The 285,169-nt window shown below is 46.0% G+C and overlaps 10 protein-coding genes, 1 long non-coding RNA gene and 2 pseudogenes across 31 annotated transcripts in view; 5 read left to right on the plus strand and 8 right to left on the minus strand.

The window, feature by feature from the left end:
- The first annotated feature begins 5,199 nt into the window (after positions 1-5,199).
- Positions 5,200-39,105, plus strand: LOC146355702 (uncharacterized). 4 transcript variants are annotated; one of them, XM_084830813.1, is made up of 10 exons: positions 5,201-6,561; positions 7,662-7,803; positions 9,139-9,243; positions 15,995-16,096; positions 17,673-17,783; positions 17,903-18,004; positions 25,720-25,794; positions 26,999-27,100; positions 28,205-29,611; positions 39,017-39,105. In XM_084830813.1, exons 2-9 carry the CDS (start codon positions 7,725-7,727, stop codon positions 29,560-29,562), a joined length of 2,034 nt encoding a protein of 677 aa, XP_084686939.1. In that variant the 5' UTR covers positions 5,201-6,561; positions 7,662-7,724; the 3' UTR covers positions 29,563-29,611; positions 39,017-39,105. The 4 variants fall into 4 exon arrangements, with proteins under 4 accessions (XP_084686940.1, XP_084686939.1, XP_084686938.1 ...); XM_084830814.1 differs by lacking the exon at positions 39,017-39,105 and having other exon boundaries at positions 5,200-6,561; positions 7,711-7,803; positions 28,205-33,726; XM_084830812.1 differs by lacking the exon at positions 39,017-39,105 and having other exon boundaries at positions 28,205-33,726.
- LOC146355703 (uncharacterized) lies at positions 20,847-22,154 on the plus strand (annotated as a pseudogene).
- Positions 39,084-51,292, plus strand: LOC146355704 (E3 ubiquitin-protein ligase TRIM7-like). 2 transcript variants are annotated; one of them, XM_084831025.1, is made up of 7 exons: positions 39,087-39,550; positions 42,521-42,616; positions 42,923-43,153; positions 43,666-43,688; positions 44,796-44,914; positions 47,392-47,424; positions 50,110-51,292. In XM_084831025.1, exons 1-7 carry the CDS (start codon positions 39,125-39,127, stop codon positions 50,625-50,627), a joined length of 1,446 nt encoding a protein of 481 aa, XP_084687151.1. In that variant the 5' UTR covers positions 39,087-39,124; the 3' UTR covers positions 50,628-51,292. The 2 variants fall into 2 exon arrangements, with proteins under 2 accessions (XP_084687150.1, XP_084687151.1); XM_084831024.1 differs by lacking the exon at positions 47,392-47,424 and having other exon boundaries at positions 39,084-39,550.
- Positions 51,293-60,274: 8,982 nt separating this feature from the next.
- Positions 60,275-66,989, minus strand: LOC146355705 (uncharacterized). The gene is made up of 4 exons (XM_084830901.1): positions 66,893-66,989; positions 64,582-65,090; positions 63,415-63,541; positions 60,275-63,039 (listed from the first exon to the last, which is right to left on the minus strand). The coding sequence occupies exons 2-4, from the start codon at positions 65,062-65,064 to the stop codon at positions 61,871-61,873; spliced, it is 1,779 nt and encodes a 592-aa protein (XP_084687027.1). The 5' UTR covers positions 65,065-65,090; positions 66,893-66,989; the 3' UTR covers positions 60,275-61,870.
- On the plus strand, positions 63,824-120,620 carry LOC146355706 (uncharacterized). Its single transcript, XM_084831155.1, has 5 exons — positions 63,824-64,850; positions 79,361-80,061; positions 83,913-84,036; positions 85,521-86,711; positions 114,265-120,620. Exons 2-5 carry the CDS (start codon positions 79,429-79,431, stop codon positions 115,092-115,094), a joined length of 2,778 nt encoding a protein of 925 aa, XP_084687281.1. The 5' UTR covers positions 63,824-64,850; positions 79,361-79,428; the 3' UTR covers positions 115,095-120,620.
- LOC146355707 (uncharacterized) lies at positions 107,040-112,105 on the plus strand. The gene is made up of 3 exons (XR_014787234.1): positions 107,040-107,406; positions 110,452-110,553; positions 111,967-112,105. It is a non-coding gene; the product is annotated as an uncharacterized LOC146355707 (long non-coding RNA).
- Positions 120,621-120,930: 310 nt separating the features above from the next.
- On the minus strand, positions 120,931-151,506 carry LOC146355708 (uncharacterized). Its single transcript, XM_084829965.1, is given in 9 exon segments — positions 120,931-124,149; positions 128,223-128,307; positions 132,941-133,037; positions 143,611-143,698; positions 144,875-146,422; positions 147,328-147,441; positions 148,037-148,163; positions 148,909-148,981; positions 151,337-151,506. Coding segments are annotated over 9 exon segments (3,102 nt in total). The 3' UTR covers positions 120,931-123,349.
- Positions 151,507-152,930: 1,424 nt separating this feature from the next.
- Positions 152,931-165,899, minus strand: LOC146355709 (uncharacterized). 6 transcript variants are annotated; one of them, XM_084831090.1, is made up of 6 exons: positions 165,757-165,899; positions 163,521-163,603; positions 156,224-156,350; positions 155,492-155,605; positions 154,177-154,374; positions 152,931-153,571 (listed from the first exon to the last, which is right to left on the minus strand). In XM_084831090.1, the coding sequence occupies exons 2-6, from the start codon at positions 163,542-163,544 to the stop codon at positions 153,276-153,278; spliced, it is 759 nt and encodes a 252-aa protein (XP_084687216.1). In that variant the 5' UTR covers positions 163,545-163,603; positions 165,757-165,899; the 3' UTR covers positions 152,931-153,275. The 6 variants fall into 6 exon arrangements, with proteins under 6 accessions (XP_084687216.1, XP_084687215.1, XP_084687221.1 ...); XM_084831089.1 differs by having other exon boundaries at positions 155,492-155,608; XM_084831093.1 differs by having other exon boundaries at positions 152,941-153,571; positions 154,177-154,305.
- A 5,614-nt stretch (positions 165,900-171,513) lies between these two features.
- LOC146355710 (uncharacterized) lies at positions 171,514-191,541 on the minus strand. Its single transcript, XM_084830980.1, has 6 exons — positions 191,246-191,541; positions 188,028-188,110; positions 186,824-186,950; positions 184,820-185,017; positions 176,481-183,639; positions 171,514-172,425 (listed from the first exon to the last, which is right to left on the minus strand). The coding sequence occupies exons 2-5, from the start codon at positions 188,049-188,051 to the stop codon at positions 182,522-182,524; spliced, it is 1,467 nt and encodes a 488-aa protein (XP_084687106.1). The 5' UTR covers positions 188,052-188,110; positions 191,246-191,541; the 3' UTR covers positions 171,514-172,425; positions 176,481-182,521.
- A 2,996-nt stretch (positions 191,542-194,537) lies between these two features.
- Positions 194,538-213,348, minus strand: LOC146355711 (uncharacterized; annotated as a pseudogene). Its single transcript, XR_014787199.1, has 2 exons — positions 213,274-213,348; positions 194,538-199,081 (listed from the first exon to the last, which is right to left on the minus strand). The product of XR_014787199.1 is annotated as an uncharacterized LOC146355711 (transcript).
- Positions 213,349-218,626: 5,278 nt separating this feature from the next.
- Positions 218,627-240,959, minus strand: LOC146355712 (uncharacterized). 9 transcript variants are annotated; one of them, XM_084830758.1, is made up of 5 exons: positions 240,766-240,893; positions 237,175-237,257; positions 233,936-234,062; positions 231,254-231,355; positions 218,627-224,631 (listed from the first exon to the last, which is right to left on the minus strand). In XM_084830758.1, exons 2-5 carry the CDS (start codon positions 237,196-237,198, stop codon positions 222,671-222,673), a joined length of 2,214 nt encoding a protein of 737 aa, XP_084686884.1. In that variant the 5' UTR covers positions 237,199-237,257; positions 240,766-240,893; the 3' UTR covers positions 218,627-222,670. The 9 variants fall into 9 exon arrangements, with proteins under 9 accessions (XP_084686884.1, XP_084686881.1, XP_084686882.1 ...); XM_084830755.1 differs by having other exon boundaries at positions 231,242-231,355; XM_084830756.1 differs by having other exon boundaries at positions 231,242-231,355; positions 240,744-240,893.
- Positions 240,960-244,151: 3,192 nt separating this feature from the next.
- LOC146355713 (uncharacterized) lies at positions 244,152-266,603 on the minus strand. Of its 3 annotated transcripts, none has more exons than XM_084830750.1 (3): positions 266,483-266,602; positions 253,055-253,181; positions 244,152-251,525 (listed from the first exon to the last, which is right to left on the minus strand). In XM_084830750.1, exons 2-3 carry the CDS (start codon positions 253,179-253,181, stop codon positions 249,517-249,519), a joined length of 2,136 nt encoding a protein of 711 aa, XP_084686876.1. In that variant the 5' UTR covers positions 266,483-266,602; the 3' UTR covers positions 244,152-249,516. The 3 variants fall into 3 exon arrangements, with proteins under 3 accessions (XP_084686876.1, XP_084686879.1, XP_084686877.1); XM_084830753.1 differs by having other exon boundaries at positions 266,459-266,583; XM_084830751.1 differs by having other exon boundaries at positions 253,076-266,603.
- An 8,735-nt stretch (positions 266,604-275,338) lies between these two features.
- LOC146355714 (uncharacterized) overlaps positions 275,339-285,169 on the minus strand; it is a 13,426-nt gene continuing 3,595 nt past the window's right edge. Inside the window, 4 exon segments of the mRNA XM_084830808.1 lie at positions 275,339-278,488; positions 278,490-279,597; positions 281,331-281,442; positions 282,640-283,403. Of these exon segments, the coding sequence (XP_084686934.1) occupies positions 278,395-278,488; positions 278,490-279,597; positions 281,331-281,442; positions 282,640-283,371 (2,046 nt within the window). The 5' untranslated portion in view covers positions 283,372-283,403 and the 3' untranslated portion in view covers positions 275,339-278,394.

Consider the following 285,169-nt stretch of genomic DNA (forward strand, 5'->3'; position numbering starts at 1 on the left):
CTTTAATACCTGGATGAAAATTCTTGGCAGTCAATGACTGCCTGAAGTCTGAAACCCATAGACATGACCAAATGCTGAGTTTCCTCCCTGGAGATGCTTTGCCAGGCCTTTAGCTGCTGCTTGTTTGTGGGTCTTTCTGCCTTCAGTCCTGTCTTCAGTAAGTGAGAAGTGCTGTACTTGGTTGAGATCAGGTGACTGACTTGGCCATTGAAGAACATCCCACTTCTTTGCCTTGAGAAACTCTTGGGTAACTTTGCTGTATGTTTTGGGTCATTATCCACCCACAATATGAAGCAGCGTCCTATCAGTTTGGTGGCATTCGGATGAATCTGAGCAGAAACTATAGTCCTATATACTTCAGAATTCATCCTGCTGCTTTTATCAGCAGTCAGGTCATCAATAAACACCAGTGACCCGGTTCCATTGGCAGCCATACATGCCCATGCCATAACACTGCCTCCACCATGTTTGACAGATGATGTGGTATGCTTTGGATCATGAGCTGTTCCTTTCCTTCTCCATACTTTTCCCATCATTCTGGTACAAGTTAATCTTGGTTTCATCAGTCCAAAGACTCTTATTCCAGAACTGGGCAGGCTTTTTTAGGTGTTTGCTGGCAAAGGCTAATCTGGCCTGTCTGTTCTTGAGTGTTACCAGTGGTTTGCACCTTGTTGTGAAGCCTCTGTATTTACATTCATAAATCCGTCTCTTGACTGTAGATGTTGACAATGACATGCCTACCTCCGCAAGAGTGTTCTTGACCTGTCTAGATGTTGTGAAAGGGTTCCTCTTCACCATGAGCAGAATTCTGCCGTCATCCACTTTAGTTGTCTTCCGTGGTCTCCCAGGCCTTTTGCTGTTGCTGAGCTTGCCAGTTAATTCCTTCTTTTTCAGGATGTTCCAAACTGTTGTATTGGCCACTCCCACTGTTTTTGCCATCTCTCTGATGGGTTTATATTGTTTCCTCAGCCTAATGATGGCGTCCTTCACTCGCATGGACACCTCTTTGGACCTCATGTTGGGAGTTCCAGTGAACAGCTACCAAATGCAAATGTAGCACTCAGAACCACTTCCAGGCCTTTTATCTGCTTGATTGGTCATGGTGTACCCAGGAAACAGGCCACCCCTGGCCATGCAGCTGCTTGTCAGCTATTTGTTCCATTACTTCTGAGCCACCAATGATGGGTGTGTGTGTATGCCACTGGCTGTACTTCCTGAATGGTTTTGTTGTTGTTGTTGTTGTTCAGTCGTGTCCGACTCTTCATGACCCCATGGACCAGAGCACGCCAGGCCTTCCTGTCCTGTGCTCTCTCCCGGAGCGTGCTCAAGTTCATATTCATTGCATCAGTGATGCTATCTAGCCATCTCATCCTCTGCCATCCCCTTCTCCTTTTGCCTTCAGTCTTTCCCAGTATCAGGGTCTTTTCCAGGGAGTTTTCTCTTCGCATTAGGTGGCCAAAATATTGGAGCTTCAGCTTCAGTATCTGTCCTTCCAATGAGCACTCAGGGTTGATTTCCTTTAGGATGGACTGATTGGACCTCCTTGCAGTCCAGGGGACTCGTAAGAGTCTTCTCCAGCACCACAGTTCGAAAGCATCAATTCTTCGGCGCTCAGCCTTCCTTATAGTCCAGCTCTCACAGCCATACATTACTACTGGGAAAACCATAGCTTTGATTAGACAGACCTTTGTCGGCAAGGTGATGTCTCTGCTTCTTACTATGCTGTCTAGGTTTGCCATAGCTTTCCTCCCAAGGAGCAAGCGTCTTTTAATTTCATGGCTACGGTCACCGTCTGCAGTGATCTTGGAGCCCAAGAAAGTAAAATCTGTCACTGCTTCCATTTCTTCCCCTTCTATATGCCAGGAAGTGATGGGGCCAGATGCCATGATCTTAGTTTTTGTAATGTTGAGTTTCAAACCAGCTTTTGCACTCTCCTCTTTCACCCTCAACAAGAGGCCCTTTAGATCCTCTTTGCTTTCTGCCATTAGGGTGGTATCATCTGCATATCGGAGGTTGTTGATAATTCTCCCGGCAATCTTAATTCCGACCTCTGATTCATCCAACCCGGCATTTCTCATGATGTACTCTGCATATAAGTTAAATAAGCAGGGTGACAATATGCAGCCTTGTCGTACTCCTTTCCCAATTTTGAACCAATCGGTTGTTCCATGTCTGGTTCTTACTGTTGCTTCTTGACCCTCGTACAGGTTTCTCAGGAGACAGGTAAGGTGGTCTGGTACTCCCATCACTTTCAGAATTTGCCACAGTTTGTTGTGATCCACACAATCAAAGGCTTTAGCGTAGTCAATGAAGCAGAAATAGATGTTTTTCTGGAATTCTCTTGCTTTCTCCATGATGCAGCGAATGTTGGCGATTTGATCTCTAGTTCCTCTGCCTCTTCTAAACCCAGCTTGTACTTCCGGTAGTTTGTCGAACCCCTTGAATTACAGCTGGAAGTCCTGACTTCGCTCCCATCTGGGTGTATTTCCTTTCATCTTCAATGTGGTGGTGTACAGAGGCCAACTGCCAAAACAGTTATCCTTGTTCCAGTATTTCTGGCCCTGACTGTAGCTCATTGCCTGTTCTGGATGGGGTTGCACTCCCTCTGAAAGATCAGGTCTGTAGTTTGGGGGTACTCCTAGATACATCACTGGTGCAGGAGGCCCAAGTGGCCATGGCAGCTCGGAGTTCCTTGTACCAGCTTCAGCTGGCTTGCCAACTACGGCCTCTTCCGGACAGGGATAGCTTGGCCACAGTGGTACAGGTGCTAGTAGCCTCAGGACTGGATTACTGCAATGTGCTCTAGGTGGGGCTGCCCTTAAGGCTGCTCTGGAAGCTGGAGCTAGTGCAGAACACAGTGGCTTGGCTGTTGTTGGGAGCTGCCCCTTTCCAGCATGCAATGCCTTTGCTGAGGGAACTGCCCTGGCTGCCTAATTGCTGGCCAAGTTTAAAGTTCTAGTACTAGTGTAGCAAGCCCTAAACAATTTGGGACCAGGATACCCGAGAGAGCGCCTTCTCCCATACCAACCTGCCAGGTCAGTGAGGTTAACAGACGGCATGCTCCTGGTGGTTCCACATGGACCTTTGGCCTGTGAAGTCCACCAGGAGAAGAGACTTCAGTGTGGTGGCCCTCTTTCTTTGGAACTCTCTGCCCCTGGAAGTCAGGCAGGCACCAACACTGTTGCTTCTGGCGCCTCCCGAAAACAGCACTGCTCCAGGAGGCATTCCATAACTGACCAGCCATGGTTGTATTGGCATTCTGTTTTTTAAAAACATAATTTTAATACAGTGTTTTAATCTTTTTATCCTTTTACTATGTTCACTGCTCTGAAATCTGTCTTAGATATGGAGCAGTGTACAAATATTGTAAATAAATAAATAAAATATACTCCAGTACAACCATATGTTGTGCCAACATGAGGTGTCTTGGGCTGATCATTTTTAGTGGATTTTCTTGAAATTTCTCAACTTTGTGGGCACACTGTTTGTTGTTGGGTTAACTCTGAGTTGTTTAAACCCTAAACAACCTAGAGTGTCCGAGTTCAGACATCACACTTGCAACCTATGAATGGAGTGATCATAGGCTGTTAATTGAAAGCAGAAGTGACGAGTGCACTGGAGGCAGTGTGGTCGCTCACCCCCTCTAGATTTTGGCAATTTGTGGGTTAACTAACCCAAGATTGCCATTATGTGTGAACCAGATCTATGAATGAAATAAAGAAAAAAGCTTCTTCCTTTTCTTCAAGAAATTAATGTCATTTGATTGTTGCAGTCAACCAAGAAACCATAGTACAGTGATAGTTGCTCTAGAGATCATTACTCAGGTGGGAAAAAAATTAAATAATCAGCACTGAGGGTACCTAGTGCTTCCCAGTCCCATCTCAAGACAGACACCCGAGAAGGATACCAGGGTTAATCAAAAAAAAAAAGCTGCTAAGAGAATCAACAGAGTCGCATTCCTCCTGGCATAAGTCACCATACAGTGCAACCAAGGCTGTTTCCATGCTATTTATTCAGCTGTAGTTTGCTCTGACTGTCCAGGGTGGCTGGACAGTCAGTGGCTGTCCAGGGTCCCAAACAGAGGGTCTTACATATTGCTTACCACCTGATCCTTTTATTTAACTGGAAATTGGCTACGGGTCTTTCTGCACACTCTACCACTCAGTTCTGGTTCCTTCTCTGAAACTTGTTGGTTGATTAATTTATCAATTAAAAACATGCAGCTCTCACAGAAATATAACTAAGTCTTATGACATTTTATTTATGTATTTATTACTAACATTTATATACCACCTTATTTGCTAAAAAGCCATCAAGGGGATGAACAGCAATTTAAAATGAGTAGGCAGCCCTTTTTGGACCTGTGGGCACATCTGGCAATTTAAGAACCTGTTTTGGACACCACCACAAAATGGCTGCCATGGGCGCCCACCATCTTCATTTCCTAAAAATGTTTGTGAGCCCCACTGTGTAGCCCAGATGCCTTCATGGGAAATTAGGATGGCAGCAGCTGGACGTGCTCACTTTGCTTTGAAACGATCCCAGCTGCCAGTAAGAAAATTTTTTTGATTGAAAAAAAGCTCAGAAGGGTATAGAACACCTTGGAGGGCACCAAGAAAGGTGTCCAGGACCACTTTGGTGCCCATGGTCACTCTGTAGCTGACCCCTGATTTATAACAATAAAACCATAATCTTATAAACTTTAAATCTCTCAGTTTTGAGGCTCCACAAGACTCATATTCCTTTTTTCTGCAACAGACTAACACAGCCTGGGTTGTCCCAAGACATTTGCTGTTTTGAGTTGTTGTTCAGTCGTTCAGTCATGTCCGACTCTTCGTGACCCCATGGACCATAGCACGCCAGGCCTTCCTGTCCTCCGCTCTCTCCTGGAGTGTGCTCAAGTCCATATTCATTGCATCGGTGATGCTATCTAGCCATCTCATCCTCTGCTATCCCCTTCTCCTTTTGCCTTCAGTCTTTCCCAGCATGCTATTTTGAGGCAGAGCAGCAAATGTCAGAACAGCCCTTGCCCCCCAAGTCAAGATTTCTTGACTTCCTACTTTAGCATTCCAGTCCCCTATGATGAAGAGGACATCTTTTTTTGGTGTTAGTTCTAGAAGGTGTTGGAGGTCTTCATAGAACCGATCAACCTCAGCTTCTTTGGCATCAGTGGTTGGGGCATAGACTTGAATTACTGTGATGTTGAATGGTTTGCCTTGGATTCGTACTGAGATCATTCTATCATTTTTAAGATTGTACCCCAGTACTGCTTTTCCCACCCTTTTGTTGACTATGAGTGCTACTCCATTTCTTCTCAGGGGTTCTTGCCCACAGTAGTAGATATGATGGTCACCTGAATTAAATTCGCCCATGCCTGTCCATTGTAGTTCGCCGATTCCCAAGATGTCGATGTTCAATCTTGCCATCTCATGTTTGACCACCTCCAACTTACCTTGATTCATTGATCTGACATTCCAGGTTCCTAAACAATATTGTTCTTTACAGCATCGGATTTTCTTTTCACCACCAGACACATCCACAGCTGCGTGTCCTTTCGGCTTTGGCCCAGCCGCTTCACTCTTTCTGGCGCTACTTGGAAATACCCTCTGCTCTTCCCCAGTAGCATATTGGACACCTTCCGACCCGAGGGGCTCATCTTCCGGCGTCATCTCTTTTAGCCTTGTGATACGTTCCATGGGGTTTTCTTGGCAAGAATCCTGGAGTGGGTTGCCATTTCCTTCTCCAGTGGACCACATTTTGTCAGAACTCTCTGCCATGACCTGTCCATCTTGGGTGGCCCTGCACGGCATAGCTTATGGCTGCACTGAGTTACGCAAGCCCCTTCGCCACAACAAGGCAGTGATCCATGAAGGGGGTGGGGCAAAAAGACCCACAGCCTGATCCTGTGTTGCTTTACTCAGAAGTAAGCCTCGTAGAGTTCAGTGGACTTGCTCCCATGTAACGGTGCATAATTTGTTATTTCAGCCGAAGCTCTAAGATTCGGAATGCAGCCGTGCAACTCTCTCCTACGTATGTACGTGGGAGGAAACCCTATTGAGCTCCACGGGACTTATTTCAGAATAAACCTGCATAGGGGCGAGGCTACGGGAAAAAGCTACGAAGATTCTCTTCCCGCCCCCGTTAGAATTCCGCCCCGGCAGGTCCTAAATTACCAGGCCGAAGCAATCGATGGCCAAGCGTGTCCGCGCTTGCTCCATCCATGCGCTCAGGCGGCCGAATGGGAGGGTTTTAGGGTTGCGTTGCCAGAGAGTTTTTGGCTTTGCTCCGATCACATGGTGGGAAGCGGAAAACAAAGAAGACGCCGCAAAGCCCTCCCCATTGAACGCTATAGGAGAAATTGTGGAGAAGGGAAGGGGGCAGCAGGGAGAGAAAAATCTCAGTTTGGTCAAGAATGTGCACACATGCCCTCCTGGAAAAAGCGATGGCGATGGCGATGGCGGAGAGCCGGTGAGAATTGCTGGTGCAGCCAAACGGAGACGAAAGATCGGAGGGATCGGCTGAGCCGGGAAGCCGCTGAGGATCCTGCTTGAAGGCATCCTGGTGAGAGCGGCTTGCAGGCTGGGCAGGGAAGGAGATGTGTGGTCAGCAGAGACTCACCCAAAGGATCCTTTCAGAGCAGGGGTTGGGAAGAAGATGGGTCGGGATCGATTGGTAGATCTCTGGGTGATTTGCAGTGGATCAGGAAAGATTTCTGACTGCCCATTGTTTAACAGTTGGCAACAACAAAATAATCTCTCCCCACTCCCACCCCAAATTGTTCTGTTGGAATATTGGTGGTAGTGATCAAAAGTACATTTTTGAAGGACTGTGAGCTCCAGTCAGTTCTGGTATTCAATACAAAGTCCTGGGCTCAGAATTATTCAATTCAAAATGTATGTCTTTTGCTTCTGCCTCCAGTTGGGGTTCTAGTGAAAAACAGAGTAGACCCCACAAGCCTGAGGTTCACCCACCCTGTGCTAGGACTGCAACTGAATGCATACGTGCAGTCACCATCCTAGCCAATCCTGAGCCAGAGTAGTGTAGTGGCTCCAGTTTTGGAATAAGACCCAGGGAAGACCCAGGTTCAGATTCTCACAAGGGTGACAGTGACCCTTTCATTCTCTCTCTCAGCCTAAGGTAAGGATTGCAGGGTTGTGAGGAGAAAATTGGGTGGGTGGGAGGAACCATGTAAGGCACCTCTTTGAGAATCCTCATGCTGGCAGGGGCTGATGGGATCTGTAGTCCAACAAAAACTGGGGACACACAGCTGGGAAAGGGTGGCCTAGAAAATAGCTCTGTATAGTTCAACAGTTTGCACCAGCAAAATCTGGGCAAAAGGCATGCGCTTCCGCATTTTCATGGTTCTGGATTGAATTCCGTTGTCTTCATTAGCACCCAGTGTACTTCAGATAATCAATTTTATAAAATTACATCCATTCCTCTTGCCCTCAAGCATTCCCAGAGCAGACTTGATTTTCCAGCTTTATCAGGGGAAAGATGTATAAGCCCCTGATCAACCACTATTGGGGGAAAGAGAAAGTCCATGGAAGTGTAGTTTGGGTGAGAGAACAAAAAAGCTAAATACAAAAATCGCTCTGTTTGGGGTGGCAAAACTCTGGGATTTGTATAGAATCAATCTATGTTGCTTCTTGCCACCCCAGGAGGCCAGAATCTCCCGAGCGCTGTTTGTTGCATCTTTCTCCTGTTCAGAGGCTCTGGATGTGATGGAACAAGAGACGGAACAACGAGTTCAAGATCTCCAGGGATCAGAGAACATTGAGTCTTCCCCAGATGCCCACTCAGGTGAGGGATAGGTGTATAGAGAATTCATGATTACAGGTAAATACATAGTTTATACAGTATCTGTTGTTTGCTTTAAAGTAGTTTACCTGTGGCTATTCATGCAGAACAGTTCCATGCATGCTTCCTTGGTAGTAGAGCACATCCTTTGCATGCAGAAGGTCCCAGATTCCTGAGATTTCCACACTGAGCTGGGAAAAGACCCCTACCTGAAACTCTGGAGAGCTGTTGCCAGTCAGCGTTGACAATATTGAGCTAGATGGGCCAAGGACCTGACGCCTTATATGACAGCTTCCTATGAGTTCAATAGGGCTTATTCCCTAGTAGGCATGTTTGGGATTGAAGACTCGGGGACAAGATTATGGGCTAAAGAGCCTTCAGCCCTGTGAGATGCAGACCCCCTTTAATCCTAATGGTTTGCACACATGGGGAGAGCAATCCTATAGCCCCTAGACAGAGACTGGGGGGCCACAGGATACTTTGGATTCCTGGATCCACGGTCGGAGACAGCATGGCGACCTTGGACCCAGGAGTCTGAGCTCCCTGCTCCATCCCTCGCCCCCTCACAGCCAGTGTGGAGAAAACCATGCTGGCTGCCTCTCTGACATTGCAAAGGCGACCTCGGAGAGGACAGAAAGGGGGCGTTTCCATGGGCAGGGAGGGGAGGGGACTGAGGAAGAGGAGATATGAGTTACATCGTGCTACCTGCTCAGCTTCTGCCTGTTGAGCTGCTGTTAAAGGCACAGGTTAAGGGCCTAGTAAAAGAGGTGGCAACCCTATATCAGAGTCATTTAGACAGAATGCATATTTAGGCAGAAAAAAGTCCCACAACTCCCAGCATTCACCAGTCAGCATGCTAGGAGTTGTAGGACTCTTTTCTATCCAAACATACGTAGGATTGCACCCTTCAAGTTTTCTACCATATACATCCATCTTTCTCTATTTTTTCTCCTTCTCTTTCTTAAAAAACAAAGTTTAACAACACAAAAATGAACGCAGTGGAGATGTGCCCTCCTACCTTAAGTTCAGGATGCAACCCATTTGTGGGTTGCAACCCACCAGTGAAGACCAGTAGGCAAAAGAAATCATCGCTTTGCCATCACTACCTATTCATAAGTAGCCACTCCTTATAGAGAAGGAGGATGGATACATGTGCCCAAATTCTAACCAAGGCAGGGTCAAGTGCCTGCTCCTGGATTCTATGGTTCAGAAGCCAGGTCGCTCAAAACCATTAGACAGATATTGGGCAACCTCTGTCATTTGAACAGAAGCTAGTCAACATTCCTCTACCACCCCTGTCAAGCCTTACCTCCTCTCTTATGCCTTTCTCTTGCTTAGGGTATCCTAATATGACAATAAATGTGAAAGAGGAGGAGGAAGAACCGTGGGTCCCAAATCACCAGGGCTCTGAGGAAAGCGAAATCTTCCCCGGTGCTTGCTCAGGTATGGGCTGGGGTCAGCTCATTTTTGGTGCATAGAGAATATATACAGAATCTGTTGCCAACTCCTGTTTACAAAATCACAAACACAACGCAGTATCCAGGAATGAACCTGCTGAGTGCCAGCTGAGAAGATGATCCAGCAGGCTAAACTCTTGCAAAGTACTGTTCACACAAGCAAGTTTAACTCCCTAAGGAGGCTCGCCTGGTGCCTACATTGTTAACTTTTCAGTGGGAGGCGAAAACCTTTTTTCCCCAGGCTTTAGTTTTTAATTTCTATGGCTATTTTTATGTAGCCCACACTGTTTGTTTTTTGCATTGTATTGTGTTCTTTTAATCATTTGTAATTTGCCCAGAGAACATTTGTCACTGGGCAGATAAAAATACAGTAAACCAATGTAAGCAGCATAATGTTGGAGGAGAGCAAAAGTCATCTTCCATGATTAGAGAAATGGTAACCCATTCCCACATCAGAGGAACGCCTGGTATGTCTGTCCAAAGAACCCTCGTGTATCATAGACAATTTGGGGGCATGTTCCAGGGTGCAGAGTGCTGGCCAGACCTACCAGTCCTCTGTGCTATTGGTGTCAATTGAGAATGCCCTCTTGGAAACGTTCAACACTTCCTATGGCTATGCATTACAGGGCTGCAGGGGGAAATCGCTAGTGGTGAGCAAGCACCGTCTGTTTTCTGTCTTTCTTTGTTTTATTTATTAAAATATTTGTATCCCATTTTTAAAAAAAATTATGAAGCAGCTAAAAAGCCAGCAATAAAAAAATAAAATCCAATACAGAATATATAAAACCCACAACGTAATGGAAAGTGAAAATTAAAAGCCGAGCGCAATTGAGCAAAACAGTAAGAAACCAGAAATGGCAGTGTTTAACATAAATCCCCGCCAGATCATTTCAGAAATCCAAAATGCCAGAACAACGTGGCCTTGGCCAGCTACCTAAAAGACAATAGGGATGAAGCAAGGTGCATATCCTTAAGGCAGGAGTTCAGCTGTGTTGGTGCCACCACTGATGAGGCCTTGCTCTGCGTTGTCATCCACAGGAAATGGGACAAGGCTGAGAAAAATCAGGAAAAGAAAGACAAGGAGAAGGAGACGGCTTCTGTGAGAGTTGCACAAAATTTCTTTTCCTGCTTTCCAGAGAACCGTTTCCCTAACGACAGCCTTATTTGGACATAATGATAAACTCTGGTTTATTGTTACAGGACCAAGCCTAGCGAAGCCTTGGGCTTGTGCACTTCCCTCATCACCTCTCCTTCTCCGGTACAGCTGCAAGGAGATGAGAAGCTTCTGCCTCCATTTTTGATTAACCACAGTTTAGGGTTTGGACATAACACTAAACTGTGGTTAATTTTAACTATGTTTTATTAAACTAAGCCAGCTTTGTAAGGCAATGACACAGTTCGCAAATCATGACCAATTCCTGCGTTTTTTAACCAAGGAATTGGCAGTGGTGCACACAAGTGAGCGAATCACTTCCATTTTCAGTTAACAACCTGGGTTGTTTCATGATGTCCAAACCCAGCAACTCTTGGTTGTGTCTGGGTTAAACAACCCAGAGTTAACCCAAAAGTAAACTATGGATTTTATTTATTTATTTATTTATTTATTATTAAATGTATTAATCGCCCATCTGGCTGGTCACCCAGCCGCTCTGGGCGATGTACAACATACCATAAAACAATTTAAAACAATAAAATTCTACCATAATTTTTTTTTAAATACCCTAACCTACCCCAAATGCCTGCCTGAACAACCACGTTTTTAATGCACAATGGAAGCTCATTAAAGAGGGGGCATGACAGAGTTCCCTAGGGAGGGAGTTCCACAGAGTGGGGGCCACCACAGAAAAGGCCCTCTCCCTCGTCCCCACCAGTCTAGCTGTCCTGGCTGATGGGACAGAGAGAAGGCCATCCGAGGCTGATCTTGTTAAGCGGCCTGTCTGGTGTTGCTGGAGGCGCTCCTTAAGATAGGCTGGGCCGGAACCATATAGGGTTTTAAAGGTCAAAACCAACACCTTGAATTTGGCCCGGAAAACAACTGGTAACCAGTGCAACTCCTTCAGCACTGGAGTGATGTGATCTCGCCGGCAGCTGCCTTTAATCAGGCGAGCCGCCGCGTTCTGTACCAGCTGCAGCTTCCAAACCGTCTTCAAGGGTAACCCCACGTAGAGCGCATTACAGTAGTCTAAACGAGAGGAGACCAGGGCATGTACTACCGATGGGAGCAGATGGTCAGGAAGGAAGGGGCGCAGCCGCCGTATCAGATGGAGTTGGTACAGCGCTGTCCGGCTCACAGCTGACACCTGAGCCTCCATGGACAGCTGGGAGTCCAAAATGACCCCCAGGCTGCGGACCTGGTCTTTCAAGGGTAGCCGTACCCCATTCAACACCAGGTCAACATCCCCCAGCCTCCTCTTGTCTCCCACCAAAAGTACCTCGGTCTTGTCAGGGTTCAGCTTCAGCTTATTCCTCCCCATCCAGCCACTCACCGTCTCCAGACATTTGGACAGGAATTCTACGGCCAACCTTGGTGAAGATTTGAATGAGAGGTAGAGCTGCGTGTCATCCGCATATTGATGACACTGCACCCCAAACCTCCTGATGATAGCCCCCAGCGGCTTCACATAGATGTTAAATAGCATTGGGGAGAGGATGGAACCCTGTGGCACCCCACAAGTAAGTAGCCACGGGTCCGAAACCTCCTCTCCCAGTGCTACCCTCTGGTACCTGCCGGAGAGGAAGGACCGGAACCACCGCAATACAGTGTCTCCAATGCCCAACGCCTCCAGGCGGTCCAGGAGGATACCGTGGTCAACAGTATCAAAAGCCGCTGAGAGGTCGAGGAGAACAAGGAAGGAGCATTCACCCCTATCCAGAGCCCTCCTCATATCATCCACCAAGGCGACCAAGGCCATTTCTGTCCCATGCCCAGGCCTGAAGCCTGATTGAAATGGGTCTAGATAATCAGTTTCTTCCAAGTGTGCCTTCAACTGCACCGCCACCACCCGCTCAATCACCTTGCCCAAAAATGGCAGATTTGAGACTGGGCGAAAGTTGTTCAGAACTTGAGGATCCAAGGAGGGCTTCTTTAAGAGTGGTCTTATCACTGCCTCCTTGAGGGCTGATGGCATCACTCCCTCCTCAAGGGAGGCGTTCACCACCGCCTTGATCCCCTCACCCAGTCTCTCTCTGCAGCTCATAAAGAGCCAAGATGGGCAAGGATCAAGTAAGCAGGTGGTCGGCCTTACAGATGAAAGCACCTTGTCCACTTCATCAGGAGGAAGAAGCTGGAACCGATCCCACAAAACCGGTTTGCCACAGGCCGCCTCTCGCTCACTAACTGTATCCACAGCGTGCAGAGTAACACACCTAATCTGATCAATTTTATCTGCAAAGTGCCTTGCCAAAGCCTCACAGGAGGCCTTAGAATGCTCCAGTGGTTCCGGAGCCACAGGACCGACCAGGCTCCGGACCACTTGGAACAGCCTCCTCAGACAGCACTCTGCAGACGTGATGGAGGCAGCATAATATTCCTTTTTTGCTGCCTTCACCGCCACGTGATAGGCTGAAGATACAGCTCTAGCCCGTGTCTGATCGTCTTTGGAGCAAGACTTCCGCCACCGGCGCTCTAGCTGTCTCACCTCCTGTTTCAGAGCTCGTAACCGCGGATTGAACCATGGTGCAGTCCGAGCCCTGTTCAGGGGGAGAGGGCATTTCGGAGCCACCCGATCTAATGCCCCAGTGATTGCGGCATTCCAGCCACCCACCAGGGTCTCGACCGAGTGGCCGTTGGCATGCCCCAGAGAATCCCCAAGTGCGTTCAGGAATCCATTTGGATCCATAAGACGCCTGGGGCAGACCATTTTAATGGGTCCTCCACCCCTGCGGAGGGGTTGTGGAACCGAGAAGTCCAACGTCACCAGATAGTGATCTGACCATGACAAGAGGGTGGTGGATATACCCCCGACTTCCAGATCACTCCCCGCTTCTCCAGAAACAAACACAAGGTCTAGTGCATGACCGGCTACATGGGTGGGCCCAGTTAGAATATGGTGCAGCTCCCAGGAGGCCATGGTCTCCATGAAGTCCCGAGGTGCTCCTGTGAGGATGGCCTCCGAATGTACGTTGAAGTCCCCCAACACCAGTAAGTTAGGGGACTGTACACGCACATCAGAGACCACCTCAGCCAGGGAGTCAGTCGTGCAGCGGGGTGGATGGTACACGAGCAGAATCCCCAGACTGCCGTTCGGGCCCAACCTCCAGTACATGTACTCAGCAACCTTGGTCTCCCGGAGAGGGGGTCTGGTGAAGACCAAGGACTCTCGGTAAATAACAGCCACTCCCCCTCCCCGATCCCCAGCCCTCGGCTGCTGTGCATACGAAAATCCGGCTGGACACATGGCTGCAAGGGTTGGAGCAGCAGCCTCGGCCAGCCAGGTCTCCATAATACATGCCAGGTCTGCGCCCTCATCCAGGATCATGTCATGGATGAGGGAGGTTTTCTGGGTAACAGACCTGGCATTGCAGAGCAGCAAACGAAGGCCAGAAGATGGGGTCACGCCTCCCCCAGCCATCCTTTGGCTCTGGACAGGCCCGGAGCAGGGGACAGATACTACACATCTCTCCCTTGTTCCCCTTACCTGGCGCGGCCTGCCCCTAGCGCTCCGCCAGCGCCTGCCGCCCAGCCTCAGTATGTTCTGGCCCCCAACACTCCCCCCACTGCCTCCATCAGGTGGACACATGCCCCCTCGCTCCCGCCTATCAGGCAGGCTACCCACCCCTAAAAACACAACAAAATCCCCCCCAACAAAATAAAACAAACAAAAAAACGATTAAAATCCCCTTAAAAATGCCAGGCAGGAGTCCACAGGGAAGGCCTGGTGGTGGTGGCGGCGGCGGCGGCGGCAGCAGCAGCAAGCACGCCTCTTCCCCGGTGGTGGTGGTGGTGGCTTCTCCTGCAGGCCCTGGCTCTCTCAGGCCACCTCAGCCAGCCAGCTTATGTAGCCCCTCCAGAGAGGGGCAGGTGGAGCATCACAGCTGGCTCGGTACCTGGGGGCCTGGTCCTTTAACCTATAAACAACCCAGAGTTCTGGGTTCACGAAACAACCCAGCAACGGGGCATTTGAAAATGACTTCTTTCATTAAGCCATAGTTAAGACTAGCCACAGTTGGTCCAAGAGCAGCCAAAAACAACGAACTGTCAAAAACAGAAGGGAAAGTGTTCAGTCTCCTCCATAGTTTATCGCTCCATCAAAACACAGCCAGTGTTGTCAGCTGCTTTGGGGACCTGTTGAATGAGAAGCGGGAGGGTAGATTTCCATTGAACCTTCGGAGAAACAGCTTGATGGGAAGAGCATGTCAAAACCTGACAGAGGCACAAGTCCCGGTGAAACTTTTATTGCAGTAATTCTAGTAATTAGCTGTAAGCCTTTACAGTCCCAGTAAAGATCTGCAGATAACGGACTATAATGTAGTTCCTCAACCATGATCAGCTTATAAGCATTTCAGCAAAAGACCCAATCAGGCTTGGGTTCAGAACACAGAATAAATCCAGATGGGTTTATAATTCCAGGAAAGCCAGGAAGCTTTACAGGTAACAAAGACATTGCTTCTAGCAAACCGCACTGCCTGTTGCTCTAGTTTTAATACAGGAGAGTGGCCACTAAAAATCACTACCGGACATTCAATCCTAGCAAAGAAACCTAGCTCTCAAACACATGCTGTGCCTCAGTGGATGCCTCTGTTCTGCCCTCTTAGCATCTTAGGACACACCCCAGAAGCCCCCTCTCCTTCAGATTCCTCCCCCTGCGGCCCGGTTCCCATAAAAGACATCCCTGGTTGAGAAGCAGAGGCCTCCGTCAAGGTCAGGTCTCCCTGTAGAATATAAGCTGTATCAGCGTCCTATGTCTCGCCCCCTCCTGGCTCGTAAGCCAGTAAGAAGCCTGGTAAAACTGAATTCTCCGGCATCTGGCTTCCCATGAGTGAGCCCTGACTCTACAGCGTCCCGCTTAGAATGGGTGTCACACACTATAGCTTCCCCCAGATTGAGGCAGGGTCTCTCAGAGCAGTTTGACAGTGGAACCAGTTGCTTTGGGGAGCAGCGGGTTTTCCCTCACTGGAGGTCTTCCAACAAAGGCTGGACAGCCATCTCTTGAGGATCCTCGAACTCTAGCTCTGGATTTCCTGCATGGAGCAGGGGATCACACTAGTTGGCCTCAAAGACCCCCTCCAACTCTGTATAAATCTAATTAAATTAATTTCAAACCAACTGGGCTTGCGGAGCAGGGCCTCTAAGAAAGATTGTAATGTGTATGTTGGTTCATATGGGAGAAGGCGGTCCTTGAAATATTCAGGGACTAGGCCGTTTAGGGGCAGTGCGTATACATTTTTAACAGCTGTATTTAGTTTTGGCCATTTAGCATTGTTCCTATAGTTCATATCCAACATAATTTTCTAATACGGTGCTCACCCTTAATTTGAAAGTGTCTTTAATTAGTTCACATGATCATTGAAACTGTACAGGGACAACTGTTTTTTCTATTTCTGGAATATGGGGGCCTCCCCGCCCCCCAGATTTTACCTTCTTCTCCCAGTGGAGACAGAAAGCCAGCTTGGGCAAAACATTAGGGAGAACTGGTCAAAACCACATTAAGATTTGCATAGAAACCACTTCACAGCCAGCCACTTGAGACTGGAGTATCCATTCATACTTCACCTTGTGACATCTTTCTCTTCATCAGGGCTCTCTGACATAAGGATAAAGGTGAAAGAAGAGGAAGAAACGTGGTCAAAGGATCATCAGGTTTCTGGGGAAGACAAGACCTCACCAACTGACCATTCAGGTGAAGGATCTATTCAAGAAATCCAGATGCATAGATAATTTATTTAGAATGGGTTGCAGACTTTTTCACAATTTCTGAGGATTCCAGAGAGATGGCTGTGTTAACAAAGAGTTTTGTGGCCCTTTGAAGGTTAACAGATTTGAATTCACACAACATGCTAACCCACACTCAGTGGTTCAGTGAGAGTTGTTCTTGAACCGTGGGTTGTTGCTCAACCGTGGGTTATCGTGTTGTCTGAATGCAGTGCATTTTCCGCAGGGTGGCTTGTTAACCGCCCTGAACAACCCAACAGCAAACTATGGTTTCTCAAGGTGGCTTGTTTGAGAAAAATAAGCATGGTTAATAAGCCACCATGTGGAAAACATGCTGCGTTCAGACAACACGATAACTCATGGTACAACTCATACTCGACTGCTGAGTGTGGGTTAGCATGCTGTGTGAGCTCAACTGTTGTGGCAGAAGCTTCCATGGGATATTTAGAGGGACACCCCAACGCACACATACCCATTCAGTAAGTGGGGAAGGGAGTAGTGGGATCGTGCAGGGCAGCCATCTCTCCCCCATACTGATGTGTGTGCTGGCCGCATCCACCGGTGGCTGCGTGTGCAGTGTTGATCTGAAGGGGAATGATGTGCATACAGATATATCTGCATAGGCCCCCTTCACACTGCTGCCGAATGCACAGCCGCCAGGGGGCGTGGCCAGCACGAGCATCATGAAGGGGGCACAGCCAGTGCCGGTTCCAGGTTTTTTATGGCTGTGTTGAGCAAGGACCCCCTCAGTGGTCCCTCTCCCTAGTATGAGTCTGCCTTCTCACCACCATTGTCACCAGCTGCTGTTGCTCCTCACCCTCTTGCTCATCCTTGCTCCCACTTGCTTGCTTGTCAAGCAGAGAGTCAGGGAGCAAGCAGGCCGTGGCATCGGCTGCTGCTCCTCGTCACCACCACTGTTGTCTGGGCCAGAGTGAGAAGCAGGTTACATTACGAAGGGGAGGAGCAGCTATAGAAGGCTTTTGTCAGTGGGCCCTGCTGGGATGTGCAACTACAAGAGTTCTAAATAATAACTAATAATAGCTGTGTGCAACTATGGGATGTGCAACTATATGCGCAGCTATAACCATGTGCAACTATATGTGCAGCTATTGTACACAATAGCTATGTGCACAGTAACAATGCACAATAATTATATGTGCATCTGTGTGTGCACAATAACTATGTGGAGCTATTATTAATAACTTAATAACTGTGCAACTATAGGATGTGCAACTATAGGAGCAACTATAGAAGGCTCTTGTCACTGGGCCTGGCTGGGATGTGGGCCTTTATTTATTTATTTATTTATTTATTTTATTTCTATACTGCCCAATAGCCGAAGCTCTCTGGGCAGTTCACAAAAACTGGCAAGTGCCCAACTATACCTGCCCTTGATGGTGGCCCTCAGCACAGTTACTCCGTGCAGTCCCGATACCCCCTCCGCGTGTTCGATATACACATGGACGGGGTTGAGTGAGCACCTCTCTAGTGCATTTCAAGTGCCAATTCAAGCCGCTTTCATCAGCATCTTTTGCACCCAGCAGGATTTTCCAATCTCAAGCCCGAGTTTAGCCCCCGGAGTGGGGAAAGGGAAGAGGCTTTGATTCTGGAGCAAAAGTTCATGGAAGAAAATGAGGCTCTGGACCACAGTTCTGGTGAGGCAACGGAGAATCCACCTCATATGAAAACTGTTAGGTCTTGAGGGAGACTCTGGGATTTCCACCAAACCTAAGCTGCCAACCATTACTTTCTCTTACCCCTCTCTGTTGATCAGGGTTTCCTGATGTGACAGTAAAGACGGAAGAAGACACACCAGAGGTCCACCCTGCTCATGAAGCCTCAGAGACAGGTGAAGCTGTCGGAGCTTCCTGCTCGGGTGAGAGATGGGTTCAGCTTTTAATTCAGGGTGCACAAATCGATTTGTTCTGAATCTGTGGCATGCTTCTGTATATAAATCATTCACAGGTTACTTTTTCACACTTCCCCCCTTGGAAACATCTGGGATTTGGACATTCTGGGAAGTAGCAGGACAGGCTTGAAAAATATTTGCTTTGGTATCTGATGGAAAAGGAGAGCAGAGCAGCAAAAGTCGGGACCCACAGCAAAACGTTGCAGTGCCTGCCCAGGCCCTGGTCAGCCTGGAAGGGGAGCCTTGTTCAGGACTCGTAGTAGGGAGGTGGCTTCAGGAGTGGGGGAAAGGGCAAAGGGCATTTTGGTTTTTCTTTTTCTTTCCTGCCCTAAAATATTCCCAGCTGTGCCATAAAGCACTAAAAAGCTCAGGGCTAACTGCCAGTACTGTATCTGAGTGCCTTATTGGAGATTCCTGGAGAGTGAGAAAGGGAAAAGGGTTTTTTTCTTCCCCTGCTCCCGAAATCTCCCCAGATAGCACCCCCTAATCTCCCTTCCAGGATTGTTGTATAAGGCGGGGTGGGCAGGATCTCAGCTTACAGGATCTACTTTGTTTTTTTGCTAGAACCCCCAGGTCCACCAACCAGACCCAGGTGAAAAATATTGGCTTAGGAGTCAGACAGACACTTAGAATTAAAGAACAGCATACCTCTGAGCACATGCTTAGCCCAGGATGAGCTCACAGCCCGTTTTGCACACAAATCATCTTGATTTCCCCCAACTCTTAATTCTACCAGCCTCAGTTGGGGTGGAGCAGTCTTTTTCATTTTGTTGTTACTGTTAAACAGTTGAGATTCAGAAACCGTTGCTGATCCACTGCAAATCACAAGGAGATCTGCCAGTAGATGTTGATGTACCTTATCTCCACCCATGATGTAAGGTGTCCATTTTTCCTTTTCTTCCTCCTGAAAACTCTCCATATATTTCAGGGGAGGAGGGTTTTTTTTTAATTCTCAGGCGCTTATTAATTTCTGACAAGCACTTTATTCCTGTTTCATGATGAAGTTTCATGGATTCCTGCATTGAGCAGGGGGTTGGACTCGATGGCTTTGTAGGCCCCTTCCAACTCTACTATTCTATGATTCTGTGAAGCTGAGAATGCCTAGATCTGCGGGAGAGTATTACTATAGTAAATTAATCCTAATATATAGATACATTTCCCCCAAAATTCTATAGCACAGGTGGACAACCCACAGCTCATATATGCCCCCCAGGCCTTTTTTGCAGCCAATGGTCCCCTCACCCCCAGAATTTGCAGCAGCAGCAAAAAAAATGGCAATTTTTATGTGGAAGAAGGTGTGTGGGAATCACATACTTTGTTTTAGAGCAGGGGTAGGCAACATTTGGCCCTCCAGATGTTTTGGCCTACAACTCCCATGACCCCCAAAAATCTCTGTGGTGGCTAGGCTAAGGGGAGTTGTAGGCCAAAACATCTGGAGGTCCCCAAGTTGCCGACCCCTATTTTGAAGCAAAATTGTGGGGGGCAGGTTGCCGCTTCTGTGCTGTTCTGCTGAATTTCAACGGTGCACTGCTGGTGTACCGCCCGCCCTGCTGCCCAGCATCCTCCCTGACTGAGCTGACGGAGGCAGCCGCAAGCGTGGTGTTGGAGGAACCCAGGACGGTGGTTCTGGGTTCCTCCAACTTCTATGCTGAGGCTGACTCCGGAGTTCCAGCTCAGGACTTCATGGTCTCCATGACAACCATGGGGCTGTCTCAGTATGTCATCAGCCCAACACATGAAGCAGGGCACATCCTTGATTTGGTTTTTGCTCCAACTTGTGAGATGGGTAGTCTGAAGATTGGGGGCTCCAAGTAACCCCATTGTCATGGTCAGACCATTTCCTGGTGAGATTTGAACTTATGGCGTTACTCTCTTCCTGCAGGGGTGGGGGACCTATTTGGATGGTACGCCCCAGGAGACTGATGGAATCCAATGGATTTCTGAATGCTCTTGGGGATTTTCCAGTGGAGAGAGCTGGTGATCCAACCAAGGCCCTAACCTCACTGTAGAACAGTGAGATGAGGCGGGCCATCAACTTGATTGAGCCTTAGTGCCCTCTCCGGCGCTATGGAGCCCATTCTGCTCCCTGTTATACTGGGGAGCTGCGGACAATGAAACAGGCTGGACGTCAGCTAGAGTGCAAATGGCACAAGACTCGAAGTGAAGATGACCGAGCACACCCTAGAGAGCATAATTGTGCCTACTGCATGGCAGTGTGGGCAGCAAAGAAGGTTTATTTTGCTGCCTCCATTGTGTCCTCAAGTAGCTGTCCAGCGGAGCTCTTCCAGGTGGTCTGGCAGTTGTTAACATCTTCCCCAGTAAATGGGGCCATGGCCCCATCGAGGACCCGCTGTGACCTTTTTGCATTGGACTTTGAGGACAAAATCGCTTGTCTCCGCAGCAACCTTGATGCTGTTGTTAGTGCAGTACCAGTCGAGGTGTCTGATGCCACCATCTGCCCAATTTTGTGGGATCAGTTCCAGTTGTTTCAGCCTGATGATGTGGACAAGATGCTTGCAATAATGCGACCAACCACGTGCCCTCTTGATCCCTGTCTCTCCTGGCTAATAAAAGCTAGCCAAGGGGGTAGGACTTGGTGGGTCCAGGGAGTGATAACTGCTTCCCTAAGGGAAGGGGTGGTCCCTGCTGTCCTTAAGGAAGCAGTGGTGCAGCCACTCCTGAAGAAGCCCACCCTGGACGCAACGGTATTAAACAACTACCGCCCAGTCACAAATATCTCTTTTCTAGGGAAGGTACTTGAGAGGGTTGTGGCGAACCAATTGCAGGCACTCTTGGAGGATACTGATTATCTAGACCCATTTCAGTCTGGGTTTTGTCCTGTGGGACTGAATCAGCCTTGGTCACCCTGATGGATGATCTTTATCAAGAGAGGGACAGGGGGAGTGCAACCCTGTTAATCGTGCTCGATCTCTCATCGACTTTTGATACCATTGACCATGGTATCCTCCTGGATCGACTCCGTGGGATGGGTATTGGAGGCACTGTGTTACAGTGGTTCCAGTCCTACCTGTGAGGCCGATTTCAGACAGTAACATTGGGTGACTATTCCTTGGCCCCTTGGCAATTGAGCTGTGGGGTGCCGCAGGGCACCATCTTGTCCCCAATGTAGTTTAACGTCTATATGAAGTCGCTGGCAGTGGTCATTAGGGGATTTGGAGCTAAATGCCATCAGTATGCTGATGATATGCAGCTCTATCTCCCTATGACATCTGAATCAGGAGAGACTGTGCAAGTCCTGGATCAGTGCCTAGACACAGTAATGGGCTAGATGAGGGCCAATAAACTGAAGCTGAATTCTGGCAAGATGAAAGCCCTGTGGGTGAGTGGTTCCCGGGAGATAGGCTCATTGCCTGTTCTGGGTGGGCTTGCACACCCTCTGAAAGATCAGGTCTGTAGTCTGGGGGTACTCCTAGATCCATCATTGTTGTTGGAGGCCCAAGCGGTCGAGGTGGCTCGGAGTGCCTTTTACCAGCTTTGGCTGGTTCACCAGCTACGGCCTGTCCTGCACAAGGATAGCTTGACCATGATGGTACAGGCATTAGTAACTTCAAGCCTGGATTACTCCAATGCACTCTATGTGGGGCTGCTCTTACGGCTGGTCTGGAAGCTGGAGCTAGTGCAGAATGCAGCAGCTCAGCTGTTGTCTGGAACTGCCCCTTTTCAGCGTGTAACTCCTCTGCTGAGAGAACTGCACTGGCTGCCTATTCGCTACCCGGCCAGGTTTAAGGTATCAGTACTAGTGTACCAAGCCCTAAACAACGTGGGACCAGGATACCTGAGAGAGCGCCTCCTTCCTTACCAATCTGCCCAGTCCCTGAGGTCATCTGAAGGCACATCCCTGGTGGTTCCACATGGACCCATGGCCCGGTTGGAGTCCACCAGGAAAGGAGCCTTCAGTGTGGTGGTTCCCTTCCTGTGGAATTCCCTGCCTTTAGAGGTCAGGCAGGCGCCAACATTGTGTTCCTTCCGACGCCTCCTGAAGACATTGTTATTTCAAGAGGCCTTCCTTGCATGACCAGCCACGGTTTGTTAAATTCCAGTTTGTTGGGGTTTGTCTTTTAAAAAAATGTTTTAACTCTTTTAAACTGTTGTTTATTCTTTTGCCATGTTGTTCACTGCTCCGAAATCTTCTGATGTGGAGTGGTATATAAATATTGTAAATATTGTAAATAAATAAATAAATAAATTTGGCGGTGCAGCAATATGGGTGCACCCACCAGTGGGTTCTGGAGGGGAGGGGAAATTACACCTCCCCCTGGATCCCTGGACATTGCTTTGTTGTTGTTCAGTCGTTCAGTCGTGTCCGACTCTTCGTGACCCCATGGACCATAGCACGCCAGGCCTTCCTGTCCTGCGCTCTCTCCCGGAGCGTGCTCAAGTTCATATTCATTGCATCCGTGATGCTATCTAGCCATCTCATCCTCTGCCGTCCCCTTCTCCTTTTGCCTTCAGTCTTTCCCAGCATCAGGGTCTTTTCCAGGGAGTTTTCTCTTCGCATTAGGTGGCCAAAATATTGGAGCTTCAGCTTCAGTATCTGTCCTTCCAATGAGCACTCAGGGTTGATTTCCTTTAGGATGGACTGATTGGACCTCCTTGCAGTCCAGGGGACTCGTAAGAGTCTTCTCCAGCACCACAGTTCGAAAGCATCAATTCTTCGGCGCTCAGCCTTCCTTAGAGTCCAGCTCTCACAGCCATACATTACTACTGGGAAAACCATAGCTTTGATTAGACGGACCTTTGTCGGCAAGGTGATGTCTCTGCTTCTGACTATGCTGTCTAGGTTGGCCATAGCTTTCCTCCCAAGGAGCAAGCGTCTTTTAATTTCATGGCTACAGTCACCGTCTGCGGTGATCTTGGAGCCCAAGAAAGTAAAATCTGTCACTGCTTCCATTTCTTCCCCTTCTATATGCCAGGAAGTGATGGGGCCAGATGCCATGATCTTCGTTTTTTTAATGTTGAGTTTCAAACCAGCTTTTGCACTCTCCTCTTTCACCCTCAACAAGAGGCTCTTTAGATCCTCTTCGCTTTCTGCCATTAGGGTGGTATCATCTGCATATCGGAGGTTGTTGATAATTCTCCCAGCAATCTTAATTCCGACCTCTGATTCATCCAACCCAGCATTTCTCATGATGTACTCTGCATATAAGTTAAATAAGCAGGGTGATAATATGCAGCCTTGTCGTACTCCTTTCCCAATTTTGAACCAATCGGTTGTTCCATGTCTGGTTCTTACTGTTGCTTCTTGACCCTCGTACAGGTTTCTCAGGAGACAGGTAAGGTGGTCTGGTACTCCCATCACTTTCAGAATTTGCCACAGTTTGTTGTGATCCACACAATCAAAGGCTTTAGCGTAGTCAATGAAGCAGAAGTAGATGTTTTTCTGGAATTCTCTTGCTTTCTCCATGATCCAGCGAATGTTGGCGATTTGATCTCTAGTTCCTCTGCCTCTTCTAAATCCAGCTTGTACTTCTGGTAGTTCTCGGTTCGCATACTGCTGAAGCCTAGCTTGTAGGATTTTGAGCATCACCTTGCTGGCATGTGAAATGAGTGCAATGGTGCGGTATTTTGAACACTCTTTGGCGTTGCCCTTCTTTGGAATTGGAATGTAAACTGACCTTTTCCAGTCTTGTGGCCACTGTTGAGTGTTCCAGATTTGTTGGCATATTGAATGCAGCACTTTAACAGCATCATCTTTTAGGATTTTAAATAGCTCGGCTGGAATACTGTCATCTCCGCTAGCTTTGTTGTTACTAATGCTTCCTAAGGCCCACTTGACTTCACTCTCGAGGATGTCCGGCTCAAGTTCAGTGACCGCACTATCATGGCTATCGGGGACATTCAGATCTTTCCTGTATAGTTCTTCTGTGTATTCTTGCCACCTCTTCTTAATCTCATCTGCTTCTGTTAGGTCCCTGCCTTCTTTGTCCTTTATCATGCCCGTCTTTGCACAAAACGTTCCCTTGAGATCTCCAATTTTCTTGAAGAGATCTCTAGTCTTTCCCATTCTGTTGTTTTCCTCGATTTCTTTGCATTGTTCATTTAAGAAGGCCTTCTTGTCTCTCCTTGCTATTCTCTGGAACTCTGCATTCAGTTGGGTATATCTTCCCCTTTCTCCCTTGCTTTTCGCTTCCCTTCTTTCGTCAGCTACTTGTAAAGCCTCATCAGACAGCCACTTTGCTTTCTTGCATTTCTTTTTCTTTGGGATGGATTTCGTTGCTGCCTCCTGAACAATGTTACGGACCTCCATCCATAGTTCCTCAGGCACTCTGTCTATCAGGTCTAATCCCTGAAATCTATTCCTCACCTCCACTGTATATTCATCAGGGATATGATTTAGGTCATACCTGAACGGTTTAGTGGTTTTCCCGACGTTCTTCAATTTAAGCCGAAATTTTGCAAGAAGCAGCTCATGATCTGAGCCACAGTCAGCTCCAGGTCTTGTTTTTACTGACTGTATGGAGCTTCTCCATCTTTGGCTGCAAAGGACATAATCAATCTGATTTCGATATTGACCATCTGGTGACGTCCATGTGTAGAGTCGCCTCTTGTGCTGTTGGAAAAGAGTGTTTGCTATGATCAGCGTGTTCTCTTGGCAAAACTCTATTAGCTTTTGTCCTGCTTCATTTTGTACACCAAGGCCATGCCTGCCTGTTATCCCGGTGATTTCTTGACTTCCTACTTTAGCATTCCAATCCCCTATGATGAAGAGGACATCTTTTTTTGGTGTTAGTTCTAGAAGGTGTTGTAGGTCTTCATAGAACCGATGAACCTCAGCTTCTTCGGCCTCAGTGGTTGGGGCATAGACTTGAATTACTGTGATGTTGAATGGTTTGCCTTGGATTCGTACTGAGATCATTCTATCATTTTTAAGATTGTACCCCAGTACTGCTTTTCCCACCCTTTTGTTGACTATGAGTGCTACTCCATTTCTTCTAAGGGATTCTTGCCCACAATAGCAGATATGATGGTCACCTGAATTAAATTCGCCCATGCCTGTCCATTTTAGTTCGCTGATTCCCAAGATGTCGATGTTCAATCTTGCCATCTCATGTTTGACCACCTCCAGCTTACCTTGATTCATTGATCTGACATTCCAGGTTCCTAAACAATATTGTTCTTTACAGCATCGGATTTTCTTTTCACCACCAGACACATCCAGAGCTGAGTGTCCTTTCGGCTTTGGCCCAGCCGCTTCACTCTTTCTGGCGCTACTTGGAAATACCCTCTGCTCTTCCCCAGTAGCATATTGGACACCTTCCGACCTGAGGGGCTCATCTTCCGGCGTCATCTCTTTTAGCCTTGTGATACGTTCCATGGGGTTTTCTTGGCAAGAATACTGGAGTGGGTTGCCATTTCCTTCTCCAGTGGACCACATTTTGTCAGAACTCTTTGCCATGACCTGTCCGTCTTGGGTGGCCCTGCACGGCATAGCTTATGGCTTCACTGAGTTACGCAAGCCCCTTCGCCACAACAAGGCAGTGATCCATGAAGGGGGGACATTGCTTACACCTGCTCTATAACATTGGGATGTTCCTTAATGTTCTTTCTGCCTGTGATCCCATCTCCATCCAAGTAATGCTTAAAATAAGATGCAGTAAGATGAGGTCATTCGGATTATCAATCCTTTTTATTCCTCTTCTCATATCTCTGATCCTTACCAGGTTTTAATGCTGTGATGATAAAAGTGGAAGAAGAAGAGGAGCCATGGGTGTCAGATCCTCAGGGCTATGAGCAAGGTAAGGCCTTTCTGGAAGGCTGACGGTGGTGGTGTCAGCTTGTTGAAAGAGGCTGTGGTGGTATCGGCTTGTTGAATTTATGCACCGCCTTGGTCCAAGGCGGTGCATAAATTAAAGGGGGTGGGGGCCCAGCCTCTTTACCTTTTGTGATCCCCCCCCCCAGCTACTGTTTTTAGAAGGCTATGGGGGGGGGCAACTCCCCAAGGAGCAACTCCCCAAGGAGGAAAGGTTACAATGTCTGGTACTGTTTAATGTAAAAAAAAAAAAAAAAAAGGTGAGTGAGGGGAGAGATGATAGAGGCATGCAAAATTATGCATGGTGCAGAGAAATTGGATAGGATACATTTTTCTCCCTCTCTCATCATACTAGAATGTGGGATCATCCCATGAAGCTGATTGGTGGGATATTCAGGACAGATAAAAGGAAGGACTTCTTCTCACAGCGCAGAGTTAATGGAATTTGCTACCACAAGGTGTAGCGATGGCCACCAATTTGGTTGGCTTTAAAAGGGGGTTAGACAAATTCCTGGAGGAGATGGCTATCAGTGGCTACTAGTCCTGATGGCTGTATTCTACCTCCCATATCGGAGGCGGTAATCATAGAAATCATAGAATCATAGGGTTGGAAGGGGCCTACAAGACCATTGAGTCCAACCCCCTGCTTAATGCAGGAAGACTGATTCCCAGGCAGTCTCCCATCCAAGTACTAACCAGGGCTGACCCTGCTTAGCTTCCGAGATCAGACGAGATCAAATGTCTCAGTGTGTAGGGCTTCAGTGCTTATGGTGCACATATGCCTATGTGCACCAGTAGCTGGGGAACATGAGCGGGGCGGGGGGGTGCTGCTCTTGCACTCATGTCATATTGTGGGCTTCCCGTTGAGGCACCTGGATGGCCACTGTGAACATGAGAAGAGCCCTGCTGGATCAGACCAAGGCCCATCTAGTCCAGCATTCTGTTCATACAGTGGCTGACCAGTTGCAAAACCTTCCTGGATTTCCCAGGAGGGCTGTAAGTTAGTCCCAGCCAGCCAGTGAGAGTGCAAGCGTCCTGCCAGGAGGAGATTGTGCGGGCGGGGGCAGGCTGAAGTGCTAGAACAAGCCCGGCGTCAACCCTGTTGGGCGACATCCACACAGTCAGCATTCCCTCTGACCCTGGGAGTTTGACCATCACACCTCCTTGTCTCTCGTCTCTCTTCCACTCAGGATTTCCTGGTGTGATAATAAAGGTGGAACCAGAAGAGGAGCCCTGGGTCTCTGATCTCCGGGCATCCGACGGAAGTGCGACTGTCTCGGGCATTCAGTCAGGTGAGTGATGGGTTGGGCTAATTTGCGGCCCCTCCATCCCTATATTCAGCCCTATGCTGTAGTCCTGGCCAGGCTTAGAGGTTAACATAGAGTGAGGGCAGTAGAAGCTGGTGGCTGCAGTGTCAGTGGGGCAGTGAATCCATTCCGGGCTTCAGCCAGAACTCTAAAGGAGCTATCCAAAGAGCACCTTGGATAGCCCCTTTGGAGTTCCGACTGGTTCTGATTGAAACCCGGAGCGGATTCACCGCCCCACTGGCATCAGAGCCACCAGCCTCCACTGACTGAGGGCAGGTGCATTCTTGCTTCCCTCCTCCACTGGGAGGGTGTAGTGTTGCCCAGTCCAGTCCAGCCCAGTACTTTCTGTTTACCTTCACCTTTGCTTATTAACTCAAGGGAGAAGTTGAGAGCCAGTCTGGTTTAGTGGTTGGAGTTTTAGACTGGTACTCAGGAGACCCAGGTTCTAGTCCCCATTCAGCCATGAAGCTCACTGGGGGACTTTGGGCCAGTCACTGACTCTCAGCCTAGCCTACCTCACAGGGTTGTTGTGAAAATAAAATGGAGAGGAGGAGGACCATGTAAGCCTCCTTGCAAGAGGAAGACGGGTGGGATATAAATGTAATAAAAATAAATAAGGGTATAATGGAAAACTTTAGCTGAAAGGAGACTAGTTTTAGGTGGAATAGTCCAATTCCTCAGTTTTGGCAATACCATTGAAAAGTCCCTGTCCTTCATACCTGCCCATCATACTTCTAGTGTTGTTGGGACAGAGAGGAGGACTTACTGCAGCCTCTGTAAAAGCTTGGGTAGGTTGACGTGGGAGAAGGTGGTCCCTGAAGTAACACATGCATGTTGGAATCAGATATATGCAAGTCCCCTGAGAAATGGGTCCCCAGACACAATGTAGCTCTGCTTACTGATTAACAAATGAAGGAAAGTTTGGTTCCTTCCATGCTCCCTTTGGCACTTTGTGAGTTATGTAAGGTTGCCCATCCTTGCAGAATCCATTCAGCTGTTCATGTACAGGTGGCATCCTGGTGTCTTTCAAATGCCTCCTTCTTGCAGAGAATTACCCTTGGCGTCATGATTCTCTGTTGTTTCCAACAGGCAATGGTTCTGTGAAAGAAGAGCAGGATTTTCTGCCTGGAAGCATGAAGCATGTAGAAACCAACAGGGCAATGACGAGAGGGAGTGTTTTCCGCTACCTGGGCAGGGCCAATCAGTACAGAGCAGAAAGGCAACCAGGAAGCCACACGGGGAAAAGAGTTAGCAAGAAACCATACAAATGCTCTAATTATGGGAAAATCTTCATTTGGAGAAAATATTTTCTTGCCCAGGAGAGAATTCATATGGGGGAGAAACCGTACACATGTTCATACTGTGGGAAGACCTTCAACGTGAGATCGTACCTGCTTGCCCATGAGAGAACCCACACAGGAGAGAAGCCACACAAATGCTCACTTTGTGGGAAAGGCTTCAATGTGCGTTCCTACCTTATTGCCCATTGGAGAACCCACACGGGAGAGAAGCCACACATCTGCTCGTTTTGTGGGAAAAGTTTCAGCGGCAGGTCAAACCTCAACAGGCACCAAAGAAGCCACACGGGGGAGAAGCCATACACCTGCGCGGTGTGCGGGAGAAGCTTTAGTCACAAAGCGCACATGATCAGACATGAGAGAATCCATACGGGAGAGAAACCCTACAAATGTTCGCAGTGCCTGAAGAGCTTCAGCCAGAGTTCGACCCTCATTTCACACGAGAGAACCCACACGGAGAAACCATATAAATGCTCGCACTGTGAGAAAAGCTTCAGCCAAAGCGCCAAGCTAGCAACTCACGAAAGAACCCACACGGGCGAGAAACCCTACGAATGCCCGGCATGTGGGAAAGGCTTCAATCATCGGTCAGATTATATCATCCACGAGAGAACCCACACAGGGGATAAACCCTATGCATGTTCCATCTGTGGGAAAGGCTTCAGTGGGAGATCCAACCTTACCAGGCATGAGAGAAGCCACACGGGGGAGAAACCGTACCTCTGCTCCGTTTGTGGCAAAGGCTTCTGCCATAAAGCGCACCTCCTTCGCCATGAGAAGATTCACACGGGCGAGAAGCCGTACAAGTGCGTGGATTGCGGCGAGAGTTTCAAGCACAGGACAGACCTCATCGGCCATGAGAGGGGCCATTCAGGAGTCAAGCAGTACACTTGCACGGCCTGTGGGAAAAGCTTCAGCGGGAAATCTAACCTTAATAGACACAAGAGAAGCCACACGGGCGAGAAACCCTACACATGCTTGGTCTGCAGCAGGAGCTTCAGTCACAAAGCGCACCTGATTAGACATGAGAGAATCCACACTGGGGAAAAACCATACAAATGCTCGCACTGCACAAAAAGTTTCAATCAGAGCTCTACCCTCGTTGCTCACGAGAGAACCCACACGGGAGACAAACCCAGTAACTGCTGATTTTGGGGGGAAATCACTTCTGTTTTTCGGAACTTGTTAAGCCCTAGAGGTGATGAATTGATTGCATGTATTGTGCTTTTAAAACTTCATCCATCCCCTCATGCACTTTTAGGCAAAGAGGGTGACTTTAAAAAATATTTTAAATAAATGTTAGGAGGAAATTGAGGTAAAAATGTGATGGGGGCTTGTCAGTGTTTCCAGTCTGACACCCCAGTCTTTCTACAAATAGAGGATTTGTCTAGGAAAGTGTTTGGTTTTAAATGCTTGCCTCAATCTCAGTTCAGGAGAGGAATTAACACAGCATGGTTTAAAATGGAAAAAGAGTACCTGTCAAGGAAAAGTGCTATAGCTCAGTGGTAGAGCGCATGTTTTGCTTACCAGATTCAATCTCCATTTAATAGAGGTAACAGAACTAGGAAAGGTCCTTGCCTAAAGCTGGTACTGGGTTAGATAGACCAGTGGGCTGACTTGGTATTAGGAAGCCTCGCATGAAACTTCTCAGGGTAAGGGAGGCATGAATTGGAGGTAGTATGCCTCTGTATACCAGTTGCTGGGGAACGTGAGCGGGAGGGTGCTGTTGCATTCATGACTTGTTTGTGGGCTTCCCGTTGGGGCAGCTGGTTGGCCACGATCGGAACAAAATACTGGAATAGATAAGTCTTCAATTTGACCCTGCATGGCTGGTCTATGAATTCGTAATTGGTGATGCTGAAATCCGTAAAGAAATAATACATGAGCTGTTACGTGATCGGGTGGCAGTGGCCACTGGCTTGGATGTCATCAAAGGGGTAAGAGACATTCACGGAGGATAGGTAATGGCTATTCGCCAGGAGATCTAAACAGAACCTCCACGTTCAGGGGCACTGTACCTCAGGGTATCAAGTACTAGAGACAAACAGCCCTACAGTTTGACAAAATGGGTTCCATTGGAGTGGGAAAGCTGTGGCCCTCCAGATGTTGTTGGATTCTAATTCCCATCAATGCTAGCCAGCATTGCCAATGAGCTGGGATGATGGGAGTTGTCCAAAACATCTGGAGGGCCATAGGTTGCACTAATCCATTAAAATCAATGCCACAGTAAATCTGTTACCTTTTAAGACAGCCCTCCCCAACCAGGTTCCTGCCAGATATTTTTTGACTACAACGCCAATAACCCCTGGCCACTGACCATGCTGGTTGGGGCTGATGGGATTTGTAGTCCAAAACATTTGGAGGCACCACCGGGTTGCCTACCTTTGGCTCAGCACAACTTTCCCCAGTCTGGTGCCCTCCAGATGTTTTGGACTACAACTTCCAGCATTCCTGACCACTGGGAATATTGGTTGTGGCTGATGGGAGTTGTAGTCCAGCACATCTGGGAGGCGCCAGATTGGGGAAGGCTGCTTTAAGAGGACAGAAGACATTTGGTTGTTTTTTCTGTAATAGACCAACACAGCTACCCCTCTGAAACATGGTGAAAAGGAAACTTAGGCTGCAATCCTATGCCCACGTACCTGGGAGTAAACTCAGTGGGACTTATTTCTGAGTAGACCTGTATAAAATTGCGCTGTAAAATATTCCTGTTCCTTTTTGTGTGTGTCCAAAACAGGCTTTTAATTTTTTTTTTTAGGATTAAAAGTATTGGTACTTCTTACAAAGGTAGTAGTTTTATTGTTTAGCCAATGCCCATAATAAATATATAAAATGTGTATAAAATAGATCAGGGAAAAATGGAGTAGTGTTACTGATAAAGTATAAAAGAATTACATCAATATTTTTAAGAAAGGATTTTACATTAATGATTTATAAGGCCAAACATTATCCAAAATTATTCCCTTTACAGCAAACAACTTTGGTTTTTTAAAAAATATGATGAACTTGCACTGCTGAGGTTGCCAAAGCGAGCAATGTTTTTGGTAATCCGCTTAATGTTACCACTTCAGAACAACACCAGTTTCTTCTCCACAGACAAATTTCACATTTTCAGTCAAATTTGACTTCTGTCAGTAAGAACCACAGGCTTTCAAGCAGCTCACGTGAATAAGCCTTTAAATCTAGATTTACCACATTACTTGATGGATCTTGAACTTGTTTTTTTGTTTTTAATTTGACACGGAATACTGTGTTGCACCCCTCAGTCTGTTTCGGGTGAGTTCTTAACAACCAATCTGCTTGCTGAATTACGAGATCCTGATTGCTATTCTGACTCCAAAAATTGCCTATTTTTTAAAGATTTGTTTTGATGTATTGCAATAGCAGGGAATATAATATATTCCCTGACATAATGAAGAAGAAAATATTAAAGATAATTTTCCTCCCCTTTCTAGAATGCAGTTGCAGCTTTTGTTTATTACACTGGGAGTTACAGTTGTTACATAGGCAGGAAAACAGCAACTTGAAACAGATTCAGAGAAGCGCAATGAAAATGGTTAGCTGAGTGGAAAACAAGCCTTATGAGGAAAGTTTACAGGAACTGGGTAAGTTTAGCCTGGAGAAGAAAAGACTGAGGGTCTTTTCTGTCAGTCTGAGGGTTCAGACTGACTGAAAAGACTGATTTGAAGACTCCATAAGAGCACTCTTCAAATACCTGAGAGACTATCACATAGAAGGATGGAAAGATTTGTTCTTTGGTGCCCCAGAGGGCAAGAATAGATCTAACGGGGCTTCAGTTATAGGAGGGGAGATTTCGGCTGAACGTTAAGAGAAACCTCTTGATGGTAATAGCTGATTGACAAGAGAACACATTATCTAGAGCGACCTTCCCCAACCTGGTGCTCTCCATGGACTACAACTCCCATCTCCAAGTAAAGATGTGTAGGATTGCACTGTAAAGCTTCCAGGTTCGTTGGTTATATCACCTTAAACTTTTTTGGTATAGCGGTTTTCTGACAGCAAACATAAAGATTCCCCACCACCAAACTAACTGTCCTGCTTTGGCTGGGTGAGTCTCTAAGCTGAGGGCCAGGGAGTTGCTTAGCCCCTGCCTCAGAGGCAGAGTCCCCAGCCCCTTGCAGGGATGGACCTGTGTCCATCTTTCCTGAGGCCCCAGGCTCCTCCTGGCCTTCTGACATGGGCTGCTGTAGGGTGCTGTTGATTTCTGGCAGCTCTAGCTCCTCTTCTAAAGAGGATTCCTCCGGTGGGGGCATGACACTAATGGAAAAATCTAGACAATTTATTGTTATCCCACCCATCCTCTGAGGGGCTTAAGGTAGCACTAAGCATTGTGCTCCTCCCATCACAAACTTGTGAGGTAGGTTAGACTGAGAGAATATGATTGGCCTAAGGTCACTCATCTTCCTACATGAGCAGAGATTTGAACTCAGGCCTAGTTTTCTCTGAGATGGCAAACCTGTGGCTGAGCTGTTATCACTTCAGACTGCAGGTGAGGGCTTGCTCCTCCATACAAACAAAGATCCCTGCAGCTAGAAAGCTATGCTAGAACCCTCATCCCCTGACATGCTAGTTTTCGAAATGGAAGTGTGTGTGTTTTGGGATGGAACTTAGAAATCCCCATCACGTGACACACACAGCCCGTCTGCCATCTGAAGTGGTGCAGCCCAGACCTGTCACCTCAGTGAGAATCAAACAAAAGTCCAGGCTTGTATGTACGACATCCCACACTAGCTCTCTGGTGGCCCCATACTGACACCGAAGGCCTAAATAAGAGCAACTATCTCAGACAAAGTTGTCTGGTGTCTGGAAGTAGGATCTCCTTGGCTCAAACAGTGCAGGAGAGATCTAGGCCTGTGCTTTGTGCATTCCTAGTGCAAAGCAGTGTCAGAATACCCGGGGGTGGGGGGACAACAGGTTTTGAGAATGATGTGCACCCAAATGATACTGTGGGCTAAACACACTACCGTTTCACTTCATAGGGAAGAGCCTGCCAGTTGCATTGGTGTATGATTTGGGGTGGCCCAAGGCTTACGTTGGTATGCAATGGTGTTGATTTCCCTGTTACTGAGACCCTACAAGTGGAGCTTGCAATAAAATGTAGCATAGAGTGCTCCTGTTCAGGTTGCCAGACAGACACGCCCTTTTCCAGGATACTCCGTTCTGTTTTCCCTCCCCATTTTTCAGTTTTTCCCCTCTAGCAGCCAGGCAGCATTCCGTAGCCACTGAGCAGGCTCAGCCCTCATTGGGCTGGTCTTTGGGGGAGGGCGGAGCGGGATCCTCCCTAGAGGTTAGTTTTCCCCTAAATATTTTTTGTACTTCTGCAAACCTCAGTTTTTTTCCCAGCCTGCAGATACCTTCCTCATGAATGTGGTGGTGCCATTTTGGCTCAATAAGGATCCAGACTGTTCAAATTAAACCTGGTATGAGACAGCTTCCTACATAGCTGTGGGCTGGCCTTACTAAGATGTACTGGCAAGCTACATAAATTCAAGGATTTTAAATTTTACCTGCCTAATATCTAATAAATGATTTCTATTAAAAAAAAAAGCCTTTTTGTTATGATACTTTTTGGGGGATATTTAAATTGCTTGTAAGCCCCCTTGTATGTTTTAGGACCAAAAGGCAGGGTAAAAATCTCTTAACAAATAATTTATTAAGGATAACCCCTAGACATTTTTGGATTTTATTTTGAAGCATCTTTTTCCCAATTCAGCTCTCCAGAGTATTTTTTGTAATCATTTTGCATTCCAATGGGTGATGGATGAAAAAACTCCTGACTACAGTCAAATATCTTTTGCAGTCAACATCTTTTTAATACAGGAGTGGGGAACATGTGGCCCTCCAGTTGTTGGACTACAACTCCCATCAGTCCCAGCCAGTATGGCCAATGGTCAGGATAATGGGAGGTGCAGTCCAACGACATCTGGAGGGCCACAGGTTCTCCACCCTTGCTTTTACCGCACAAGAACATGCGAGTAAACTTAGACAGTCCAAGCCAGGAGACAGTGTAACACTGTTTTCTGGGGGCAGGGCTGGCTCCAGGTTTGAGGGGGTCCTGGGCAGAGCCCCCTCCTCTGTTGTTGTGCCCTGGCTGGTTTACCTGGCAGCAGTGGTGGCCAGCAGCAGCAGCAGCAGTATTAGGTGGCTGAGGGCCGCCATTTTAATTTCCCACAATGCCCCATGCTACTGTTCTAAGGCCAGAGAGGTATAGCTCCATGCCACACATCCTGTCACCTGACTTGTGGCCCCCCTGGGTAGGGTTTATATACTGGTGGTGGTGTGATTGGGGATTGAGCTATATTATATCCCATGTTCTGTCTTGCCAGTGTGGGTGGGAGGTCATGATGGGCAGCTATTTCTACACACACACACACACACACACACACACTGAAGTTACCAAATCTTGGGCTTGAGTAAAGGTGAACCATTCATGTAGATGTGAATTGAAGGGGTGCAGGATTTGGTGTCAGTGTCTGCCCCCGCCCAGCATCTCTTTGCCAGCAAAACGGCTCCATGGGTGGAGTTTTCTGCCGCCATCTTGGGGGAGCTCTGGTGACGTATATGTCATGCTCCTAGTCAGCCTTCCTCTGTGCTCCCCACCCCTTTTGCTACAGCCCCTGCCAAGGCCTCTCAGGGTAGCAGCTCACACACAGACACTTCATCCAATTCACAGCCTAACCCCATCCTTTCCCTGCCCACCCCACCCCCTGTCTCTCTCACTCTGCCACTCCTCCGCTCCTTTCTCTCTCTGGGACAGGAGGTGATAAGTGCCAGCATTGGAAGGTGCTCAGGACACCCTCCAGAAGCAGTGCCCAACCATCTGCTTTCTTCCTCTTTCCAAAGCTTCCCCCCTCAGGCAGGAAAGGAAAAGCTCTTTGCGTAGAGCTCAGCTCTCAGTTCTGCGACAAAACCAAAAAAAAGATAGCAGTGATTTAACAGCCTTGTGTAGAAAAACTAAATTACAGCCTTCCCTCACCTGGTGCACTCCAGATGTTCTGGACTATAACTCTCATCAGCATGGCGATGGTTGCTGGGGCTGATGGGAGTTGTAGTCCAGCACATCTGGAGGGTGCTGGATTCGGGGAGGCTGGTTAAGGAGATCTAAAGAAAGATGTCAGGATTGCAAGGCAACATTCCATCTCCAGACCCATAAGGTAGAGAAGAATGCAATAGAGGATGGTGAAAAATTGACCAGTCAATGTATTAGCAAGGATGGAGATGGATTTGGAAGGAACCCTGCTTTAAAAGTCGTCTCACATCCAACATGGTGGTCTTATCTAGTGGTTGGAATATCTACTGTATCCCTTAGGGCTTCTTCACTTGGAGCTTTTATCTTGCTATTGAAATTGGTTATTCATGGAAGTTTGTGGGTCCTTTAGATGACGTTGTCAACCTCCAGGGCATCTTCTGCACTAAATGACCTTTATTCCATTTTTTTAAAAAGATCAGAGATAATGAGCTATCAAATTAGAGCGCCTGAGTTCCCTTGCGCAAAGGGAAAAGCCGCAATGAGAGGAGCTAGACCACAGCGCCATCTAGCAGCTGTATAATGAAACATATCGAAGACTCAGATAAGGGGAGAAAGGAGGGGGGAAGCGGGGGGGAAGGAAGCCTGTGACCATCATGATCCTGCATTTAAAACGGAAGCAGAAAGCCCCATTTTAAATGCAGGATTTTAGGCTGGTGTAGAGATGCTCTTAACTGACACCAGTTGTGACAACTGCTTGTTGTTGTTGTTGTTGTTGTTCAGTCGTTCAGTCGTGTCCGACTCTTCGTGACCCCATGGACCATAGCACGCCAGGCCTTCCTGTCCTGCGCTCTCTCCCGGAGTGTGCTCAAGTTCATATTCATTGCATCGGTGATACTATCTAGCCATCTCATCCTCTGCCGTCCCCTTCTCCTTTTGCCTTCAGTCTTTCCCAGCATCAGGGTCTTTTCCAGAGAGTTTTCTCTTCGCATTAGGTGGCCAAAATATTGGAGCTTCAGCTTCAGTATCTGTCCTTCCAATGAGCACTCAGGGTTGATTTCCTTTAGGATGGATTGATCTGACCTCCTTGCAGTCCAGGGAACTTGTAAGAGTCTTCCCCAGCACCACAGTTCGAAAGCATCAATTCTTCGGCACTCAGCCTTCCTTACAGTCCAGCTCTCACAGCCATACGTTACTACTGGGAAAACCATAGCTTTGATTAGACGGACCTTTGTCGGCAAAGTGATGTCTCTGCTTCTTACTATGCTGTCTAGGTGTGCCATAGCTTTCCTCCCAAGGAGCAAGCGTCTTTTAATTTCATGGCTACAGTCACCGTCTGCGGTGATCTTGGAGCCCAAGAAAATAAAATCTGTCACTGCTTCCGTTTCTTCCCCTTCCATATGCCAGGAAGTGATGGGGCCAGATGCCGTGATCTTCGTTTTTTTAATGTTGAGTTTCGAACCAGCTTTTGCACTCTCCACTTTCACCCTCAACAAGAGGCTCTTTAGATCCTCTTCACTTTCTGCCATTAGGGTGGTATCGTCTGCGTATCTGTGGTTGTTGATAATTCTCCCGGCAATCTTAATTCCGACCTGTGATTCATCCAACCCGGCGTTTCTCATGATGTACTCTGCATATAAGTTAAATAAGCAGGGCGACAATATGCAGCCTTGTCATACTCCTTTCCCAATTTTGAACCAATCGGTTGTTCCATGTCTGGTTCTTACTGTTGCTTCTTGACCCTCGTACAGGTTTCTCAGGAGACAGGTAAGGTGGTCTGGTACCCCCATCTCTGTGACAACTGCTATTCCACAATAAATCCCAGTCGTTACCTTCACTGGCCACACTGTGGCAGTTCCTCTGAGAAGGCATTTTGAGCAATAACTGTAGCCGCCAGGAACTATTTGCTGCTGTAAGGCATCAGACTGAAAGGGAATGTCAGTTTGGAGAAAATTTGAATTAATGTTTTCAATTTTTAAAGTATGACTTCAAGGCCCTTTTAAAACAACAACACACATACAATGTAAAACCGAAGTCTTCATAATATAATGGTTAAATATTAACTAAATTGAATATTGCATATCATATTTTTTCATATAATTTTATCATTATACCCCTAAATTCAAAATAGCATTCATAACTGGGAAATGTTACAAAAATTATAGTTAGGAAAATAGGAATTCAAATCTTGAAAAGCGAGCTGAATTTGGGAGGTTTGCATGGTGCCCCTCCATGCTCAACACATTTCCGCCCTTCTCTGAATCCACCTGAAACGAATTCTTGGTCTGTGTTCTGTGTATCTGTGATGATGAAAAAACACTCCTGTTGCCATTCATTCTCTGACATGGTCTGTACACAAGAACAGAAGAGTCTGTTCATCTGTTGCAGCAAAAGCAGCATGCACCTGGACTATATTCCTATTTCCTCCCCTAAGAAGCACATGAGAAAAGCCCTGCTCAATCAGACCAATGATCCACTTAGGGATCTACTTAGGGATCCACTTAGGATCCACAATGATCCACTTATCATTGGGATCATTGGGATCATCCACAATGATCCACTTAGGGATCTTTCTACACAAGGCATTTACCATGTGCTCGTCATTCCTTACTCATGGTTGTTTATGGGTTCTTTAGATGACGTCTTGACCCTCCGGTTTTGCTTCTATGTCTAGCCAGCACTTTCGGCAAGTTTTTGTAGAGGATGGAAAATGTGACATTTAATTGTGAAAGCAACAGAAAGCGCGATTTGCCCTTGTGTATTTGCGCTATTCTGCTGTACAACAGTGTCACCCAGAGGTTATATAGTGAAAAGGCAAGAAAGGAAATGCTCCATGTGCAATGCTCTGATCTCAGTTCTGAGACAAAAAGTAGATACAGCAGATTAACAGGCTTGTGTAGAAAAGCTCTTAGCCCACCATGGCCAGCCACCTGATGCTGGTGGGAAACCCACAAGCAGGCCATGAGGGCAACAGCCATCCTCTGTAGTTTGTCTCCCAAGTCTATTGGCCTAGCTTGTGATGGCTGCAAAGCTGCCGCACCCGTCCACCCATCTAGTGGAGGCTGGTGGCTCTGATATCAGTGGGCCCTGCACCTTGGATAGCTCCTTTAGAGTTGTGACTGGTTCTGACTGAAACCTGGGGTGGATTTACCACCCCACTGACTTCGGAGCCACCAGCCCCCACTGCACCCATCTATTAAGTGGAGATAGATCTTGCAAAACTATTAACATTGGTAGGAGCACTGATCTTTTGATGGCATGGAAAGGCCCTGAATTTGGACTTGCAGACCTGCTGAAGCCTTTGGCACGCTCCAGAATGAGCGGTTGTTAAAATGCTTCTGTTTTGTATAGATTTGGTGGCATTATGATTTCCATGAATCCTGTTGTAATAGCAATTTTCCTGCAAAGGCGTAATGGTTAGTTAGGGAGAGCTGCAAGATACATTCAAAGAGTCTAGAAAGTAGATTTTACGGGGTCCACAAGCTAAAGTAATCAGAATCCATAAGGAACTCTCCCCAGATTTGAGGCTGGATGCTCTCGTACTGCCAGTTTGTGATGGATTAGTAATTGTATTAATTATTTTGCTTTTTTTTCTTTGCATTTTTTTTAACATAGTTTAAAGCCAGATCTTGAATAATCTCATTTCCAGGAAGTGAAGCACCTAGTTGCTGATGGAGAAAGCGAAACCAAACTTTGCTCCTTTCTCTTTTGCGTAAGGCAGCCATGGCTGTTGCTGGGAGCCCCGTCAAGGATCTCTGTGGGGAAGCCACTTGTTTCATCTGCCTGGAGTATTTCAAGGACCCAGTGATCCTAACAGAGTGTGGGCACAATTTCTGCGGAGTCTGCCTGACCCAGTACTGGGGGCAGTCAAGCATAGAGGCTTCCTGCCCTCAGTGTGGAGAAACTGTTCAGCAAAGGAACGTCAGACCAAACCGACAAATGGCTAATGTTGCTGAAATAGCGAAAAGCCTCATTCTTCAGGAGAGAAAGAGAGCAGGAGGGAAGGGGAGACTCTGCGAGAAACACCAGGAACCCCTGAAACTCTTCTGTAAGGAGCACGAAGCCCCCATCTGCCTGGTGTGCGACAGATCCAAGGAGCACGAAAACCACAAGGCGGTTCCTCTGGAGGAGGCTTCCCAGGAGTACAAGGTAGGGAGTCGCTGTAGATCTTGATAGGGTGGAAAAACAGGTACAGACAAGTGGGACCCGAAACAAAAAGTTGCAATGTATCCCCATCCCCTAAAAAGAGTGCTCCTGCCAGTTTGGGGCTGGGGGGAGTTTCAGGAGGGGGGAAGGAAAATTTTTGTGAACCACCCAAAGAGCTTCGGCAATTGGGTGGTATGGAAATGTAATAAAATCAATCAATCAATCAATAAAAAGGACATCTTCAGTCTCAAGGCACACACCCCTCCAGCCCTAATCCACCCTCCAAGATATTTACTAGAAGCTCAGCTAGAATCTCATCTGCTTTTGTTAGGTCCCTGCCTTCTTTGGCCTTTATCATGCCCGTCTTTGCACAAAACGTTCCCTTGAGATCTCCAATTTTCTTGAAGAGATCTCTAGTCTTTCCCATTCTGTTGTTTTCCTCGATTTCTTTGCATTGTTCCTTTAAGAAGGCCTTCTTGTCTCTCCTTGCTATTCTCTGGAAATCCGCATTCAGTTGGATATATCTTCCCCTTTCTCCCTTGCTTTTCGCTTCCCTTCTTTCCTCAGCTACTTGTAAAGCCTCATCAGACAGCCACTTGGCTTTCTTGCATTACTTTTTCTTTGGGATGGATTGAGTTGCTGCCTCCTGAACAATGTTACGGACCTTAGGCACTCTGTCTATCAGGTCTAATCCCTTAAATCTATTCGTCACCTCCACTGTATATTCATAAGGGATATGATTTAGGTCATACCTGAATGGTTTAGTGGTTTTCCCTACATTCTTCAATTTAAGCCAAAATTTTGCAACAAGAAGCTCATGATCTGAGCTACAGTCAGCTCCAGGTCTTGTTTTTACTGACTGTATAGAGCTTCTCCATCTTTGCTGCAAAGTACATAATCAATCTGATTTCGATATTGACCATCCTGATGCTGGGAAAGATTGAAGGCAAAAGGAGAAGGGGATGAGATGGCTAGATAGCATCACCGATGCAATGAATATGAACTTGAGCACACTCCAGGAGAGAGCGGAGGACAGGAAGGCCTGGCGTGCTCTGGTCCATGGGGTCACGAAGAGTCGGACACGACTGAACGACTGAACAACAACAACAGCTAGAATAAATATCACAGATCAGGAAAAACAACAAAGAGATCTGGTTTGCACAATCACCAAAGCCCACAGTGGCTTATTAGACACAGGGCTCCTTCACACAGAGCTTTTATCCTGCGTCCCCTTTGTTCCGTTTTTAAATAGATTGCAGATAATGAGCTATCAAATTACCCCGTTGTGTTCGGCTTCAGTTTCCCCGGTGAAAAGAGTAAAAGCAGCAAGAAGAGGAGTGAGATCAATGAAAGATAATGGAAGACTCAAATACAGGGAGGAAGGGGGAAGGGGAGGGGGGAAAGGGAGTCAGTTGTGATCCTGCATTTAAAATGGAAGCGGAAAGCCCCATTTTAAATGCAGGATTTTAGGCTGGTGTAGAGATGCCCACAGTGGGCTGCAGCACCCATGGGCATCATGTTGACAATCTGAGCCGCAGGCCGTGGCTTCTTGTGTCAGTCGAACCCCACAAACCACCCCACAACCCTACAGCAGGCCCTGGGTTCTGGGTGGTTTGTTAACCACCCCAACAAGCCACCTTCGATGGGTTCGGATGACATGAGAAGCTGCACCCAGCAAGGGTAATTATGCAAATATGCCGGCATGCGACTGAAACACGCAGGGTAGTTAACATGCCACCGTGGCTTGTTAACTACCTTGTGATCATGTGAACCGGGCCAGAGTTTTGCATCCTTTACTGTCTGCTTGCATTTGTTTAGTGTAAATTTTGTATGCAGACAAAACAACAAAGAGTCTTGTAGCATCTGATGAAGGGGTCAATAGTCCACAAAAGCTTATGCCAGAATAAATTAGTTAGTCTTTATGGTGCCACTAGACTCTGTATGTGGGATGGGGAGAGGCGCCATCTTGTCCTTTCCCTTCAGGCAGCAAAATATATTGGGCCGGCCCTGGTAGGCATTTGCATGTATCCAGAGTTCCATGGGGGCAACCTCTCAGAATTTAATCAATAGAGAACATCAATAGGTACGTAGATACTAGCTACCATCCAGGGCCCCCTCATTCCTGGCAGCCTTCAAGCCTCTTGTTCTGGCTGCCTTTCTCAGAGCAAAATGGATTCTTTAGCCAAGGTGATGGGAGATGGGAGATGCCACCCCAAAATATGAAACACAGGTTATTGTGGCTGAGCTTCTCTGTAACGCTAGGGAGGACCTTGAACTCCATTGCAGGGAAACGAAATGCTTCCATGCACTCAAATATGACAGCTTGCCAGAACCAATTTGGACATGGAAGTAGTGGAAAAGATCTTTCCCTTTCCCCATGTCAAGAAGTGTTAACTCCATATTTCAACTGGATCTACTAACCTAACCCATCTAGCCAATCTACTTGTGTGCTACAATGGGATAAGGAAGGCGCCAGGAGGATCCCTATAAAAACCACTGGAGTGCAATGCAGAGAGCAAGAATGGCATTCAACTTGCCTGCCTGCCTGCCTCTCTCAATTTTGAGATACACACACACACACACACACACACTTAAAAAAGGAATGTATTTATTTATTTATTCCATTTATATCTCACCTTTTTTCCTCCAGAAGGAACGCAAGGTGGCATACATAATCCTCCTCTCCATTTTATCCTCACAACAACCCTGTGAGGTAGGTCAGGCTGAGAGTCTGTGACTGGCCCAAAGTCACCCAGTGAGCTTCCATGGCTGAGTGGGGTCTAGAACCCAGATCTCCTGGCTCCCAGTCCAACACTCCAGCCACAACACCACACTGGCTTTCTAACAGGATTAACATGAACTTTTGTTTTCTCCTCAGGATCAGATCTGGATGGATTGCAGAGAACAAACAATGTGTTTTAACTCCTCCTTCTCTCTCTCTGAACCAAACCTGAACTTTTATTTTCCCTTCAGGATCTGATTCATACACGCCTGGAGACTCTGAGGGAGGAGAGAGAGAAAATTCTGGCATACAAAGCAGATGCAGGAAAGGAAAGCCAAGCCTTGCTTGTAAGTGCTGCTATTACTAGGAAGTGAAGAAGTACTGTAGTCTAGAATAAATCTCTGAAAAAACGGAATGCAGAAGAGTTTATTTTAAAAATATTATATTTGGAATGGCCTAATATCATACAGAAAATGTCCACATAAGGCCATTCTTAAGGTGGGCTCTTGTAAGTTTTAGGAAGCTCTTTCCCTGCTGAATATTGACATGATCTCTGTGAAAAGACGTAGGTGCCCTTGCTAGGGAATTCTCACCATTGACCACTTCATGCTCCGAAGACTGGGTTTATTCCTCTTCCCATCTTCTTGTTGCAGAAGCAAACAAAAGCAGAGAGGGAAAAGACAGCAGCTGTGTTCAGACAATTGCACCGGTTTCTAGATGAACAAGAGAAGCATCTGCTCTCACAAATGGAAGACCTGGAAAAGGAGATTGCTAGGAAAAGGGATGAGCAGCTGGCCAAACTCTCGGAGGAATTCTCCTCTCTTGACAGTATCATCCAGGAGATGGAGGAGAAGCGTCAGCAGCCAGCAAGTGAACTCCTGCAGGTAAGGCCTGATCCTGAGGTGACAGAGTAGAGTGTTCCACTGCAGGCAGGGGGTACCATGTTTGAATCCTCCCCCCATAAGGAATTGATGGGAAGAAGACAACCCCGTCTCTGCTATTCTAGTTTTTAAGTTGCAGGGTCTTAAAAAAGAAAGAAAGCGAAAGTATTCATAAATGTGGTACCCTCAACTGCAGACTGAAGTGGTACCTTCTTTTCTACTGCGGGATCCACCTATGTCTGCTTCCACTGAAGGACATGCAAAGTAGGCTGCAGTGGTCTGCACAGAAATGGCTCCACTGAGTTCTTATTTATTTTATTATTTATTTATTTAGTACATTTCTAATCCGCCCAATAACTAATGTTCCCTGGGTGGATTACAACCAGTTAAAAAATTAAAATGCCATTTTAAAACACAGTTAAAATATAAAATACAATACAAATATTTAAAAGAATAAAATACAGTATAATGCAAAACAATAAACAGCACAATAAACTTTCCCTCTTTCCCTCTAGGATATTCAAAGCTTGTTGCAGAGGTAAGTGAAATCTTTTGTGATGCCAAGAAAGCTGTGTTAGGAGTGCAAAGAACGTGGCCCTCCAGTCTCAGGGGGAGAGAATTTAGGGCTCTGTTCCCTCCAACGTATCACAGATCAAAACAGGGACACTGTATTGTAGTTATAATACCCTCATTCTGCCACCAAAGATCACTGTATTTAATATAATTTATCTTTTAATATTCAAAATGTATCTACAGGCTCTTCCTCAGACAATTACGAAACGTATAAAATAATTTTAATATTCATTTTAATATGAATATTAAAAATACATTTTAATATGTAGAACCCAGTAACCTATACGAATTATTAAAATATTCCATATTATATAAAATATTATATTCATTCTTTATTTATTTATTTATTAAATAAATAAAGAATTTATTTATTTAATAAATAAATATTATTTATTAAATAAATAAATAATAGTAAATAGTAAATAATAGTATTTATTATCTCTTTTTAAAGAGATAATAGTAAATAGTAAATTTTTAATAGTAAATAGTAAATAATAGTATTTATTATCTCTTTTTAAAGTTATCTTATTCATTTCTCTGGGAAGACACTCCATACATTATTATTCTGCACTTCCTTTTATTTTACCACATACTGTAGTTATTTTTTTCAGTTCTTCTCTCTTTTACAATGGTTCAGTTAAAGTTGGTATAATCCTAAAATCTCTCTCTCTCAGGACCTGACTTTTCATTTATCCTTAACAAGTTATCAGAGGATCCTGTACATGTCTATTCAGAAGTAAGCCCAACTGAGTTCAGTAGGACTTACTCCCAGGTAAATGTGCTTATACCCACCTAGCACAGTTACTTCTAAGTAGACAGGTATACGATTGCACTGCTAATTGCATATATCTCCTTCTTTTGCCCTGAAACACATCTTCATTGTTTTTCTTATACTTGTTAAATACTCTATAGATCCACAAGTTGCTTGAATGCTGCTTTTCACCATAGTAAAAACCTTGACCTCAGTTCTCTATGATATATCCATGATGTGGAGAACTGACACCAGGAGGAGACACGGGGCTTTTCGGAAAGTTGCTTAGACTGGTGAGTTGACATTGTCTTTCCCCACCAGGTGTGAGAAGAAGGAGAACATTGAGAATCCTGTGATTTTTTCTCCTGCGCTGAAATTGAGGATCTGGGACTTCTGCTGTATAAATCCCTTTCTGGATGGCATCGTGAATCAGTTCAAAGGTAACAGATTGGCTGCAAGGATTTTCTAGAGGACATTGCATTGGTCCAAAAGGCTATGTGAAAGTCATTGATAAGTAGGGTAGGCAGGTGTAAAAGAGGACAGGGGCTACTGCACCTTTCACAGTGGTGTAGCAGTGGTGCAGGAACACATGAAGCTGCCTTATACTGAGTCAGGCCCCTGCTCCATCGTGCCCAGTATTGCCAACACTGACTGGCAGCAGCGGCTCTCCAGGGTTTCAGGCAGGAGTTTTTCCAGCCCTACCTGGAGATGCTGGGGATCGAACCTGGGACCTTCTGCATGCAAAACATGTATTCTGCCACTAAGCTATGGCCCTTCCCTTAAGGGTAATTTTTCAGCCGGTGTAGCTTGCATAACAAATTAAAGGTGCAGGAGCCCTACCCTCTTTTGCATCTGGCCACCCTTTTTGCAATGTTCTCAGGCCTGGAAAATTGAAAAGGCAATTTTATTTTAACTGTTACAGGGCTCTTGTCAAACTGATTCCTGCAGACTTAACTCAGATTTGCATTCTGTATTTTGTTTGTTTAAATTGGTCTTCATTTTTTATCTCCAGTGACTAATTCCTGCCTGTTTATGCTTTAAGAGCCTGCATTGTTTAATGGGGCAGGCAGAGTGATTGAACAAGCGTTCAAAATTAGGAGTGTGCATGTGTGTCTTTGGCACAGGGAGTGGGGAACTTGATTCTTCGAGGCAGCCTTTCTTGGTGGAAATGTCCCTCATGGTCTCTCTCGGGCAAACCCCCTGTCTTTGCCACAGCTTGTATACACTTTGTATTTGACTGTGGTGAAAATAGATCAATCGAAAGTGGCCAGTGTGAATAACTCCTGTTGCTGGACTGTCGTAGTTGGGCCTAGAAAATCGTCTGAAGGTGACTGATGTACTTCCATCTCTGAAGCTAAGCATGTCTGGGCCTGGCAACTAGTACCTGGATGGGAGGCCATGGGGAGTCTATGTTCTCACACTCTTTTTTCTCCCACAGTATTTAGGAAACAAACATAACAAATAATTAACCTCTGGTAATAAGGAGGGATAGAGTAAGAATTCAAAATGGGGTGCTCAGTTATACAAGCACTCCTGCTTGAATTACAGCAAGCCAAATTGAGGCAGGCACTCAGACCAATCTTAAATTGCTTCCTGTGGCTGCTACCCCCCCCCCACTACCAAATGCACAAAAGCTCCTAAAGGGTCTGACAGGGATGCTTATTACTCTCATCTCAAGTAATAACAGCACTCAAGTCATCGGAGCAAATGCTACTGGTGTTGTGAGATAAACCTACAGGTGATATTGGCAGAAATGGCTTCCATCCTTCCTTCGTCTGATTCTACAATGAACAGCATACAATTGGTCCTCTTCTATTCAGTTACTCCACTCTCCTTTGCCCTTTTCCATTCAGGGCTAAACTACATGCTGTATTAAATATGTAGCATGCCGTTGATCCTCAGCTTTATTTTACCTCAGTGTAAGTATATGGGACCTCGATCCAGATTGGGACCACAGTGCACAGGTAAGGAAGGTTTAAATGTTCTCACCTAGCCACTCACAAACAAACAAAACAAGCTAAAAACAAACAAACAGAAACCCCATTGGTGCCACTGGAGGAGGGGTTTAGCCTCCACGAGGGGGCCAAATTTAGAGGAGAAAGTGGCTGGGTGGGAAGGATTAAACCTCCCCTACCCATGTGAAGTGGTCCCAGTCTGGATTGGGCCCTGTGTGCTTACCCTGAGGTTAAAAAAATAATGAAGACCAGCTGCACACTATGTATTTAACGTACCATGTAGTTTAGCCCTCAGTCAGTCTACAGTCTTTCTCACCAAAGCTGTATTTAGGGCACAATCCTATCGTGATTCCCATCTGCGTCTGAACTCGGAGGCCAATGGGAATCCTATGCAGAGCAGGAACAGTGGGGAGGCAATCTTCATCTGTGCATTTCCCCCGCTCTACATTTTAGCCAGACGAGCATTACTGGTGCGGTTCTCTAAATGCTGGGTTCAAGGGGGCAGGGGTGGGGGAGAGGAGGAATCTGGAATATCCCATAGCCCCCCCGATGCTGTCTAAGGGCCATAGGATTGCTGTCTTAATAGCTTTGAAAATTGTACCTGAAATCCCCAGACTTGAGTGCTTTGACTCATGCCCCAATTCAGGTAATGTTAGCCATGTTTTTATGAAAGCTGCCATGTCCTGTCCAGTCCCCCGCTCCACTAAATGCCCCAGAACAACATGGTATCTGGATCATTTTCAGATTAAGAAAATGGTGGCTAGACTGCTGAGGGCAGAGAAACCATCTCACCACCACTGGTAGGGGTAACCCCCACCACCAATGGCAGCGAAGGTAATTCAATCAGTGGGCGCTGAAAGTTTGGGGAAACCTCCTCCCAGTCCTGAATAATGCATGCTATATTGTTCTTACCAGATATGTTATAAACACAAATGTGTGATACCATCCCTTTATTTCTCTAGACATTCTGGTATCTGGATTTCAGGTTCAAAAAGGTAAATTTTGGGGTCTCATGGGGGATCCAATTCACAGCAAAAATGAGGACTTCTCTGAATGTTGTCTGCTTGTGTTTCATTGGCGTTCACCAGCACTGCCTTGGTGAACTTCTGGAACCATCAAGGGGTTAATTATTAGCCCCAGCCAGCATGACCAATGGTCAGGGATAATGGGAGTTGTAGTCCAAACATCTGGAGGGCACTGGGTGGGGAAGGCTGACCTAAACTAAAAAGCCCCAAATTGATTGATGATATCTGAGCATTTTTCTAGTTATGATTATTTGGATGCGTTCATGTTTGGTTCTTCCATTCATTCACCTACCTTCCTGCCCCACCCACTTTCTAAATGCTTTGGTGTGAGGTGACCTGTAACTGCTTGACCTGAGGGCCAAGAAGACCTCTGATGAACCATCTGCTTTTGCTTCCCTGCCTGGACTTCTAACAGTGAAACTGGTGCTGGACATCAACACTGAGGGCCTTTCCACACAGTCTTTTCTTGAGGCAGGGAGACACGAGAATTGTAAGGCAAAGACCACGCCACTGGTGGGGTTGTGGCTCTTTGGTCTACATTGATTTTCCCTGGATAGCACCTCCATGTCTGCCTTAAAGGTTCTTCTCAGTTTTTAAGGAATAATCATTTGTACCAGGGAGAAAAATGAGAAAAACCAAGAGAAGCTGTTAGATGTGAAGGTCAGCCTGGCCTGTTGTTGGACATGACTAAGAGGATAGCATAGAGCTGTTAAAAGTGCAGAATGGGCAGCACAAAGCAGAATTTCGCAGGGTTTTCATCACTTCCAAAACACTGTCTCTGGATGTTGCAGAACTGGATAACGGGTCTTCACTGATAGTATATCCAATCCAGACCACATCACTAGGTGGCTGCCCACCAAAATGGAGTCACCTGATGCTCTCTGGGATTCCCAAATGGACAATATACGGGAAGTGTCAAATGACCCTAAATCCTATTATCTCCTGTCTGCCTCCTCCATTTCATAAGCAGCAGAACAAAGTAATGCTTTTATGGGTGTCTTTCTTTTTTGCTTTTTGTAAACTGCCCCAAAGGGCAGGATATACTTTAAAAAAAATTAACAGCTGAGACTTGTCGGGGGGGCGGGGGGATGAAATTGCAAAAATGTGGGTCATGGTTACAAAGAGGGTATGTTCTCAGCCCTGGACAAGCCTGCTGCCAGCTTTTCCTGAGTTTTCAAGCATGGGATTTGTTGAAATGTTGACTACGAGACCCATGGGCCACATTAGGATTCTGGGGTGGCTGCAGCTTGAATATGCACAAGGGCGGCCAGCCAGCACGCAACCACAACCCACCGTGGCGGTGGGTACTGGCAATTGTCCGAACTGGTCCAGAGACTGAGTTACAAATCAGGAAGTCTTGCTTCTGCCATGAACTCATGAGGTGGCTTCAGGCAAGCCACTCTCCCTCAGCCCTCTCATCTAAAATATGGGAGACAATACTAATGATTTACCTTATTGGGCAGGGGTGTTGAACCTCTTTCAACCCGAGCGCCGAATTAAATTTCAGAAAAGCGTTCAGGGGCCGCATTCCCGTGGTGGGCAGGGCTTAAGGCAAAAGGGGTGGAGCCAAAAATACCCACCTATTGTAGCTTACCGCTCTAACTGCCAGTGACCAATGCCTTGGGAGAGGTATTTCCACCTTTTAAAATGGGAAAACACACAAAATCCAGGAAACCATCAAACAATCAGTGGTCAGGGGAAAGGGGGTGCGGCATGGGGAAGGGCATGGCCATCCAGATTTGGCCCTCAGAACCCTCTGGGCCTGAGGTTCCCCACCCATTATAAGGTCACTGTAACGATTACAGCTAGATAATACCTGTGAAGCACTTTGAACCCTTGGAAGTGTAACCCACAGTATCTCTGCATTAGGCAGGAGAAGTGGGCGGATTCAGTCTTTTTTGACAGTGCAAGTCCCATCCATATTTGCAATAACAAAGAAAAGAAACAACCACAAAGATCAAATTTAAATGTATATTGAAATAAAAGAAATAATTCTCATTGATACACAGAACAGTAATACACAGTCAAATGACAGTAATAGTCTTGATATTATTGACAGTCTGGTTGCTGTTGTTTCATAGCAGCAAAGAAGTCACAGTTTCTTTCAGCTATTAACAGGGTGCACAGAAGAAAAAAAAAATGAGCTCACAATCCTTTTATAGTTGTTGTAGTTTTCTTGTGCAGGAATCTAAATCTTCATTATTAGTTGCTTGTATCCTAAAAACAAGCAAAGCAGGCCTGTGAATAACAGAGTCTGCGGGCCTTCCCTCTGGAGCAGCGTTCTCTTCTTGAGCAAGGCTGGACTGCTGGTATCTTCTCAAAGAAGCCAGCCCACCCAGAAGAGCACTTACTGAGCGTGTGTCAATAGCTGGTTCTAGAAACAGAGCAGGGAGGGTAATCACCCCACCCAGTGTCAGCAAACACAGGCATGCTAGATTTACCATTCTTTTAACAATCCTGGGAGCAACAACTGAAGCATGGGTTATGAAAGCGCTGTGCAAATGTTACATTTAATTGTGAAGAAGGAGAGGAGCATCCTCAAGTCAATATGGCTTCCATGTACTGCATTCGGGCTTGCCAGACTCACTAGGTAAGCCAATCTCCTGGCTGATGCTGATTTTCTTCTCTTTCCTCATTGGCCTCCAACCCCAACAGCAAATATAAGTCTGGATCCAGACACAGCCCATCCTAATCTCATCTTGTCTGAGGATCATAAATGCGTGACATGGAGAGACAAATATCAAGATCTGCCTGACAATCCCGAGAGATTCGATTTCTGTCCTTTTGTGTTGGGATGCAATGGATTTGCAGCAGGCAGACACTTTTGGGAGGTCACTGTGGGAAGTGAGGGAGCTTGGGCCGTGGGGGTTGCCAGAAAGTATGTCAGGAGAAAGGGCGCTGTTTTATTTTCTTCCAGGGATGACTTATGGACTGTGGGGAAGTTGAAAGGTGAGTACAGAGCTTGGGGACTCTCTCATTCCTCTCATCTGTCCCTGAAAGGGGAGCTCAAGAGGATCCAAGTCTCTCTGAACTATGAAGGGGGGCAGATGGCCTTTGTCGATGCTGATACAGGAGACCTGATCTTCACCTACTCAGCAGTCTCATTTTCAGGAGAGACCCTTCTGCCCATCTTTTATGTATTCCACAAAGGCCGCCTGACTCTTTCTCCCTAAGGGTGGAGAGACCTACATGCATAATCTCCCTGCAGCTGTGACACAGGTACAGCCTTAGGATCAGAGGAGGTTACTTTCTGTCTTTGAAGAGAAGCTGTATTTGCAGAACAGTGATTTGCTGGCCCTTGTGTCACTCTTGAAGCAATTGCCCCTCAGAGTAGGTCTGTACACAGCATTAATTGGCTAGTTCCTGAGCCAGGCAGGAAGCCATCCATCTCTATCTCCCTCTCCCCCCCTGCCCCTTTGAAAATGTCAACAACAAAGGGCCGACCCCCTTAACAGTGCCAACAGAGATGACTTAGTGGATAAAGTAGCAGTTACAGGAACTCTGGGGGAAAGTGACCATGTTATAGTTGAGTTCTTGGTTCTAAAGGAAGCAAAAGCTGAGTGTAGCCAAATGCGTACCCTGGATTTTAGGAAAGCCAATTTTATAAACTCAGAACAATGATCAGTAAGGTCCCATGGCAAGCGACCCTAACGAGAAAAGGAGCCCAAGATGGGTGGGAGTTTTTAAAAAAGGAAATTCTAAAGGCACAATTACAAACAATTCCAACAAGAAAAAAAGGTGGAAGACAACAGAAGAAGCCAATGTGGCTTCACAAAAAGCTTATAGATGACCTGAAAAAAAAAAAACACACACATATAGGAAGTGGAAGGAAAGCCAAGCAACAAAGGAAGAGTACACGCAGATACCACAGAATGGCAGGGATGGCATCAGGAAGGCTAAAGCTGAGAACGACCAGAGGTTAGCAAGGGATGCAAAAAGCAACAAAAAGGTTTTCTTCAGCTACATGCATAGTAAAAGACAGAGGAAAGAAATGGTGGTTCAGTTATTAAATAAGGATGGCAAAATGATAACAGATGACAAGGAAAAGGCAGAAGTGCTCAGTTCCTACTTTGGCTCAGTCTTCTCCCAAAAGAGGGTCTATGAGCCCCCTGGCGAAGGCAAAGTACAGGCTGAAGGGGCAGGATTGCAGCTTGAGATCGATAGGCATATGGTCAAGGAACACCGAATTACTTTGAATGAGTTCACATCTCCAGGGCCAGATGAACTGCATCCTAGAGTAATAAAGGAACTGGCAGAAGAGCTCTCAGAACCGCTGTCTGTTATCTCTGAGAAATCATGGAGGGCGGGTGAAGTGCCAGATGACTGGAAGAGGGCTAACGTCCCTATCTTCAAAAAGGGTAAAAAGGAGGAACTTGGGAACTACAGACAGTCTGACATCAATCTCTGGGAAAATTCTGGAGCAGATGATAAAGCAATCCATCTGTAAGCATCTTGAAAACAATGCAGTGATTACTCGAAGCCAACATTTGTCAAGAACAAATCCTGCCAGATGAATCTGATCTCATTTTTTGATCAGGTAACCTCCCTTGTGGACTGTGGGAATGCTGTAGACATCATATACCTCGACTTCAGCAAAGCTTTCGACAAAGTGCCCCATGATATCCTGATGAGCAAACTAGCTCAAAGTGGGCTAGATGAAACAACGATCTGGTGGATCCACAGTTGGCTACAGAATCGGACTCAAAGAGTGCTTATCAATGGGATCTTCTCAAACTGGGGAGAGGTAACGAGTGGGGTACCGCAGGGCTCAGTCCTGGGCCCAGTGCTCTTCAACATTTTTATGAATGACTTGGAGGAGGAGGTGCAGGGAATGCTGATCAAATTTGCAGATGACACAAAATTGGGAGGGATAGCTAATACTTTGGAAGACAGAAACAAAATTGAAAGTGATCTTGATAGGCTGGAGTGCTGGGCAGAAAACAACAGAATGACATTTAATAGGGATAAATGCCAAGTTCTGCACCTAGGAAAAAGAAACCAGTGTGGTGTAGTGGCTAGAGTGTTGGACTGGGAGTCGGGAGATCCAGGTTCTAGTCACCACTCAGCCATGGAAGCTCACTGGGTGACTTTGGGCCAGTCACAGACTCTCAGCCCAACCCACCTCACAGGGTTGTTGTTGTGAGGATAAACTGGAGGAGGAGGAGGACTATGTATGCCGCCTTGGGTTCCTTAAGGTGGAAAAAAAAGGCGGGATATAAATGTAATTAATTAATGTGCAGTTACAAGATGGGGAATACTTGGCTCAAAAGTGCTACAAGTGAGAACAATCTTGAAATTGTTGTAGATCACAAGCTGAATATGAGCCAACAATGCGATGTAGCTGCAAAAAAGGCAAATGCTATTTGGGACTGCATTAATAGAAGTATAGCTTCCAAATCCCATGAAGTACTTGTTGTTGTTGTTGTTCAGTCGTTCAGTCGTGTCCGACTCTTCGTGACCCCATGGACCATAGCACGCCAGGCCTTCCTGTCCTGCGCTCTCTCCCGGAGCGTGCTCAAGTTCATATTCATTGCATCAGTGATGCTATCTAGCCATCTCATCCTCTGCCGTCCCCTTCTCCTTTTGCCTTCAGTCTTTCCCAGCATCAGGGTCTTTTCCAGGGAGTTTTCTCTTCGCATTAGGTGGCCAAAATATTGGAGCTTCAGCTTCATTATCTGTCCTTCCAATGAGCACTCAGGGTTGATTTCCTTTAGGATGGACTGATTTGACCTCCTTGCAGTCCAGGGGACTCGTAAGAGTCTTCTCCAGCACCACAGTTCGAAAGCATCAATTCTTCGGCGCTCAGCCTTCCTTATAGTCCAGCTCTCACAGCCATACATTACTACTGGGAAAACCATAGCTTTGATTAGACGGACCTTTGTCGGCAAGGTGATGTCTCTGCTTCTTACTATGCTGTCTAGGTTGGCCATAGCTTTCCTCCCAAGGAGCAAGCGTCTTTTAATTTCATGGCTACAGTCACCGTCTGCGGTGATCTTGGAGCCCAAGAAAGTAAAATCTGTCACTGCTTCCATTTCTTCCCCTTCTATATGCCAGGAAGTGATAGGGCCAGATGACATGATCTTAGTTTTTTTAATGTTGAGTTTCAAACCAGCTTTTGCACTCTCCTCTTTCACCCTCAACAAGAGGCTCTTGAGATCCTCTTCGCTTTCTGCCATTAGGGTGGTATCGTCTGCATATCGGAGGTTGTTGATAATTCTCCCGGCAATCTTAATTCCGACCTGTGATTCATCCAACCCGGCATTTCTCATGATGTACTCTGCATATAAGTTAAATAAGCAGGGTGACAATATGCAGCCTTGTCGTACTCCTTTCCCAATTTTGAACCACTCGGTTGTTCCATGTCTGGTTTTTACTGTTGCTTCTTGACCCTCGTACAGGTTTCTCAGGAGACGGGTAAGGTGGTCTGGTACTCCCATCACTTTCAGAATTTGCCACAGTTTGTTGTGATCCACACAATCAAAGGCTTTAGCGTAGTCAATGAAGCAGAAATAGACGTTTTTCTGGAATTCTCTTGCTTTCTCCATGATGCAGCGAATGTTGGCGATTTGATCTCTAGTTCCTCTGCCTCTTCGAAACCCAGCTTGTACTTCCGGTAGTTCTCGGTTCGCATACTGCTGAAGCCTAGCTTGTAGGATTTTGAGCATCACCTTGCTGGCATGTGAAATGAGCGCAATTGTGCGGTAGTTTGAACACTCTTTGGCGTTGCCCTTCTTTGGAATTGGAATGTAAACTGACCTTTTCCAGTCTTGTGGCCACTGTTGAGTGTTCCAGATTTGTTGGCATATTGAATGCAGCACTTTAACAGCATCATCTTTTAGGATTTTAAATAGCTCGGCTGAAATACCGTCATCTCCGCTAGCTTTGTTGTTACTAATGCTTCCTAAGGCCCACTTGACTTCACTCTCTAGGATGTCTGGCTCAAGTTCAGTGACCGCACTATCATGGCTATCAGGGACATTCAGATCTTTCCTGTATAGTTCTTCTGTGTATTCTTGCCACCTCTTCTTAATCTCATCTGCTTCTGTTAGGTCCCTGCCTTCTTTGTCCTTTATCATGCCCGTCTTTGCACAAAACGTTCCCTTGAGATCTCCAATTTTCTTGAAGAGATCTCTAGTCTTTCCCATTCTGTTGTTTTCCTCGATTTCTTTGCATTGTTCATTTAAGAAGGCCTTCTTGTCTCTCCTTGCTATTCTCTGGAACTCTGCATTCAGTTGGGTATATCTTCCCCTTTCTCCCTTGCTTTTCGCTTCCCTTCTTTCCTCAGCTACTTGTAAAGCCTCCTCAGACAGCCACTTGGCTTTCTTGCATTTCTTTTTCTTTGGGACGGATTTTGTTGCTGCCTCCTGAACAATGTTACGGACCTCCGTCCATAGTTCCTCAGGCACTCTGTCTGTCAGGTCTAATCCCTGAAATCTATTCCTCACCTCCACTGTATATTCAGAAGGGATATGACTGAGGTCATACCTGAATGGTTTAGTGGTTTTCCCGACGTTCTTCAATTTAAGCCGAAATTTTGCAAGAAGCAGCTCATGATCTGAGCCACAGTCAGCTCCAGGTCTTGTTTTTACTGACTGTATGGAGCTTCTCCATCTTTGGCTGCAAAGGACATAATCAATCTGATTTCTATATTGACCATCTGGTGACGTCCATGTGTAGAGTCGCCTCTTGTGCTGTTGGAAAAGAGTGTTTGCTATGATCAGCATGTTCTCTTGGCAAAACTCTATTAGCTTTTGTCCTGCTTCATTTTGTACACCAAGGCCATGCCTGCCTGTTATCCCGGTGATTTCTTGACTTCCTACTTTAGCATTCCAATCCCCTATGATGAAGAGGACATCTTTTTTTGGTGTTAGTTCTAAAAGGTGTTGTAGGTCTTCATAGAACCGATCAACCTCAGCTTCTTCGGCCTCAGTGGTTGGGGCATAGACTTGAATTACTGTGATGTTGAATGGTTTGCCTTGGATTCGTACTGAGATCATTCTATCATTTTTAAGATTGTACCCCAGTACTGCTTTTCCCACCCTTTTGTTGACTATGAGTGCTACTCCATTTCTTCTAAGGGATTCTTGCCCACAGTAGTAGATATGATGGTCACCTGAATTAAATTCGCCCATGCCTGTCCATTTTAGTTCGCTGATTCCCAAGATGTCGATGTTCAATCTTGCCATCTCATGTTTGACCACCTCCAGCTTACCTTGATTCATTGATCTGACATTCCAGGTTCCTAAGCAATATTGTTCTTTACAGCATCGGATTTTCTTTTCACCGCCAGACACATCCACAGCTGAGTGTCCTTTCGGGTTTGGCCCAGCCGCTTCACTCTTTCTGGCGCTACTTGGAAATACCCTCTGCTCTTCCCCAGTAGCATATTGGACACCTTCCGACCTGAGGGGCTCATCTTCCGGCGTCATATCTTTTAGCCTTGTGATACGTTCCATGGGGTTTTCTTGGCAAGAATACTGGAGTGGGTTGCCATTTCCTTCTCCAGTGGACCACATTTTGTCAGAACCCTCTGCCATGACCTGTCCGTCTTGGGTGGCCCTGCACGGCATAGCTTATGGCTTCACTGAGTTACGCAAGCCCCTTCGCCACAACAAGGCAGTGATCCATGAAGGGGCATGAAGTACTAGTTCCCCTCTACTCAGCACTGGTTAGGCATCATCTGGAGTATGGACACCACACTTTAAGAAGGATGCAGACAAGCTGGAGAGGGTTCAGAGGAGGGCAACGAAGATGATCAGGGGACTGGAAACAAAGCCCTGTGAGGAGAGACTGAAAGAACTGGGCATGTTTAGCCTGGAGAAGAGAAGACTGAGGGGAGATAGGATAGCGCTCTTCAAGTACTTGAAAGGCTGTCACAGAGAAGAAAGCCAGGATCTCTTCTCGATTACCCCAGAGGGCAGGACACGGAATAATGGGCTCAAGTGACAGGATGCCAGATTCCGGCTGAACATCAGGAAAAACGTTCTGACTGTTAGAGCAATATGACAATGGAACCAATTACCTAGGGAGGTGGTGGGCTCTCCCACACTGGAGGCATTCAAGACGAGGCTGGACAGCCATCTGTCAGGGATGCTCTGCCTTGGATTCCTGCACTGAGCAGGGGATTGGACTCGATGGCCTTGTAGGCCCCTTCCAACCCCACTATTCTATGATTCTATGAACTCCACGTTTTTCAGAGCAAGACACCTTCAGTGGGAGGGTTACAAGTGGAAAACGCCAACAATGTCTGGACCACCCACCCCCCAGCATAAAATTTGGTGAATGAGGCCAGTAATTATACAATCAAACCTCATCTGGAAGCACCCTCAGACTGGAAAAGGTGGCTGAGAACTGACTTTACTCTCTACAGAGAATCCTATGGCACCATGGATGTTGGAAAGTCTGGTGTGACTTACACCAGAGTTGCCTTATATAGAGAAAGTGTGGCAACACAGCATTTAGTATTAGAGGCAACACGCGCAGGCTAGAGCCAGTTTAGAAGAAGTTCAAATCAACTTACTTTATTAGTGCTTTTGTAGACATCATCAGAGAAGGCTACCTAACGCTGTTTAACTACAAGCACCCCTTATCTAACACTATTTCACACTGTTTTAACCACAAGCTGGGTGTCTGAGGCATGAAATATGGTTACTTGCTTCCCCTCATGGAGGGAGCTACATGGCACTTGTTGCAGAGGGAAGAGGAGGAAGAAGGAAGGGGAGGGAGCAGGGAAAAGAAACTACAGGAAAACAAGGGGGATGAACAAGAGAAGTGGCTGTTGATGCCACACATTCTATATCACCCCCTAGTGTCTGGAAGCATGCGGACTTGCTCCTTTTACCCAACAATGGGTTCCCTCTAGAAATCTGATAGGAGACACGAATCTGTTGTACTGCTAATGCTTTGTACCTCCTGTTCATGCTCAGCCTGTATATCTGTGTAAATAAACGTTTTATCACACAAATGCCATAAGTCTCCAGTGATCTACTTCTAAGGAAACTTAACCTCGGGTGGGCGGTGTACCCCCGAAATTTCAATCTGCTCAGAAGTGGGGCACACGCACGTACCGTTGGGCAAAAGCAGGACTTTGAATGGTAGTCCAGTACACCTGGAGGGCACTGAGTTGTGGGGAAAGCTGCTCTAAGAAATTTTCTGCCACAATAAGTCTGTTTAGTCTTCGAGGTGCCACAAGCTTCCTTCTTTCTGAAATGAGGAGTGATCCTTCCGTTGTGTGCAGATGTGATGCTGTTGCATATCTTTGTCTCGCTACACTCTGGGAGAAGAGAAGATAGTATTGTGATACTCGGCTGGCAAGAATGCTGATTGTTGGGGGGAGGGGAAGCAGGGAGGAGGGAATGGAATGGAATATCCTGGAACAGGGCAGGACTGGCTGACTGGAACCCTGAACAGGAGCACTCCATACTGTAACATCTTGTCACAGCTCTAATTTGTTAGACCAGTCAAGTTGTATTTACTTTCTTGTACATGAAAGGAAGAAAACTCTCTGGTAAAGATCCTGATGCTGGGAAAGACTGAAGGCAAAAGGAGAAGGGGACGGCAGAGGATGAGATGGCTAGATAGCATCACCGATGCAATGAATATGGACTTGAGCACACTCCGGGAGAGAGCGCAGGACAGGAAGGCCTGGCGTGCTCTGGTCCGTGGGGTCACGAAGAGTCGGACACGACTTAACGACTGAACGACAACAACATGAAAGGATCATCCCACTCTCCAGGTGTAGGCAACATGGTGCCCTCCAGATGTTTTGGACTACCAACTCCCATCAGCCCCAACCAGCATGGCCAATGTTCATAGAATCATAGTAGGGTTGGAAGGGGCCTACAAGGCCATCGAGTCCAACCCCCGGCTCAGTGCAGGAATCTGAGTCAGAGCACCCAGTTGGGGAAGGCTGCTTTATACATTCAGGGAACCCTTTCACGCCATCCACTGATCTCCCATGTTGGGGAAGATGGTGGCGGCACACACTGGCAGCTCACACCAAGCACTGGCTAGGTCTGTTTCTTTCTTCAGGGAAGCTCATCTGTCTTTTCAGAACTTACCAACGAACCTCATCATAAGTTTCCAAAGAACCCCATATCACTGTACAAGCAAGCAGCTGTCACAGGCATGCGCTGAGCAACTCTTCCGTGGAGCGCTTGCAGGTGCTGAGACCCTACTAAAAATGAGGCGGTGTCCAGGTTCCCCCCATCCGTTCGGCACCACTCACTGGGCAATGCTGCTACTGATGTTGATCCATCTGCCTGCAGGATTTCACGGGGCCTTCAAGAGTTTGGAGAAGGCTGATATAGTTATGAAATGTACATTCCCATGCTTATGCTAGGCCAGCCACTTCAAGCTCTCCTTCCTTCTCCATTTTGGAGAACTTCTGGTGGTCTTTTTAAGACATCCCTCTCTCTTTCTTGAACTTTTTCCCCTTTTCATTTAAATGGGGGGGGGGTCCTGTCAAGGTCTCCATTAACTCCATCAAAACCAGTCAGGGTCTGCATTCCACCAGTGGGAGTGGCCAGAGCCAAAGGTGGGAGGAGTTATAGATGTGATTCTTACCTTTGTTCAGTAAGCAGCAAGGTGGGGATGTTTGCATCCAAGTATTCTCCTTCCCCAATTTGTGCAAGGTTCTCTCAGCTTTGTTGTTGGGGACCAGGCAGGACAGAGTAAATAATGTCTATAACCAGGAGTAAGGCCAGTGAGGGGGCGTGACCTGCCAAGGTCCAGACGGAGAGGTCTGTGTTTGAGCCATGGGTTAGAGGTTCCGCACCCCAATTTTTGCCTTTCCAGGCTGCAAGCAAGTGTGAAAATACAACACCTGTAGAGTGGAAGGTATGAAATACAATAACCTCCAAGAAAGAACTCTGCAGTGCAATCTGGTGCAGGTTTACTCAGACATAAGCCCCACTGTGTCCAAATAAAACAAGCAGAGCCACCTTTTCTTCCCTGGGTCTCTGTCTGCATTGGATAGTAAAGAACTGGAGCAGAGGATTGTGGGATAGATTCAGATAACTTTATTTAAATAGGATGACCCTTGTGAAGGAAAAAATGAGAATGTATTCCTCTGTGATCATTTACACTCAGTTACACCCATAGGGCCCTGTACAAAGAGAAGGCAGCCTGCTCTTTCAGGATGTACAGAATCGTGCCAGCTTGGCCATGTCAATACAGTCGTGTGCCAACTGGCTGCCTAGAATACAGACCAGCCACTGGCCACTCAGGGACTCAAGGTGGCGTGTTTTATCTGTGCTGGTCTGAAGTGGGATGTCCCTCAATGCTGTGGATTTAGTTTAATGTATTTCATGAACAAATGACATTTTACATTATTTCTGTGATATGATTCAAAGTGTATATTAATTTGGTTATATGCAAGCTGCTTTGTGGAAGCTAATTGTCTAGAAAAGTGGGAAACACATAAACAGATGTAAAATATCAAACATTCATGAAATACATTAAACCTAAAAATGCAGCATAGAAAGACATCCCACTGATTTATTTATTACATTATTACATTTATTACACTTCAGTCCAGCAAAGGTAAAACACAATCTGCCACAGTAGCTTCCCATCAGATTGGCAGCATAATGCCTATACACACACACACACACACACACTTATACTCCTCAGCTGCTTCTTCCTGTTGAGGCAAGAAGTAGCCTGGATAACAAACATGGGGTTGCCACTGTAATGGCAACCTTGTGGCATGTTCCCCCTCCTCTCCTCACTGACACGTACATATGCAAATGTGTGGCATGACATCATCATGTTCCATGCTCTTCTTCCTCCACAGCAGCCAATCATTTTGAGCTGGGGATGGGGGCAGGGAGATGCACAGAATGACATCACACCACAAGTTTCCATCACTCCACAGTGAAGCGGGGAGAGAGGAGGGAAATTCGACAACAGATTTGCTGTGGAATGGGCTCTTCCGCTCCTTTTGTGCCAGTGTTACCACCAGCGACAGACGTTTTGACTCTCCTCATTGTACAGCTTGTAAGCGCTTATTCCAAAATGTCCACCAAAAGCTCTTTAACATCTGCTCCCTTCCCAGGGTGAATGGCCACAGACGCTCTTAGAGCCTAAGGGAATCACAGAATTGGAAGGGACCTCAAAAGGTGATCTAGTCCAGGGGTGTTGAAGCTCTTTCAGCCCAAGGTCTGGATTCCATTTCAGAGAAGCTCTCAGGGGCTGCATCCCAATTCTGGGTAGGGTCAAAGGCAAAAGGAGTGGGGCCAAAAATACCCCCCCAAATCGGCATACTTCAGCTTAAAGCTCTCACTGCCAGTAATGCCTTGGGTGAGGCATTTCAACCTTTTATAATGGGGGGAAAACTGCACAAAAGCCAGGAAACCACCAAACGATTGGTGGCTGGGGGAAATGGGTGTGGCCATTTGGGGAACCCTGGGGGGCCAGATTTGGCCCCAGGCCTGAGATTCTGCAGCCCTGCTTTAAACAATATTTGCCACCATCTGAACTAGTTCAACCCCCTGCCAATGCAGGAAACCCATGTCAAAGGTCCAGCTAATCAACTATCCTGTTTCCTTGAGTGGGAAAACAGATGCCTCTATGAAGCCCAGAAGCGGGGCAAGAAGGCAATCACCTGCCCCTATTATTTGCCCCAGGAACTGGTACGCAGAGATGCCCTGCATTTCAGCTTGGTAGGTTCCATCCAGCCCCATTTGGTTACAGGTATTGATAGCCTCATCCTCCATTAATTTGTCTAATCCCCTTTTAAAGGGGGTTTTACCTAAGCCAGTGGCCATTACTGCCTCATGTGGCATTAACTATGTGCTGTGTTAAGTAGTGCTCTTTTGGGTCTATTCTGAATCGACTACCAACTGATTTAAATTGGATGGCCCTTGGGTTCTAATATCAGGATAGAAGGGGTGATTTCCTGCATCGACGGGGTTGGATTAGATTATCTTTGAGGAACCTTCCAACTCTAAGGTACTGGGTTCACTAACAAACTATGATTTGTTGTTGGATTGTGAAGTGTGGGTTTTTCGTGGTTAACAAACCATGTTAAACCATGGTTTGATAGTACAGTTGGGTTCAACACAACAACACACGATTCAAGAACAACCCATGGCTCAATGGACAATCCACACTCAACCCATACTCTGGCTTGTTGTGTTGTGTGAACTGGGTCTGTGGGTCAGTGGATGGAGCTAATGCTGCTGGTCTTTCAGTTATTTCAGCTCAGTTCAACGTATGGTCACTGTTGTGTTGCTGAGCAGAGGCCTAGAAGCAGACCTAGAAACGTCTGTCCAGCTCCAACAGAAAGCTCTCTGAAATATTTCTTTTTTCTTGCAATGTGCATTTATATTGTTTGTGACTCTTGTGTCAACACTGCGAATTCTATTCAGTTCAGCGCACCCATTGAACAAGTCTCCATAGTGAAGGGGCTGTTTCAAGGTTTCTCGCCTGTGTGGCTTCTCTCGTGCATGGCAAGATGCGACCGCTGGTTGAAGCTCTTCCCACATTCTAAGCACTTGTATGGCTTTTCCCCTGTGTGGCTTCTCTCATGGATGATGCTGTATGAACGCTGGTTGAAACTCTTCCCGCAGTGCGAGCATCGGTACGGCTTCTCCCCTGTGTGGATCCTCTTGTGCTCAACAAGGGCCGAGCTCCGGCTGAAGCTTTTCCGGCAGTCTGAACAATGGTAAGGTTTCTCCCCGGTATGCATCCGCTCGTGTCGGATCAAGTGCGACTTCTGCCGGAAGCTTTTCCCGCACTCGCAGCATGCGTAGGGCTTCTCTCCCGTATGTGTCCTCTCGTGCTGGCTCAGGCTGGACCGGAAGCAGAAGGTTTTCCCGCACTGGGGGCACTTGTACGGCTTCTCCCCTGTGTGGATTCTTTGGTGTTTGATCAGCTTGGAGCTCTCGTTGAAGGACTTCCCGCAGTCTGAACAAGCGTACGGCTTCTCTTCCGAATGGGAGCGCTCATGCTTAATGAGGCTCGACCGATGATTGAAGCACTTCCCACAGTCCGGACACTTGTATGGCTTCTCGCCGGTGTGGATGATCGTGTGCGCCATCAGCCACGAGCTCTGGCTGAAGCATTTGCCGCAGTCCGAGCAGGCGTACGGCTTCTCCCCCGTGTGGGTTCGCTCATGCGCCATGAGGTTTGCTCGGCGGTTGAAGCTCTTCCCGCAGTCGGAGCACCTGTAAGGCTTCTCTCCCGTGTGGGTCCTCTCATGAGTAATGATGTGGGACCTCTGGCTGAAGCTCTTCCCACACACTGAGCACTTGTATGGTTTTTCCCCTGTGTGGGTCCTCTCATGCCTGACGAGGTAGGATCGCTGCTTGAAGCTTTCCTCACAAAAAGAGCATTGATAGGTCTTGTCACCTGTGTTCACTTTCGGATCATCTGGGTGATCAAATGTCTCGCAGATGCTTCTTGCACAGTTAGTGCCTTTTGCACAAAGAAGTGCGTCATTTGCTATCTCTCCAGGATGGGACACAGGCATCCCAGAAAGCTGGTATATTTTCCCTTCCAGCGATGCCCCGTTGAATCCCAGATGGTCGGGTCTCTCCGCTTGAGGATTCTTCTCCTCATTGTCTCTTACTTGCCCACTGCCTGTTGGAATAAACAAAGAATCATCAAATTGGTCATGGGAACATAGGAACCTGCCTTATACCGGGTCGGACCATTGGTCCATTTAGCACAGCACTGTCTGCACCAGGGGTGCAGAACCTCTTTCTGCCCGAGGGCCGAATTCCATTCTGGAGAAGCTCTCGAGGGCTGCATTCCAGTAGTGGGTGGAGCTGAAGACAAAAGGGGTGGGGCCAAAAATACCAGCATGTTTTAGCTTAACACTCTTACTGCCAGTAGCTAAGCCTTAGGAGAGGCATCTCAACCTTTTTACAATGGGGAAAAAACTGCATGGAAGCCACCAAACAATTAATGGTCAGGGGCTTTGCTATAGTAGTTTAGGCACATGGATTATCTTACCCAGCAAGCTGGCATCTCCATCACCCTTCTTCAGGGCCTCCTGGTTGAGCTGGATCTTTACAGTGTCTGCTGGAGGCTGTTCTGCCTTGGGGGAAGCAACAGCTTCCTCCTCCAACGGCCTGGGTACCTGAAACAAAAGCGAGGACACCATGACAGGTTTGGGTTGAGTAGTGCCTATTCCACCTTTGGGGACTTCAAGCAAGAGCTTTGTTGTAATCAACATGGCAGGGACTGGAGTTGGGTTTTGCTCACTAGTGCTTTGCAGATCCATTTTTATTTCTTTGTTTATGTTTAATTTTCTCACTTTTCCTCCATTCAAGGGGTTGGATCCAAACTTAACTGCACTGTGCTGGGGGAACTGGACTTCCCTGGCCCCTCCTTCTCACGGTAGCCCCTCCAGACCCCTGAAAATGTTACACAGAGTCAGGAGACCCTGCTGAACGGGGTGAGCTGTGGTGTGGGGGGAGGGGGAGAGGGATCCCCAAAACTCGGGTGGAGGGACCTTCCGTGAGTGGAGCCCTTCCTCTCGCAGGTGTTTCCTTCCTTCTGCAGAAGGCAGATCCTGGATCCAACCCAAGAGCTCAAAGCAGCTAACATCACGAAACTGTACAGAAGCAAGCAGCGGTAAGCCGTACACAGTAAAACAACATGGTAATGCAGCAGCGGTAAAACTGCAGCAGCAGAGACATCGTCACAATCAACCATCAACTGTTGAGAGCCAGTGCGGTGTAGTGGTGAGAGTGTTGGACTGGGACTCGGGAGAGCCAGGTTGCTTGACGGGCAGAGAGCCAGGGAGCAAGTTGGCCGTGGCATCTGCTCCTCCTCCTCCTCACCACCACTGTTGTCTGGGCCAGAGCGAGAGGCAGGTGAACAAGCAGGCAGCTATGGTGAAGCAACTCCAGGGCTCTTTTCAGTGTGCCCCTACTGGGGTTTGGGCCCTCGGCAGATGCCCGACCTTGCCTACCCTTGACATGAGCCTTGGTGAGCCCCTCAGGGGCAGTGACCTGTCATCTTGTACTCTGTAAGCCCCAGGCACACCGATGGCATGATATAAATAAATAACAATATCTCTCTTGTATGTTGCTTTGGGGGCCTTTGGCCCAAAAGCAGCATGGACATAAATACGAGCACAACTCAGAAAGGATTATCAAAATTCTAGCTACAAACCTTCTGGTGCTCCTCAGCATTCTGACAGCCAAATACCCCACAACACTCAGACTGCGTCTCCATGTTGGCAGCATCTCCAGCGACACCCTCCTCCTTCATTTTCCTAGAGTTTTCCAAGTTGCAGACATCCAGCTGGGATTCTCTGCTGAGCCCTCCTGGCAAGGTTTGGGTCACCCTCTCCTGTTTAGGCCGCTGGCTGACATCAGACCTGCTCTTGAAAGTGGCCTGCAAACTTTCAGTATTTTCACACTGTGGGCGAGGAGCCACTGGTAAGTTTCTCCACCTAGAACGACGGGACTCTATTGACGTCAGGAACGCCTGCCACTGTGGTTCCCAGCATTTGTCTGGTTCTTGTTGCTCTTGCTGTGGGACTGTCCCAGTTAGAAACTCGCTGATGGTCTCAACCTGGACAACTCGAGGGACTCTTTCTCCTGCCTTTGACTTCTCTGCTGGTGTAATCACAGCAACATCCTGCTCTTCCATATTTATTTCAGGCTGCGCATCCTGCACTGGAAATGAAATTCAGTGTTGATGTGTCTGCGTAAAAATAAGCCTCAGCCATGATACTAGATTAATTGTACAGGATTCCCCTGAAATAACAGCAAATATATGTTGCTACATTATAAAGGCAAACTTGTTCTTAGGGAAAAGTTTTTAAAAAAAGACATAAAGTAGTATACTTAGCCCCCCACCCCCTGGTGTGTGTGTGTGTGTGTGTGTGTGTGTGTGTGTGTATTGTACTTCTGCAAACCTTGAGGTTCCCCTGAGTATGCCGATACCTCCCTCTTGTTTCTCAGCAGCCCCCATTTTAGTTACAACAACTCTGTTGGCACTTAACAGCTGAGTCTGCTATTAAAAGGAGTGATCTGCATTTACAGAGCACGCTTCTAGTATTCAAAGGATGTCTCATACATTAATCACAGACTAGGAGAAAGCTGAAGAGAAAGTAAGTAGCTAGGGCCTGAATATTAAGCTATTCCTTTTCTGTGGGATAACCATACATGGCTGGTGAAGATCAGGAGTAGGGAACAGGTGGTTGTGTTATGCCAGGAGGCTGCCCTAAGATCTTGCCAGAAGAAAGTTATACAAGCAGGCAGTAAAATCCAGATAAACAGTACAAGCAGCCAGAAATACAATAGGAGGAGCTTTGGGAGTCAGAGGAAGACAGTACCCAGAAGCTGGACCTGCTTGTGAGTGTATTTGGCTGGGGTGGAGGTCTGAAGAAATTTGGTCTGAAGTAAAAGAAGTCATTAGAGGCTTGTAATAGCAACAGTATCTCTTAAGTCCTTAAGAAGTGTCAGTAAGCAGTCTTTTGACAACCCCAAAGTAAATATTAGTATTCCCTCATATACAAAATGTCCCTTTAACAAACCAGCTTGTTTAGTAGTTCATCTTGTCTCTAGTGGTGATGCCCATTTCACACCTAAGCCTCTTATACCAGCTACTAAGTATTCTAACAGAATTGGTGGCAGTAGAAAAGGGTCAGGTTGTGGAACTCTGAATTATAGTAGCAGGTAGTTCCTTAGACCCAGAAATATCAGCATTTGCTAAAAATAAGAAACCCCATAGGTGGGATTGCCCAGTGAAGGAGCAGTTTCTCCATAGATGATGGCAGTGCTGGGAGAGAAAACCCCCTATATGTAGATTTGCCTAAGACCACTTAGAGCGTTCATACATAAAGTGAAAATTGAATCAAGAGCTTTCTTGTTCATAGTCAAAGGCTGCAATCCTAAATGCAGTTACTGGAGTAAGTCCTATTGTATTCCGCGGGGCTTGCTGAGTGAAGATGCACTATTAGTCAATATGCTACACCGGCTACAGTGCTGAATTACAAGGAGATGAATGTGTAAAACAGATGGAGGTGACTGTGGCATCTGAGTAAAAACAGCAACCTAATTTAGCCTCTGGCCACCAGTCGTGCTGGCTGGTGAATGCTGGGAGCTGTAGGGCCGTTTTGTCTAAACATGCATAGTATTGCGCCCTAAGGTGGTATATCAGTGTTGTTCATAGACAGACGATATCGAGATAGAAGGATTGATGGTCTAACTCAGTATAAGGCAGTTTCCTATGTTCTGATGTTTAGGTTGTACATTTGCTGCCGCCTCCCCTCCCCTCCCAATGCTCTTATCGGCAAGGGATTGGGGCATTGCTTCCTTCCCGATTTGCGGTGGACCAGGAGGAGCCTGTATCACCTGTCCAGTGACTGACATCCCCTGCTGAAGATTATCTTTATTTGTAACCCAACCGGCTCCTTTCCCTGCTTCTGGCAAACCCTCCCCTTCCAAATCTCCCCTTGCTGCCGTTCACTCACCCGCTCTCTGCAGCCTCTGCACAGCATCCACTATACTGGAATCTGCAGTCCACAATTGTTGCAACACCCAAAAGGCGGTGGGGGTGGAAAGGGCGGGACAGGAAGAAGCCTTCTGGTGTGTGTGTGTGTGTGTGTGTGTGTGTGTGTGTTTAATCACAACTACCCGTCACACATTTCCTGTTTTCTCTCTCTAGGAATTTCAACTCTGCTCGTTTAACCGTTTGAGAATCTTTTAGGTTGGGGTAGCTAGTTACGCATTGCCAAAAAATACAAAATGCGTCACCAAAAAAGAGGGCGCCGATTTGCATAAAAATTGCATATGCTCATCTGTATGTAGAGATTCAGATTTAGACATAAGTACTGTAATTTAAACAGAAATATCTCACCATAGTGGGGAAGACTGTGACGAGCGTGCATGCTCAGCTGCTGTAAGAAGACCCACGCTGGATCAGACCAAGAGTTCATCTAGTCCAGCATTCTGTTAACACAGTGGCCAAACAGCTACCCACGGGAAACCCACGAGCAGGACATGAGTGCAATAGCAGCACCCTCCTGCCCATGATCCCCAGCAACTGGTGTACAACTAGGCACACTGCCTCTGGTACTGGAGATAGCATATAGCCATCAGGACTTTATTGCACAATTTAGAATCAGACTAAAGAGAATAGGGAAGACCCACAGATCAGTTAGATATGAGCTCATGAATATTCCTCATGAATATGCAGTGGAGGTGAAGAATAGATTTAAGGGACTAGATTTAGTAGATAGGGTCCCTGAAGAACTATGGACAGAAGTTCGCAACATTGTTCAGGAGGCGGCAACAAAAAACGTCCTAAAGAAAAAGAAAACCAAGAAGGCAAGATGGCTGTCTGCTGAGACACTGGAAGCAGCCTAAGAAAGAAGGAAAGCAAAAGGCAACAGTGATAGGGGGAGATATTCCCAATTAAATGCAAAATTCCAGAGGTTAGCCAGAGGAGATAAGGAATTATTTTTAAGCAATGCACGGAAGCGGAAGAAGATAACAGAAAAGGAAGGACAAGAGACCTCTTCCAGAAAATTAGAAACATCAGAGGTAAATTCCAGGCAAAAATGGGTATGATCAAAAACAAAGATGGCAAGGACCTAACAGAAGCAGAAGAGATCAAGAAAAGGTGGCAAGAATATACGGAAGATCTGTATAGGAAAGATAATAATATCGGGGATAGATTTGACGGTGGTCAGTGAGCTAGAGCAGACATCCTGAAGAGTGAGGTGGAATGGGCCTTAAGAAGCATTGCTAATAACAAGGCAGCAGGAGATGACAGTATCCCAGTTGAACTGTTTAAAATCTTGCAAGATGATGCTGTCAAGGTGATGCATGCCATATGCCAGCAAATTTGGAAAACACAAGAATGGCCAACAGATTGGAAAAAATCAACTTATATCCCCATACCAAAAAAGGGAAGCATCAAAGAATGTTCAAACTACCGAACAGTGGCACTTATTTCACATGCCAGTAAGGTAAGGCTCAAGATCTTGCAAGGTAGACTCCAGAAATTCATGGAACAAGAATTGCCAGATGTACAAGCTGGGTTTAGAAAAGGCAGAGGAACTAGAGACCAAATTGCCAATATCCGCTGGATAATGGAGAAAGCCAGGGAGTTTCAGAAAAACATCTATTTCTGTTTTATTGACTATTCTAAAGCCTTTGACTGTGTGGATCATAACAAATTGTGGCATGTTCCTGGTGGTATGGGGATACCAAGTCATCTTGTCTGCCTCCTGAGGAATCTGTATAACGACCAAGTAGCAACGGTAAGAACAGACCACGGATCAACGGACTGGTTTAAGATTGGGAAAGGAGTACGGCAGGGTTGTATACTCTCACCCTACCTATTCAACCTGTATGCAGAACACATCATGCGACATGCTGGGCTTGATGAAGCCAAGGCTGGAGTTCAAATGCCTGGAAGAAACATGAACAATCTCCGATATGCAGATGATACCACTTTGATGGCTGAAAGCGAGGAGGAGCTGAGGAACTTCATGACAAAGGTGAAAGAAGGAAGTGCAAAAGCTGGGTTGCAGTTAAACCTAAAAAAAACCAAGATTATGGCAACCAGCTTGATTGATAACTGGCAAATAGAGGGAGAAAACATGGAGGCAGTGACAGACTTTGTCTTTCTAGGCGCAAAGATTACTGCAGACACTGACTGCAGCCAGGAAATCAGAAGACGTTGACTTCTTGGGAGGAGAGCAATGACAAATCTTGATAAAATAGTGAAGAGCAGAGACATCACACTGACAACAACGATCCGCATAGTTCAAGCAATGGTATTCCCCGTAGTAAGCTATGGCTGCGAGAGCTGGACCATAAGGAAGGCTGAGCGAAGGAAAATCGATGCTTTTGAACTGTGGTGCTGGAGGAAAATTCTGAGAGTGCTTTGGACTGCAAGAAGATCAAACCAGTCCATACTCCAGGAAATAAAGCCAGACTGCTCACTTGAGGGAAGGATATTAAAGGCAAAACTGAAGTACTTTGGTCACATAATGAGAAGACAGGATACCCTGGAAAAGATGCTGATGCTAGGGGAAGTGGAAGGCAAAGGGAAGAGGGGCCGGCCAAGGGCAAGTTGGATGGATGATATTCTGGAGGTGACGGACTCGACCTTGGGGGAGCTGGGGGTGGCGATGGCCAACAGGAAGCTCTGGCATGGGCTGGTCCATGAAGTCACGAAGAGTCGGAAGCGACTGAACAAATAAACAACAACATCAGGACTAGTAGCCATTGATAGCCTTCTCCTGCAGGAATTTGTCTAACCCCCTTTTAAAGCCATCCAAAGTGGCGGCCATCACTACACCTTGTGGTAGTGAATTCCATAGTTCAACTCTGCACTGTGTGAAGAAGTCCTTCCTTTTTTCTGTCCTGAATATCCCACCAATCAGCTTCATGGGATGACCCCCTTGTGTTGTAGCATTTTGAGAGAGGGAGAAAAATGTCTCCCTAACCACTTCCTCTGCACCATGCATGATTTTGTACACCTCTATCATGTCTCCCCTCACTCGCCTTTTTTCCAAGCTACACAAGCCCAGCTGTTGTAGCCTTCCCTCATAGGGGTGTTGCTCCAGCCCCTTGATCATTTTAGGGTGCAATCCTATGCATATTTGGCTGGCTGGGGAATGCTGGGAGTTGTAGGCCTTTTCTCTGTCTAAACATGCATGGGATTGCGCCCTTAGTTGCCTTTTTCTGTACTTTTTCCAGCTCCTAAAAGTCCAGGTACTTAATGTTGGTGGGCAACGTCAAGGCCCCTGATCTCCCTCCCTTCTGATGTTTCTTGGTCTTTAATTCAGACTTGGACTAGACAATCCTTCAAACAGAAGACTGTCCTCTGAAAAGTAGGGCACAGAGCTACCCTAGTAAAATTACCTGAGAAGGCAATAAGATAAATGGGGTTACCAACTGTAAATAGGGTTGCCAACTGACCTGGAAATTAAAGCTCAGGCTGACCTGCTCCTATGACTTTAATGGAGGCTTGATCTGCAGACACCAGCAGGCTGGATAAGCTTTTCATGGCATGGAACTAAAGACGATCAATTGCACATGGCTGCACATCATGAACGACTCAACAACAACAACAACAACAACAAAAGCACATCAAAATGCTGTGAGAGGCACAGGAGCTGATTTGAAAGTTAGCAACCCTTAATTGTACCGCTGACTAGGACAGAGTTAACAGCCCAGCCTACCTCCAATGTAAGTGGGGCAAGAGCAGAGATTGTGCAAGATACTGACCTGAATTTCAAGGGTGTCCAGTTTCATGCCTCCCCATTCTCTGCAAGTTTATGCAGAATTACCATTGTATTGAATGGGGCATTGTTGTTCAGTCCTTAAGTCGTCTCCTACTCTTTGTGACCCCATAGACCAGAGCACGCCAGGCCTTCCTGTCCTCCGCTCTCTCCCGGAGTGTGCTCAAGTTCATATCCATTGCATCGGTGATGCTATCTAACCATCTCATCCTCTGCCATCCCCTTCTCCTTTTGCCTTCAATCTTTCCCAGCATCAGGGTCTTTTCCAGTGAGTTTTCTCTTCACATTAAGTGGCCAAAATATCTGAGCTTCAGCTTCAGTATCTGTCCTTCCAATGAGCACTCAGGGTTGATTTCCTTTAGGATTGACTGATTGGACCTCTTTGCAGTCCAGGGGACTCGCAAGAGTCTTCTCCAGCACCACAGTTCGAAGGCGTCGATTCTTCGGCGCTCAGCCTTCCTTATAGTCCAGCTCTCACAGCCATACGTTGCTACTGGGAAAACCATAGCTTTGATTATACGGACCTTTGTCGGCAAAGTGATGTCTCTGCTTCTTACTATGCTGTCTAGGTTTGCCATAGTGTTCCTCCCAAGGAGCAAGCGTCTTTTAATTTCATGGCTACAGTCACCATCTGCGGTGATCTTGGAGCCCAAGAAAATAAAACCTGTCACTGCTTCCATTACTCAAAGGTTAATATGCATAGGGCTGCAGGTTTATTACTAGTACTACTTGTCTTTAATCACACTTTTAATTTGCCATTAGCTAGATTGAAGTATTATTCCCAGTTTACAGATAGGGTAATCCACCACTTTTAAATGAGCTGAGTAACAAACAGAAATTCAACAGGTACTGCTTTCTTAAAAAGAATTTAAGATTCTTAAAGAGATGGGAGTACCAGACCACCTTACCTGTCTCCTGAGAAACCTATACGAGGGTCAAGAAGCAACAGTAAGAACCACACATGGAACAACCGATTGTTCAAAATTGGGAAAGGAGTATGACAAGGCTGCATACTGTCGCCCTGCTTATTTAACTTATATGCAGAGTACATCATGAGAAATGCCGGGTTGGATGAATCACAGGTCGGAATTAAGATTGCCGGGAGAATTATCAACAACCTCAGATACGCAGATGATACCACCCTAATGGCAGAAAGAGAAGAGGATCTAAAGAGCCTCTTGTTGAGGGTGAAAGTGGAGAGTGCAAAAGCTGGTTCGAAACTCAACATTAAAAAAACGAAGATCATGGCATCTGGCCCCATCACTTCCTGGCATATAGAAGGGGAAGAAACGGAAGCAGTGACAGATTTTATTTTCTTGGGCTCCAAGATCACCGCAGGCGGTGACTGTAGCCATGAAATTAAAAGACGCTTGCTCCTTGGGAGGAAAGCTATGGCAAACCTAGACAGCATAGTAAGAAGCAGAGACATCACCTTGCCAACAAAGGTCCGTCTAATCAAAGCTATGGTTTTCCCAGTAGTAATGTATGGCTGTGAGAGCTGGACTATAAGGAAGGCTGAGCGCCGAAGAATTGATGCTTTCGAACTGTGGTGCTGGAGAAGACTCTTACGAGTCCCCTGGACTGCAAGGAGGTCCAATCAGTCAATCCTAAAGGAAATCAACCCTGACTGCTCATTGGAAGGACAGATACTGAAGCTGAAGCTCAAATATTTTGGCCACCTAATGCGAAGAGAAAACTCCCTGGAAAAGACCCTGATGCTGGGAAAGACTGAAGGCAAAAGGAGAAGGGGACGGCAGAGGATGAGATGGCTAGATAGCATCACCGATGCAATGAATATGAACTTGAGCACGCTCCGGGAGAGTGCGCAGGACAGGAAGGCCTGGCGTGCTATGGTCCATGGGGTCACGAAGAGTCGGACACGACTGAACGACTGAACAACAACAACAACTGCTTTCCCAGCACAGAGATGCAATAATGGAGGAAAGCATCCCTTGTTCCATTTCTGCCTGTGGTGCAGTTGTTAAAACACACTGGAGCCCTGCCAGAAAGGCGGCCATCCTATAGACATGTTTTCTTTCTGCCTTTATTGACTGGAACTCTGCTAACCTGTCAGATCCAAGTCTGACTCTCTTGAGCCACAGACAAGCTCTCCAGACTGACAATATGTGAAAGAGAAAGGGAAGATGATGAGCAATGAAACAAAATTTTAAAACTCGTTTTATTGTATCTGTATGACCATCGTGGTTATTAGCCCCCTTGGGTGCTATATGTAGAAAGGCAGGAAATAATAAATACAAACCTGATGAGACTCAAAAACATCACCAGAAAGGTTACTGTATATGATGTACATGACTCATAAGTCCCCTTCATATCATATGTTATTTGTGTAAAGGGGTGGGTCCCTCCCCCTGACATCCTTTGGCTGAGCATGGGGGCATCTACGTAGGGGAAACCTGTGTGATAGACCTCTGCACAATCAGGAATCACAACCATCCAGGGTTCCCAGTGTGTGGAAGCAATCTGTTGTATGTTGTAAGTGTGGAGCACAGGATTATTTGAGTGGGGTTGCATGTCATCTCCATTGCAGGTGGGCACCCAAATTACAATACCTTTTTATGGTGATCCTTTGGTTCCCTTTGTTTTAACCTGTTGAATTGGGCTTGGATGGAGCTGGTCTGGTGCAGCTTTCCCCAAAATGGTGTCATCCAGATCTGTTGGAACGCAACTCCCAGCATTCCCAGACAGCATACCGGGACACAGCACAGATAATTAGGGTAATCCCAGTCATGCTACTGGCATGCAACAACCAACGCTGCATTGTTTCCCTTGCTGATCATCTGAACCAGGCCAGTATGTCAAATTGTGGCTCCTCACAGGCCATCATTCAGTGGTAAACACCAGCTCAAGAGGCGCGCCAAATAAATATATGACCATAAATCTGAGGCATTCTGGAGCCTGCTGCAGTGTATGAAATGGTGTGTGTGTATGTGTTAATATATATATTAAAATACATTTTTAGTAATTTCATTTCTATACCACCCACTAGCCAAAACACTCTGGGCAGTTCACAACAATTCACAAGATAATAAAATACAGCATAAAATTTCAATATATAAAATTTAAAACCATTTAACCAACTAAAAACAAGGAATGTAGGAAGCTGCCTTAAACTAAGTCAGACAATTGGCTCATCTATCCCAGAATCATCAACATTGACTGTCAGCAGGTCACCAGGGTCTCAGACAGCTTTTTCCAGCCCTACCTGAAGATGCCTGGGATTGAACCTGGGACCTTCTGCACGCAAAGCAAATGCTCTACCACTGAGCTATAACCCTTACCTTTGCTTTCTGTTAACCTAACACAGCCTTCCCCAAGCAGGTGCCCTCCAGATGGGCTGGGCTACAATACCCATCATCCCCAGCCAGCATGCCCATTAGGCGTAATAAAAAAGGTTAGGCCAGCCTTCCTCAACTTGGCGCCCTCCAAATGTTTGGGACTACAACTCCCAGCCTTCCTGGCCATTGACCATGCTGGCTGGGGCTGATGGGACCTGAAGGCCAAAACATAAGAAGATAAGAAGAGCCATGATGGATCAGACCAAGAGTTCATCTAGCCCAGCATTCTGTTCACAGTGGCCAACCAGCTGCCCACAGGAAACCCAGACAGGACATGAGTGCAACAGCACCCTCCCGCCCATGTTCCCAACAACTGGGAGCATACTGCCTCTGATACCAGAGGTTGCATATAGCCATCAAGACTAGGAGCTATGGATAGCCTTCTCCTCCAGGAATTTGTCCAATCCCTGTTTAAAGCCATCCAAAGTGGAGCCTTCACCACGTCTTGTGGAAGTGCGTTCCATAGTTTATGCACTGGGAGAAGTGCTTCCTTTTATCTGTCCTGGGTCTCCCACCAATCAATTTCATGAGATGACTCCATCCACATCTGGAAGGCAGCAGGTTGGCTGGCTTAGATACTGAGGCTCCCAAGTTGATAGCACCTAGAGGTAGGCCAGGCCCAGCTTCTTCCAAAATAACTCCGTATTTGTCGCCATTCCCTTTGGGATCGTGCAGAAGCAACCCGCGGAGAGCCCTGCAAGCCTGGGAAATCCGAAAGGCGCTTTCCCACGGTGATGGGGAAGGAGCAAAAGGGAGAAGGCGGGGTCGGCCTCCCACGTTCCGACCCCCCTCTCGTCCAGCTTCTCAGTCTCTCTAGGAAGCTGCGCTCGCTGCCTACCGACCCCACCCACCTCCCCAAAATACCAGCGGCGGGGGAGGGAGAGACAGACGGAGCGATTCCCCAGCCCCGACTGGGGGGGCGGGGAGCTGCGCGCGCCGGATGACCCGAGGCGGAGGCTGTGCGATCGATGCAGGAGGGCGGGGGGGCGAAAGGGTTCTGCGGACCGGCCAGGTAAAGGTTGCAACAAGGTGAGCGGAGGCGCCGGCCGGGGAGGTGGGACCCAGCTGCAGGGGAAGGAGGAAAAGAGCAGAGAGGCAGGAAATCCGTGGCGGGGACGGAGCCGCGCCGCCAACCAGGACTGGAGACGCAGCCTCGTCCTGCCCCAGCTTTTCCTGGCCCCGATCCTCCGCATTTGAGGGCGGGGAGCCCGCTGGGCGGATCGCAGCGAGTTTCTCCTTGTGTCGCGCGTGGATCAGGAGAAGAGAGAAGCCTCTTGGATGGGAATCAACAGGGCTTGGAACGGAGTGCGGATATTGATTTTGCTAAGCCGGTAGCCCAGTGCTGGGCATCTTTACTCGCAAGTAAGTCCCAGGGTGGCCGGGCAAGTCCCGAGGACTGCAGCCTTCTAGCGCAGTCTTATGCATGTCTGCTTAGAAGGAAGCCCCACTGAGTTCTAGCAGACTTGCTCCCAGGTAAGTGTGTGCATATGTTTTAGGATTGCAGCCTTCCGCTGCAATCCTGTGCATATTTACCTGGCGGTAAGCTCCATTGGACTCAGTGGGACTTACTTCTGAGTTAGACATGTATATAGGATTGTGCTGCTGGAGTAAGATTATGTTGTTAGAGATTTTTTTATTAATTATATTTCCATACCACCTAATAGCCGAAGCTCTCTGGGTGGTCCACAACAATTAAAACCATAAAATACAACATAAGATACAATATAAAGGTTTAAAAACTACAGTATGAAATAAAGGAGTTAGTGGGGTTTATTGGTTAGGTAGACTGAGCATTGGACACAGCTGCACCCACGCAGCCTGTCATGGAAGATCCAGGTTCAAATCCCTGCTGTCAGCCATGAAGCTGACTGGGTCACCTTGAGCCAGCTGCAGTCTCTCAGCCTCACCTACCTCAGAGGGTTGTTGTACTTCCCCGGCCCCCCTTTTGGTCTTCACATGTGCTGCCCTAAACTCTTTGGAGGGTGGGCAGGATAAAAAGGTAAGGCAAAACACTGACTGTGTATAAATGCATTTTAAAGGGGAATCCTACGCATGCCTACTCAGAAGTACGTCCCATAGACTTCAGTGGGAGTTACTGTCAGGTAAGGGTGTATAAGATGGCAGTCTTAGGCACATTTGGATGTGTAAGATCCTGCCATTCTTAACAGCTGGAGAGCTGGGATCAGAACCAAATCTTCTGTTTGCTTCCAATCCCAGCTGTCTTGTTCTGACCAAAGGAAAAAGGATGTCACAGAAGTTTAGACTTATTTACGTATATTTATTTAGATTCATAGCCCATTTATATATATAAAAATCTCTTGGGTATATGTGGGGATATGCGTACTGGCCACGGTGACACATACCTTAGTTACATCCCGTTTGGATTACTGCAATGTGCTCTACGTGGGGCTGCCTATGCAGAGTGTTTGGAAACTGCAGTTGGTTCAAAGAGCTGCTGCCAGACTGTTGACTGGGGCTGGCTACAGGGAACATACAACTCCCTTGTTAAAACAGCTTCACTGGCTTCCAGTCTGTTTCCGGGCACAATTCAAAGTGCTGGCTATGACCTATAAAGCCCTATACAGCTCCGGTCCAGGTTATCTGAAAGACCATATCCTCCCTATGAACTTGCCCGTGTCCTGAGATCTTCTGGGGAGGCCCTTCTCTCAGTCTGGCACATTTGATGGGAACCCGGGAGAAGGCCTTCTCGGTGGCTGCCCCATGGCTGTGGAACACCCTTCCCAGGGAGGCTAGGATGGCTCCCTCCTTGATGTGTTTCCGGAGGCAGACTAAAACATTCTTGTTCCAGCAGGCCTTTGGGACATAGTTGGAACCTGGGGGTACGCTGCTAAAATGCTGTTTTAAAATGCTGTTTAATGTTTTAATATAATTTTAATTGTATTGTTGTTTAATTTATATTTTAACTTTTGTATATTTTCATATGTTTTAATTGTATATGTTTTAATGTTTGTAAGCTGCCTTGTGTCCCAGTACTGGGAAAAAGGCGGGGTATAAATACAATAATAATAATAATACTTCCCCAAAAAGGAGAAGGTAGGGTTCGCAATTTGAAATGTAAAAGTGCACCAACAGCTCCGTATAAAACCCCAGCAGCCCCTCCCTCTCGCCAAGGGAGACCCCTCCTCCATCTCACACACCCAATTTCACAGTGCATGAAGCTGGACTAGCTAATTTTCCAGCCACGCAACTCTTTACCGCATGGTTATGGAACAAGCAGAGGCAAGTAAGGTTGCCAGCCAACCAAGGGAAAAACTGGCCCGGCTGGTTATTTTGCTTTCAGGCTACTTGCCATAAAAGCTAAGGGGCACGGCTGGTATTTTTCCTGCTAGCTGGCTTTTCTTTTTTTTTAACTGAATGCATCAGGCGTATAGGTAGCTTTTGCACTGGGTTGTATCCCTGGGCTTGCCCTTCCCTTCCCAGGTACCAATTTTATTTTTATTTTGAGAGTGTTATTGAATTCAGTAGGGAAGCCTTCTATCCCAGTCCGTTGCATGTTTACTCAAAATAAAACCTTGCTGTGCCTAGTGGGGCTTACTTCCAGATATGTGTGCCTGTATTATGTGTGTATTATTACCTGGTTGAAGTTACCTCTGACTTCTCCTTGGAATTGCCCCTAAAAGCACATTAAAATGCTGGCAAGTCATAGTGCTAATGGTTAAGCAGGACTGACTCCAGGTTGGTGGGCGCGATAGCCTCAGGTTTACTCAAAGGAGTTAGGCCTGCCTTCCCCAACCTGGTGTCCTCCAGATTGTTTGGACTACAACCAGTGTCAGCTCGTTTTTTTGCAGGCCCTTGGTCAAGGCACTCTCAATGGGCTCTCTCCCTCAGTGACTCTACCTTCTCCTGCTCCTCCTTTTCTCTCTCATCATTGCTCCCACTTGCTTGCTTGAGAGACAGTGAGCCAGTCGGCTGTGGCATCTACTTCTCCTTCTCACCTCCAGTGCTGTCTGGGCCAGAGCAAGAGGCAGGGGAATAAGCAGGTTGCAACAGGGAAGAGAAGGAGCAAGTCCAGGGGCCCTTTCTCAATGGGTCCCTGCTGGGTATGGGCCCTTGGCAGATACCCAGCCATGCCTACCTTTGAAACCGGCCCTGACTACAACTCCCAGCATTTCTGACCACTGGACATGTTGGCTGCGACTGATGGGAATTGAAGTCCAACATGACTGGAAGGCACCAGGTTGGGGAAGGCTGGGTTAGGCAAATTTATGGAGATCTGTCACGGGCTATTAGCCATGGTGGCTCACTGAAATAATGTTAAGAGGCGGTGGTCCTCTTGAGTACTAGTTGCTGGGGGCTAGGAATGGGTGTGGGGCAGGGGGGACGTTGCCCTCATGCCCTACTTGTGGCTGTCTAGAAACATCTGAGTATTGTTGGAAACAATATTTGACGAGGTGGACCCATTGCCCTGATCCAGAAGACCTCTTCTTCTTGGATGGAATTCTAACTCAGGAAGAAGGTGAGATGATGCCTTCTCTTCAGCCAAGTGAGCGGATCACCAATTCAGAAATGTAACCCCACACATTACGTCCAGTCATAGCTCCTTGCAGGCCGCCGTTCAGCATTAAGCCCAGTGGTGCAGCTCAGGTTGGGCCTTGGGGCTCCAGCTATTGGGTGGTATAGAAATGAAAAAAAATAAAAGGCCAGGCCCACGCAGCCCAGGGGGTCCCCAAATGTCCACCCCAAGAGCAGCAGGTGACGAGGGCAGCAGAAGCAAATGCTAGTTCCTGTAATCATGAATGATGGCCCTATGATTTAAGTGAGTTTAAAATGCAAACATGCATACGCTCAGAGTATTGTTATTTTCTTAAATCAGGGTTGGCAAATTGTGTGTTGTTCTAACAAGTCAGGAGTGTTTAGTTGTAAAGCATGAAATGGCAGTTCTGATGGGAGAAGAGAAAGGTTAGTTGTGTGTTTCACGACTGAAATAATACATATGGCTGTCTAAGGGGGGCGGGGGGCTATAAGACCAGGGCCTAAAAATTACCTTGCTGCACCACTGGCTATGCCAACCAAACATATGACAAAAAGTCTGAGGCGTTCTGATGCCTGCTGTTGTCTATTTGACGGTGTGTTTGTGTGTGTGAATTCTTTCAGTTAAAATAAAGTGATTTTCTGATTTTTCTAACTATTTCTATTGTTTTCTTTTTACACAAGTAAAAAGGTTAAATACTGAGACCCCAAGATGATAATAACTAGATGGTCTGGGGCCCATTCTTTGAAAATAACTTGGTTGGCCAGGCTTGTCTGGGCCTACTCTGAATTCCACCTGTGACTCTTCTTATGCTGTTCTCACTTCTGCTTCTAGGACAGGATGTGTAGCCAGGAATAAAAACGGAGGACCAGAGAAGAGCTGGTCAAGTTCCAGGGGAGAAAATGGAGGAAGGAGGCTCTCAAATTGGGACTCTTGGAAAGTTTCTGTCTGTTGCTGATCCCCAACAAATTAAAGCAGAGCTAGATGAGGATGCCCACTGGCAGAATTTCCAGGAGGGAACTTGCTCAGAAGGAGGCAAACCGCAACTGCCTGGATCTGAAGACTGGGATGATATTACATTTTTTTCTGCATCGTTGAAGGCTGTTGCTAATGCCAACCAAGGGCCTAGGGGAAAGTCCGTGTCTGAAACCCTGCTAGGCCTCAGTGGAAAAACCCACGAGGCCTCTGAAAATCTGGATTCTTCTATGAAAGAGAGAGAAGCGGTTCTGCATAAGGATATGATCCACTTGGAGATGCTGCGCCAGCGGTTCAGGCAGTTCTGCTACCAGGAGGCCGAGGGACCCCGAGAGGTGTTTGGACACCTCCAGGATCTTTGCCATCAGTGGCTCAAGCCAGAGAGTCACACCAAGGAGCAGATCTTGGAGCTGGTGGTCTTGGAGCAGTTCTTGGCCATCCTGCCGCCAGAGATGCAGAACTGGGTTAGGGAGGACAACCCGGAGACCTGCGCACAAGCGGTGGCCCTCGCAGAGGACTTTTTGCTTTGGAAGGAGGAAGCTGAAGTACAGGAACAGCAGGTGAGCCAATGTCACTTTGGCCATCCCAGGTGACTCGGAGGAAGCACCAGCAGCTCTGCCCTCTTGACATGGAATGGGAGTGCTGTTGGCCTCTTGTTGGCCTCTTGTTGGTTGGTCCGTTTCCTATCTAGTGATGTGTGTGTGCTGGGAAGTTTTGAATTTTAAAAAAATCTAGAAATCTTTTCTGGTAATTTTAGCCACTCCCCTAAATTGACTGAGATCTAACATGTCTGTTTGACTCATATTTAGAACAGAACTTTAAGAGGATGTCATGTTAATTTTATATGCTCTTTCTACCTATCTAGATATAGATATATATCTCAATCCTCCCCACCCCACAGAAGCCAAGAGTAGTTGAACTGAAATATTTGATGGAGGTGGGGTCAGAAGACACAGTACAATTTTGCACATGTCTACTCAGAAGTAAGCCCCATTAAGTTCAATGGAACTTGTTCCCAGGTACACACTTTCCTGGGACTAAATCCTGTTGAACTTAATGGGACTTATGTCTGAGTAGATGTGCACAGATTGTGCTGTTAGAGTAGTTTAAATATTATGTTCAAATATATTCCAAACTTTAATTGGAAATTATTTCTTATTGGAATACTTGCCAGTATTTTCAGACAAAACAATTCAAGCACGTACGTTTCCCTTTGTAAACATTCTAACTTTAGTATATACTAATGAGCTATATGCATAAACTGAGCTGTACACGCATGTGTGTGTACACATATGTGCTTCCTAGGGATAGTCACCTGTAAAAAGTTAATTACAACATTTCAGATTTGGCTGGTATTGTAACCATTTCAGTTGCCCAGTTTGACTGGTATTCCATCAGTTCATTACACTTTTTTAAAAATGAAACAGTGCATTTCTAACCATCAGGGAAGTTTTCCATTTCAGAACATTTTCTGCCCCTATCACTGTTCCTGTCTCTTTCCGCCTTTTAAGCTTGAGGAGATCCCAGTGTTAAGGCTACGATCTTAAACATGTTTCTCAGAGAGCAAGCTCCATTGAACTTAGAGGGACTGACTTCTCAGTAAGGACTGCTCTGTAGCTCGAGCCTCATTTATTGCAATGCAAGTCTTCTGCCTAGGGCACAGTCCTGCAGTCCCTGAGAGGGTGGCCCAGGGGCCACAGGATGTTGTGGATGTCCCTCTCCGCCGTCGGAGGAAGTCCATTGTCAGAAGAGGTCCGCCATCGGAAGCCTCTTCATTCAGGCGACAGAAAACTCCATCATTTTGCTGTTGGGGCTCCAATAGCTTAGAGTCTGAACAGGGATGGATTGGGGATGGATCACAGGAGGGCTTGGATCGACTGGAACCAAAGCACTCCCATTCCCCTAATATGCCCCTGACCGGTGGGAAAAACAATGCCACCCTGGAGCTGGTGTGGTTATTTTTCTTTCTACTGCCTCCAACGGGAGGGAGAATTTTTTTAAAAATCAGCCACAGCTGACAGAAATGTAAAACAAAAAGTTCTACCATGGCCAGTGTAGGCCCAGCAGGTTTTTCGATGTGGCTGTTCTTCTGCCACGGATTCTCCCTCCCTTGCCCCATAGGATTGCTCTGCCAGTATCCCAGGGGTGGGCAGCATGCGGCCCACGGCCTGCATGCGGCCTGCCGTGGCTGTTTGTGCCGCACCGTTCTTGCCATTGCCACCATCAGCGCAGCCTCCGGGCTGTGGAGGGCCCTCGGGCAAGACGCCCTTGGTGTGAGGCGACCTTCTCACCGCCGTTGTCACTAGCTGCTCTTGTTCCTCCTCCTCTTTCTCATCGTTGCTCCCAATTTGCTTGCTCAAGAGGCAAGGGCCAGTAGGCCATGGCACCTCCTGCTCACCTCCAGCATTGTCTGGGGCAGACCGAGAGTCAGGGGAGCAAGAGGTTGCCATGGTGAGGAGGGGCTCAGCAGTAGGGCATCCGTTGCAACTCCAGGGGCTCAGCTGTGCTGTGCCCCCCCCTCCCCGCAGGCGCCCAACCATGCCTACCCTTGACGCCAGCCCTGGCCACCGACACCCCCCATCTCCCCGGGATTCTGCAGAGAAACAGACTCTGCACTCCCCATGCACCTGGTTTCCCAGCAGGGTCACTGGGATTCCTGTGGCGTAGCCAGGTCCATCAGTGGCGGCTGTGTCCGGTGGCGAGGAGGTGTGGCCGCTGTCACCTCCCAGCCTTCCACAGTTGCCCACCCCTGCTGTGTCTAATTTGACCCAGAAGGATGTCGCAGAGCTAGCAGTGGTAACCAAAGAGCTACTAAGGGCACGATCCTGTTCAGATAGGCAGCTGCCTTTGAACTCGGAGGTGACTGCCTATTCAATGCAGGGCAGGAGAAGCACAGAGGGGATTGTTCCCTCCAGCTGTCTAGCTGTGCCGGGGGGGGGGGGCAGAGCGGGGGAGGAGGCTCCTGTTCGACACATCTAATGTGTTATACAGGTATTTCCACCCCCAGACACGCCCCTTTTTGGCCGCTCTGCACTCCTTTTGCGAGCACGGAGGATGGGACTTCTCCACTCTGCCTCGGAGGCAGCATGGACGTCGCGGGAGGTCGGTTCTCCAGGAACCAACCTCAGAGTGCGGGCTCCAAGGTCAGTTCATGGAAAACAAGATATCCTATGGCCGTCTAGCCGCTGTCTAGCAGCCATAGGATTGCTCCCTAAAATTATTAAAAGCTGGAGTACCAGCCTTTATTTTGGCGGTGGGGGGGAGATGACTGCAAGGGAAGGGGCAGCATGAGAAAGGCTGATAAAATTGTGAACAGTAAGGTGATAGTAGCAGTACCTCACACCACCTCATCATCGTTGTTGTTGTTGTTGCATATAAGAGCCCTTCTGGATCAGATCAAAGTCCACCTAATCCCAGTATTATGTTTCCAGTAGGGACTGGCCAGGTGCCTCTGGAAGTCCACAAGCAAAGCATGAAAGCAATGGTTCTCCTCTGTTGTTTGTCTCCAGCAGCTGGTATTTGAAGGCACGCTGCCTCTGAACATAGGGATTCCATGCAGCTCTCGTGGCTAATAGCCAGCGATGGATAAACCTGCCCTCCATGAATTTGCCGATCAAAATGGACATTTGAACTTGGAAAGGAAGTGAACCTGGGAGCTTGCAAATGCAAAGCATGTATACCACTGAGCTAGGGCCCTATATTGTAACTAGATTCTGAACTATGTGCAAGAAAGAATCCAATTAAAGTTGTGCATTATGTTTGTGCAAGCCATTGCACAACTAGTTGCGTATAACTCTTCTGCAGCCTGTCTTGCAACTGGTTGCGCATTCTGCTCCTGCAGCCTGTTTTGCTGCTGGTTGCACAAGCGTAATGGGCAACCGCTTGCGCAACAGGAAGATTCAGCAGAGCTCTGCTAGCACTGTTTGAGTCTGAGGACCCCGTTGGATACTGCCCTATGGTTTGCAGAAGTACAAATAAATAAATACATGAATATACATACACACACCTCAAAACCTAACAGGGGTGCAAACCCCAAACAGCCTGGTGAGGACTGAGCTCAGTAGCCACAGAACACTGAGTGGAAAAGGAAAACGGAAAACCAGAAGGGTGATGGTGGAACGGGGTATCTCAGAGTAGAGCAAGGCTGGCTGGGAGCCTGAAGAGGTGCGCTCCAGTGAGAAGGCGCAACATTAACAACACCCTTTCTAAGAGTTAAGTGATCCCCCCACAGACAGAGGCACTGTAACCTCTGAAAACTAATCTTCATGCCTTTCTTGAGATCTCCCCATCCGGCTGAGTGCTGTTGAAAACCAGATTCTGAACGAGATGGACTTTGGCCTTGATCCCACAAGGCAATTCTTATGTTCTTCAATCATCCAACTCTTCTGAAGTCTTTGAACGTGTGTTTCAGATGTCAGAGCCTTTTGAGAAGGGGACGGGTCCCCCCAAAGCTGAGCAGGCTCAGTTGGATCCTGTGAAGGTGCAGCCCTATATGGAGGCCGAGCAGAAAGGTGCCGGGAAGCCCCACTTGCTAGGTAATGTTCCATTAGCTTGGATTTTGCAAAGTTCTCAAAGCTGACTTCTACGTAGTTGCGCTGTCTGCTTTATTGGCTGCAAATTCAATCCATTGTACGATACTAGATCAAATGTAGTTGAGAGCCAGTGTGGTGTAGTGGCTCAAGTGTCGAACCGGGACTCGGGAGACCCAGGTTCTAGTCCCTGCTCGGCCATGAAGCTCACTGAGTAAGTTTGGGCCACTCACTGAATCTCAAGCTAACCTACTTCACAGGGTTTGTTAGGATGATAAAACGGAGCGGAGGAGGATCAGGGACGCCGCCTTGGGCTCCATGGAGAGGAATGCAGGATATAAATGTAAGAAATAAATAACTAAATAATGAAAGAGTGAATTGATTGCCAGCCGGGATGGATCTGGATTTTGGAGGGGGGCCCTCGGATGGTGACAGTGGCTGCGGCTGCACCTGTTTTTCCTTGCTGCCGACTGGGTGATCAGCGGTGGCGGCCAGGAGGAGCCTTGCTGCCACTGTTCTCTACCTGTCCTGCTGTAAGGCGGACAGGTAGAAGGAGCAGCTACAGGTGGCAGTGCAGTGCCGGGGGGAGAGGTGGCTGCTCTTGGTGCTTCTCGTCAGCAGAGGGTCAGGGGCTTGGCAGCAACCTGTAATGTTGACACCCACACTCCCAGCAATCCAACTGCGCCTGCCATGCACCGCAATTTCAAGAAGCCACCGCTGGCTTATTTTGATCCTGCGAACCAGCCCAGTGACTGCAGCCATCTGCTAGAGATGCTGTAGTACTGGGTTTGCTGCATCGAGCAAAGGACTGGATTTGCTAGGGATTGTGCTCCCCTGCCCCTTCTCCAGCACACCACCACAATCTCCATGTGTTGGACCGTTACATCACCTAGGGGCCTATGCACATCGTGCCCAACCTGTGCGGGCCCCAATGGTGCGGCCTGAACATTCTGGCTTTGTAGCGTGCAGATCATGTGATTATGGCTGATGCCGGTTGAGCTGTGTGCATTGGCTCCTCTGCAAACATAACACTCAACCCCTGGATGCTGGAGTGAGGAGGGTGGTAGGTTGGATGTGAGCAGCCCTCGATCCTCTTGTCACATCTCCTTAGTTTGTGTCTCTACTGCAACGTATTGCTCATTTCATGATTCTGTTCTTCCCTTATTATTATTTTTTAAATTTGTAATAAACAATAAACAGGTAAATACATTAGACACCTATAATTTTAACATACTTCATTTGATTATTGGTCCCATATTGAGTGATCCAACGGGGGGGGGGGGGGACATGTTGTCCAGTTCATGTTGTGTCATGCATTCCAAGCTATTTCAGCCTAAAAGGTCTTTCCAGAGTTGACCATGGGAAGCTGGCGGGTGTAGGGAAGCTGTATTCGTATTTGCTGATTCAATAACTGGCTGCCAACTCTCATAACAATCGTCTGATGTTGCTTGACCACTTCAGAACTTGAGCGATTCTGTTCTTTCCATCAGGTGGTGGGCAAGTGGCTGAGAAAAAGAAGAAGCCTCTTGAGCCAGAAGTGTCTAAGCAGATGAAACTTGCTGATGTTTCATTTGACAAAGCCAAATGGGATCTTTCCCAGTTTCCTCAACTTGAAAATGTGCCAAAATGTCAGGAGGAAACAGAGAGAAATGAGGGAAGCCACCCAAGGCAGAGAGGAGGGAAGCGTATTTGGGAGAAGGATGGCAGCAAACTCCTAAACAAAAGCACCTTCCAGGACAGAACGCAGAAGGATAAGGATACTAGGATGAGCTCTGATAGCCCCAAAAGCTTCACCCAAACTTATGACCTTCTTAAGTGCCAGAAAACTCAAAGTGAAAAAAAGCCACACCAACATACAGATGGTAGGGCAAGTTGGAAATCAGTCCCTCAGCAGGAGAGCATCCAAATAGGAGAGGAGCCATATATGGATTGTGGAACGAGCTTGAGTCAGAAAGCACCACTAAGTCACAGAATCCCTGCAGGAGAGAAACCATACAAATGCTCTGAATGTGGACACAGCTTTAGTCAGAGCTCGGATGTTACTGGAGACAGTCTCTATATATGTTCCAACTGTGGAAAAAGCTTTATCTCCAGCTCAGTCCTTGGAAAACAAGAGAGAACACACATGGGAGAGAAACTGCCTAAATGCTCCGAAAGTGAGAAAGGGTCCCTGCAGCCCTCTGATCTTCAAACGGGAGAGAAACCATATACGTGTACAGACTGTGGGAAAAACTTCAGCTTTAGGTCAAGCCTTGTTCGTCATCAGAGACTCCACACTGGAGAGAAACCATATAAATGTTTAGACTGTGGAAAGAATTTCAGTCAGAGTTCAAACCTACTTAATCACCAGAGAATCCACACAGGAGAGAAACCATACAGCTGCTCGGACTGTGGAAAATCCTTCAGTAACAGCTCGAGTCTTACATCGCATGAGAGAACCCACAGAGGAGAGAAACCTTATAAGTGCTCCAGCTGTGGGAAGAACTTCAGTTGCAATTCAGTTCTTAGAATCCATGAAAGAATTCACACAGGCGAGAAGCCATACGAATGCTTAGAGTGTGGGAAAAGCTTCAGCCGGAGAGAATTCCTCATCGGTCATCAGAGGACTCACACAGGGGAGAAACCATATGAGTGCACAGAATGTGGGAAAAGCTTCAGCCAGAGATCGAACCTTATTAATCATCAGAGAAGCCACACAGGAGAGAAACCATTTGAATGCTCAGACTGTGGGAAAAGATTCAGTCATAAAGCATCCCTCCTTAAACATGAGAGAAACCATGTACACGGTTCAAAAATGGGAAAGGATTCTGCCGTACAAGCTACCTTGCATGTGACAGATGTAGAACACACATAGGAGATGAAACCATATCTGTGGGGAAGTGTTTCCCTCAAGTATTCCTGACTAGTGGAAAATCCACGCACAGGAGAGAAATAACAGATTGTGAGAACTGCTTCAGTTTGAGGCCAGCCCCTTGTTCAACCTGAAAGAAGCTATAAGGAAGAGAACCCAGACAACTGTGCGGAGTAGGAGAATGCATCAGTTATAGGCCACACTTCCCCTTATCATTCCGTTTCTGATGTTCAGGTGTGAGTGCCGTTGCTTACGTAGCCAAAATAGCACCACCCAAGCAAAAGAGGGAGGCATCTGCAGACTTGGAAACCCCAAGGTTTGCAGAAGTACAAAAAAACCTTTAGAACAAAATACTAAGGGGGGAAAATTCCCAAACAGCCGGATAGGACTGACTGTGCTCAGTGGCCACTGACTGGTGGGAGAAAAATGGAAAACCAGGTGGGAGGAGAGATGGAATGGAGTGCCCTGGAAGAGGGCATAACTGACTAGAACACTGAAGAGGTGCACTCCACGCTGCAACATTTTGTTGCCGCTCTGACTAGTTTTCTTTGAAATTACTCAGTTGCCTTTCAAATCTTCTGAAGTGCCCAGCATGCCAACTTCAGGCCCAATGTTCACAGTTCCTTCTCCCTCCCTAATCTCTGTACTGGTGGGATTGTTACATGCAATCCACATCACACAGGCCCTTACAGATCTTTGGCCTGAAACTGTTACTAAACTGTTGCTGCTATCACCACAAGAAGTGTCCAGTAGCTAACGTAATGCAGCAGCTACAGCAGCAATTCTGCACCCGTCGAGTGTGGAGAGCCAGGTGTGGAGTGTTTTCTGTAAAGCCCCAGTAGAAGCTTTCCCTCCCCTACCAGCTGCCTCCGCATGTAGTGCTGCTCTTGAGACAATGTGGTGAGTTGGGCTGGCTCAGGGGTGCAGAAACAGAATTGGGTGCCTGGGCCCCGCCAGGCCTTCTGCAGCCCATATGATGTCGATGGGTGTCACCATGGCCACTGACGTCATTGCCATCCCCCACCCATTTAGCCTTTCTCTGTGCTGGGAGGGGCTCAGAGCTCCATGTGCCTCTCAGCATGGGGAAAGGGACTTGGCCAGCGCTGGGAGGAGCAGCTGCAGATCAGAAATAACACTGGGGATTCCTCCAGGGAGGAGCCCAAGGAGACTGTGCAGGCCGCATGTAGAACCTCTGCGGGCTGGAGGTTCCACATCCTTGGCCTGGCCTTTCACGTCTAGCCAAGACCATCCATCAACTTATTTTTTAAGCTTCCTGGCCCTGGCCCTTCCCCAGCCGCTCTGCACACAGGCTTTTCTCAGGCAAAGCAGGCCTTGGCTAGATGTGAACGGGCAAGCTAAACTGTGGTGGGCTCGTGCGGCTGGCAGAAGAGAAGGGGGTTGATATTGGGGCCTTATAGGAGCCACACCACACACAACCTGCCTTCTTTTGTGTCCAGTGTGCAGAATTGTGGACGTAGCGTTTTTATTTAATTATATTTTTATCCTGTTGTTCTTCCAGGGTGGGGTACATGGCTCTCTTTCACAGCCCTCCCATATTATCCCCATAACAACCCTGGGAGGCAGATTAGGCTGAGAAGCAGAGCACCTAGTCCAGGTCACCCCATGAGCTCGATGTGAAAAATGGGTGAGGAAATCCTTGGTTTAAATTTCACTTCTGCCACTGACTCACTATGGGCACAATCCCATGCATGTTTAGACAGAAAAAACATACATAGGATTTTCTGTCTGAACATTCATAGGCTTGTGCCCTAAGTGGCTTTAGTCTCTCATCCGCCCCCCCCCCCCGAAATAATACTGACCTACCTTGCAGGGTTGTAAAGATGATTGAGATAATGTATGTGAAGGTCTTTGAATGCTAAAGCACAGCATGAAAGCAATTCTGAAATGTTTTCTATTTAGAGTGGCTTCAGGGGTAACCTCTTTCTTTCACTTCAGCCCCCTTCCAGTTGATCCTGTATGCAAAGCAAAAGAATCAAGAGTGCAGTGGCCCAATTCTACGTATTAAAGTTATTGAGGGAAACACACAGTAACATGAAGCATTTTGAAACCTAAAACAACTGAGCGCTACACCATTATAGGCTGGGCTCTGACTATGCCACTCAAGTGCAGAGTGTTCAGGGTATAGAATTCAAAATCTAGAGACACTAAGCTTGCATTTAAAAATAAGCAAGTTTCTAGCCCTTGGGGGGTTTGAAATTGTGTAAGTTGGTTATGTTGGGTGAAAGTTCAGGGGAGGCGGATTTTCAGTATTCGGGGGTGGGATTTCAGTAGCTATTTGCCTCTCCCCTGAACTAGTAGAAGTGGAATAAATCATGCAGAATAGCAATGGTTTGCAAGCTTTAATTGGGTTCAGTCCATAATAAATCAAATAAAACTTTAGTTAGTTTATGACTAGGAGCCAGTGTTAATTGGTTAAGGGCAAATTTTAATCAGTAGGCTGCTAGTTAAAGACACACATTCAATTTTCTAGGAAGCAATTTCGATTCTGCTGCATTACTGTAACAGGGAACAGAAAAGAAAATATTAAAATGAAAAAAGTAACATTAATGAACGTTAGCTTTGGTTTATTAAGTTGTACATTTCTTTGCATTTCAAAAAGACAAATATTTTTGAGCTTTCATATAAAATGTGTGTTTATTACCAAATGTCATCAGCTAAAATGATCAACTACACATCCTCTTAAGTGGCTGACAGCTCTAAAATTAACAAAGATATGCGGCTTAAATTCTGTCCATATTTTATAGAGAAAGGAAAAAAGGAGGGAAGCCACCACTGGAAGAAACGAAAAGAGCCACAAGATCTCAAAGGTGCAGAAGAATAAAGATGTAATAGCCCAACACTTTTGAACATTTCTTCCTCAGTAGCATTTAGATGCACAACACCAAATGGTTGATTTGGTCACAAATTTGTATTTTGCAGTTTCATTGTTTTTAAGTTTGTATTGCATGTTTAAAACTTGCACTTTAGGAAGGAAAGTTTCCTCTCACATCTTTTGGTCACATTCCAGCAAGACCATAAAGAGACTCCAGAGCAGAGCAACGCAATTAGGGGGCAGTTTGATTCTCACCTTCCTCAAACTGGTCATCCAGTAAAAGTAGATGCTAGCTAGTTTCTCCCAGTGAAATCTTTTTACTCAGGTTCTCAGCGTTCCAGAAAGAACACGCCCAAAGTTAATTCAAGCAAGGACTGGTTCTACTGGTTCAATTTATAGCTCATGCTATTCCAAAAGCTTAGAGTAAGTAGCAATTTGTCAAAACCATAAAGACCACTACAGTAATTTAAACCATCCTCAACCCCCCATACACGTACATTCCAACCCACATTTGCTATATTATAAATTTATTTATTTGAAATATTTCTTGGCCACCTTTTTGGGCAGGAGCCCTTCCAAGGCAACATACAACAAGAAAGCAGGTGTGAGCAGACTGCATGGTTTTAGATGTTTTGGACTACAACTCCCATAATCCCTGACTACTGGCCATGCTGGCTGGGGTATAAAGAATTGTAGTCCAAGACATCGGGAGTGCTCCAGGTTGCCTATCCCTGTTCTAATCAGTGCCTAGATGAAAGACAGCCTGGGAATGTGTCTTGGTTCGAGTTCCATTGGGGAAGAATGGTGGGATCTAAAACAAATACATCTATTGTCTCTTATAATCTATGTTTGCTTTAAATTGGAAGCTCAATTTTGCTGAAGAGAATTATCTTTTGGGGTTATCCTGGCAATAGGGGGTGAAATCACTTGGAGGAAGTGGGACATTTCTTGGAAAACCACTAGACTTTGTGAGAAGCAAAGGAAGATGTGTTGGACCAAAAGAAAAATATCCAAAATCCACAGTTGGGCAATAATATTTTGTTAGAACTAACCAAAATGTCACAAATCATCAAGTGACTGTTCAAGTTGTCTAGAACTCTTCCAATAGGCTGGATGTCGAATATTAATTGTAGTTGAAAGGCGGGATATAAATGTAATGCATACATACACACATACATGTTTTATTTATTTATTTATTAAATTTCTTAATTGCCCATCTGGCTGGTCACCTGGACGGTACAATTTAAAACAGTGAAATTATACATTAAAACATTATTTAAAAATACCCTAATCCACCCCAAATGCCTGCCTGAATAACCAAGTTTTCAGTGCGCGGTCGAAGCTCATTAAAGAGGGGGCACAGCAGAGTTCCCTAGGGAGGGACTTCCACAGAGTAGTGGGCCACCACAGAGAAGGCCCTCTCCCTCGTCCTCACTGGCCTAGCTGTCCTGGCTGATGGGCCAGAGAGAAGGCCATCCGAGGCTGATCTTGTTAAGCGGCCTGTCTGGTGTTGCTGGAGGCTCTCCTTGAGATAGGCTGGGCTGGAACCGTATGGGGTCTTAACGGTCAAAATCAACACCTTGAATTTGGCCCAGAAAACAACTGGTAGCCAGTGCAACTCCTTCAGCACCGGAGTGATGTGATCACGCCAGTGGCTGCCTTTACATGTTGAGCAAAGCAAAGTGTGAGGAGAGGAAAAACATTGGCTTGATGTTAAGCCATAACGTCTGCCTTTAGTCACCATCTTAAGATGGGGGGTAAGAGGTAGAGATGTAAAATTTCTGGAAACTTTGAAGCCACAGGGAAAAATGTTTTTTTCCAGGGGCTTTCAAGACAAAATGGGCATTTGGGGGAAACTTGAAAAATAAGCAATACTTATTTTTTTTAGCACTTCTTACAGATCTAAAGTCCCTTTGTTCCTTTAGGACAGCCTTCCTCAACCTTGTGCCCTCCAGATATTTTGGGCCCAGGTCCTATCAGCCTCAGGATGGGCAATGGTCAGGAATGCTGGCCACTGTAGTTCCAAAACATCCGTAGGGCACCAGGTTGAGGAAGGCTGCTTTAGGAACATAGAGTAGCCTTTATGTTCCTAAAGTTATATTATGTACACCTTGGTTGGCTCATAAAATTATCATTGTATTTGAAAACTTTAAAAAGTGAACTCAGCAAATTTGTAATTATTGTCTGCATAAACTATACTTTCAATATTTAATATATGATAATGATTAATCTTACGAGCAAACCAAGTTATACGTATTTTAGGTTCCTAGCTTATGTCTGACCAGAGGGAACTTCAGCAAATAGTCCCTGAAACATCTGAATCATCCTAGAAGCCAGAAGTAGGAAGAACTGGAGGCAGAGGAAGATAAGTCCAGAAACACAAGACTCTGTAGAAGGAAATCCAGACTGTCAAGAACGTACATTTTTTCCATATTATGATATGATGACTCTGTTCACGTGTTGGGAAACTGAGCATGACTTGGAGCATACCAAAATGTTTATTAGTAATAGATATATTGGATCAATCATTTTAATAACAAAAGGAAGAAATAACTATGCTGAGAATCTTACAGAGAGGATTAAAAAACATTTTCCCCCATGGCTTCATTATTTCCAGACATTTTACATCTCTAGTCTTTCTATAAAGTCTTACTACATAGTTTTTAGAAATCATGTCTTAAATTCAAAAAGAAAATATTTCATAATTCAAAGCTGTTTGATTTTTCGGGGGGGGGGAACGGTCCTTGGGAAAAAAAATAGGGCAAAACTGTCCCCCCGCCCCCCAGTTTTTCTGGGTTTTTTTTTTTTTCAGGCCTTCACATCTCTAGTAAGAGGAGATGGCAGACCTGGGCTACAATTTACCCGGGGGGAAAGCTGTATTGGAAACAATGAGATTTACTTCTTAATAGATGTGTTCAATTACAGTGTTAATTGGATTAAGTCAGGCACAGAACGTGTGGCCCTCCAGATGTTGGGCTGCAATTCCCATCAGCACTAGCCAGCATAGCCAATAAAGAGGGAAGATGGGAGTTGCAGTCATACAACATCTGGAGGATCATGCATTCCCCAAACTAAATTCTAGGGGTTATGCAGGTTTCAAGTTGCACCTTGGACTGCTGGGCAAAGAAGGACATATCCCCTGTTTTGGAAGATATGAAATCCAGCAGTTAGCCAGACCTGTCTCCAGCCGAGGGGGCAGGGGAGGCTCCTTGTTAGCTGGAGACCAGAAGTAAAGAGAAGCTGGAGATTTCCAGAAGGTGGGGCACTAGCAAGGGGTAGGTGTGGTAGGGCACCTGCGAAGAGACCAGACTCCAGCAAGGGCCCACTGGCACCAGGCCCCTGGACTTCCTCCTCCTCCTCACCATTGCAACCTGCTTGTTCACCTGCCTCTCACTCTGGCACAGACGGTGGTGGTGGTGAGAAGGAGGAGTGGTACTTGCTCACTGGCTCTTTGCCTATGAAGGTAGCAAGCGAGAGCTATGATGAGGAAGAGGAGCAGTAGTGAACCGCCCAGAGCGGTTATTCGGCTATTGGGCGGTATAGAACTTTAATTAATTAATAGCTAGCAAGCAGCTCATGAAAAGGTTGACTCACTGAGGGAGGGGGCCCACTGAAGGTGTCTTTGCCAAGGGCCCTCCAAAAGCTGGAGCCAGCACTAGGTAGAAAGAACTGTTGAGCTTGATCCTGTCTGCCTGACCCTGTCTGCCTCCTCCCACTACACACACACTATCTTTTCCTAAGACAACCACATTCCTTCCACATTCAGAGCCAGGGGTGCAGGGAACTCTCTTAACCCACGCTGAAATGTGGCCAGTGTGATAAGCGGTGATGCTATACGGCCCCCCGTAAGGGTGACGACCAGGCCCTTTCTACATTTCTGTTAGAGGCAGAAGGGGTTACCTGGATAGAGCTTGCCTCCTAGAGAAGGGGAGAGAGATGTGGCCAGAGGTGCAGAGAGGTATCTGGTCTCTCTCTTTCCTCTCTTCCTCCTCCACCCATTGTGAGAAGGTGCCTTTCAGATTTCACAGGTTTAGAGAAATTTGGGGAGGTGCCGGTTCCCCAGGGCCCAGGGTGCAACACAGAGGATGCAAGGGGGAAGCTGGTAAGTCAACAGTAGGAGAGGAGTCCTAGATCCAGAAGAGGCAGGAGGAACTGTGTCCGGGTCAGGGTTGCAAACAGAAGCCCTCCTCAAAGGCTCATTTCCAGATCCCGGGGGGAGTCTGGATCCTACTAATGGAGCCTTCCCCAAGCGGGCACCCAGCAGATGTTTTGGACTACAATTCCCAGCATTCCTGACCATGGGCCATGGTGGCTGGAGCAGATAGGAGTTGAAGTCAAAATATCTGGAGGGCACTAGCTTGGGGAAGGCTGTTTTAATGTATTTCTCCCAGGATCGTGAAGAAGCAGAGCAAGGCAATACCTTTTAACAGCAGAAGAAAAGAGAAACAGAAGACTGTGGGAATTAAGGTTACTGTTTTATTGTTCAGCACTGGTTCTTTTATTTTATTATATTATGTTAACTGCATTGCTAATTTTATTAGAAAACAGTATACAGATATGTGTTATTAATATTAATATCTTGTATATATAATTCAAACTCGAGAGTTAGTTGGTCATCCCTTTTTGACTGCCTTCCTGTTGACCGATTCTCATTAAACACACTTCATTGGAAAGCTCTTGACACGCGGATTCCACAAATAACAACGCTTTTCACTATAATTCAAAGTAGGGAGTTTATTTATGTCCATAAATCTTCTTTTAAAAAAATTGACTACCTTCAATAACAATGTACTATACAATTTTATTTTTAATATCAAAAAAGTAAAGTATAATTAAGCAAACATAATTAATTGCAAGTTGGAGCAAAATTAAATATGAACACACACAAAAAGTATCTGTACACCTTTATAAACACAGGTGCAGGCCAAAGTACAATGCTATGCCATTAACATACGGCCTGTAAACAAATCATGAAGGGATTAAGAGACACCTGCATGTTGAATGTTTCATTAAACACAGTTAAGTGAAACCTTTTGTTAGATTTGATTTTTCTCTGCGAACTGTGTTTGTGGGGAACCAAATATCTTGTTAATATTAATAATGTGGGGAACAAATTATGTCAATATAGAAAGAATTGAATTTGGCCATTTACTAGTGCTGTTTCCCGCCTCCCAGCTGAGCAGAGCAGAGCAGAGCAAGCTGCTCCAGCTGGTCCAGGGACTACAGAAGCAGGCAAGCTCCCAGAGAGCGAGCGAACAGAGCGAGCAAACAGGGGGAGCAAACAGGAGTTGGCCAGGGGAGTTACAGGGGTTGAAGAGACAAAGGAGACAAAGGAGACAGAGGCTAAGAGGTAAGTGGGCTGCAGGAAGCCCAGGGGGCTGCCCTTTATCCTTCTGATTGGCTGTGAGCTCACCAGGTGCTTCTGAGAGCTCCAACTGAATTGGAGGGGTGTGGCCTGAGTACTCCCAGCAGCTGACTGGGCGGGAAGCTTTAGTCTGTTTCCCGCCTCCCAGCTGAGCAGAGCAGAGCAGAGGAAGCTGCTCCAGCTGGTCCAGGGACTACAGAAGCAGGCAAGCTCCCAGAGAGCGAGCGAACAGGGGGAGCAAACAGGGCGAGCAAACAGGAGTTGGCCAGGGGAGTTCGGCAGGGGAGGTCAAGGAGGAGGCCCCTAACATTTTTTATTTTTTTAACTAACTTTTTTCCATTTATTTGTCTTGTAACACACACTTTCACACCAGTGGGACTCTGCTTTTAACCTCTACTGAAAAGAGCAGCAGGCACAGGCTAGTCTAGAACAATCACAAAGCTAGACACAAAAAGGGAAAAGAGGCTATGGAAGGACAAGACTCTCCAGTGGTGGTGACCTGCAAGGTGCGTGCAATGTTTGTTTTCTTGCCTGAGAACAACATGGCCTACACCTGCAACAACTGCAAGTTGATCACACTGCTGGAAGAAAAAGTAAGTGGACTGGAGCGGCGACTGTCGACCCTCCGGGGAATAAGAGAACACGAAGAGTTCTTGGACAGAATGGGGGAACTACAGCAGCAAAGGGAAAACCAGAAGCTTGAAGAGCAACAGCAAGATGAGGCAGTGGGAAATGCTGAGGTGAAGAAAAATGGAGTAGAGGATACTCCTTGGAAAAGGGTGACAGGAGAAGAAGAACTAGACGCCACTCTGCACCAGTAGAAGCAGTGGAGCTGTGGAACCGATTCCAGGTACTTGCGGATGAGACTGGAGGACAGCCTGCAGAGGAAGAATCACAGGGGAACCTGCATGAGAGTGAGCAAGAGGCTGAAGGTCAGTCAAACAGAGGCGATGAAACCCAGGCCTACAAGAACAAGAAGAGAAGAGTGGTAGTAGTGGGAGACTCCTTGCTGCGTGGGATTGAGACCCAAGTATGTCGCAAAGACCCGTGGACTCGCCAGGTATGTTGTCTCCCGGGAGGACAGATTAGAGACGTGACTGAAAGGTTGCCTGCACTCATAAAGCCCACTGACAGGTATCCCTTTCTTCTCATCCATGTGGGAACAAATGATACCGCCAAGCGGAGCTACGAAGAGATCACGTCAGACTTTGAAGCTTTGGGAAGGAAACTCAAGAACTTTGCGGCCCAGATAGTTTTCTCATCCATCCTTCCAGTAGTTAGAAGAGGGATAGAAAGGGAACGAAAAATACTCCGGGTGAATGACTGGCTACGAAGGTGGTGCCGACGAGAGAGATTTGGATTCTGGGACCACGGGCTATACTTCCTGGAAGATGGGCTGTTGGCTAGGGACGGGTTGCACCTCACAAAGGATGGGAAGAATGTGTTTGGCCACAGCATGAAGAACTTCATCAGGAGGGCTTTAAACTGAATCCTACGGGGAAGGGAGATGTAATGTTAGGGGTAGCAACGGAGAGAACAGCTCTGATAGCGCCCAATAATAGTCTTCAGCCACATGTAGGAAGAAAGCCAGACTATGAAGCACATGGTCTTCGATGTCTATATACTAATGCCCAGAGTATGGGAAACAAACAGAACAAACTTGAACTCTTAATACAAGAGGGAAATTATGACCTGATAGGTATAACTGAGACTTGGTGGGATGACTCTCATGACTAGAATACAGCAATTGAAGGATACAACTTGTTCAAAAAGAACAGGAGGAACAGAAAGGGAGGTGGGGTTGCACTGTATGTGAAAAATACATATCTCTGCACAGAAATACAGGAGGGTGAGCTTGGTAGCCCCATCGAGAGCATCTGGGTTGAAATAAATGGAGCAAAGAATAAAAGGAACCTGGTGGTCGGAGTCTACTACCGGCCACCCAATCAAGGAGAAGACGAGGATGAAACTTTTGAAAAGCAAATAGCCAATGTTTTAAGGAAGCATGATGTAGTAGTAATGGGGGGCTTCAATTTCCCCGATATTTTTTGGGAGACAAATTCTGCAAAACATGGCCCCTCCAGGAAATTCCTGATTTGTGTGGCAGATAACTTCCTCCTACAGAAAGTAGAGGAAGGAACTAGAGGATCGGCTATCCTTGACTTGATCCTAACCAACAGAGATGACTTAGTGGATCAAGTAGCAGTTACAGGAACTCTGGGGGAAAACGACCATGTTGTACTTGAGTTCTTGGTTCTAAGGGAAGCAAAAGCTGAGTGTAGTCAAACGCGTACCCTGGATTTGAAGAAAGCTGATTTTAATAAACTCAGAACAATGATCAGTAAGTTCCCATGGCAAGCGACGCTAACGAGAAAAGGAGTCCAAGATGGGTGGGAGCTTTTAAAAAAGGAAATTCTCAAGGCACAATCACAAGCAATTCCAACAAGAAGAAAAGGTGGAAGACAACAGAAGAAGCCAATGTGGCTTCACAAAAAGCTTCGGGATGACCTGAAAACAAAAAAGGACACATATAGGAAGTGGAAAGAAGGCCAAGTAACAAAGGAAGAGTACAGGCAGGTAGCACAGAATTGCAGGGATGGTGTCAGGAAGGCTAAAGCTGAGAATGAGCTGAGGCTAGCAAGGGATGCTAAAAACAACAAAAAGGCTTTCTTCAGCTACGTGCATAGTAAAAGGCAGAGGAAAGAAATGGTGGTTCAGCTATTAAATAAGGATGTCAAAACGATAACAGATGACAAAGAAAAGGCAGAGGTGCTCAATTCCTACTTTGGCTCAGTCTTCTCCCAAAAGAGGGTCTATGACCCCCCTGGCAAAGGCGAAGTACAGGCTGAAGGGGCAGGATTGCAGCTTGAGATCAATAGGCATATGGTGAAGGAACACCTAATTCCTTTGAATGAGTTCAAATCTCCAGGGCCAGAAGAACTGCATCCTAGAGTAATAAAGGAACTGGCAGAAGAACTCTCAGAACCGCTGTCTATTCTCTTTGAGAAATCATGGAGGACGGGGGAAGTGCCAGATGACTGGAGGAGGGCTAACGTTGTCCCTATCTTCAAAAAGGGTAAAAAGGAGGAACCTGGGAACTACCAGTCAGTCTGACATCAATCCCTGGGAAAATTCTGGAGCAGATCATAAAGCAATCCATCTGGAAGCACCTTGACAACAATGCCGTGATTACTCGAAGCCAACATGGATTTGTCAAAAACAAGTCCTGCCAGACAAATCTGATCTCATTTTTTGATCAAGTAACCTCCCTTGTAGACCGTGGGAATGCTGTAGACATCATATACCTCGACTTCAGCAAAGCTTTCGACAAAGTGCCCCATGATATCCTGATGAGCAAACTAGCTCGAAGTGGGCTAGATGAAACAACGATCCAATGGATCCACAGTTGGCTACAGAATCGGACTCAAAGAGTGCTTATCAATGGGACCTTCTCAAACTGGGGAGAGGTAACGAGTGGGGTACCGCAGGGCTCAGTTCTGGGCCCAGTGCTCTTCCACATTTTTATGAATGACTTGAAGGAGGAGGTGCAGGGAATGCTGATCACATTTGCAGATGACACAAAATTGGGTGGGATAGCTAATACTTTGGAAGACAGAAACAAAATTCAAAGTGATCTGGATAGACTGGAGCGCTGGGCAGAAAACAACAGAATGACATTTAATAGGGATAAATGCCAAGTTCTGCACCTAGGAAAAAGAAACCAAATGCACAGTTACAAGATGGGGGATATGTGGCTCAACCACACTACAAGCGAGAAGGATCTTGGAATGGTTGTTGATCACAAGCTGAATATGAGCCAACAATGTGATGTGGCTGCAAAAAAGGCAAATGCTATTTTGGGCTGCATTCATAGAAGCATAGCTTCCAAATCCCAGGAAGTACTAGTTCCCCTCTACTCAGCACTGGTAAGGCCTCATCTGGAGTACTGTGTCCAGTTCTGGGCACCACACTTTAAGAAGGATGCAGACAAACTGGAGGGGGTTCAGAGGAGGGCAACAAAGATGATCAGGGGACTGGAAACAAAGCCCTATCAAGAGACACTGAAAGAACTGGGCATGTTTAGCCTTGAGAAGAGAAGACTGAGGGGAGATATGATAGCGCTCTTCAAGTACTTGAAAGGTTGTCACAGAGAAGAAGGCCAGGATCTCTTCTCCATCATCCCAGAGTGCAGGACACGGAATAATGGGCTCGAGTTACAGGAAGCCAGATTCCGGCTGAACATCAGGAAAAACTTCCTGACTGTAAGAGCAGTACGACAATGGAACCAATTACCTGGGGAGGTGGTGGGCTCTCCCACAATGGAGGCCTTCAAGACGAGGCTGGACAGCCATTTGTCAGGGATGCTCTGACTTGGATTCCTGCACTGAGCAGGGGGTTGGACTCGATGGCCTTGAAGGCCCCTTCCAACCCTACTACTATTCTATGATTCTATGAAAGAGATCATTGGTACAAAACATCCCAGTTTTGGAGTGCCACTCTTTCCACACACACACCCCAGGCCCCCACCCCAGAGACAAATTACACAGGTGCAGATTTTTCAGATGATTGGGAAAAGGAAACCTGTTTAATTTCTCTCTACTGTGGCAACCATTAAAGACCCAGGGGACTTGACTGTGAAAAAGAAGGTGGCGACCTTAGTTTTGATAGCAAGTTTGGCGATTATTATTTTTTTAGCATGTAACATTAGGGTTCACAAAAGCTATTAACTTCATGCTTAATATATATAGGGCTATGACATTTAGTCATGGATCACTGCCTTGTTGTGGTGAAGGGGCTTGCGTAACTCAGTGAAGCCATAAGCTATGCCGTGCAGGGCCACCCAAGACGGACAGGTCATTGCAGAGAGTTCTGACAAAATGTGGTCCACTGGAGAAGGAAATGGCAACCCACTCCAGTATTCTTGCCAAGAAAACCCCATGGAACGTATCACAAGGCTAAAAGAGATGACGCCGGAAGATGAGCCCCTCAGGTCGGAAGGTGTCCAATATGCTACTGGGGAAGAGCAGAGGGTATTTCCAAGTAGCGCCAGAAAGAGTGAAGCGGCTGGGCCAAACCCGAAAGGACACTCAGCTGTGGATGTGTCTGGTGGTGAAAAGAAAATCCGATGCTGTAAAGAACAATATTGTTTAGGAACCTGGAATGTCAGATCAATGAATCAAGGTAAGCTGGAGGTGGTCAGACATGAGATGGCAAGATTGAACATCGACATCTTGGGAATCAGCAAACTAAAATGGACAGGCATGGGCGAATTTAATTCAGGTGACCATCATATCTACTATTGTGGGCAAGAATCTCTTAGAAGAAATGGAGTAGCACTCATAGTCAACAAAAGGGTGGGAAAAGCAGTACTGGGGTACAATCTTAAAAATGATAGAATGATCTCAGTACGAATCCAAGGCAAACCATTCAACATCACAGTAATTCAAGTCTATGCCCCAACCACTGAGGCCGAAGAAGCTGAGGTTGATCGGTTCTATGAAGACCTACAACACCTTCTAGAACTAACACCAAAAAAAGATGTCCTCTTCATCATAGGGGATTGGAATGCTAAAGTAGGAAATCAAGAAATCACCGGGATAACAGGCAGGCATGACCTGGGTGTACAAAATGAAGCAGGACAAAAGCTAATAGAGTTTTGCCAAGAGAACACGCTGATCATAGCAAACACTCTTTTCCAACAGCACAAGAGGCGACTCTACACATGGACATCACCAGATGGTCAATATCGAAATCAGATTGATTATGTCCTTTGCAGCCAAAGATGGAGAAGCTCCATACAGTCAGTAAAAACAAGACCTGGAGCTGACTGTGGCTCAGATCATGAGCTGCTTCTTGCAAAATTTCGGCTTAAATTGAAGAACGTCGGGAAAACCACTAAACCGTTCAGGTATGACCTAAATCATATCCCTGATGAATATACAGTGGAGGTGAGGAATAGATTTCAGGGATTAGACCTGATAGACAGAGTGCCTGAGGAACTATGGACGGAGGTCCGTAACATTGTTCAGGAGGCAGCAACGAAATCCATCCCAAAGAAAAAGAAATGCAAGAAAGCAAAGTGGCTGTCTGATGAGGCTTTACAAGTAGCTCACGAAAGAAGGGAAGCGAAAAGCAAGGGAGAAAGGGGAAGATATACCCAACTGAATGCAGAGTTCCAGAGAATAGCAAGGAGAGACAAGAAGGCCTTCTTAAATGAACAATGCAAAGAAATCGAAGAAAACAACAGAATGGGAAAGACTAGAGATCTCTTCAAGAAAATTGGAGATCTCAAGGGAACGTTTTGTGCAAAGACGGGCATGATAAAGGACAAAGAAGGCAGGGACCTAACAGAAGCAGATGAGATTAAGAAGAGGTGGCAAGAATACACAGAAGAACTATACAGGAAAGATCTGAATGTCCCTGATAGCCATGATAGTGCGGTCACTGAACTTGAGCCGGACATCCTAGAGAGTGAAGTCAAGTGGGCCTTAGGAAGCATTAGTAACAACAAAGCTAGCGGAGATGACAGTATTCCAGCCGAGCTATTTAAAATCCTAAAAGATGATGCTGTTAAAGTGCTGCATTCAATATGCCAACAAATTTGGAACACTCAACAGTGGCCACAAGACTGGAAAAGATCAGTTTACATTCCAATTCCAAAGAAGGGCAACGCCAAAGAGTGTTCAAACTACCGCACAATTGCACTCATTTCACATGCCAGCAAGGTGATGCTCAAAATCCTACAAGCTAGGCTTCAGCAGTATGCGAACCGAGAACTACCGAAATTACAAGCTGGGTTTCGAAGAGGCAGAGGAACTAGAGATCAAATCGCCAACATTCGCTGCATCATGGAGAAAGCAAGAGAGTTCCAGAAAAACGTCTATTTCTGCTTCATTGACTACGCTAAAGCCTTTGATTGTGTGGATCACAACAAACTGTGGCAAATTCTTAAAGTGATGGGAGTACCAGACCACGTTACCTGTCTCCTGAGAAACCTGTACGAGGGTCAAGAAGCAACAGTAAGAACCAGACATGGAACAACCGATTGGTTCCAAATTGGGAAAGGAGTACGACAAGGCTGCATATTGTCACCCTGCTTATTTAACTTATATGCAGAGTACATCATGAGAAATGCCGGGTTGGATGAATCAGAGGTCGGAATTAAGATTGCTGGGAGAATTATTAACAACCTCCGATATGCAGACGATACCACCCTAATGGCAGAAAGCGAAGAGGATCTCAAGAGCCTCTTGTTGAGGGTGAAAGAGGAGAGTGCAAAAGCTGGTTTGAAACTCAACATTAAAAAAACTAAGGTCATGGCATCTGGCCCCATCACTTCCTGGCATATAGAAGGGGAAGAAATGGAAGCAGTGACAAATTTTACTTTGTTGGGCTCCAAGATCACCGCAGACGGTGACTGTAGCCATGAAATTAAAAGATGCTTGCTCCTTGGGAGGAAAGCTATGGCCAACCTAGACAGCATAGTCAGAAGCAGAGACATCACCTTGCCGACAAAGGTCCGTCTAATCAAAGCTATGGTTTTCCCAGTAGTAATGTATGGCTGTGAGAGCTGGACGATAAGGAAGGCTGAGCGCCGAAGAATTGATGCTTTCGAACTGTGGTGCTGGAGAAGACTCTTACGAGTCCCCTGGACTGCAAGGAGGTCCAATCAGTCCATCCTAAAGGAAATCAACCCTGAGTGCTCATTGGAAGGACAGATAATGAAGCTGAAGCTCCAATATTTTGGCCACCTAATGCGAAGAGAAAACTCCCTGGAAAAGACCCTGATGCTGGGAAAGACTGAAGGCAAAAGGAGAAGGGGACGGCAGAGGATGAGATGGCTAGATAGCATCACGGATGCAATGAATATGAACTTGAGCACGCTCCGGGAGAGAGCGCAGGACAGGAAGGCCTGGCGTGCTATGGTCCATGGGGTCACGAAGAGTCGGACACGACTGAACAACAAAAACAACAATGACATTTAGTCAATGGATTAGTCCTAAAAGGCTTGGGACCAGAATATCTGAAGGAATGTCTCCTCCTGTATGTACCTGCTTGGATCCTTAGGTCATCCTCAGAAGCCCTCCTCTGGGTGCCCCAGCCAAAGGAAGGTAGGGAGATGGCTACAAGAGAGAGGGCCTTCTCAGTTGTGGCACCCCACTTATGCAATGCCCTCCCCAAAGAGGTTCACCTGGCGCCTACATTGTTATCTTTTCAGTGCCAAGTAAAGACCTTTCTTTTCTCTCAGGCATTTTAGAGACCTACTTCTAGATTTTTATGGCTGTTTTATTGATTCCTGCGCTGTTTGTTGTTTTTGTATCATATTGTCTTTTATTCTTTTAAATATTTGTATTTTACATTTTTTACTGTTTGTATGGCATTTTAGTCTTTAACTATTTGTAATCTGCCCAGAGAACATTGGTTATTGGGCGAACTAAAAATATAATGAATGAATCAATGAGTGAATGAATGAACAGATTAACTAGATCAACCTTCTCCAACCTGGTGCCCTCCAGATGTTGGCTGGGGATAATGAGAGTTGTAGTCCAACACATCCGGAGGGCACCAGGTTGGAGGAGGCTGAGCTAGATGAATTGATTACACATCTTTTGATGATTGCAAAAGTCCCTCTGATCAATCAGGTAGTGAAATTTGGGGTTTATTTATTTATTTATTTATTGCATTTATACCCCGCCTTTCTCCCTCTCGCAAGGAACTCAAGGCGGCTTACATTATCCTCCTCATTCATTTCATTCTTTTCATTCATTCTTTCATTCTTTGTTCATTCTTTTCATTCTTTTCATTCATTCTTTTCATTCTTTTCAATGTAAGTACTTAACATCTATAGAGTTGGAGGTCATCTAGTCCAGCCTTCCTCAACCTGGCCCCCTCCAGATATTTTGGACTACAACATTCCTGACCATTGCCTAGAGTGGCTGGGGTGGATGGGAGTTGATGTCCAAAACATCTGGAGGGTGTTAGGTTGGGGAAGGCTGATCTAGTCCAACCTCCTGCTCAGTGCGCAATCTGCAGTGCAGGATGCATGACAAATTCACAGCAAAACAAACCTGTGCACATTTATTCAGAAGTAAGTCCCACTATGCTCAATGGGGCTTACTCCCAGGTAGGTCTGTGTAGGATAGCTGTCTTACTCCAGATCCAACCCCCCTGTTATGTTTTGTTTTAAAGCCTCTTTGAGCCATGTCTTCCTTTCCCTCCCCAATCACACTTTTATCTGTATAAACGTATCAGGCTGGGGAAGGTGGAACTGCCCAGTTGAGGGAAGAGTGACAGTCTTGAAGGCATCTATAACCCAGGCACAGCCACATGTTGAGCTTCATGGGTGGGGGAGTTTAATTTAGGGCACAATCCTATGCATGTTTAGATAGAGAAAAGGCCTACAGCTCCCAGCACTCCCAGCTATGCTGGGTGGGGAATGCCGGAAGTTGTAGGCCTTTTCTTTGTCTAAACATGCATAGGATTGCACCCTTAATTTTATTTTTATTTACAACATTTGTTTACTGCTCCCCATCCAAACAGATTTCAGAGCAGTGTACGGAAGTACAATAGTAAAAAAGATAAGATTAAAACACCATATTAAAATAATTTAAAGCATTATTATTATTATTATTATTAAAATTATTTAAAACATTACTGGGATTTTAAAAGCCCAAGCCTGTCCAGTCAAGGCATTACACAAACCACTAGTCCATGCTGTCTTTTTATATAGCCTGCTGATCACTGGTTTAAAACTGCACAACTTAGTTAGAATTTTTTCTTCAGCTGGAGGAGGCAGGCTCTATAAGACCATTATGCCCAGGGTCTAAAAAAATACCTAGCCGCACCACTGGAGCCCACCGCCTCCCAAGCCAAGGAGTGCCCCTGTTGAACACCGAGTGCCATTAGGAAGTTTCTCCTGAGAACATAAGAAGAGCCGTGTTGTATCACACCAAGGTCCATCCAGTCCAGCATTCTGTTCATGCAATAGCCAACCAGCTAGCCACAGGAAAGGAAACCCACAAGCAGGACATGAGTGCAACAGCACCCTCCCGCCCGTGTTCCCCAGCAACTGGTGCACAGAGGCCTACTGCCTCCAAAACTGGAGGTAATATATCACCAGCATGACTGGTCGCTGTTGATAGCCTTATTCTCTATGAATTTGTCTAAACTCCTTCTAAAGCCATCCAAATTGGTGGCCATCATCTTGTGGTTGTGAATTTCATAGTTTAACCAAGCGCTGTGTGAAGTTGTCCTTCCTTCCATCTGTCCTGAATTTCCCATCACTCACATAAGAACCTAAGAAGCTGACTTAGACTGAATCAGACCTTTGGTTGTCCATATGTGTCCTAATGTTTAGCTATAATCTGCAGGGTCCCTGCAATTTCCACCCATGCTGGCTGAGGATGAAGGGAGTATTAGTCCAACACATCTGGAGGGCACCGGAGGGGGAAAGGGGTGCTTTAGCTTAGGGGCTCCTTGCAGTCTTTCCGTCACACCTTCGGGAAACCTGCAGTCCCCGAAATCTGTCCCCACAGTTTCCCAGGAGGGGGCAGGAAGAAAAAAAGGGCAGGAAGAAAATTCGGGTTTGGGGGTGGGGGGGGGGTTGCGCCTCTCTCTATCTGGCCCCGTCTAGGAACGAGGGCACTCTCTCCCTTTAGCTCTTTGAACATCACTTCCAATAGAAAAGCAACTGGAGGAAGAGGCGCTTCAGGGAAAGAATTGGGGAAACGCTGCAAGTAGAGGAGGACGGACCAAATCCGCCACTTGAGCGGCGTATTGCAGTAGCAGCCAGGCTGCTCACCTGATTGCACTGCAAATCCCATGGATGTCAGCGGGGCTGAAAGGTCGCACACCCTCCAGGTCCGCTGGATCGCTTTCGCCCTGGTTTCGGGCGCATCGTAAAGGACGCCGCCATCCGTGCGCTCCGCTCTCCGACTGGCCGGGCTTGGCGCGGGCTGCCCGCGGCCTGGCTGTGGCTTCAGTCGAGTGATGGGGAGCGGAACAGGACGGGCGACGGAAGAGCAGCGAAGAAACCAGCTGCGTTTGTAAGCCGGCGCAAAAAGGCCCCGGCGTTTAGGCGATCGGAAGGAGATCGTCGCCCAGAGCCGGAGCCGGAGCGGCTGGGCAGGGAAGCAACTGAATTACGCAGCAGGTGGGAACGTTTGGGGTACCTGGAGCGGGGGAGAGACTTTTAAAGGGCGTGGGAGGGGCACCCACGCATAAAATAGGATTTCAGTATTATTTCCTAGACGCTTTTCTCAGGAAAGACCCAAGGCGGCGATAACAAAATTTAAACATACAAGAAAGTCTCACGACTCTGGCAACTTGTGAAAAAACATAACTATCACCCACAGCTCTGTCCCGACAAACACATGGACAATTTGGCCTGCATCTTTAAAATTATGTGTGTAGTGGAAACAGGGCAAACAGGGCGAAACACAGGTTGAGATGTGATTGTTTGGGAGTTGTTGCTTGTTTTTGTTCGTTTTTAAATTACTGCTTATGTTTTTGTTGTTGCTGCCTTATGATGTTATGGAACCGACACTGATTTAGTTTCGTTTTTAAACTGAATAAGAGAGAGAGAGAGAGAGAGAAATTAAACATACAAAAGTCAAAACAGCAAAGCAATTATCCACTAAAATGCCATGTTAATAAATAATAATGTTGTTGTTGCTCTTGTTTTCTGTTTTATGCCCTACTTTTCCCGTAAGGAGCTCAATATGATGTACATGGGCCTCCCCCATTTTTATTCTCACAATAACCTTGTGAGGTAGGTTAAGCTGAGAAATAGTGGCTACCCCAAAGTCACCCAGGGAGTTGAGTGGGGGTTTGAACCTGGGTCTCCTCCCCAGGCCTAGTCCAACTAGACAGCCAAGCTCCTGCCCTCCCTCAGCAGATCAGAGATCCTTGGCCACAGTTATTCACACTCTGGTAACTTTCAGAATAGTATGGAGCTGCACCCGAAGCCTGTTTGGAAACAGCACTTGCCTCAAAACCGTGCTGCTAGGCTGCTAACAGGGACTTCGCAATGAGGACAGATCTCTCACTGGTGATTAGACAGCTGTCCTGGCTCCTGAGTTCTCTGGGCACAATTCAAAACACTGGTGCTTAATAAAAACTTTGGTGTTAATAAAACCATCTTAGGGTCAAAACACCCTGACATCCACCTCCTTAAAATGATCCAGATATCAGCCTGACCTCCTCCTCTTATATACTTTTCCTTATCAGGGTTTCTCAATATCATAATGAAGAAGGAAGAAGAGGAACCATGGGGCCCAGCTCTGCAGCGCTCTGAGGGGAGTGAGGCCTTCCCAGGGGTATCCTCCGGTAAGGGGTGGCTTTGTCTGCAGCAGTGTAGGGGCTAAGCCCCTGAGCCGTTAATCAAGAAGTCGCTGCTTCAGATCTTGCTTTTGGCATGAGATCATTAGAAGGCCTCGGGCCCAGTTCTGGGCACTGCCCTATAAGAAGGACAAACTGAAGTGTGTCCAGAGGAGGGCGACAAACATAAGACCGTGCTTGATCAGACCAAGGGTCCATCTAGTCCAGTGTTCTGCTCACACAGTGGCCAACGCACTTGTCCGTGGGAAACCCACAAGTAGGACATAAGTGCAATAGCAGCACACCCCTGTTTATATTCTCCAGCAACTCGTGTACATAGGCATACTGGAGGGAGAAAATAGCCCTCAAGCCTAGTAGCCACTGATAGCCTTTTCCTCCAATAATTTGTCCAATCCCTTTTTTAAAGCCATCCAAATTGGTGGCCATCACTATGTCTTGTAGAAGCAAATGCCATAGTTTAATTGCACTGTGTGAAGAAGCCCTTCCTTTTATTTGTCCTGAATCTCCCACCAATCAGCTTCGTGGGACAACCCTTTTGGGTTCTAGTATTATGAGAAGGGAGGAAAAAAAGGCAAATGCTATTTGGGGCTGCATTAATAGTATAGCTTCCAAATCCCATGAAGTACTAGTTCCCTTCTACTCAGCACTGGTTAGGCCTCATCTTGGGTACTGTGTCCAGTTCTGGGTGCCACCCTTTCAGAAGGATGCAGACAAGCTGGAGCCTCCTCCATTCAGAGGAGGGCAGTGAAGATGATCAGGGGACTGGAAACAAACCCCTATGAGGAGTTGCTGAAAGAACTAGGCATGTTTAGCCTGGAGAAGACTGAGGGGAGATATGATAGCGCTCTTCAAGTACTTGAAAGGTTGTCACAGAGAGGAAGGCCAGGATCTCTTCTCGATCATCCCACAGTGCAAGACACAGAATAACGGGCTCAACTCACAGGAAGCCAAATTCCGGCTGAACATCAGGAAAAACTTCCTGACTGTTAGAGCAATATGACAATGGAATCAATTACCTAGGGAGGCGGTGGGCTCTCCCACACTGGAGGCGTTCAAGACAAGGCTGGACAGCCATCTGTCGGGGATGCTTTGACTTAGATTCCTGCATTGAGCAGGGGTTTGGACTTGATGGTCTTATAGGCCCCTTCCCACCCTACTGGTTTATGATTCTGTGAAAAATTACTCCCTATCCACTTTCTCACCAAAGATCTTGAGGAGCCTGGAGAACATGTCCTAGAAGGAAAAGTCAAGGGAGCTGGGTCTGTTTAGCCTGGAGAAGAGGTGTTTGAGAAGCAATATGATACCCTTCTTAAAATATAAAAATATTTGATTTGAAGTACGGTCATATGGAGCTAAATTGTTTTCTGTTGTGCCGAAGGGCATGGGCCTCTACCAGCAGGTTCAAACTGCAAGGGGCTTTTGACTAAGCATGACGCAAAACTTTCTGAGAGTGTAAGCTGTTTGACAGTGGAACAGACAGCCTCGAAAGGTGGTGGGCTCTCCCTTGCTTGAATCAGAGGCTGGAGAGCCACCTCCCAGGGATGGTGTTACTGCAAGATTGAGCCTTAGTACTAAGCCCAGAGCTGTCTGCTTGGTTATTGCTACTGCTCAAAGTTTCAGGTCTAGGGCTTTGAAATAGAGGGTGCTGGCTAGGGCCCTTGTTTCAATAGTCTTAGGAGCGTCCTGTAAGGTCTGAGAGTCCCCTGGCTCAAGCTGAGTTAGACGTGAGGGGTGGTGGCAGCCTACCTTGCTGGGTTGGTGTTCAGCCCAAGCAACCTTTTGTCCCTGCCTACACTGCTGGGAGTTAGGACACCCCCCATCCTCCTTCACATGGTGAGCAAGGGGGTTGGACTAGCTGACCTTTGAGGTCCCTTCCAACTATATGATTATGGTACTGTCATTCGATCTCCCATCAGTATTGGTCTCCCTTGCAAGTGGGTGTAAAACAGTTCAAATATTTGTAAACGTTAATATAAATCAGAGGTGGGGAACCTCTCTCAGTGCAAGGGCCGAATTCAATTGCAGACAAGCTCTTGGGGGCTGCATTCCAGTGGTGGGTGGGGCTCAAGGCAAAAGGGGTGGGGCCAAAAATGCCAGTATGTTTTCGCTTGAAGTCCCTACTGCCCATAAATAAGCCTTAGGCATTTCCGCCTTTCTGGATGGGGAAAACTGCACAAAAGACAATTGGTGGTTGGGGGGAAATGGGGTGGGGCCATGGGAAGGGGGCATGGCCATCTGGGGAACCCAGATAGCTGGATTGGGACCAGGCAGGTTGGATGTGGCTAACAGGCCTGAGGTTCTGCAGCCCTAATCTCTGGCTGCCAGTCCATTTCCGGGCCTGATTCAAAGTGCTGGTATAAACATTCAAAGCCCTTAACGGCTTGGGGCCAGGTTATCTGAAGGATCTCCTCCTCCCATATGTGCTTGCCCGGACCTTAAGATCATCCTCAGCTGCCCTTCTCTGTGAGCCCCTGCCAAAGGAAGTGAGGTGGGTGGCTACTAGGAAGAGGGCCTTTTCTGCTGTGGCACCCCGGCTGTGGAATGAGCTCCCGAGTGAGGTTCGCCAGGTACCTACGTTGTATTCCTTCTGGTCTAGGTGAAGATCTTTTTATTCTCCCAGGCATTTTAGCATTTTAGCTTTCTAGTCTTTTAGCTTTGCTGTTTTAAATCTGTATTTCTGCATTGCTGCTAGGTGTTATTCTGGTTGTATTGTTATATTGTGGTTTTAATGCTTTTATATTTGATATTGTTTTACTGTGTACTTTTTGATTTTAATATTTGTGACCCGCCCAGAGACCTTCGGCTATTGGGTGGTATAGAAATGAAATAAATAAGTAAATGAATAAATAATCTCGAAATGTTATTTATAAAAGCACCCAATACGCAATAGACCTATACACTTAAAAAAAAACAACACCTCCCTGCCTACAGGTTTGGAGCACAACAATAAATTAAAATCCTTCTTGAAGGAGGAGTTTTTATGCTGGTGCCTAAATGTGGATTCGGATCTCACAGTCTCTCTCATGTTTATAGGGGTTCCTGATGTGCGCATAAAGAAGGAAGACGGCGAAGAGCGTTGGGTCCTGGATGCTCAGTGCTCTCCAGAAGATGAGGTCCTTCAAGCTGCTCACCCTGGTGAGTTTTGGGTTCAACTGGCATGGAGTCTAAAAATACATTTATTCAGAATGATGCAGGTGTTCTCTTTGCAAAACTGCTCAGCAGCTTCTTGCTCGTACGCTTTGTTCTGAAGGATCCAGGGCCAAACATTCCCAGAAACAAGAAGATGGACTAGACAGATGGCTTGTTTTGTAATTTGACATGGTGACATTATTTTCTGTATTTATTTTATTTATTTCTATACTGCCCCAAAGCTGAAGATTTCTGGGCGGTTTACAGAAGTTAAAACATTAAATACAGTATAAAAATAATAATAAATCATACAGTTTAAAAGCCATTTACAAAAAAGCACACAGACTATATACACAAACAACATATAACTAAAAACAACATTGATCTATCAGTCATAACTAAAGACACATCCAGGACCAATTAAAACTCATCATGTGCTGCCAAATGCCTGGGAAAAGAGAAAGGTCTTAACCTGGCACCGATAAGATAATAATGTCGGCGTCAGGTGGACCTCATCAGGGAGCTTGTTCCACACATAGGGGCCACCACTGAGAAGGCCCTCTCCCTCGTTGCTGCCTTCTGAGCTTCCCTTGGGGGAGGCACTTGAGGAGGGCCTTGGATGCTGAACGTAGTGTTCGGGTAGGTTTGTTTTGGGAGAGGCATGCCGCGAGGTATTATTCTGTTGACACTTCATTTTAAGTAGCTGAGTTGATCTCCGTTTGGCCTTCAGAGATATATCTATCTTGCGGTTTCAGTCTTACTGAAATGAGAAACTTGCATCTGGGATGTATCACTTCAACCTGCAAGTGCGGGCTCACCATTGAGTGCTTCCCTCTCTCTGTCTTTCATATGAAGTCAGCTGACCAGTGCATGCAGGGATTCTGTACATGCATCAGCCCCAGCCTGGATGCCCAGTGGTCATGGATGCTTGGAGTTGTAGTCCAAAACATCTGGAGGGCACCAAGGAGTATATTCCATTGAATTCAGCACAGATTTGGTATGAGCCTGTCCAAACTTAAGACCACAGGCCCTGCTGTCTGGCCCGTCAACGGCAAGCGTTCCAGTTGGTGGGCACCAGCAACAGAGCCTTTTTTGTGGTGGCCCTACAGCTGTAGAATTCTATTCTGAGGGAGGTCTGACAAGTTCCCTTCCTTCCCATTTTCAGATGGTGTTGAAAATGTTTTTTAAACATTCTGGAAGGCATTTTTATTATTGATTTCTGCTGTTTTAAATTGTTCAGGGCTCATCATTTAATGTTGTCTTGTTTTCTTGATTATTTTGAATGTGTGTTTTTTTATTGTAGATTATTTTTCCATGAGCTGCTTTGTAACATTGTTTGAAAAGTGGAACAGATACCATTTTTAAAAGAAAGCCCCCATAGGATAAGACTGTAAGAATATTCTCTTCTTTTCTGAGCAGGATTTCTTATTCCCAAAGCTGATGTCACGTCCTGGCTTGAACGAGGGTAAGCACTCTGGATTCCAGATCGTCCAGCCTTGGAGGAAAATGAGACTGCATCAGAGAGCAGCACAGGTGAGGGAATTGGGTGTTGCAGCTAACAAGGACTTCTTGGGGGAAATGCCAGCTTTCCTACAAAAGCCAGTTGAAAATGCCACCCGGGAATTCAGACAATTGCTCCGAACCTTTTCTTCCTCTTGGGGGAGGGGCTGTAGCTGAGTGGTGGAGCCCCTGCTTTGCATGCAGATGGTCCCAGGTTCAATCCCTGGCATCTCCAGTTGGGGCTGAGAAAGACCCCGGCCTGAAAGCCTGGAGACCCGCCGCCAGTTGACAATACAGGGCTTGATGGACCCATGGTCTAACTCAGTATAAGGCAGCTTCTGATGCTCCTGTTTATACTTTGCTCCTGATCAGGTTTTCCAGATGTGATCATAAAGGAAGAAGAAGGAGAAGAAGATGCAAATACCCCAGATCCCCCAGAATCCAAAGGAAATGAGTCCATCCTAGGTGTTCGTTCAGGTAAGGCAGGGGTCCCCAATCTTTTTGGACCCGCAGGCACATTGAGAAACTGCTGTGGGCACCACCACAAAATGTCTAATCAGTGGATTTCCGCTTTGGTGTGTACCTGTCACCTCTGTGGATCTTAGGCTGCATCTTATTCAGGAAAAATGTTTGTTTCATGTCTGTTGGACACCACAACATCTCTTTAATAAGGGGTTGTCTAATTCAGCTGATTGCTAGCAGTGCAATACAGCTAATGCTTCTTTTAAACACATGTTTAAACACAGAGAGCTTCGGCTATTGGGCGGTATAGAAATGAAATAAATAAATAAAATGTTTTGGCAATGGCCAGTAGTTGCTTCTTTTGGGGAAGAGGTTATTGCACGGATGACATTTTGTGCTGGAACTTTCTTTAATATGCACTGGTGTCCATGCTCTACTAAATTATTTATCTGCTTCATGGAAATTAACAAATGGTCAGCATAAATGGATTCTCTGCCTTCTTCTGACAGCTAAAAGACTGATATTACAACATTGGAAGGATAAACACTCACCTCCTATAATGCAATGGATTGAGGATGTTACAATGCCATCAATATTTGAACAGGTGGCATATAGACGTTACTTTCAATGGAAACCTATTTGGATATTTGGTCCACTTTTGCTGAAGCCTTGTATAATTGCTAGAAAGTTGTATGCATTTCATATGGATTCATTACTATGGATATATACAAATCCATGTATGTATATTAAATGGGGGATTCTTTAAAAAATAAAGTTTTGCGGGTGCCCGTGGGGTGCCATGTTGAGGACCCATTCACGGGCCTCATTGGAGTTGCCCGTGGGTGCCACAGCACCCGTGGGCACTGCATTGGGGACGCCAGAAGTAAGGAACAAGTTCAGCACATGGTGCAAACTTTCTGGGACTGCACACTTCAGGTTGCAGGTGTGTGTGGGGGGGGGATCTGATATGTGCAGCCCGCAGAACCCCAGGATGCTCTGCCCACTTTTCCCTGCCGCCCAGCTCTTCCACTGAGCTATGGCATAATTGTACAGTCTTGCTTCTTGTTTATGCTAGGGAGAATGGGATGGAACGTTGTGATCTGGATTTTTGTACTTCTCGGTGATGCTTTGTTCCAACAGGCGATGAGCTCGTGAGCAAGAACCGTAACCTACCCGCTCCTGAGGAAGAAGGTCCAAATGAGACATTACTGGAAAGAGTCAAAGGACTGCTTGCTTGCTGTCATGAGAAAGGGAGAACTTGGAGGGGTCCAGCTGGAGCGGAGAGGCAGCGGGGCATCAGCCCAGGGATGTCAGTAGGAAACATCCCTCTTTTGGGAGAAGATGAGGTGGCTTGCGATGAAACTCAAGCAAGCGAGAGGATCCTCAAGTGCAGAAAAATCTTCATCTGGGATTCAAATCTTCTAGGACCTGTGAGGGAGAAGGTGCAGGCGTGCACAGACTGTGGGGAAAGCTGTAACGGAAGTGCAAGCCTTGATAGACACAAAAGAACCCATACAGAGAAGAAGACGCTGTACATATGCACAGACTGTGGGAAAAGCTTCGGCCTCAAATCCAGCCTCACGAAACACCACAGAAGCCACGCAAGGGAAGGAGGAGGCCAGCCTCCAGACGAGAGGGCTAGAAGAAGTCAGAACTCTGAATGTAGGGTACAGGGAGGAATCCATACGGAGAAGGAGCCATACACATGTTACACCTGTGGGAAGAGCTTCAGAAATAAGGCCCACTTCATTATACACGAGAGGACCCACACTGGAGAGAAACCGTTCCAGTGCCTCGTCTGCGGAAAAAGCTTCAGAAACACCTCCCACCTGATTCTGCACAAGAGAACCCACACAGGCGAAAGGCCGTACAAGTGCCCCGTTTGTGGGAAAAGCTTCAACCAGAGCTCAAACCTCATCAGGCACGAGAGGACTCACACGGGGGAGAAGCCATATCCGTGTTCGGTCTGCGGGAAAAGCTTCAGCTGGGGACCCGAGCTACAGATACACGAGAGAATCCACACAGGAGAGAAACCATACAAGTGTTTGGACTGTGGGAAATGTTTCAACAACTACTCAAGCTTCATAAGACATAAAAGGATCCATACAGGGGAGAAACCCTACCAGTGCCTCGACTGCAGTAAAAGGTTCCACCAAAGCTCAGATCTTCGGGTGCACCAGCAAAGCCATCACACCAGAGGGAAGACAGATTTCTGGGAAGGCTCAGGAAATGTCTCACACCTCATTAAGGACCAGGGAATGCATGTAGAAGCAGAGAGCTGTAAATGCCGGGCTTGTGGGAAAACATTCAGTCGACGGTCGCACCTTACGCGTCACGAAGGGACCCATGTGGGAGAGAGACCTTATAGGTGTGCCGACTGTGGGAAAAGCTTCAATCAGACTTCAAACCTCATCCGGCATGAGAGGACCCACACGGGGGAGAAACCCTACCGGTGTTCCAGCTGCAACAGAAGCTTCAACCGGAAATCACACCTTCTCAGGCATGAAGAGACTCGCGTAGGAGAGAAGCTGTACACTTGCTCCAGCTGCGGGAAAAGCTTCAACCGGAGAGCAAACCTTGCCTGACACGAGAGAAGCCACTCAGAAGACAAACCCCACACCTTCCCTTCCTATGGGAAAAGCTAGAGGTTTACCATGCATCAAGAAAGCTGCAAAGAAGTAGTAACGCGTCAACTGTCAGATTAGGGATATTGAAAGAGGGGTTGCTGTTATCACTTGCCAGAAAATATTTGCATATCCAGACCAGAGAGAGAAAAAACTGGTATTCAGGGCCCATGGGTGTATTCAGGGCCGGCTTTAGGATAAATAGCGCCCTGGGCGAGGAGTGACTTTGGTGCCCTCCCCCGCCTACCCCCGTCACTTTTGCAGGGCTGCCCAGAAGGCTTATGGGGCCTGGTTCAGGTGTGATGTTGTCACCCCCCTCAGCTCACTGTCCCAGGCAACTGCCCAGCTCACCCACCTCTGTGGCCAGCCCTAGGTGTATTCATAGAATTCCCACCCACCTCCAGTCTAAAATAAAAGCCATCCCCATAAATGCAGCATTTTTTCTCCCTGTGCTTTATTGAAAAGGAGTTATTTCCATGATTGTTGCTATGGAACAGGGACATGTGGCCCTCCAGCTGTTGTCGAATTGCGAATCCTCTCTCACTCTGGGCCATACTGGCTGGGGCTGGTGGGAGTTCAAGTCCAACATCTGGAGGGCAACACATTTCCCACTGCTGGTGTACAGGATACTGAGCTCAATAGACCAAAGGTCTGACTCGGTAGAAGGCAGCTTCTTCCATCCCAAGGGTTGGATCCAGATTTGAGCTGGATCAATTCCACTGGCGGATGTGGGCTTCTCTGCCCCTTCTTCCCAGGACAGCCCCTCCGGCCCCTTGAAAATGCTCATTTATCTTTGTGGGGTGGTAAGAGAAAAGCTGCAGTTGCGGAAATCCCCTCTCGTCTATGCAGCCATGAGACTGAGCAGGAGTTACCCTAAACAGCTGGATAGCACTTAGGGCCCCAGTGCGCTTACTTCCACTCATTTGGGGGTAACATGAATTGAAATCAATGTGATTTAGTAGTGGTTGAGACGCTGAACTGCAGACCGGAAGGTCGGCAGGACAGCAGTTGGAGACCCGAGTGTCGCGTGACGGAGTGAGCTCCCGTCTTCAGTCCCAGCTCCTGCCAACCTAGCAGTTCAAAAGCAAGAAATTGCAAGTAGATAAATAGGTACCGCTTTGTTCAGTCATGCCGGCCACATGACCACGGAAGCGTCTTCGGACAGCGCTGGCTCTTCGGCTTAGAAACGGAGATGAGCACCGCACCCTAGAGTCGGACACGACTGGCTGGGGACACCTTTACCTTTGTTAAGAATATAAGAGTTGTGCTGGATCAGACCAAGGTCCATCCAGTCCAGCATTCTGTTCACACAGTGCCCAACCAGCTGCCCATGGGAAACCCACAAGCAGGGCATGAGTGCAACAGCACTTTCCCACCCATGTTCCCCAGCAACTGGTGCACATAGGCATACTGCCTGATACTGCTGGTAGCACATAGCCATCAGGACTAGTAGGTATTGATAGCTGTAAAGGATTGTTTCTCTCGCCCCAACGATCCTGCAAGGTAAGCCAGGCCCAACTTGGCCACAAGTTCCCCAAAGTTGACCCAGTAGCTCCCTTCCCAGGCGAGTAGGCACTGTATTTAGCACTGAAGTGATACAGGACACACCACACCAACTGGAAGTTGGATAAGTTTATTAGGGGAAAGGAACAAAGACGGAGGAAAGGGGAGAGGTGGTAGGTTGTACAGGAAATTACAAGCAAGTTACGATACTCAAAAGCAAAGCCAGAAATGCCAGTCACCAAGGCACACATTCCCAAGAGCAAAATAATAAAGCTAGCTAATCTATCCTATACATATGGGTCTCTCAGGACAGCCATCGAGCAGCAACGCACCCTAGTACTGTCAGAGCCAAGAAGAGACACCCACCCCTTCTTTAGCCCTCTTTTTATTGCCCAGCCCTAGCAACTCAAGGCAGATTTGAAACACCCAGTCAAAGCCCAGTCCCAGGACATCCCACTCCACCCATAAGGAGGCTGAATCTTTCCACCAGGCACAGCTGTTATCATTTTCCCAATTAGCCAGAGGAGAGAGTGGCCTTGAGCTGCTGGGCTGAGAAACGGCCAAAAAACAATCAACCTCCAGGTGGCTACTTCGTACATGACTACCCAAGCTGCCCTCATGGCTCCCACTTCTACTATCCCATTCTTGTCAATAGCGTTCTCCTCTAGGAATTTAAAAGGGGAATTGTGTAATCCCCTTATAAAGCCAGACAAATTGGTGGCCATCACTGCATCTTACAGCAGTGAGTTCCATAGTTTAACCATGTGCTGTGGGAAGCAGGCCTTCCTTTCTATGTCCTGAGTAAGTATGTTTAGGATCAGACTACAGAAGCACTTCAGAATCTCAGTTTCCACAGAGAGAGAGATCTCCTCTGGTGCCATTGCAACCTCTCCCCAGTGGGAGAGGGAACAGAAACGGACTTTGGACTGTTTTGCCTCCCACAGTATCTTTGGATCTTCCCCCTCCTCCCTTACCCAAATCTCTCAGCTGCTAGGCCAGAGGTAAGAGAAAAGAGGATAGCATTATAGGCAGCTGCATTTGGGGGGAGGGGGGGACCAAAAGCTACAGCAACAGAAGCTTCCCTTTTAGAGAAAAATAAGATCCAAAATACACAGTAGGGAAACACCTTTATTAGGAATAACTCAAGCATCACAAAATAGGGAGAAAGCGTTCTGCAGAACTCTTCATCAAGCAAGATGTTAAATGAAACAGGAATGAGTGCATTAGTACTAGTGCGCTAATCCGCATTTGTTAATGCAAATTAGCACAAATAGAATGAAATTTTGGTTAAAAAAATCCAGTTCCATCACTGAGCAGACGATGGAGTGAAAGACTCTTGACAATCCTCGAAACAGATGGAATGAACAAAATCCCTGCATCTCTAGTCACAATGGAGGGTGCTTTTCATCAGGACTGCACTACATAGCAAGTGGTTTAACCCTTCCTGCCCCACCATGTTTCTGATGAAAACCTCCCCCACACCACTGTTATATTAGCCCTGGGAAGGAAGCCATGTTGGGAAAAGGTGCTTGTTTAAACAGGCCAATCTTCCTTCACCTGGTGTCCTCCAGATGTTTTAAACACCAGTCTCAGCTGGCTGGTCGATGCTCAGGAAATCTGGGTGCTGTGATCAAAAACATCTGGAGGGCACCACGTTCGGAGAGGCTGGAATAGGCCTCCAGTTGGCGCACCAGCTTCAACCAGGAAAGAGACTTGACCATGAAGGCATCTACAGGATCACCAACAACTCCGAGCTGCAAACCAGATTTTTTTTTTAGAGCAAGCGCAACCCCATCCAGAATGAGTTTAACACCACCTCACTGATCAGAAGAACCATCAAACAGAACCAACATCTTGGTGCAATTAAACTTAAATTGAAACGATTCCATCATTTAACTATGTGCTGTGCGTTTGACCACCCCTGATCAAGAAATGTGTCTTCCAGTGGAGGCACTCGTGGTGGGTCAAAAGGAGTTAAGTGATCCGGATGCCACAGATTGTGGCAAATTATGGGACTGTCCAGCTGATACGTTCCATGGGGTTTTCTTGGCAAGAATACTGGAGTGGGTTGCCATTTCCTTCTCCAGTGGACCACATTTTGTCAGAACTCTCCACCATGACCTGTCCATCTTGGGTGGCCCTGCACGGCATAGCTTATGGCTTCACTGATTTACGCAAGCCCCTTCGCCACAACACATCAATGAATCAAGGTAAGCTGGAGGTGGTCAAACATGAGATGGCAAGATTGAATATCGACATCTTGGGAATCAGCGAACTAAAATCGACAGGCATGGGCGAATTTAATTCAGGTGACCATCATATCTACTACTGTGGGCAAGAATCCCTTAGAAGAAATGGAGTAGCACTCATAGTCAACAAAAGGGTGGGAAAAGTACTGGGGTACAATCTCAAAAACGATAGAATGATCTCAGTACGAATCCAAGGCAAACCATTCAACATCACAGTAATTCAAGTCTATGCCCCAACCACTGAGGCTGAAGAAGCTGAGGTTGATCGGTTCTGTGAAGACCTACAACACCTTCTAGAACTAACACCAAAAAAAGATGTCCTCTTCATCATAGGGGATTGGAATGCTAAAGTAGGAAATCAAGAAATCACCGGGATAACAGGCAGGCATGACCTGGGTGTACAAAATGAAGCAGGACAAAGGCTAATAGAGTTTTGCCAAGAGAACACGCTGATCATAGCAAACACTCTTTTCCAACAGCACAAGAGATGACTCTACACATGGGCATCACCAGATGGTCAATATCGAAATCAGATTGAATATGTCCTTTGCAGCCAAAGATGGAGAAGCTCTATACAGTCAGTAAAAACAAGACCTGGAGCTGACTGTGGCTCAGATCATGAGCTTCTTGTTGCAAAATTTCGGCTTAAATTGAAGAACGTCGGGAAAACCACTAAACCGTTCAGGTATGACCTAAATCATATCCCTGATGAATATACAATGGAGGTGAGGAATAGATTTCAGGGATTAGACCTGATAGACAGAGTGCCTGAGGAACTATGGACGGAGGTCCGTAACATTTTTCAGGAGGCAGCAACGAAATCCATCCCAAAGAAAAAGAAATGCAAGAAAGCAAAGTGGCTGTCTGATGAGGCTTTACAAGTAGCTGAGGAAAGAAGGGAAGCGAAAAGCAAGGGAGAAAGGGGAAGATATAATCCAACTGAATGCAGAGTTCCAGAGAATAGCAAGGAGAGACAAGAAGGCCTTCTTAAATGAACAATGCAAAGAAATCGAGGAAAACAACAGAATGGGAAAGACTAGAGATCTCTTCAAGAAAATTGGAGATCTCAAGGGAACGTTTTGTGCAAAGACGGGCATGATAAAGGACAAAGAAGGCAGGGACCTCACAGAAGCAGATGAGATTAAGAAGAGGTGGAAAGAATACACAGAAGAACTATACAGGAAAGATCTTAATGTCCCTGATAGCCATCTACTACTATGTAATCATGTGTATCTAGTGACATCGTTGTAAATGGAATGAGGCTTGTGAGATCTGCTTCTAGTCCCCACTGGGTGACTTTGGGCCAGTCACAGAGTCTCACAGAGTTGTTGTGAGGATAAAATGGAGAGGAGGAGGATCTCTGCCTTGGGTTCCTTGCAAGAAGGAAAAATGTAATAATGAATTAATAAACAGAGCCAAAATATATAAACCTTCAGAGCTGCATAGCATCCAGTTTTAGAAGGCAGTCCTGGTCCTTGCCTCACCGCTTTCAGATGATTTCCCTGCCACTTTGCTGTTCCTCTCTCGTGTCCTCCTCCCGTTTACGCATTGTCTCCTCATCGCCTTTGGACGAGCACGCGGTGTCTGCACAGGACATCAGCAGCAAGTGCTGGCTCTCACACCCAGGCTGTGGTGGGGTGGGAAGCTCTTGTGAGAGAGAATGGCAGAGAAAGGGAGAGCAGCATCGGGAGCAGGACTTGCAACATGGTGGCCCCCTTCAGCTGCTCACTGACAAGCGGAGGCATGCTTGGGGCCTTGCAATGAAGAAGGCTGGGGACGGGATTGCAGCCTCAGGAAGCAAGACAGTCCTTGCCTACAGACTTGTGATTTAACAGACACAACGCATAAGGAAAAAGGGATACGGAGGGAATGGGAATTAAACATTTCATGAACAGGTGGAATAGCTGCTGAGGGGGACAGTTCTGGCAGAGTAGGAGCCAAATCATACTTTCGGTCAACTTCTGGGAAAGAGGTCCAGGCATAAGGGGCAGCAAAGGAGAACAGAGAATGGGAGCTTTGGACAGATGGACAGCAGTGGTAACTTTGCAAGAGTAAAACAAGTACGAGCTTTATTTATGTTCAACCTCACAACAACCCTGTGAGGTAGGCCAGGGGCATTCCCATTTTACAGATGTGTAACATTGGCTGACTCACATAGCAAGGCCATACTGGAGCAGGATTGGAACCCAGAACTCCCACACCAAAGTACAAGTCTCTAGCCACTGGGGCACCCGACACAAGAAAAGTGATAAATTGTACTCAGAAATATTGACATTTAAGCTTAAAAATAAGGTTAGAATTAGAATAGGACATGATACAGCGATTAAGAAATAGATTTGTGCAGCCCGATCCTACATATGTTTACTTCGGAAGAAAGCTGCACTGAATTCCACCTGGCAGGAAGTAAGCCTGCATAGGATTGCTGTCAAATGCATTTAAAGAAATATTAAGGAAATACCTACCTGTGTGCATTAATTTAGGTCAGGGCTGCAGAACCTCTTTCAGCCGGTGGTCCAAATTCCATTTCCAGAAGCTCTCAGGGCTGGATTTGGACCCTGGCCCTGAGGTTTTGCACCCCTGATTAAGGACCTTCATCTGCTATCAGTGGGGAAGGCCCCTTCGGTAGCCAATTATAGTCTTACAATTGATGAACACAGACAATGCCTGCTAGTATTCCTAACTGAGGCAAAACTAAGAATATTTAACTAGAGCCTTGATCAACTCTCTCTAATGCAGCCTTGTACTTAACAGTTCTTCTGGCTGCCATGGGCGACCTGGAATTCCATGCAGGCGAGTGACAGGACTGGCAGGGGACGGATCGATGGCTCTGTCCCTTCTCCACCAGCCCACTTGGTTTCTGTGCTGGCTACAGAGGAACGAGTCTCACATCTTCCATGGAAATGAAGGAGGCAGGTGGAGTGGGGATGGAGTGACTGATACCTCCTGCACCAGCCTGGTTGGTGGAAGTCAGGGTTTTTGTTTTTGAAGAAACTAGGTGCCTGTATTTCTATGCTGACTGCAAAGGAGGTGGATTTCCTCCTTCACAGCCAGCACAGAAATGCAAGCTACTACTAGCTTAGCAGGCTAGTAAATTTTGTGGGCTTATTTATAAAGCTGCTCTAATCACACACACACACACACACACTCACTCACTCACACTTTCTTGGACCAAGAACCCCTTTTCTGGTATAAGTGATCTTGAGAATGTGGATGACAAAACAGGGCTGGCCCAAGACATTTTGTTGCCTGAGACAAAGTCAAAATGGTGCCCACTTCACCCCCACAATTCCATGTATAGAAGCCAGCTAGATAAATCTTTTTCCACAACAGTGATAGGACAGCATCCTCCACCACACCTGAGGGCAGCAAGCTAGCGTGGGGGTGCAGGGCAGGCTGTGTGGCACATTAGTGTCAAGAGTAGGCACGGTTGGGCACCTGCCAAGGGCCCACACCCCAGTAGGGGCCCACTGACAAGAGACCCTGGAGTTGCTTCACCATGGCAACCAGCTTGTTTACCTACCCCTCGCTCTGGCCCAGACAATGATGGTGGAGGTTAGGAGGAGGAGCAGCAGATGCCATGGCTGGCTTGCTCACTGGCTCCCTGCCTGTCAAGCAAGCAAGTTGGAGCAACGATGACAAAGAGGATGAGGAGCAACGGCAGCTGGTGATAATGGTGGTGAGAACGTAGACTCACTGAGGGAGGAGGGCCATTGAAGGTGTCTTTCCAAGGGCCCTCAAAAACCTGGAGGCAGCACTGCATACAGCTCTGCCCTCCAGAACCTCGCTGCCCCCCCCCCCGGCATTTGTCACCTGAGGTGGGTACCTCACTTTGCTTAATGCTGGTGCCAACCCTGAGACAGGTTCCAGTCTCTTCCTCCTTCACAACCTTGGTGTGAATTCTCTGTTTAATGAAGCTGGGTTATCTGGAATGATCAGTTTTAAGGTTTCCACTCCCTCCTGAGGGGGTTCTCTCATGTACGAAGAGAGCTGAACTCTGAAATCCTTCACCGCCAAGCCTGCATTGCCCACCAAACCAAACACAACCCACCAGCAGCTCAGGAAAATCTCATTCTTGCTGTCTGTGTGGGACAGCAAAGACAAATGGTTTTGCCAAGTAGCTGGGAGACTACAGGGCCAGGAATAAATGGGAGGGGCTGCTGCTCAGTGGTAAGAGCCCCTGCTTTTCATGCAGAAGGTCCCACATTCAATCCCCAGCATCTCCAGGTAGGGCTGGAAAAGCTCCTGCCCAGAAACCTGGAGAGCAGATGCCAGTCAGTGTCGACAATACTGGCTAGATGGACCCATGGTCTGATTCGGTATAAGGCAGCTTCCTCTGTTCCTAAGTTGGGCAGGCCACTTTCACCCACAAACCAGGCAATTTCCTGGCTTCTTCCCAAAAAAGCTTTACCCCGTTTGAGAAAAGGCTTGATCTTGGAATAAAGCTTTTGTTCACGAGCACACCATTTATACGGCCTCTCCCATATGGGCTTTCTCATGTGCCGTCAGGCCAGGATTCAGGTCGAAGCGCTTGCCAGGATCAGAGTATTTTGAGAGGCCCTGCCGCGCGTGGATCCTCTCATGCTTGAGAAGGCCAGAGCTCTGCTTGAACCTCTTGCCGCACAGCACGCATTTATACGGCTTCTGCCCCGTGTGGTTCCTCTTATGCCTCGTAAGGCTGGACTTGTTACTGAAGGTGTTCCCACAATCCGGACACCTGTAGGGCTTTTCTCCGGTGTGGATTCTCTCGTGCTTCACAAGGTTGGAGCTCTGAGAGAAGCGTTTCCCGCAGATCGAGCAGCTATACGGAGTCTCTCCCGTGTGGGTCCTCCCGTGGACAAGAAGGCTGGAGCTCTGCTTGAAGCTTTTTCCACAGTCTGAGCAGATGTACGGTCTCAGGCCCGTGTGGTTTCTCATGTGCCGGATAAGGCTGGAGCTCTGGCTGAACCTTTTCCCACAGTTTAAGCAACAGAAGGGCTTCTCTCCGGTGTGTTTCCTCTTATGCCTGGTAAGGCTGGATTTATTACTGAAGCTGTTCCCACAGTCTGAGCATTTATATGGTTTTTCTCCAGTGTGGGTCCGGTCATGGGTGAGGAGGGCCGATCTTTTCTTGAAGCATTTCCCGCAGTCGGAACACTTGTAACGTTTCTCAGCTGCGCTGGGCCTCTCGTGGTTCACAAGAGTTGATTTGCTGCCAAAGGTTTTGCTGTAGATGGAGCAGTAACGGGGATCCTCTTGTGTGTAGATTCTTTCATGCTCGTTGCCTCCTGGGACAGAGAATCGGAATGTCAGTCTTTACACAGGCATAGGATCAAAGAAAATAAGAGCCCTGCTGGATGAGACCAAAAGCCTAGGTAGTCCAGTATTCTGTTCACACAGTGGCCAATTAGCTGCCTGTGAGAAGCCCGTAAGGAGGACAGGAGCGAAATAGCTTGTAAAGCTATTTTATCAAAAGCACAATCCTATACATGTTTAGACAGAAAAAAGTCCTACAATTCCCAGCATGTTAGGAGTTGTAGGACTTTTTTCTGTCTAAACATGCATAGGATGGTGCCCTGCAAAAAGTACTTCTAGACCAAGTGTCCCCAACCTCTTTGGGTCAGTGGGCACATTTGGAATTTTGAGTGAGTGCTGACAAAATGGTTGCCATTGTGGAAGGGGCACTTGCCCTTTCACAAAATGGCTATCATAATGGGCATGGCCAGGCACAAAACCCTCATTTCCCAGAAAGCAAACTGGTAAGACTAAAAGAAAAATAACTTGTCCAAGAACTGTGTAAGTACAAGGCACAGATGGGGGCTGAGCTTCAAAATACAAACCCACTCTTTTCAAACCAAACAAAGATGGCATAGAAGGCAACACTTCCATTTTGCAGCATGCCAGTCTCCCAGCTAAAAAAAACAAGAGGGGCACGGAGCCTGGCGGGTGCAAAGAACAGTGCCCATTGGCACACTGGTGCCCACAGGCACCACGTTGGAGACTCCAGTTCAAGACAAAGGGCCCTGCAGACTCACAGACAAATGTGGAAAGAGATGCTGGAATGATGGAGAACACTGATTACCCTGTTAGATGTCACATTTCTGTTATCTCTCATATGGACTCGGCTCACCAAATTCCTGTAGGATCTCTTTGTGAAAGTCGCCATGTTTGTTTCTTGCAGTAAGTAAATAAAACAAATTCTAGAATATGTAACACCGCCTTAAGCTTGTTCTGTGTGAACAAGAACCAATCTAGGGGGAGCTAAAGCCTGTGACACCGATTCTGAGTCAGAGCGAGAAGCTGTAGGGCCAGGCCCAGCCATGGGAAGCCAGGCGCCTGAGAACTCAGTTCTACCAGGCCTCCCACTGGCTTATGAGCCAGGATGGAGGGAGATGCAAAGCTCTGATATGGCCCATCTTCCACAGCTGGGAGACCTGACCTTGATGGAGGCCCCTGCCTCTCGACCAGGGATGTCTTCCATGGGAAGGAAGTGGATTCTGCAGGAGAGGTTTGTGGGAGGTGGGGCGGGGGGGGGTCTTAAGGTGCGTCAGCAACTAAAGAGGGCAGTGCAGAGATATCCAGTGAGACGCAGCAACTATCTACGAGCTAGGTTTCCCTGACAGGATCAGATCTCCAAAAGTGATCTTTAACGGCCACTCCCCTGTATTTAAACTAGAGCCATGGGTGGTTGTCCTTGCTCAGAAACTCAGAAAGCTTCCTGGTTTTACAGTCTGAACTTATGTTGTTGTCGGGGTGGACACTGAGCCCATAGAATCCCAGAGTAGTTCTGATTCTGAGAAAGAGGAGTCGCTCCTGGGAGAGGAGCGCACTCCTCTTTCCCAGGGCCAACAGCTGACGGAGATTCCTCCCACCGGCATTCCTAGCTTAGATAGCAGTCCTGGGAGTGACAGAGCGCAGGAAGCAGACTTGATGGACGCCGATGCAGAGAGCGGCGCCAAATGGAGGGTGCGGAAAGGAGGCGTAGTGCCCGGTTGGCGCGCAAACAACGGATCCAGAGGATCCAAGGGAAAAGGGGAGGGACTCTCCCTAGCCCTTAAGTTCAGGGTCTGCCAGCGATTCCCTTTCAAACGGGGACCAAATGTTCCAACTTAGGGCATAGGTACTCTGCTGCTCATATCTAGTTGCTAACAGTAGAGTTGTTAAGTAGTAAAAGAGGAATAAAGCTTTGAAAAGAATCCCTTTGTCTGTGTCTGGACTTGGCTACTGGATTAGACTGAGAGAGGCCTCCAAGGAGCCCTTGACAGTTGTGCGCTGAATCCAGGGCTGATTGGGTCTTTTGTTGTGATGCTCATGAACTGATTCTGGTCAAGGAACTGCATTGTAATCGGATATCTGGGGCTCTTTTTTTGGACTGTAAAGGCTTACAGCTAATTACTGGAAGTACTGCAATAAAAAGTTTTACTGAGACGTGTGCCTTTGCATCAGGAAGCCGGGTTCTGACATTCTGGAATCATTTCATTTTGCTGATGTCTATGTATTACTGAATGAGATCCCTACATTGCCAGGAATGTCAGACAGGCATAAAAAATGGCTCTTTCGGACCCTTTTACTGGCCAAAATGCTTATATTACAGCAATGGAAAGAGTGTCAACCTCCTTCTTTACACCAACGGACTGACAGTCTTGACCGAATTCATTTAATTTATTACATTTCTAAAATGCCCAATAGCTAAAGCTCTCTGGGCAGCGTCTGAATGTACTTGGGCTTCCTGCATTGAGCAGGGGGTTGGACTCGACGGTCTTGTAGGCCCCTTCCAACCCTACCATTCTATGATCCTTGAGTTGTATGGGGCTTTTTGTTTTTTTTGTTTTCAGATAAAAGCACAAAAATGTAATGAACATACGAGCACACAAGCAGGATATGACAAAATACAGAAAACCAAGGGCTATAACAAAAGGAAGAGAGCCAACAAAAACATTTTTTAAAAATTAACCAATATCCAGGCCAAAGGCCTGCCAAACAAACACTTTCTGGGTGATGGTGGAATGCCATTAGAGATGGGGCCAAGTGGATCTGTCCAGGCAAAGGAGAGCCAGAGAGTGGGCAAAGCAGGGGGAAAAAATCCAGTAGATGATACAAAACAAAGCACTTAACACAGATAAGTCACCCCATGCAGCTCTTTAATCATAAGACCCTAAGAACAGCTGTGCTGCGTCAGACCAAAGGCTTGACTAGTCTAGCATTGTTTCCACAGCAGCCGATCAGATGACCATTGGTATAAAGAAAGTGCAGCAAATTTCTAGTTATTCAATTTGTTATGATTGTCTTTTTACTGACAGGAAGGGAGCAATGCTCTTGAGGAGATTTCTGCCTCAGGTGCTGAAATAACTGGGAAGGGGTGCCATATGCTGCCCCAGCTCAGGCAGCAAAATGTCTTGGGCCTATTGCCAACAGACAACACACTCACGAACTGGCAGACTGTGGAATGCTCTTCCCAAGAAGATCCGCCTGGTGCCAATATTGTCATGCTGGCTAGGGAATGCTGGGAATTGTAGGACTTTTTCTGCCTAAACATGCACAGGATTGCACTCGAAGTAATTTAAATAATAGTTGTAGTAATAGTAGTAGTAGTAATAATAGTAATACTAGTAGTAATACTAGGAATACTGGTAGTAATAGTCCTATTCTCACACTTTGAATAGCAGCTTGATCTGCAGGAACCACCAACTGAATTTGCTAGGCATTATAAAACCTCACAAAGCAGTTCACATATCATTAAGAGATCAGTAAACTAATGTTTACTGCCTCTCACTGAAAGCTTCACCTAACATGACTACCAGTTCTTATCTGGTACCCTTTACATCAGCCTTCCTAAACCTGATGCCCTCCAGATGTTTTGGCAGGGCCAATGGACAGGAATGCTGGGAGTTGTAGTCCAAAACATCTGGAGGGCACCAGGTCAAGGCTGCCACACCACCTGCCAAAATGGCTGCCAGGAAAATCTAGCATCAGATAACACTTACAGGGGGACAGGGCCTCTCTGCTTCTGACGGACAAAGGCGCGGCCCCGAGCTTTTGTGTCTTCCTCTCTGCTGTTTCCCAAGCAGGAGACTGAGTTGGAGGGATGAGATAACACTCTTCAGCCCAGGCGTCGCAGTTTCTGCTCCTGGTTCTTCAAGCTCCCACAGCAGACCCAATATAAATTGCCCGCCCCCATGGAAATGGCCACCAGAGAAACCTGGTAGCAGATGACAACCCCCATGTGCTCTACATGGCGTACACTGAAGAAAGGGGGAGGAATACAAACATAATGAATTCAAACAAAATCCTCCTGGGAAAAGAAACCCATCCTCTGAGGACCTCACTGACCAAATCCAAGACAGGAGAAAAGCATCCTTACCCAATGAGATGACACTGCCATGGTCTTCCTGCATGATGTCTCCCTCTGTAGCTCTTGGACTGGAATCCAGGAAAGCCACTTGATCCTATGGAAAGTACAGAACCGTATGTGTGGAGAAAAGATAATTTTTTTAAAATCTGTATGAACCAGTTTGTGGAATTACTCTGAACAGGTTTCAACAAGTAGTCTGGGAATTTTTTCTCCCACTCGGTCAGCCAGGGCTACTGAGTTGACCCTTTAGCCCCACAGATGCCTCAGGTAATCAATGAGAGTTAAATATTGATACATTCTCAAACAGTTCTCTCTTCTTCTTCTCTGTGTATTCAGGCTATGCCCACTGACCTTCCCGCTAATGGGAGCACATTGTGTATTTGATGAAGTGGGCTGTCCCATGAAAGCTTATGCCACAATAAACCTGTTTGTCTTTTATGGTGCTGCAAGACACCTTACCAGCCACAGGACACTGAGAGCCAGTGTGGTGAAATGGTTAGAGTGTGGGACTAGGACTGGGGAGAGCCAGGTTCAAAACCTGCCATGAGACTTACTGGGTGACTCTGAGCTTGTCACTTTCTTTCAGCCTAACCTACCTCACAGGGTTGTTGTGAGAATAACTAGAGGGGGAAAGAAGCACGGATACCACCTTGAGCTCCTGGGGATGGAGGGTGGGGGAGGAGGGAAAGGAATCATTACCACCATCATCTGGGGAAACCTGGGGGCAAATATCCTGTCTGGCCAGGAACCTCACTGGTTGACTTTGAGCCTGATCTACTTCATAGGGTCATAGTGGAGATAACATGTGGGTGGAAGGAGAACCATGTAAGCTACCCTGAACTCCTTGGAGGAAGAGGGGGTGGGGGGAAGCATGCAAAACTCTTGGTCAGCCTTCACTAATTGATGCCCTCCATGCTAGCTGGGGATAATAGCAGATATTGTCCTACACATCTGGAGGGCACCAGGTTGGAAAAGGCTGCTCTTGATTGCTTTCAGGACTGCCTTCCTACTGCCACATTGCTTTCGATCTCCCAGGCATGGAAGGTCTTAAGAGCGCCCAGGGCCAGCTCCCGATCTTGAGGTGGTCCTGAGCGAAGTGTTCTCTGGTGGGGCCCCTCTTCTGTCACTGGACCCTGGTGGGCTTATATGGCTGCAGTAGCAGTGCTCTGAACAGCATTGGGCAGCTGGGTAGAGCCATTCTTTACACTTCCCAGAATGCTCCAAAGCGATGCTTCATCAGGGGAATTGTGGGAAATGAAAAGAGAGGCTCAACGCAGCCTCCCTCATGCTGCTGGGAGTGACAAGCTACAAACAAGAATTTGGGGGGTGGGGAGCAGTTTAGGTATTAGCAGGGGGCCCTGCTCGCACAGAAAACACTTATTTCTACCTCCCCTCAGGGGGTGCAGAGAGTTTCCTGGTGCCCATTCAAAAGCAATTCCCATTAAGTAGCCACTTCTTATGTTTATAACTGCTTTGGGAAATATCAGCCCTCCTGCAGAATTTGGAATACATCCTCCTCAAACCAGCCCCCTCAGCCTTTACAAATCACATATCCTGCTCCTTCCTCCCCCCTGCCCCTCTAAATGCACTTAATCTTCATTCTCAACACCATACCTCTTCCATTATCAGGGTGTAACAATAAGCCCTAAGAAGAAAGAGTAAATAGCCTTCTCTGACAAAACATTGCCCCTTTTGTTCCTGGCAGTGTTTTTAACAGACATTCAACAGGTGTGGAGAAAGTGGATACAACATTTTTTTCCCTCTCCAATAATAATAATAATAATAATAATAATAATAATAATAATAATAGAAGTCAAGGGTCACTTACTGTTACTGGCCTAGATTTTTTTTTATGGCCCTTCTAAGAGGCTAGTTTTAGAGATCTCTTCAAGAAAATTGGAGATCTCAAGGGAACGTTTTGTGCAAAGACGGGCATGATAAAGGACAAAGAAGGCAGGGACCTAACAGAAGCAGATGAGATTAAGAAGAGGTGGCAAGAATACACAGAAGAACTATACAGGAAAGATCTGAATGTCCCTGATAACCATGATAGTGCGGTCACTGAACTTGAGCCGGACATCCTAGAGAGTGAAGTCAAGTGGGCCTTAGGAAGCATTAGTAACAACAAAGCTAGTGGAGATGACAGTATTCCAGCCGAGCTATTTAAAATCCTAAAAGATGATGCTGTTAAAGTGCTGCATTCAATATGCCAACAAATCTGGAACACTCAACAGTGGCCACAAGACTGGAAAAGGTCAGTTTACATTCCAATTCCAAAGAAGGGCAACGCCAAAGAGTGTTCAAACTACCGCACAATTGCGCTCATTTCACATGCCAGCAAGGTGATGCTCAAAATCCTACAAGCTAGGCTTCAGCAGTATGTGAACCGAGAACTACCGGAAGTACAAGCTGGGTTTCGAAGAGGCAGAGGAACTAGAGATCAAATCGCCAACATTCGCTGCATCATGGAGAAAGCAAGAGAATTCCAGAAAAACGTCTATTTCTGCTTCATTGACTACGCTAAAGCCTTTGATTGTGTGGATCACAACAAACTGTGGCAAATTCTTAAAGTGATGGGAGTACCAGACCACCTTACCTGTCTCCTGAGAAACCTGTATGAGGGTCAAGAAGCAACAGTCAGAACCAGACATGGAACAACCGATTGGTTCAAAATTGGGAAAGGAGTACGACAAGGCTGCATATTGTCACCCTGCTTATTTAACTTATATGCAGAGTACATCATGAGAAATGCCGGGTTGGATGAATCAGAGGTCGGAATTAAGATTGCTGGGAGAATTATCAACAACCTCCGATATGCAGACGATACCACCCTAATGGCAGAAAGCGAAGAGGATCTCAAGAGCCTCTTGTTGAGGGTGAAAGAGGAGAGTGCAAAAGCTGGTTTGAAACTCAACATTAAAAAAACGAAGATCATGGCATCTGGCCCCATCACTTCCTGGCATATAGAAGGGGAAGAAATGGAAGCAGTGACAGATTTTACTTTCTTGGGCTCCAAGATCACCGCAGACGGTGACTGTAGCCATGAAATTAAAAGACGCTTGCTCCTTGGGAGGAAAGCTATGGCCAACCTACACAGCATAGTAAGAAGCAGAGACATCACCTTGCCGACAAAGGTCCGTCTAATCAAAGCTATGGTTTTCCCAGTAGTAATGTATGGCTGTGAGAGCTGGACGATAAGGAAGGCTGAGCGCCGAAGAATTGATGCTTTCGAACTGTGGTGCTGGAGAAGACTCTTATGAGTCCCCTGGACTGCAAGGAGGTCCAATCAGTCCATCCTAAAGGAAATCAACCCTGAGTGCTCATTGGAAGGACAGATAATGAAGCTGAAGCTCCAATATTTTGGCCACCTAATGCGAAGAGAAAACTCCCTGGAAAAGACCCTGATGCTGGGAAAGACTGAAGGCAAAAGGAGAAGGGGACGGCAGAGGATGAGATGGCTAGATAGCATCACGGATGCAATGAATATGAACTTGAGCACGCTCCGGGAGAGAGCGCAGGACAGGAAGGCCTGGCGTGCTATGGTCCATGGGGTCACGAAGAGTCGGACACGACTGAACGACTGAACAGCAAGAGGCTAGTAGCCAGTGTTCCCATGCTGGCCATGGAGGACAGGAAGCCCCCTTGTCTGTGGCCAGCATGAAAACATGAGCCACTAGCCCCTTAGCAGGTCAATCAAAAAAAAAAAGTGCCTTCTGCCACCCTACTCTGTTGCTGTGCTTATTGTGGAGGAAAAGGCTTACTTTGCTATGCAGCTAGCACAGGAAACGAGTGGGCTCCCAGATGAAGCAGTCCTGCTCCAACAGCCTGCCCCCAAACTTTCAAACATGTAATTAGGGGTGCAATCCTATGCATGTTTAGGCAGGAGGAAGTCCTACAACTCCCAACATTCCCCAGCTAGCATGCAAGGGGGTGGGGCGGGAGGGTGGTTTCATTCCCTACTCTGAGGTTGGAGTGCAGTCTCTGACCTCAGATCTGGAAATCCAAAGTATCCTATGGCCCCTCAGATGCTGTCTAGGGGCCACAGGATTGTTCCCTAAATTAGTTATATAGCAGCATCACTACGCAGGTCACTTCAGGGTACCAACAAGGTAACAGGTCCCTGCCCTGAGGAACTTGGAATCTAAAATTCAATATGGCAGGGAGGAGGACAGCAGAAAGAGAGGAGAATGGAGGCAACTGTAAACAAGGGAAGAATACACATGCTGTTCAGTTTGGTAGCAAGGCTGTGGTGAACACATGAAGCTGCCTCTTCATTCTGACTTCACTTAAGCTTCACCTAATGAATTTCTGCCTGTTCTGCTGCTGAAGCCAGAGGAGCCCTAGAGTGAACGATGGCTAGTAGTCCTGCTTACACTATCTCCAGGATCAGAGGCAGGAGGCCTCTGAATACCAGTTGCTGCAAGAGAGGGAGCTTCTTGCCCTCAAGTCCCACTTCTGGGTTTCCTGCTGGGGCATCTGGTTGGCACAGTGGGAAACTTGGACTAAATAGGCCTTTAGTCTGATCCAGCACTGCTTATAATGTGGGGCTGGAGGGCAAACTGCCAGAGACCACAGAACAACTTAGGCATCAAATACATTGAACCCACCACCCCATCTTTTTGTTGCACCTTGACGTTTTATCTTACACATTTTATCCTGCGGGGGAAAAAAGCATATAGTACTGTGAACTTTTCTAGACATCATTACCTTATACTGCCTTTGCTTACTTGTTTAGCAATCCTGCGATCTCTGGTCGATTTCTCTTTTGTTGCTTCTTTTCCTCTCTCAGTAGACCTCTTTCTGTCTTCTTCAGTATCAAACACACTTTACAAACAAAACCCACCCTTCTGTTTCTATCCCGCGTTAATCAGTTAACTAGATTATCCAGCAAACGCTAGTTCCATCCCCCCAGTGACTAAAGTGGGCGACAATCCAGAAAGAACATGCGTTGATTTAAAAATACCGCGGGTGCAAGCAGAACGCAAGTTCCAGAGGTCGTAATAGTTAGTTAAGAAGCATCCAGGTGCCACTAATCCGAATTAAGGGACCTGGATGCACACGCGCGTGCGCACCCGACAAAGCAGCTTTTTACATGAAAAGATCTAAAACAGGAATGGGTCCTCCACCCCCTTGGGAGAAAATAGCAGTTAAATCGATCTTGCTCAGTTTCTCCTTATTGTTGTGTTTTTTTCCCCTTCTTTTCTTTTTTTAAAGGCGGCTTTTCCTTTGTTTTCCGCTTCCCATCATGTGATGGAAGCCAAGCCAAAGAACTGGCAAGCCAAGCCCCTACCAATCTGCTGTTGGAGCACATGGATGAGGGAGAGGCAGGAGGGGGACTTGGCCTGAGAATATTTAAACATACAGCGCCTGCCCTTGGCAGAAAATCAATCAAACCATTGATTCTCCCCTGTGCAAAACAAGAAATGGAATTTGCCCAGCATCCCTGAAAAATACAGAAGTTTATCAAGTGATGCATGGTCTGGAGAAGGTGGCTAGATTGAGAGGAAGAAGAAAACTACTCTCTAAGCATACTAGACAAGTTCCATGTTTTGGGGGACCCTTGGGCAAAACACCCTCAATGGGCCCCCTCCCTCACTGAATCTACCATCTCACTAACATTGTCACCAGCAGCTTTTACTCCTCATCTCTTTCTCATCATTGCTCCCACATCATTTTATTTATTATATTTCTATAGCACCTCATAGCCAAAGCTGTCTAGGCAGTTCACAAAAATTAAAAAAACACACATTAAAAATACAAACCATTTACATATAAACAGATAGCACGCACGCACAGACAACAAACAGTTTTTAAACAACCAAAGACAATCAGGACCTGATCGAAAACTCATTATCTGCTGCCAAATGCGAAAAGGTAGCAGTGTTGGCACCAGGTGGGCCTCGTCAGGGAGATCATTCCATAACTGCTTGCCAGGCAGAGTCACTGAGGAAGTCAGCAGTAGCATCTTCTGCTTCTCCTTCCCACCACCACCATTATCTAAAATTAACCCATGATTTGCAGTGCATGAGTGGGAGTGAGTGTGTGTGCTGCCTCCGCTGCTATTCTCACTTCTTTTTTCTGTAAATAACTCCCGATTGGGGTGTGTGAGCATGATGTGTGAACCCAGCAGTGAACCCATGGTTTGTTGTAGGGGCAACCCACAATTTTCCATTACAAGTGAACTGGGCCAGGGTTTCCTCTCTTTGCAGCATTGAAACCCTACCAGAAAACAATGGTGCTAACTCGTTACTTATATGCAGAGTACATCATGAGAAACGCCGGGTTGGATGAATCAGAGGTCGGAATTAAGATTGCCAGGAGAATTATCAACAACCTCCGATACGCAGACGATACCACCCTAATGGCAGAAAGCAAAGAGGATCTAAAGAGCCTCTTTGAGGGTGAAAGAGGAGAGTGCAAAAGCTGGTTTGAAACTCAACATTAAAAAAACAAAGATCATGGCATCTGGCCCCATCACTTCCTGGCATATAGAAGGGGAAGAAATGGAAGCAGTGACAGATTTTATTTTTTTGGGCTCCAAGATCACCGCAGATGGTGACTGTAGCCATGAAATTAAAAGATGCTTGCTCCTTGGGAGGAAAGCTATGGCAAACCTAGACAGCATAGTAAGAAGCAGAGACATCACCTTGCCAACGAAGGTCCGTCTAATCAAAGCTATGGTTTTCCCAGTAGTAACGTATAGCTGTGAGAGCTGGACTATAAGGAAGGCTGAACGCCGAAGAATTAATGCTTTCGAACTGTGGTGCTGGAGAAGACTCTTACGAGTCCCCTGGACTGCAAGGAGGTCAGATCAGTCAATCCTAAAGGAAATCAACCCTGACTGCTCATTGGAAGGACAGATACTGAAGCTGAAGCTCAAATATTTTGGCCACCTAATGCGAAGAGAAAACTCTCTGGAAAAGACCCTGATGTTGGGAAAGACTGAAGGCAAAAGGAGAAGGGGACGGCAGAGGATGAGATGGCTAGATAGCATCACGGATGCAATGAATATGGACTTGAGCACACTCCAGGAGAGAGCGCAGGACAGGAAGGCCTGGCGTGCTCTGGTCCATGGGGTCACAAAGAGTCGGACACAACTGAACGACTGAACAACAACAAACTCGCTAAGGCAGAGGGAAACATTCCTCAGGGGAAAGTGGTTGGGATCTGTATACTGGCAGTCTGCAGGGTTGGAGGTGGAAGTAGGCCCAGTAAAATGTCTACTGTGGCTTGAAATCGCCAGATCTCTCTAGATTCCATGTGTTCTCCCCTGGTGGATGCTCTGATGTGACCTGGAGATGCCTGATCTCCCTGCTGTTTGTATTTGTTCTGCTGCTGAGGATTCTCCTCCTCTTTACAGCAAATTAAGGATTGGTAAAACCTCGATTTTTTCTCTACTTATCCTCCTTTCCTGATCTCTGAGTTCAGTGCTTTCCAGGTCCCACTGCTCCTTCCCTTCTAGGATTGCCTTCAGTAATTTGCCAGTGGTTTGGTAGCTTATTAACTTTTAATAAAACTCTTCACTGAGCCGAGTCCCAAAATCTTGACTCTGCTTTTCTTACAGAGATGCTCCACTCTCTACTAAGTTCTGCATCCTCTGCTCCTGTTAATTTTGCAGGTATTGACCTGCTTCACACCTAATGACAACCCAGGGTACAGGCTGAGTATGGGTTGTTGCTGCATTGTGGGTTGTTGTTGAATCAAGGGTTGTTGTTACATGCGAGCCCTGCACAATGATTTAACTATGGGTTGTTAACCATAAACAACCCAGAATTCACAACCCAACAACAAATCATGGGTTCTTTTCCTAGGTTGTTCATAGTTAATGACCCATAGTTAAAACCATAGTGCAGGGTTTACAAGTGACGACAACCCATGATTCACCGTCACCCCGTACTCTGGGTTGCTGCTACGTGTGAACCAGGCCTGTTTCTGAGACAGTTCTACCTGACTGACAGAAGCTTGTCATCCAGAGATATAGAGCCAGGAGAGATAAGGCTCCAGGAACATTGCTACGCCTGGGTCCATGGGGTCCTCCCCCAAATATATTCCCCATGGCACTGAATCTATTCCCCAGAGTCCTGAGTGCCCATCGGGAAGGGAAGGGTCAACTCCCCCCTCCTCACATGTTGCGCACACACACCCTTCCTGCATGGCAATTATGCTTAGGGGGGAAACATTCCATTGGTTTGGGATCATCTGTAGCAGGGTACAAATTAATTGAAGAATTTCTTTTATTTGAGTGATTTAGATGAGAAATAAATTGATTGGCTTTGCCTCCTGTGAAACTGATATGTGTCCCAAGCAAGCATGGTTCCAGTTCATGCAGCCTTTTTTTATATATAGAATAGGACCTGTTGCACAAATTATGCTTAAGTTCGTTCCCTCTAGGAGGGGTATGCCAATATCCCCTTAGAGACACACAGAACTCTGAGATTCAGTCCAACACAGTTTTATTTGGTAGGAGACAAACAGCACTGTTCGGGTGGATTCTCGCAGCTAATGCCACAAAGGAGAACCACACCCTAGATATTTTTGGTACAGCTTATATACATTCAGTATAATGACCTCATTAGCTATGCGGGGTGGGCCGCATAATATTCATGAACTTCATTAAGCATGCATAGTTGACATGTCTCTACGGCTGACCTGTCCTTGCAAGCTGGGCAGAAAGCGATCTAGCTGGAACTGATTCTAACCAGCTGCAGGGCTACTGGGGGGAGGGGGGGGGCTCTTCTGGTTGTACCTAATATGAAACAGACCATTACTGTTGGTTTCAACAAGGCAGTTGATAAGACTATCTTCCTCTGGGACTTTCCGCTGTAGGAGGCTGCCTCGGATGGCTGCCAATACTTTAAGATGGTGCCTCTTTGGTTCTATCAGACCCATCCAACCTCACCAACCAGACACCTACATATTATCCAAGGGGCATGGAACCAGATAACTAATCATTCACGGCCTGCTCAAGAACTCAGGAACAAAGTACTGATATTAACAAAGACAGATTTATTTTGGAGAAAGAGGATAGAAAATAAAACCAAACGTTCACAGAAATAATGGCAAAGCTCTTGAAGGCTCTTGGTTCCATTTCCAGATTATTTCGATATTTTAACACATCGCTCCATGAGTTCCATATTATATTCGTGTAAAAACACTTCTTCACAAAATCAGGCTTTGGAATCTGAGGATGAATTCTTCAGGTGTAACCTTCTGCAGTGTTCAAGGCACCTGCAGGGCCTCCCCGTCACATGGATTCTGTATGAATAAAGCCTTTTCACACATACAAATCATTCAGACCATTTTCTTTCCTGCATGGCTCCCCTGAGGTCTTGCGTGTTTCAGTTCCCTAACAAATTGTTTCCCAGGCTCAGGACTGGAGTGCTTCTTCCTCAAGTTATACGCTGGGATGAAAAAAAGGAGAGAATTACTAACTTGGGTTGATGGGGAAAAGGGAGAATGATAAAGGGAAACATCAGAAATAAAATCAAATGCAGGAGACTGAAAGGAAACTTCTGCCCCAGATGCACAGCAGACCCTCATCATGTCCACCAGCCTAACCCGAACTGTTATGAAGGTATCACAAGAGAGTGTTTTTTGTTGTCCTATCCAGTCTAGGAGGGTGAAAGGAGGATGTAGCAGAGGGAATGGCCAGCAGTTCCCAAAGACCTGCTCAGGACCTCCAGCCTCCTCGTCCTTCCCAAGGGCATTCCTGTGACCTTGGATAGATCCCCTCCCAAAGTCACTTCGTGGATGACTTCCCCAATTCATAGTGGGGTGCAAATCATTCTCAGATAAGAATGAGAGAAATCCAACATGGCCGCTTTCTGTCCTTGACTCCACCTTAGGTCTCTCACCTCTTTCTGTCTTCCCCCGATCATTGCTGGTACAGAGGCATACACACACAGTGGAGTGCCAATATTTGGCTGCTCGGGAGCAGGGAGGAGAATGCAGCATGAAAGCACATTGCCTGGATCTTCTCTTTCTTTCTTTCTACAAGGCTCTCAAGAAAAGAAACACCCAAAAGCAGCTCAGGGCTAACTTGGCCTTTCCTTATTTTGAGTTCAGACAACACGATAACCCACACTCAAAGACTGAGTATGGATTGTAATTCAACCATGGGTTGTTGTTGAACCGTGGGTTGTTGTCAGAACCCAGCCATGCTAAGAAACCATAGTTTGTTAACCACGAACAACACATGAAGAGAACCTATAGTTTGTTGTTGGGTTGTGAACTGTGGGTTCTTCGTGGTTAACAAACCATGGTTTCTTATCGTGGCTGGGTTCAAACAACATGATAACCCACAGTTCAGCAGCAACCCACACTCAACCCTTAAGTGTGGGTTATCGTGTTGTCTGAACCTACAAAACCAAAAAGGGAGGAGTGGCCCTAGTTGAATGGTGGAGCTGGAGCTGGAGCTTTTCAAGTCCCAAGTTCAACTCCGAGCATCTCTAAGTAGGTCTGGGTAAGACTCCTGCCTGAAACCCTGGAAAGCCACTGCCAGTCAGTGTTGACAGTTCTGGGCTAGCTGGACCAAGATTCTGACTCATTGTAAGTCAGCCTCATAAGTTCATATGGGATCATTCAGTTGTTCAGACCAGCTTCAGACTAAGGTACTATGGAGTGTTTTAGGCACATAGATTCACTAAGTAATATTTTCCCACAGAGCAACTATTTTAATAACAGGTGCTGAGATTTTTTACCCGTCTCAAGCTAATCATAGTTTCCCCCCGACCCACGTGTTTAGCAACGACATTTCTGACATTTTGAGCATTTATAAGTGTTCCCCCTCATGTGAACTCTCCAGTTATTCAGAATGTGCGATGATTGAGTGAAATGTTTTATATAGTTTAAGGATTTATAAAGTTTCTCACCTGTGTGGAGTATCTGATCAGTAAAAAGGACTGAGTTGTGAGCAAAACATTTCCCAGACTCCTGGCATTTGAAGGGTTTTTATCCTGTGCTGACTCTTTGGTGACTTGCAAGGCCTACTCGATTAGTAAAACACTTCCCACACTCTATATATTTATAGGGTTTCTCCCCTGATTGTTTTCTTGCCACCGCCACCAAATTTCGGTGGTCTCAGGGTTGCCCATCCATGATCTACACCAAAGACTCTAAGGCAAGGCTGCTCCTGTTTATTTTGCAAATATTGCCAGTTTTTTAAAATTTATTTTTATTTTATTTTTATAAATGAAATAAACAATACCAACAACATAATCAAAATCTTCCGTTTCCAACATTACAGTAATCTGAGGAAGAAAAAGGGAGGATAGCAAAAGAAGGAAAGAAAGAAAAAAAAAGGATTATATCTAAACTTCAATAAAAGCCAACCAAATATCCAAATATAAATCTACTTGCAGATTATACCTATACAGCACTCTTCCAGATATTGCAGGTATTATTAAATCTTCAATCCGCTGCACCATAAACAGTGAACTTTATCTTTCAGTGTCATAACCTCAGTCTTATAGCAAAGGAACAGGAGCAAACAATCAATTTCCATTGGCCATATATTACCTTTCAATTAACGCATATTAGTAAACATTAAAGGTTTAACCAGCAGGGAATAGTAATAATCATAATCCCATAATGTTGATGATGATGATGATAAGAAGAAATTTAAGAAAAAGATAAAAAATTAAAAAAGCAAACCATTTCTATATTTTAAGTAATATCATATCTAAAATATATATTTATATGTGTACACACACATACACACACAAACAGGAATTGTATTACAATATAACATAAAAAAGGAGAAAGAAAACAGAAATATGCAAACAATTACTCTGGCATAAGATCTGTATAGGAAGGATAATAATATCGAGGATAGATTTGACGGTGTGGTCAGTGAGCTAGAGCAAGACATCCTGAAGAGTGAGGTGGAATGGGCCTTAAGAAGCATTGCTAATAACAAGGCAGCAGGAGATGACGGTATCCCAGCTGAACTGTTTAAAATCTTGCAAGATGATGCTGTCAAGGTGATGCACGCCATATGCCAGCAAATTTGGAAAACATAAGAATGGCCAACAGATTGGAAAAAAATCAACCTATATCCCCATACCAAAAAAGGGAAGCACCAAAGAATGTTCAAACTATCAAACAGTGGCACTTATTTCACATGCCTGCAAGGTAATGCTCAAGATCTTGCAAGGTAGACTCCAGAAATTCATGGAATGAGAACTGCCAGATGTACAAACTGGGTTTAGAAAAGGCAGAGGAACTAGAGACCAAATTGCCAATATCCGCTGCATAATGGAGAAAGCCAGGGAGTTTCAGAAAAACATCTATTTCTGTTTTATTGACTATTCTAAAGCCTTTGACTGTGTGGATCATAACAAATTGTGGCAAGTTCTTGGTGGTATGGGGATACCAAGTCATCTTGTCTGCCTCCTGAGGAATCTGTATAACGACCAAGTAGCAACGGTAAGAACAGACCACAGAACAACGGACTGGTTTAAGTTTGGGAAAGGAGTATGGCAGGGTTGTATACTCCCACCCTACCTATTCAACCTGTACGCAGAACACATCATGTGATGTTCTGGGCTTGATGAAGCCAAGGCTGGAGTTCAAATCGCTGGAAGAAACATGAACAATCTCAGGTATGCAGATGATACCACTTTGATGGCTGAAAGCGAGGAGAAGCTGAGGAACCTCATGACGAAGGTGAAAGAAGAAAGTTCAAAAGCTGGGTTGCAGTTAAACCTCAAAAAAAAACAAGATTATGGCAACCAGCTTGATTGATAACTGGCAAACAGAGGGAGAAAACATGGAGGCAGTGACAGTCTTTGTATTTCTAGGCACAAAGATTAGCTGGTCCATGAAGACACGAAGAGTCAGAAGCGACTGAGCAAATAAACAACAACTGCCTCAACATCTTATCAGCTATAACCCAAACAGCACCTCAAAAGAACAGTAAAAATTGCTAAATTCCAACTCAGGAGACTGAGAGAGTTGATTCCCTTGTTTTAATTTTAATATCAGTGAGGAATGACTCTGCAGCATCAGGATTTAAAAACCTTTTCATCTGGCCTTCAAAAAGAATGCAAAATGTAGCTGGATATTTAATATGATATTGCAGGTTAACCTGCAAATATTGCCAGTTTTTGAGCCAGCTCTACCTGACTGAGAGAAGCCTGTCTTCCAGCACAAATAGACCCAGGAGATAAAGGTTCCACTAGCAGGAGTCTAAATTCCCCCAGTCATCTGCCGTTTCTGAGAGGCTTCTGGAAATAGACTCAGATTTCCACAGAGATCTGTATCTGAAGCAAGCATGGTTACAGTCTACGCAGCCCATTCCAAACGTCACCTGCATGCCTAAATATTATCCAAGGAGCATGGAACCAAATATTGATATTCATGCCAGCTCAGCAACTCCAGAAAAAATGACTAATATTAACAAAATAAAGTTTTATTTAGAACAACGATAGAAAATAAGACCAAACTTTCAAATAAACAATTGCTCTGTCATGTCAAAAGGCCAGCAACTTTATTTAGATACGAAAGCAAAACAAATGCCTCTCCTACTACAACAGGAAACACTGGAATCCAATCCAGCATCTTCCCTGGCTGTGTTGCCACCAGCGATTTACTCCAACCTGTCTGTGCAGTGAGGTCTCTGTGTTTCATGACATCATGGCCATTCAGCACCAGCCGTGCATTTTATCACGGAAAAACCGCTACTTCTGAGACTGGTTATTGTCCGACTTTCCCAGCTTACTTTGGCTCCATTATTGACCTGTTTCCACAATTGCACTGCGTTTGGTATCACAGTCCTGCCCATGGGGCGTGTAACCTGGCCTTTGTGGGTGTGTTGCTCTGACCTCAGTGACCCAACCCTTTCCCTCCCTGTATTCTGGAAGTTTCATCGCCGTCTTGAAGCAGGGTGCCAAGGGACCAACTTTTAAAACATCATTGAAAATAAGCACTAGAACACTAGCGTGTATAAGCCTGCTGTCGCAGGCAAGCAAGTACTCCCATTAGAGCCTACAAATCAGGTTTATCCCAGGTTGCTTCCCCAGCACTACACATGGGGAGGATCCATGGCTAATATTCCTTTGTGTTGTTTGGACCAGGGAAACAATGCCACAAGCATCATAGTCTACTTTTCATATTACACACTAAGTCGCTCTCTCATTATCACACTATTGCACAGGTCTTCGATCAATATGCGTACCCTCTATGTCAGTATCTTCCTATGACTCTATCACTCAATCGCGAAATAACACTAACACATATTTGTGCTATCGCACGATACCACTATTTCACAATAGCGCATTTTCTGGAACAAGCCCCCCTTGACCTCAACAGGAGTCAGTAGGCCCCCCTGGAGTAATGTGCTATCGCCTGATAGTGCAAATGCATGTTAGTGCTATTTCACAATTAAGTGATAGAGTCCTAGCAACATACTGATATGGTGGGTAGGCGTATTGATGGCAGACTTGTGCAATAGTGTGATAATGAGATAGCAACTTAGCATGTGCCTGCTAATGTGGTAGCCTGCTATTTAGAGGGAAAGGAAAAAATGGGTGGAATCGGGCATACATACAGGAAGTCTACTTAGAAGTAACTCCCATTGTGGCCAATGAGGCTTGTTCCTGAGATTGACATTAAGGGGAGTAGAGCCTAGAGGGGGGAACCTCTCTGATTGGTTCAGCAGACCCTGCCAGTCTGGTGACATTCACTAACACCCCCCCCCCCCCGGAAGTATGTTTCTGTCAGCGAAGGGGGAGAGAGAGGGGGGACTCAGCAAGGGGAGGAGGCGGGAACACAGATGAGGTAATCAGATCCAAACCAGACTCCACCCAGCCATCAAGAAAATGTTTTGATTAGAGCTCCAGGCTACAGCGATGATAAACTGGATCTTTAAGGGCTGCGGAAACTGGAAAAGGAGAAGATGCGATTGGGGAAACATCGAACAAAGTTGCAAGCCAGGTGAAGCTGATAGCGTGGGAACACCCCCCCAGTTGCTGGCCATGATCAAACAAACTTATCTGATTTTTTAAAGATTACAAATTTATTGATTGATTTGATTTGTACCCCGCCTTTCTACCAAAAAATGGCACTCAAAGTGGCTGGCGTGCTATTTTGAATGCCAGATGACACACCACATTGCTCTTTGTGTGTGTGTGTGTGTGTGTGTGTGTGTGTGATGTCTCTTGGTTCAGCTTCCAAATTATTTGGATCTTTTCACACATTTCAGACAAGGTGCTCCATGAGTTCCATACTATATTAATTTAAAAACACCTCTTCTCAAAATCAGACTTTGGAATCTCACAACGGTTATTGCAGCTGTGATCTTCTGCAGCACTCAAGGCATTTTCAGGACTTCCCTGTCATGTGGATTCTCTCTTTATGAATATGGCCAGGCCTTTTCACACTTCCAAGTCAGTCACACAGTTCTCTTTCCTGGATGGTTTCCCTGAGTTCCTGAACACATTGCTTTCCACGCTCAGGACTGGAGTGGTTCTTTCTCGACTCAGAGGCTGAGATGAAAAAGAGAGAATTACTAACTGGGACTGATGGGGAAGGGGAGAAGAGAATGACAAAGGGAAACAATGGCGCCAAAATCAAATGCAAGAGACTGAAAGGAAACCTCTGCCACAGATGCACAGCAGAATCCTGTTCTTATCATCATCATCATCATCATCATCATCATCATCATGTCCAACTGCCAAACTGAAACTGTTGGGAAGGCATCACAAGAGAGTGTTTTCATGCTACCCTATCTGTTACACAAACTATGTTCTTTTCCCTGGTAGACTTTCCAGTTTGTTTACTAAGAATGAGAGGAGGCAGAGATCTGGTCCAACACGATTTTATTCTGCAGAATAAGGCAACCCTTGGGGCTAACGCTCCAACAAAGGTCACAATCAAGTGATGTGATCCAAAAGTTTATATAGGCAAGACCTTTGGGGGCTGTCTTACGCTTGCGCTGTACTAATCTCTTTGTCTAGCTGAGAGGGAAACAAAAAACAGGCAGCACCTTTTACATATCTAGGCATGCGCAGAGAGGTAGCCTTGTACTCTAGTAAACACATTCTTGGCATTCCTGAGTCTCTGATAAGACGCTGTGTCTTTGTTTAGCATGGCAGTCTCACACTGAGGTAAAATAGACATAGCCTAGCTTATAAAATCATGGGATAACAGACATACTACAACTGAAATTTCTATAACATATCCAGTCTGGAAGGGTGAAAAGGGGATGTACCAATGAAAAGATAACACCTTGCAGTCCTCGCAGACCACCTCAGTGGCTCAGTTCACATGAAAGAGAATCCACCGTGGGTGAATTTTCCTGCAGGGCTTCTCATCACAGTGGTTGTGGCCATTCTGAATATTCAGGCGCATGCCATAGCTTCTCACTACGTGCGAACCCGGCAAGGGTGAGTTGTTGGGGTGGTCGACAAGCCACCCAGAACCCATAGGCTGTTTTAGGGTATCGTGTGGCTTGTCAACCACCACCACAAGCCACCCTTGCCAGGTTCGCATGTAATGAGAAGGTCCAGGGTTGGGTGCTTGGCTCACCAATCTTGTGCCTGGGGGTGCCACAACCCCTGGTGATGGTCCATCCATCTATCTCAAGCCAATCACAGGTTTTTCTCCCGCATATGTATTTCACTGTTAAGTAAGCTTTGGGTACGCCATAAGACACTACTTACATTCTGAGCATTTCTAAGGCTTCTCACCAGTGTGGACACGCTGGTGGCTCAGAAGGTTCGATCGCTGAGTGAAATGTTTCCCACACTCAAAGCACTGAAAAGGTTTCTCTCCTGTATGGACTCTCTCGTGATCCAGAAGGCTTGATTTCCGAGTGAAACAGTTCCCACACTTCATGCATTTATAGGGCTTCTCTCCTGTGTGGACTCTTTGGTGTCTCACAAGGTTCGATCGATCAGCAAAACATTTCCCACACTCCAAGCATTTATAGGGTTTTTCTCCTGTGTGTAGCCTATGATGGCTAACAAGATCTGTGTTCTGAGCGAAGCATTTGCCACACTTCAGGCACTTAAAGGATTTCTCTCCTGTGTAGACTTTTTGGTGATACAGAAGGCTTTGCCTCTGAGCAAAACATTTCCCACAGCCCAGGCATTTAAAGGGTTTCTCTCCTGTGTGAATTCTCTGGTGATCCAGAAGGCTCGATTTCCGAGTAAAACTTTTCCCACACTCCATGCATTTATAGGGCCTCTCTCCTGTGTGGACTCTTCGGTGTCTCACGAGGTCTGATCGATCGGCAAATGGTTTCCCACACTCCAAGCATTCAAAGGGTTTCTCTCCTGTGTGGATTCTCTGGTGTGCCACAAGGTTTGCTTTTTGAGTAAAACATTTCCCACACTGGAAGCATTTAAAAGGTTTCTCTCCTGTCTGGACAGTCTGGTGATTCAGAAGCTGTGACTGTTGAGTGAAATATTTCCCACAATTTAGGTATTTATAGGGTTTCTCACCTGTGTGGAGTCTCTGGTGGCTAATAAGGGCTGGATTGTGAGCAAAGCACTTCCCACACTCCAGGCATTTAAAGGATTTCTCTCTTATATGGACTCTTTGGTGAGCCATGAGATTTGATTTCCGAGAAAAAAATGTCCCACACTCCTGGCATTTAAAAGGTTTTTCTCCTGTGTGGACTCTTTGGTGTCTCAAAAGGTCTGCTCGATCAGTAAAACATTTTCCACACTCCAAGCATTTATGGGGTTTCTCTCCTGTGTGGACTTTCTGGTGATACAGAAGTCTTCGCCTCTGAGCAAAACATTTCCCACATTCCGGGCATCTAAAGGGAGTTTCTCCTGTGTGGACTCTCTGGTGATCCACAAGTTTTGACTTCTGAGCAAAACATGTCCCACACTCCAGGCACTGAAATGGTTTCTCTCCTGTGTGGACTCTCTGGTGATACATAAGTCTTGATTTGTGAGCAAAATATTTTCCACACTCAAGGCATTTAAAGGGCTTTTCTCCTCTGTGAGATCTTTGATGATTAAGAAAGTTTGACTGATGAGAAAAACACTTCCCAGATTCCAAGCATTTATCATTGTTCTCTCCACTGTGGATTCTTTGGTGGTTGATTAAGCATGATATTGAAGCATAATGTTTGCTGCAGTCCAGACATTTAAAGAGGTTCTTCTCTCCTGTATGAATACTTTGGTGTCGAGTAAGATTTGTTTTCTGTGTAAAATATTTCCCACATTCTGAGCACTGCATCTTTTTCCTGGGGTCACCTATTTGGATTCAATGAGGAAAGGATACAATCCAGTGAACACAGAAGTGAAGAAATCCCTGTGAGTAGATAGATAGAAAAAAGAGGGTGTGGTGGTACAAAAGCTTTAAAGACCCTGGAAGACTAGAAAGAGAAAGAAAAAAGGTGCCCAGCACCCCAATACATACTCTCTCTCTCACATGTCATTCTAGTATCTCCATACAGTAACTCACTCCATATTGTTGCAGGACGGGTGGGCCTCACATTGCTCTTCAAGACCCAATACCGAGAAGAGGCAGCTGTGGGGCAGTGGAATAGTTGAATTGGCAGGAAGAGATAAGAAATATCTCTACAAAACTTTGTGGGTGATATATCCTGTCCTTTTCAATGAAACAAGCTGGGCTGGAGATTGCCAGATATCTGGAAGAAATACCATAAGGGTGCAGTCCTATGCAGGTTTAAACAGAAAAACTCCCAGATTTCCCAGCATTCCCCAGCCAGCCATGCTGGCTGGGAGAATGTTGGGAGTTGTAGGACTTTTTTCTGTCTAAACATGCATAGGATTGCACCCTTTATTAGTTATATAGCACTGTCACTATGCAGGTCACTTCAGGGTAACAACAAGATAACAGGTCCCTGCCCCGAGGAACTTACAATCTAAAATTCAATATGGCAGGGAGGACTACAATAGGAAGAGAGGAAGAGGGAGGCAACTATAAACAAGGAAGAACCCTTTTATCTTGTTGTTACCCTGAAGTGACCTGTGTAGTGATGGTGCTATATAACTAATTAAGCGTGCAATCTTATGCATGTTTAGACAGAAAAAAGCTGACTGGGTAATGCTTGGAGTTGAAGGGCTTTTTTCTGTCTAAACATGCATAGGATGGCAGCCTTAATGGACCTTTGTGTCTGCTGGTTTTCCCTCACCTGATATGGGTCCAGAGATCTGCATTTCACACAAGGCCAGATGGTCTGACACCCACGGCTCTTCCCCTTGCTCCAGTTGGATGATGAGCTCAGGCTTGGAGACTGGGAATCCTCCTAAGTAAAGAAAGAAGAAAAAACAGGCAGCTGGCATTGCTGGCACTCGAAATGAATGAAGACATGAAAATGCATCGTCCTGGGGCATGCTGGGAATTGTAGGACTTTTTTCTATCTAAACATGTATAGGATTGCGCCCTCAGTCAGCTGTGGAGTAAATGGCCATACCCTGACCCCACGGCTCCATTAGAGGAACAATGAAGTCGATCACCATATTACGTCATGAGGCAGGTGGCAAGGCTGGAACATGTAACGTGACCTGAGCCTTTCTGATACCGTGAGAATGAAATATCTGAAATATTTCAACAACTAGTGTGGTGTGGTGGTTTGAGTACTGGACTAGGACCAGGGGTGACCCAAGTTTAGAGGCCTGCTCAGCTATGAAGCCTGCTGGGTGACCCTGAGCTAGTCACCATCTTTCACCTTAACCTGCCTCACAGGATTGTTGTGGAGATAAAATGGGCAAGAGAGAGCAACATATGCTGCATTAATATATAGAAATAGAATATTTCTAAAAACCTAAATGACTGTGGGAAACTACAGACTTTGGTACTGCAAAAGGTTCCAGCTCCAGTTGAGGGTGGAAGTTTCTTACCCAACGAGGCTACATTCTTGTAGTTCTCCATCATGACTTCCTTGTACAAGGATCTTTGCTCTCGATCCAGCAGAGCCCCCTGGCCCTCTGTGAAATACACGGCCACATCTTCAAAGGACAGTGGTCTCTGCAAGGATTAGAGTCCTTCCCTCAGTCTCCATTACTGCAAAAATACTCCAAGTAGCTTAGTGATGAATAGGGAGCGAGAATCACCCTTTCCCAGAGGGACCATTTTCTGGAGTCAGAAAATGCAGCCCCTTTCAACACCCTCCCCACAACCATTTTGTGCAGGAAGGAGATTTTGAACGGGCATCTCATGTTTTCCAGAGAGGGAGATGAGATGGGCAGGCCGTGAAGCACCACCAGAATCAGATGGTTTATTGTTATGTATTTATTTACAGCATTTATATACTGCTCCACATCTAAACAGATTCTGGAGCAGTGAACAATAAAAGATAATATGATAAATACATAAAAGAAATAAGACACCATATTAACATTGTTATTTTAAAAAAGAGAGTACCGAAAAAACACCCTGGCTAGTCAGTCAAGGAAGGCTTCCTGGAATAAAGATGTTTTCAGGAGGTGCCAGAAACAACATAGCGTTGATGCCTGCCTGACCTCCAGAGGCAGGGAGTTCCACAGAAAGGCAGCCATCACACTGAAGGCTCTTCTCTGGGTGGGCTCTAGTCGGGCTATAGGTCCATGCAGAACCACCAGGAGCATACGCTCTGATGACCTCAGTGACCAGGCAGTTTGATAGGGGAGAAGACGCTACTTCCCCCATTTGTGTTTCACCCCATTGGGCATATCCTGCTCTTTCCTTTCCCATCCACCACAGACCCTCCAGTTGCTTCATGATAATTTCCTACCTGAACTGGCTCCACGGAAGTCCTTTTGTTTGTCCTGGAAGCAGGAGATAACCCAGAGTGAATCACTGTCATTCTACAGTCGGGGTCCGGGGGGCGGAATGGCAAGGAGAGCAAAGCAAAATGAAAAGCATTTTAATAAAACACTTTTTGAACATCAGGTCATGTCTTAAGAACCAAGAGGCTCTTCTGGATTGAGAGGATTCCTAAATCAAGAAGCCAACTCCAAAACGAAGGGGCCAGCTGGTAGAGATTGGATGAAGGTTCCAGTCCCTCCGCCCCATATTGGTGACATAGGATGCTCCCAAAACATCTTACCCCTTCTACTTATCCATACTGTACTCCTCCCATTTCTACTCAGTATGTAACCTTGCACTCTGGGAACCATTAGGTGTAGCATGCTTGCATGCCTAACTCCACCATGCCAACGGAGTGGCCAGAGATGCCAGCAACAACCTCAGGGCACAACCTCAGGTCTTCTGAGGCGCATTCTCAGAGGACCTCCTGGAAGTATTCCTGCCATTGAGGACCCACAATCAAGGCTGCGATCAGTGAAGGAGGTCTGGCCTGGCCCCAACGGCCACACGCAAGCTGAGACTGGACTTGCTCCACCCTCAAGCAAACTTTCAACACTCAAGTCTGGTTTGATGATCACGAGGATAAAATAAACCATTGTGGCTCCTCCCCCCATGCGCATAATTTCCGTGTTGTGTGAACCTGGTGTGTGGCATGACAGGGATATCTTCTTACCTACCCTACAACCCACGACTTGCAATAGGGCTTGTAGGGTGGGTAAGAATCCACCCCTGCCACATGTCAGGTTCAGATGACACAGCAACCCTTGCTGCATTACGGGTAATTATGCAAATGGTGGCCGCATGCGTGAGGGCAGAGGAAAGATGCCACGATGGTTTCATTTACTTCTGTGATCATCTGAACACCCTATCAATGTCCTGATGTGGATATTTAGAGCTGTCACTCCCTTGCACTGGAAAGGACTTTCATGTCATGTTACAGCCTTCCTCCATCTGGTGCCCTCCAGATGTGTTGGACTACAACTCCCACAGCCGGCTAAGATATTATAGGACCTGTAGTCCAACACATCCAGGGGGCGCCAGGTTGGGGAAGCCTGCCCTATTATATACAAGTGTTATTGTTGCACACCAAACCCTCCTATGCATGCACCTGCATTTTAGGGAATGATATAAGCTGCTTCACTGCTTATCTTTGGCTTGCAACTTCAAACATCCCATAGAATCATAGAATAGTAGGGTTGGCAGGGGCCTATAAGACCATGGAGTCCAACCCCCTGCTCAATGCAGGAATCTAATAAAAATATTAATTTATTTGCACTGTCAGAATCTTTTAATTGTACCCTGTTTGGGGTTTCTGACAGGACTGGAAAGTGAGCCAAAACTAAGTAAGAGAGAAAACCTATGGACCCTGGATGAGCATCTCAGGGACCATAGGACTGTTAGGATTCCCAAGCCCATCTAGTGAAAGCTGCAGGGTGGGAGGACAGGGAGGTGAAGATCGCCTCCGCCACTCCTCCCACCCTTCATTGGATGACTGGATGCCTCCGTGTTCGAGGGCTGCCAATCCCTGAGGGCGCAGTCCACAGGATTGCATCTTAAGATCTTCAATAAGCAAACAAAACCCTTCTCCCAAACCATCGGTGCTTCCAGATGAGGCTTTACGCACTCACCCTGCCTCATTCACATAATTTTACAGGGGGACCAGATAACGTTGTCTTTCATTTGTAACCCACTGCTTCGTCTTTTTTCTTACCAGAAAAAAAAAACACCAAATCAGTTAAGGAGGAAAAGACAGAATCGTTGCATAATGCCTTTTGTTCGTAGTGCTAGGAGCCCTCTGTCTAGAAGCAAACTATCATTTCCTCCCCCTCCCCTTAAACCACCCACTGTTGGCCAATAAGTTGTTTGTACCTCAAACAACTTGTCAAAATTGCACACATCCCCACCATAGACTGAAGTTACTTATTGTCATTTTTAAATAGAACAAGAAACAGTGTGTGGGGCTGGCCTTAGTTGGCCATAGAACTCATGCTTTGCATGTAGCAAGAGCCAGGCATCTGGGAAAGACCCCTGAAGGAGACCCTGAAGAGTAGCTGCCACCAGCTGGTATCTCCGCCCCCGCCTGCCGCAGCCTATTACTTCTTTCAAGGGGTCTCAGCTTTAAGCCCCCTTTTCCAGCTGTTTTAATTCTTTCTCCCACTGACCCTGCTGGAAAAGCAAAGGGAGGGCATTGATACCCCCCTCACTTCAGAACCACAATGAAATATACAAAACTAAAAGTGGCAAGAAGAGGGAAGAATCACGTCCCCACCACCCAGCACCCGCTCCCCACTTTTTAGAGCTGCAAGGAGGCTGCTTCCTCTCCTTTGCAGCTCCTCCCGTTGCCCCCCTCTCACCCTGGCAAGCGCAGCCTCCCACCTTTCTCCTTCTTCCTGCTTCCCAAGACAGATTTTGTTCTTAAAAAGCCAAGCATGGCACCGCTCAGCAACACCCCCTCCCCTGGCCCGACAGAAGGGCAACCAGGAAGCTGCTGAAGGGACTGAGACTTGTAGTCTTTCCTGCTCATTCCTTTTGTCGCAGAGGATTCTGGGGATTGTAGTTTTGTTCTTTTCATCCTCTGGGCCCTCTGCTTCCTCTGGTACACGGTGATGTGAAGTATGACAGAAGATAGACGATGCACTGCCAACTCTCAGTGCAGAGGCTGACGGAGCTTGCAAAAAATAAAAGCTGAAATTATGTATTGATTTGTTTATACATGTAATGCTATCAGCGCTCACGTTTCTAAGCTCTCTGCCTCACGTATGTCTCCCCGTTACAAGCAGAGGTTATGGTAGAATTTTACCTCAGACTTCGCAGAAGGGACGGTGACAGTTCAGAAGTACACCCTGCATACTTTGGGAAAGGAGCTGCTCCTGCCTGTTTCACCCCTCACTGGCCACACATGTGGTGAGCGAGGAGGGGATGGTACATACATGGAGATCCTCCACAGAAGGGGAGATGTTGAGCCCATCAGGATCTTCTCCTCGCACGGAACAGCTGCTTTTACACTTTGTTCAATGTACTTTTAATAATTTTTTATCTTTGTAAACTGCCCAGAGAGCTTTGGCGGTATAGAATTAACTAATATGGGGCCCCTGAACACCCACTCCAAAGACACAGCAATAGGGGGGGTTATAAAACCTCTGGACAGATTGCAATTACTGAGATACTGCCACATGCAGATTTGGTCTAGGATCCCCAGCTAGGCACGGCTAGGCAAAAAAATCCTGTCTGAAACCCTGCACAGCCAATGCCAGTCAGTGTTGACAATACTGGGCTAAATGGACCAATGGTTTGACCCAGTATAAGGCAGCTTCCCATGTTCCCATCCGAGAGTCTCTGAAATAGAATTAGGCCCCCCTAAAGGTTCTGCACCCCTGATCTAGAGCCAGCAGAGACATTTAGGTAAAAGGTAAAGGTAAAGGTGTCCCCAACCAGTCCTGTCCGACTCTAGGGTGTGGTGCTCATCTCCATTTCTAAGCCGAAGAGCCAGCGCTGTCCGAAGACGCTTCTGTGGTCATGTGGCCAGCTTGACTGAACACCGAGGTACACAGAATGCTGTTACCTTTCCTGCCGAAGCAGTACTTATTTATCTACTTGCAATTTCTTGCTTTTGAACTGCTAGGTTGGCAGGAGCTGGGACTGAAGACGGTAGCTCACTCCGTTGCGCAGCACTCGGGTCTCGAACTGCTGTCCTGCTGACCTTCCGGTCTGCAGTTCAGACCATCCTCCAAACATTCCACCTCTGAGCACTGTGAGGCATGGAGACCCTGTGTTAAGTGCTTGATGAGGAACATGCCTCACACCACAAGAGGCAGAGGTTGCTCCTGTTGATCTTTATGCATATATGCTCGCGCGCACATGCGCACACACACACACACACTCTGAGTGTGTAACAAGTTCTGAGTGGGAGGTTGTCAGGTTAGACTTCGGATATATAATGACACATCAGGCTGCTGTACTATTTATTTGCTGAACATCAAACTTTATTTACTTTTTTAACATGACAGAAGGAGAAATATAACTTCAGTTGAAGTCAGGAACCTTATGGCTTGGATGGGATAGAGAAGAGGGAAAATGGCCACCAACTCCCCCCCACCCCCCGCCACTTGACAGAGATGGCAATGGAATTGAGTGGCTGGAGCTATGAGTGGGAGAAAGAGAAATGGAAGGGCTGGGCCCAAGCAAACACTACATGCAAGGAAGTGTGCCGGAACGGGGGTGGGGGTAACCAGGCAAGGCATCGCAAAGGCATGGAGGTCAACAGCATGGGACACAGCCAGGGCTAGTCCAAGATCAGCTTAGGGGGGCTGGGGCAGAACATTCCAGCCCAGCTGCTGACAAGACAGCAAGCACGCTCGCGTGCAGCCTGTCCAGTCGCAGCTCCAGGTGGTCCAGGCGCTGGCCAGCCAGGTGCTCGCTGTTCTCCTCCTCCCCCTCCTCATTCGGCGCCATCAAGCCAAGCAGGCCTTCCATGTGCTCGAGGAAGTGGCTCTGCCTGTTCAGGCACTGCAGCAGCTTCTCTTCCAGCCGACGGTGGGACGCCTCGAGAGACTGGGCTGCCTCCAGAATCTTGTCTCTTATGGAGAACACTGGTGGGGGTGAAAACAAACAGGCTGGTGAGAAATGGAGGGTGGGGGAAAGCAATGGCCCCTTCTAGCAGCCCACACCACAGTAACAGGCACTTGTCTCCATCTGCCTCATACTTCCCTACCTTCTACTCTACCATCCTCAGCTACCTGTCTGTCTCTTTCTCTCCCAAGCCATCCCGATACTCCCATCAACCCTGACCAATAGCCATGATGGCTGGGGCCGATGGGAGTTGCAGTCCAGCAACACCCAGGGGGCCACAGGTTCCACACAACTGCTTTAGCTCTTTCATCTGCCACTTCTTATGCTGGTTTAGGTTTTTTAATTGCTGTTTTGAAAGAAGCAAACACCATTTGCTCACGGGAATCCTTTGCTCTTCCCTCGCTTCCTTTTGTTTTCATTCCACTGTAAAGGCTTTGGGAGCAGGGACCTATCAGTCACCCAGGGCAACATATGGGGAGCAGCGGCGGTCATAAAGTGTAACTTTGAAGCTATTGCCCCAACCGCTTGGAGCTGGGAAGGGCCTGAATGGTGGAGCCAGACATCCCGTGAGAGCCAAGCGGGGGCAAAAGGAGGATTCGACACAGTGCAAGAGGCATCCACTCACTCATCCGCTGAAAGCTCATCTGCCGCAGTGGCTGCCAGCCCCGCCGCCATCCTGGGCCCCTCTGCTCTCGACGCCACACTCTGCGATACACAGTCTTCACCACAGTGGTCTGCTGAACAGCTGTAGCGGCTGGCAATGCATCAGAGGTAATGGGAGTCAGAGGCGCATTGCTCATATCCATCTTCAAACAATTGGGACCTGTAAATAAATGTTGCGGCGTGGAGCGCTCTCATTCAGGTTTCCAACCAGCCACGGTTCTTCTTTGGGATACTCCATTCCATTCCCTTACAACCGTCAGTCAGCACTCCATGACCAGCCAATGCTCTTTTCCAGGACACTCTATTCCATTCCCACCCCCATCCCCAAGATGCTTCCATTTTCCCCACAGCTAGTCAGCACTCCATGATCTTTCTGTGATCTTTTAGATCTTTTTAAAGAGCCCAGCCAGCACAAAAACTGAGCTCCCAACACAAATCACAGGAGCTAGACTCAGCCAGTAAATACAACAGAAAAAAACACTACCAACGCCATAGGGACAAAACCAACAAAACCTTTAAAAAGGCCCGGGAGAACATAGTCTTAGCATGGTGCTGAAAAGAAAGCAATGGAGGCAAGCTTGCCTAGGGAGAGCATTCTGTTTCGGGGGGGGGGGGGGGCAAAAGGGGGGCACCCGGGATGAATGGAAAGCAGGGAGAGAATGAGTTCTCAGAGATGCTGGAGTGAAACTTGTTCATTTACACCCAACCCGTTTTGGAGACAGAGGCTCCTTCATCAGGGCCAATCTCATAAAATGCAAACACTGCAAACAAACTCAGCCGGGTTACTAAAGCATATGAAGGACAGCCATCACCTGGGTGGAAGGAATACATTTGCTATTCCTGCTGAAGTGATGCTTGACTGCTGGTGGTGTGTATGCACACACTACCAAGCCAAGTAAAAATTAAAACCACCAACATGATCAGGGTGGCAGCAGTCCTATATTTTAGCCACAGCCCATGAGGGCAAAAAAAGAGAGGGAGGAACTATGGGCAGGTTTAACCCTTGTAGCTCTTTCATAGTAACATAGGAAGTTGCCTTATACTGAGACAGACCACTGGTTCATCCAGCCCAGTATTGTCAACACTGACTAGCAGGGGCACTCCAGTGGTCCAGGCAGGAACTTTCCAGCCCAGCGCAGAAATGCCAGGGATGGAACCTGGGACTTTTTGCATGCAAAGCATGTGCTTTACCACTGAGTTATGTCCCCTTCAAATCAGTGCTGCCCAGGGAAGTCACCTATCCTCTAAAATCTAAGGTCTGCCATAAAGCTGCTTACCTGGGTTGGCATATGGTGGAACTCCTCTTTCCTCCAATTCCTTGGGGTCTCTCAGCCATGGCTCTTCCCCTCGTTCCAACTGGGAAATAAGTTCAGGTTTCAGAACCAGATTTCCTGCTCAAGGAAGGAGGAGAACAAAAGAATAGGAAACTGGCACCCAAATCCACCGATTATATTGCCCTCCAAGCCATCCCACAGCACAGAATTCCACTGCAATGTGTCATGTAAAGCAAGTCGTCTTGCTCGTAAAGGGAGCCTTTTTCTCAAAGCTAACATGTGGAGCCTCAATCTTGCTGCTTGCAAGAGTGTGACTGGCCTAAGTTCACACAGCCAGTTTCATGACTGAGCCATGATTTGAAGCTGGGCCTCCCCAATCCTAGTCCAAAACTCTAATCCAACCTTCCCATACCTGGTGCCCTCCAGATATGTTGAACTATAACTCCCAACGCTCCCAGCCAGCATGGAAGTTGCAGTCCCAACACATATGGAGGCCATGCTGGATGGGACTGATAGGCATTGCAGTCCAACAGACCTGGAGGGCACCAGGTTCGGGAAGGCTGCTCTAACCACTATAAGACATTGCCCCCCAAGGCTGTTCGTTACTCATTTATGGACAGTGGAGGACAGTCCCCCCCCCCCCGCCAGCACCACTGTGGGGGGCCAGCTGGAATACTTGCTCATACAAACCCAACAATTTATTCCAAAAAGAACACGGAGGAAAAGAATTCTTACCCAGTGAGCTCACATTGCTATAATTCTCCTGCATAACATCTTTGTACAGGGCCTTTTGACTGGGATCCAGAAGAGCCCATTCGCCCTCCAGGAAATGAACAGCTGTATCCGCGAACGTCACTAGCTCCTGAAAGTAGATAATACAGTCCCCTGGAAAACTTCATCCTTCAGTCCCAGCAACTAGGGGACAGAGGACATAATTTGGAGGGGACAGGGGACGAATTCTTATCAAGTTGTTATAAGAATTAAATTAAAAGGGGATTAGACAAATTCATGGAGGAGAACGCTATCAGTGGCTACTAGGCCTGATGGCTCTATGCTACCTCCAGTATCAGAGGCAGCATGCTGGGGAACATGAGTGGGGGTGGGGTGCTGTTGCACGCCTGTCCTGCTTGTTGCGGGTTTCCTGTCGGCAGCTGGTCAGCCACTGTGTGAACAGAATGCTGGACTAGACGGACCCTCTATCTGATCCAGCACAGCATTTATGTTCTTAAGAATCACCAAGATCCCCACAGTATATTTTGGGATGTCCTCCTAAACCCATTTTCCTTCCCAGAATCTGCAAAATACACACCACCCAGGGGTGTATACTTCTCCTTTTCTGGAGTAGGGAGCACTGAGCCAAATCCAGCGCTACAGAGCAGTAACCCAAGGCAAAGGGCAAGACAGTTCTGGGGCCCTCCTCCTGTACCCCCACCCCCACCAATGCTGTCAATAGATGACACAGCATATTTAAAGACATGGAATATCGGCATATTCCTGGTTGGATCTAGGAACTGCCTTCCATGGAGGGAAAGGCTTCGCTCATGGAAGGTGCTTCTGCCCAGTTTGGGGGGGATCCCTCTCCACCACAGCTCACCCCATTTGGCAGGGTCCCGCAATGCCCTGTGTAGCATTTTCAGGGGGGTGGAGGGGTTACCGCAGAGAGGAGGGGCAGAGAGGAGGGGCAGAGACGTCTGCTTTCACCAGCCCAGTTACATGCACCTAACTCTGGATCCAACCCACTATATATAGCAAGGGCGGGGGCCAAATCCAGCCCTCCCAGGATTCCCCCTTTTATGCCCCTATGCCTATTGTTTGGTGGTTTCCCGAGTTCTGTGCAGTTTTCCCTCCAGTCCAAAAAGCTAAAACGTCTTTTCTAAGGGTTGGTTACTAAGAGCAAGAACTTTAAGCTACAATATGTTTGTATTTTTGGCTCCTCCCCTTTGGCTCCACCCACCACTAGAATGCCCTCCCCCGAGCTTCTCAAATTGAACGTGGCCCCATATATACCCCTGATATATAGAATGTAATACTTAATGATGGTAAATTCATTAATGAACCATGAATGCCAATTCACTAGATAGTACGACAATTTCCCTATCTGCAAACATTATTACTAAAATAATTAAGAGCAGAAATTATCAAATATTTTCATGATTCAAACAAAACCTCAATATTACAATTAATGAATCATCTAATACTTAAAAAGGTAGTGCCTTGAGTGCCATTTTTCTTGGTAGAAAGGAGGAATAGAAATCAAATAAATAAATGAATACTTGAATAACTTCTCCCTTGCTTTCAATTTGGCAAACTTAAGTTACTTAAAGAGATTTACCTAACAAGCTTACTTTGAGACAGCAGCGGGAACCTGTGGCCCTCCAGATATTGTGGAACTCCAACCGCCATCAGCCCCAACCAGCATGGCTAATAGCCAGGGATTATGAGACCTGTAATCCAACATCATCTTGAAGCCTACAGGTTCCCCACCCCTGCTTTGAGACCGTAAGTTGGTTAAGCCTTCCTTGCTGTGTAGTAGATCTTAGGCAATCCATTACCTATTTGTTTTTTAAAAGTATGCTCACCTGAGCATCCAATAAGGGGATGGAACTGAGCATTCTTACTTTATTTTATTTCTGGTTATTACATTTATATCCTGGCTTGTTGTTTTAACCTCTAAAAAGTTCAAAGCCATGTCCTGTCCCATCCCGTCGTCCTACCTCCCATTCAGGGCTGTTGCTTGCCCCAACTTATAGTCCTCAGGCAAGGAATCGCTGCAGAACTCCATCTACATTGCAAGGGATTCTGGGAATAGGCTTCCTATTTTACTCCATCTAGCCACTGCCCTGAAGGTCAAAGGTGAATCAGACAGGCGCTACAATATATGCGAAATCAGCATGCAACAGACTACTTCCAAAATGCAACTACTTATTATTACAACTCATTGGGAAAACCCAGAGCAGAAAAATTGTGTTTGGGAAGAAAAGAAACAAGAGCAACTTAACTGAGAATTGTCCCTGGGTCCATCTGTAGTTTTAATAGTTATTGGTTTATAAATTTATGCGTCACCTTTCTGCCCAATAGGGGCCCCAAGCCAACTTACAGTTAAAAAGGTAATTTAATGTTATGTTTTATAAAGTTTTACAGTTTTATAGAATCATAGAATAGTAGGGTTGGAAGGGGCCTACAAGGCCATCGAGTCCAATCCCCTGCTCAATGCAGGAATCCAAGTCAGAGCATCCCTGACAAATGGCTGTCCAGCCTCGCCTTGAAGGCCTCCAGTGTGGGAGAGCCCACCACCTCCCTAGGTAATTGGTTCCATTGTCGTATTGCTCTAACAGTCAGGAAGTTTTTCCTGATGTTCAGCCGGAATCTGGCTTCCTGTCACTTGAGCCCATTATTCCATGTCCTGCACTCTGGGATGATCAAGAAGACATCCTGGCCTTCTTCTCTGTGACAACCTTTCAAGTACTTGAAGAGTGCTATCATATCTCCCCTCAGTCTTCTCTTCTCAAGGCTAAACATGCCCAGTTCTTTCAGTCTCTCTTCATAGGGCTTTGTTTCCAGTCCTCTGATCATCTTTGCTGCCCTCCTCTGAATCCTCTCCAGTTTGTCTGCATCCTTCAAGTGCAGTGCCCAGAACTGGACACAGTACTCCAGATGAGGCCTAACCAGTGCTGAGTAGAGGGGAACTAGTACTTCCCGGGATTTGGAAGCTATGCTTCTATTAATGCAGCCCAAAATAGCATTTGCCTTTTTTGCAGCCACATCACATTGTTGGCTCATATTCAGCTTGTGATCGACAACAATTCCAAGATCCTTCTTGCTTGTAGTGTGGTTGAGCCACGTATCCCCCATCTTGTAACTGTGCATTTGGTTTCTTTTTCCTAGGTGCAGAACTTGGCATTTCTCCCTATTAAATGTCATTCTGTTGTTTTCTGCCCAGTGCTCCAGTCTATCAAGATCACTTTGAATTTTGTTTCCGTCTTCCAAAGTATTAGCTATCCCGCCCAATTTTGTGTCATCTGCAAATTTGATCAGCATTCCCTGCACCTCCTCCTCCAAGTCATTCATAAAAATGTTGAAGAGCACTGGGCCCAGGACTGAGCCCTGCGGTACCCCACTCGTTACCTCTCCCCAGTTTGAGAAGGTCCCATTGATAAGCACTCTTTGAGTCCGACACTGTAGCCAACTGTGGATCCACCGGATCGTTGTTTAGTCTAGCCCACTTTGAGCTAGTTTGCTCATCAGGATATCATGGGGCACTTTGTCGAAAGCTTTGCTGAAGTCGAGGTATATGATGTCTACAGCATTCCCACGGTCTACAAGGGAGGTTACTTGATCAAAAAATGAGATCACATTCATCTGGCAGGACTTGTTTTTGACAAATCCATGTTGGCTTCGAGTAATCATGGAATTGTTGTCAAGGTGCTTCCAGATGGATTGCTTTATCATCTGCTCCAGACTTTTCCCAGGGATTGATGTCAGACTGACTGGTCTGTAGTTCCCAGGTTCCTCCTTTTTACCCTTTTTGAAGATAGGAACAACTTTAGCCCTCCTCCAGTCATCTGGCACTTCCCCCATCCTCCATGATTTCTCAAAGAGAATAGACAGCAGTTCTGAGAGTTCTTCTGCCAGTTCCTTTATTACTCTAGGATGCAGTTCAGCTGGCCCTGGAGATTTGAACTCATTCAATGGAATTAGGTGTTCCTTGACCATATGCCTATCAATCTCAAGCTGCAATCCTGCCCCTTCAGCCTGTACCTCGCCTTTGCCAGGGGGGTCATAGACCCTCTTTTGGGAGAAGACTGAGCCAAAGTAAGAATTGAGCACCTCTGCCTTTTCTTTGTCATCTGTTATCATTTTGCCATCCTTATTTAATAGCTGAACCACCATTTCTTTCCTCTGCCTTTTACTATGCACGTAGCTGAAGAAAGCCTTTTTGTTGTTTTTAGCATCCCTTGCTAACCTCAGCTCATTCTCAGCTTTAGCCTTCCTGATGCCATCCCTGCAATTCTGTGCTATCTGCTTGTACTCTTCCTTTGTTACTTGGCCTTCTTTCCACTTCCTATATGTGTCCTTTTTTGTTTTCAGGTCATCCCGAAGCTTTTTGTGAAGCCACATTGGCTTCTTCTGTTGTCTTCCACCTTTTCTTCTTGTTGGAATTGCTTGTGATTGTGCCTTGAGAATTTCCTTTTTTAAAAGCTCCCACCCATCTTGGACTCCCTTTCTCATTAGCGTCGCTTGCCATGGGACCTTACTGATCATTGTTCTGAGTTTATTAAAATCAGCTTTCCTCAAATCCAGGGTACGCGTTTGACTACACTCAGCTTTTGCTTCCCTTAGAACCAAGAACTCAAGTACAACATGGTCACTTTCCCCCAGAGTTCCTGTAACTGCTACTTGATCCACTAGTCATCTGTGTTGGTTAGGATCAAGTCAAGGATAGCCGATCCTCTAGTTCCTTCCTCTACTTTCTGTAGGAGGAAGTTATCCGCCACACAAGTCAGGAATTTCCTGGAGGGGCCATGTTTTGCAGAATTTGTCTCCCAACAAATATCGGGGAAATTGAAGTCCCCCATTACTACTACACCATGCTTCCTTAAAACATTGGCTATTTGCTTTTCAAAAGTTTCATCCTTGTCTTCTCCTTGATTGGGTGGCCAGTAGTAGACTCCGACCACCAGGTTCCTTTTATTCTTTGCTCCATTTATTTCAACCCAGATGCTCTCGATGGGGCCACCAAGCTCCTCCTCCTGTATTTCTGTGCAGAGATATGTTTTTTTCACATACAGTGCAACCCCACCTCCCTTTCTGTTCCTCCTGTTCTTTTTGAACAAGTTATATCCTTCAATTGCTGTATTCCAGTCATGAGAGTCATCCCACCAAGTCTCAGTTATACCTATCAGGTCATAATTTCCCTCCTGTATTAAGAGTTCAAGTTTGTTCTGTTTGTTTCCCATACTCTGGGCATTAGTATATAGACATTGAAGACCATGTGCTTCATAGTCTGGCTTTCTTCCTACATGTGGCTGAAGACTATTACTGAGCGCAATCAGAGCTGTTCTCTCCGTTGCAGTGCATGCGCCTACATCCATTGTTACCCCCAACATTACATCTCCCTTCCCCGTAGGATTCAGTTTAAAGCCCTCCTGATGAAGTTCTTCATGCTGTGGCCAAACACATTCTTCCCATCCTTTGTAAGGTGCAACCCGTCCCTAGCCAACAGCCCATCTTCCAGGAAGTATAGCCCGTGGTCCCAGAACCCAAATCTCTCTCGTCGGCACCACCTTCGTAGCCAGTCATTCACCCGGAGTATTTTTCGTTCCCTTTCTATCCCTCTTCTAACTACTGGAAGGATGGATGAGAAAACTATCTGGGCCCCAAAGTTCTTGAGTTTCCTTCCCAAAGCTTCAAAGTCTGACGTGATCTCTTCGTAGCTCCGCTTGGCGGTATCATTTGTTCCCACATGGATGAGAAGAAAGGGATACCTGTCAGTGGGCTTTATGAGTGCAGGCAACCTTTCAGTCACGTCTCTAATCTGTCCTCCCGGGAGACAACGTACCTGGCGAGTCCACGGGTCTTCGCGACATACTTGGGTCTAGATCCCACGCAGCAAGGAGTCTCCCACTACTACCACTCTTCTCTTCTTCTTCTTGTAGGCCTGGGTTTCATCGCCTCTGTTTGACTGCCCTTGAGCCTCTTGCTCACTCTCATGTAGGTTCCCCTGTGATTCTTCCTCTGCAGGCTGTCCTCCAGTCTCATCCGCAAGTACCTGGAATCGGTTCCACAGCTCCACTGCTTCCACTGGTGCAGAGTGGTGTCTAGTTCTTCTTCTCCTAACTGTCACCCTTTTCCAAGGAGTATCCTCTACTCCATTTTTCTTCACCTCAGCATTTCCCACTGCCTCATCTTCCTGTTGCTCTTCAAGCTTCTGGTCTTCCCTTTGCTGCTGTAGTTCCCCATTCTGTCCAAGAACTCTTTGTGTTCTCTTATTCCCCGGAGGGTTGACAGTCCCCGCTCCAGTCCACTTACTTTTTCTTCCAGCAGTGTGATCAACTTGCAGTTGTTGCAGGTGTAGGCCATGTTGTTCTCAGGCAAGAAAACAAACATTGCACACACCTTGCAGGTCACCACCACTGGAGAGGCCTGTCCTTCCATTGCCTCTTTTCCCTTTTTGTGTCTAGCTTTGTGATTGTTCTAGACTAGCCTGTGCCTGCTCCTCTGCTTAGTAGAGGTTAAAAGCAGAGTCCCACTGGTGTGGAAGTGTGTGTTACAAGACAAATAAATGGAAAAAAGTTAGTTATAAAATAAAAAATAAAAATAAAATGTTAGGGGCCTCCCCCTTGACCTCCCCTGCCGAACTCCCCTGGCCAACTCCTGTTTGCTCCCCCTGTTCGCTCGCTCTGTTCACTTGCTCTCTGGGAGCTTGCCTGCTTCTGTAGTCCCTGGACCAGCTGGAGCAGCTTGCTCTGCTCTGCCAATAAAGTTTTAATAGCTTTATTTTTATTGTTTTAAGTTTGTATTGTTTTAAGGTGGTGTGCACTACCACAATGGCTTTTTAGCAAATAAGGTGGCATATAAATGTTAATAAAAAATAAGTAAGTAAGTGATAGCCTTATCCTCCACGAATTTCTCTAACCACCTTTTAAAGCCATCTAAGCTGGTGGCCATCACACCCCAAGGCAGCAAATCCCATAAATGAATTATATACTTTTCAGCAGCCCTGTACCAATTGAACTGTCATGGCTTCTATCCCAGAGAATTCTGTTAAGAGATCCCAGGAAACGTGCGTAAAAAGGTAGCATATTAATGTACCTACATTCCAAAGCCCTGCCTCTTCACAAAACAGTTACCACGATCCCCTGTGGGTAAGGAGAGGACTATGGAATCCATGTTATGTCTTATAATGATGATGTGTCTTTTATTATCTCTCAATTCTGGCAACAGAGGAAATGGATGCCAACGCACTTTACTCTGTCCTGACCCTGTCCCATCCCCAGCTACACACACTTAGTTTCCTGACTGGACATTGTACCTGAGTCACATCTGCTCCAGCCATCTTCCTTGGCCGAGTGGAATGAGGAGATCCTATGATAATCACAGGTGTTATTCTACAGCCTGCAAGAATGAACATTGAGAGTGATGTTAACAGGCCCAGCTCCTGTTGAGGGCAGTCAAAAGGCCATCAAGAACAGTCTTTCCTGGTCCTTCTGTGGAGGAGGCCGTGTCAATATTTAACCTTTTACTTGTGCTGGGTCTCTTCTTTGTGAAAACCGAGAGTGCACATACCGAGTTCAATACGTTACAAATATAAAGTTCCAAATAATCTGAACTGCCCCCAAATACTAACTTAATATCCAATACATAAATACTTAATATAAGAAAAAACTTCTAGAAATGTATTCTCACACTGCAAACTCCTTATCTAATCTGAGAGATAGTAGAGGGGAGTGTAAATTGCAGCCTACACACCAACGTAGCTGTCAAAATCTTAGCAAGCACATTTATCAAAGAAATAGGCTGGAACATAAAGCAGGATCTTTACCCAACTTTGGAGGTTTCATTATAAACCTCGAGTAGAGCTAAAAGCTCTATATACTTCTTATACCAATCAACAAGAAATCCTTCAGGAACAGCAGAGCACCACAGTTTCATGGATTTGATAGTGTCCACTATGACTGTTCACATGTCACAACAGACCAGCCATTTTTTAAACTGGGTTGCTGTGAACGAAGTGGGAGCAACCAAGAGTTCTGGTTCCCACCGTCTGATCACACCCACAGCAACTGGGAGGACCTAAACAACTTGAGGACATTTGCTTGTTAAGAGAAGTATGAGCATGGAATTCTGGGTTGCCTCTCCCCTAACAACACAGAATTCCCAGTTCACATGTCATGCTTAATAACCCAGGAACAGCAGGATTCTGATTCAACCCAGGATTTAAAAAAAATATCTTATACAGAAATAGACTATAACATTACCTAAATCAGAAGAATTACAGCTATGTAACAGAGTAACATATTTTTTAAAGCTGATTTATGCAGTCTATACATTTCACCACAGTTATCATGAATAGAGGATATAATATTTTGCTGCTTAATAATATACTACGTTTCCCTCTGCTTTCCCACTACCTTTGCCTAGTACAATTTAACAAAAATTAGGTATGTTATTTTCTGTTTTCTTAAAATTTCAGAGGTCTTGTAGAACAGAAAACTTTAAATACTAGGTAAGTAAATTGAAATTACAGCTGTTTACTCAATTTAATAAAACATTTTTAAAAGGATACAATTACTGCTAACCAACCCATCGCAGTTGTACCAACTACACAAAACACCTGAAAACTAGGATCACATTTACTTGCAAATGAGTAAAATCCTGCCTACAAATTTGCTCTGTATCTCCATAAACAAAACTGAAGAGAAGAAAAAAAGCTAACTGTTTAAACGTGGTAAAGATGGTTTGAACATATATTCATTATTCTGAAACATGTCTTAGACTGTGGCCAAACCACTTCCACTACATTTAAAATGATATTTTTCTCTCCCCACACCTTCCTCCCGTATCTCCACGAGGAGAAAATGGTCCTAGGAACCGGAGAGGGGAATGTGCGGCCCTCCAGATGTTGTACTACAACTCCCATCACCACTAACCAGCATAGCCAATAATAAGGGATGGCAGGAGTTACAGACCAACAACATTCCCCAGCCTTGTCCTCAGAAGAAACTCTTGATTATCCCCGTGTTAGAATTACACAAAGTAAAAACGTGCATTTTCCCATGGTCAGCATTTTCCAACAAAACACCCATCAATTCAATTATTCCCCACCCCTTTTAGTACTATTTGAGTTTTTACCCTACCTTTCCTACTAACGTGCTAGATCCACTGTTAGCCCCACATAGAGTAGATCCATTGAAAAGAATGGGACCTTGACAAACATTAGAGACAACCCCCAAACATTAAAATACATAATAAAGTTTTTTAAAAAAAAATTACAAGAGAAATCAGGATAGCTGGCAAAAATAAACTACAACCCCCAAAAAACCCAGAGGGAAAACCCCCACTGAGCTTATTATGGTTGATATTGAAATGGAGAACGCCTGGTAGACGACGGCCCCCGCCCCTCCGCAAAGCATATACCGGGGAAATTAATACACCCCTTTCAGCCATCCACCCTATGGTTTCAAAGTAAGCTGGCTTCAAAGTAAGGCGCGCTGCAACAGGCGCTCCCGTTCTTCACTTTCAGATTTAAAGGAAGGACGATCACGTACCAGGGGATCAGCTGTTGCTAACACGAAGACCGCAGCAACTCGCTGCCGCAGGTTCCCACGTTGCGGGAATCGGCATTCTGCAAAGACCGAGCCAGAGCACGTGTGAAAAAGACGCCGCCCCACCCCTTCCGAGTCTCGTGCCTAAAAAACGCCTCGCATTCGATTTCCACGTGACCACCCCGGGCGCATGCCCAACCGATATCGTCCCGCCCTCCCTCTCTAAGCGTATATAAGCAGCTGCCCGCTTGTCTAATTCAGGGGCGGGAAATTTGTGGGGAAGGTAGGTTTTTTAAGGTGGCAGCTCTTAGATGTTTTGGATTATAATCAGAATGGGCAGGAGTGCTGGGGGCTGTAGTCCAAAATGTCCGGAGGACACCAAGTAAGGGGGAAATAGTGCATGCAGGTGACAGTTTCCTAGGAGCATACGAAGAGCTGTACTGGGTCAGACCAATGATACATCTAGTCCAGCATACGGTTCACACAGTGGCCAGTATTCTGATACTGAAGCTGAAGCTCAAATATTTTGGCCACCTAATGCGAAGAGAAAACTCTCTGGAAAAGACCCTGATGCTGGGAAAGACTGAAGGCAAAAGGAGAAGGGGACGGCAGAGGATGAGATGGCTAGATAGCATCACCGATGCAATGAATGTGAACCTGAACGCACTCTGGGAGAGAGCGCAGGACAGGATGACCTGGTGTGCTGTGGTCCATGGGGTCACGAAGAGTCGGACACGACTGAACAACAACAAGTCCCACCTGTCATACCAGTATGAACAGCCTTTATTTATTTATTTATTTATTTATTTCATTTCTATACTGCCCAATAGCCAAAGCTCTCTGGGTGGTTCACAAAAATTAAATCCAAGCAACGCACAATAAAACAATTTAAAATATACAGAACATTAAAACCACAAAACCTTAAAGCGGGGATGGGGGTGCTTAGGGGAAACCCTTGTTCCCCCACTTTTTAAACCATGTGTATTTATTCCAGAAAGCCAGTGTGGTGTAGTGATTAGAGTGCTGGAACAGGGGAGACCCATGTTCAAGTCCCCACTGAGCTATGAAGCTCACTGAGTGACTTTGGGTCAGTCAAATTCAGCCTAAATTACGTGACAGGATTGGTGTGAGGATGAGATGGAGCGGAGGGGGATCATAGATGCTACCTTGGGCTCCTTGGAAGAAAAGGCAGGATATAAATATAACAAAATAAATACTCTTCTTCTTAAAAGATTATTTGGAATTTCACCCCACACCCCCATTCCATAGCTGCTGAAGTGATAGCCATCTCATCCTCTGCCGTCCCCTTCTCCTTTTGCCTTCAGTCTTTCCCAGCATCAGGGTCTTTTCCAGAGAGTTTTCTCTTCGCATTAGGTGGCCAAAATATTTGAGCTTCAGCTTCAGTATCTGTCCTTCCAATGAGCAGTCAGGGTTGATTTCCTTTAGGACTGACTGATTTGACCTCCTTGCAGTCCAGGGGACTCGTAAGAGTCTTCTCCAGCACCACAGTTCGAAAGCATCAATTCTTCGGCGCTCAGCCTTCCTTATAGTCCAGCTCTCACAGCCATACATTACTACTGGGAAAACCATAGAAGCCAGACGCTCTCACTCTCAGGGGATTTTTACAGCAGCCTAAAATCCTGCATTTAAAACGGGGCTTTTCACTTCTGTTTTAAATGCAGGGTCACAACTGATTCCCTTTATACACGCTTCCTTCTCTGTAGATGGCCATCCCCATAGCGTTATGTTTCCGTGAAGAGGCATTACACACACTCCAGGTTCAGCGATACTTGCTCCTGGGTTCCTGCCCCTTTCTCTCCCCTTGTACATTACTGGTGGATGGGGACTGACACACGGACAGCCCCCCCACCGATCTCCTGCCTGCCTCCCTCTTCCATGCTTTTGGTCAGTCCCTGCCACTCAGTCCCTCTGCTGCTCCTCCACTCTGCCACCCCCCTCACTGCCGCTCTGCCGTTCTGCCACTCTGTTTTGACTAGGCAGGCTGAAAATGGCGAGGAGCCAAAATGGTGCAGGAGCGGGAAGGCTGAACGCCCGACAGACCTTTGTCACCACCCTCGACCACACCACCAACAACCAAACTCAGTGCTTTGTTCCCGCTAGGGGAGAAATACACGGGGAGGACATGGCGCTCCATTTGCGCATATCTAGGAAAATACCCCATTTTTTCCATTTGACGAAAACACTGGATAGGTGGGAGGAAATAGTGGAATAATGACTGAACAACAACGACGTCATGTAATGAACCTGCACAATTCAGTGAGTGAGCAACCATGAATGTGCAATAAATTTGAAGTGTAGAGATCCCCTAAATGCCTTTTGTTCCATTTTTAAATAGATCGCAGATAATGAGCTGTCAAATTACCACTTCAGTTTCCTCCATGAAAAGAGGAAAAGCGGCAAGAAAAGGAATGGAAATCAATGAAAAATAATGGAAGACTCAGCTAAAGGAGAAGGAGAGGGGAAAGGAAGTGGGTGAAAAAGGGAGTAGTTGGGATCCTGCATTTAATTAGTATTATTATTATTATTATTATTATTAAATTTATTAATCGCCCATCTGGCTGGTCACCCAGCCACTCTGGGCGATGTACAACATACAATAAAAACAGTTTAAAACAATAAAATTCTACAATAAAAACATTTTCTAAACTACCCTAACCCACCCCAAATGCCTGCCTGAACAACAGCGTTTTTAATGCACGACGGAAGCTCATTAAAGAGGGGGCATGACGGAGTTCCCTAGGGAGGGAGTTCCACAGAGTGGGGGCCACCACAGAAAAGGCTCTCTCCCTCGTCCCCACCAGTCTAGCTGTCCTGGCTGATGGGACAGAGAGAAGGTCATCCGAGGCTGATCTTGTTAAGCGGCTTGTCTGGTGCTGCTGGAGGCACTCCTTAAGATTTAAAACAGAAGCAGGTAGCCATGTTTTAAATGCAGGATTTTAGGCTGGTGTAGAGATGCCCACTGATTGCCAATTTCCCAAATGGCGAAATCAACCAAATTCATACATTGGAACTGACTGACAATTGTCTATGAGTTTAAATAAGTGTATTCTAGGCAATAGGCAATTTCGGAGGTCAGAACGCCTGTCTCCTATGCATCCTTGTCAAGAAACTGACATACTGTATTGAATCAAATGGAAAGGAATAGCCTGAAATGTTCAAGTTTAAAGCTTCTCAAACAATGTAACTTTCTATTAGACAACTTACACACACAGGGCAAGATTAAAGTGACTTGCTGCAATTCTTTTCAGTGATGAATTAGATATAACTTTGGTTGGTTTAATAATTTGATGACAACTTTAATTTGATGATGACTGCAATTTATTCTTCCATCCACGAGGGGTGTTAAAAGGTCTGCTGGTTTCTGCACTCCAAAGAGATAATTTCTCACAATGCAAATAGCAGATGTGGGAATTAAAGCCCCACTAGCCTTCATGACAGAGTCCCAATCTGGATTACCCCCCAATTGTGCCAGCAATTTAATTCTAAAAAGAATCTTGGCTGGCATAGCTCTCAGACCGGTAGTAGCTGTCTAAGGTTTTCCCTCCACTGGCACCCCACCCCCAGACTTGTTACCTGAGATTCCTTTGAAAGGTTCTTCTGTATCAACTTCATGTAAGCTATAGTCCCTCCCATAGGTTCCTGTCCTGAAGAATGAATACGCTTATTTTGAAAGTAATTATGACAGACTATCAATTCAAAGCAAATTGGTGAGGCTAAAAGGCAAGGAATTTATTATTTATTTAAAACATTTGTATCCTGCCCTATGCCATTAAGATCTCAGGGCAGGGTACAGATAAAATCAAATTAGGTCGCACTCCTATACATGTTTAGACAGAAATAAGGCATACAACTCCCAGCATGGCTGGGGCATGCTGGGAGTTGTATGCCTTTTTCTCTGTTTAAACATGCATAGGATTGTGCCCTTAAACAGTAGAAAACAATAAATAATTTAATTTAAACAGCTAAGTGCATATTAAACTATTAAACAAGCTGATACCAAAAATCTAAAACAATTAAAACAGTGTGCAACTTTAGGGAAGAGTATGCTGGGAAAGACTGAAGGCAAAAGGAGAAGGGGACAGCAGAGGATGAGATGGCTAGATAGCATCACCGATGCAATGAATATGAACTTGAGCACGCTCCGGGAGAGAGCGCAGGACAGGAAGGCCTGGCGTGCTATGGTCCATGGGGTCACAAAGAGTCGGACATGACTGAACAACAACAAAATTGACACTTCTCCATTAAGATGTGGGGGTGGGGGCGTACATAGGATAATTGGTATGTTCCAAGTGGGACCTGCTATAAAATGTTGCAGTGGGATGTGCTGTTCTTTCAGGATATTCCATTCCCATCTGCTTTAATTTTTTTAAATTATATTTATATGCTGCTTTTCTACAGTAAACACTACCCAAAGCCCCAAGGTTTATTGTACCTTGATAAGGTACAGTAAACAGTACCTTATCAAAAGACAATATCTGAAAGAAAAAAATCATAGAAAAATTCGAATACAAAAACCTATTGAATAAAAATTAAAAAAATTCAATATTGCAGCAACACATGTTTTTCCCTCCACAACAGTCTTGTGCCTACTGAGCCAGCACAGTCTTTATCAGGCTGCTTTGGGTGTCCCCCACCCCCATTCTTCCAGCTTTTTTCTCAAGATTTTGTTGCTCTTTGGCAAACCTTGGGGGTTCCACATGCCTGCTGATAGCCCCTTCCTGTGTGTGAATGGTGCTGTCTTGGCTACATAAGGATCCACACTTGGAGAACGAGTTCCCTATTAGGAGATGCATAACAACACTATGAGGTAGGCTAGGCTGATTGTGGCTTTCCCAGGGCCAGCCAGTAGGCTTCATGGCAGTGCAGGAATTTGAACCCAAGCCCCTCTGGCCCAAGACCAACAGTAGACATTTCACTACACAGGCTCATTCTAGAGAGGCAACTGGTCACTTCAAGGAATGGCTTAAACTGTGGGAGTGAACAGCTGTACTGTAATCCAGTCCCCTTTGATTCCCCCGAATCATGGACAGTTGTTCCAAGAATTCTCCCACCCCACTTCCAGCAGAAATGCCGGCAGTAGCCTCCCCTTCCCTCTCTTTGTCCTGTGTTGGCTCATCTGTTGCCATTGCTCTTTCTTCTTCATCTGTTAATCATCAATCACAGGTTGGGAGTATGAGGAGGGAATCAGGGGAGTGAGCATCCCTGATTCCCTTCACAGAATTATAACACCCTGCCATCTCTTTTATGGCTCAGTATGACCTCCTCATCCTCTGCCTGATGTTTGTCTGAAAACAGAACACATAGTGGATGGAGTTGGAGAGAAAAATATAATGGACAGAGAGTTGGGCAGTTACACTGTAATTACGTAGTCTCTCTCTCTCCCCCTCACACCCCCTCTACCTGAAATGAACTGGATGGGAAGGGGAACATTTATTGGAATTTTTTTGTTTAAAGTATTCTTGCATTTATATCCTGCCTTTTTTCCTCTTGCTTGGAGTTCAAGATGGCTTATACAGTCATCCTCCATTTTATCCTCAAAAACAACCCTGTGAGGTAGGCTAGGCTGAGAGTAAGTGACTGGCCCAAAATCACCTAGTGAGCTGCATGATTGAGTGGGGACTACAACCGGGATCTCCCGAGTCCCAGTCCCAACACTCTAACCCCTATGTTACAAAGATTGTATTCTATCCCTGGTAGACTCATCCAATTTGTTTACCAAGAATGAGAGGAGGCAGAGATCTGGTCCAACACAATTTTATTCAGCAGAATAAGGCAATCTTTAGGGCTAGTGCACCAACAAAGCCGGCAATCTGATACTGTGATTCAGAAACTTATATACACAAGTCTTTGGGTGTTGTCTTACGCTTGCACTCTATTAATCTCTTTGTTTAGCTGAGAAGGAGACAGGAAACAGGAAACGCCTTTCACATACTGAGGCATGCGCAGAGAGGGGTAGCAGAGAGATAGTCATGTACTCTAACGTAAATACATTCTTGGCATTCCTGAGCCTCTGATAAGGCACCATATCTTTGTTAGCATGGCAGTCTCACACAGAGGTAGAATAGATATAGCATAGCTTATAAAATCATGGAATAATAAACATATTACAACTGAAATTTGTATAACACTCCCCCCTCAAAAGGCTTTTCTCAAATCTTATACTTCTCTTGGCCCAGCAGTGGGCTACACATTTAAACGCACAAACTATCATTAATAAATAAAACTACGCCAATTGTAAGTTGCTTTAGCCATGCGGTTCTCTAATCAAGGCAGGCAACAAAGTAGAGTCTCTGACAGTTGATGGGTGTTTATAATAAAGAACATAATCCTCTCTATTCTGCTTAAACATATGCTCAACATGCTTCTTAAACCAATTTCCTTTTACCTGAGTGGAGAATATTAAGACAACTAAACTTAAGAAGGATAATGCGCATGAGTAAGCGTTAGGAGAAAGCTCTCTCTTGAACAAATACTTTGAGTTTTTCTAGTGGTTCGCTACTCCAGTGGTTGTCTTCAGGTGGGTCAGCTTCCGGTGTGACCCTCTCTGGTGAGTGGTGAGTAGGATCTGGAATGGACCCTTTCACTTCTTGGTAAGCGGTTCATCTTTCTCAGACTGGATCAGCACTCAATCACTGAGGAGGTGCTGCGAACCTGTGAAGACAAGACAAAATAGACTGCAAGGCAGTAACATATTCTTGGATCTCTAAAGCTCCTACTTTTAAATTCACATTTAAGCTATCAGCCATAGGTAATATCCGAGGTGGGCACCCATATAACATTTCAAAAGGTGTCAATTTAATACTTCCCTTCGGGGTGCATCGTACACGGGTCAAGGCGAATGGCAAGGCCTGTGGCCATTTCAACTTAAGTCTCTGAACAAATTGTAGTAAGCATTGACTTTAGGGTGTGGTTCATCGTCTCAACTTGACCTGAGGATTGAGGTCTGTAAGGGGAGTATAGCTTCCAGTTAATTTGTAGTGCCTGGGTCACTGCTCGCATCACCTAACGAAATGGCGCCCTTGATCTGATTCAATCTCTTCAGGTAACAAGAACCTAGGGACTACTTCTTTTAACAAGATTTTGGCTACTGTCTGTGCGGTGGCTGTACGAGTTGGGTAGGCCTCAACCCATCTAGTCAATTGGTCTACTATTATTAGCAGGTACTGATAGCCATGAGTCCAGGGTAACTCTGAAAGTCAATTTGAAGTCTCTGGAAAGGATAGTAAGCCCATGGGCGGCCTCCCATTGAGGTTGGAGGCTTAGACAATTTGGGATTGTTTTTGAGGCACAAAGGGCAATTAGCTACTGCTCTTTGGGTTTCAACATTTATTTATTTATTTATTTATTAAATTGGTGACTGGTCACCCAGCCACTCTGGGCGATGTACAACCCACCATAAAACAATTTAAAGCAATAAAATTTTACCATAATTTTTTTTTTTTTTTTAAATACCCTAACCCACCCCAAATGCCTGGGTGGCATTTCTATAGAACATTATAGAACATATAATCCTGGGGCCACAATGTGTCTCACAGGCAGATCCCCCATTGCAGTTCTTCTTAAATGTGTAGCCTGGTGCAAGTCTCTTACTATAAAACTCAAAAGAGGCTTGGGTATGAACACTTTGCCTCCTGGGATTACCCACCATCTATCTTCAGTTTGTTTTGCCTTGTATTCAAGGGCTTTTTCATTTTCAGCCGGGGAGTAAATTGGAACCAAGTCTGTACTCAAATACGGGATTAGGGCTCCTTCATAATGTACCTCTTCACCTCTCATCCATGCTGCTTCTTTTGCAGCCTTATCTGCCAAAACATTGCCTTTTCTTTCTTTAGGAATGGCACTCTTTCTGTGTGCCCTCACATGCATCACAGCTACTTCTTTTGGCTTCATCAAGGCATCAAAAAGTTTCATGATCTGGTGTCTGGTAAGGTTAAAGCAGGTGGTGATATCAAGGCTTGCTTCAATTTAAGAAAAGCCTTTTCTATTTCAGTTGTCCACTTCTAGTGGGTAATATTTTTGTCAAAGCTTTATACAGGGGCTTCGCCTTCTTTTTATAATCAGGTCAATTAAATCAGTCTCTTTTTGACTTCTAATGACAAAGGGTATTGTTTAACCTTTATCGATTGAGCTCTGTGCTTAAGGTCAGTCTGTAAAGGCTTAACAAACTCTGCCCTGGCAGGCACCTTTTTGCTTACACTCTCTTAGGGGCTTTGCTTGCCACAAGGACACTCTCGTATTGTTCTTTTGCAAGTTTGGCAACTTGACAACTAGCTTGTTATCTTGAAAGAAAATCTCTGCTTGTAATTTTTGTCAACAAATCTCGACTGAGTAGTGCAACTGGGCATCTTTTAGACACAACACATTCATGCTGTAGGTCGCTCTTGTATCAATAAGTCCCATTATTTCTCTTCTTTTTACTCTTATTGTAACTAAAGGGTTATTCAGAGCCAAGCAGCTCTTCTGGGGGGAGGTTCTGGACCCTGGTCTTTGTCAGTCTGGTTCTTCTCTTTTTATGGCTACCATGGCCCCCCTCTTCTGCCCCTTCAGCTTCGGGCAGTCCTTTTGCCAATATCTTTTTCTCTTTGCAATAGGCACACTCATCTTTCTGACTTGCCTGTTCTGCAGATTATGTTTCAAACTCTCTGTGCTATGCACCAGCTTTAACTCTTTACTTGTCTTCTCTGCAAGTTAGGCTGTTTGCCATTGTCTCAACAGAAACTCACTTACTTAAACCTCTTGTCTTACACTTATTTCAACGACACACATTTGGGATAAGCTCCCTTTTCTTTCTAGTCACATTTTCTCATCTTAAAGAACTCTTAACATTATTGTGGCTACTTTACTGCCAGGTAATGGGCTCTAGGCATAATCAGCTGCTTCCAATTCACCCTGGGGACAACCACAGCCATGCTTTTTCTCTACAAATGTTCTTTCTCTGAGTTCCAAAATCCTTCTTCAAGCCTTTATCTGCCCAATCAGGGACTTGCCCTGTGACTGCCACTGCAATCAAAGCTGCATTCTGTCTAGACTTTTAATCTGCTTCCTTCTTCTGCCTCGTCTGCTACTTATTCTAACTCTCTTCACATTTTTTTTGTCTTTGTCTTGGGTGGCACTAACATCAACCATTGGGAACTACTCTCAGTGTCATTTGGAGCTGCAACTAACAGCAAAGACATTTTGCAAATATCACATACACTCAACAAACTTTCATTGAAATCTAACACCATGACTGGAAAACATTTCTTGCATGGTAAGGCATGATGGAGCAGATCTAGCAATCATACTGCTCCTCTGGCTGCATGGTCAGGGCCCATCAAGATCAAGGGAAGGGCATTCCCACACACACAAAGAGTTCTAGGTCACCATTTTTGCATTGGCAACCCCACGCTGCATGAGTTCTGGCAGAGGGAAGTTCAAAAGTCATAGATCAAACTCAGCCTGCCGCACACTGAGCTGACTACATACACAGATACATAATCCACAGTCACGAGAGTTCAAGTCCGTGAAAAGCCTCACAGTACTGTTCATGGAAAGTCTCTAAAAGTCCAAAGTTCCAGTCCATGTGCAGAGTGCCTCTCAAAAGTCTAAACGATGATGGATCTAAACAGAGGAGGTGTTGGGCAATAAAGACGCCTTTCCTGTTCCCAGGAAAGGCTCTCTGTCTCTTCATCAGTTCAAAAGGGGAAGGTGTAACTTTACACCTCTTCTAGATTCTTCAACAGATAAGGGTTTTTAGCCTTTCAGCAAGGCTTAACTAAACAGCATGGCTCAGCTTTCCAACTGTGATGCCTCAACTTGGACAATTCTTTTGCAAATCTCACTCCGTCTCTCTCAGGTTCTCACAGACATCTTCCAGCTTCCCTGCATGCCAAGGCTAGACCAGTGGCGGCCAGAGAGTTGGGTAACTCCCCGCTAGCTCTGCTCTGAGCAGACTGACAGAGATAAGCTCACACAGACTCTGATATTTTAAAAAAATTACTCTGATTTTGCCAGTGTCTTTAAGGCTTCAAACAAGTCTCTTTCTTCAAAATTTGCAACTTTCTCAACTGCTTTTGTTTCTTCTAACAAGCTTGGATTTGGTGGTAGATGAACTGTCTCTGGAGGGCCCCCACCCTTCCCCAACAACCTCTCCTCCCAACCTAAGAGGCTGAATAAGATGGAGGGGGGGGGGGACTCAGGGCACCTTGGGCAGGGTCTCCCAATCTCCAAGCTTCTTCCGTGGGGCTTGAGTCAGGGAGAACAGGGGCTTTGGGCTTCACCCCGGAGCGTACCATCATGACTTTACAATACTGACCTTTACATTTTCTTATCCAGTTAGGATGTTTCAACATCTGTGTTTGCCAAGCATCAATACAAGGGAATTGGTCTCAGTGACTGTCAGTAATTACTTTAACATGAATCTTGGCAATAACAGTATTTTCCTAACTTCCTTTAGTCAGCCAGCTGACATTAAAAGTTACCCATTCTCTATTACAAATTTTATGCGCTCTTCTTTTGTCATTTCAACACCATAATCCAGCTTGAACAACTTAAAATTACAAAGCATGCATCCCAATGGGTCTTGGCCCTTCTCTTCCACGGACTGTCTTGATCGCATCCCTGCCGGTCCTATATATATTCAACTGCTGCTTAAGCAAGGCTCAGCTGAACGGCAAATGGGAGGTTTTCACTCCCCAAATGGCCCGGACAGTGCGGATCTGACTTACCTCATGGCTTAGCCTCCAAACGACCCCTCAGACAGCATCCTGTCTTCCAAAAAGACCTCTAGTTGCCTCGTCTCTTCAGGAGTCCTTTGCTAGCTGGGTTGCTAGGCAACAGCTGCCTCAAACCTCCGTGAACCAAACAAGGTCCAGGGTGCCCTCTGCTTAGGTTGATCCCGCATTTGCCCAGCTCCCGGGTCACACAGGGGGCCCTGCTGCAGTTGCAAGAAATTGTTACAAAAATTGTATTCTATCCCTGGTAGACTCATCCAATTTGTTTACCAAGAACGAGAGGAGGCAGACATCTGGTCCAACATGATTTTATTCTGCAGAACAAGGCAATCTTTGGGGCTAGTGCACCAACAAAGATGGCAATCCGATACTGTGATCCAGAAACTTATATACACAAGTCTTTGGGGGCTGTCTTATGCTTGCGCTCTATTAATCTTTGTCTAGCTGAAAGGAGACAGGAAACAGGAATGCCTTTCACATACTCAGGCATGCACAGAGAGATAGTCATGAACTCTAACGTAAATACATTCTTGGCATTCCTGAGCCTCTGATAAGGCACTGTATCTTTGTTAGCATGGCAGTCTCACACAGAGGTAGAATAGATGTAGCATAGTTTATAAAACCATGGGATAATAAACATATTACAACTGAAATGTCTATAACAACTACACCACACTGTTTAAGGAGTAGGGAGGTCTATTATTGGGTAGAATGTCGGGGAAAGGGCATTTGGGATTTAGCAGCTTGAAAAGAAAAGCAGTTTCAGTTGGGTCTGAGACAGGGTGGAGATAGGATGTGGATGGTAGGTTAGGAATAGGTTTAGATCATGGGGGGGACCACAGGCCTGGGGGCCAAATCTGGCCCCCCAGCATTCTCCAGATGGCCATACACCCTTCTCCTGGCCCCACCCCCTTTCCTCCAATTGTTTTGATTTCCCAGCTTTTGTGCAGTTTTTTTTCCCATTCTAAAAGGCTGAAATGTTTCTCCTAAGGCTTAATTATTTGGGGGCACACCCCTTTTGCATCAGCCCATCTTCAGCCCCACCCACCCTGAGAGCTTTGGCCCTTGGTCGGAAAGCAGTTTCCCAGCCCTGGTTTACAATTTAGGATGCTCTGAGAAGGTAAATATATATTTTATATTCCATATAAAAAATAGTGTGTATTTTCCCCAACGTGGTGCCCTCCAGTTATGTTGGACTGCAATACCCACCATTCCCAACCGGCATGGCTATGCTGGCTGGGAGTGATGGGAACTGTATTCCAACACAATGGGCAGGCATGAGGTTGGGGAAAGCTGGAACCCTACACTTGCTTACCATGTAGTTTGATGTTTGTTTCCATGGGTATCTTAGGCATAAAATTAGCTAAAATGAACAGCAGGGAAGCAAGAAAAGTGATGAGAGGTTTAGGGGAAACAGGAACTATAGTGTTAATTCCACTTAGAGCCTATGAGTTATTAATGCCTCCTTTGTTATACTGCGTTGTTTTCACAGTTGTTGCTGTCCCAAAAGATCCTGATCCTGTTCTTTGTAAAATAAACTCTAGTTTTTGAGAAAAGTCTAGAAGTGTTTCAGCTGAGAGCTTTGGCTATAGGGCAATCCATATATTTAATAAATGATGATAATAAATGTACCGTTTTCTAGACTTCGTAGGGTTCAAAAACCAGTCACTATGCACAAAGAATGTTTCTTTTACACATTCCTCAGTGTATTCACATGCACACACACTCTCTCTGTTCCAGTCTGGGTAGTGTGAAAGGGTATCTGAAAAAGTTCTTGTACCAAATTTGGCAAACATTACAGTGTTCAGATGCATCGGGGTAGGACTCTAAGTTGTACTTGCACTGCAGCGGAGATCTTTGAGTCAAGCCTCTCATCTTTATTCTTTAACATTCCAAGTGCGGATATTAGCGAAGGTTGATGTTTCAACCATGGCATGTGGTGCTCTCATGCTAGGACACCATCTTAGCTTGGTGACATCACTTCCCCTGCCCCCCCATCTACGGTGAACTTTTGCCAGCAGCGTAAGGCTTGGGAAATCACTGCAGTGTATTATACCTACAGCGCAATCCTATGCATGTAGGACAGTTTTCTGTCTAAACATGCATAGCATTGCACCCCTAATTTCTTCATGTTTTTGGTAACAGTCAGAGCTCTTCTAAAGGAATCACACATTACAGGTTTTACTAACATTTTCATTTATGTTCATCTACAAAATGATACAAACGAGGGGGAATCTTAATCAGGCAGGGCCTACTGCACTTTTTTTTTTAAACTTAATTTTTATTCTACTTTTTATCTTTATAAATGAAATAAAGAATACCAACAACATAATCACCATCTACAGTTTCCAACATTACAGTATTCTTGGGGACACCACAACAACCAGAAAAGCAAAAAAGAAACTGTAAAAGGAAAAGAGAAGGCAAAAGATGAAAGAACAAGAAAACAAAGGGAACAAGAAAAAGTATTAAGAGAAAAGAAGAAAAGGAGATTACATATTACAAATAAACTTCAAGTATCACTCTACTTAAAAGATTATACCGTTGCCAACATTACAATTCAGTTGTTGTTTATTCGGTCAGTCGCTTCCGACTCTTCGTGACTTCATGGACCAGCCCACGCCAGAGCTCCCTGTTGGCCGTCGCCACCCCAGCTCCCCCAAGGTCGAATCCGTCACCTCCAGAATATCATCCATCCATCTTGCCCTTGGTTGGCCCCTCTTCCTTTTGCCTTCCACTTTCCCTAGCATCAGCATCTTCTCCAGGGTATCCTGTCTTCTCATGATGTGGCCAAAGTACTTCAGTTTTGCCTTTAATTACAATTCAGTACAGCCTAGGTAATCCATCTTATTTCAGTAACATATCCTCAGATTTATAACAAAGAAACATACTATGAATTTTCCCCTAGCCATAAAATGCTTTTCAGCTAATATATGATGATAAAGCTAAAATCAACCAACCAGGAATATTACTAATCATAGTATCAAAATAATAATAATTAAAAAAGAAAATTATTAAGGATAAAAGAAAAAACAAAATCAACAACAATCACTAGTATATTTTATACCATCTATATTTTAGATAGTATTATTTCTAAATATATATATGAGTGTGTACATTTCTATACACCCACAAACCAAAATTTTGTATACAGTATTTCATGTCTATTATATATATCTTTATCTATCAAAAAAGGAGTTAAGAGAAAAAGGAAGAAAAAAACAGATATATGTAAACAATCATCTCTGGCATACTGCCCTGAGCCTATCACCCAAACAAATCAACAGATGACAATTGTTTGTGCATTCCCAGCTCAAGGGACTGAAAAAGATGTCTCCCATGCTTTACCAACAAGCCAAGCCTCCGCCATTTCATCTGGCGCCATTTCAAACTTTTTCATATGTCCTTCAACGAGGATGCAAAATGTGGCAGGGTATCTTATGTGGTATTGTAGATTCATTTGTCTTGCTTGCTTTCTCGCTTTAGCGAATTGCCTTCTTTTATCAGCAATTTCTTTAGTGTAATCCAGAAATAGCATAATCTTAACTTGTTTTGGTCCCCAAAGAAGATCTCCCTTCCCTCTTGCCACACGCAAGATATACTTTTTTGTAGAAACTCTTGCAAACTGAACTATAACAGTAACAGCAGTCCCTTTAACGCCATGCACCAAACTTGGAACACAGAATGCATGTTCAATGTCAAGTAAATAATCCGATGGCAAAGCAAGTAATTCATGCAGGAATTTGTCCAAGAATTTAGACATGCTTACGTCGGTGGGTAATTCTTTGATGCCAATAATGCACAGGTTTGCTCTTCATGTAAATGCTTTCAGTTGTGAGATTCTAGTAGACAGGATTTTATACGAAGCTTTCATTGTAATCTCTTGGGCTGATAGGCGATCTTGCGGGTCATTAACTTTCGCCTCTGTTTTTTGCAGAGACGTATTAATTAAGTCCACAGCCCCCTGAAGGGCGGTAATGGAATCTTGGATTGTATCCAATCTCTTAGCCTGTTCTGACAGTTGAAGAGACAAAGTTTTTATCAAAGCAAGCAGCTCCTCTGTATTTCCATCACTTCTAGAAGACTTTGCCAAGGGAGGTGTGTGTGTGTGGGGGTTGGCGGTGGCCCCGTTCCTTTTTTTTCTTCCTTTCGATGTTGCCATTCTTCTCCTTAAACAAATTTTGCAGGTCCTCAAGTATTGTTGGTATTCTCTAATCCATAAACACTAAAAATCTACATTTGGAGTTCGTCAGCCCTGTGTTCTCCTAATTAGATAGGAATTTCAAAACAGCTTTGAGTCGATGTCTTTGCTCCGGAAAACTAACCTTGGAGCCCAGCCCTTCTGCTGCTCTGCAAAATGCACTACTCCTCCAAGATTTCATCCAGATGGTACTCTTGCTTCCCCTTTTAGTTCCAAGGGAAGATAAAAAGGTTTTTCAACCTTTTAAAAGCTGTTTGAGATAGCGTCCCGTGGAGCCTCCGCAGAATGCTGCCAGGGTGACATTGGCTCTGACCGGAAGTCGGCCTACTGCACTTTCCATGGCTGCACTAAGAGATCCCTGGAAGGCCAGGAGTTACACAGGCTCTACAGAAACCTTTAATTAGATTTCTAAAGAACTAAAAGGTCCCCAAAGTGTGCTGTCCTTTCAGCTATCTTATCTGAGCATTTGATCTCTTAGGTGACAATTTCTGGTGGCAGATTGATAGCCGGCATGCTTGCAAAGAATCTGGGAGCGCTTGGTCTTATGCTACTATTCCTGCCAGTGACATCACCAGAAACCCAAGCCTCCCTTCTCCTGATGCTTCCCCTTGTTGCATGTAGGTTTTCTGATACAGTCAGGTGTGCTTCCTCAATAAAGCTCTTCCCACACCTGGAACACTGAAATTGATTCCCCTGCCCCTACATGGAATAATTAATATTTACAGAGGCCAACCCCTCCTCTCTCTCATGTGAATTCTCTGAGGTACTCATGGGGTGACTTGTGTCAAAACCTCATTGCACAATTCTGTGATACGGTTTCTCTCTTGTGCAGATTCTTTGGTAAGAATTTGGTAAGTTGTCCATTCATAGTGAAGCTTCTCCTGCACTCCCAGCAGTTATATGGACCTTCTCCAGTGCAGTGCCGGCCCTATCATTAGGTACAGTGAGGTGGCAGTCTCAGGCAGTGAATGCTCAGTTGTGTGGCCATTTCCTTCCACTGGCAGTATGTTCTAGTTAGCTTGCCCTACACCCTGTAAGTTAGGCTGTAGTCCTCAGGTGAGGTGGAGGATGCTGTTCCATCACCAGTGCTGAAGTAAGACTCAACTGCCACTTCAGCTTCTGTAGTAAGAATGGGGAGGGGTGGGAGGTGACATCTTGTGATTTGCCTCAGGCAGCAAAATGCCTTGGGCCAGCCATGCTTCTGTGTGAATCTTCTGATGTTGAAGAATGCATAAAATGATTGCTGTAGCTTTTCTGACATGCTGAATAGTCATAGGATTTTTCTCCCTGGTGGAAGTTCTTATGCTCAATATAGCATGATCTCTGTGTGAAACTCTTCCCACAGCATTACCACCTGTGTGGTTTCTCCTCTCCTGTATAGATCCTCACATGTTGGGTGAGGCTTAATCTTTCACAGAAGCTCATCTTGCCCACCTTCTCTCTCGCATGAATTTGCTTATGTTGAATCAGTTTAGATTTTGTTTTAAAGCTTTTCCTGCAGGCTAAACTTCCATATGGTTTCTCTCTTCGGTGACATCCCTCATATATAACCGATGTGGGCCGATGATGAAGGCTTTTACCACAGTGTGAGCACCTAATTGGTTTCTCACCTGTGTGTTTTCTTTTATGTCGTTCAAGGGCTGAGCTTTGGCTGACGTTTTTCTCACAGTCTGAGCATTTATATTTATTCATTCTCTGATGTTTAATCAAAGAGAAACATTTGCCACATCCCAGGCATTTATATGGCTTCTCTCACTAGCGAGTTCTCCAATGACTCGTCAGGCTGGAGTTGCAATAGCAGTATTTCTCACAGTCAGCACACTGATAAGGTTATTCAACCAGTGTGGATTTTCTCATGAAGTTTAAGGTCTGAAATAGTTATGAAGTCTTTCCCACAATCTGAACATTGATGCAGATTCTCTTCTCCGTGAGTTTTCTTGTGCCTGCTAAAATTTGATGCACACTTGAAGCTTCTTCCACAGTCTGGGCATTCAAATGGTTTCTCTCCTGTATGGATTCTCTCATGAATATGAAGGTACTCTCTCTCTCTGAAGCATTTCCCACAATATAAGCATTTGAACAGCTTCTCGCCTGAATGGATTTTTTCATGTCTAATAAGATTTCCTCTTTGATTGAAGTTTTTCCCACAATCTGAACATGTATATGTCTCCATTCCAGAATGTATTTTCTCATGTCTGTTGAGGGTTTCTTTGCAACTGAAGTTTTTTCCACAGTCTGAACATATATATGGTTTTTCTCCTGAATGGATTTTTTCATGTCTAGTAAGACGTTCCTTGTCAATGAACTTTTTCCCACAACCTGAACATGCATATGGCTTTTCTCCTGAATGGATTTTTTCATGTCTGTTCAGATTTCCCTTGAAACTGAACGTTTTCCCACACACTGAACATGCATATGGCTTCTCTCCTAAATGGATTTTTTCATGACTAGTAAGATGTTCTCTGACAAGGAACTTTTTCCCACACTCTGAACATACATATGTTTTTTTTCCTGAATGGACTTTTTCATGTCTATTAAGATTTCCCCTGCAAGAGAACCTTTTCCCGCAATCAGGACATGCATATGGCTTCTCTCCAGTGTGAGATCTCAAGTGTACAATAAGGGCAGCGTTGTGACTGCAAATTCTCCCACAGGCAAAACACTTAAGTGGTTGTGCTGTTGAATAGGTATAGCTTTCTGCTTCTTCTGTACATGCCTTTTGTATCTCACCCCTGTGATTCCTCTCTCGGATTGTTGTTTCACTAGGATCCTTGTTACTTTCCTCCCAAATAATGGCTTTCTTCCAAGAGTGTGTTTTTTGGCTCTTCTTTGCTCCAGAGCTTTCTCCTTTCTCTCTGTGTTGGGAAGCTGTCTCTTTGTTCCGTTGCAAAGTCATCTCTTTTGGTTTTACAAGTGGAGAGCTTTCCTCTTCCTCCTTCACCTGCTCATAACCTGTTAACAAACCAATCAACAGGAAAACCTAGATGTGAGTGATAGCTCTTAAATTCTGAAAGCAAAGAAAGAACTAAGTAACAAAGAATGGTTTTTCTTTGATTTTATTCATTAAAACTAATTCTATGCCACCCTTAAGTGCAAATAATCTCAAGGAGAGTGAATAAAATCAGAACTGAGTTAAAATAGCAGAAGTAGATTAAGTAGAACAGTAGATTATAACCATATTCATCTATTTTTAATTCATTTGTATGTTATGTTTTTAATGTATCATACACCATTCAGAGAACTTGGGTTATTGGACAGCTTAAAATAAATAAATAAATGCAATAAATAACATAATGATAAACTTGTTTTAAACGCCTGTGAAAATCAAAAGATGTTTTGCAGAAAGAACTTAATGGTAGGTTCAACATAGTCCTGCTGGAGAGAGCATTCCACAGATGGGTTGCCACAACTGAGAAGACCATCTTGCAGGTCACCACCCACCTAGCTTCAGAAGGTTGGAGAGACATGGAGAATGGCCTCTATGGTGACCTTAACGCATGTGGGAGGAGGCGACCTCTACTTTACCCAAGTCCCACAACATATATGTCTTCAAAACTAAAAACCAGCACCTTCAACTGTGCTCAGGAATGGACCAGCAGTCAGCAAAGGTGTCTCACAACTGGTGAGATACGCTCCCTAGGTCCAGTCCTGGTTGGCACTCTAGCAACAACATTCTGAACTACCTAACGTTTTATGGGACGTGTTCAAGGGCTGCCCCACATGTAACGCCATGTAGTAATCAAGTCCGAATGTTGCCAGGCAAGGATAAAATTATGGCTAGGCTATCTCTGTCCAGGAGGGGTCGCAGCTGGCACAGCAGCCTCAGCCGATGGAAAAGGCAACTGGCCACACAAGCCATGTGGGCCTCCAATGACAAGGCTAGATCAACCAGTACCCCCAAACTGTAGGCCCTATCCTTAAGGGATTGTGCAACTCCATGTGGAAGAGGCATAGAGTCACCTGCACGTCAAACAACACATCAGTAGCACTGCCACCTTGCCTGCATTTAACTCGACATTTCAGCTGTATGCTGACAGTCCCTCTTATTCATAAAGTAATTCCCAGCATGGATGGAGCGGTTCTCACCCTTTCCCTCCCCTGCAGGATCCAAGACAGAGCCGGAGTTCCCTACCTCTGCAAAATGCGGTTGAACAGAAGAGGAATGGTTTCGGGGTTTGCCCCCAAGTTAATAGTTTCTTGAGAGTTGGCATATCCAGTCCCCCAACAGAAGTGCTGCCCACCTGGATCTTCTTTTGTCCCAATTCTTGCTGATCGAGCATCCACAACACTTCCCCATTTTCAAGTCTGGAGATCAGCTCTGGCTTTGGAGCTAGAAATCATATTTCAGGAGAAGAGAAACAGAAAGGATCAGGATGTATTTAAAGGACAGACAGAATGGTGTAGTGGCTAGAGTGCAAGAGTAGGACTGCAGAGACCTGGGTTCAAATTCCCACTCAGCCCTGAAGCTCACTAGGTGACCTTAGGGGCAGACAGTATTTATTGATTTATTGTGCACATTTCTTGTCCATCTTCATTATACATTACATAAGTATACTTAATGGGTTCACAAACATAAAGATAGACACAAAAACAAAAGAAAACGACTCTCCCTTATTTTACTTTACACAAACTTAATTTACAGAATAAACTTTTGTTTACATCTTGCTTAAATCAGGCTAAAATCAAAATTATTGCAGAAAATTCTGTGGCATCTGCTGGGTGCTGCATTCATGTACTGTGCACTTGAATTAAAAGCCAAGGAGGTTTTGTTCTTTCGATTTGTTTGTTTTAGGAAAGTGTAACTCTCCAACAACAGGTTTACCAACATTCAATACATACCTCAGCAGCTGGAGTGCACGAAATCGCAGGCTGCACACTGCATGACGCCCTAGTGCTCATGCGCATGCATCTGTATGTGCATGCGCTAGAGACTAGGTGCACCCAGTCCACATTCTGAGCGTTAACATCTACAGACCCTGATAGGGGATTGGGGGGAGTCTGAATCTCGAAAAACTGAGACTACGGCAACTCACACTAACAAACAGTTAATAAGGCTTCTCCAAGATATATCAAGAGGAAGCAGAAACTAGGGACCGTTATAAGAAGATACAGGAAGTGCTGCTGGACCAAGCCAAAGGCCCGTCTAGTCCAGTATCCTATGTCCACAGAGGCCAACCAGATGCCTCTGGGAAGCTCCTAAGAACATGAGCGCAACAGCACTCTCCCATTCATGTTCCTCAGCACCTAGTATTCAAAGATGTACCGTACTGATACTGGAGATAGCGCACAGCCACCAGGACTAGTAGCCCTGGATGGCCTTATTCTCCATGAATTTGTCTAATCCCCTTTAAAACCTGCCTAGCTGGGTAGCTGTCACCACTTCTTGTGGTAGCAAATTCCATACTACTTATGAGCTGTCTGAAGAAGTCCTTTCTTTTGTCTGTCCTGAATCTTCCACCTTTAACTTCACTGAATCAACCCAGGCACTAGTATTATGACAGGGAGAAAAACGTCTCTATCCACTTCCTTCACACCATAAGTTTATACACCTCTCTCATGCCTGTTAGCTTTTTTGAAAGCAAATAACCCCAAATGTTGTAACGTCTCCTCATAAGGGAGTTGCCCCAACCCTTTGATAGCGTTGGTTGCCCCTTTCTACACCATTTACAGCTTTCCAACCTTTTTGAGGTGCAGTAACCAGAACTGTACAGAATATTCTAATGTGATCACGCCACAGATTTGTGTAAGAGTATTATGGAACTGGCAGTTTTAATTACGATCCCTTTCCTAATCATCCCCAACATGGAATTTATCTTCATCATAGCTGCCAAATGCTGGGTTGTTTTTGTTTATCAATCCCTGATAAAAAAATGTGACGGCTGGAGCTTCTGTGAGTGGATAAAAGGCCTTTCCTTTTTAATTTCATTTATATCCCAAATTTCTTCCAATGTCAGAGGAGGAGAACCACTGATCATAGCCCTGGCAGGAGCAGTGGCAGTTCCAGCTTTGTCAGAAACTGCAGTATCTCTCAATCTGGAAGCGGTTGCTCTCCCTTAGAAGACAAAGGCAGCAGCTCCTAGATTGCATCACTCAATCTGTAGGTCTAAGAGAGCCTGAAGAGGAAAGTGTTCCTTACCCAGAGAAGCTACATTCCCATAATTCTCCTGCATGACTTCCCCATATAAAGTCCTTTGATATGGATCCAGCAGAGCCCACTCAGCTTCTGTGAAATACACAGCCACATCGTCAAAGGTCACAAGGTCCTGGAAGAGGGAAAGATTGCCCAGTTAGCCCCATCTAGAAAAATCCCAGTAGCCACATTCACACAGGAGAGCTCTTTGCTTTGAATTCAGCAGTCTCACTAAAGGAGTGACACGATAAGCACAGATAAACAGCCAAATGCAGAAAGATGGTCGGGGCTTCTATGGTACCTGCAGCTTTCTCTGCCAGTCTCTGTGGCAGCTTTCAGGATTCTGAAAAGTCAGAGCCTGGTTTACATGTAGAATCCTTTCACAGAATCATAGGGTTGGAAGGGGCCTACAAGATCATCGAGTCCAACCTCCTGCTCAGTGCAGGAAGACTGATTCCCAGGCAGTGTCCCATCCAAATACTAACCAGGGCTGACCCTGCTTAGCTTCCGAGATCAGATGAGATCGGGCTCATCCAGCCCTTATGTGAACACTCTGCTTGGTCACTGTGTGAACAGAATACTGGACTAGATGGGCCCTTGGTCTGATCCAGCAGGGCTCTTACGTTCTTATGATAAATGCAGGCCCAGCACCAGTACACAGCATCTTAGGACAAATTCCAGATACACAGAAAGGCCTGCTGCTGCTGATGTTGGGACTGGTGTCCTTCCTTATTTTGCCCAGCATGCTGTGCTTGTCTGGCTGGATTTATCTCCACTGCCATTTTAATTCCTCCATAATGCCACACTGCATGTAAGTACAGCCAGGTGGGCATATGCTTCTGTGGAAGCCTTGGCTGACTGCCCACCACCTCCTGGTAAGGCTGATGGGCAGGCCCACTGAGGACACGTTGCTCAGCCTATTCCCAATATGTAAAACACACACACACACACACACACACACACACACACACAGCAAAAATGGGGGGAAACCTGGAAAATTCAGCAAAATCTTTTCCCCACAAAGTTTCCAAAAATCCCTGGGAAAACTGCTGTTTCCTAATTTTTTCACATACACACCCTTACCATTTTTTCTGGGTTCTTTTCTAGGCCTTCTGTTCAATGCCTCCAGCCTACCCCACAACCTTGATCCAGCCACAGAAAAGTGTAATGAGCAGCCATGCCTTTCCGCCCTCCTATTCCCCATTGCTACCTGAGCTGGGTCTGCTACAGCCATTTGTCTCCTATGGAGAGCGCGAGAGGATCTTGCGACAGTGGGGGAAGTCAGCGTTCAACCTGTGAGGAGAAAAAACATACATGTGTGTGACACTTCAAGCCTATCATACAGCCAGAGTGGTTCTAAACCTGGGTTCAAATCCTCCACTTTGTAGATGAAGTCGTACTGTACCCTTTCCTCCACCACTTGAAATTACAGCAGAGTGGCAAAGTAGCTGCATGATTTCTCAAGCAGGGTCATGCTTGCTGAGTTAGTAAAGATTAAGCCAGAGAAGAGGTGGCGGCGGCGGCAGCAGGGGGGGGGGAATAAATAAAACGTTGCACATGTGTGGTTCCTTGGCAGTCACTCAAGCATCTCCCAGAGTGATTCCTGTTAACTCGGAAGCAATAGTACAAGCCTTCCCCAACCTGGTGCCTTCCAGATATGTTGGACTACAACTCCCAGCAAACCTCAGCCAGCCAGGGCCCAGGTTGGGGCAGGCTGCAATAGCAGAAGGTAGCATTGTTACCTAGCAACCACAGATGTGGTTCTCCAGTTAACCCTTGTTTATTGGCTCAGTTGACAGGAATGCAACCAGAAAACTATGCACATGCACCTTAATTCAGGGTTGGGTAGAAAGTATATCTCCAAGTATTTTGGACTTCAGCTCCCACAAGTCCCTATCAGCATGTTAACTCAGGAATGCTGGGAGTTAAAGTCCCAAACATCTGGAGATCTACAGCTCCAGGCATTCTGGAATGAAACTGATTATCTAGATCCATTTCAATCGGGCTTCAGGCCTGGTTTTGGAACGGAAACTGCCTTGGTCGCCCTGTGGGATGACCTCTGCCGGGAGAGGGATGGGGGAGTGCGACCCTGTTGATTCTCCTGGACCTCTCAGCGGCTTTCGATTCCATCGACCTTCTGGATAGGTTGTCTGGGCTGGGAGTTGGAGGCACTGCACTGCAGTGGTTCTGCTCCTACTTGGATGGCCGATTCCAGGTGGTGCTGGGGGATTATTGCTCTGTGCCATGGCAATTGTGCCATGGGGTTCCACAGGGCTCTGTTTTATGCCCCATGCTGTTTAACATCTATGTGAAACTGCTGGGGGAGGTTATCCGGAGGTGTGGGCTGAGGTGCCATCAATATGCGGATGACACCCAGCTCTACCTCTCTTTCTCATCAAACCCAGGTGAGGCAGTGTGTCAGGGTGGACACTGAGCCCATAGAATCCCCGAGTAGTTCTGATTCTGAGGAAGAGCAGTCGCTCCTGGGAGAGGAGCGCGCTCCTCTTTCCCAGGGCCCACAGCTGACAGAGATTCCTCCCACCAGCATTCCTAGATTAGATAGCAGTCCAGGCAGTGACCGAGCAGAGATAGCAGACTTGGTGGACGCACGATGCCGACGCAGAGAGTGGCGCCAAATGGAGGGCGCAGAAAGGAGGCGTAGTGCCCGGTTGGCGCGCAAACAACGGCTGCACCCAGAGGATCCAAGGGAAAAGGGGAGGGACTCTCCCTAGTCCTTAAGTTCAGGGGTCTGCCAGTAATTCCCTTTCAAACGGGGACCAACTGTTTCAACTTAGGGCATAGGTACTCTGCTGCTCAGATCTAGTTGCTACCTGTAGAGTTGTTAAGTTGTAAAAGAAGAATAATGCTTGGAAAGGAATTCCTTTGTCTGTGTCTGGACTTGGCTACTGGATTAGACTGAGAGAGGCCTCCAAGAAGCCCCTGACACAGTGGCTGTTCTGAATCAGTGCCTGGACACGGTAATGGACTGGATGAGGGCCAATAAACTGAACCCCAATCCAGACAAGACGGAGGTACTGTTAGTGGGTGGTTCGTCTGCCCGGCTAGGTTCTGGAGGGGGTTGCACTCTCCCTAAAGGAACGTCCGTAGTTTGGGGTGCTTCTGGACCCAGAACTGTCACTTGAGGCACAGGTGAACTCAGTGGCACGGAGCACTTTTTATCAGCTTAGTCTGCTATACCAACTACGCCCTTATCCGGACAGAGATAGCCTAGCTACAGTTATCCATGCTCTGATAATCTCTCATCGCAGCAAGATTGTTAACAGGGACTGGCCTGCGAGCTCATATTATGTCAGTACTTTTCCAGCTGCACTGGCTGCCAGTCCATTTCCGGGCCCGATTCAATGTGCTGGTGTTAACATTCAAAGCCCTTAACGGCTTGGGGTCAGGTTATCTGAAGCATTGCCTCCTCCCATAAGTGCCTGCTTGGACCTTAAGATCATCCTCAGCGGCCCTTCTCCGTGAGCCCCTGCCAAAGGAAGTGAGGCAGGTGGATACTAGGAGGAGGGCCTTTTCTGTTGTGGCACCCCAGCTGTGGAATGAACTCCCTAGTGAGGTTCGGCTGGCACCTACATTGTATTCTTTCCAGTGTCAGGGGAAGACCTTTTTATTTTCCCAGGCATTTTAGCTTTGCTGTTTTAAATCTGTATTTTAAATTACTGCACTGCTGCTAGGTTTTATTCTGGTTTTATTCTGGTTGTATTGTTATACTGTGGTTTGAATGTTTTATATATATTGTTTTATTGTGTGCTCCTTGGTTTTAATTTTTGTGAACTGCCCAGAGAGCTTCGACTATTGGGCGGTATAGACATAAATAAATAAATAAACAAACAAACTTTCTAACCACCCTTCCCTTACTTCATCTGGGAAGGGAACTTATTGCCCAGTGGTAGAGTACATGATTTTCATGTCGCTAAAGATCCCATGTTCAACCCCTGGCAGCACCAGGCAGGGTTGGGAAAGACTCAAGTCTGATCTGACTTCTGATTTACCCTTAGAATTATCCATAAGACCACCCTGCAGCCTTATATTGACCACAAGCCTGTCACTGCTGGATCCTGTTCTACACGCACAGAAAGCTGGGGGGGGGGAACCCCAAAACACCCACACACACACACTATTTAAAAAAAAATCCTTGGAAAATCATGGGGGGGGGACCCATTGTTTTCTGAATTTTTCTGGTTCTCCCTCCTCCCAACCCAATTTTTCTGTTCCCTCCTCCCCCCAAGACCTTCACATCACTAGTGTAGTGTAGTACCTGAGGAATAAACTAGCCAAGATGCTGGGAGGCGCATGGCCAGGCCCTAGAGAGCTTTCTCTAAAATTAAATTAAATTGTGGCTTCGTGTGTGTGCGTGTGCGTGCAAAGACAAGAAGGAAGGTGCAAAGACAAGAAGGGAAACACACTTACTAAGATCCGAGCTGGGTGGCGAGTGATTCCCGATGCTTGGCAAAATCTGGCAACTTCAGGCCTCCTAACCTGTGCAGAGGGTGGCCCAACCTCCCAGCGACGCCGATTCAGATAATTCCAGACGGATGCAATCCTTTGCCTCGGAATCATCCCACGCTCTTACAAGTTTCCCCCTCTTGCCTTCCCAGCGGATCCCACTGCATTCCTGCCTTAATTATCTCAGGGGAGGCAAAGGGCCCTAATGCAGAAGCAAGTAACCGATGGAACGTTCCCCTCGACCATCACGGCGCATGCTCAAAGATGCCTGCCTCGCGCCTTGGCTATGCTCAGTTGCAGCTAGTGAAGCCTTCACGCCCTTCTCCTTGCCCTCATTTGGAATCAGATTGCATCCTCCGCTCTCCCAGAACCAGCTTCCGAATCGGGAAGACACCGGCGGCTGTTTCAGGGGAAAGAGGGACAACAACAGTATATGCGGAGCGACGTTATGTTTTTTTTTAAAGTTGTGCAGGAGGGTTAACTTTTGTTTTGTTTTGTTTTAATTCTGAATAATCTGGGTCAATGTGGAAAAGAGACAGACTTGGCAGAGAAAATGCTTAGCGTCTCTCTCTGTAGCCGGCTTGTCTGCATTAATTTCTCCAACATATTTGCATACCACACTGTGTCTTCAGGGGTGCGCACACGGGATTACAAATAGGATCTGCAACAAACTGTTGTAGTGTGGAGTTCTTCTGTTCAGAATTCCAGTCATGCCGACATCCGGGGATACTCCATTCCTTCCCCTCCTAAGAGTCCGTCAACTTTCTGTGCCCACTGACCATGCTCAGCCCCCATTTGGGCTGCTTTGGGGTCCCCCCCCCAAATAATTTGTACATCTGAAAATCTTGGGATTCCTACAAGCCTGCTGATAGATACCTCTCTTTCAGATGGTGCCGTTTTCGCTAGGCAAGGACCCATACTCGGAGAATGAGTTCACGGTTACCATATGGGATACTCCTGACAACCCTGTGAGGTAGGCTGGAGTGATAGCGGCTTGATTTGAAGCCAAACCTCTCACCGCCCCCGCCTGATTTTCGTCTGAGAGCAAAACTTCTAGAGATGCCCCTGGTGAGAAAGTGCAATGGACAGTCAGCAGGGAATTTCTCTCCCTCTCCGTCTCTCTTTCTCACACGCCCCCCTCGGTAAAATGCAGTGTGTGTTTGCTTCCCACAAAAAAATGGAAAACCTTTTTCAGCCCAGGAAGACTGGGGTCTGAAAAGGTTCACATGTCAATTTTTTAAAACTTCTAAACAAATTAATAGCCCGATCCTAAGCTGGCTACTTGGAAGCATGTCTAGCAACATCCTTTAAAGTTGGTGTATTTAAGATTACAGCCAAGTGCTTTGGAACTGTACTCAAAACTCAAGGTCTAATGAATTCTGTTAGGGCTCCCTCCCTCCCACGTGTGTATCGGATTGCAAGCCAAAGCCCTCTGAACAAGCCAGGTTGCAAAGGCAGGATTAGTGTCCTAATTCTGGTTCTCCCCCGCATCAAATCATCCACACTACCGAGAACATAGGAATTTGTGAATTTTGTTATATTTTTAACCCACCCAATAACAGATGTTCTCTGTAAAAATGCACATGGGCGGGGAGGGAGGCGGAACCTACGGCAAGGGCCCCGATTCAGGTAAACATATTTGCACTTAAGTTCCACTTAAAAAAACAGGGCAATTGATTGCAATTAACTGCAGCTCGTTAGATTGTAGCAACTGGCCACCAATTTCCTTTATTTCCAGCTGAAGAGCCAGTGTGGCGTAGTGGCTAGAGTGTTGGACTGGGAGCCCAGAGATCCGGGTTCTAGTCCCCACTCGGCCATGGAAGCTCACTGGGTGACTTTGGGCCAGTCACAGACTTCTCAGCCCAACCTACCTCACAGGGTTGTTGTTGTGAGGATACAAGGGAGAGGAGGAGGATCATGTAAGCCGCCTTGGGTTCCTTTCAAGAGGAAAAAAGGCGGGATATAAATGCAATAAATAAAATAAATTATTCAGCCCAGCTCTTTCTAAATGTTTCTGTCATCATGAATGGGGTTTCTTGATTATGCTTTTTTTCAATTGAAAAAATTGTCCTTCCCATGCATTAGAGTAGTTATGAACATAGCTTAAACCCCCAACCACGATCTTTCATGGTTTCGCACAGTTTTCCTCCTTTTTAAAAGGTTAAAATGTCTCTTCGAAAGCTTAGCTACTGGCAGGAAGAGCTTTTGTTGTTGTTGTTGTTGAGTCGTGTCCAACTCTTCGTGACCTCATGGACCATAGCACGCCCCGCCTTCCTGTCCTGCACTCTCTCCCGGAGAGTGCTCAAAGGTGTCCCGAACCAGTCGTGTCCGACTCTAGGGTGCGGTGCTCTTGTCTTTCCCGCCAAGGCGGTACCTATTTATCTACTTGCAATTTCTTGCTTTCGAACTGCTAGGTTGGCAGAAGCTGGGACTGAACGGGAGCTCACTCCGTCAGGCAGCACTCTGGTCTCGAACTGCTGACCTGCCGACCTTCCAGTCTGCAGTTCAGCGTCTTAACCACTAAGCCACCGCGGCCATAACCTACAGTAGACTGGTATTTTTTGGATTTAAACCCCCCCCCCCGGAATATAGCCCCCAAGAGCTACTCCAAACCCGAATTCAGGCTGAAAGAAGTTCCCCACCAGTGGCTTAAACAAAGCAAAAACACATCAAGAAGTCTTGTTGAAAAAGTATTCAATCAGGACCCAGAAATCACAGCAGAACTGTCTCCAGAAAAGCCCTTGAGTTCAAAACACAGGAAGCATACTCATCAAGAAAATCATTTCAAAATTATTTGTGGAGGTCGTTACATAGGAGTTAGAATCTCTATTAAGAAATGAAAACACTTTTTAATACAAGAAGTCTGGAATGATCAAACCCTCAAATACACACATTTAGGGAGCAATCCTCCAGCCCTACTCAGCGGCTAGTCAGCCATAGGATATCTTGTTTTCCGGGAACTGACCTCCCCCCACCCACCCACCCCCGACACACACACACACACACACACACAGTGGGGAAAAGCCCCAGGTCCCCCCCCCCTTGCAAGAGCAGTGCGGAGCAGCCAAAACGGGGCGTGCCAGGGGATGTTCCGGGGCGGGGAGGGCGGAAATGCCTGTAGGACACATTATGTGAACCCCTCTATGCTTCTCCTTCCCTGCATTGGATAGGCGGCTGCCTATCTGCATCGCCTATCTGCATAGGATTGCGCCCTTAGAGCAAGCCAATACAAGTCTACTCAGAAGTAAATCCAATTAAACCGAATCGGGCTTACTCTCAGGTAAGTGGTATAAGGTTGCAACCTGAATGGTTTATTTTTATGAGCATAGCAATTTGCTGGACAGATTTGGTACCAATGCCCCATACACGATTCCAGTATTTTTTTAAAGTGGGCTGTTTTGGGACTAACGGCAACAGAATTAGGAAAGCAATAAATTCTCTGGACAGAAGTTTCTTTTCACCATGAAATACACTATGCAAAAGAGCAAGTCCAGGGTCAGGGGATATAGCTGGATTTGTGCTTTTAGAGCTGTTTTGCCCAGAGGGTTCAGAAGCAATAAGCACACAGATGGATAGAAGTCATGATTTTATTAAAGAGAAGGCAAAATGATATAGAATAATATACGATACCAATACTGAGCAAGATAGCTTACTTCCCCTTTCAGTTGTCAGGAGCTCCAGGTGCATGACACAGAGAGACCTCAGCCGAGGGCTGGCACACAGCACCTCCATGGTCCAGGTCTGCATCAAAGCTCACTGTGGGCAAGTTTCTGGTAACTTTTATACCCGAGTTCTCCTTTTGCTATGTGCGGGTTTGAGGAGCCCCCTTATTACTCACACCTGGGGTGATGGTCAGATTTCCAGGTCTCATGATGTTCATCCTTATACCATCCAAAAGATAAGCTAAAGCAAGTGGAGAGTGGCCAACCTAATTGATTCAAGGTTGTACGCTCCCAAGCAGACAACTGACCTTGGAAAGCAAAGCCTCCAGTCTAGAAGCTTGAGCACTCTTAAGGGGGCCAAGTTTTTAAGGTTCGCCAGGAGATTCAGGCATGCAAGGAACAATTGTGGCACAACACTCTCCCATCTCCTCGAAATATAATGGTCTTCCCGTGCATTTCCTCTACAAGAGCAGACTTCTTTCCAAACCTTAGCAACTCACTCACATCTCCACTACATGTGACAGAGTCCTTTATTGTACATCCATGCCTGTAACATGTTTTATAGATACAACAAAGTTTAAGAGGCAATAGGTGCCAATGTTGGGTGAGTTTCAGGGTGAAAGAGGTACTCAACAAGGTTTTTATTATTACATTTATTTTTTATTACATTTATATCCCGTCTTTTTTCCTCTTGCAAGGAACCCAAGGCGGTTTACATGGTCTCCCCTCCTTTCCATGTTATCCTCACAACAAACCTGTGAGGTAGGTTTGGCTGAGAGGCAGTGACTGGCCCAAAGTCACCCAGTGATCTTCATGGCCAAGCGGGGACTAGAACCTGGATTTCCCAAGTGCAAGTCCAGCACTCTAACCGCTACACCACGCTGGCTCACTTAAAGGTTGTCTTTTAACCTCAACTTTATCTGTGATTTTTATAAAGAGCATAATAAATGCAGTGAGAAAAGCTATGAATAAAAAAAACATTGTGCACCAATGTAATATTCAACTTGAGAGATCTTGTCAAGTCATTCCGAGCAGTTAAGACAATTATACCTAATCCTTTTGCATCACAAGCTTGAAACTATTCTCAGAAAAAAGGGGGGGGGCGGTTTTGGATTTTTCAGCCCTGTCCACTTTTGCCCCACCCACACTGGAATGCAGCCCCCCCTTCTTCAAACCAGAATTCGGGCCTCATGCCGAAAGAACCTCCCCACCTCTTTTCTAAACCACACATTTGGAAATTACATGGTCAAAATTACTAAGTGTATGTTTGAAATGCAAATCAAATCAGGAATATAAATCTTGGTCACAGCAGACAGAGAAGGCAAAAACCTAACAGCTCACAGTTAGTACGCAATAATGTGTCTGGCCTCACAGAGACTCAAACAAACAGAACAATTAAGACATCTTTGTCAACATAACAAATTCATGACATAAGAAAAGCCCATCTCGGAGGACTACTGAAAAAGAGAAGTCCTAAATTGGAGTGATTTGTTCCAGAAAAGACCATACTGGCAGGGAGCCGTCAGCGTGCAAGTATCATAAGCCATACACCCTTGCCAAAGGTCCTAGGTTTTTTTTTTTTTTACAGTTAACCTTAAAACAGTATCCACTAAGAATTTTAACGTTAGTGAAAAATCATTAAGAATACAAGGAATAAAGGCAAATGTGCACAGACATTGGCTTGGATCCAATGGAAATTGGGGGAAGCGGTTTGGGCATTTTCAGCCCCCCCAGTCCTTTGCTGCCCCCCGCCACTGGGATAAGCCTCCCCAAAATGGAAGTCTGCTTCATGCAACAGGCCTTCTCCATACTTTCCTGCCCCCACAAACCTGCTCTGAGGGATCCCCCAACCCTCTGGAGCAGATTTAGGGGACTGCAGGGGGGGCAGGAAATCTGGCAGAACAATGCTATTGGATCCAGCCCATTGGTGTTTTAATACTCATCACTAGGCTGAACAAGAATCTGTAGATAGGGTTCAGGTGGTGGTCCGTAGTCCAAAAAATAAGGAAGGTCTGAGAATACCAGTCCTATGCTACCATTCCTGCCAGCGACATTACCGGAAACCCAGCCTCCTTTATCCTAGTGCTTCCCGTGTTGTGTGTGGGTTTTCTGATGCCCAATCAGGTGTGCTTTCTTCCTGAGGCTCCTCCCACACCCGGCACGCTGAAATGGGGTTCCCTTTTGCACTGTAACATTTGACTACTGGCTGAAAGCTTTTCCTTGTACTGAACATTTCAGTGGTCTCTCCTCTGTGTGGCATCTTTGATGCGGTATCAGGCCTGAATGATTAATAAAGCCTTTTCTGCAATCCATGCATTTAAATGGTCTCTCTCCCGTGTAGATTAAATTGTCTCTCTCTTTTGTGGGTTTTTATTTTGTGTCCTGTAAGGGCAGAGCTCTGCCGGAAGCTTTTCCCACATTCGCAGCATTTAAACGGTCTCTCCCCCGTGTGGGTTCTGTGATGCACTGCAAGAGAGGAACTATTAACAAAGCTTTTCCCACAGTCCATGCATTTAAATGGTCTCTCTCCTGTGTGGAGTCTCTGATGGACGGGAAGGGCCGACCTGTGTCGGAAACATTTCCCACATTCCCAGCACTGGTATGGCCTCTCCCCGGTGTGTATTCTTTGGTGGGACTGAAGGTCTCTGTGTGTCATGAAGCTTTTCCTACACTCAGAGCATTTATATGGACTCTCTCCGGTGTGAATCTTCTGATGCTGCAGAAGGTGTGAAGGACAACTGCAGCGTTTCCCACATTCTGAACAATCGTAGGATCCCAGGTGGGACCTTTCATGCTCAGTACAGCGTCCTCTCTGTCTGAAACTCTTCCCACAGAGAGCGCATTTGTACGGTTTCTCTCCAGTATGGAGCCTCTCGTGTGCAACAAGGTTTGCTTTTTCACTGAAGCTCTGTGTGCACTGGGAACAGGTGTGGGGCTTTTCTCCTGTGTGGGTTGCCTCGTGTCGAATAAGTTTATGTTTGGTTATAAAGCCTTTCCCGCATTCTGAGCAACCGTATGGCTTTTCTCCTGTATGGCATCTCTCGTGTATAACTAACGCTGATCTACGATCAAAGCTTTTCCCACAGTGTGCGCACCTAAACGGTTTCTCACCTGTGTGTTTTCTTGTATGTCGTTCAAGGGCTGAGCTTTGGCTGAAGCTTTTCTCACAGTCTGAGCATTTATATTTATGCACACTCTGATGTTTAATAAAGCTGGACTTGTGCTTCAAACATCTGCCGCACTCCTGGCATTTATATGGTTTCTCTTCCTTATGGCTTATCCTATGAGCTGTGAGACCAGAGGTACTCCTGAAGCTTTTCCCACAGTCAGCACACTGATAAGGTTTCTCACCAGTGTGGAGTCTCTCATGAAGTTTAAGATCTGAAATAGTTCTGAAGTCTTTCCCACAATCTGAACACTGATGTGGTTTCTCATTGCTGTGAATTTTCTTGTGCCTGATCAAGTTTGACTGACAACTGAAGCTTCTCCCACAATCTGGGCATCCATATGGTTTCTCTCCTGTATGGATTCTCTCGTGATCATTAAGGTGTTCTCTCTGTTTGAAGGATTTCCCACAGTATAAGCATCTAAACAACCTCTCTCCTGAATGGATTTTCTCATGTCTAGTAAGATGTCCTTTAGAAATAAATTTTTTCCCACAATCTGAACACGTATATGGCTTCTCCCCCGAATGGATGTTTTCATGTTTAATGAGATCTGATTTGCGGCTGAAGTTTTTCTCACAATGGGCACAGGAATGCAATTTCTTTCCAGTGTGGGATCTCAAGTGTCTAATCAGGCTAATTTTTTGATTGCAGATTCTCCCACAGTGGGAGCATTTCCACGGTTGTGCTACTGAACGGACAGTTTCAGAGGAAGAGCTTCCTGCTTGTCCTAAACTCATTTTTTGGGTCATTTCACTGGGATCCTTGTTGCTTTTTTCACAAGCACCTTTCTTCCGAGGTTGCTTTCTCTGGCTCTTCTCTGGCCCACACTTTATTCTCGACCTTTCTCCTTTCTCTCTAGGCCAAGAAGCAGCCTCTTTGGGCCTTTGCAATATTGTCTCTTTTGGTTTTTACCAACGGAGAAGTTTCTATCTGATGAGATCCCTTTTCTTTCTTCACCTGCTCCTCACCTGCTGAAAAAATACAAACCAGGAAAATCAAGACATGCATCACAGTTGCTTCCTTCCCCTCAGAATCAAGGAGTTAAGTCTGAACTGTTAATGTTTCTTTTAATGCATTTAAAGATCTTATATCCCACCCTTAAGTATGAATCATCTGATTCATACTTAAGTATGATGGCTGAGAGTAGCAATCAAAGTTAAAATCAGCAGAAATTAAATAGAACAGGAGATTAACACTAGCCAACATTTTACTAAAATGCCTAAGAAAATGAAAAGTGTACCATTGTCTTGTCTGGACTGAATTCGATCTATCAGCAGTATGTTGTCTGGTGAAATTTAACACACAAGGCAACTCCCACCATGTAGCTCTAACCTCCTCCCACCACTACAACACGCACGAGAAATGTGGAAGACCATTGTATTTCGAGGAGTTGGTGGTGCACCAGTTCTCTTGCTCCTTGCTAGAGTGCCGCTTGGGCCTTTTTATGGAGTTGGATGCCTTTTCATTGGTCTCCAGAGAATCATGCTGCGTTCAGTGCTTGTGTCAGGGTTGGATCGGAGTTCGTAGAGCCCCAAAGCAGTTCTGATTCTGAGGAAGAGATAGAAACCGTGGGAGAGGAGCCCACGTGCTGTTCAGAGGCGCCACTGGAGGGAAAGCCCCTCCCTGCTCACATTCCTTAGAGTGGTAGCGACCCTGGCAGGCAGGGGGAGGGACAACTGGAGCTTCGGGATGCTAGGCGCCAGGACAAGCGGGAGATGGAGGGTGCTGAGAGGAGGCACTCAGCCTGCTTGGCGCGATGTCAACAGCTGTGTCCCGATGCCCCATGGGAAAGGGGTGGACTCTCTCCTCCTAGCCCTTAAGTTCAGAGGTTTCCCGCCCTTTCCCTCCAAATGGAGACCAACTGATTCCCTAAGGCTAGAAACCCCAGATAGGCAGCTCTCTTAAGTTTCCCTCTTAGGCTCAGGCAATTAGCATCTGCAAGCGTCATTATGCTGAATGGAAATAAAGCCTTGGAAAAGAGCCCTATTGTCTGTGTGTTGATTCTGCCTACTTGAGGATTTCAGAAGGCAGCAAGAGTGCTCCCCGACAGCTTGTACATGAGCCTACCTTAAGGTTAGCTACTTGTTTAGAGTGACTTAAGAAGAATGTTATCTTCTGGGCTGGCAGCCTGCCCATTATTAGAACCAGTGTTTTTCCCCTGCAGGATGGATGAAGGGTTGGACCATGTCTAGAATGGGATAGTATATGATTTCCTGGGACCCTCCCAAGGTAGAACCTCACCGTAGGCCAAGCCAGACAGGTCCTATGGGTCCAGCCACTGGAGTCACGTTTGCTGCTGATCTTAAGATAAGAATACGGGGATCCTGGTGTCTGAAGGAACGTATGCTTTATGCTTTTAATGTATTGTCTTGCTTTTTCTTGCTTTATTAGCCTATTTCAGCTAAATAAACTACTTTCCTTCACCCATTGGTGTGTTCATTGCCTCTGAAAATCCAAAAAGAACTATTGCCTATTGACAAAACAGCTGGCAAAACACAACATCAAAGACATAATAACTGGAGTTCCCTACTTGTGTGAGATGATGATGAACTGGAGAGGGATGGTTTGCAGGTTTAACTACTAGTCAGTGGTTTCTTGAGAGCTGGAGAATCTGTAGTACCCCCCAGCTGGGTCTTCCTTTGTTCTAATTCGCACTGATCAAGCACCCATAACCCTTCCCCTTTTTCCAGCCAGGAGATAAGCTCAGGCTTTGCAGCCAGAGATCCTGGTTGGGGAGGAATTTGCTTTATTTCAGATGATTTGGGTGAGAAATTAATTTGCTGGCTTTGCTTCCAGTGAAATTTGAATAAATCCTAGTAATTACTTCTACAGTTGCATGTATAGATATAAATCAACATCTGCAAATTTTATGCAGATTTTTGTCCTATGCACCTCGGCCTCAAATCGTTTAAGTGCCTAGAAACACCCCTCTGTTTCAAGTAACTGATGAGGAAGGGAGAAGTGGGTGTTTAATTGATCGAAGCTGTCTGTTTCCCCTCCTCCCATCCCAGGGGCATTTTAGGCTAGTCATGTCTTTTAGATCCAGACCTGAGGAAAAAAATCTAAGGCATTAGACCAGGGGTAGGCAACTTGATGTCCTCCATGTTTTGGACTACAACTCCCATCAGTCCCAGCTATCATGACTGATGGCTGGGTATTATGGGAGTTGCAGTCCAAACAATCTATGCCAGATGGCAGGAGTGGGTTTATAGGGTGTTGGCTGCATGGTTCTCCTTCATTGCTTCTTAACAACTCTTTTTGCTACATCCTTCAGGAGACTCCAGGCTGACTAGCATGAGAATATAAGAAGAGCCCTGCCGGACCGAATGTCCCTAAAGGTCAGCATCCTGTTTCCCAGAGTGGGTAGGTTCAGCTAAGAGAGGGGGGAAATGGTGCAAGGTCAGGCATTAAGCTTCATGGGTAAACTTCATGGGTAAACAAGGATTCAGATCTGGGTCTGTCCAGTCCTAGCCTTGCAAGTAGCCCTACTAAATGCTTAGTCCTGGTTCTGGAATGCTGCCATAAAGTTTACAAAAATGCAAGTTCCTCTATCCTAGCTGCACTTAGACTTCTCCAGGCTGCTTCTTCCTGCTCTCTCTTCCTGCTCTGGTCTTCCTTTCACTGGCTCTCTCTCCATATATATCCCCTACTTCTCCAAAACCAAAAGTACCTGGAGAAATGAAACCTAACTCAGGAAAATGAAACTTAACCAGGGAAATGAAACTACTCTTCACAGGGATACCCCCCCCCCAAACAAAAACCCCCAGGTCTCTAGGCCTGACCTTTTTCTTTTGCTTGCCTCTGTAGACCTTTACAATTGTGTTGTATTTTAGGGTTGTAATTTCTGTGAACCACCCAGTGAGCTTTGGCTATTGGGCAGTTTAGAAATGTAATAAATAAATAAACAAATAAATAAATAAATGTAATAAATAAATAAATAAAGTCCCTCCTGGACTGCCCGCCATCATCAATATGCCAGCTTACTGAGGGCTCCCTTAAACCTGGAACCAGCCGTGCACAAGTGTAAGGTGCGGTCACGTTTTCCCTCCATCCCTCCCTCCCTCTCCCCACTGTTACCTCAGTTGGGTCTTCTGCAGCAATTTGTCTCCTACTGAAAGCACAAGAGGATCTTGTGACAATGCGGGAAGTTATTCTGCAACCCTGGAGGAGATACGGTGTGGTGTGCGTGTAGGTATTGTCAGATGTCAAACTTCTGATCATGTTAAGAACATAAGATGAGCCGCGACGGATCAGACCAAGGGTCCATCCAGTCCAGCATTCTCTTCACACAGTGGCCAACCAGCTGTCGACCAGGAACCCACAAGCAGGACATAAGTGCATCAGCACCCTCCCGCCCATGTTCCCCAGCAACTGGTGCACATAGGCACACTGCCTCTGATACTGGAGCTAGCATAAAACCATCAGGACTAGTAACCATTGTTAGCCTTCTCCTCCACAAATGTGTCTAACCTCCTTTTAAAGCCATTGAAATTGGTGGCCATCACTACATCCCGTGGTAGCAAATTCCATAGTTTAACTCTGCGCTGTGTGACGAAGCCCTTCCTTTTATCTGCCTTGAATCTCCCACCAATCAGCTTCATGAGATGACCCTGGGTTCTATTATTATTAGAAAGGGAGAAAAGTGTCTCCCTATCCCAATGGTCCACATCATGCATAATTTTGTACACTTCTAGCATGCCTCCCCTTACTCACCTTTTTCCACGCTAAGCAATCCCAGCTGTTGTAACCTTTCCTCATGGGGGAGATGATCCAGCCCCTTGATCGTTTTGGTTGCCCTTTTCTACCGTTTTTGCAACGCTACAATATCTTTTTTTAGGTGCAGTGACCAAAACTGCACACAGTATTCTAAGTGTGGTCGCACCATAGATTTGTATAAAGGCAGTATGATATTGGCGGTTTTATTCTCAGTTCCCTTCCTAATTATGCTTAACATGGAGTTTGCCATTTTTTACAGTGGCTGCACACTGGGCTGACGTTTTCATGGAGTTGTCCACCACAACCCCAAGACCTCTTTCTTGGTTGGTCACCGCTAGCTCAGATCCCATCAGGCTATATTACGTTGAAACGCATTTACCATTTGGATGCCCATTCTCCCAGTTCACAGTCCTCACTCAAGCTATGGCACTCACTGGGTGCTGAGAAGAGTAACAAAATGGGGCTTGTGAGCAGCAGACCCAGCGTGAAGCTAAAACGGCTCTTGCAAAAGATAGCCATATATGGTATAGGCTGCTGTCAACTCAGGAAATGTGACGTGTCCTTACTTGCTGCCAGGTATGCTTTTTCTATATAGGGAAGTTGCATATGTTGCTTCAGAGAGGCTCAGAATACTGGCGGGGGTGGGGGGCCTCTTTATCAGTGTGTCTCCCTCCCAGGAATTGCTGAATAAAGGCTTCTCTACTTACTAACCAAAGTAAGAGTGAAGCCTGGTTTTCTTCCACAGTGGCCATGAGCCAGTCAGTCACCAGCACTCACTTCACTACTTGATAACAGGGGTGTGCATGAATCCTGGATGCTGCCTTCTTTAGCTCCTTGAAGTTTAACAAACCAACCAGTGACTGGCAGCTGGAATTGGCTAGTGGTGTAGCAGAAATCAGAGTCAGAGAGACCACGGAGTGAAGGAAAAAGAGATTCTTTATTTAACGTGCAGGCTTGAGGTTGGAATCGTTTCCAAAGAGCCAGAAGCCCCGAATCACAGTAATACATGACTTTTATAGATATGACAGCAAGCAGTTTCCCCCTCCCCTTCTCTCACGGTTTCTAACTGCGAGGTCTATGAAAATGGGTAATAGGGCATGATTAGCAAAGAATGAGACCTTGATATGTATCCAAGCAATATGCAAGCCAAGCAGAGGACTGGAACATGATATGCCAGTGTCAGAGAGACCCAGTCCTGTTAATAATTTGGGGAATTTCCACATTGCTGTTTCTGCTATCCTATGCCAGCTCAGCAAGGACATTTCTGATTTTTGACATGGCTGCTACATTCCCCCCTTTAATGCATAATTTTATTACAATTATAGCATTTAATTACACAAGAAGTTGGCAATGCATAACACAGGATTACTATAGCACTTTTACTGTATATCTTGCTGAGCTATCAAAGCATAGCGGGCAGCTGTTTTAGTGGCCGAGGCAGTAAACTGATGTTTCAGGCAACGCATGAACCAGGGGATGCAGGAGCACAACAGCATTCCTACCACTATTACTGGCAATATCAGAACGAACAATGCTTTTAGCCATCTGAGGTCTGGAAGCCAAGAGGTTAACCAATCGAGCCAATCATGTTTTCTTATTGTTATATCTGCCACTATATTACGCAGATTATTGATCTGCATATTTACAGCGTTGCTGTTATCAGTTAAATTAAAACAACAAAGCTTCTGGTGTGACTCACAGCCCAGATGATGGAGAAGGAAAAGATAATCTATACCACCTCTGTTTTCTAAGACGGCACCTCTTAGGTCACGTAATTCTTTATTTAATAATGACAGAGCTCGTGAGGTGGCATTTATGCTTTTGGCTAAGCTACAGGCTAACCTGTTAATCTCCAGACCATCGGCCAAGGCTAGGCCCGGCACTCCATCCAGAGATGCTGCTAATGCTAGTTTCTCTGAATCAGAGTACAGACTCACATGACTAGTACAGCTCTCAGTCAGCTGGAGCGCCCGGGGCTGTCGTTGGCGAATTTTCTCAGGCCATGGGGGAAGGATTGGTACCAGACGGCTAAGGCAACATGGGTGGTTATCAGACAAATTGGCAGGGATGAATGACCAGGTACGGGAACCACAGGTCCAAAACCATCCATGAGGCAGAAGTATATGTGCATAATTAAAGGATATGTTTTGAATTTCATTACAGTGGAAGGGGGGTCCAGGGATAGCTTTACATTTTTCAGAAGATTTTTGACAATTAATCATACGAGCACAAGTGGCATTTATACCAGCTACAATGGCAGTGCGTAAAGTAAATTCAGTAGGAGGCAGAGTTTTTGTAACTGCGCCCCAGTTTGCATTTTGGGAATAAGTCAAATTTATATGATAATGGCTCAACATAGTATCATTTTGAATCCCATCGGGATGCCTACAAACGGGTATTAAACAGGAACTAATGAGTCTATTGGCTGGTATATCTTCTGGCAAACAAAAATGCTTTACTCCAGTGATATTAGCTAAGTGAAGCCAATAATTATCGGCAAACCTTAAGGGCATACTCCCCTCTCCTAAAGCAGGCACCCCTTTAGCGCACAATACTGAGGAGGTGCAACTTATCACTACTAACATCGCAACATACATGTTTAATCTTCTTTGGGATCTGACCGTACGCAGAGCAGCCATTTACCCGGCAAGCTGCAGTAAGGGTCTAAGTCCCGCTCTTCAATTCTCCAGCTGCAGGTCTGACCGTACGCAGGGGGAACAATTTCCTGGTATGTCCCCAGTAAGGTCTAGCCTGAGTCTTTTTTTACTGCTTTTTCTTTTTCAATACAACTTTTAAAGGATTGTCAGGATTTCTGTTTGCAATCCACTCCCCCCCTTTTGCTCTCTTGACTCGCGTCCAATGTATCCAAGGTTTAACTCCAGCTACTTTTATAGCTGTAGGGGTGGAAAGTATAACAGTATTTGGTCCTTTCTATCTGGGAGTTAAAGGGTCATTTTTCCAATCTTTGACCCACACTTCGTCTCCCGGCTGGAAAGGATGGATTTCAGTAATAGGAATTGGGGGTCTATTTTCCAAAATATACCGACGCTGGGCTTGAAGAACTTTGCCCAGTGCCTGAACCTCTTGGGTTAAACTAACATTGGCCAATTCTTGCAGGTCTCCCTTTAATCCTACTAAAATTTGGGGAGGCCTGCCATACATTAATTCAAAGGGAGACAGACCAGTAGTTTTATGTGGAGTGCATCGAATTCTGAACAGAGCTAAGGGCAGCATCTCTATCCATTTTCGCTGAGTTTCCTGACACAGCTTGGCTAAGTGGGTCTTGAGGGTCCGATTCATCCTTTCCACTTGTCCAGAACTTTGCGGACAGTATGCACAATGGAGCTTCCACTGAATGCCTAATAAATGGTTAACTCCTTGCAACACCTTGTCAACAAATGCAGGGCCGTTATCGGATCCAATAAATAGGGGTAATCCGTGTCTCGGAATTATGTCTTTCATTAAGGCTTTTATAACTTCACGTGCTTTCTCAGTTCGGGTAGGATAGGCTTCTACCCATCTTGTATAAGAGCACACAAAAACTAGTAGATAACAATAATGGCCTACCCTAGGCATTTCAGTAAAGTCAACAACTAGGGCCTCAAAAGGAAGAGTGCCAAGTTGCTGAATGCCGGGAGGGGGTCTCTTCCCTTGTCTGGGGTTATTTCTGGAGCATTTTACGCATCGCATAGATGCTAAATTGGCATAACTGTGTAGTTCATTGATGTAGACCTGCTTTTGTAGTAGTGCTGCCAGGGCACTTTTTCCCAGATGGGTAGCTTTATGTGCAGTCTGGACAATACTCCAAGCTAGCCGTTGTGGCACATAGATTCATCCATCTGGCAGTTCCCACCACTTCTGGGCTATTTTCTTAGCTTGCAGGGTCTCAACAGCCATTTGATCCTTTTCTGGAGTGTAGGTTGGACGCACATCTGTTAAGTTAACTTGGAACAACGGGGCTTCCGAGATTGTCATCTCAATTTTTTCTCTATTGTGCTCGTCTCTGAGGGCAACTTGCTTGGCTACGTGATCTGCCCATCGATTGCCTTCTGCCACCTCACTTGTTCCCTTTTGAGGCCCTCGGCAATGTATTACTGCCACACGTTTGGGGTGCCATACGACATCCAATAGAGCTGATATTTCTGTTATATTTTTGATACCTTGTCCGGTGGAGTTTATTAATCTTTTCTCAAGGTACAACGCTCCATGGGCATGGAGGGTGGTGAAGGCATACTTAGAGTCCGTATAAATATTGACCATGAGTCCAGCAGCCAACGTCAGGGCTCGAATTAGGGCAATTAATTCTGCCTTTTGGGCTGAAGTTCCCACAGACAGAGGATTGGCCTCGATAACCTTGTCTTTAGTTACTACTGCATAGCCGGCATATCTTTTCCCATCTCGGACAAAACTGCTTCCATCAGTAAAGTAGGTGACGTCTGGGTGAGGCCAGGGGCTATCACGCAAGTCTGGATGACTGGAATAAACTTCATCCATAGTTTTGATGCAATCGTGCTCAGGCTGACCTCCTGGTTCTATTGGCAGCAGCGGGGCCGGATTTAAGTTGGATGACACTTCTAACTTGATACGTGGATTTTCACAGAGCATAGCTTGGTACTTGGTCATGCGCTCGTTGGTGAACCAATAATTTCCTTTATACTCCATTAGCATGAGTACTGCATGTGGAACCCCGACGGTTAGTTCTTGTCCCATTGACAACTTATCTGCCTCTTTAACCAGGAGGGCGGTTGCGGCAATGGCTCTCAGGCAAGCTAGCCAGCCTTTGGCAACTACATCTAACTGCTTGGATAAATATGCAACAGGTCTCTGCCATGATCCAAGTTGCTGTGTCAGCACCCCTACAGCTACATTGTCTCGTTCATGGACATACAACAGGAAAGGCTTAGCCACATCAGGAAGTCCTAGAGTGGGCGCTTGGAGTAATACTTTCTTAATATCTATGAAAGCTTGTTTTTGTGGCTCTCCCCACTGAAACGGAGCTGCCTCTGAACCTTTGGTAGCTTCATACATAGGCTTACTCATTACAGCAAAGTTGGGAATCCAGATTCTACAAAACCCTGCAGCCCCAAGGAACTCCCGCACCTGCTTCCTAGTAGTTGGCTCTGGCAGGGCACACACAGTCTCTTTCCGTTCAGGACCCAATTCTCACTGATGTTGAGATACTATGAACCCTAGATATTGTACCTGGGTTTTACAAAGTTGTGCCTTTTTCCGAGATACTTTATATCCTCGTTCCCACAGGAGTTGCAACAGTTCTTGGGTGCTTTGCCAGCATTCGAGTCTTGATGCTGCTGCTAAGAGCAAATCATCAACGTACTGCAACAGAACTCTTTTCCCGGGTTCGGAATGAAAATTTTGGAGGTCTTGACTTAGGGCTGTCCCGAATAATGTGGGGGAGTTTTTGAAACCTTGGGGAAGACGGCCTCAGGTCAGTTGGGTCTTTCTCTCAGTCATGTGATCTTCCCATTGAAAGGCGAAAATAGCTTGGCTCTTAGGTGCCAGTCGGATACAGAAAAAGGCATCTTTTAAGTCTAAGGTAGTAAAGTGAGTTGCTTCAGATGGAATCAATCCTAACAAGACATAAGGGTTCGGGACCACCGGATGTATCGTCACGGTTGCTTGGTTGACCAGTCTGAGATCTTGCACTGGACGGTAATCTTTTGTGCTGCCGGGTTTCTTGATTGGCAGAAGGGGGGTATTCCATGGAGACTGACATTCTCGAAGGATACCATATTGTAACAGATGGTTTAGGTGCTTCTGAATTCTTAGCACAGCTCGGCGCGGCAGTGGATACTGACGTACGTGCACTGGTATTGCTCCTGGTTTTAATTCAACTACAACAGGGGGCACACATCTTGCCATTCCTGGTGGATTATCTTCAGCCCACACTTCAGGCACATGGAAAGCCTGCCATGGCTCTTCATCAAGTACTGGCATGGTCCAATGTAGCCTCCACTCTTCTTCCTGTGGATATGTGAGTGACAGGAGCTTCCCTTCCTGGGGCCTGCGGAAGGCGACAGCCGTTGTTCCATCTTCTTCAAAGGATATTTGGGCCCTCAGCTTTGACAACAAATCACGTCCCAACAATGGCATAGGGCATTCAGGTAAATATAAAAACTGATGTTCTGCTATGTGGCTTCCAAACCGACAAGTCCGTTGCTGCAGCAAATGCTTTTCTTTTACTGCACCAGTTGCCCCAATCACCCGCACTTTTTGATGGGTGAGGGGAGCAATGGGGTAGGTCACCACTGATGACGCTGCTCCAGTGTCAATCATAAAATCAATATTTTGGCCCCCCACAGTGGCAGTGACCATGGGCTCCCCAGGGCCAAGATTAAAGGGGCCCGGTCTGTCTTATTCAAGACTTTCGGTTGCGGCCATTCCCGTAAAGGGATTCACTTCGTAATTCCCAGTTGATTCTCTTTGCATTTGCCAGTTATTCGGTTGCCAGCATGGCAGCTGTCCCCTCCCTCGTCCGTGGTAGCCCCCTCGATTTTCCGCCTGGTACATCGGATTGGTTCCATTTGGACACTCACACCACCAATGCCCATCTTGTCCACATTGGGCGCACTGATTCCTTCTCAAAAATTCTCTTCTTCCTGCTCTCCCCTTTCCTCGTCCGCGTCCTCTTTGCTCTCTGCCCGGTCCTCCATCTTGCGGACCTACTAGTGCTGCAGCAAGCAGTTCCGCCTTTTTCACCATTCTCTTCTCCTTCTCTTTCTTTTCTTCTTGGTCCCTGTTTACATACACCTTCTGAGCGACTTCTAATAATTCTGTCAAATTCTTCCCAGCAAAACCATTTAACTTTTGTAGCTTTCTTCGAATATCTTTATAACTCTGAGTTACAAAGGCCATATTAATCACTTTCATATTTTCTTGGGCTTCTGGGTCGAGAGGGGTGTACTGGCGATATGCATCCAGGAGACGTTCTAAATATTCTCCAGGTGCTTCGGTTGCTCCTTGCAACACTTCAGAGACTTTTGTCATATTAATAGACTTTTTCATTCCTGCTCTCATAGCTTGTAACAGCAAGGTTTGGTACTGAGTGATGCGTTCTAACCCTGCCGGTAGGTTGGGATCCCAATGAGGATTTTCTAAGGGCACTCTCTCTCTCTCATCCATCCTTGGGGATTTACATAATTTTCTGGGGCTCTTTCTAAGGCGATTTGTTCCATTTGTTGATGGATTCGTCGCCTTTCCTCAGTGGTGAATAATGTCAAAAGCAACTGTTGGCAATCTTGCCAGTTAGGCATATGCGAGGCCATAATGCTGGAGCATAGTTCCACTAGCTCATTAGGCTTTGTGGTATATGAAGCATAATGGGTCTTCCAATTTAGCAAGTCTGAAGTTGTAAAGGGTGCATAAATGTAGGCTTGGATGGGGATATAATGCTCTGCCGCCTCGGGATCTGGGTTGTGCGCCATCTGAGTTGTCTGCCTCAAAGGAAGCAGAGGCTGGGCTTCACTCCCTGACTGCTGAGCCGTAGATGGGCTCAACCCCTCTTCTTTTTGTGAGCACATCTCTGTAAGGGCCGCTGCTGATTTTACTACTTCTTCTATTCAGCCTCTTTTATTAATGCTGACTGAGGTGTAAGAGGGGAATCTCCCGATCCTGTAGAGATGGAAGCCTCAGCAGGCAATATCTGAGAGTTGAGGACTGTAGCTGAAATCGGCGAATTACTGCCCGTGGGGCTTGAAACTGATGGTGTCAATTCCAAGTCGAGGCGCGGGGCAGTGCCTCCGGAAGGGGAGGATGGCAGGGGCTCAGGATTTCGACGAGGCGGTCTTACAGTACCATGGGCCCGGGGTGGAAGCGGGGCAGAAGCGGGTGGAAACGCCGTTAGCTCTGCCAGATCTTCACCCGGGGCTTCTAACACTGGCTGTAGTTTCTTGGCTAATTTTTCTTTTCTGAGCACCAAAACTTTTGCTTGGGATTCTAGGCATTTCTTTAGCCACGAAGGAGAAACACGGACTATGGAATCCCACGAGTCTATGTAGGGAAATTGATCAGGGTGCCCAGGGTTCCCAACTATGATGGCATATACACGACTGATTTTGCTGGGCTCCAAAGAGCCTCCAGTAGGCCATCCTACACAAAAGATGGCCACTCTATTTCACATAAAGTTCGCAACCATTGAAGATTCATGGGGGGGTCCCCATAATCTCCACTAAAACCTTTCTTAAAATTTGCTAACATACATCCCAAGGGGGTGCAAGGTTTGCTTCCCCCGCCACCCACAGCCTCCCTCCTAAATTGAAGACAGACACAATTAGGGAATGGGATTGGCCAGTGAGTAAGGGGTCTCACTGGCCGACACAAGAGGATTTTACACACCACGCACTTTGCTACTGGCCTGGGCACCCGGACGGTCAACGGTATGCTTCAGAAACCGCAGTAGCCACTCACACAATCATCATTCTCTCCACTGCTTCCATATGTCCCTGCCACCCACTTTTCCCACTTTTTTACCAGAGCGGAAAACGGCTTCCCCAGCTTCCTCAGCTTCCTACTGAGTACTGGCGTGCTAGGTACTGGCACCCACTCGGGGGTGTGATCAGGCCCCCCTTCTACCCGCAAGGAGTAGGTTCTTTTGTATACATATACCACCAACACTGACCTTTTTCATAAGGCGGGGCCCTCTTTTTTTCTGCCCAGTGGCCTTTCTCCCTAAAGGTGGGGCCCTCTTTTTCCCATATACTTGCCTTTCTCCTGAAGGCTTCCAATGTGGATTTCAACTCAATTGAAGCTGCGATACAGGCAGGGCTCAAGTTCCTTCCTCCGCTTCCCAAGGTTCTCTTGCCGCTCGCTACAGTTCGGGCGGTCCCAGCTCAGGCTGTCTCCCGTTCATCCAACAAAAAGGTCGGTGGCGCCAAGAAAGGGAGGCATGCGCCGAGCCCGTCTCCCCGGTGCGGCGATCAAGAGCAGGCAACCGCCACCTGTCTGGCTCAGAGCCTGCCAGATCCGAGTCACGGCACCATTTATGTAGCAGAAATCAGAGTCAGAGAGAGCACGGAGTGAAGGAAAAAGAGATTCTTCTTTATTTAACGCGCGGGCTTGAGGCTGGAATCGTTTCCAAAGAGCCAGAAGCCCCGAATCACAGTAATACATGACTTTTATAGATATGACAGCAAGCAGTTTCCCCCTCCCCTTCTCTCACGGTTTCTAACTGCGAGGTCTATGAAAATGGGTAATAGGGCATGATTAGCAAAGAATGAGACCTTGATATGTATCCAAGCAATATGCAAGCCAAGCAGAGGACTGGAACATGATATGCCAGTGTCAGAGAGACCCAGTCCTGTTAATAATTTGGGGAATTTCCACATTGCTGTTTCTGCTATCCTATGCCAGCTCAGCAAGGACATTTCTGATTTTTGACATGGCTGCTACAGTGGGACAATCCAGCAACATACAGGTCACACCCCACCTCTTTTGTTACTTTGACTAAGCAGTACAGCTGCCACTGCAGCTGCCCCCCCCCCCAAGTAAAGAACTCTCGTACCACCTCCTGCCCCTTTAAATTAAGGGAAGGTGACAGAAAACAGGGGTCCTGGTTGCTGAATTCAATGAGGTTTACTTCCTGGGCAAGAAGGTACAGTATTGCAGTCTACCCTGCAATCCTATATGGGTATAATTCCCACTGAACTCAATGGGGCTAACTTCTGAGTCACACTGCAAGGCTGCAATCCTATGCACACTTTCCTGGAAGTAATTCCCACTGAAGTCAAGGGGATAAATGTCTGAATAGGATGTCTGTCTGTTTTATTCTAGGATAGGGGGTTGCTGTGGCTAGCCTGATTCTTGTGTCTTTAAGAGCAGCCTGCGATGCAGAAATTCAACAGGTGAAGCTTTCCCTGGCATGGAGAAAAAGTCAAGGGGGAAACTTGACTTCCTTAGTTTCTGCATGCTGAGCTCCTGTTTAAGGATGCAATCCTATGATGCAGAAATTCAACAGGTGACGCTTTCCCTGGCATGGCGAAAAAATGAAGGGGGAAACTCGACTTCCTTAGTTTCTGCATGCCGAGCTCCTGTTTAAGGATGCAATTCTATGATGCAGAAATTCAACAGATGACGCTTTCCCTGGCATGAAGCAAAAGTGAAGGGGGAAACTCGACTTCCTTAGTTTCTGCATGCCGTCCATGCCGAGCTCCTGTTTAAGGATGCAATCCTATGGTGCAGAAATTCAACAGGTGACGCTTTCCCTGGCATGGCGAAAAAGTGAAGGGGGAAACTCGACTTCCTTAGTTTCTGCATGCCGTCCATGCCGAGCTCCTGTTTTAAGGATGCAATCCTACAGGGGGCGAAGTGAAAAGGGGGGGCACAGGATTGGGGAGGGAAACCAAAGGGAAAAACGAACGCCCACACTTTCTCCCTCTCTCTCCCCTTCCCCATTGCTTGCTGCTGGTCTGGAGACTGCAAGGAAACTTCTCACCTGGCGGCCGGAGTAAAACAAAGGACAAGGGGGATTCCACCGCTGCATCGTCCAGTACTTCCTCGTCTCCAAGCCAATAAGCGGCGGGGAAGGAGAGCAGAGTACGGCGCCTGCTACTGGGCCCATTGCATCACGGGCGATGTAGTTTTCCCAAAGGCGGCCGCAATTGCAACCGCCTTTGGGAGAACGACACCCCCGCAGGAGCTACTGGGCTGGCTCGGGGCCAACACGGTCTCCCCGTGAGAAGGGCTGTTCAGCTCAGCGGATGGGCATCGTCAGGCCTTGTCCTCGCTTCCTTATCCCACTCTGCAGCTCCGGGGCGCTGCTAGGCCTGGGCACGTGGGGCCCCAGACCTGGATCTATTCCCCAGAGCCCTGCGTGCCCCTCGGTGCCTGTTAGGAGCCCAGGAGGTGCACCTTGGATCGCTCTTTTAGAGTTCTGACTGGTTCTGACTGAAACCCGGAGCGGACCCACCGCCCCACTGATGTCGGAGCCACCAGCCTCCACTGCCCCTTCTTTATGTGGGTTCCCCATGAAAATAATTTCTGATGGGCGGCCCCCAGAAACGTACCTCCTGACGCACCCTGGTCTGTCCAGCTGCTTCTAAGCCCTATTGTCAAGGATCCCTCCCTTTAGCCCAGACCTAGGAAAAAAGAAAGGTGCGCTGGACTTTCCTTCCCAAAGCCCAGAAACAGGAAACTTCCCAAAACCCTTTAAAAAAAATCTTAAAACATAAGCAGTAGCTTTGTAACCATGCGGTCTGGTTCAAGGAACCAGGGAAGAGTTCAGTGAGAACTCTCTTTTAAAAACACAGCCATGTCCACATATAAAAAGGAGCTTATTTGGGGTGAGGGGGAAGAAAGAAGGGGGGGGGGAACCAGGGAAGGCAACAATCACACACACACAAGAATTCCAAATAAAATCAAAAAGTTCAGCTAACATCTAGTCACCTTACCTACATGAATGCAATCCTGTACTCAAGAGCATATGCCGAGTTTATTGCGAAGAGGTGTGGTAAGAGCAGAACTCGCTCCTTGGGTCGATGTCTAGCCGGAGGTCCAATGAAACCACTAGACATGGGTAAGACTTCTGGATTTAGCGCCTTTATTTACGAGACTCGCAGGCACTCTGTAATCAAGGGGGCAGAGAGCCCTGAATGTTCAGTGGGGCAGACTTTTATACAGGGAAATACATCACATACATGGAAGAGCTCTAGCATGTTTTACCAGACACATCACCTGCAGGCGTGCACACTCCCTGGTACCTGGAACGTAGCTGGACATTCTCTCCTTGGTTAGGGTCAATGTGTCAGCTGTTGATACTGAGCTGCTGCACGAAGTACAATGCTTATCTGCCAGTAGCACAGGCTGTGGATTGCGATTCAATGGGGAGGAACCTACACTCCCCAGCAATTCCCAGAACAGGCTGCTAACAGCCTGCAATCTGCTACAGACTGTCGGACCCAAAACGGTGAGCTAGCGAACAAACATGGAGTTACTCTGGTTAAGACTTAACACATGCACAAGCATCTGTTGGACACCTTATGCAGACGCCAACGGCACTCTTATAAGCGTTCTTCTAACTGCGTTCCCACTTTGGGGTATACATAATACATTAGGGGTGAGGTTAAAGGATACATTCCTCAGAGGATGGTCTGAGGGGATCTCCACACCTTGTTAATCTGGTACTGAAAAGGGTTAACAAAGAGTAAAGATGGCTGATTTAATCTGGGAGAGGCCTACAAGAAGAGCCCTTAGAAGACCCCAGACTCATAAGCAGCTTTGTATTCTGGACTCTTGACCCCTGGGTGAGAAGACCATGAAGTTTGATTCTATACTAAATGATGTTATTTCACTGAGACTCTAACTGAGATTTTTCAGGACTGTTTTTGAAGAAGGAAAAAAAAAATGCAGCAGTCTTTACAAGCAGCTTCACAGAGCTTGCTCAAGGCGTGCTGGCAGAGTGTCTAAATGAGATGAACAGCAGAACTGAGCATGCTCAGATGCCTACTGAGAGGAGGGAAAGTGCTGTTTTGACTTCTCGTGGTGTACACCTGCTGATAAGAGAATGTCCCTATTTGATGCTAGTTGGGCGGGGAAGTGTAGCCCTGAGCACGAGCAACAACTAGGAGGAGGTGTTTGGGTGGATATGACCAAAAATGGCCAGAGATGACCGGGAGTTCAAAGAAGAGCAAGGCGTCAATCAAGATAGCATGCCCAGATGGTAGACTTTGGGTCATATGTTGAGACATTTAAAGTAGCCCGTTTGTAATAGTGCCAAACACGTTCCTCAGACGCATGAAATCATGGGAGATAGATGGGACACCTTGTTTCTGATTGGTGAGCAAATGCTCTAACCACGTGCACCCCATTTCCTATTGGAGGCTGATTGTCTCATTGCTCCTTGGGCCCCACCTTTGACCAGAGCAGGGGTATAAAAGCCCAGGGAATGGGAGCTCCGGGGTGTTGGTGTCTTTTGTTCCTGCTGCTGCTGCTCCACTTCCCTCTTTCTGCCATGCCACCAGACCCACAGATTTAGGTAACTATGGACCTTTTTCGACTCTTAGATTTTGGGACTTAGAGTAATTTCTGAGTCTGGGACTTAGAATGATTTCTGAGTTTGGGACTTGGAGTTATTTTGGGGTTTGGGACTTGGAGTGTTTCCTAAGCTTGAGACTAGGAGGTTGTATCTGAAGAGGGGATTTGGAATCCCGTCTTCAAAGGTGAGAACTGGAATTATTCCCAAGTCTTGAGTTTTCTGTTCACTCCAACTCCTTCCTCTACTCTTCCTATGCCTAGAGGAACTTAGTAATGCTTCAGCATAAGTTTTGTATTCAAGAAAGCAGGAGGAGGCCACGGGCGGGTTAACACATAGGTCGAATTGTTTTTGTTTAGCTTTGAACTGCAAGTAGTAAACAGGAGTAAGTTGGAAAGAGGAGTCATAACAATGTTAGAAGCTCAAACCATTATCTTATTGGCCAAGTTCATAGTACCAGCTTTGGCAATTGCAATTCTTTTGATTTATCTTCTGTTTTTGTTGCATTCTCTTTCCCTGTAATTGGAGAGAGAATTTCTAACACTCATATAACCACCATTCTATTTCTTTTATTTTGTATTTCCCCTGAATTTTCAGCAATAAAGCCATAAATATGGTTTCAAGTTGCAATCTTGTCTGTAGTGGTGTTTTGGGTTGATGTTTCCCTGTTGGGATTGCTTGGTTACCCACTGGGGTGCTTCGGACCCATTTGGTGCAGGTTCTGAGGTTAAACAGGACCGAATTTACACACCTCAAGTTTATTGCACATTCATGGTTGCTCACTCACTGAATTGTGTGGGTCCATAACATGACGTCGTCGTTGTCCAGTCATTATTCCACTATTTCCTCCCACTTATCCAGTGTTTTCCTCAAACAGAAAAAATTGGGTATTTTTCCAGATATGCACAAATGGAGCGCCATGTCCTTCCCGTGTACTTCTTCCCTAGCGTCAATGAAGCGCTGAGTGTGGTTGTTGGGGATGTGGTCATGATGTCGAAGGTGGTGACGAAGGTCCGATGGGCGTTCAGCCTTCCCACTCCTGCACCATTTTGGCTCCTCACCATTTTCAGCCTTTCCGTTCAAAACAGAACGGCAGAGCGGCAGCGAGGGGGGACGGCAGAGCAGAGGAGCCGCAGAGGCTGAGCGGCAGGGACTGGCCGAAAGCATGGAAGAGGGAGGCGGGGCCCGGGGAGATGGGTGGAGGGCTGTCCGTGTGTCATTCCCCATCCACCAGTAATGGGAAAGGGGCAGGAACCCAGGAGCAAGTGTCGCTGAACCTGGAGTGTATGTAATGCCTCTTCACAGAAACATAACGCTATGGGAATGGCCATCTACAGAGAAGGAAGCGCGTGTAAAGGGAATCAGTTGTGATCCTGCATTTAAAACGGAAGTGGAAAGCCCCGTTTTAAATGCAGGATTTTAGGCTGGTGTAGAAATCCCGAGAGTGAGAGCGTCTGGCTTCCAGTTAGATGGTATGCAGGAAGGCTCTAGAAGGACTGAGAGGATGCCTGCTCAGTAAAAGCCAGCTCCTTAGGGCTTCTCCTCATTACCAGAAAATCCTGCTGCCTTTCTGGGGCTTTCTGCTCCCAGATTCTTTGCAGGATTATGATCGGCTCCATTACACAGGCAGACACAGGTGACCATTTCAGCACTTTTCCTATGTTTTCCTTTAGAGGATACCATCTTGTGGCTGAAATATAGCGCTATGGTGGCATTACACACTGCCAATACTGTGCATCTTCTTTAAAGACCCGATGTAGTCCGGTGTTTCTTACTGTGGGATAAATCTGAAAAAGGGCAGGAGGGGCACTGGATGTCGATGACGTCGTGTGATGGACCCACAAACTTCCGTGAGTGGCCCTTAGCAGAGACGGATGGTTGGACTGTCCAATAATGCAATAGCCTCCATTTCTGGTCTAGCCAGCAAATCCGAAAATTACCTAGCGGTTGGACCCACCTTCTTAACGACTGTAACTTCCATTTTATAAGCCCAAGGTGGTTGGAACCAGTCAGCCTATTCAAGAAAAGGGGTTAAGGGTTTGTTCGTATTTTGGAGGACAAAGAAGTGTGATAAGGCTGGATAAAACTATTCAGGTTGCCTGGCAGGGTGATGCTCTAGGGAGTACTGTATTAGAAGTAGAGCTTTGTCACAAATGGGTGTTTTCTTTTAGCTTGACACACAGGGGGGTGATTTTCAAGGGGGATTGCACCTGGGGAGGGAAGGGCCACCAGCGCTGCCACAAAAACAAAACCATATGGAGGGGTGTAGGAGGAATCAGCATATCCTCCCAGCTCAGGCAGTAGTCGAGCAATGTTAGACTCTAGACTTAATGGTCTTGCACTCTCCTGCTTTAGATGGTAATGTGTATTACTTCACTTACTTCAAAAGGTGGTGGGCCCACCATGTTGCATTTGGAGGCCCTCTTGCTCATTCTGCTAAGGGGAGCCCTGGACATCTGCTCCAAAGTACTGCTCTCACACACCATGTACACAGTCCTCCCAGCCCCCCTCCCCTTTATTTTCTCATCTCTATTGACCCCCTGCTTTCCCTTTGAGAGCCCCCTCCCCACTTCTCCGCTACTGACATTATGTGGCCTTGGGTGAGTCACTCCTGCCACTCTGTTCCCCCATCTGTACATCAGAACACTACAGTGATGACCCACAACTGAAGGATAATTTTGAGGGCTAATGCCATGAAAACTGGGGGTGCAGGTACATGAAGTTCATCCCAATGTATAGCTCATGGCATGCAGGTATCAAAAGGGCAAACACTCATGCCCTAGTGGCTAGAGTGTTGGATTGGGAGTCAGGAGATGCGGGTTCTAGTCCCTGCTCAATCATGGAAGCTCACTGCGTGACTTTGGGCCAGTCACAGACTCTCAGCTACCTCACAGGGGTGCTGTTCTGAGGATAAAAACAGACAGGTTTATGTATGCCACCTTGCGTTCCTTAAGGAGGAAAAAAGGTGGGATATAAATGTAATAAATAAATAGGCCTGTGCACCAATTTGGATACGCAAGTCTGAAGCATGGTGGCCACTTTGTGCGCCATCAGCCATTTTTTGTTACAGACCTAAGCCTGTGAGCGCCCCCTGCTGGCGATGCATGGAACTTGCCTGCAGTGCCCCTAGTGGTCATGGGAGACATTGCATGGGACTAAGCCCTCAGCCAATAAAATGTAACATAATGCATTTCAATGGGATATTTATTTATTTATTTTCTATACTGCCCAATAGCTGAAGCTCTCCGGGCGGTTCACAAAAATTAAAACCAAAGAGCACACAATAAAACAGTTGGATTCTCCAACTCTGCCTGTCATATTGATACCACACATCCACCCCACCCCTTTTATACCAGGAAGTTTTTGATTGGTCCTCCCCATCTTCCCACCCCCTTCTCTACATCTCCCCCACCGCTTTTTCTCAGGGGGAGTTGTTGATCTGTGTCCCAATCTGCGTCTGAAATCTGAAGCAGATGGTCCTCTCTTAAGTCTCTCTTGATTCATTCAAGAGTAATTTACTTACAGTTTCATGTGCTTGGTAAGTTCTAAAGAAATCATACAGTGAGCTAAATATTCTTGCTAAAAAAAAAGATATTTGTGTTTTATTTGCAAAGCATCCTTACAGGTATGCGAGGTTGGGATGGAGAAAACAGGTGAGAGAGGCTTATGGGGTGAACAGGGCTGAGGTAGAGTTCTGAGCCATACCAACACTGTCCACTATAAAGCAATTAAAAAAGCAATGATGAAATTCCTAGACAAGGTTCCAAAAAAGGAGAACCAGAAGCAACTAATGCCCACAGTCATGGAATCCCCCTATTTCTTTAATCACTGCAGCTATTTCCACAGCCAAAGAGGCAATCTGCTGTTTGGTTTAAAAGTGGCTTGTCCCTTCAGCAGTGGAAACAGCTTCCCCCCCCCCATTTATCTCTTACATGTCTGCCACCTACTCCAGAAAATTCTAGATAGCTTCTCAGCATAGGAAGCCATATAATACGCACATACTGCTGGCGGTAGACAAAAACGTGAAGGAAAACAATTATATAAAGCCGTAAAACTTTTAGAAGTTTCCAAAACCCCACTGCCTCAGAACAGATTAATAGGACAATCCTATGCAGGTCTACTCAGAAGTAAATCCCATGGAGCTCCAGGTGGGTATAGGACTGCAGGTGAAGATAGGTGTGATTAGTCAGGTAGATGACTTGGTCTGATTCCAGTAGCACCTTTGAGAGTTAGCCTCCATATGCTACAGCAGCTTTCCCTGATGACCATGCTGGCTAGGGATAATGGGAATTGTAGTCCAGCCCACCCAGGGGGCGCCAGGTTCAGAAAGGCTATGCTACAGCCTCCTCCTTCTGATAACAGTAGAACCTCAACATCATGTAACATACCCTTTGCTTTCCTATACAACTGAGCACCATTTGGTAGAAAGGCAGGATATATATTTAACTAAAAAAATAAAGAAAATGAATAAATCAGGCAGGAGAGAGAAGAGTCAAAGATGAAGCCAAGACTGTGCCCATTCAACCGTGTGGATTCTTAGTGGATAAGGAAAGTGTATGGGGAGAGGAGGGGTTGGCAGGCCAGATGTGATGATGCCAAAGTATCCAAGTAAAGAACTATCAGGCAGCTGTTGGAGCTGCGGGACTGGAGTGAGGTGGGATAGTACTGGGGTTGAAAAACAGAGCTGGGTCTCTTCTGGACCTTCTGCAGGAAGGACGGAAAGCCATGGGATTTGATGACATCACCCAGGGACAGTGTATAAAGACAGAAAAGCCCAAAGGGCCAAGAACAGATCCCCAAGGGAACCTCACAGAGAGAGGGAAAGGAGAGGCAGAGCATCTCCCTATAGAAATGTCAGCAGACGTGTAAAAAGAGAACCATCTGAGGACAGAAAGGGATTCAGGTAAGAGAGGGTGATCAACTATCAAAGGCAGTGGAGAGGTCAAGCACAATGAGGGCAGAATTTAGATTTTGCACTGAGGTCATCAAGCGATTGTGAGGACAGCAGGCACAAGGAAGGGGGGCTGAAAGCAGGACTGGAGGACAGCAGGCATGAACAGCACACTCCAGGAGTTTGGAGGCAAAGGGAGATGGGACAAGAACTGGAGACAGATGCTGGGTGGAGAGATGCGTTGTTGTTTTTGAGAGTAAGAGAGACAGTGGCATGTTTGAAAGCTGTAGCGAAGGAGCCAGCGGAAAGGGAGAGGTTGATTATTTGGTGGGGAGGTAAAATGCTGTGTTGTATTTGCTTGTTGCGAAGAGCCCCACATCCGAAGATATAGCCTTGGTCTAAAAATAGAAATGAGGCGAAAAGAGTGAGCCATACCACTTCAGACTGTACGTGGGGGATACCATTTTTGAGTGCTCCTACATGTACAAAAATAAATTCCTTGAAAGGGAAGAACTCAGGAGGGAAGTAATGGTTCTAATCTAGACCACCTCTCACACACACATTTTTCAAAGATTTGTTAACATAAAAATATCCAGGTAGGTTTTAAAATAACCCACCACCTATGCTAGTTTTCAGCTTACTTTGATATTTTCTGGAGCATTCAGAAATGTGGTCCCACAACCTGCAGTCAGAAATGCTGCGGCCCGTTCTATCCCCTCATTCCAACTTCACCATGTTGAATGTGCCTTACCTGGATATTTTTATGTAGAAGACTATTCAGGCTAAAGGCAACAAAAAGCTTATCCTAAAGATTTGTTAGTCTCAAGAGTGCTACCAGATTCAGTTGGTCAAAATTAGAACTTGTAGGTTGCAAACTTTGGGTCTTCTGAGTGCTGTGTCTTCCTTATCTAACACCTATAGAATCATTCTGTTAGTTTAATCTCCCATATTGTTTCTCTGAAGATTTTACATTTTGTGTCATAGAGGCTTGAAGTACTGCAGAAGGTTTCATCATACAGAGTTTACCAGTTTGTACACATGGGCAACTGTGGGTTATTTAACCCACAAATTGCCAAAATCTAGCAGGAGCAAGTGAGTGCACTGCCTCTGGTAAGCTCATCACTTCCACTTTCACTTAACAAACTACAATCCGCCCCGTTCATAAGTTATCGTGACATCCGAACCCGGACACTCTGGGTTGTTTCAGGCTTAAACAACCCAGACTTAATCCATGATTTGTTGTTAACTCTGTCTTGCATCAGTGCCTGTGGGTTCTGCACTAATAAATGAACAATGGTGCTGCCGCTGAGGACCAAACTAGACATGATGCTAATTGCATGAATGCAATTTGGGGGGGGTCACTGGGACCCTGGCAGGTGGGGGAGGGTTAAAATTCTCCCTTCCCACCTCCTTTTACTCAGGCCCCCTGCAGCTGTCATTTATGTTTTTTAAAAATGTGGATATTAATTTCATTAATGCAGTTAACATCACATCTAGTTTGACTCAGAGTCTATGAAATAAGATTACCTTGAAATAAGATCACCTTGCACTTTTTTCCCTAAAAACCCACAAGTCTCCAAAGAACTGAGAAAGCTGTGCTACCCCCACTCTGTAGAGCATGGGTCAGGTACCTATGGCCTTCCAGTTGTTGCTGGTCTTCACACCCATCAGGTCCAGCTAGCATAGCAAATGGTCAGGCATGATGGGAGTCGGAGTCCAACAACATCTCAAGGGTCACAGTTTCCTCATCCCTGCTCTGGAGACCTTAACTCCCCAATGACTAGGGGACGGGGAACAGAGGGCTTCTAAACAGGCCTTTTCTGTTGTGGCAAAATCTGTAAGCTGTGCTAGCAATCCTTACCCTTCTTATCTTTGCTTTCCACCCATCCTAGATTTTTATAGCCACCAGTAATGTATGAACTGTGCAAATATGTTGCCCATTCAACCTGACTTCTTTTAGGGCTTTCCACCTCAAGTATGGCTTTTCTGATGTACAATTAGCTGTGCTTTCTGAATGAAGGTCTTCCTACAGTCAGAACATTTAAATTTTTTCCCCTTTCTGTGTATTCTCCTATGTTTAAGAAGGGCAGACCTCTGCATGAAGCATCTCCCACAATTTGAACACTGAAATGGTTTCTTTCCCAAGTGAATTTTTCTGTGTGCTGTAAGACCTGAACTGTTGTTAAAGCTTTTCCCACAAGACAAACACTGAAATGGTTTCTCTCCTGTGTGTGTTCTTTTATGGACCGTAAGGGTGGAGTTATGCCTGAAACTTTTCCCACAATTTGAGCACTGGTATGGCTTCTCTTCAGAGTGGACTCTTTTATGTGATTTAAGATGTGCATTACCAGTGAAGCTTTTCCCACATTCTGAGCATTTATATGGGCTCTCCCCTGTGTGAATTCTCTGATGTTTATGGAGGCGTGAAACGTGGCTAAAGCTTTTCCCACATTCCGAACAGTCATAGGATCTCTCTCCCGGATGGGATCTCTCATGCTCAATAAAATGTGATCTTTGGCTGAAGCACTTCCCACAGTGGGAACATTTGTATGGTTTCTCTCCAGTGTGGACTCTCACGTGTTGAACAAGGTTTGCTCTTTCACTGAAACTCTTCTCACAGTGGGGGCAATTGTACGGTTTCTCTCCTGTATGGGTTCTCTCATGTCGAATAAGTTTGGATTTCTGTATAAAGCTTTTCTCACACTCTGAGCAAGCATACGGTCTCTCTCCTGTATGAATTCTTTCATGAATCATCAGTAATGACCTACGATCAAAGCTTTTCCCACAACGCAAGCATCTAAACGGTTTCTCACCTGTGTGTTTTCTTTTATGTAGTTGAAGGGCTAAGCTTTGGCTGAAGCTTTTCCCACAGTCTGAGCATTTATATTTATGCATTCTCAAATGATTAATAAGGCACCATTTTTGACTTAAACACTTGCCACACTCTGGACATTTATATGGTTTTTCTCCTTGGTGGGTTCTCTTATGTGTTATAAGGCTTGAGCTACAACGGAAGTTTTTCCTGCAGAATGAGCACTGGTAAGGTTTCTCGCCAGTGTGGATTCTTCTGTGCGATTTGAGGTCCGAGCTATTTCTGAAGCTTTTCCCACAATCGGAACACTTATGCAGTTTCTCCCCATGAGTTTTCTTGTGCCTGTGAAAGTTTGCTGCACAATTGAAGCTCCTCCCACAATCTGAGCATTCATAGGGTTTCTCTCCTGTATGCGTTCTCTTGTGAACTGCAAGATGCTCTTTCAATCTGAATCCTTTCCCACACTCTGAACATTTGAACGGCCTCTCTTCTTTGTGGATTTTTTCATGCCTAACAACGTGTGTTTTGCTCCGGAACCTCTTCCCGCAATAGGAACACGCGTGTGGTTTCTCACCAGTGTGGATCGTTCTGTGAGCTTGAAGGTCTCGGTTCCGTATGAAGCTCCTCCCACAATCCAAGCATTTATAGGGTCTCTCTCCTGTGTGAATTCTCTTGTGTGAAAGAAGGTTCGACGGTGAACTGAAACTTCTCCCACAGTCTGAGCATGTATGCGGCTTCTCTCCTGTGTGGGATCGCTCATGTATAACAAGGTAAGTGTTATTACAGAAGGTTTTGCCACAGACTGAGCATTTTTCTGATTTTGCTACTGCATTGGTTCTGTTAGGGGTTTTAGAAATAGAGTTTCTCTTTGGACTCCTATTTCTGTGACTTCGCTCTTGGACCACGCTTTTCCCACTAGCAATTGCTTTACGAACCCGCTTCCCGAGATGCTTTCTTTGCTGTCTCTCTGCTCCATGCCAAGTCCCAGAGCTCTCACCATTGTCCTGATAACTGGTGATGCTGTCTCGGTCTTTCAGCAGCCATGTCTCCTTTTGGTTCACCAGCGCAGAACTTTGTGACTGAAGAGGGTTCTCTTCATTCTCACTCACTTGCTCATCTCCTGTGGGAATAAAAGAGAAGATCAAGAAATCAGCATGCTGATGTACATTTTAAAAGGAGCCACATATTATTAGAGCCAGTGTGGTGCAGTGGTTAGAACGAGCAAGGAGAACTCAAAAGTTCACTGTGTGGTTGTGGGCTAGCCACCATCTCTCAGCCCAGTCTACCTTACAGGGTTGCTGTGAAGATAAAAAACAAACTCAGATGAGGGGCAGGCAGAAGGTAGATCTCTGAGTGATTTACAGTAGCTCGTCAAGGATTTCTGACTCACAATTATTTAACAATAGCAGCAGCAACATGATTCCCCCACACCCTCCTGTCCGAAATTATACAGCTGAAATGAAGAAAGCTTGGGGTAACCAGGAGTGGATTTATATGTGGAAGGAGTGTGAGCTCCATTCAGTTCTGGTACTCAAAACAAATTCCTGGGCTCCGAATTCTTTAATTCTACGTGTTTTGTCTTTTGAACCAGCCCATGGTTAGTGGATCTCATGGTTCTAATAAAAAAACAAAGTAGATCCCACAAGCCTGAAGTTTGCCCACCCATACTGTACACCACCCTGCACTCCTGGATGAAAGATAAGCTAATTCATAAACATCGGAAATTGCTCATTTAATTTTTTTTGCAGAATTATTATTAGAGAATGTTTTATGTCTGTTTTTACAGAATTTGGTTCAGTTCATTTTACTTTTACCTTACTTTCCTACAGAAAGTATCTAAAGCATCTTAGAAATAGTAGATAAAATGTAAGACAAAATAAAAATGCTGAGACAGCATAGTGTAGCAGTGGTAAGGGTGTTGGACTGGAAGACCCGGGTTCAAATCCACACTCAGCCATGAAGTTCACTGGGTACTCTTGGGACAGTCACTATATCTCAGCCTAACCTACCTCACAGGGTTCTTGTGAAGATAAAATGGGGGTAGAAAATTATGTTGTTCCCTGGAGAAAGGGCAGGATAAAAATGTAATTAAAACAATTAAAGCAATCAGTGATTACCAACAAATCATTCAAAACTACAAAGTCAAGCATGAAGGCATTAAAAATAGCAGCAGTGAGTTTAAGAACTACATCATACTCTGGAAGGCTGCCTGGAACAAAAAGGTCTTCACTGATCACCTAAAAGCAGATAAAGTGGGGGCGTGGCAGATCATCAGAGCCAGGGAGTTCCATTTTCTTGGTGCTACCACTAAAAAGCCCTATCTCACAAGTGAATGGGATAGAGATGAAAGCTAAAAAGGGTCACTGGAGAAATATTAGAGATTAAATTAGTCCCATATTTTAACCATCAAGTTAAGTTAAGGATAAAGCATTAAGATTATTATAATCTGTTTCAGTATCAGTATCAGTCTGTTTCCCACCTCCCAGCTGAGCAGAGCAGAGCAAGCTGCTCCAGCTGGTCCAGGGACTACAGAAGCAAGCAAGCTCCCAGAGAGCGAGCGACCAGAGCGAGCAAACAGGGGGAGCAAACAGGAGTTGGCCAGGGGAGTTGCAGTAGTAGAAGAGACAAAGGAGACAAAATAGACAGAGGCTAAGTGGTAAGTGGGCTGCAGGAAGCCCAGGGGGCTGCCCTTTATCCTTCTGAGTGGCTGTGAGCTCACCAGGTGCTTCTGAGAGCTCCAACTGAATTGGGGGTGTGTGGCCTGAGTACTCCCAGCAGCTGACTGGGCGGGAAGCTTCAGTCTGTTTCCCGCCTCCCAGCTGAGCAGAGCAGAACAAGCTGCTCCAGCTGGTCCAGGGACTACAGAAGCAAGCAAGCAAGCAAGCTCCCAGAGAGCGAGCGAACAGGGGGAGCAAACAGGAGTTGGCCAGGGGAGTTCGGCAGGGGAGGTCAAGGGGGAGGCCCCTAACATTTTTTTTCATTTTATTTTATTTTTTAACTAACTTTTTTTCATTTATTTGTCTTGTAACACACACTTCCACACCAGTGGGACTCTGCTTTTAACCTCTACTGAGTAGAGGAGCAGGCACAAGCTAGTCTAGAACAATCACAAAGCTAGACAGAAAAAGGGAAAAGAGGCAATGGAAGGACAGGACTCTCCAGTGGTGGTGACCTGCAAGGTATGTGCAATGTTTGTTTTCTTGCCTGAGAACAACATGGCCTACACCTACAACAACTGCAAGTTGATCACGCTGCTGGAAGAAAAAGTAAGTGGACTGGAGCGGCAACTGTCGACCCTCCGGGGAATAAGAGAACACAAAGAGTTCTTGGACAGAATGGGGGAACTACAGCAGCAAAGGGAAGACCAGAAGCTTGAAGAGCAACAGCAAGATGAGGCAGTGGGAAATGCTGAGGTGAAGAAAAATGGACTAGAGGATACTCCTTGGAAAAGGGTGACAGTCAGGAGAAGAAGAACTAGACACCACTCTGCACCAGTGGAAGCAGTGGAGCTGTGGAACCGATTCCAGGTACTTGCGGATGAGACTGGAGGACAGCCTGCAGAGGAAGAATCACAGGGGAACCTGCATGAGAGTGAGCAAGAGGCTGAAGGGCAGTCAAACAGAGGCGATGAAACCCAGGCCTACAACAAGAAGAAGAGTGGTAGTAGTGGGAGACTCCTTGCTGCGTGGGATCGAGACCCAAGTATGTCGCGAAGACCCGTGGACTCGCCAGGTATGTTGTCTCCCGGGAGGATGGATTAGAGACATGACTGAAAGGTTGCCTGCACTCATAAAGCCCACTGACAGGTATCCCTTTCTTCTCATCCACGTGGGAACAAATGATACTGCCAAGCGGAGCTACGAAGAAATCACGTCAGACTTTGAAGCTTTGGGAAGGAAACTCAAGAACTTTGGGGCCCAGATAGTTTTCTCATCCATCCTTCCAGTAGTTAGAAGAGGGATAGAAAGGGAACGAAAAATACTCTGGGTGAATGACTGGCTACGAAGGTGGTGCCGACGAGAGAGATTTGGATTCTGGGACCACGGGCTATACTTCCTGGAAGATGGGCTGTTGGCAAGGGACGGGTTGCACCTCACAAAGGCTGGGAAAAATGTGTTTGGCCACAGCATGAAGAACTTCATCAGGAGAGCTTTAAACTGAATCCTACGGGGAAGGGAGATGTAATGTTGGGGGTAACAATGGACGTAGGCGCATGCACTCCAACGGAGAGAACAGCTCTGATAGCGCCCAATAGTAGTCTTCAGACACATGTAGGAAGAAAGCCAGACTATGAAGCACATGGTCTTCGATGTCTATATACTAATGTCCAGAGTATGGAAAACAAACAGAACAAACTTGAACTCTTAATACAGGAGGGAAATTATGACTTGATAGGTATAACTGAGACTTGGTGGGATGACTCTCATGACTGGAATACAGCAATTGAAGGATACAACTTGTTCAAAAAGAACAGGAGGAACAGAAAGGGAGGTGGGGTTGCACTGTATGTGAAAAATACATATCTGCACAGAAATACAGGAGGAGGAGCTTGGTAGCCCCATCGAGAGCATCTGGATCAAAATAAATGGAGCAAAGAATAAAAGGAACCTGGTGGTCGGAGTCTACTACCGGCCACCCAATCAAGGAGAAGACGAGGATGAAACTTTTGAAAAGCAAATAGCCAATGTTTTAAGGAAGCATGATGTAGTAGTAATGGGGGACTTCAATTTCCCCAATATTTGTTGGGAGACAAATTCTGCAAAACATGGCCCCTCCAGGAAATTCCTGACTTGTGTGGTGGATAACTTCCTCCTACAGAAAGTAGAGGAAGGAACTAGAGGATAGGCTATCCTTGACTTGATCCTAACCAACAGAGATGACTTAGTGGATCAAGTAGCAGTTACAGGAACTCTGGGGGAAAGCGACCATGTTGTACTTGGGTTCTTGGTTCTAAGGGAAGCAAAAGCTGAGTGTAGTCAAACACGTACCTTGGATTTTAGGAAAGCTGATTTTCATAAACTGAGAACAATGATCAGTAAGGTCCCATGGCAAGCGATGCTAACGAGAAAAGGAGTCCAAGATGGGTGAGAGCTTTTAAAAAAGGAAATTCTCAAGGCACAATTACAAACAATTCCAACAAGAAGAAAAGGTGGAAGACAACAGAAGAAGCCAATGTGGCTTCACAGAAAGCTTAGGGATGACCTGAAAACAAAAAAGGACACATATAGGAAGTGGAAAGAAGGCCAAGTAACAAAGGAAGAGTACAGGCAGGTAGCACAGAATTGCAGGGATGGTGTCAGGAAGGCTAAAGCTGAGAACGAGCTGAGGTTAGTGACGGATGCTAAAAACAACAAAAAGGCTTTCTTCAGCTACATGCATAGTAAAAGGCAGAGGAAAGAAATGGTTGTTCAGCTATTCAATAAGGATGGCAAAATGATAACAGATGACAAAGAAAAGGCAGAGGTACTCAATTCCTACTTTGGCTCAGTCTTCTCCCAAAAGAGGGTCTATGAACCCCCTGGCAAAGGCAAAGTACAGGCTGAAGGGGCAGGATTGCAGCTTGAGATCAATAGGCATATGGTCAAGGAACACCTAATTCCTTTGAATGAGTTCAAATCTCCAGGGCCAGCTGAACTGCATCCTAGAGTAATAAAAGAACTGGCAGAAGAACTCTCAAAACCGCTGTCTATTCTCTTTGAGAAATCATGGAGGATGGGGGAAGTGCCAGATGACTGGAGGAGGGCTAATGTTGTCCCTATCTTCAAAAAAGGGTAAAAAAGAGGAACCTGGGAACTACAGACCAGTCAGTCTGACATCAATCCCTGGGAAAATTCTGGAGCAGATGATAAAGCAATCCATCTATAAGCACCTTGAAAACAATGCTGTGATTAACCGAAGCCAACATGGATGTGCATTTGGTTTCTTTTTCCTAGGTGCAGAACTTGGCATTTGTCCCTATTAAATGTCATTCTGTTGTTTTCTGCCCAGCGCTCCAGTCTATCCAGATCACTTTGAATTTTGTTTCTCTCTTCCAAAGTATTAGCTATCCCTCCCAATTTTGTGTCATCTGCAAATTTCATCTTGACAACAATGCCGTGATTACTCGAAGCCAACATGGTTTTGTCAAAAACAAGTCCTGCCAGACAAATCTGATCTCATTTTTTGATCAAGTCACCTCCCTTGTAGACCGTGGGAATGCTGTAGACATCATATACCTCGACTTCAGCAAAGCTTTCGACAAAGTGCCCCATGATATCCTGATGAGCAAACTAGCTCAAAGTGGGCTAGATGAAACAACGATCTGGTGGATCCACAGTTGGCTACAGAATTAGACTCAAAGAGTGCTTCTCAATGGGACCTTCTCAAACTGGGGAGAGGTAACGAGTGGGGTACCGCAGGGCTCAGTCCTGGGCCCAGTGCTCTTCAACATTTGTATTAATGACTTGGAGGAGGAGGTGCAGGGAATGTTGATCAGATTTGCAGATGACACAAAATTGGGCAGGATAGCTAATACTTTGGAAGACAGAAACAAATTCAAAGTGATCTGGATAGACTGGAGCGCTGGGCAGAAAACAACACAATGACATTTAATAGGGATAAATGCCAAGTTCTGCACCTAGGAAAAAGAAACGAAATGCAGTTACAAGATGGGGGATACGTGGCTCAACAACACTACAAGCAAGAAGGCTCTTGGAATTGTTGTCGATCACAAGCTGAATATGAGCCAACAATGTGATGTGGCTGCAAAAAAGGCAAATGCTGTTTTGGGCTGCATTCATAGAAGCATCGCTTCCAAATCCCGGGAAGTACTAGTTCCCCTCTACTCAGCACTGGTTAGGCCTCATCTGGAGTACTGTGTCCAGTTCTGGGCACCACACTTAAAGAAGGATGCAGACAAACTGGAGAGGGTTCAGAGGAGGGCAACAAAGATGATCAGGGGAATGGAAACAAAGCCCTATGAAGAGAGACTGAAAGAACTGGGCATGTTTAGCCTTGAGAAGAGAAGACTGAGGGGAGATATGATAGCGCTCTTCAAGTACTTGAAAGGCTGTCACAGAGAGGAAGGCCAGGATCTCTTCTTGATCATCCCAGAGTGCAGGACATGGAATAATGGGCTCAAGTGACAGGAAGCCAGATTCCAGGTGAACATCAGGAAAAACTTCCTGACTGTTAGAGTAATACGACAATGGAACCAATTACCGAGAGAGGTGGTGGGCTCTCCCACAATGGAGGCGTTCAAGATGAGGCTGGGCTGGGATCGCCTTGTCAGGGATGCTCTGCCTTGGATTCCTGCATTGAGCAGGGGGTTGGGCTCGATGGCCTTGTAGGCCCCTTCCAACCCTACTGTTCTATGATTCTATCTGCTCTTACATGGGATTTGCAACACTGCCTCGTCCAAGGGGCTGAGTAGGTCCACACCTGCTTAGCTTCACCACTGCTACAGCATTGGCTGCTCCTAGACACCACTCACGTTGCCCAAGAACCAGGGGTGTTAAAAATTGGCTTGGGTGAAACGGTGCTGTGTAAGTGTACCACCATCCTCATCACCTGATGTCAAGGGGGCTGGAGCTTCAATGTTCTGCTTAAGCTATTTAACCCTCTCTGTGACAAGCAGAAGGAGACTGTGTTGTGCAAGATGAGACAACCCACCCGCGCATTTGCCCGCATGGTGCAGTGATTTGCCCAGCCATGAAGGGCTCCTTGCAAGCTGCTGTGTTGGAACGCCTCACCTGAACTCGCACCTGGCGGGATCGCGGTTTCGCTGCATTCTTGCTGGTCAGGTGCCCATAGCACTTCCCCCCGCTCCAAGCAGCAGATCAGTTCTGGTTTTAAAGGGGAGGATCCTGTTGTGAGAAGGAAGGAAACGGGGAGAAGGTAGGAAGCCACCTTCTGCTGAGTCAGACCCCCGGTCAGTAGTGTCATGGCAAATTCAGAAGTGCAGGGTCCCTTCGTGATCGTCACAGCCACACCCCCTCACAGCCACGCCCGCTTCTAAGGTTGTACAATACAATATTATACAATAAAAATGAGCTTTCAGCCACTTTGTTTGGAGGATCTGGTCACCCGAATTCAGAATGACTAAAAGGTCCATTTGAAAACACACACACACAGTCATGTCCAGCAACTTGCTAGAAAATATTATTTGGTTAATCATAGAATCATAGAACAGTAGGGTTGGGAGGGGCCTACAAGACCATCGAGTCCAACCCCCCCAATGCAGGAATCCAAGTCAAAGCATCCCTGAGAAGTGGCTGTCCAGCCTCGTCTTGAATGCCTCCAGTGTGGACTAAAAAGGTTAGTCCTTTTTAATTCAAGAAACTAATAATAATAATAATAATACAATATATTTATTATTACTTATTATTACGGAGAGCCATTGCGACCAGGTGCGAAGCAATGCCCCATTAAAACACACACACACAGTCAAGTCCAGCAACTTGCTAGAAAATATTATTTGGTTAATCATAGAATCATAGAACAGTAGGGTTGGGAGGGGCCTACAAGACCATCGAGTCCAACCCCCCCCCCCCCACTCAATGCAGGAATCCAAGTCAAAGCATCCCAGAGAAGTGGCTGTCCAGCCTCGTCTTGAATGCCTCCAGTGTGGACTAAAAAGGTTAGTCCTTTTTAATTCAAGAAACTAATAATAATAATAATACAATATATTTATTATTACTTATTATTACGGAGAGCCATTGCGACCAGGTGCGAAGCAATGCCCCATTAAAATAAATGGAACTTAGTCCGTGGTGACCCACAACTCTTTTAAAGCTGCAATCCTATACACACTTATTTGGGAGTAAATCCCATTGAACATAATGGTACTTACTTCTAATAGACAAGTAGGATTGCCCTACAAGGCTACAAGCATAACTACCCTCACTAGGGGAGTAAACTAAAGTCCGAATCACCCCCACGTCAGTAGCCACGGATGTAGACAAAACCCACTCAAGTGGTAGGTCAGGAACAGACTTCTACTGCAGATATAATAAACTTCCATCTCAAGGTAAGCTGGCTGAGGTCTGCATCACTTGCAGGAGAAGGAAGGAAGAAGATAGGAAAGTGGAGGGAGGAGACAAGGGAAAGGCAGAACGACCTCTCAGAGATGCCCTTCCACCTCACTCATATTGACCCTTCAAGTTCAGGTTAAGTGACTCATGGCCCTAGTCCATCCAACATAAACTCCACTGAACACATTGGGACTTCTGAGTAAACAAACCTAGGACCCTACTGTCAACCAGAGATCCAACCCCAGGCCCCCTCCTAAGCCTTGAAGGACAAACTTGATGTGCAAACAAACAGCAGGTGAAAACGTTTCACTGCACGGTGTTAAAACATGATCCCCGGCTAACATCTGCACATCAAGCCCACTGGAATCCCTCTCCCACACACAGCAAACCCCACGCATAGGCACGAGCAACAGACAATGGCAGCAGCAGCAGCACCCTCCGCCTGTTCCTGCTGTGGCCAGCAGGAGCAGCCCTGAACGGGTGGCCGGCACTGCAGAACTACGAGAGCAGTGCCGGGCGCACAGGCACAGAGCAGGGACGGGCAGCAGGGTGGGAAAAGGGTCAGGAAGCTGGGGGGCTGGCTGGGGATGGTCGAGTTGCGAGGCATGGCAGCTGCTCAGAGGCTGGAAGGTGGAGAAGCTGAGAGCAGAGGAGGAGAATAGGGGGCATGAGAGGAGGCTGCGGAGCTCCCTCAGGCTCCCTCCCTCGCCCACTTTGTCTGGCCGGCTCTGCATAGCAGGCAAGAGGCAGCCACCAGTCGCCCGCACTCCCTTCCTCCACGCCCTCCTCCTCCCGCTGCGTCTGCCCCCGCAGTAGTAGCAGACTGGGAGCCAGCTCCAATAAAAGTGCGGGAGCGAAGCCCCAGGGTGACCCCAGAGCACCACACCCCTGCCCTGGGTCCATCTAGCCCAGTAGCGTCAACACTGACTGGCAGCAGCTCTCCAGGCAGGATTCTTTCCTAGCCCTACCTGGAGATGCTGGGAAACCTGGGACTTTCTAGAGGGTGAGGAAGAATATTGTGGTTTTGACATGCTAGGGGAGAAAGAACAAATTGGCAAGTCTGGTCTAAGTTCTTCTCTGTGGCTTGGAAAAAGGGGGAGCTTTTTCAGGTCCCATGTCTGCTACGGAGTGCATGGCCCAGGTCCCAGAAACCTCAGCATCAGAGGATGGGATACCAAGGAGCCCTGGACTAGCAGTGGCCTCCTTTGGAAGCAGCCACTGGGGAACAGAACCAGATACTTGGAGGGGGGCTTGAGGCCATCTAGTCCAACCCCTTGCTTGATGCAGGAAATCCAAAGCATCCCCAAGAGATGACTGGAAAGGTATGTATAAATAGATAGATAGATAGATAGATAGATAGATAGATAGATAGATAGCATCTCCATTATCAGATAAGAAGAGAGTTATGCTTACCCAGGGACGCCACATTCTCATAGCTCTTCAGCATGACGTCCCTGTACATGGCTCTTTGGGTTGGGTCCAGCAACACCCACTCTGCTTTTGTGAAACACACAGCCACATCCTCAAAGGTCACTGGCTTCTAAAAGAGGAAGAAAAGTAGTTGCTGATCCAGAACCACAGTGAATGCCGGAACTCCCAGGAGCTTAGTGACTGATCTCCTAATGTTTTATTACTAGAATTATTTTTAGAACTCTGATTTAGAAGACTTTCATTACATTTGTAATTAAACAACATAGTGACCTGACTTTTAAAGCAACCCTGAGTAGTTGTGAACGAGCAGGAGTGAGGAAGAGTGCTGCTCCTGGCCGCCCATCTGCTCCTGCTGAATTAAACTCAAGAGCCCGCAACAACCCACAATTCTGGGGTTCAATCATGGACAACAACCCAAGGATAGAGTATTCCTGAGTTTAGCTCAGCATGAGGTGGGCATCTGTGAGCCAGCTTGCTCCTACTTGTTCACGGCTACCCAGGGTTTGTTTAAACCCTGGGTAACTGTGACATGCAAACCGGGTCAGTACTTCTTCCATATTGTAGTAATAACTTTACTAGGCCAACCAAAAGATCTCAAAAATTATGCAAACTTTTGCGACCTTCAGATCTCTTCATCAAGCAAGATACTACAGCATTGCATTAATATGGATTTTGGAACTTTCCTTATGGCAAGCATGGCCACCGTTGCTTTTTACAGTACTACTCGTGCTGGACACAATTTAGAATAACAAGCATATAGAAATTACCAAATAAACATCAAGGAATTAAATAGGAATAATCAGAAGTAGTAGAGGTTATAAGAAATATTTGTTTGGGCAGTCTCTCTCTCTCTCTCTCATATATATAATATAATATAATATAAATATTATATACACACACACATCCTATATTAAATGAAGCACAATTGAAGAGAATCCAAGTAATCTATTGTATTTCAAATTAGACAAGTCAATTGCATGTAGAACTGGGAAACATTCTTTTCTACAAAATCACTGTTAAACCTGGGATTACTATAGCTTTTACGATTTAATTAATTAATTGTTTTATTAACAGTATCTTCTATACACTACCCAATAACAAAGTTCTCTGGATGGCTTACAATAACAATAAAATACCAAAGTACAAATTAAAATCATAAGAAAATATTAAATTCAGCATAAACACAGTACAGCAAGACTCTCAATGGCATAAAAGACTTTTAAACAGAACTTTAAACATTCAGGAAATGTTTTTTAAAAACATTTTAAAATTACTAAAAGGTTTTTCAAACATCTTTAAAAGATTTTTTTTTAAGCCTGTGAAAATAAAAGGGCCACACGAAGAGCCCTGCTGGATCAGACCACAGGTCTATCTAGTTGAGCATGCCATTGCCCATGAGATGGAAAATCATATCCATAATTAACATTTCCCAAATAGTGGGAAACTAGTAGGAAACATAGTAGCATAGTAGTAAACTTTCCTTTATTCCGCATTTTGTCACAATTTGGAACTTGACACTATTATAAGATGGGCAATCGGAAGTGCGTGGGTGTGTGCTAATTTGGTCAGGGAAGAGGTTTGGGGACTGCAGGCCTTTAACCTTTCCCACACTGCATTGTTTCCCCCAGTCTACAGGGCCAGCCCATCCATGAAGCAAGGTGAAGTGCCTGCATCAGGCAGAGGAGTGGTGAATTGCTCCACTTCACCCCCGCCAGGAGGGCCCACGGCTGCAGCCTCCCCCAGTGCTCTGAAGAAACCAGCCAGCCGCTCTCCCAACATGGCATTTGCTGTAGCGAGAGAGAGGCCAGTGGGGCTCTCTAGACCAGCCACCCATCCTCTCCTTCCCTTGTTGCACGTAGCAGGAAGAAATGGCTGTGGAGCTTCTGAGTGGTCTCATGAGACCCGCATGAACTCCTGCGAGAGCCCCGCTGCCACTTTTTCCAGCCGCGTGGCTCTCCATAGAAGTCAACACAGCAGGGTCAGTGGCAAAGGAAAAAGTAAGGGGGGGGCATGGGATGGGGGCAGGGTGGGTTGCAGGGGTGTGAAGCAATGTGTCTTCTCTTGGGCCTCCCAGTCTAAATCACACACCCCTCAAGTAGCTATTTGCTCTGCGGGGGGGGGGGGGGAGAAATACAGGAGCTTGTATCATGCCTGTATTTTTCCCCCTCATGGAGCAAACAGTAGGCTGTTGTGGGGGAGGGGGACTTATTTATTTTATTTGACTGATTTATTAATTTTATGTGATTTATAAGCCACCTTTTAGGGTATACCCTCCCAAGGCAGCACACAAGACTTAAAACCATAAACAGCGGTCCCTAACCTTTTTGGGTCGCTGGACACATCTGCAGTTTTGAGAATGCGTCTTGGACAAATGGCTGCTACAGAGGAGCTTGCCCATTCAAAAAATGGCTGCCATGGTGGGCATGACCAATCACAAAACACTCATTTCCCAGAAGGCAAACTTGTGAGACTAAAGGAAAAGTAACACACCCAAGAACCTAATTACAAGGCAGAGGTGAAGTCTGAGCTCCAAAACATAAAGCCACTTGTTTGAACCCAAATAAACATGGTACTGGAGGGCAGCACTTTGCTTTGCAGCATACCAACCTCCCAGTTACATTAAATAAAAATCTTAAGAAATAAAATTAAAATCAGGAAGGGCAGGGAGCCTGAGGGGCACCACATTGGAGACCCCAGCCTTAAAACTTAATAACACCATAATAAGAGCAGCGATAAAGTAAAATTATCAGTTAAAAACAGACCATATACTCAACAGCCCCAGTAGCATTCTAAGGATGGAACCCTATGCATGATTAGACAGAAAAAAGTCCTACAGCTCCCAGCACTCCACAGCCAGCATGACTTTTTTCTGTCTAAACATGCATAGGATTGTGCCCTGTCAATTAGAGGCCAAGGTAAAAAGGTGAGTCTTAGAGTCCTCTTGAAGAACTGAAATGATGAGGGCTGTACCACAAAGTACAGCCCTCAGACCTGGAGCTTGAACCTCACCTCTGCCTTGTAATTAGGTTCTTGGGTGTGTTACTTTTCCTGTAGTCTCACAAGTGCCTGTCTAAACGTTTGATTTGGCTCACAGGCTAGTGATCAGACAGGCGGTTTTGCGACCTCTGAGCAGCATAGACAAGAGATAAATGGGCCGTGCTGCTTCCACTCCCCATCTTGTTACCGGTCCCACTAGCAGCACCTTAAAACAATTCTCCTACCTGATTTGGCTCCGGTGCAGACATAGTCCTTCCCCCAATACTGTGGAACAATCTGGCAACCAAAAGGGAAGACAAGGCCCTTCCTGTGAGGGTAAGAAATATGAGAATATTCTGGCACCCTAATTTAGCCCACACTTTTTTTTTCTAAACCTGGGGCTTCTTCACATGGAGCTTTTATCCTGCTATTGAGATTGCTCCCTCACAGAAGTTTGCGGGCCCTTTAGATGACACTGTGAACCTTCAGGGTGCCTTTTGCACTAAATGATCTTTATTCAGTTTTTAAACAGATTGGACATAATGAGCTATCAAATCACCCCGCTTGTGTTCCACTTGTGTTCCCTCATGAAAAAGGAAAAGCCGCAAAAAAAGAGGAGCAAGATCAATGAAACATATGGAAGACTCAAGGGGGGAAAGGGAGGTGGTGGGGAAGGAAGCATGTGTGAAGGGAGTCCGTTGTGATCCTGCATTTAAAACAGAAGCAGAAAGCCCCATTTTAAACGCGGGATTTTAGGCTGGAATAGAGATGCTGCTGATGCGTGGAGATTCTCTCTCCTTATCTGGTGATGAGGATAAATCATATCTGAAGTAGTTCAGGGACATATCCATTTATCTTTATTTTCTGTATTCATTTATTAATGCTATTAATTATCTATAATAATAAAAGAGGATGTCTGCCTGTCCATCCATCAGCACCATAGCACCAAGACCATGACATCTAGGCACCTGAAACTCACTGTGCATACTGAGGAGACCCCAGGGTTGTGCAGCTCAGGGTTATTTCATTTTTCAAATACATTCATTAATTTTGAAGCCAGAGGAGATTCTGAGGGACATAGTTATACACCTGCCCCCTCCCTACTACTGTGGGGCAGCCCCCTGCTCAGGCCTTTAAGGGTGCACCACGGCAGGAGCCGTACCTAGGGGTGCCAGAGGGCACAGCTTCCCTCAGACAGGGCAGGCACAATGTGTCCAACCCTGACACTTCTGTAAGTTTGCTTGAAGGCTTTGCTGTTATCACACCTGCGCTATTCCAACTGGGTGCATTCACTAGTTATGTCTTCAGCTCCATCAGTATACATAACATTTTACTGACTAACGTAAGCAAAAGGCAGGTGCTGGCCAAGATTGCTTACAAAACTAGCCAAGGTGCATTGAGGGGGTGATGGGATCTGACTATGAAGGATACAATCCTATGCATGTGTGGGAGTAAGCCCCATTGAATACAGTGGGCCTTGGGAACATAGGAGGCTGCCTTATACCAACTGTGTCAGACCATCGGTAGAGCTAGCTCAGTAACAGGTTTCCCAACTTGGTGCCTTCCAGATGTATTGGTCTACAACTCCCATCAGCCTAAGCCAGCATGGCTGGGAAAGGCTCTTCCAGGTTTCAAGCAGGGGTCTTTCCCAGCCCTACTTGGAGACGCCAGGATTGAGCCTGGGATTTCCTGCATGCGAAGCAGGGGCTCTACCCACTTCTCTACAGCCCTTCCCAACTTAGGGTGCAATCCTATGCATGTTCATAGAGAAAAAAAATCCTACAACTCCCAGCATTCCAGAGCCAGCATGGCTGGCTGGGTAATGCTGGGAGTCGTAGGACTTTTCTGTCTAAACATGCATAGGAGTGTGCCCTTAACTGCTTTCAAATGAGGTGGGTAGCTTGGTTTTGAGTTTGTTAAACCCCACAAACCTTAGTTTACCATGCAGCAGAGACTCCTGCAGAGGCTTAACAAGTTCAGGAAGATCCATACAAATCAATCGTTTAAAAAACCACACACAGCATTAAGACAGCCTTCCCAATTCTGGTGCTCTCCAGATCTGTTGGACTACTACTCCCAGCATCCCCAGGCTGTGCATTGGAATTGCAGTCCAACTGGGGGGCACCAAGTTGGGGAAGGCTGCATTAAAACAACATAAAGACAAGCATGCTGAAAGCAGTAGCAGATCTAAATCAAGCAGTTCAAAAAGATGCACATACCTCCCCTCCACCACTGCCCAAAAAAGTCCTTTATAGTCCAAAGATAATGAGGGCAGTGCTGGGTTAGGATAAAGGAATCACAGAAGACCTGGGGTTACACTACACTGTTGAAAACAATTTGCAAGGCTGAGTCCCAGAAATCAAATGAGTCCTGATCTTACTACCCTGAAATAAACTGGGATGCCTCTGCGGAAGAGACTGCCAGCCTTCTGAGGTGTGTTGTACAACTCCCATCATCCACAGCCAACTGGGGTTGTAATACAGCACACCTTGGAAGGCACCAGATTGGGTAAGGCTTTTCTAACTCATGAAGGGTGCAATCCTATGCACGTTTGGACAGGGAAAAGGTCCTGCAACTCCCAGCATTCCCCAGCTAGCCTGGCTGGGGAATGCTGGGAGTTGTGGACTTTTTCTTCCTCTCCAAACATGCGTAGGATTGCACCCTAAATCAGTTATGCGTAAGTCCCAGGGGCCCAGGGAAAAAAGTCCTACAACTCCCAGCATCCCCCAGCTAGCCTGGCTGGGGAATGCTGGGAGTTCTCGGGCTTTTCCCACCTCTCCAAACATGCGTAGGATTGCACCCTAAATCAGTTATGCGCAAGTCCCAGGGGCACAGGAAAAAAAAGCCTGCAACTCCCAGCATTCTCCAGCTAGCCTGGCTGGGGAATGCTGGGAGTTGCAGGACTTTTTCTTCCTCTCCAAACATGCGTAGGATTGCACCCTAAATCAGTTATGTGTAACTCCCAGGGGCACAGGAAAAAAAGGCCTGCAACTCCCAGCATCCCCCAGCTAGCCTGGCTGGGGAATGCTGGGAGTTCTCGGGCTTTTTCCCCCTCTCCAAACATGCGTAGGATTGCACCCTAAATCAGTTATGCGTAAGTCCCAGGGGCACAGGAAAAAAAAGCCTGCAACTCCCAGCATTCTCCAGCTAGCCTGGCTGGGGAATGCTGGGAGTTCTCGGGCTTTTTTCCCCTCTCCAAACATGCGTAGGATTGCACCCTAAATCAGTTATGCGTAAGTCCCAGGGGCACAGGAAAAAAAAGCCTGCAACTCCCAGCATTCTCCAGCTAGCCTGGCTGGGGAATGCTGGCAGTTGCAGGACTTTTTCTTCCTCTCCAAACATGCGTAGGATTGCACCCTAAATCAGTTATGCCTAAGTCCCAGGGGCACAGGGAAAAAAAGGCCTGCAACTCCCAGCATCCCCCAGTTAGCCTGGCTAGGGAATGCTGGGAGCTGTCGGGCTTTTTCCCCCTCTCCAAACATGCGTAGGATTGCACCCGAAATCAGTTATGTGTAAGCCAAGTCCCAGATTGGTACAGAAGGACACGGATCCGCTACGGACAGGACCAAGGGGAAATGCAGTGGTATATACTGAAGGCGGGGGAGAGGCGGGTGCAGGGAGAGCCGGGGAGAGGCGCCCGGGCCAGGATCCCACCCACCCGCCTTCGCTGGGGGCTCAGAGAGGCGCGCCGCCAAGGCCCATCAGCGCAGGAGGGACGTGGTGCGAGCAGCTCCGCCTCCTCCTCAGCAAAGCAAAGGCCCCCCTCCAGCCCCCAGCGCTTCCTAGGCCCGCAGCGCCCCACCCGCCAGCCGACCCGAAGGCAGGCGAGATCAGACCGTCCGGGCGCAGGGCGCTGCGACTCCTCCGGATGCGCGCGAGCCAGGAGGCGCCCGGCGAGGCTCCCCCGCCCTGGCCAAAGGCGACGGAGCATGCCCAAGCCGCGCCGCTGAAGCCGCCCCTTGCCCTGGCTCGGAACCGGGCTCTCAGCCCAGCCTCCCCCTCCCGCCGGCCTCTCTCCCAAGGCGCGGGCACGGAGCGCCCTCTGTGGTCGGCGAGCAGGAGGACAAGACGTGTGCGGAGGGACACGGCGCACCCCTGTATGGCTGCCATGGGTGGAGAAGGGGTGCGTGTTTGTATGCGTGCGGCTGTGTACGTGTGATGTAGAATCCTAGAATCATAGAACAGTGGGGTTGGAAGGGGCCTTCGAGGCCAACCCCCGGCTCAATGCAGGGATCCAGTTCAGAGCATCTCTTACAGTCAGGAAGTTTTTCCTGATGTTCAGCCGGAATCTGGCTTCCTGTCACTTGAGCCCATTATTCCGTGCCTGCACTCTGGGATGATCGAGAAGAGATGCTGGCCTTCCTCCCTGTGACAGCCTTTCAAGTACTTGAAGAGCGCTATCATATCTCCTCTCAGCGTTCTCTTCTCAAGGCTAAACATGCCCAGTTCTTTCAGTCTCTCATAGGGCTTTGTTTCCAGTCCCCTGATTATCTTCATTGCCCTCCTCTGAACCCTCTCCAGTTTGTCTGCATCCCTCTTAAAGTGTGGTGCCCAGAACTGGACACAGTACTCCAGATGAGGCCTAACCAGTGCTGAGTAGAGGGGAACTAGTAATTCCCGGGATTTGGAAGCTATGCTTCTATTAATGCAGCCCAAAATAGCATTTGCCTTTTTCGCAGCCACATCACATTGTTGGCTCATATTCAGCCTGTGATCTACAATAATTCCAAGATCCTTCTCGCTTGTAGTGTTGTTGAGCCACGTTTCCCCATTTGCCTTTTATTTATTTATTTGCCTTTCTTCTAAATTAAATAGCCTAAACATCGAAGCCTTTCCTTACAGAGTAGTGATTGCACCCCACTCAATCACTCCACTGTGATTGGAGACCGCTAGGTTAAAGGTTCAGCCCTATTGGCAACTAGATCTCACTGGTCAAGGCTCAATTCCCTCCTCCCAACTCCTCCTCTCCATGTCCCTAATGTTGAGGTCATTGTTACATTTCCCAGACAGGCTGTCTGGGCTTCAGAATCATCCGATCTGAAGTGATTAAGACCAATCTGACCCACTTTGGACCAATCCGGACCCACTTCGGATCTGGACCGATTTGTTCCGAATCACCCTGCTTTGGTTTGGAATTTGGATCCTGATCCAAAGTAGTGCACAGCTCTACTTAATCCAAGCCTGCTTCTTCCCTCTGAGCTCAGTAGCCTTGCTGTTGTTACTAGGAGGCCTTAGGATTCATTCATGCACCAGCCTTTTAAAATAGAGGGGATACCGCCACCTTTCCTTCCACAGTCTGCTCATTGTTTTTTCATCTCTCCCCTACTTTTCTGCTCTTACATGCCCACTGTTGGGAGCTTGCTTGCAATGAAATTTTGAAGAGGGAGAAGGAAGGGAAGAAAAAGCTCCATGTGAAATACTGGTATTTCACACAGCATCTGATTTCACTGCCCCAAACTGGAAACTTTGGATTCTGCAGAAGTTTAGTAGCTTCAGTACAGCAAGGGATCCAATCAGCCTCCACAAACTTCTTTCTCCCCCTCCACTTTAATTTCTCCTACATAGCTGTAGGACTCAAATTATAACCCTTCAAGGACAAGGTTAGGACTATGTGGCATCATGATCGAGAAACTGCTGGGGCTTTTAAATAGGTTCTACAGTTTTAAAAAAGCTAGAAAAAGCTCTTAGCCACCTCACATAAAGTGAATTTAAGTATGTGCAATCTTCACAAACCCTCCACAGCCTCCTAAATTCCTCTGAAGGAGGAGGAAAGGAGCCCCTTGGCTTAGGGAATTCTCTCTACCCCTCACCCCACACACACACGTTTCCAATCACCAGTCTTCTTTTATTCTTTCCTCCCTCCCCTATCCTTTTCTTTCTTTCTCTTCTTTATTCCACCCAGAGTGTATCTTAGGGAATTCTTAAAGAGAATTCTCTTCCGTGGCAAGAGAAGTTCTAAACTGTATTGGACTTTATACAAACAGACAAGAGGGTTGTTTTTTCCCATCCTCACTGAAGCCTTTGAGAAAAGTGGGTTCACGTGGTTGCAGAGAAACACATCTAGGCTGTTTTGTTTGCCAGTCGCCATTATCCAGCGACAGAAAGGGCTGCAGCTCAGTGGCAGAGCAGCTGCGTGGCACGCAGAAGGTCCCAGGTTCAATCCCCGGCAGCTCCAGGTAGCCTTAGGAATGAATCCTGCCTGAAACCCTGGAGAGCTGCTGCTGCCAGTCAGTGTCCACAGTACTGGGCTAGATGGACCCAGGGTCTGACTCAGCACAAGGCAGCTTCCTGTGTTCCTCTGAACAGAAAGCTTTAATAAAAATAGGAGTTTGGGGTTTGTTTTTTAAGTGGAGGAGAGATAAATACTGCTCATTTATACAAGCCTATGTATTGACTCAGAAGCCCTACTATGTTTAATGAGGCTTACCTTCAGGAAAGTGTGCATAGGATTCCAGCACACGTTATTTTGCAGGGAGGTTTGCGCCTTGATGTTCTGCATGTTTACTCAGAAATAAGTCCTGAGTTGTGAGCATGGGACTGCAGGCTTAATACAGTGCCTACCCAATTCCATCTAATGAATTGACTGCCCTTTCAGCTCAAGTCCTATGCATGTTTTGTCATTTGTGTTTTTTTCATTTTGCATGAACTCTAGCTCCAGTGGTGAGAGAAAGGCACTTAGTACATGCTCAGGGTTTCTCCATAACTTAGCCCTACTTTTGAAAAGACTCAATGGCTGAATCCTGGTGAAGTCTTGGCACAAATGAAGTTATGGGAAGGAAGATACGAGAGCTTGTGCGTAACAAGGAGGAGGTAGAGGAGAGTTGCACAAAACAAGACATCTGTTTTTATGAAGAGTTGCTGGAGGATGGTAGGATGAGGAAGGATGAAAGAACTGGGCATGTTTAGCCTTGAGAAGATTGAGGGGAGATATGATAGCGCTCTTCAAGTGCTTGAAAGGCTGTCACAGAGAGGAAGGCCAGGATCTCTTCTCAATCATCCCAGAGTGCAGGACAGGGAATAATGAGCTCAAGTGACAGGAAGCCAGATTCCGGCTGAACATCAGGAAAAACCTCCTGACTGTTAGAGCAATACGACAATGGAACCAATTCCCTAGGGAGGTGGTGGGCTCTCCCACACTGGAGGCATTCAAGATGAGGCTGGACAGCCATCTGTCAGGGATGCTCTGACTTGGATTCCTGCATTAAGCAGGGGGTTGGACTCGATGGCCTTGTAGGCCCCTTCCAACCCTACTTTTCTATGATTCTATGATGGTGCATGGAGGGGGAAAGTGTTCAGTGGTGAAAGATATAGATATTAGAGGTGCACTTATATATGCACATGCAAATTTGTGTTCTGAGCCTGTGCCCCAGATCTTTTAAGAACCTGGCAATGCCCCTATGGTCACCAGTTTGGATAGCTTTAAAAGGGGGATAGGCAAGTTCCTGGAGGAAAATGCTATCATGATGGCTATATGCTACCTCCAGTACCAAAGGCAGCAAGCCTCTGTACACCAGTTGCTGGGGCACATGGGTGGGAGGGTGCTGTTGTGCTTATGTCCTGCTTGTGGGTTCCCGGTCAACAGTTGGTTGGCCACTGTGTGAACAGAATGCTGGACTAGATGGACTCTTGGTCTAATCCAGCATGGCGCTTCTTATGTTCTTAAACTCACTTTTGAGTACTGGAATAAAGGAGCAGTGGTAGCTATTATGGATTTAAAAATTAACCTTTTATTAACCTATTATCACCCCAATTCTGGATATAACGGAGGGAGGAAGTGTTGTGTAGTGGTTAGTGTGTTGGAGTTTGACAAGGAAGACCAGGGTTCAAATCCCAATTCAGCCACAAAGCTCACTTGGTGATTTTATACTAGTTATTAGCTCTCAGGCTAGCCTACCTCACAGGGTTGTTGTGAGGATAAAAGTAACTGGGGCATATACACTGCCCCAAATTCTAAATAAGAAGGCTTTAATACAAATAAAGTATTTGTACAGCACCATCAGTATATGTGGAACCTTAATGTTTTTTAGGCAAAAAGGGAAGATCCCTGAGGCCATGGAGCATACCATAGAAATAAGGGGAGGATATGGGAAAACACAGTGACGTATGCTTAAAATATTGTTACTGTGTGAAATAAGGATTAGGGGAATATGACCAGCAAAAGGAGCTTGGAGAAGGGGGAGAGATAGAGATGGTGCCACATACAAGTTTATGGGTGTAATACAGCTGGCCAACCTCACAGGGTTGTTGTAAGGATTTCTGAGATAATGCATGTGAAGCACTGTGAAAACTCTTGCAATGGTTCCCAAGTCTCCAGATGTCGCTGGACTCCAACTCCCATCATCCCCCACCAGCACAGCCAACAATCAGGGATGACAGGGAGTTGTAGTCCAACTACAGCCAGGGACCCAACATTGGGAATCACTGCTTGTCTAAAGTGCTATATAAAAGCTATGGTATTAGAATTATAGAAATACACAGGAGAAATCTTTAGCAGTGTTTGTCTAAACCAAGTTTAATAAAAACCGTCAATAGAAAAAAAAACCCTCTTAATGCTCTACATTACAGATCAGCCCACAGAATCCAGACTACATTGTTTCACCAAAGCTGCTCTCTGCATCTTGGAAGACAATGTATTTTAATACAACTCTAGACAGGTTTAGATTAAGGAATTAATAAATGCAAAAAGAACATATACTACAAAAGAAATGAATGCAGCAGGCATCCTGATGTCCTTGAAGTGCTGTAGTACGGATAGAAGGGTCATGCAAGAATATGGAAAAATATGCATTAAAATGCCATTGGCCACACCCAGAATTTCCCCAACCTCCAAAACATTTAGCAGTTCTATAAACTGTTTAGCTACTGTAGTGTCTGTGGTTTGATAGAACGCAGTATGTATGTATGTAATATAAATGAATCTGCAGCAATAAAAGTAAAAGATTTGCAAGCATGCTTGTGGATATGGTTGTAAAATGAAGATTGCATATTGCTTTGTTTGCCCATTGAATATTGTATTAAGGCTACTTAACACTGAGATACTAAATATGGGTGGAAACCTACTAATTCCCTTTGCTGACAGATTAGGGTGGGGTGTGATAGTCTCCCACACACCCTAACCTGCTCTGGGAGACCATCTGGAACAGTGTTCTTGGACTGTACCTCTTCAGAGGGCAGAAGGAAGATTGCCTGGGCGTATGTTTCCCCCATGAAAAATTCCTTGTTGTTCAGTCGTTAAGTCGTGTCCGACTCTTCATGACCCCATATAGCATGCCAGGCCTTCCTGTCCTCCGCTCTCTCCCGGAGGAAAAATTCCTTGCATGTACAGAATTAGCATACCATGTAAATGGTAGGACATAATTATTCTTATCTCCCTGACATCTAGTTTTTTGTTCACAGGAAGCTTTTAAATCTGGAATAGCGTTTAACCACATGATCTACAGGCCTTAACTGCTACAGTCCAAGAACAGTGTTACCATTTCATCTAATGCCACAATTGGAGACCTGTGGCCCCTCCAGATGTTGCTGGACTACAACTACAACCTTATCTGACCACCAGCCAGGCTGGGTGGGGCTGCTGGGAGCTGGAATCAACAACATTTGGAGGGCCACAGGTTCCCGCATCCCTCATCTCCTGGAAGAATTTGCAAGGGAGTGAAAGGAAAATGCTTTCTCCATTTTCTTATTAAAGCTAAACATACCTAGATTAATTTAGATATAATCACTAACACCTTCTCTCATTCTGAAGGCAGAGCATCCCACAATGCAGTTCCAGAAATAAGCTGAGAACTATCCACACATGTTCAGTCTAGAGGTTTAGCAATCCCATTTCATCCTATATGAATATTCTAATTGCTAGAGTTAGGTATGGAATCAGTGGACTTGTGTGCATTTAATGTTGTTGGGTTGCGGCTACCTTTTAAGGCAGCCTTCCTCAGCCTGGTACCCTTCAGATGTGTTGGCCTACAACTCCCAGCATGCCCCAGCCAGCCATGCTGGCTGGAGCATGCTGGGAATTGTAATCCCACACATCTGGTGGGCACCAAGTTGGAAAAGGCTGTTGTTAGGCATCTCAGAATGGACCTTCCTGGCAAGTGGCAAGGTCTGAGCCCCAACAGATGCTTTTGTAATGGCTGGAGAATGATGGGAGTTATAGTCCAACATATCTGGAGGGTTAGACACATTCTTGGAGGATCAGACTGTCAATGGCTACTAGTCCTGATGGCTTTGTACTACCTCAGTGTGCCTATGTACACCAGTTGCTGGGGAACATGGGTGGGAAGGTGCTGCTGCACTCGTGTCCTGCTTGTGGGTTCCTGTGAGCAGCTGGTTGGCCACTGTGTGAACAGAAAGCTGGACTAGATGGACCCAGGTCTGATCCAGCAGGGCTCTTCTTATGTTCTTATGAGGATAGCAGACTGGGGAAGGCTGCTATAACCGCCCCCACTCCCTCGAATATGGGTCCTCTGCTGGCTGGTGAAATGTGACCTGCAAGTGAAGAGCTTCTCACGGCCCAAGGCTTAAACTGTCAAGTACATTATACCAATGTGAGTTCTTTCATAAGGCCCTGGGCTTGGATGGAAAATTTTTGATAGCCCTTTCCACAGGTTGAGCAATAGTGGAGGCCCGGTTTATATAAAATGCAGAGGAAGTGTAAAAACTGTTCCTGGACAATGCCACTTCAGACTGCAGATGGGGGAATGCATAGCCATGAAAACAATCCCTGCACATAAAAAACAAACATATCAGGGAGAAAGCTGGCCTAGAACTTTATGTGCAGGGAGTTTTTGTTTTATGAATGGAAGAGCAACCATATGGCCCCACTCTGGTAATTCTAAGTAGTGCAAGTGTATTGTTTTGCCTGGTTTTGTTTCCCTGACCATTTGTATTACCAGCTACCCCTAGCTATTTCAATGAGATATTTTGGTTCACTGCTGTTTTATTGATTGGTTTTATGGTATTTTATCATGATCTTATCTTGTGAGACACTCTGGGATTTTGTTCAAAATAAAAAGCGGTATAGAAATTATCTGGAATAAAATAAATATGTCTAGGAACAGTTTTACCACCTCATGTGTTATTTGTGTGAACTAGAGCCATAATTCCTCCTGCACATGTATTACACGTCTAACAAGAACTGATGTATGACTAGAGATGTAAAATCTCTGGAAATTTTGAGGCCATGGAAAAAAACTGATTTCCCCCAATTTTTTTCAGAAAAATGGGAAATTTTGAAAAAACTGAAAAAAAGGAATACTTTTTTAGTGGTCTTTACAGATCTCAAGTCACTTTGTTGCTTTAAGACAGCCTTTCCCAACCTGATGCCCTCCAGATATTTTGGACTTCAGCTCCAATCAGCCTCAGGCTGCATGGCCAATGGTCAGGAATGCTGGGCACTATAGTCCAAAACATCTAGAGGGCACCAGGTTAGGGAGGGCAGCTTTAGGAACATAGAGCAGCCTTTCTGTTCCTGAAGTTATTTTATGTATGACTTAATTTGCTCATAAAATTATAATTATATTTTAAAACTTTTAAAAGTAAACTCAATAAATTTGTAATTATTGTCTGATGAGATCAGAACTACATTAGGGGCGCAATCCTATAGCCGGTAGACAGTGTCTAGATGGCCATACAATTTTTTGGTTTCTGCGAACTGAGCTCGGAGCCAGGGCTCCAAGCTCAGTGGCTCCGAGCTCAGTTCCCAGAATCCGGTGTCCCCACCCCTGCCACCTCGAGGTCAGCACAGTTCATCCTCAGCTCCACACTCCTAAGAGCAGTGCCGAGTGGGTGAAAAGGGGGCGTTCCCAGGGACAGGGAGGGGACCATGGAAGCATTGTTACAACGCTTCCTATGCCCCGTCTGGCCTCCCTGACACTGCTCCGATGCGCCCCAGCTAGACAGCTGAAATCGGCTGTCTAGCCGCAACTGCAGGGCAGCTGGAGTGCCGAGGAGAGGATCCCCTCCATGCTCAGCCTGCCCTGCAATGGATAGTTGGTCTCCTCCGAGTTCAGAGGCAGCCAACTATCCCCATAGGATTGCGCTCTAAATGACTGCTACATGTAGCATCAGAAACACAGGACTCTATAGAACAAAGCCCAAGCTGTCAAGAATGCATAATGGTTTCTCTACTCATATGTTGGGAAACTGAACATAAATGTCTATCAGTAAAATATACTTAAGATCAATAATTTTAATAAGGAATGAAAGAAATAACTATGCTGGGAATCTTACAGAGAGGATTAAAAATAGTTTCCCCCATGGCTTCATTATTTCCAGACATTTTACATCTCTAGTCTTTCTATAAAAGTATTCTCATTACATAGTTTTTAGAAATCATTTTGGGGGGAGTAAAGGCTGGGTAACAATATATAAATACTTTGCCTTAAATTCTAAAAGAAAATATTTCATAATCTAAAGCTGTTCAATGTTTCCAATTTTTTGGAAAAAAACAACCAAAAATGGTCCTTGGGAATAAACAGTTTCCCCCCCGAATTTTTCAGGGGGGGGGGGTTCCGGGCCTTCACAACTCTATGTACGACCAAAAGTTTTCCCCTCACAGGGTTTTTCTCCTGGAGAAGTTCTTTTGACGTCTAATCCTGTATACCATGTCGCTGAACATTCATAAGGTTTGCCTCTTGAACTAATCCTCCAGTCTGCAACATGGTACGAGCTACTGCAGAAGCTCCTGTGACAGACTGTATGTCCATATGATTTCCCTCCGGTATAGATTCATTCAGGTTTAAGAGCACTGGATCCTGAATCAAAGCTTCTCCCTCAATCTGAGCATGAGGCCTCAATGCGGCGTGGATTCTCCCGTGCCGAACGAGGTGCGACCTTCGATTGAAGCTTTTCCCACAGTCGGGGCAGCAATACGGCTTTTCTCCTGTGTGAATCCTTTTGTGCCTAATGAAATGTGATCTCCAGCTGAAGCTCTTTCCGCACTCAGAACAATTAAAGACTTTCTCTTCTCTCTGGGCTGCTGCGTCGGTGAGAAGGAGCGAGGCATCGCCATCGCAGCTTTCGTTGCTGTCTCGGCACTTGTGCGATAGTGCTCCCTCAAGCTTTGCCTCGTTCACGCCGTCAATAAAGAACGAGCCATGGCCGTAGCTCGTTTTGCCAGCACCGTTAAAGGGCTGGTCCCCTGCAAGGATCCCTTCTTGCAGATTCACACCTGTAATCAGGAGTGAGCAGTGACTGTAGCTTGTTTCACCATTGGGCCATTCGTACAGCTGGCCTCCTAAATGTGTTTGCTCATGGGGATTCACGCCTGCAATGAGGAGGGAGCTGTGATTGTAGGCTTTTTCACTATTGGAGCATTTATAGTGACGACCCTCTGCATAGATCCCCTCAGGTGGATTCATACCTGCAATGAGGAGTGAGCTGTTGTTATAGCTGGCTTGGCCATCCGTCCATTCGCACAGCTGTCCTCCCAGATGGGTCGCCTCGTGCGTGTTGAGGTGCGATCTCCGATTGAAGCACTTTCCACAGACAGAGCACTTATAGGGCTTCTCTCCTGTGTGGATTCTCTCGTGCCTGAGGAGTTCTGAGGTCTGGCTAAAACTTTTCCCACAATCTGTACAGGAGTAGGGTTTCTCTCCCGTGTGGATTCTCTCGTGTCGCATCAGCTTCGATGACTGGTTGAAGCTTTTCCCACAGCTGAAGCATGTATACGATTTGGCTCCTCGGTGGGCTATTTCATGCCGGATCAGGTTGGATCTAATGCTAAAGATTCTCCCGCATTCTGCGCATTCATGAAGTTCCTTTTCCGTGTGGGTTCTCTGGTGCCTATTCAGTTTCGACTTTTCTATGAAGCTTTTCCCACACTTTGAGCATTTGTACGGTCTCTCCCCCGTATGGGTCCTTTTATGTGTAACGAGGTGAGACTTCCAGTTGAAACTCTCCCCACAAATGGGGCATACAAAGGGTGTTTCTCCTGTGTGGAGCCTTTTATGCGCGAGAAGGGATGAACTCTGAGTGAAGCTTTTCCCACAGTCTGTACAAGAATAGGGTTTCTCTCCTGTATGGATATTCTCATGTCTAATCAGGGTTGAGGCATGGCTGAAGCTTTTCCCACAGTCTGAGCATTTATAAGGTCTCTCTCCTGTATGGGTAATCCCATGCCTAATGAGGTCGGATCTAAAGCTAAAGCTTTTCCCGCAATCGACGCATTTATACGGTTTCTCTCCTGAATGGGTCCTCTGATGCCTGTTGCGGTTTGACCTTTCGGTGAAGCTTTTCCCACAATGCACACATTTGTATGGCTTCTCGCCTGTGTGGATCCTTTTATGTGCCAGAAGGTTTGAGGCCTGAGTGAAAGTCTTCCCACACTCGTTGCATGTCCTTGGGCCTTGAGATTTGCGGATCCGCTTTCGGGCTGTGCCTTTGCCAAGATCCTGGAGACTCTCCGTGTTACCCATTCTCTTTGCTAGATGGTTTTCCAAGTTCCTCTCTGGCCTGTGGTGATTCAGAGCTGTTCCTCCTTTCTCAAGACCTTGGGAAACAATTTCTCCTGGTAATCCCAGTGACATCCCAGTTTGTTGGTCTTGCTCAGATCTTTGCATCTGAAGATCTTCCTTGTTCTCGTTAGCCTGTCCATTACCTGTTGGAAGAAAGCAAAGAATAATGACATAAGGAATCTCATCTACAGGATGGGGTGGGTGAGAAAAGGACGCCTTTAGGTAGGTAGGTTTCTCTCTTCCCTTGACCCGTTTCTGCAAAACTTTAATGTTTACCCAGAAATGAGCCAGGAGGAGACAGACAGACACACACACACACACACACACACACACATTATACACACACACACACACACACACACACATACGTGCCCTCTAGTTCACTCATGCTTATGCCATAAACCTGTTTATCTTTAAGCTGCCACAAGATTCTGCAGTTCCTTTTCCATATGGATTCTCTGGCAACTGTAAAAATCTCCACTTTGCCATCAACCTCACTGGGTGATCTTTGAACCCCCCTCTCTCTCCTAGCCTAATCTATGTCACAGGATTGCTGTGAGGAGAAAGTGGGGTTGGAGAGCCATATATCAGCTGCCCTGAGCTACTTGGAGGAAGGGCAGGATAAATATGTAATTAACTGAGGCTGCACCAGGGCGGCGTGCAGGGGCAGGACCTAGGAGCAAGGCAGAGAAAAGCAGCAAGCCAGGTCTCCTCCTTGCTCAGACCTGAGAGTTAAGTCTGAATCAGGAGCTTATATAGGGGTGGGTTCCTATCACATGACCTGTTCTGGCCTATTGATTTTGAGCCTTCTTTGCTGGCCTGGCTTATTAACCTATAGTTCCCTTATTTGGCCAGTTTGGTAGTGATAGGATGAACCCCCCTGTCTCATGTTTAGGAACATCTAAAGGCTTGGGCCCTGAAGGGGTTCTGGAATGTTATTTTATTAATTTTAAAATGTTGAACAATCAACCCTACTCCCAATATTTTGAGGCCACTACCAGTCAGAGTAAACAAGACTGGGCTGATTCAGAATAAGGCAGCATCACATTTTATACGCTCATATAACTTTGCCTCTCATGGCTCTAGGCACATTTGTTTTTCCTCTCAACCAAACTAGCTTTTCACTTCCCTCACAGAAGTTGGTCAACATTCTGTCGTTAACACCTTGCAATCCTGTGACTTGGCTTGTTTTCCAAAGGAGAACTGGCTGCTATAATGAGCCATATTTCATATCCTGCGTTTTAAGCAAGAGAAGATGCCACTGATAGAGTTATCTAACCATCAGAGTGTCTTGCGCCATGTATATACCACATTTGAGCTTTTCGTTTGTTGTGGAAGTACCGTAAAAATGTTGAAGCCCTCACGAGTGAGTGGGGCCCGAGCATGTTTATAAATATATAAAAGAAATACAGAAGGGTGAAGTTTAGTGCACATGCATCTAGGGAAAAAAATAAGGATTTCTGAAACACATTGGGCCTATAAGAGTTCCTCCCTCTTTTTTCCATCCCATTTTTGTTGGTGGCTTTTTCACACATGCATTTCACACGTTGGCTACAAAAGGATCGGCATTCACAGTCTGAACACTGGAAATAGAAGGAATGATACATGTACATATGAGTTAAAAAAGCAATGTTCTGAAACCTCAAAACTTCTACAGAAAAGGGCTCTTTACCAAGAAAGGCCACATTCCCACCATTCTCCTGCATAACACTCTTGTACAGGGTTCTCTGATCTGGATCCAGCAATGGCCCTTGATCATCTGGGAAATACACAGAAACCTCCTTGAAGTTCACTGGCATCTGAAAGAGAAAATCACCATCCAGTCAATCTTAGTCACTGCCCTTCATTTTCAGCCAGCTTCACTTGCAAGGTTAAGACTTGGCCCAGCCCACACGAGCATCATTTTGCAGAAGTAGCTAAGCACGTAGAGAGGCGCCCATCTGTCTGGGTGTCTGCTAGCAAGCATCACTCACATGGCTGGCCTAGCATATTCAGTGGGACCTAGACAAAAGGGCTTAAGATCAGATCTACATATGGATCCACACTCAGAGAGTGAGTTTGCTATTAGTATATAGGATAATGCTTTAGATGCAGCAGTAGCAGGCACTTCTTTTTCAATTTATGCTCTCCAAATCAGATAAATCCAACAAAAACCAGCAACAGCAACGAAGTGAACACAGGCTGCAAACCTTGAAATCTCTGTAGCTATTGGTTAAAAGAGTTCTGTCTTCATTTGTTGAAATGAGTCCGGTGCCAGCTCCGGGTTTCTGAGGGCCGTTAGGCAAGACACCCTCAATGGGAATGAGTTGAGCTTCTTGCCAGTTGCTACCGCTTCTCACTCTCTTTCTCATCATCACTGCTTGTGAGACACTTGCTTGCATGACAGGCTGAGAGCCAGCAAGCCAGGAGGCCGTGGCATCTGCTGCTCTTCCTTCTCATCACCAGCGTTGTCGGGACCAGAGCAGGAGGCAGGGGAATAACCAAGTTGCCATGGTGAAGGGGAGGAGCAACTCCAGGGGGCTCTTGGCAGTGGGCCCCTGCTGGGGTGTGGGCCCTCAGCAGGTGCCCAACCATGCCTATCCTTGACGCCGGTTCTGCAACTCCACTCCCACCAGGCTTTGTTGGTGCAAGGGAGGCAGTGTGCCGCTGGAAATAGTCTGAATGAGCTTTGCCTTGAGAAAGGGGAGCCTTTTTTTTCCCTCCTGTCAAGGGCTGCATTCCCTCTGGCGTAATCTACTGGAGGCCACATGCTCCGATAGCATGTGGTCGTGGCCAGAGCCAAAAGTGGTCAGGGCCAGGATTGGCCCTACCATTAGGCAGAGTGAGGCAGCCACCTCCCTTCTCTCTCTCCTCATCTCCCTTCCCTTTCTTCCTCCCCATCCATCAGACTCCCAGGGGAAGGATAGACTGCTCTCGCCAGAGGTCTGAACTGATTGTTTACAAAGGGTTTTTGGAATTAGGCCAAGGGCTAAAGCCTACTCAGAAATAAGCAGGACAAGGCTTCAGCATGTCTACTATGAAGTAAGTAGGGCTGAATCACTCAGCAACACTTTAAAATAGCATTCCAAATACCAAGCCAATGCATGTCTACTCACAAGTGAGCAGCTCTCCTGCCTGCAAAATGCACACTTCAAAATATAGTAGCCTTTAAATACCCTCTTATCTCCCATCAGTGATCTGGGATAAGAGCAAAAAGAAGCTTGAGATGGGGAATCGAGAAGCTTTTCATCTGTGGGCTAAATCATGTTCCCATACAGCCTTCTAAAAACAGTAATGGGACGGGGGGGGGGGGGGCAGGGGAGAACCAAAAACGGTAAAGGGGGCCAGTCCCCCTCTGGCCCCTTGGTAATTCAAGTACTGCTACTCATCCATGAAGCTCATTATTTCTCAGTTTGACCTGGAAATGTACAGATGTTGTTAAATCTGTTCCATCTGTCTTTCACAAATTGTCAGGTTCTTTCATTCCATTGTCCTCCTCATTGATTGAATCAGATTTTTCTCAATTCTCTGCACTTGTATTTGCATTGGAAAGGGCGCACTTGTGCAAAAGTGCACTTCCAAAACGCGCAAATCTCCAGAAAATAAGCAACCCCCCCTGCACATTTTCACGCTTTAGACTGTGGGGGGAAATGCACACTTTCAGTCCGTCTTTTTAAATTTTTTTCTGTTCTTCATATTTTTGTACAACTAAATTTTTAACTAAATTAAGAATAACTGTCCACATGTCCAGGGAATCCACACGATTCACAAAACGCCGGTTCGCTACACAATGTGTGGGTTGGATTCAGAGAAATCTGATCTCATTTTAATCCATTGCAGATTTCTCCGATATCCATAGGCTGACCTACCTCGCAGGTTTGTTGTAAGGATAAAATGCAATGGCTCCAGGTACTGTGCCTCAAGCTTTTTAGAGAAAAGGCAGAATACAACAGTGAAGCAAAAGGGACAGAAGAAAAGATAGAAGAAATCAGGAATAGGCAACCTATGCCCCGCAGATCTTTTGGACTACAGCTCCCATAATCCCTGATCATTGGCCATGCTACCTGGGACTGACTCAAGTTATCATCCAAACATCTGGAGGGCACCAGGTTGTCTACCCCTGAGATAGACAGTTCCAGCTTGATCTCTGCCATTGAACCCAGATGTTCTGGTACCAATTAAGTCCTATTTTCACTGTATGTAGTAACTGCAGCAAGCAATCGTGACTTTCCACAGCATACAGATGCAGGGAAAACCACGCTTGTCCCATCATGTGTGATAGCCCCAACACATGGATTTCACACCAGCTGCTATACAGAAGGAATTTGGTAACATGGGAATAAACCCCACTACACCATTTTAAAAAATCAGCAGGGATTTTAAAAATCAACAGGGATTTTTAAACCCCACTACACCATTTTAAAAAATCAACACCGATTTTTAATATTGCTTGGTAGCCCTATCGAGAACATCTGGGTTAAAATAAATGGAGCAAAGAAAAAAAGGAACATGGTGGTTGGAATCAACTACCAGCCACCCAATTAAGGAGAAGATGGGGATGAAACTTTTGAAAAGCAAATAGCCAATGTTTCAAGGAAGCATGATGTAGTAGTAATGGGGGACTTCAATTTCCCCGATATTTGTTGGAGACAAATTCTGCAAAACACGGCCTCTCCAAGAAATTCCTGACGTGTTGCAGATAACTTCCTCCTACAGAAAGTAGAGGAAGTAACTAAAGTATCGGCTATCCTTGACTTAATCGTAACCAACAGAGCTGACAGTGGGTAAAGTAGCAGTAACAGGAACTCTGGGGGAAAGCAACCATGTTATACTTGAGTTCTTGGTTCTAAAGGAAGCACAAGCTGAGTGTAGCCAAACCCATACCCTGGATTTTAGGAAAGCCGATTTTAATAAATTCAGAACAATGATAAGTAAGGTCCCATGGCAAGCGACTCTAATGAGAAAAGGAGTCCAAGACGGGTGGGAGTTTTTAAAAAAGGAAATTCTAAAGGCACAATTACAAACAATTCCAACAAGAAAAAAAAGGTGGAAGACAACAGAAGAAGCCAATGTAGCTTCACAAAAAGCTTAGGGATGACCTGAAAACAAAACAGGACACATATAGGAAGTGGAAGAAAGGACAAGCAACAAAGGAAGAGTACAGGCAGGGAGCACAGAAAGCAGGGATGGCATCAGGAAGGCTAACGCTGAGAACGAGCTGAGGTTAGCGAGGGAGGCTAAAAGCAACAAAAAGGCTTTCTTCAGATACGTGCATAGTAAAAGACAGAGGAAAGAAATGGTGGTTCAACTATTAAATAAGGATGGCAAAATGATAACAGATGACAAAGAAAAGGCAGAAATGCTCAATTCCTACTTTGACTCAGTCTTCTCCCCAAAGAGAGTCTATGAGCACCCTGGCAAAGGCGAAGTACAGGCTGAAGGGGCAGGATTGCAGCTTGAGATCGATAGGCATATGGTCAAGGAACACCTAATTCCTTTGAATGAGTTCAAATCTCCAGGGCCAGATGAACAGCACCCTAGAGTAATAAAGGAACTGGCAGAAGAGCTCTCAGAACCACTGTCTATTCTCTTTGAGAAATCATGGAGGACGGGGGATATGCCAGATGACTGGAGGAGGGCTAATGTTGTCCCTATCTTCAAAAAGGGTAAAAAGGAGGAACCTGGGAACTACAGACCAGTCAGTCTGACATCAATCCCTGGGAAAATTCTGGAGCAGATGATAAAGCAATCCATCTGGAAGCACCTTGAAAACAATGCAGTGATTTGTCAAAAACAAGTCCTGCCAGACTAATCTAATCTCATTTTTTTATCAGGTAACCTCCTTTGTGGACTGTGGGAATGCTGAGGACATCATATACCTCGACTTGAGCAAAGTTTTCGACAAAGTGCCCCATGATATCCTGATGAGCAAACTAGCTCAAAGTGGGCTAGATGAAACAACGATCTGGTGGATCCACAGTTGGCTACAGAATTGGACTCAAAGAGTGCTTATCAGTGGGATCTTCTCAAACTGGGGAGAGGTAACAAGCGGGGTCCCGCAGGGCTCAGTCCTGGGCCCAGTGCTCTTCAATATTTGTATTAATGACTTGGAGGAGGAGGTGCAGGGGATGCTGATCAAATTTGCAGATGACACAAAATTGGGCGGGATAGCTAATACCTTGGAAGACAGAAACAAAATTCAAAGTGATCTGGATAGACTGGAGTGCTGGGCAGAAAACAACAGAATGAAATTTAATAGGGATAAATACCAAGTTCTGCACCTAGGAAAAAGAAAACAAATGCACAGTTACAAGATGGAGGATACTTGGCTCAACAACACTACAAGAGAAAAGGATCTTGGAATTGTTACAGATCACAGGCTGAATATGAGCCAACAATGTGATGTGGCTGCAAAAAAAGGCAAATGCTATTTTGGGCTGCATTAAGAGAAGTATAGCTTCCAAATCTCGGGAAGTACTAGTTCCCCTCTACTCAGCACTGGTTAGGCCTCATCTGGAGTACTGTGTCCAGTTCTGGGCACCACACTTAAAGAAGGATGAAGACAAGCTGGAGAGGGTTCAGAGGAGGGCAACAAAGATGATCAGGGGACTGGAAACAAAGCCCTATGAGGAGACTGAAAGAACTGGGCATGTTTAGCCTGGAGAATAGAAGACTGAGGGGTGATATGATAGCACTCCTCAAGTAACTGAAAGGTTGTCACAGAGAGGAAGGCCAGGATCTCTTCTCGATCATCCCGGAATGCAGGACACGGAATAATGGGCTCAAGCTACAGGAAGCCAGATTCCGGTGGAACATCAGGAAAAACTTCTTGACTGTTAGAGTAATACGGCAATGGAACCAATGCCCTAGGGAGGTGGTGGGCTCTCCCACACTGGAGGCATTCAAGATGAGGCTGGGCAGCCATCTGTCAGGGATGCTCTGCCTTGGATTCCTGCACTGAGCAGGGCGTTGGACTCGATGGTCTTATAGGCCCCTTCCAACCCTACTATTCTATGATTCTATGAAAATCAACAGAGATTTTTAAACCCCACTACACCATTTTAAAAAATCAACAGGGATTTTTACCATCACATTCAGGATGGATGGAAATAAAAAAACTCAAGTGACAGTTAACTGCTTCTTTCACTCACTCCCGCATAACCCTGTCCATACAGTTCCAAAAAATCCACAGGGAGACCCAAACTGCCAACCATCCCTCCCTCTGCAGTTCTTCCTCCTTGACCCATAAAGAAATACAGAGGCAGCATCTGCCTATTCATCTGTTCCCCCCAATCCACCCCATGGCTGGTTGCTTACACATGGTGTCTTTTGGAATCTTACCCAGTGCTGGAAAGAGAAAGAGAGAGAGATTTTTCTCTCGCTTCAGCATAACATATTCTCTGGATATGCTAGCTGAGGCTCCTCAATTTAGCTGTGCACCCTCCACAAGTCCCTGTCACCGGAGGACCTCAGGCAGGGGTGGCCTGTCCATATAGGTGAACCAGGTGGTCACCTAGAGCGCCACATTATGTGGGGTGCCAAATTCAAGGGAAAAAAATACAAATACAAATTAAAAAAAATTAAATAATGAAGATGTCATTAGTTCAGTTCCTGTACGTGTACAGAGGGAATAGGCTGAGGTGGAGAGCAAGGGACTGACCGGGGATGGTGGGGCTAAGTCAGGCCGCCTTTTGGACCTGGTCATCCCTCAGGTGAGGCAGGATATCCCCCTGTTCCGCTGCTGCTCCCAGTTGGAGGCAGGGAGAGGCTCCCGCGAGAGCAGCCGCTTCCTTTGCTCTCCAAGGTCTGAGCCTAGAGGCTGGTGGCGCCCTGGTGGCCAGGTCGCCCCAAGGACGCAGCCAGGACCCTTCTTCTTCCAGGGCTGTGCTCATCTCCGTTGTTGTTTTTATCAGATCCCTGTGCTGATACAGTGCTTAGTAAAAAGAGGGGGAAAAAAACATTTGGGGCATATTTTATTATAAACGATAATATTTCTGCTTCCGAAGATGCAGGGCGGGGGTTGCCTCTTCACTGCATGGAAAATAGAGGCAAAATGTTTTCCAGTTTACCAAAAACCTCACCCTAAATCTGCCCCCGGGGTTTGGGGCCCCAAGGGTGCCAGTTGCTGGCAGCTATTCTAGGGCAGCCAAACAAAGGCACTCCTCCCATATTAAGAAAGAAAGAAAGAAAGAAAGAAAGAAAGAAAGAAAGAAAGAAAGGAAGGAAGGAAGGATCAGCTTTCGTTCTCTTCCTTTTTCTTCCTCACCCCAAAGTGAGCACTGATCCCACCTTTAATTAAATCCTGGTTCCACCCACTCCTTGCTTGAAATAGCTTCCCTTTGGATGCAAAATAAGTTTTTTTAGGGGGGGAGTGAGGGATTGAAGACTATTTCAGGGATGCGTTGCCCCTCGTAGATGCTTCTCTAGAGGAAGCTCACCCAGGCTTGGCTGAGCAGAAAGGAATCAGGAGGGCAAACTCCTCCCCTTTCCGCTCCCAAAGCAACAGCTAGACAAACAATCTGGTTAGCCACACTGCGATCGATATAACTGCACCAGAGATCTCTTCTTTTTTTTGTTCCCCTTCCCAATTGACTAGCAACCTGCTTCCAGTCTTCATCTCTGAGTCTCATTTAGGAAAAGAAAAAATCAGCTTGAAAAGAGGAAACTGCCTTATACCAGGTCAGATTATCCATCCAGCCCAGTGTTGTGTACTTGAATGACACCAGTTCTCCAGTGTTTATTTATTTATTGCATTTATATCCTGCTTTTTTGCCTCTTGCAAGGAACCCAAGGTGGCTTACATGCCCCCCCCCATTTTTATCCTCACAACAACCCTGTGAGGTAGGTCAGGCTGAGAGTCAGTGACTGGCCCAAATTTACCAAGTGAGCGTCATAGCCAAGTGGGGACTAGAACCATGATCTCTCGAGTCCCGGTCCAACACTCTAACCACTATTCCACACTGGCTCACAGACAGAGAAAGATCTTCCTCATCAACCACCCCCTGCCTGACCCTTTTAGCTAGAGACACTGGGGGTGTACATCTGGGACCTGCTGCATGCAAAACTCTGACACTGAGCTATAGGTATTTATTTTTATTTATTTATTGCATTTATATCCCGCCTTTTTTCCTCTTGCAAGGAACCCAAGGCGGCTTACATTATCCTCCTCTCCGTTTTATCCTTACAACAACAACCCTGTGAGGTGGGTTGGGCTGGGAGTCTGTGACTGGCCCAAAGTCACCCAGGGAGCTTCCATGGCCAAGTGGGGACTAGAACCCGGATCTCCCGGCTCCCAGTCCGTCACTCTCACCACTACACTACACTGGCTCTAGCCTTTATAAAACAGGCTATCTTCATCATTATTACTATATCCCATGTCCATCTAGCTCAGGAGTGGGCAACTTCAGAGGGTCTGGAGGCTGATTTTGCAACCCTGGAACCCATCAAGGGCTGCAACCCCTGCTGAAATCACCAGTGCTGAATTGCTGCTGAAATGGGCTGGGAATGATGGGTGTTACAATCCAACACATCTGGAGGGCACTATGCTGGGTGCCCGACACAGATGACGTACTTCCCACTTTGACAGACTGAACTCAAGTACCGAGCTTTCTGTCAATATACCACCGGGGGGGGGGCAACATGTGGCTCCCCCTTGGCCCCCCCAAATTGGGGTGGGGGCAAAAACCACTATGGAGGCTTGCTAAGGGCAAATTTAACTGTTTTTTCAACTGATCCTTTCTTTGCCGCTGCCACCACCATCGCAACAACAGTGCAGCCCCCACAGGGAAAGGGTGGGGGAATTTGACATGCAGACTGCTTGACCTTGCCCACCCCTAATATATAGCAATTTCCAGCATCACTGATTTCAGGTCATTGAGATGACAGATAGAGACATTTGGCTGGGGAATGCTGGGAGTTGTATGCATATTTAGACTTTTTTTTCTATCTAAACACACATTGGATTGCGCCTGCAATTTGTAAGCCTGACACCAGCCTGTCTTACTTTTTGACGGATGGGAGCTGCTTTAGGAGACAATAGTTATCTGAAAAGTGGGATAAAAATGCTGTAAATAAATAAATAGGGTCCTAGTGTGCTGCACCCAGGAAAATAAAGATGACAGATGCAATGAGCACTTTGATATCCTGATCATTTTACTCATGTTGTTCAGTCATTAAGTCGTGTCCGACTCTTTGTGACCCCATGGACCAGAGAACGCCAGGCCTTCCTGTCCTCCGCTCTCTCCCAGAGTGTGCTCAAGTCCATATTCATTGCATCAGTGATGCTATCTAGCCATCTCATCCTCTGCCATTCCCTTCTCCTTTTGCCTTCAATCTTTCTCAGCATCAGGGTCATTCCCAGCGAGTTTTCTCTTCACATTAGGTGGCCAAAATATTTGAGCTTCAGCTTCAGTATCTGTCCTTCCAATGAGCACTCAGGGTTGATTTCCTTTAGGATTGACTGATTTGACCTCCTTGCAGTCCAGGGGACTCGTAAGAGTCTTCTCCAGCACCACAGTTCGAAAGCATCGATTCTTTGGCGCTCAGCCTTCCTTATAGTCCAGCTCTCATTGCCATGCATTACTACTGGGAAAACCATAGCTTTGATTATACGGACCTTTGTTGGCAAGGTGATGTCTCTGCTTCTTACTATGCTGTCTACGTTTGCCATAGCTTTCCTCCCAAGGAGCAAGCGTCTTTTAATTTCATGGCTACAGTCACCGTCTGTGGTGATCTTGGAGCCCAAGAAAATAAAATCTGTCACTGCTTCCATTTCTTCCCCTTCCATATGCCAGGAAGTGATGGGGCCAGATGCCATGATCTGAGTTTTTTTAATGTTGAGTTTCAAACCAGCTTTTGCACTCTCCACTTTCACTCTCAACAAGAGGCTCTTTAGATCGTCTTTGCTTTCTGCCATTAGGGTGGTATCGTCTGCATATCGGAGGTTGTTGATAATTCTCCCGGCAATCTTAATTCCAACCTCTGATTCATCCAACCCGGCGTTTCTCATGATGTACTCTGCATATAAGTTAAATAAGCAGGGTGACAATATGCAGCCTTGTCATACTCCTTTCCCAATTTTGAACCAATCAGTTGTTCCATGTCTGGTTCTTACTGTTACTTCTTGACCCTCGTATAGGTTTCTCAGGAGACAGGTAAGGTGGTATGGTACTCCAATCTCTTTCAGAATTTGCCACAGTTTGTTGTGATCCACATAATCAAAGGCTTTAACGTAGTCAATGAAGCAGAAATAGAGTTTTTTCTGGAATTCTCTTGCTTTCTCCATGATCCAGCGAATGTTGGCGATTTGATCTCTAGTTCCTCTGCCTCTTCGAAACCCAGCTTGTACTTCCGGTAGTTCTCGGTTCACATGCTGCTGAAGCCTAGCTTGTAGGATTTTGAGCATCACCTTGCTGGCATGTGAAATGAGCGCAATTGTGCGGTAGTTTGAACACTCTTTGGCATTGCTCTTTTTTGGAATTGGAATGTAAACTGACCTTTTCCAGTCTTGTGGCCACTGTTGAGTGTTCCAATTTGTTAGCATATTGAGTGCAGCACTTTAACAGCATCATCTTTTAGGATCTTAAATAGCTCAGCTGGAATACTGTCATCTCCGCTAGCTTTGTTGTTAGTAATGCTTCCTAAGGCCCACTTGACTTCACTCTCGAGGATGTCCGGCTCAAGTTCAGTGACCGCACTATCATGGCTATCAGGGACATTCAGATCTTTCCTGTATAGTTCATCTGTGTATTCTTTCCACCTCTTCTTAATCTCATCTGCTTCTGTTAGGTCCCTGCCTTCTTTGTCCTTTATCATGCTCATCTTTGCACAAAATGTTCCCTTGATATCTTTGATTTTCTTGAAAAGATTTCTATCTAGTCTTTCCCATTCTATTGTTTTCCTTGATTTCTTTGCATTGTTCATTTAAGGCCTTCTTGTCTCTCCTTGCTATTCTCTGGAACTCTGCATTCAGTTGGATATATCTTCCCCTTTCTCCATTGCTTTTCGCTTCCGTTCTTTCCTCAGCTACTTGTAAAGCCTCATCAGACAGCCACTTGGCTTTCTTGCATTTCTTTTTCTTTGGGATGGATTTCGTTGCTGCCTCCTGAACAATGTTATGGACCTCCATCCATAGTTCCTCAGGCACTCTGTCTATCAGGTCTAATCCCTGAAATCTATTCCTCACCTCCACTGAATATTCATAAGGGATATGATGGAAGTCATACCTGAATGTTTTAGTGGTTTTCCCTACGTTCTTCAATTTGAGCCGAAATGTTGCAACAAGAAGCTCATGATCTGAGCCACAGTCAGCTCCAGGTCTTGTTTTCACTGACTGTATAGAGCTTCTCCATCTTTGCCTGCAAAGGACATAATCTGATTTCAATATTGACCATCTGGTGATGTCTATATGTAGAGTCGCCTCTTGTGCTGTTGGAAAAGAGTGTTTGCTATGATCAGTGTGTTCTCTTGGCAAAACTCTATTAGCCTTTGTCCTGCTTCATTTTATACACCAAGGCCATGCTTGCCTGTTATCCCGGTTATTTCTTGACTTCCTACTTTAGCATTCCAATCCCCTATGATGAAAAGGACATCTCTTTTTGGTGTTAGTTCTAGAAGGTGTTGTAGGTCTTCATAGAACCGATCAACCTCAGCTTCTTCGGCCTCAGTGGTTGGGGCATAGACTTGAATTACTGTGATGTTGAATGGTTTGCTTTGGATTCGTACTGAGATCATTCTGTCTTTTTTGAGATTGTACCCCAGTACTGCTTTTCCCACCCTTTTATTGACTATGAGTGCTACTCCATTTCTTCTAAGGGATTCTTGCCCCTAGTAGTAGATATAATGGTCACCTGAATTAAATTCGCCCATGCTTGTCCATTTTAGTTCACTGACTCCCAAGAGGTCAATGTTCAATCTTGCCATCTCATGTTTGACCACATCCAGCTTACCTTGATTCATTGATCTGACATTCCAGGTTCCTAAACAACATTGTTCTTTACAGCATCAGATTTTCTTTTCACCACCAGACACATCCACAGCTGAGTGCCCTTTTGGCTTTGGCCCAGCCGCTTCACTCTTTCTGGCGCTACTTGGAAATACCCTCTACTCTTCCCCAGTAGTATATTGGACACCTTCCGACCTGAGGGGCTCATCTTCCGGCATCATCTCTTTTAGCCTTGCAATACGTTCTATGGGGTTTTCTTGGCAAGAATGCTGGAGTGGGTTGCCATTTCCTTCTCCAATGGACCACATTTTGTCAGAACTCTCCGCCATGACCTGTCCATCTTGGGTGGCCCTGCATGGCATAGCTTATGGCTTCACTGAGTTACGCAAGCCCCGTCGCCACAACAAGGCAGTGATCCATGAAGGGGCATTTTACTCTACCAATATGGTAAGTCCCTGGACTCTCCTCAACACAGAATTTGGCATTATTTTGGATCTGGTGACTTATGCCATCACCTGCAAGCAATATCCTACTGCATTCTACATAGGACCAACAGGCCAGTCTCTATGCAAAGGAAATAATACATAAAAATAACTGTGAAATCAGAAATGGCAATATTCAAAAGTCAGTGGGGGAACACTTCAGCCTCCTGGGACACTCTGTCATTGACCTTAAGGTGGCCACACTTAAACAAAGGCACTTCAAAATAAATCCCAACTTGAAACTAGAATTCATCAAGAGGTTCAACTCCATCTCCTGCATCTTGAAAAGGGACAAAGGCTTAAAAAAAAAAATCACACATGTGTTGATCAGCTCACGAATGCAGGAATACCTGTGATATCACCCAACAACTGTTTTGTGAATGGCGACTGCTAATAAGGTCTGTACTTTGTGTATTTCACTTCTGACCTCACTGTTTACAATCACCACCTCAACAAGTGTAACTTGTAAGTCATGCATTTGATGAAGTGGACAGTGTCCTCGAAAGCTGATTCTAGAATAAATTTGTTATTAAGATGCCACAAGATTCTTGTTCTTTTAGAACACAATCCTACACATGTTTAGACAGAAATAAGTCCTACAATTCCCAGCATTCCCCAGCCAGCCATGGAGTTGTAGAACTTTTTTCTGTCTAAACATGCATAGGATTGTGCCCTTAAAACCCACACACACACCATGATTTTAAAATGTTGCCAAGTTGTGCACCTTAGAACAGGAATGGGAAGAAAGGAGATCTCCGGACTTTGGGACTTTAACTCCTGCTAGCAAGGCCAATGGTCAAGAATGCTGGGAGGTGATGTCCAACACAGCTGGAGATCTACTTTCTGCCCATCCCTGACCTAGATGGATGCTCAGAAAGATGGCTTGCAAATCACGATAACAACACACAAACTATCAGGGCAAGGGAGAGTGGCGAGAGGGATGGTGGGATATGCAGTTGATGGGATATGCAGTTCAATTCCCCTTTAGGAACAAAGTCACCTGACTACAAGACTACATCAGCTTTCCCCATTCTGGGAGTTGTTGGGCATTGTGGTCCACCATATACTGACTGGGGATGCTGGGAGTTGTAGTTAAATACATCTGGAAGGCACCAGGCTGGGAAAGGCAGGGCCACATTGTCCATGAGCCAAAAGTGCTGTAGACGGGGAAGGAATGAAAGGGGAGGTAAAAATTGCGCCGTTAGGTTGGAGCATTAGAGGAGACTTTGTTTCCTTTGCTCCAAATCCATGAGGGAAACAGGAAAGAAACAAACAAGGGAAGAAAGAAAGTGAGGAAAGACGAAACGGGAGAGAAGGAACAGAACAGTCTTGCGCAGAACCGAGAGGATGCCAAGATCCTTAAAACTAAGCAGCTGGTCCCTAGGAATTTAAACCGTTTTTGCTGCTGCTGTTGCAGATCTGGCTCCTAAACCATTTGATCCTGATCCTTTGCAATGGGGGAAAAAAAAAACCCTGGAGGGATTTACCCACCACCAACACCGGCCCTGCTGGGAAGGAGCGATGCGTATTGGGTAATAGGTGCTGGGGCACGGAGAGAGAAAGGAGCAGTCGCGTCCCAGCCTGCTTTAATTGATGCGCTCCTAAAAAGAGTTTCCTGGCCGCCTATAAGCTGCGTGCAAAAATGTTTCTTTACTTCTGGAGAAAGTCCTACCTTGCTTATTGTTACGTAGCCTACCTTCGCAGCGCGGCTCCAGCCAAGCGGGTTCCCTTGCGCGAGATGACGAACGACGATAGGCCAGACTGAGTGAATAAACAGCAACGGGGGGGAGAGAGCGAGGAAAGAGAGAAACTGGGACTTCTATTATGATACAGCGTCGCGCACCACGCTCTTGGCAGGAGCATGCTCAGTCGCAGCCGCCGAAGTTCCTCTTGTGCCCTTCTTTTGCCCACAGTTGCCTTTTGTTGATCTTGCTCACACGTATCCAGAACCCCCCAACCGGGGGGCGGATTTTTAGCACACTCCACCCCACCCCCCGTTTAAAAGAAAATTACACAAAATCATTCCACAACATTCTTGTATTATGTGTGCAACTGTTGTCAAACAGATAAACTGGTTTACAGTACAATCCTTTGTATGTTTACTCAGAAGTAAGTCCCACTATGTTCAGTGCAGAATGGATTACACGAGCTTTCCCCAGCTTTGCACTGTCCAGGTGTTTTGGACTTCAACCCCCATCAGCCCCGGCCAGCATGGCCAATGGTGAGAAATTGTAGACCAAAGCATCGGGAGGGTACCAGTTTGGGGGAAGCCTAGATTCTACAAACTAGCTCTACCTCTCGTTTAAATCTTCACCAAGGTTGGCCGTAGAATCCCTGTCCAAATGTCTGGAGACGGTGAGTGGCTGGATGGGGAGGAATAGGCTGAAGCTGAACCCTGACAAGACCGAGGTACTTTTGGTGGGAGACAAGAGGAGGCTGGGGGATGTTGACCTGGTGTTGAATGGGGTACGGCTACCCTTGAAAGACCAGGTCCGCAGCCTGGGGGTCATTTTGGACTCCCAGCTGTCCATGGAGGCTCAGGTGTCAGCTGTGAGCCGGACAGCGCTGTATCACCTCCATCTGATACGGCGGCTGCGCCCCTTCCTTCCCGACCATCTGCTCCCATCAGTAGTACATGCCCTGGTCTCCTCTCGTTTAGACTACTGTAATGCGCTCTATGTGGGGTTACCCTTGAAGACGGTTTGGAAACTGCAGCTGGTACAGAATGCAGCGGCTCGCCTGATTAAAGGCAGCTGCCGGCGAGATCACATCACTCCAGTGCTGAAGGAGTTGCACTGGTTACCAGTTGTTTTCCGGGCCAAATTCAAGGTGTTGGTTTTGACCTTTAAAACCCTATATGGTTCCGGCCCAGCCTATCTTAAGGAGCGCCTCCAGCAGCACCAGACAGGCCGCTTAACAAGATCAGCCTCGGATGGCCTTCTCTCTGTCCCATCAGCCAGGACAGCTAGACTGGTGGGGACGAGGGAGAGGGCCTTTTCTGTGGTGGCCCCCACTCTGTGGAACTCCCTCCCTAGGGAACTCCGTCATGCCCCCTCTTTAATGAGCTTCCGTCGTGCATTAAAAACGTGGTTGTTCAGGCAGGCATTTGGGGTGGGTTAGGGTATTTTAGAAAATGTTTTTATTGGAGAATTTTATTGTTTTAAACTGTTTTTATTGTATGTTGTACATCGCCCAGAGTGGCTGGGTGACCAGCCAGATGGGCGATTAATAAATTTAATAACAATAATAAAAAAAATAATAGATTACACCCAGGCAGGCATGCATAGGACTGCCGCTCCCTTAAACGTTTAAAGATAAAACTAGCTGTACCATTTAAATTTCGCAGCCTTGTATATAACCTTAAGATTTAGCAACTTCGTTAATCAACTGTTTACTCAGTCTTGAGATTTCACAACTTCGTATTAAATTCGTATTAAAACTGTTAGAGATAGACTGGTACAGTAAGCAAGAAAGTTGTTCAGTTTTGAAAGCTTGTTCAAAATTTTAAAAACCGAGAATCTCTATGACCCACAGTTTTGGAGTTATACATATTGGGAAAAACGTATTTTCCAATTATTTTGATGAAAGTAGCCCCCAAAGTCATTTTCGGTATTTTTTGCCAAGTCTGTGTGGTAAATGCTTTAATTAAATATGTGTGTGTGTGTGTGTGTGTGTGTATGTGTAAATCAGTAGACTGGGACTCGAGATATTCAATGCTAAAGAAATCGCTTCATGTTTTAATATATCTCATGCGGTGAAAGATTTCATAACGGAAGTGCATGTAAAAAATTCAAAGCACTGTTAACTGTCGATTTTATCATTATTTATCTCTAAACATCTTTGCCATTCGATATCTCCTATTAGGAAATTACGTGCTTGAGCTGCTTCTTTAAATGTATCATATACTATCCCATTATATGTTCTGATATCTTCATAACTGGTGGCACCAACATGTAGTAATAGGAATCTAAGAAAATATCTTTCTGTATTTGAAGGTGATGCACCAGATATTCTCCCTAGACAGGGATAGCCCAAGGCACTGGGGGATGCATACATCAGGGATGCAGGATCTCAGTTGTTGTTGTTGTTCAGTCGTTCAGTCGTGTCCGACTCTTCGTGACCCCATGGACCAGAGCACGCCAGGCCTTCCTGTCCTGCGCTCTCTCCCGGAGCGTGCTCAAGTTCATATTCATTGCATCGGTGATGCTATCTAGCCATCTCATCCTCTGCCGTCCCCTTCTCCTTTTGCCTTCAGTCTTTCCCAGCATCAGGGTCTTTTCCAGAGAGTTTTCTCTTCGCATTAGGTGGCCAAAATATTTGAGCTTCACTTCAGTATCTGTCCTTCCAATGAGCAGTCAGGGTTGATTTCCTGTCCAGCCCACTTGGAGTCCCAATCCGGCCATTCAGGGTTCCGCAGATGGCCATATAACCTTTCCCCTGAACACCATTTGTTTGGTGGTTTCCCAGCTTTTGTGCAGTTTTCTCCCCATTCTAAAAGGTTGAAATGCTTCTCCTCAGGCTTAGTGACTGGCAGTTGAGCTTGAAGATACAATAGGCTCGTAGCTTTAGTCTTTGGTCCCTCCCCTTTGTCTTTTGCTCTGCCCACTGCTGGAATACAGCCCCTGAGAGCTTCATAGAATCATAGAATCATAGAATGGTAGGGTTGGAAGGGGCCTACAAGGCCATCGAGTCCAACCCCCTGCTCAGTGCAGGAATCCAAGGCAGAGCAGCCCTGACAGATGGCTGTCCAGCCTCGTCTTGAAGGCCTCCAGTGTGGGAGAGCCCACCACCTCCCCAGGTAATTGGTTCCATTGTCGTATTGCTCTAACAGCCAGGAAGTTTTTCCTGATGTTCAGCCGGAATCTGGCTTCCTGTCACTTGAGCCCATTCTGTGTCTTGCACTGTGGGATGATCGAGAAGAGATCCTGGCCTTCCTCTCTGTGACAACCTTTCAAGTACTTGAAGAGCACTATCATATCTCCCCTCAGTCTTCTCTTCTCAAGGCTAAACATGCCCAGTTCTTTCAGTCTCTCTTCATAGGGCTTTGTTTCCAGTCCCCTGATCATCTTTGTTGCCCTCCTCTGAACCCTCTCCAGTTTGACTGCATCCTTCTTAAAGTGTGGTGCCCAGAACTGGACACAGTACTCCAGATGAGGCCTAACCAGTGCTGAGGAGAAGGGAACTAGTACTTCCCGGGATTTGGAAGCTATGCTTCTATGAATGCAGCCCAAAATAGCATTTGCCTTTTTTGAAGCCACATCACATTGTTGGCTCATATTTAGCTTGTGATCGACAACAATTCCAAGATCCTTCTCGCTTGTAGTGTTGTTGAGCCACATATCCCCCAAATTGTAACTGTGCATTTGGTTTCTTTTCCCTAGGTGCAGAACTTGGCATTTATCCCTATTAAATGTCATTCTGTTGTTTTCTGCCCAGCGCTCCAGTCTATCCAGATCACTTTGAATTTTGTTTCTGTCTTCCAAAGTATTAGCTATCCCGCCCCATTTTGTATCATCTGCAAATTTGATCAGCATTCCCTTCACCTCCTCCTCCAAGTCATTAATAAAAATGTTGAAGAGCACTGGGCCCAGGACTGAGCCCTGCGGTACCTCACTCGTTACCTCTCCCCAGCTTGAGAAGGTCCCACTGATAAGCACTCTGAGTCCGATTCTGTAGCCAATTATGGATCCACAGGATCGTTGTTTCATCTAGCCCACTTTGAGCTAGTTTGCTCATCAGGATATCATGGGGCACTTTGTTGAAAGCTTTGCTGAAGTCGAGGTATATGATGTCTACAGCATTCCCACGGTCCACAAGGGAGGTGACTTGATCAAAAAATGAGATCACATTCATCTGGCAGGACTTGTTTTTGACAAATCCATGTTGGCATCGAGTCATCACTGCATTGTTTTCAAGGTGCTTTCAGATGGATTGCTTTATCATCTGCTCCAGAATTTTCCGAGGGATTGATGTCAGACTGACTGGTCTGTAGTTCCCAGGTTCCTCTTTTTTACCCTTTTTTGAAGATAGGGACAACGTTAGCCCTCCTCCAGTCATCTGGCACTTCCCACATCCTCCATGATTTCTCAAAGAGAACAGACAGCAGTTCTGAGAGTTCTTCTGCCAGTTCCTTTATTACTCTAGATTGCAATTCATCTGGCCCTGGAGATTTGAACCCATTCAAAGGAATTAGGTGTTCCTTGACCATATGCCTATCGATCTCGAGCTGCAATCTTGCCCCTTCAGCCTGTACTTCGCCTTTGCCAGGGGGGTCATAGACCCTCTTTTGGGAGAAGACTGAGCCAAAGTAAGAATTGAGCACCTCTGCCTTTTCTTTGTCATCTATTATCATTTTGCCATCCTTATTGAATAGCTGAACCACCATTTCTATCCTCTGCCTTTTACTATGCACGTAGCTGAAGAAAGCCTTTTTGTTGTTTTTAGCATCCCTCACTAACCTCAGCTCGTTCTCAGCTTTAGACTTCCTGATGCCATCCCTGCAATTCTGTGCTACCTGCCTGTACTCTTCCTTTGTTACTTGGCCTTCTTTCCACTTCCAATATGTGTCCTTTTTTTTTTTCAGGTCATCCCGAAGCTTTTTGTGAAGCCACATTGGCTTCTTCTGTTGTCTTCCACCTTTTCTTCTTGTTGGAACTGTTTGTAATTGTGCCTTGAGAATTTCCTTTTTTTAAAAGCTCCCACCCATCTTGGACTCCTTTTCTCGTTAGCGTCGCTTGCCATGGGAACTTACTGATCATTGTTCTGAGTTTATTAAAATCAGCTTTCCTAAAATCCAGGGTACGTGTTTGACTACACTCAGCTTTTGCTTCCCTTAGAACCAAGAACCCAAGTACAACATGGTCGCTTTCCCCCAGAGTTCCTGTAACTGCTACTTGATCCACTAAGTCATCTCTGTTGGTTAGGATCAAGTCAAGGATAGCCGATCCTCTAGTTCCTTCCTCTACTTTCTGTAGGAGGAAGTTATCCGCCACACAAGTCAGGAATTTCCTGGAGGGGCCATGTTTTGCAGAATTTGTCTCCCAACAAATATCGGGGAAATTGAAGTCCCCCATTACTACTACATCATGCTTCCTTAAAACATTGGCTATTTGCTTTTCAAAAGTTTCATCCTCGTCTTCTCCTTGGTTGGGTGGCCAGTAGTAGACTCCGACCACCAGGTCCCTCTTATTCTTTGCTCCATTTATTTTGATCCAGATGCTCTCGATGGGGCTACCAAGCTCATCCTCCTGTATTTCTGTGCAGAGATATGTATTTTTCACATACAGTGCAACCCCACCTCCCTTTCTGTTCCTCCTCTTCTTTTTGAACAAGTTATATCCTTCAATTGCTGTATTCCAGTCATGAGAGTCATTCCACCAAGTCTCAGTTATACCTATCAAGTCATAATTTCCCTCCTGTATTAAGAGTTCAAGTTCGTTCTGTTTGTTTCCCATACTCTGGGCATTAGTATATAAACATTGAAGACCACGTGCTTCATAGTCTGGCTTTCTTCCTACATGTGTCTGAAGACTATTATTGGGCACTATCAGAGCTGTTCTCTCCGTTGGAGTGCATGCGCCTACGTCCATTGTTACCCCCAACATTACATCTCCCTTCCCTGTAGGATTCAGTTTAAAGCCCTCCTGATGGCTTTAAATTGAATTCATCACCCCTGGCATACATCCTATAGCATGCAGTAGAGTTAAAGATGTGGAACCTCTGGTCCGCGGGCCAAATGCAAACCTCCAAGCTGTTCTGATGCCACACCCCTTCCTTGGCTGCACTCCAGGTTATTGATATTATTTACTCCAACTACAACTATGATTCCTTCCAACTACATAGGGGGGCTCATCCACACTGGAGAAGGAGAATGCCTGGATGCAAATGTCTTTCCCCCTTTGTTGCGTGCTGGACAAAATGAGGAGCCACTTCTGTAGTTCCACCGATTTCTGCTCTGGCCCCACCTACTTTGGCTCTGGCCCTACCCCCTGCTGGAATGTGGTGGGGGGAAAGCCCCGGATAGGTCTTGGCTGAGGTAACAGGAAAAAGGCCTCGCACCCCACCTGTACAGTAAGTACAGTGTTGGAACTGGGAGGTACCAGGCTATGTACTCTGTGTACAGACCTCCAGCCTTTCTTGGGAATATCCCTGTTCATACAGAGCATGACCTGCGATCACAATGGTGAGGAACATTAGCAACGGTGGGAAGCACATGTAGATCAGCAACGCAAGGTAATCGTGTCACAATATATTGAGGCGTGAGAGTGTGCCTAAATTAAAAACGGTAACATTTAATTATCGACACTTCAACTAATTTTTAAAAACGGAAATGTTTTTCTGCAGTTCTAGACATCAGTAGCAAATGCATGCGATCATGTTGTGCACCCATTCAGCTCCGCGATACAAATTATTATAAACTGAAACAATTAATTGCAAAGCTGTCAATTTATTTTCAGGGGTGCGTTAATTTTCCCGCAAATCTAGGCATCGGCAGCTTTGATTTGAGACCATTCTTAACTCAATCGGACAATATTTAGGGTTGAAATGGAGTGAACAAAAATTCATGCTCCGTGTTAATATATTGTTGTTTATTCGGTCAGTCGCTTCCAACTCTTCATGACTTCATGGACCAGCCCACGCCAGAGCTTCCTGTCAGCCGTCGCCACCCCCAGCTCCCCCAAGGTCGAGCCCGTCACCTCCAGAATATCATCCATCCATCTTGCCCTTGGTCGGCCCCCCCTTCCTTTTGCCTTCCACTTCCCCTAGCATCAGCATCTTCTCCAGGGTATCCTGTCTTCTCATTATGTGGCCAAAGTACTTCAGTTTTGCCTTTAAGATCCTTCCCTCAAGTGAGCAGTCTGGCTTGATTTCCTGGAGTATGGACTGGTTTGATCTTCTTGCAGTCCAAGGCACACTCAGAATTTTCCTCCAGGACCACAGTTCAAAAGCATCTATCTTCCCTCGCTCAGCTTCCTTATGGTCCAGCTCTCGCAGCCATAGGTTACTACGGGGAAGACCATTGCTTGAACTATGCGGACCTTTGTTGTCAGTGTGATGTCTCTGCTCTTCACTATTTTATCAAGATTTGTCATTGCTGTCCTCCCAAGAAGTAAACTTCTGATTTCCTGGCTGCAGTCAGCATCTGCAGTAATCTTTGCGCCTAGAAAGACAAAGTCTGTCACTGCCTTCACGTTTTCTCCCTCTATTTGCCAGTTATCAATCAAGCTGGTTGCCATAATCTTGGGGTTTTTTTAGGTTTAACTGCAACCCAGCTTTTGTACTTTCTTCTTTCACTTTCGTCATGAGGTTCCTCAGCTCCTCCTTGCTTTCAGCCATCAAAGTGGTATCATCTGCATATTGGAGATTGTTAATGTTTCTTCCAGAAATTTTAACTCCAGCCTTGGCTTCATCAAGCCCAGCACGTCACATGATGTGTTCTGCATACAGGTTGAATAGAGTATACAGGTGAGTATAGAGTACACAGGTAGAGTATACAGGTGAGAGTATACAGCCCTGCCGTACTCCTTTCCCAATCTTAAACCAGTCCGTTGATCCATTGTCTGTTCTTACCGTTGCTACTTGGTCATTATACAGATTCCTCAGGAGGCAGACAAGATGACTTGGTATCCCCATACCACCACAAACTTGCCACAATTTGTTATGATCCACACAGTCAAAGGCTTTAGAATAGTCAATAAAACAGAAATAGATATTTTTCTGAAACTCCCTGGCTTTCTCCATTATCCAGCGGATATTGGCAATTTGGTCTCTAGTTCTCTGCCGTTTCTAAACCCAGCTTGTACATCTGGCAATTCTCGTTCCATGAATTGCTGGAGTCTACCTTGCAATATCTTGAGCATTACCTTACTGGCATGTGAAATAAGTGTCACTGTTCGATAGTTTGAACATTCTTTGGTGCTTCCCTATTTTGGTATGGGGATATAAGTTGATTTTTTCCAATCTGTTGGCCATTCTTGTGTTTTCCAAATTTGCTGGCATATGGCATGCATCACCTTGACAGCATCATCTTGCATGATTTTAAACAGTTCAGCTGGGATACCGTCATCTCCTGCTGCCTTGTTATTAGCAATGCTTCCTATGGCCCATTCAACCTCACTCTTCAGGATGTCTGGCTCTAGCTCACTGACCACACTGTCAAATCTATCCCCAATATTATTATCCTTCCTATACAGATCTTCTGTATATTCTTGCCACCTTTTCTTGATCTCTTCTGCTTCTGTTAGGTCCTTACCATCTTTGTTTTTGATCATACCCATTTTTGCCTGGAATTTACCTCCGATGTTTCTAATTTTCTGGAAGAGGTCTCTTGTCCTTCCTATTCTATTATCTTCTTCCACTTACGCGCATTGCTTGTTTAAAAATAATTGCTTATCTCTTCTGGCTAACCTCTGGAATTTTGCATTTAATTGCATATCTCCCCCATCACTGTTGCCTTTTACTTTCCTTCTTTCTTGGGCTGCTTCCAGTGTCTCAGCAGACAGCCATCTTGCCTTCTTGGTTTTCTTTTTCTTGGGGACGTTTTTGTTGCCGCCTCCTGAACAATGTTGCAAACTTCTGTCCATAGTTCTTCCGGGACCCTATCTACTAAATCTAGTCCCTTAAATCTATTCTTCACCTCCACTGCATATTCATGAGGAATATTAGTGAGCTCATATCTAACTGATCTGTGGATCTTCCCTATTCTCTTTAGTCTGATTCTAAATTGTGCAATAAGAAGTTCGTGATCTGAACTACAATCAGCTCCAGGTCTTGTTTTTACCAACTGCATAGATGTCCGCCACCTTTGGCTACAAAGGATGTAGTCAATCTGATTTCGGTGCCGACCGTCTGGTGAAGTCCATGTATGAAGTTGTCTCTTAGGTTGTTGGAAGAGAGTGTTTGTTATGCACAGTGAGTTGTCTTGGCAAAATTCTATCAGCCTATGTCCTGCTTCATTTTGTTCTCCCAGACCATGCTTGCCTGTAATTCCAGGTGTCGTTTGACTACCCACCTTAGCATTCCAGTCTCCTGTAATGAAAATAACATCTTTTTTTGGCGTACTATCCAGCAGGTGCTGCAGATCCTCATAGAACTGATCTACTTCTGCTTCTTCAGCATCTGTGGTTGGGGCGTATATTTGGATCACTGTGATGTTAAATGGCTTACCCTGAATTCGAATTGAGATAATTCTGTCATTTTTTGGATTGTATCCAAGCACTGCTTTAGCCACTTTTAGCCATTAATTATGAAGGCTACTCCATTTCTTCTGTGGTACTGTGTACTGTCCACAGTAGTAGATCTGGTGGTCATTTGATGTGAAGTGGCCCATTCCAGTCCATTTCAATGACAATGGAACCAATTACCTAGGGAGGTTGTGGGCTCTCCCACACTGGAGGCATTCAAGATGAGGCTGGACAGCCAGGGATGCTTTGCCTTGGATTCCTGCATTGAGCAGGGGGTTGGACTTGATGGTCTTGTAGGCCCCTTCCAACCCTACTATTCTATGTTTCTATGATTCTATGAGTGATCAAGTCTGCAGCAGGTGAGATTCAATAATACTTACACATGGACATTCACAGTACAATTCCATCCATGCCTATTTAGAAATTAGTCCCATTCAGTTCAATGAGATTTGCACCGGTTAGTGGGTATAGGATTGCAGGCTCAGTAGCAACTAATAATAATCACATAATACACCCTCTGTGTGTAGTCTTAAATACCATGTTTTCATTTAAACAAAAACAAGCAACTGTGTTCCATGTAAATATCCAAAAAGATTCTCTCTTGTAATAGCTATAGATCCAACTCCAGTCTATTGTACTCATTTTTATAAACATATTCGGTGGCAAAAAATCTCATATAATGCTTTCTGTGGTTCTAATCTTTTTACAGTGCAACCTCAGAAGCAAGCCTCTCTGAGTTCAATGGGACTTACTCCCAGGTAAGTGAGTATAGGGTTGCTGCATAAATCTAATTCAAAGAAAAATAATTTTCCTAGATATTTACTTTGAATACAGTTGCTCCCTCTGGTTTATATGAAAATGCATGGTTGTTGTTGTTGTTAAATAATCTGTTTTTCTGTAACATTTTACTATCATAAAATCTTGAATCAATAAAACAATGCACACATGAGAAAAATACAGAAACAACAGTGATAGCAATAAAATGACAGCTTTATTTATTTATTTATTTATTGCATTTATACCCCGCCTTTTTTCCTCTTGCAAGGAACCCAAGGCGGCTTACATTATCCTCCTTCTCTCCATTTTATCCTCACAACAACAACCCTGTGAAGTAGGTTGGGCTGAGAGTCTGTGACTGGCCCAAAGTCACCCAGTGAGCATCCATGGCCGAGTGGGGACTAGAACCCGGATCTCCCAGCTCCCAGTCCGTCACTCTCACCACTACGCTACACTGGCTCTCATTAAGCCAGGGAAGCTCTTACAGCAAAAAACAATTTAAAAGCAGTAGGCCATTGAATATTAAAACGATTTGGTCAAACAAACGAGTGTTCAAAGCCGTTCTAAAAACAAAAAAAGGAAGAGGAAGCCCACCAGGAAGGCTGTAAAAGTTTTGTTACTACAGCCAAAAAGGCCCTGTCTCTATCTTCCTGTCTTATCTATATCTTGCTGTCTTAACTTCCATGAAGCTAGGAGAGAAAGTAAAGATTCTGAGGCTGTTCATAAAGCTCAGATTGGTTCACAGGGAAGTCCTAAGCCAGGATGTAAAACTAGATATAAAAGACTACAACCCACAGAGAGCGTGATATTTCTTACTTTCAGCCATGCTACAGTACAGTAATGTGGGGTGAAACATTTTCAAGTCTCTGCAGAAAATTTTCCATTTCCTAAGTCCATTAGTAACAATGAATTGCAAATACAATATTAGGCAAGCTTGGTAGTTTCAAAGTTGTAATTAATGTTTTCATGTCAATTGTGTTAATGATTATCCCGAGGAAGTATGTGAGAGGTGTACAGATATATAATGGAAATACCTATATGTACTGGTGAAATAGAGCTAATAGGTAGAGACAGCGAAACGGCAAGTGCCCCAACAACTCTTCTGGAAGAGAACTGAACTCTGTTAAAACAAATAAGTGGTTGTCAGCATATCACATATAGTTCTTTGGGTTACTAAAGTTTATTAGTGTGTCAACAAGTCTCAACACCTTTGTTTTTTTCTTAAATTTAAACAATGTAAGAGAAGTAATGCTATTGTCTTAAAAATTTTCCAAGTGTTCCAATAAAAATGCCTACATAATCACATTAACTGTCCTTTAATTTTCTCGCTTGAATATTTCAGATCAAATACTTGTGCAGTATTGGGACAAAAAAAATAACATGAGGTACTTTTTTGAGCTTTGTTGTTTGCTAAATACAAGTAAAATAAACATGTCAAAGTAGATTACTCTCTAGGCCATCACAACATTTTCTGAGACAAACTGAAAATTTTCTAATGCAAATTATCCTACACAAATTAATTTGCATGAAGTATATTCCCGGAAAATTTCCCAATTCAAAATTTTCAAGAAAAAACATCTCTACGACAGCGTCAGATGCTCCCAGCTCATTCACTGGACCCTCTAAAAGTAGGGAGATGTTTGACCTGTTATTCAGTCTCTTCAGTGTGGGTTCTCTCATGAACAAGAAGCTGAGTCCGTTGGATGAAATTCCTGTCGCAGTCCACACACTCGTAGGGTTTCGCCAGTATGGATTCTGTAATGATTCAGAAGGTGAGATCGTCGACTCAAGGTTTTCCCACAGATGCGGCATTTATATGGTTTCACTTCAGTGTGGATCTTGTGATGATTTTGAAGATTTGACCGCTCGCTGAAGCTTCTTCCACAGATGGAACATTTATATGGTTTCTCACCTGTGTGGGTCCTTTCGTGTTTATTGCAGCTTGATTTGTCGATGAAGTTTTTCCCACAGGTTGAGCACGAGTACGGTTTATCTCCTGTGTGGTTTCTTTCGTGCCTAAGGAGGTGATAGGTCTCGCTGAAACCTTTCCCACAGATCGAGCACTTATACGGCCTCCTCTCTGCATGGATTCTCTTGTGTTTAGAGAGCTTTGAGCTGTCGCTGAAGTTTTTCCCACAGTCTGGGCATTTATATGGCTTCTCTCCTGTGTGGATTCTCCTATGTTTAATAAGCGTTGATGCATCACTAAAGGACTTCCCGCAGTGAGAGCATTTATACGGTCTCTCTCCTGTGTGGGTTCTTTTATGCTTAGAAAGGGCTGATGTATCACTGAAGCTTCTCCCACAGTAAGAACATGCATACGGTTTCTTTCCTGTGTGGATTCTCTCATGTACTACAAGGTCAGATCGAGCAATGAACCTTTTCCCACAAGTAGAGCATGAAAACGGTTTCTCTCCAGTGTGGATTCTCTCATGTTTAGGAAGGTGAGACAGTTGCTTGAAGGTCTTGTCACACCATGAACATTTATAAAGTTTCTCTCCAGTGTGGGTGGGCATGTGCCTGATAAGATGTGACTTCCACCTGAAGCTTTTCCCACATTGTGAGCATTTATACCCTCTCTCTCCTGTGTGATTCATCATGTGCCTCAGAAGAACCGAGCTCTGGTTGAAGATTTTCCCACACACTGTACATTTATACGGTTTCTCTCCTGTGTGGGTTCTCTCATGGATGGCGAGGTGTGAAGCTTGACCAAAGTTCTTCTCGCATATCGCACAGTTATACAGTTTTTCTCCTGTATGTGTCCTCTCGTGCCTGGTAAGGTGGGATCTCCACAGGAAGACTTTCCCACATTGAGAACATTTATACTCTCTCTTTCCTGCCTCAGGCTGTTCTGTTGGAACAAAATGGAGAATCACAACCTGAAACGTGCTTCAACTGAATGTTTACTTCCCCTTTATTTTGCACCAGACAGACCTCATCTGGAGTACTGTCCCTCCTTCTGGGCACTGCTCTTTTAAGTAGGATGTAGACATATTGCAAGAGTCCAGAACCTCTTTCAGCCCAAGGGGCAGAGCTTCCGTTGGGCCCCAAGAACGTCCATTTATGAGAAGCTCTTGGGGCTCACATTAAAGTGGTGGATGGGACCGACAGCCAGAATACCAAAAATACCAGCATATTTTAGCTTAAAGCTCTTACAGCCCATTAACTAAGCTTTAGGAGAGGGTTTCCAACCTTTTAGAATGGGGTAAAACTGTACAAAACCCGGGAAAGCACCAAACGATCGGTGGCTGGGGGAGGCTGTGCGGCCTTCTGGGGAACCCTGGAGAGCCAGTTTGGAGGCAGCAGAAGAGTAAAGGAGGACAGCTGAGAAGGAAATTCAGGAAAACCAGCAGGGTGATGAAGAAGAGAAAGAAAGAGATAAAGCAGCCTTCAGCTAGAAGAAGAGTGAACCTCCACAAGAGAGACTGGCCAAAAAAGACCAAAGGAACTGGGACAAACAACTGTTGTTGATCTAGCAAGTGTAAGACTGCGCTTTACAGTTATACTGCACCTACAGTTAGAGTTCTTCATAGTTGGGTTATAGTTCTATTAATCGTTCCCTTAATATTGTTATTTACCAAACATTCTCAAGTTAAGGAAATACTGTTAAATATCTATTTTGTCTCTGGAGTGATTGCAATCTGACCCTCCTCATCCTAGTTACTTGAAACATTACATTTGTTCCAACTCTAACATTCTATGATACTATGACAGCTGAAGGAGGCAGAGCCAAATGCGGCTGGCCTCTGAGCAGAGCCGATCAAAAGGAACGACGAATGTCCCATCTCTCTCGCTCCTCTGCAGCCAAGCGGACCTTTTCCTCTGCCACCTCTCAGTTGTGGAATGACCTGCTGGTTGAAATGCACCTGCTGTTCTCTTTGAAGCAGGCATTAAAGACTCTATTATCCCAGCAGCCCTTCCCTTTTTAGAACTCTTGTTCCTTTTGCTGACTCTTGTATACTGTTTTTAAGCTGTGTTGTTTTTATTGTTGATTTTTGTTAAACTGTTTTTAGTTCAAAGATGTGTTTAGTTAGATGTTGTTTGTGTATATTGTCTGTGTGTGTTTATGTAAACGGCTTTTAAACTTTGTATATTGTATTTTAATGTTTTAACTTTTGTAAACTGTCCAGACAGCTTCAGCTATGAGGCAGTATAGAAATGTAATATATAAATAAATAAGTGGAATGGTTGCAAGTAGATGATGGTTGAGGGAGGGGGATGTAGCCAAAGGGCTCCTGGTTTCTCAGCCAAGACAATCAAGTGGGCCTTGCTTTCCTCTCCCTCCCTTTACCTTAGCTTCTCTACCTCCTAGGACTTCTTCCCAGCCTTCTCCACAAAGCTATACCTGCTCCTAGGGCCTGTGAGAGATTTAATCCCAGATAAATGGACAACTTTTTTTGTTCTCACAGAGGCTGGACTGCAAACATTCTTTGTTCCTGGAGGAGTACGGACAGTTCCTGAACAACAACTTTCCATCACACTCCATCAATTGGAGTCAGAGGTTTCTACCTTGGTCTCCCTCAATACACTGGAGTTGCCTCAGTAGCTGTGCGACATCCAATAATTAATCAAATTGATTGTTACCTAGTACACTGGCTTCCCCATCACCCTCCTGCCTGGTCTCCATGGAGGGTTCCACCTTTACAGGGGCTGTCTTGAAGGAATTCACCACCACTTCCTCAAATGGTACCTGTACCTAGAATAGACAGGCAAACAAGGTTCACTTTTCCAGCCAACTGGAAAGTAACACAAAAAGCAAAGAAACCCTTGAATAAAATAAATATATGGAGCGTTACTAAACTGGAGAGATTGGCAACATATGTAAAACTGAGGCAGAATAGTTAAAAAGGTATTTTTTATGATTTGGGATTCATATTTCTATGATTTTATACAATAGCAGCTGAAACATCATCAGCTGAGGTGCAGCTCAACTATACGCTTATTTACTCAGAAGTAAGACCCACAATGTTCAGTGGGGGTTACTCCCAGGAAAGTGTGCACAGAATTGCAGCCTAACTTAGAAACAAGATCAAGAAACAAGATTAGAAACCTAAGTTCTGAGGGTTGATCATGCAAGGTAAAATGGGACCTACCATTACCACCTGGCAATGTGAACTGCCCTGCACTCCCTGGAGTAAGAAGAGGATACATTTATTTATTTATTTATTTTATTTCTACTCCACCTTTCTGAAGCTTACCAAGGTGGTTTACAATGATTTCAGAAAATAAAATCCATAATAAAAAAAATAATGGGGTAGTGTCCAATGGGGCCACTGCACTCCCAGGGATTGTTATGTCAGCAGGACCCACTGCTGACTCAATGGGGAGTTAGCACTTCATAAAGGAACCTCAAAATGAGGGGAAACGCTAGTTTCTGGACTGGGACAGGTCAGCTCCCTTCTGCGAGCTCTGCTGACCTGCCCTGTTCCAGAAATGAGTGTTTTCCCATCATTTTGGGTTGCTTCCACTAGGTCCGTGTTGTGCCAGCAGTGGGTCCTCGTAGGCACGGGTAGGATCGGATGCGGCCGAAAGTAAAACTTTAAAAACAGACTTAAGAAGCCGGAACCACCACAACAAACAATTTTCAAAACCACATTAAAAATATACAAATGTGAGAAAATAATGATAAAGAGGTGACAGTTTGCCCATCCTGAGGAATGCTTGGTGGTAGATCTGCCTCATACCCAGCCTCAGGATCTGGAAAATATACACACCCCCTCTGGCCAGGAAGGTGCTAGGAGCAGCAGGTAACTGCTATGATATACTCAGGGTTCCCAGATATTTTTATTTATTTATACAGCTCATGATTCTTAAAAAACAAAAAACCTTGACAACATTACTAGGAGATCCTGCTTTAGTTTGGGGCCTCTTCAAATTATGCGCCTGATCTCACCCGCTGTTCCCATGCTTCCATCTCTTGGGGCCTCCTCAGGTAATCCTCAGCCAGGCCAACCGCCTGGGTACAGCTCTGAGGCTCATGGTCCTGCACCCAGCGTTGCATTTCCTGCGGCAGGATGGCCAGGAACTGCTCCAGGATCACCAGCTGCAGGATCTGCTCCTTGCTGTGCCTCTCTGGCTTCAGCCACCGATGGCAAAGTTTCTGGAGAAGGCTGAAAGCATGCCGGGGCCCCTCGGCTTCCTCATAGCAGAGTCGTCTGAAGCGCTGACGCCAAATGTCCAAGGCAACATAGTCCTCCTCCAGAATCTCTTCCTTCACTTTCTCAGACAAGGGGTTCAGTTTTCCACAGGCCTCTTGGGTTTCTCCACTGAGGCCTAGCAGGCTTTGGCGAACACACTGCCCTCTAGGCCACCGGTCGGCATCAGTTGCTCCACTGAAATGAGGCTGAACATCATCCTTAGCACTACGACGATCTGAGGACTCGGGCAGATGTGGGTTTCCCCCTCCAGAGTGAGAAGACTCCACTGCCTTGAGAAGCAACTGCCACTGGGTTTCCCAACACTGTTGCAGGCCTTCCTCTGGTTCCTGTTTAACTGGTAGCAGAGCTGGCTGAGAGAGAAACTCCCTCACGGTCCCAACCTTGAGGACATGAGGGTCTCCTCTTTCTCCTCCTCTTCCTTCCAGTCTCTCCCCTGGAACACATCTTGGTGTGTGTGGCGCCTCCATCTTTATTTCTGGCTGCTCATTATCTTTGTACACTAGAAAAGAAAGTAGCATTTGCTAAGTCACACACTAGCAGCAATGCAAATAAGGGGGGGAAATCCCTGGGAGGTGCTATTAGTCTTGTAGAATTATTATTATTATTATTATTATTATTATTATTATTATTATTATTATTATTATTATTAACATTTCTATACCACCCCATAGCTGAAGCTCTCTGGGTGATTTACAGAAGTTAAAACATTAAAATACAATATACAAAGTTTAAAAACTATTTACATAAATGCATATGGACAGTATATACAAACAACATATAACTAAAAAGAACTTTGAATCAAAAACAATTTTTAAAAACCAACAATAAAACAACACAGCTTAAAAACAGTATACAAGAGTATACAAAAGGAACAGGAGTTCTAAAAAGGCCTGCTTAAAGACCTTCAACGAGGTCAGCATGCGCATTTTGTTGTTCCACAACTGAGGGGCGGCAAAGGAAAAGGTCCTCTTGCATGTGGCTGCCAATCTCACATTAGGCAGCCACAGCAGATAATAAATTATTATTTATTACGTTTCTATACAACCCATTAGCCAAAGCTCTCTGGGCGGTTCACAACAATTAAAACCATAAAATACATCATAAAGTACAATATAAAATGTAAAAGTTTAAAACTACAGTATAAAAGTACAAACTACAATAAAACCTAGCAGCAGTACAGATTTAAAATACAATAACAGATTTAAAACATAACCAGCCTCTTTCCATCTTTGGCTACGCACTTAGTTTAAGGAAGATATAAAGTAGCAATTTTTTTTTTTTAAGGTACCTTCTCCCAAGCTTGTACAAAATACTTTTCTCTCCCCTCTGACCAACTGCAGCCCAGAGCAATAGGGAAGATCAGACCTGTAAATATGCTTTATATTGTCTTCTTGGGATTTTTAAATTATATGTGCATAGTGATTTTTTAATTGTTTAAATACTTTTAGAAAATATTTTTTGCCAACTGCTTCGGACTCTTCCATGGAAAGGTGCAATAGAAATATTTCAAAATAAATAAATTAAAACATTCTATAGCTAAGTTGGATAGGCCAGGAAGATGTCATAGGAAGTAGAGAAGTTAAGGGAAACTCAAGTTTTCATGTATGTATTTGTTACATTTATATTTTCCTCCAAGGAGACCAAGGTGGCATATGTACCCCTTCCCTACATTTTGTCCTCAACACCACACTGACTCTAGTTTAATCCCTGGTGAGGCTGGGAAAGCCCTTGCCTGAAACTCTGGCAAACCAATCAAAGTAGAGAATAATGAGCTAGAGACAGACCAAGGGTCTCATCGCTGCTAGTGTTCCAATGTTCCTAGGAATAGAAGTGACTATAGCAGAGAGGGCCTTTTCTGCAGTGGCCCCACACCTCCAGAATAAGTTGCTATCAAGGGTCTGCCAGACCCCATCAGTGCAGGCTTTTAAGAAGGCCCTGAAAACTTACTACTTTACTCTGGCCTTCCCCTGATTATGTTTCATTGGACTGGGTTATAGCTGCAGTTGTCTACTGTAAATTTTATTATATGCTGGTGTTTGTTTTTTAGAATGTTTGCTGCTGTTGTTTTTACTGTTTTTATTACTGCATTGGTTTTTACTGTGTGTTTTATTGTTATATGCCACCTTGGGAAGGCTCCCACCCTGAAAGATGGTCAAGAAATATTTTAAATAAATAAATAGGCTGCAAATTCCTACCAGGTCATGCAGTAAGTCACCATCTCAAACTCTGGGTGAGGGTAATGGGGGCAGATCAAACTGGGGTGAG

The sequence above is a fragment of the Heloderma suspectum genome, chromosome 2, assembly GCF_057233095.1.
Source record: "Heloderma suspectum isolate Gila_16-S chromosome 2, 16-S_ref, whole genome shotgun sequence".
Taxonomy (NCBI): Eukaryota; Metazoa; Chordata; class Lepidosauria; order Squamata; family Helodermatidae; genus Heloderma; species Heloderma suspectum.

Excerpts from the sequence above, each read along its gene's own strand:
- LOC146355710 (XM_084830980.1), bottom strand. The coding sequence starts at position 188,051 with ATGGCTGTAGCAGACCCAGCTCAG. Across the intron at positions 186,951-188,027 it reads CTGTAGCAGACCCAGCTCAG|GACCTTGTGACCTTTGACGA; the intron begins GTAGCAATGGGG and ends TCCCTCTTCCAG. Across the intron at positions 185,018-186,823 it reads TGGGAATGTAGCTTCTCTGG|CTCCAAAGCCAGAGCTGATC; the intron begins GTAAGGAACACT and ends TATGATTTCTAG.
- LOC146355704 (XM_084831025.1), top strand. The coding sequence starts at position 39,125 with ATGGCTGTTGCTGGGAGCCCCGTCAAGGATCTCTGTGGGGAAGCCACT. Across the intron at positions 39,551-42,520 it reads AGGCTTCCCAGGAGTACAAG|GATCTGATTCATACACGCCT; the intron begins GTAGGGAGTCGC and ends TTTTCCCTTCAG. Across the intron at positions 44,915-47,391 it reads CATCGTGAATCAGTTCAAAG|ACATTCTGGTATCTGGATTT; the intron begins GTAACAGATTGG and ends TTATTTCTCTAG.
- LOC146355712 (XM_084830755.1), bottom strand. The coding sequence starts at position 237,198 with ATGTCTGCACCGGAGCCAAATCAG. Across the intron at positions 231,356-233,935 it reads TGAGAATGTGGCGTCCCTGG|GATCCTCCCCTTTAAAACCA; the intron begins GTAAGCATAACT and ends TTCTCACAACAG. Across the intron at positions 224,632-231,241 it reads CCCGCCAGGTGCGAGTTCAG|GAGATGAGCAAGTGAGTGAG; the intron begins GTGAGGCGTTCC and ends TTATTCCCACAG.
- LOC146355709 (XM_084831089.1), bottom strand. The coding sequence starts at position 163,544 with ATGGCTGGAGCAGATGTGACTCAG. Across the intron at positions 156,351-163,520 it reads CTGGAGCAGATGTGACTCAG|GAGCTAGTGACGTTCGCGGA; the intron begins GTACAATGTCCA and ends ATCTACTTTCAG. Across the intron at positions 154,375-155,491 it reads TCCACCATATGCCAACCCAG|GTCCCAATTGTTTGAAGATG; the intron begins GTAAGCAGCTTT and ends ATTTATTTACAG.
- LOC146355702 (XM_084830814.1), top strand. The coding sequence starts at position 7,725 with ATGGAACAAGAGACGGAACAACGAGTTCAAGATCTCCAGGGATCAGAG. Across the intron at positions 9,244-15,994 it reads CTTCCCCGGTGCTTGCTCAG|GGCTCTCTGACATAAGGATA; the intron begins GTATGGGCTGGG and ends TCTCTTCATCAG. Across the intron at positions 18,005-25,719 it reads TGTCGGAGCTTCCTGCTCGG|GTTTTAATGCTGTGATGATA; the intron begins GTGAGAGATGGG and ends GATCCTTACCAG.
- LOC146355705 (XM_084830901.1), bottom strand. The coding sequence starts at position 65,064 with ATGGAAGAGCAGGATGTTGCTGTGATTACACCAGCAGAGAAGTCAAAG. Across the intron at positions 63,542-64,581 it reads ATGCTGAGGAGCACCAGAAG|GTACCCAGGCCGTTGGAGGA; the intron begins GTTTGTAGCTAG and ends CTTTTGTTTCAG. Across the intron at positions 63,040-63,414 it reads TGGAGATGCCAGCTTGCTGG|GCAGTGGGCAAGTAAGAGAC; the intron begins GTAAGATAATCC and ends TTATTCCAACAG.
- LOC146355706 (XM_084831155.1), top strand. The coding sequence starts at position 79,429 with ATGGAGGAAGGAGGCTCTCAAATTGGGACTCTTGGAAAGTTTCTGTCT. Across the intron at positions 84,037-85,520 it reads CGGGAAGCCCCACTTGCTAG|GTGGTGGGCAAGTGGCTGAG; the intron begins GTAATGTTCCAT and ends TCTTTCCATCAG. Across the intron at positions 86,712-114,264 it reads GAGATCGAACCTTATTAATC|ACGAGAGGACCCACACTGGA; the intron begins ATCAGAGAAGCC and ends ACTTCATTATAC.
- LOC146355713 (XM_084830750.1), bottom strand. The coding sequence starts at position 253,181 with ATGCCAGTGAACTTCAAGGAGGTTTCTGTGTATTTCCCAGATGATCAA. Across the intron at positions 251,526-253,054 it reads TGGGAATGTGGCCTTTCTTG|GTAATGGACAGGCTAACGAG; the intron begins GTAAAGAGCCCT and ends TTCTTCCAACAG.